Source organism: Cinclus cinclus, chromosome 6 (assembly GCF_963662255.1).
Source record: "Cinclus cinclus chromosome 6, bCinCin1.1, whole genome shotgun sequence".
Lineage (NCBI taxonomy): Eukaryota > Metazoa > Chordata > Aves > Passeriformes > Cinclidae > Cinclus > Cinclus cinclus.
In genome coordinates, this window is record NC_085051.1 from 40292732 (window position 1) to 40581089 (window position 288358).

The following is a 288358-nucleotide window of genomic DNA, read 5'->3' on the forward strand; positions in this document are numbered from 1 at the left end:
AAATGCATGTTCCCAATGTCAGAATAGGGTCTGTCCCACTTTGCCCTGCTCTGGGATTTCTTGGAATAGCAGAGATCATCCATCAGAGCATGGAGTTTCCTTATGAGCTTATTTCCAGTACTACCACCCTTATCTCCTTCTCTCCACGGGCTCACCTAACCATTACTGGGGCCTCTACATCACCCAGCAGTCCCCAAGCAGTGCAAGCACCAGGAAGGGGTTCAGAGGACGGGGTGGGGGGCGCTTTCTTCTTACTTGCTTGGATATATACAAGTGCTTTGGTGGCATTCAGTTCTGCTCTCTTCTTTAAAGCCGACTCTAGTCATCGAATTGACAGAGCACAGCCTTCAATTGGGATAGATTTAGCTTGAGGCTAATCATGCAATCTCTCCCCTTCTCTGTCTTCTGATGGGCTACAGAGGGAGAGATGAGAAGCAGCCATACAAGCTCTTCCTCAGACCTCATTGCTGAACCCTTGCAAAGCTGGTGACAGAATACTAAAGAAGAAAACAAATAGTAGCTCAATCACTTTTTATTTGAGAGGCAAGGCCTAGACTTACTCACTTGAAGAGAACCTGGGCAATATGAGTGCAGGATGATAGCTCAGACTGGGTATCCAAAGCTGGAGGCTACCAATTTATAGCATTCTCAGCTGTTTAAGATTTGGTGAGAGGGCATTTGGGTCCAACTGCCAAGACTGAGTGCTTAGCCCCTGGTTCAGATTGCCCATTGTGCTGTTGTAGTTTGTCTCCAGAATCCCTCTGGCCAGAGGTCAGATTATCTGAGGGGCTGGCATGAAGCCTAGGTTGGCCTTATTATCAATTTTATCAGTCCACTACCTCTCAATAAGGAGGAAGTTTCTGTATGAATTAGTTGACCGGTGATACTAGAAATTTGAGGCGAAGCCTAAAAAAACATTCTTCTCCATTTCCATTTTACTGGTGATTTGCACAAGAAAGCAGCAAGAAATATACACTTTGTTAAAAGAAGCTAAATGTACAGGCTTTCATAAATCATTCTGGCTTCAAAGATTTCTAACTCGGGTTCTGGACCTACTCTTAGATGGTCTGTTAATGATTTGCTCATTGCCAACAATTTTCTCATGGGGAATAAGTGCATGAGGACAACCTGCTAAGGATTGAATGGATCTTGGTGATTACCATGCCCTCCAGCTTGCTTTCTAAGAGACCATATATTCCTGGACATGTCCTCTATTTGTCAGCAATGAAACTTGATGCTAAATGGGAGGCCTTCTCTTATGTGGAGGGTCTGCTTCTCTCAGCTTCTGTCTGGATTGCCCTGAGGAGCTGGAGATTACTAGAACTCAGCACATGGTCACACATAGATGGGATTAAGCTAAGAAGGAGTAGGAGATCTGCCTGTTTTGGGAGTTGGGAGAGATTAATTGTGCCACTGTGTGCAGAACTTTATACATTGTGACAGTGAGCACTTCTGTCTGCCTTCATGGTTTCCTGTGTGATCTAGTGAGAGTATTTCTGGTTTTACATCAATTTATTGTGAGTCTTATGCTGGATTGATTTTCCGGAAGCCTATGGAGTAGGACAGTCTTCCCCTCATATTGAATCTAGAGGAATGGTTTTTGTCAAAGGAAGAGGAGAGTTCAGACCCCAGAGTTTTTTTTCAATCTGCAGCTGCTCAGTCAACACTCTGACTTCTCTGTTGCACCTTTCCTCTCCCATATGGACCTTGCCAAAGACTCTTTGTCATCTCAAAATTGATTTTTGACAGTCTCAAGTACATTATTGCCAATAGACTAAAAATCAAAAAAATCATAATAAGTAAAGCATTGATTAGAATTAACTGTGGGAGTAATGAGTTATATTACTCTAATTTAGCAGAAACATTATTACCTTCCTGTCCACTCAAAAGTTGTCTGGGATACCAAAGTTTTATATTGAAAAAGGAATGAAAATTAGAGTGATGGGGTTTTTTTCATAGAATCGTTTACATTCAAGGTGGGAGTTCAACTTTCTACCTAGTCTCATCCCTTAGTGTTTATGTGGGCTGGATGAATTTTCAAGGCTGCTTACCTTCACAAAGAGGGAGAAAGTTATTTCTAGCAATGTCAGGAATCAAGGGGATTCTGTAGCTATTTGTCAGGGGAGTGATTGTGAGCTGAAGGACAGGAAATTCATGAAGACATAAACATGGTACATGAGATGGCTTGGGGGCTGGTGGGCTGTGTTGCAGCAGCGATACCTCTAGAATAGAGGAAATATCTCAGGAGGCTCACACAGAAAGAGTGGTGTAAAAGCTGGATCACAGTACAGTATGGGGTGGTTTTCTTCCCCTTGTACATCATTTCTGTGAGTGATCCAGTCAGAGGTCCCACAGCCACCTGTTTAGGGATCAGCTAATGAGAGACACTCTGAATAGCTATGCAATACCTCCTCATGAAGCTGGGAGAGAGGCCAACACTTGTCGCATCTTCTTCCTTGGCCAAGGCATTTAACATGAGCTGTCAGATGGCCCTTTAGGAGCTGAACGGCTCCAGTGGGGTTTTGTTTAAAATGTGCAGGTTCTGCCATCACATAAAGCATCTCTTCAGCCACTAAAGCTGCTGATCTGTGGAACTTCTTCATTGCTTTTTCCTCAGATGTGAATACAGGGTCACTGGTGCTGACATGGAGAAGAGGGGTGGAGGAGATGGCAGTGAGGGTGAGAGGGGATGGTTGGTTGGTGCAGCTGCCCTTCTGCTGGGAGTCCCTCCCGAATTCCCTGCCACTTTCCTGCTTAGCCTGATAGCTCCTCCAAGTTCTCTAATCACCTTTTTACTATAATGAGCCTCTCATCTCACTGATGGAAATCAGGGTATTTGGTTATGAAAGGGACACTGTTAATAACACGATCTCTCTCTTCCCCACTCCATCCCCCACTCCCCCACCAACCCCCCCCCCCTTCCAGTTCTCCACACAATTCTCTCAATTAACGATAGGCAGAAATTAATTTTTCCCCTGGACTGAAACAATTGCTTGGCGAAGGATTGCCAGCTCGCTTCCAGATAGGGACCTTTCCCAGCAGAGCCCAGAGAAAGGAGGAGAGACCGAGGCGATAAGCAGGGCCCTATCAGCAGCCACAGGACGCAGTAATACAAATGTTATCCTTAGAAATGTATTTAAAGAGGATATGTTTATAATTCGAAGGGGATTGTCAGGACTGCTCCCCTCCCCCTCCCCACAGATCCATGCTGCTGCGTTCTTCCTTACCATGAAGTACTCTCAATCCTCTGAAAGGCTTGGCAATGTCAGCACCCTAGGCTCCCCCAGACACAGTATGAGGTAGGAGAAGGGGGTGCCTGGGTGCAGTGCTGGTAATGGCTGTGGAAGGCCAGAGCATTAAGCAGGCTAAAGCCAGGAAAGACGGCGAGCAGGATCTTCTCCAGAGACAGGGGCTTGCAGCAGTTCTGTTTGGGTTTTGAGCAGCAAGAGGCAAGGAGTTGACAAATAGGCTGTGCTGAAAGAAAGCAGTGGTAAAGGAATTAACAAGTACATGAATATAAGGGAGGAGAGCCCTAGTTGCAGGCTGGTCTGGAGGGCAGGGAGAGGTTAAGTACAGCCTGGGGCAAGGTTGTAGTTTCTGTTGCAGAGACTCAGAAAATGCTGTCCCATTGGTTGCTTTCTAAACCTACACATTGATGGGTCCCATTTGTAAAATAGCTCCATGTTTAAAAAAGAGCTATCTGGCTCAGCCCAGCCTACAGTTGCCAGCCAACAAGTGTGCTCCTGTCTGAAACACCCAGCCCAGTTCACACACCCATGGAACAGGGCACCTTCATCTTCCCTCAAATAAGGAATGACATTGCACTCAATAAGGCCTTCTGGCACCCCCTGCCTGCCCACTTCATGCAGACTTGTGACATGCCCCACAGCTCTATATAAGACCTGCTGTTCTTCTTTGTAGCAGTTGTTCTCACTGAAACAAACAGGCAGATAATCACAAGATGCAAGGACAACAGGAGAGGAACGAACAAGAGAGGCCATAGAGGACTTTCAGGAAGCAAAACCTGCAATCATTATAACTGCAAAAGACATAATTCCTGGCTCCTCGAGGCTTTCCCTGTCCTTGCAGGTGATCCCCACGCTTGGCTGTGCTGGGTTGCTTTGTGGCCTATAGATTTTGAAAAACCGCTTGTTCTTGCTGCGGGCAAGCTAACACTCAGTTCCTGCCCAACCACATTAACATCCACAATACTCCAGCCTTCACCAGCATCACTGGTACCACTGTCTGCTGTCTGCTGCCATGGCAAATGTACTTATTTTCTGAACATCCTCAGGGGACTTAGGCCCCTGCGGCTGGCTGGTAGACTGCTAAGTGTCCCTCTGGGTGTCTCTGAGGGCACTGCTTTTACATCAGCCTTGACAAGTAGACAGGCACTGCAGTAAGAACTCAGATCATTCCAGTCCCACAGAAGTCCTTGATCAACTGCCTAATAAAGCAAAATTATAAAATAAAACATGCTAGATAAGTGATGAGTAGCTTCATTACCAGACTTTCTGTTGTAAGATTAAGGGGAATCCTGCAATTTATTTACTAGTTCTTTAGTTACTGCCTTGCTTGCCCTCTGTTTCTCTTTTTATTTAGTTCCTGCTTTCAAATTACAGCATTAACATCCTTCTTGCTGTCCTTTCCATGGAAGAATCCAAGTAAAGCTGATTTCATTTTATTAATTTCTTTCTGGAGGAACTCTGCGTCTGTGACACCTTGTCTCTCACCTGTCATGGTAATAATCACGTTTGTTTTATGTTGCCTCACACCTATATTTAGTGTACTCTTCACAGCAATCAGGAGTTTGACTTGGACATATCAGCAGGAGTGGCACTTTGCCACAAGTCCCAGCACTGTATCCTGCACATGGTAATTGCTCAGCCAACTGCTAGCAGTGATGGAGTCCCCATGAATTCTCACTGAGGTAGGATCTGCATCGCTGTTCATGCTCAGCACACAATACTGGAAGGAGGGTTCATATACACCAGGTCCCACAAACCTTCTGGCTCCCCTCACTTCAGCTCACTCTGTCTCCACCATGCAGACTTTGTCCATCCCCTGCCACATATGTGAAGGTAGGCAGCAGTCCCAGAAGGTCCAGAGCATCTACTGGGGCAGAAAGGGTTGAGGAGGATTTGGTAGACCTTACTGGCCTTCCAGTGCAGGGGAGCAGTGTTAGACCAGAGATCTGGTTCAGTGAGTCTGAAGAAAAGATACATGTTTTAAAATACAAAATCAATTTGTTGCTCTACAGTGTGAAAACCTCTTTCTTTTGCTGGGCGCAAGTGAAGTCTTTTGGCCTCACATAGAGGCACTGTGGGAAAAAAAATAAAACCTAAAATCCAGATCACATTTAATGGGACTAGACTGACTCACTGCAAGACTAAAATACAACTTTTGCAGACAAGCCACCCCCACTCTGTATTACTTCACATTCATAGCTAGGAAGTTCTTCCAGATATCTCTGTGGAGTGTATTAGGGACACTGGAAATTAAGCACAGGCCTGTCAAAGGATGTTGAAATGATCATCCCTAATCATTGGGACTATCAGAAATCCTTAAAGTCCACATTAAATGGATACCAAAGATGCTGACAGCAGATCACATCAATGTAGGCTTGAGTTTCACTGCACCCTCAAAGACACTTGGGAACCAGAGCATATTAAGGAAACACCACCTGGTGCTTGTAGAACAGTAACCAGAAATAAACTGACCCTGTCTGTCCCACAACTTGTGGCAAGAGTCCTGATGTTGGGCCAAAAGCAAGAGCTTTGACTGTAGAGAAAAAAAAAAGTATATACTGCTGTGGTCTGTAAAAGAATGCAGTCTGGATATTTGCCCTGTAAATGACACCAAAGAAGAGAAAACACCAAATTTCTTTTTTTTTTTTCCCCTAGTGTCTCTCTCCACTCCTGCCCTGACTCCTTCAGCAGCTTGGTTTCTCCATCCATTCCCAGTGCTACCGAACAACTGCCTCAGAACAGCACACAGTGATATTGGTGGTGTTGGGATAACCTGTGTCACAGGAGCATGTGGTAACTCATTTTTCCAGGCCTATGGGAGTCAACAAATTTGAACTGTTACTGGGTTCTTTGCCGACACCCATGGAATGATATGGGAATGTGAAGCTAAGATATGACCCACTCTGTAAGGGAAGGACACAGAGTTGTCCTGCAATTGACCGATTTGCTTCAGCTTCTGCATTGTTGTTCAGGGTTCTCTGCATGTCATTAGTTCCCTTCCCTCAGCATTTTGCACTGTTGTCAAACTGATAATCCTTAGTGATGTTGTGAAGCCACCTATCCTGGTGACAATGAAATTCTTCCCCTTGTTCATCATATTTGGTAATACTAAAAGATTCTTAATTTATAGTGGCATGCACAGTTAATCAGAAAGGGTTACCCTGAGGTTCACCATTAAAGCTATCACTAGATGAGTTTGCGTGGCCTTTCCTCGCAGAGGTTTGCATGAACCCAGTGACACAAAACACAGGGAAAAGAAGCTGAGCTCTAGAAGTGTGTTTGGATCCTCCCTAGCTATGTTTTTGGGGCTGGTATTCATTGACTGTTGCCTTAGATACATAGCCAGAGCCTCCATGACAGCTTCTTCTCTCCTTGCCATTTTCACCCAGCTTTTGTCACTGGGCTGTCCATGCTGAGCCAGCCTGGCATTGGTCACCTCACGCAAATGTCCACATTGGTGGACTAGCACTTCCACATGGGAGCAATCCAAGGCAGATTGTACCAGCTCCCGGGGAGAAGTTCCTAGAAGGGTCTTGACACGTGCAGAGCCTCACAGATGCCTTTTCTATTACTTTCAGGTGCTGTTTCAACTTGGACTTGGGAAACTGGGCTTTGAATGCATCTGAGGGAGCGTTCTTCCAAGACAAGTAGACACAGCTGATTAGTCACACCAAGATGCTGGCCAGCATTTGGCAAAGATGCACAGAGAAGGTCTCTCCCCCTGGCCAATGTACATCTGTTTCTGGTAAGGACTGGATCTCTGAGAGAAGGTACATACCTCTACACCCACACAGCTAGACCAAACTGACAGCCCAAGATTTTCCAGTGGGCAACTTGCAACTTGACAAAGCCAAAGTCTTCAGAAACTCCTTCCGGGTGGTGGGGCAGGAAGGAAGCGTGGCAGTACAGCCTTGTCCACCGTGCATTTCTCCCTCCCTCCCTCCCTCCCTTTCAGCCCTGTCCTTTCTCAATACCCAGGAAAGATTAACTCCTCTTCGCACACCAGAGAAAGTTATTATCATTAATGAAGAATTAAAAGAGAGTGATTAATAAAGGGCCCTTATCTGGCCATGAGGAGGAGGCTGGACAATGGAAGGAAGATGGAGAGAAAATGAAAAACAATAAATATGAAGCGTAAAAGGAGGCGAGCACTGCTCCCACTTGTTAGATCGCAGCTGCATCTCCTGAGGGGGGAAGGCTCCAAATTGCTAATTACTGCCTCTGAAAAGACCTCGCTCTGATATGTTTTCTGCTGAAAGGTTCCCATTAATGAAGCAGCGATGATGCCGTTTCCCTTTGACTTGCCTTCAATTCCCTCCCTGAGCTTCCTCCCAAGCCGGGAACAATGAGGCCCTGGGAGCTGGCGGCTCCCACAGGCCTCTTGGAGACTAGGCCGGGGGCAGCCGAGTGAGGGGAGCCGAGCCGGCTGTGAAATATGGAGGGGGGAGATAAGGCAAAGACAGAGGAAAGAGGCTCACTCCCAGGAGCCCAGGGAAAATTTGCAGTTATTATGAAGGAGATGAGACAGATTAAAAGCCCTTGTGTTCTGCGCTGCCCTTTTATTTAGTGGCTTCATCTCTGAGATGAAAGAAGTTGGAAATGACTTTCTCCGCATTTTGCTGCAAGAAGCTTCACGGCACATTTTTTGACTTTATTCCTCCCTTTGTCTTTTGTCCCCTTTCTGTCTCTCTTTTTCCTTTTAACCCCTGGAAGGTTTTGCTGAGAAGTGCCATGGGACTAGGCAGAGCATTTGCTGGGGTAGAGCAATGACCCTGCTGCTCTCCCCATCCTACTGGGCTGTATGGCTGCTGCTGCCCACCGGGGAGGGAGCTGGACCAAAGCACTGCCACGACAAGTGGAGAGCATCCAGCCAAACTTCCTCTCCTGCTTGCCTCAGAAATGTCCCTTACCACTAACACATCCTCTCCTGCCTCCAGGCCAGCAGCAGTTCAGCACAGGTGACTGCAGCGCTGGGCAGGAAAAAAACCCATCCTTACAAAGCCCAGTGATGGATAACAGTCCATGTGGGATAAGAGCGATGAACATCTTGTATCCCCTGGAGAACTTAATGAGCAAAACTACTGCTGAAAAGTTGGGCCAGTTCCCATTCAGGCAACCTACAAAGTGCACAGAGAGTAAACAATTTGCCAGGGATGTGGGATGAAGTTGAATGTGGATTCAAAATTTACTTTTGCTGATCCATGTCAGGGTGAACCTCGTAAGACTGAACTTATAAATACCATAAAGTGCTCAAAACCAGATTATCCAAACTGCCTCATTATATTTCTTGAACTCCTATTCCAAATCTTCTGATTTTTCCCTGTACACATCAGTGCTCTGTTGTGGCACCCTTTTAGTTCTTGGGACTCTTGCAATTGCAAGAGCACTTGCATCCTGTCTCTTGCTTTTGCCCTGTCTCTCTCACAGAAAACAGAACCTGCGTGCCAAAATGTTGCATTTACTCAGGCCAAATGCTAAGTAAATGTAAAATGCACAACATCTGCAGAAATTTGGGTTTGAGTGTTGAATATGGAAAAAAATAATGGACAGGTGAAGTAAAATTTATAGCAGTTGCAAAACATTTTGTCGACCTACAGAAACAGCAGAGAACTAGTTGGGAAATGAAGGGAAAATAAGAGAAATTAGAGTGGGCATCTGCTTCCATCTCCCCAGGACATCTGAATACAGGATTTCTTGTACACAATTGTTTGTCTGGTTTGTTATCCTGCCTGGAATGGCAGCCAGTATTGAGTGCTTGAAATGAAGGAGTAAGAAGCTCTGAAGTGATGTTTACAGAATAACCTTCCCATCAGGGGAGTTTCTCTCTAACCCAGACATTTTGTAGCTGTTTTATATCCTGAAGCATGAAAAAGGATTGCAGCGGTGAAACAGGATTAGATTTTAGGAGGGATTTTCTCTCAGATCTGAGAGTAAAAAGAAAACCCCTGTACTGGAAATAGGAAGCTGGCAGGGAAAACAAAATGCTACTAGCAAGTAAGGTGAGTTATTGCCTCAGAAAGGGTTAAGAAACCAAAAGGACAGAATTTTACAGACAAGTTGGTGCACAAAAAGTAATTTTAATCAAGTCAGCTATTGGAAATTGGATAAAAAAATCTACCTAGTGACTGCTTTTTTTTTTCTTTTAATATTTATTTTCCAAGGAAATAATTGAGAACTACAAGGAAATGAAAATATTAACATGACAGCTCAGACTGGCATAAAGGACTGCTTAGATAAACAGCATGAAGAAAGTTCAGCAAAGCTAAATGAAGCTTGTCTTATTTGGGTGTAGGAATCAATGACAAGCTCAAGGATTCAGTTATTTTTGAAGTATTTTGACAAACTAGGGAGGGTGCCAGAGGACTGAGGAAGAGCAAACAGAGCTGGTCTTTTGTGGTGGGAGCAGGGAGGTGGCAGTGGTCTTGGCAAATATCACCCTTTCAGAGTAACTTCTCTTCCTGGGAACGTGAAAGAATAAAACAGAAATGGGGGGAAAAGTAAGAATACAAAAGACAAGAGATCTGTGAGCAATAGATAGCAGTATTTATTTATAGAAGATAAATCACATTGAAATAAATCTGATAATTTTGATTTTATTTGCAAAATTAGTGAAGAGAATACCTCAAACATAATATAGATATGGAGTCTGCACAAACCTTTGATATGCTGCACTGTAAAACATTAAATGAAAAACGAGCTAGTCTTGGCTTGAGTGTGAGTGCAGTTATGTCGGTTAAGAAAAGCCCAAACACCCTTCTGAAAAAAAAAAAAAAAACAAACAAGAAACGAAACCAAACCCAAATAAAAAAATCCACTCCCAACCCCCACCCAAAACCAAACAAAAACAAACTAAAACCCCCAATCAAACAACAAAAAGCCCAAAAAACACTCAAACAAAAAAAAAAAAAAACCCAGGAAAAAAACCCACTCAAAACCCCCAGAAGACGCATCATGAAAGCTGGGAAATAAAACGGAATGTTACGCAAAACTGGATGACGGCAGGTTCACACCTGTCTTTATTCTGATGACTGCTGGTGATGTGTAAATTGGCATGACTGGAAAAGAGATGCAAGCCTTAAGGAGGGGGGGAGTAGCACTGCGAAGTTGAATTTAGAATGCACACAGCTAGCGTGGCAGCAGCGAAATGGAGGAGTTTGGGCACCAAGTTTATTTGTTGTCTATTAAAAAAAAATACGATAACCAAGCAGCCAAAGGTTACGTATATGGCCAGGGCTACCCCGCTGGCAGGTGAGGGATCCCTAATGGCTCCACAGGCGGCACCAGGCACAGCGTAAACACACAGAGAGGGACGGAGCTCGGAGGCCTGCCAGGGCTCGGCGGCGGCGCGGCGGCCCCGCCCTGAGGCGGGGCGGGCGGAGGAAGTGGCCCGGGGAGGCCGGAAGCGGAGCTGAGGAGGGGCTGGCGGAGCGGGGCGCTGGCCGGTGAGCGGGGTCCTGGGGAGGCCCGGCAGGAGGCTGCGCGTCCAGGACGGTGAGGGCAGTTTTCCCGGTTTTTTCTGGTGGAGCTGAGGGGTGTCGGGAGGAAGCAGCGGCGTCTCCCCAGAAGAGGGAGTCAGTGCGGCCGGGTCGCTGAGGACTAAGGGAGGCGGCCTGCGGCAGCGAGTAGTTCACCGGGCTGGGGGGTGTGGGTGTTTCTGAGCCCGGTGGGGAGAGAAATCCCACGCCTGCAAGGTAGGGGTAGGGAGAGAGGTGTTGTGAGGTGAGGGATTTAGCCAGGACTTCGGGATTGGCACGCTGACAGCCGTGAGATGTAGGGGTAGTATTTTTCAGCAGTAGATGTTGGGGCTTGGTCTCCTACACCCTGTTCTAAGGAACCCAGGGTCCCGCGCGCCTGGCTTTGCTGCTGAAGTGATGCTGGCTTACAAACTACCTGCTTTACCATCTGTTTTACTCCAGATTTGCTGCTTGTCTACTTTTTGGAAGACTCAATCTGTTTGCCAAGCAGGCTGACCCTTCTCTGTGGCTTTACTGTCTGATGCCGGGTAGCAGAAACTAGTTGCAGCCTTCCATACCGTTTGGAATGTGTAGTTGAGCATGATGCTTCAAAAGATGAACCTTAAGGCCTTTTCAGACACAGCACGCTGAACCCAACTGCTGCAGGAGAGAGATATCTGTGCCACCATGTCTAGAAGAGGGATTTAACTCTTGCAAAAAGAAGGAGTGTTAGCTCAGGAAGTGTCTGTCATCCTGCATTGGGTCTTCCCAGGTAACTTCAGAGTAAGTGTCTGACTCCATTAATGTTACAAAGGCTGTAGCATACCAGGGATGTGTTGGTAGCAGTATTTATGTCTAGTACTAATTGTTTGTTGTCATTTTTTGTAGACACTGCCAATGGATGAACTGGTGCATGACTTGGCCTCAGCTTTAGAGCAGACTTCAGAGCAAAACAAACTGGATGGGCTATGGGAAGAGATGGCCCTGAGCCCACGGCAGCAGCGGCGTCAGCTTCGCAAGAGACGGGGTCGTAAAAGACGCTCAGACTTCACACATCAGGCAGAACATGCCTGCTGCTACAGTGAGGCCTCAGAGTCGAGCTTGGACGAAGCTGTCAAGGATTGCCGTGAGGTGCTGACAGCTAATTTCAGTGACTCTGATGACATGGCAGTGGTCAAACGACATCCAGCTCTTAGTGCCACCCTGAGGAGCAAGCAACACTTGTGGCATGAGTCAGACTCCTTTACAGAGAATGCGCCCTGTCGACCTCTCAGGCGCCGAAGGAAAGTCAAACGTGTAACATCAGAGGTGGCTGCCAGTCTCCAGCAAAAGCTCAGGGTGTCAGAGTGGAACTATGAGAGGGGCTGCAGGTTCAAGTCAGCCAAGAAACAGCGTCTTTCACGCTGGAAAGAGAATGCCCCTTGGACATCATCCAGTCATGGCCTTTGTGAATCAGGAGAGAACAGGCCCTTCCTCAGCAACGGGGGAAGGAAGGAGCGGATGGAGTGTGAAGCTGATGATCAGAAGCAGGGCTCAGATGAAAACATGTCGGAATGGTGAGATCTCAGTTTCTTCCCCGTGCTAGTCAGATGGCTGCCTTGCTTGCAGCTGCTTGTAAATGCTGTGCTTTGCTTTTTGAAGTTCTTAAAATTATTCAGTGCTGCTCTCTTTTTGAAGATGAGAAATATCTCAGCTGCTTCTAAACTGTAGATTTTTTTCCAAGTCTTTCCTGTCAGTACTGTATGATGACCCAGAATGCTCCCTTGAAAAGTTGGCAAGCTGGTAGGTTTCTGGCTCCTGTTACACAAGGAGTCCTCTGAAATGTCTGTGGCCTTGCAGCTACAACGTGGCATGCTTGTGGCCTATGGTTTGGGGAGTAAACCCACAGCTGGCACTTGTGTTGCCTGATTGATACAAACTGATCTCAGTTTCTTGTTTTCAGCATTTATTATAGGTAGTAGTAGATAACGGATCAGATCTCCCATCATTATTGCTAGCTCTCTGTGCTGATACTGTGTGAACCTCAGTCTAACCTTGCTTGCAGTTCTACATTTCTGTTCCTGATCTGATAATCAAAGCCTAGCTATGGGGAGAATATGGTGAGATGATAAAGTAGTTGAGGGGAGCTTATGTTACTTACAGGATAAACCTGTGCAAGCATTGGAATCTGATGTTTTGATGTCCAGTTTTGGGGAACTTCGATGAATTTGTGGCAGAATCACATACAAGGAATTAAAACAAGACATACAAATGTCATGGTCTAAATTTGTGTTGCCCTTGGGAATTTTTTTCCTCAAGTGTGACTTTTATTCTCTCTGTTGAGGGTTTGGGATCGTAAAACAGCTTCTATCTGAAGAGGTTTTTCAGGTTAGAAAAGAGGCAACTACTAAGAATCAAATGGAGGAAATTTCTTCATGAATGGCGTACAAAAAGCAAATGTGATTGCTCATTTTCTAATTGTCATTGTATAAGAACAGCAGACATCGAGGAGACATTTAAAACAAACAAAAAGTATTCTTTTTCATGAAACATGAGGTCTGGAACTCTACTTCAGGACATTTTAGTGGTCAGAATTGAAATATATTCAAAAGGGAGATGTGGAGAATAGATATATCAGGGGCTGTTAAACATTATAGCCCAGATGAAAGATCCCACTCAGAAAGTCCTTAAATTGTTGTCCTCTAAAAGCTAGAGGAACATACACAGAAGTCTGCATTTGTCATGTTCTCATTTTCTTTTCTTTAGCACCATAATAGTCACTATGAGAGGGGAGTGCATTTGGAAAGTCTTAGCTCTTTGATACAGTATGATTGTTCATTTGTTGAGGTTCAGTTAAGTGTTGTGACAGTCTAGCTCCTACGGTTAGTCAGAGTGGACTGGAGGCATTTCATTATTACTGCTGGAATTGCAAACTTCTCAGTGGCGTTTTCTGGGACCCTGTGCACAGCTTAGGTTATAGTAAGTCCTCCCTGTGGTCCAGGGAACCACCATTATATTTTTACTGGGTCAGTTTTTATTTGTAGCGTATAACTTTTACAGCGTGGTCCCTTTTTTCTTTTAAGAGTGGCTGTCCCTAAAAAGTGGGTGTGAAGCGGGGCTTTAAGAGAAACTTGTGGATGGAAACTTTGGTACTAGTTGATAAAGTAGTTTTATCTTTGCAGACCTGTTTGCTGGTTGTCCGGGAAAAGAAGTGTGCTAAGTAGGCCCTGAATAGTGGGTGACAGTGGTGATGGACTGAGAGATACCCTTACTAGATGTGGCAGTGATGGACAATGTTCCTTGAGTTGTTTTTTTTTAACACCAGAGTCTGCTTCCATCATGTTAAACTTGAACTTAAACCAGCAGGCTTTCATCCAGCCTTTATTTGTGCCAGCCTTGGAAAGAGTAAATAAAGAGCTATGTCCGGTCTGCTACTTGAGGACCATGCTGGGAGATGGCTTTGTTCTGTCTCAGTTGTCCCTTGCTCTCAGACTAATTATTGTGTAAGTGCATGCATCAAATGACACTTGCCATCTGCTGCCAGATCCTTGGGATTCTCTCTGGAAAGCTAGTGCTTGGAATATTTGACCTCTGCAACACCACATGTGTGATCTGTGCTGTGACTCACTAGGGAGGGCCACAGTTGAAGGAAGGAATACATACAGCCCTCTTCACTGCAGAGTATCCTTCCCAGCAGTGCAGGATCATGCTTTGGTCTCCACTGCTCTAAATATAGCACTTTGCTGCTAGCAGCACAGTGAAACTGGCTGTGATTGCCTCACTCCCACTGTGCTCTAGCTGTTTTTCCTAGTACAGTAAGAGAAGTACTTTTCACAGATGTATGACAAGGGCATATCCTGAGGAAGGGAGAAGAAAATTGGATGCCTGGGAGAGCAAATGGTGTGGTTGTCATCACAGGCTGATGGGACAAAAGGTGACTGATGCTGCTTGTGGGACTTGGAAGCAATCTGTAGTGATCTGGTGATTTACAAAACTTTCATACTGAATTGGTTCCACTACTTTTCACTCCTCTAACGGTAGGGAATGTGACAAAATGAAATGGGTTTTCAGGCAAACTAAGTTGTGTATTCAGAATGGATTCTTTTTTAACCTTAATTTTCCTCCCCTACACTGACAATTGGTTTGTTTTGTTATGCTGGAATGAATCTGTAAATGCAGAAAAATCCAGTATTTTCTCTGCTTTCTAGAAGGCTTCTTATCCTAAGTCAGGTCAAAGACCTGGTTATTCAGTTGATAAACTCCCATTAACTGAGAAAGTCTTGGATATGGGTTCTTAACAAGGAAATGTTTTTTTTTTTTTTTTTTTTTTTTTGCCTAGCTTGCTTGTGGGACTGTGTCCAGTCCTTTGCTAGAGGAAGATGAGTTGCAGTATTGTGATTCAAGTGTGCATGTAATGAAATCTTTGAGATTGTTTACCAAACATGGCAAAAAGTGAACATAAATTGTGTGAAGAATGGATGTGCAGGAACACAATAAGGAAACGATGATGTTTCTGAATTGGGTAATGATATGACCCAATGCTTGATCTGTAAATAACTGTGGAAACAACTAAGGAAACGAGTGGTTTTAGTTTAAGCAGTCATTTGTATGTTTGTACAAAGGTGACAATTAGCTGCTAAGACTGTTAGAAGTAATATGCCTTTCTGTTCCTAAATGTTTTGAGATTCCCTGCAGCCATAAATAAACAGAGGCAAATTATATATTGAGTGCTGAAGTTTTTTTTCTTGTTGGTCTAAGCTGAGTACTTCCAGAATGGTCTGAGTTTGGGCAGAACAAACTAGAGAACAAGAGCTGTCTAAAAATTCCTTTTAGTACTGTATTTACTTGTGAAAGATATGCAGTTGGTCTCATATGTTTTCAAGTAGCAAAACTCTTACTGTGACTATTTCAGACCTGGGATTCTACTGCCCCACCAATGCTGTGAGATTTCATTGCTTTAATGCTGATGTATTTGTTGTGCTTCAACTTGAATAGGCAGCTCAGCTCCATGAAGCTACCTGCTCATGCCCCTGCAGGGTTGAGGGAAGAAAATGGAAGAGTAAAAGTGAGAAAACTCTCTGCTTTAGGTAAAGTTGGTTTAATAGCTGAAGCAGAAGCTGTGTGTGCAAGCAAAACAAAACAAGGAATTCGCTACTTCCTATTGGCAGGCAGGTGTTCAGCCATCTCCAGGAATGCAGAAGTCCATAATTTGTAACATTGTTTGGGAACACAAGCACCACAACTCCAAATGTCTCTGGCTTCATTCTTTTTCCCAGCTTTTGTTGCTAAGCATAACATATGAAGTAGGATATCACTGTGGTCAGTCAGGATCAGTTGTCCAGCCAGTGTATGTATCCTCCCAGCTTTTTGTGCACCCCCAGCCTGTTCGCTGGCAGGGCAGTGTGAGACAGCCTTGGCACTGTAAGCTCTGCTCAGCAATAGCTAAAACATCCCTGTGTTATCAACACTGGTCACAAGTCCAAAAGATAGGACCAAAGTGCTACGATGAGAAAAATTTAACTCTATGCCAGCCAAAACCAGTACAATGTTCTGGCCTGAGAATGTAACCATTGCTCATCCTGAATATGCAGTCAAGTTCCTTCTTTGTAAGGGAGCTACTTCGATGACAGTCTGCAGTTGTATTCATGAGTCTGGCTAAGCTGATGAATTGGAGGCCAGTTTCTTCATAAAAGAAAAAAAATCCCTCTCTCTTGGAAGGCAAGTGACAAAGATAGAGTGTTCTACTTCCCCTCCTTCTCCAGCCCAGCCTGACCTTCTGCAGCCCCTCGGTGCCTCTTGTTTTCTTATTTTTATAGAAAATCAATATCCCTCCTGACACAAACAATAGCTCAGGCAAAAGAATAAATGGGGGAAACCTGAGATCTCTGTCCATCACCTCTCAGTTTAACTTCCCCAAACTATTTAATTATAAGCATGCTTTGCTCCAGGTGTTTGCGACAGTGAAATTGCTAAATGAGGACCATTTTAACCAAAGATTGGGTGATCAATAACACTCTATAGCAGTAGCTTGTCGGATCAATAGCATTCATTATTTCATGGTTAAGGTAAGTAGCCTCCTTTGCAAGTGGAGGTCATTAATCAGTGCTTACTGGACCTGCAGAAAGGTCTGTATAGGAGTCTAGTTTGTGTTCAGCCCTTCACTGTAGGAGGGGTAGTGAAGAGGGTGAAATCCCTGAAAGTTTTTCCTGTAAAGCACTGGCAGTGATGCTGATCTGTAAGGAACTAAATAGCTCTCAGTGCAACAGGATGCTTAAAGGACTTTTCATACGACCTGGATTCTTGTTGATACTTTTTCCTTTCTCAGGCACTTTTCCTCTGAGGACACTAAAACTCTTACGAACAATCACTTGGTCCGCACATCTGCAGCTTGTGAGGATTGTTTATCCAAGCTATCAAAAGGCAAAGCAGGCACACTAAGAGATTGGCCCGGGGTCATGCAGTGAGTTGGTAGGAGAGCTTGGGATGGAACAATTAATTCATGGTTCTCAGTCCTTGGCCTTAATTACTGTGGTGTATGTGCGGGAGGATGGATGCATGGCCAAGTTTTGTAATGGATCAATTTGGAATTTGATATTAACTTACATGCTGAAAGGTGAGAATGCTGTACAGATTGTTCATCCTTTAAGTATAAATTGTCTTTATACAGTGATGAAGATGCAGAGTTTTAGATATCCAGCATGATGAGTTAACTTGGCTGTACTTTAAGAGTGTATTTTTTAAGAACAAAAGTCCACTCACAAAATAGTTTTATTCTGTGCCTGGGGTTCCTTGGAGTGACACATTTTTGTGGTCCCTCATCATTCAGCCATGTAAATCAAGGGGTTTCCAGTTGATACTGGTCTCTAGTGTGATTCGATTTCCCTGGAAAAGAGGCATCCAGAGATACCTTCAAACAGCATTCCGTGACTGGAGACTGATTCTACTGCTGACTTGGACTTGCTGTTCACATCTAAGGTCTTAATGCTTAGGGAATAGGCAGTAAATAGTTTCTGCTTGTCCTAATATCTCTGAGCTAAATTGGAAAAAGTATTGCCTAAAGTGTCCAAGGAATGATTTCAAGTCACCATTAAAGCTTTCAGATGCTTGGGACTGACATGAACATACATTTCTGCTACAAATATTCATCTAGCTTTGCAGTCAATTAATGGCTTTCTACACATTCAGTTCTAGCTTTATCTTTTTGTTCAAGAATTTAATCTCTAACTGCTTCAGCAAATGCAAGGCATGCTGTGACAAGGTTGTGTTCAGCAGGAGCAAGTCATGTTGTGCTAAGGTATTTAGCTGGAGAGTTGTAGATGTGGCAACTGCTCTTTACTCCATAAAAAATAAAAGTTGTGGGCGGGGGGGGGGGGGGGGGGGGGAAGGCTGTTCGTGTGACAGTGTAACATTTTAGAGGAAAAGCCCTCTGAAGGAGAAAACTTGAGGGGGTTTTCAGTAGCTGTTAAGTGACCCAAGGATTTTAACTGCTCTTAATTTCTTGGTTGGGTGTTCCAGACGATGCCATCATTAGGTTATTAATTCTAGTACTCTAGGCAAATGCCATTTTATTAATTACTTCTTGATAACTTAGAACTAAACTATATACAGGATTCTTTTTCAAGTGATGCAGCATTGATAAGTTTGAACAGAAAGCAGTTATGTTCTGTTCTAGAGCCAGTCACGTGTCTGAAATTCAATTTTTGTGAGACATGGAAAGCATTTTGGTCTTGGAGAAGCTAGTAAAATGTAGCAGAGTTGTTTTTGTATTGTGCCTGCTGCAATTGTAACCGTGGTTTTTTTTTTCTCTGTTTTTGTTCCAGTGAAACCAGCAGTGTTTGCAGCAGCAGTGATACAGGCCTGTTCACCAATGATGAAGGCCGCCAAGGTAACAAGTGTCCTGTGATTTTCCTCATGTGCTGCTAGAGAGTTTCTTACTTTCTTTACAAATTCAAAGAAAGATCTGTGTTTGAAGGGGCAGAGAGGCAATTTTGTGAGGAAAAAACAGTGGCAGGGAGTGGGTAGAAGTTAAGAAATGAGGTGAGGGCTACAAATATACGATTTTCATAACTACACTTTTCCTGATGAAATACTTTGTATATCGGATCCATAATATTTGCTTTATAAGAAGCTATTTTTGTGGAAAGGCGCAGACATACAAGAGGAATTTGAGAGCTCTTCATAATGAAAAAGCACAGCTTATGATTGTTTCTGTAGGTGTTTTAAGTATTGTCTACATACCATTAGTGCCTGAGGATGTTAGATGTTTTTCTCTATGGGCAGGAAGAGAAGATGGGGAAAAAATGATTTAATACTGACAAGTCACCTAACAGATTGTGCTAAGAAGATGATGGTAACACGTGATAGGTTTTATTTCTTTAAATATGTGTTCCTCCCTTCCCCTTGTGTGCATTAACTGAATGTGGCATTTTCACTGTTGGTTGTAGAAATGGTATCTTAGGAGTTTTGAGTATGAGTGCAATCTGGTTTTATTTATCAACACAACACAGTGTTCAGTTGGTGGGGGATGCAGCAGAAGTAAGTGTGAAATGGGTTGTAGTAGGGACATAGGCATTGAGGACTATTATATTTGGAGCATATGGAATGTGACCCTAGAGACCTGCAATTCTGTGCACTCTGATCCTGTCACATTTCACAAGCTAAGAATTGGATGAGGTCTCTTCTGGGAATATATGAGTGCTAAAGGAAGTAGCACCAGTAGCTCAATAGGATGTGCTGCATCCACTAGCTTGTTAATGGCCCAGGTACCTGTGTGAAGCAGTGCAGTGATAGCAAACATGCTTATGTGTTTTTGATAGTGTTTTAGGCTATAGGACCAATCTGTGATCTTAGGGGAGTATAAAACTTCCCTTAAGAGTAGGGATTTCAAATACCAGCTTTGACCATTGCTGAAAAACAGCTGTTTCCAGACTTTGGTTCTTCAAAGGCAACAGAAAAGTAGAATCTCTTGCCCTCTCTTTTTATCGATGATTGTTCAGGGGGAGCTGAAATTAGTGAGCACTTTTATATCAGACGACAAAGCAGAGTGGTGACTGAAGTGTTTTACTTCATCACCTGAGACAAGATTGATGGAGACTAGTAGTGTATATAGGTAGTGTATATACATACTTTTCTATATGCTTGCCCTATATACTTGCCCTGATTTTTTACCCTGTTTTAGACATTAATTTTTGGCTGCTACTAGAAGTAGGATGCTTAATATACAGGAACATGTAGAAATATGACTTAGATAATAAAGTCCAGTTACAGCCTTCCCCATCTAGGTAAGAGAAGAGGTTTGACATCCTTGTCATCAGGTCTCTCTCTGTTCAAGCAGTTTATACTGCGTTAGCTTTCAGGCCAAGATGATTTAGCTTACAGTTACATTAAAATGGTTAAAAAATATTGTTGCACTTTCAGACTAAATAAAAAATATCTCCTTTTTTTTTTTTTCTGTTTGTTTTTTTTTTTTGTGTGACAATTCTTAGTCATTAAGTAAATAAAAATCAACAGCTTTCCCTGTCAGTGAGGTGGAGACAGCACAATTTTTTTTTTTGTCAGAGATCATCACATTATAAATAGCTTTCAAGCACAATTCCAGGCTGAATAATGGGAAATTTAAGATGGCAGCATTCTTAAATAAATGTAGTTTTATTTCCCTCCTCCTTTTGTGGTTGCATCATGTAATATTTTTGCTGCTGTTAATCAAATAAATTGTCTTTGCAGCTGCACATACCAGTACACTTCTATGAGTAGAGAATGATCCTAGTTTATAATTTGATTGTAAGATGGGATGGTTTTTTTTGGTTTTATATTTGTTAAATGCATTGGGATCTCTTACAGTGAAAATTACTGAATATCAGCATGTGATGCTGATCATTTAAGTTTGTCTTGTGAAAATAGTGATTTGAGGTATGACAGGGCACTATGCTTATAGACCAAAATTTATAGGAGTAGTTTTGCTCAAAGTATGATCTCTTAGAAGAACTATCCAATGTTACTTAGTTTTAATTTACTATGAAGTGGAGATTGGATTTTTATATTTTAAGATAACTGGTAGGTCAGCTTGATACATGACAGAAAAAAACAATGCCAGAGCTTTGGGATGGAGTGTTCTGGCTGTCCTACTTGTTGCTGATCAGAGTTGGTTTTGTGTGTTGCTTCTTCTGTTATGTGCAAGATTACAGCATACTCACTAGGATGAGGTTTTTTTACTTTCTTGTATTATTTTTTGTTTGTTTTTTCTTTTTTTCTTTTTTTCTTGTTATCCTTTTTCTTTTTTATCATCAAGATGTGTGAGTAGGCATAATGGACTTTGGTCAGGAATAACATAACTCAGTGAGAAAAGGAGAGTAATGGGGATGCTTCAGTTGAGAGTTAATGGTAGTCAAATGAGAATTTTCCCTAAGGTAAGCATGTTTGTTTTTTAAGGCAAGATGAACCACCTTGCGGTTCCACGGACTGTTTGTGAGTTGGGCTACTGAAATGCTATGTGTGTCAGGATCTTTTATATGCCTTTTTTTTTTTCATATGCTGCTAATGTGCTACTGCTCTCAGGAATTTCTGGCCAGACAGATTTACTATGAACAGTGTCTGATGCAGTTCAGTTTTAGACTGCAGCTATATTAACTACAGCGACCCTGCTCCATGGAGACTTTGGTCATGACTTCTATTGCTGCTGCTTTAGTTTTGCAGAGGGTTTGTAGTTCTGAGAGATTCTAAGAAATTTTGATTTGAGAGCAGCTCACAGCATGGTTAGTGTTTACACTCAGAGTGACCATTTCTGATAGTTATGTGTTTTCGTCTTAGCTGCTGTCTTAGGAGACTAGGGGTCTTTCTCATCAGTATGTTTCTTTTGCTTACTCTGTGAGCCTGGTCTTCCCTTCTTGTGGAGTTTCTCCTGTGACAGCCTATAACGTGCCAAATGATTGGCTTCTACCGGTGTCACAGTAATTACTTCAGAGAAGGAGTTCTGCATAAGACATCACACAACATTGAACTAAGGTTGATGAGATGCAGTAGCAACAGAGTGCTAAACCTGCCTTAGGCAGGTCTATAAAGAGGCTTTGTTCTGTAGGAAAATTCTGGAGACTGATGAGTTGGATAGTTTAAAGCATTTAGTGAGGCCTCATAGTTACTGAGGATCATTGAAACAGAATACAAATATAAAGCTCTTCAAGAACGAATTCTTAATGAGACTTCAGCTGTTTCACATTCAGGTATGCCTGCTTGTATTTTGAGGGACTGTCACAGGGTACATTGATGTTATTTGTGGCTAATTCCATCCTATTTCTTTAGGAGATGATGAGCAAAGTGATTGGTTTTATGAAGGAGAATGTGTTCCAGGATTCACTGTCCCCAACCTTCTTCCCAAGTGGGGAGCTGATCATCGATCTGAAGTGGAAAGGATTGACTCAGGCCTGGACAAACTCTCTGTTTCCACCTTCCTTTTGCCCTCACGGCCAGCTCAGAGAGGTGAGGTCCATAAGGAACAGTGTTTGAGAACTTTTGATATGATGGCAAGAGTAGATTCTGTTCATAGGTGTTGCATTTAAACTGGTTTTGGTGATCTGTTTTGGTTTTTTTTTTAATATCCAGTTAAGAAAAAGCTGCACTATTGGTGAGTTTACTGAAATAGTCATACCAGCTGCCCACTGACAGTCTTCTTTTCTTTAAAAGTAAGGATTTTATTTGATTTGTGAATAAATTGGCATATCTACATCTTTGAGACTGAAAAACAAGAGACAGAGGATGTGATTTGATTACTGAGCTAAGGAGTTTTCCTGGTGGCTTTGTCAGGAAGAATCTTCCATGTTCATTGCTTGGTTTTTCTGCATTTGTTTTTCAGGATTTCATGCTCGTCTGAATCGCCTTCCAGGAGCTGCTGCTCGCTGTCTCCGTAAAGGCCGGAGGAGGCTGGTTAGCAAGGTAAACCCGTTTGAAAGATGGTAATTTTGTATTTCAAATTCTTATCAGTTCTGATGTAATATTCTAAAATACCATGTAAATTGTTTTCTGCAGAAAATGGTCCTGTATATTTTTTTCATGTATTGTTTGATTTGTTTAACTGCTTTGACTGTCAGAAGATGATTGAGTGACTAAGTGGATTTTAAGGCACATTTGAAGTGGCCAAGACAGCTGATCAGCGCTGAAAGCAGTATGAAAGGAAGCCTGAAGAAGAATGACAGGGAGCATAAATATCAAGAAGATTTAGACAGCATGTAGGGGAAAATGATGATGGCATGAGACCTGTGCATGCTCATCTGAGACTACAAGGGCAGAGAGGTGCCTCAAAAGTGAAGGAAGGCCAAATTTTATATAGGGAAGAAGACTGATATGAGTGGCAGCCAAGGAAGGTGGTTTTTGCACTTGCATCTTTAGTGGGAAGATGGGAGAGTAAAAAGGTATATGCAGTGAATGCAGACAAAGCTACCCAAAGTTACTGACTAGTTTTATTGTACATGGGGCAAACACTGAACAAAATATCAGTCCTTTTTCTGATAGAACAAACAATACTTTGCAGATGTCTGTCTTAAAAGACAGGGGTACACCTGGTTGGGTCCGCATAATGGAGTATTGACACTGCTATTTGTTGTAAAATATGATTCTGAGAAGGGAAGTGTTTGCTGTGTTTGGCTTTTCTTTTGTTGTGATGTGCTCTGTGCTTTTGAAAACATTGGCATAAGTTCTCAGCTGGCTGGCCATAGTCTGTTAACAAGGTGTGTTAGGGGGGCCTTGTGTCTAGAGGAGTGTGACAGCTGCCTTCTGTTCAGTCATACTTGAAAGATCCTTGTCTGTCCCTTCTTTCTTCCACTCACCTTGCTTAATTGTAACCGGCATTCAAAATATGAATCCTCAGCTGGCAAGAAACTGTCTACTTAGGGTTCCTGAGGCCACCTGCAAGTGACTGGGCCTGGCGGCACACCTCTAATGATCCAAATGAGAAGGATAATATTTACTTGTTTAATTCATCTTCATCACCTTAAAGGGATCTTTGTCATTTCCAGTGGAGGTCACTGCTCCCCCTTCCCCATCTCTCTCGAAATTGTAATCATAAATAATGAGTTTCATTCAGAGCTCCCCGCCAGCGAGCTGCTAATTACCAAAAGTACGGCTTGTAATTTACACAGTAATAAACTGTAAATTTAAACATTATGGCACTTTACGTTATAATAATTTTCCTGCTGTAATAAATAGCCCATCTTTCACCCCTGCTGCTACAACTGCCCCCAGACTTTGAGTGTGTTTTGCCTATATACCTGGCACAAATGAACCTTACCTGTGAAAGACCTTTGCCCTCATCTTCAGCCCCTTGCTGAAAAGTATACTTCTTTCATGGACGCAGTTGCTGTGCAGATGTGAACAGCTGGTTCTTCAGGCTGTGTATGTACGTGTGTGCCAGCATCGAGCACATACACAGGGCAGCGTCTTGCAGGAAGCAACATGCTCCCAGAGCAAGTCCTTTCTCCTAGGACCTACCATTTCTTTAGTTGCTAGAGGTCCTGCTGCTGAAATGCTGCTTTCAGAAAGGGAAAAAGCATCATGCTTTCACTCCTTAATTTATTCACTGGTGGTTGGTGAATCCCTACTGTTAATGGAACACTGTAGTGTCCTATCTCAGCCTGTTTCTAGCACAACTGACCCCAGTAACATAGAAATAAACACTTCCCAGCCATCTCCCATACTCTCATGCATCCTTGTGCTGCATACTTTGTTCTAGTCCAGTTTATGGTATGCTCCTCTGCAAGCAAATATCATTTTTAAAAATAATATACAAGCCTTATAAATAAAATTGAACTATTCTGTGCCATTCTAAGTAGTTAAATCATCTCAGGTGAGGTTCTAAAAGAAGGAAGTGGACAAGTTTAGCTGAGAGTGGGCTGGTAAGGAAAAGATGTGACCCAGGGGAGTAAGATTTGTTCTTACTGGCAGCAGCAAGCTATTCTCTGCTCACTGTGTGAGAGTTTGCAACCATTTGCCTGTCTTTGTGTTTCAGGAGACCTCCATGAGCACTCTGGGAACCGAGAGGCTAGGTCATATTGTTAATGATCCGCGCCAGAAAGAGTAAGGCCCTTAAGATCTGTTGTACAGAACTTTGGGAGGGGAAGAAGAGCTGTAGGATCCTCTTCCCTTCTGGGGGTGAAGAGCTGGGTGGATACTTAAGCATAACCTGTGGAATGGGAGACTGTATTCTGCTGATGGCTTCTCTGTTTTCTTACTTGTAATTGCTGACTTCTCTGTTGTTATATATATATATATAGGTTTATACAAAACTGTCCTAGTGTGTAGGCACTACTCAAATGCCCTTTTTTTACAGTTAGCTTTTTTTTTTTTTCATCCCCGCTTATAATGTGCCATTGCAATAACTGCAGATCTTTTGGACATTAAGAGAAGACTGAGCCCCAGATGTTCATTTTTTAACATGCTTCTTTGTGGAGCTGTACTTTGGGCGCATACTCAGACTGCAGAAATGATGCTGACAAGGCAGCTGTGAAATTACTTTTTCTTTCTTTGGTGTTATGTCTCCTTCCCCAATTAGTGTATTTAAATTGTAGTCAGCACTGCAAATAGCCATGGTGCTTATCCTTTGGCATTTCCCTAATGCTGTTCTGGGAATGGATAGGTGAGGATGGCACATCCTGACTGTAATGCAGTGGGTCCAGCCTTCACCATCTGTTGATATCTAATTTTCTTCCTTGGATCTGAAACTTGTTTTTAATATGACTCCTGATGATGTTTTATCTTTTTCCTTCTCCCTTCATCTTTGTTCTTCCCTTCCCCTTCTCATCCCCAACCCTCCTTTTTTTTTCTCCCCATGTTTGTTCTTGGCATTGCTCCCACCTGTCCTTTCAACTCTGCCTCCTTCCAGTTTTTGGTTACCATCCATGGGGAAGAGAGATCGTAACCAGGTAAGGTCACTCTGCTTTTCCTTTTTTTATTTTCGTGGTTTCCTTCTCTCTAGAAAGAGTGCAGTGCTGGCTTCTGATTTCCCACACGCTGTTGCCTGTGCACTTCAGGTAAGGCAGTCCTGTCCCTTCTCATTTTGTTAACTGATGTCTTCTGGGCTTTGAACACAACCCATTTCTCAGGTGTTGTATTGTCTATTTAAACTGAATAGCTCAGGATCTCATTTTATTTATATCCTTGTTTCAGGCTGGTGTAGGCCATCCTTTCTGACAGGGAGTGGGAGGTAAAATGCCCCTTGACAGGAAGAGCTTTGGCCTCTCAAAATTCCTTAAGAATTGGAACATTTTTCTCTTTTTAAATGCTTTGTTTTGCCTTGTTTGGCTGAGGCTTCTACCTGACAGTCTCATTCACAGAGAAGCAAAAAAATGGTGAGCTTAAATTATGTAGTTAAATAGCAGCTGTAACAGGAAAATATAAGAGGTGATAAGCAAGAGAAACAGCCATTCTTGTAACTGAAACTCTTGTGTGCGCACTTTTATATTCTCCAGTAAGTCTTTCTTAGCTTCAGTGCTAGGAGTTTTTTTTTTTTACTTTAAGATATAAAAGCTCAGGTTCTTAATAGCAAAGATAAAAAAAACCCCAAAAACAAAACAAAAAAAAACAAAAAAAAAAAACCAAGCAAAAAAAAAAAAAAACAAACAAACAAAAAAACCCAAAAAAACCCAAAAAAACCATCCAAACAAAAAACACCAAAAAAACCCAAAAAAACCCAAACCTCTTCTGTTTGTGCAGTCATATTGTAACAGTGCTCCTGGCCATGCACAGTCCTTTCTGTTCCTATGTGAGTTGTTTTATGGTTGGCAAGCAGTAGGACCTAAATTTCTTTTACCTTTTAGGTGACTAAAAATGCATATATGGCAAGGAATAATTTTCAAGCCTTTGTGCAATTGTGTATTTTCCATTAGTGAGAACATTTTACAGATTGCTTTTATATTGCTAAAGATAAGAGTAACTACATAAGATTTAAAATGACCAAAAGTAAGTAACTTTTGTTTGTCTGAAATGAACTTGAATCAGCCATTACAGCAAGAGAGGGCTCCTGGTGATTCTCCTTACTGTGCAGTTAAGAGTGTTACTTCACTGACAGTAAATGAGCAGTCCCACTTGAGGAGGAGCTCCCTGATAGCAGCAGCTTTGTGGTGCATCTTCTTTCTCAGAAAGATGGAGGGTAAAGGCCTAGTACTGAGTTACAGATAGCTTGTATGATGAGTCCTGATGCAGGTGTGGATTGTTCCTTTGTCCTTTTTTAAAAATGCATCAGTGATCCTAGTAATACAAGAGAAGTGTTCTGGAGATTGGTGTAGCACTTTGCAAAGCAGATGGAAATTCATTTCCTGCTTGAAGTGTGAATTATAAATAAAGAGGAAATACCGAATGGAAGTATAAAGCAGGTACCTCAGAGAAAGTACCAGTCTAAAGCTTCTGTTTACATATTGAGCAAAGCTTGTTCCATGCATTGATTGACCAGATTATTTCATTTCTGTCCTGGCCATTAAAAATCCTGATCATTGCATCTTCTACAGCAAGCTGGCTTGTGCAGATTTGATGCCTTCAAGATTTGTCTGATGTGTGTCTAATGGAGTATTTTAGATTAGTCTGACCATGCATTGTTTCAAAAATTTGTTTTAAGCAGTTTGCAATAACAGCTTGTGAGGTTGGAGGAGTGTGGAAGGAGCAACTCACTTGGCAGGGAATGAACTGGGTGCCCATTGTGAACTTAACCTGATGGATCTGAATGTTGTAGAGATCTGTTTCAGTGATATAAAATCCTTGGGAATACAGGAACTGCTCCGTGGAAAGTTCTGTGCTTGCACAATTCATAACAGTGACTTTTTTTCTCTGCAGTGTGAAAGTAGACATGAGGCTTTCTGAAAGAGAAGCAGACTTTTTTTTTTCTGATGGCATGCAGCAATAGAGTGCTTATGCTCTTAATCAACTAGCATTTTTAATAATGCAAATTGGAAGAGGGGTGTGCTGAGGCTGTCTGTTGTCAGAAGATGGTTACAAGATTTGCTGTTTGTGCTAGGCTTTTGTCTGAAGTGAAAGTCTGTTCTCATCTAGTCTTACCCCTTGAGGTGCCAGGAAGATCTCCTTACACTGTGTGAACAGCTAAAGGTCTCCTTATACTGTGTGAACAGAACAGATCTGAGGAGCTTTATTGGGATGCTGTTTCTTTTAATGCTTTGCTTAAATAAAATCTCTTGACTTTCCAGTTCAATCCATTATCTCCTCTGTACTCTCTGGATGTGCTTGCTGATGCTTCCCACCGAAGATGCTCACCAGCACACTGCACTGCCAGGTAACTCCCTTGCTCTGCTCTCTTGGGGTTGTCTCACTACCCTCTCTTGGATGTCTTCAGTAGTATTGCGTGATCTGAACAGTACTCATGGACCTGTAACTTAATGCACTTTTCCCTGGGAAGTCCTTGTCCAAACTTAGCACAAAATGTAGAAATGCAGTTTAATTGAGAGTTTCAATGATGTAAGTGCTTACAGTATATGAAACAGTGTATGACAGACAGGCAGAACAAACTGTTCCTCTAGAAAGGACTGCAATGTATTCTGAAGTGTGCAATGAGTTGCTGCAAGTCTGTTTTGTGGGTACAAATGGACATAGTATCATTTCCCACTATTAAAATCGGAACAAGATGAGAGGAAAAATGCTGACAAACTGGTGGGGGTGACATACGGAAGTAGTTTGCTCTCCTGGGTGTCTAAAATAGACTCTCTGAGCAGATTAAGAACTCACCTGAGGTGACCTCTAATGGCTTGATATCTCTGTATAGCAGTATCTGAAATTTAGATCTGGTTTGGCCAGATGTTAGGTATATTTGAGTCTGCATAGTTCAGGTTAATATACTATTCAGTCACCTTTTGCTGACTAATCCCAAATGAAATTCAAGTGTTGGCCTTAGAGGTGACTCCTGTTTTTGTGCTGCAGGTGACTATCTAAAGGTAATGTGCCCTTGAGCGCTTTCTCTGTGCAAGTAGACAAAGCCTTGCTTTGGACGCAATTCTGCTTTTATGCTTGTACCAGGAACCCAATCTGAAGGAAATGTCTGGACTTTCAGCTTCATGGCTTTCTTTCCCTTGTTAATTAGCAAATAGAGCATGAAAAATGTACTAAGGTTGTATGTGTCTGAACAGAAGCTTGGCACCCACCCAGCAAAGCGTCTCTTCCCACTGGCTTCTGCAGGGAATTTTGCGATGTCGCACCATGACCTCATGCTGCTGTAGCCAGCATGTTAAAGCTGGAAAGGGGGAGGGACGAAAAAATCAGCTCTTAAATGTTCAACTGGATGAGAATAAAAAGAATTCAGAAGATTGTGCGTCAGCAAATTGATTCCTTTCTGTGCTTTTGCCCCACTCTGGGGATGTTCTCTGCCTGTGAAGCAAGAAGATTGAATGGTCCCTTCATTTTCAGTTAGGATATCCTTTCTTTTGCCTCCAGTGTTTTACTTGGTGCTTTATAGTAGTTTGTCTTCCGGAAAGATGAGCTGGACAAATCCTGCTTGCAAATTCAAACTGGACAAAATCTCTAGCTTTATGATGGTCAGTAAAGGCCCTTTCCAAAGCCAATCTCTTTGCAAGGGGTTTTTAAACCTGGAGAGATTGTGTTTGCTACGTTTTTCTGGATGTATAGTCTAGTTAACCAGTTAATATACATGTTTGTTTCCTTCCTCTAACGGACAGGTGGCTGGTGTCCTGACAAGCAGAATCACTGATGAATTGTTACTGAGTTGACAGAGAAACTGTACCATCCCAGATGCACTTGGGTTTTTAAATGCCTGGAATTTGAGAAAATAGTTCCTATTTTAGTGTGAAATGTGCTCAAGAACCTTTATAGGAGAAAGAAATATGAAAAGAATGAATGTGTTTTGTGGTGCCATGTATGTGGCAAGGGTTGAACTCCTTGGAACAAGGAGCATGCTTTATGTAAAGATGCTGCTAAAGGCACAGAAGGAGGTTGTTCCTTCAGAGAATCATTTTCTTGATAGTAGTTCTTCTTTAGCTTTACACGCCAAACATAGTTGTTAGTAGTCCATTTTCTTACAGGAGGTTCAGCTGGTCTCTGTAAGCTCAGAAAGCTGTTGCCCCAGTTAACATCTGCTTTTGCCATGTATGGAATTAATTTCAGTAGTTTGTGCTTTAGGAAGCTTCTAACAGCTTGCATCTCATCCTAGAGAAATTCTGCTGTGAAATTTGCTGAAATTATGGGATGAGGTGTGTGTGTGTGAAACAAATCCTCTGAAATATGAAACATTAGAAATGAAACTGTCTTGATGTGGCCCTCCAGTTTCTTCAACCTGATGCCTGCTGTGCCATGCGAAATCTCCTTTCTCTGCTTTGTTTCTGCTATCACAGAGTGTGTCCAGTGGAGTATATTTACCAAGTGGAATCTTTTCTCTGCTATGGAACTGTTTTCTTTGTCTCACTGGTGGATTTTGGTGCAGTTTATCTGGAAGTCTGGTAACCCAGTACTTTTGTTTAGGCAGGGCTGAAGGCCAGAATACTGAGTGCAGCTGAGGATTGGGAAAGAACCTCCTCCTTGACACTGACAAGCCTATGTGGAAGGTTCCTAGGGAAGTCTTATTTGAAAGGCAGTATAAATTGTACACTACCTTTCTTGATTTATGTCTGTGATGAGAAGAGCTTTCATTCAAAGTGTATGCACAGCACTGGGAATTTCACACCCATCATTAGAAGCGGTTTTGTGTGTGTGGTGACTGTTATCATTAGTGGTATAATTTTATTTTGTGAAGCAAGGAGAGTTTTCTGCTTTCTTGCAGTCCTCCCAAGGGATGGATGGTGTATTAATTTGCTGTATTGCCTCCTGGCTGTTCCCAGACTGTTTTTCCTCTTCATCATGGAATTTTTAATGGCCCTGCTGCCTCTTGGGAGGCATGCAAGGAAGAGTACCTCAGGGATCTCTTTTTTTTTTTTTCACATGCCTATAATTACTCTCCTTTAAGAACACAAAACATTTGCTAATCATGTCTTGTCTGTTAAGGTTTCGACTTCATGATGCAGACTGCTAAAAGCCAGCAAGTAGAGACTTACATGGGCAACTCAAGGGATCCTTCTCTCTTTCCCTCTGCCTGTTTGCTTCTCTGGGAGGGGTGATCTGAACAAAATTTTGTTGTTGAGCTCCTTCTACTTATGAGAATTTTGTATAGGCTGAAGTGGAATATCTTAGTAGAAGTTGGTTATTCAATATTCTGTAGCTGAGAAGATGTTGTAGGTTGTTGGTTGATGGAGTGCTATTCCCTTGAGGAAGGGTGAGAGTTTCAGAGGAGCCTAGAACCAATGTTCCCTTTAATTTGAATAGTACGCAGAATAAGAGAGGAAGGTAGAAGATAAATTGTCCCTAATGACATTTATTATTTGCCTAGCCTTGAAAGTAGGATTATGAGTGGAAAAAAATCAGTTAAATGTTCCCACTGGAGGTCATAGGAAAAGTGGACCTTGGATGGCAGGTCGATGTAGAAGGAGGAGACTTGAAGAATTGTATTGGGCTTTTGAACAACACAGATAAAGAAAATTGCTTTGCATATACTCTGTTATTAGGAACTGTAGATCTAGAGTTTAATCTGGTTTAGAAGCAAGTCTCTCATCTTGCCTGGAACATGGGATAAAGATGTAGAGGGATGAGTGATCTCCTTGTTTACTGTGAGTTGTCCCATACCCTGGGTCTGGGCTGTTAAACTGAACAGAGTTGAATGTCTCAAACTGTAGTTCCAGCTCTAGAAATACTCTTGTGAAAATAAATATTTTTCTGTCACTTCTGTATCTGTGCACAGAGATCTTGATATGTCTGCCTCTTACCCAAGCATGTGGAAATACAGGGATTGCCTGCAATGCTAGGCCTTTTCTGAGACAGCCAAAGGAGTGAACAGATGTCTGCAATTCATACTTTCCTGCTTGAGCAGGATAGTGTCCAGTTCATTCTAGGCAACCTTTCTCCCTATTTTTTTCCCTCTTTTTCTATTTAGCTGGAGGATTTTCATGTCTTCCTTTGCTAAAGCTTGGCTAATATTCCAGTTGGGAATATAACTGAATTCTTCTGAAAGGCATGCAATGAACAGCAGCTATCAACCTAGTGTCACATGCAGTTGACTGGGGCATAATATTCCCATTTTGATGAAACCTAATTCGCTGGAGTGAAAAACAAATTCCCCTTGGGTTCGGAATTTTTTTTTTTACTTGCTATTTCAAATCTGCGTGCTCAGCAGATCTGGCAAACAGGAGGAGTCTTTCTGGCATAGATACAGTGTGATTCAGTGTGAAAACAGGGACTATAATATATGGGATCACATCTTCTCTGCTTAGAGTGCTTACATGGAAAACAAGAAGAAAATGGAGTCACTTGCATTTGCCACATGCAGACTTTTAGGAATGGAATTGCCACATCATTATAATGCTTACTTGGGGAACAGACTGCTGCTGTTGTAGATCTATGAGTATTGGATGATTGAAGAAGTGAGATGACCTATTAGAGATTTTGGAATCTGAAAATGTGCTCTAGAAGCCTTCCCAAGAGGCTCTGCAGGACACAGGAGACTGCTGTGCATCGGGAATATCTACACTGGGATGTGATAGCAAGAGCCACTTGTACACGTGAGAGCTTTGCATGCAGATGGGATGAATAACTTGTATTGATTTAGACATTATGTGCAGATTAGACTGGTGCCCAGCTGGCTCTGTAGTCAAAGAGGAGGAAGAATTCTGCTTTTACTATTAATTTTGTGAAACCACCATCAACAGCCTCAGGTAACACCTCAGGGCTTAGAGAAAGAACCTTTCATTTGGTCTGTGTTTGCTCTGAATAGAGCATCACAACAGCAACAGCTGGGTTATGTGGAGTTTTAGTAGCAGTATCTTTGTTAAAAGGCTGTCTCTATTAACATTCACTTTAACATGAAGATAATAACATCTCTTGTTTTTATGGTAGGAGACTAATCACTTTCACTCTGCTTCTCACTTTCACTGTATAATCCACATGCTTTGCTTGTTCTGAGCATAGGGTTAGAATAAAGAGTGTAAACACACAAGCTGGATGATGTGAGATGGCAGTGAGAAGCATACATGCCACAAGTGTGCAATGTGCACCTCCAAGAAGGCCACAGGTTGTCACATATAGCTCTGTATGGACTTTTCAGTGACCTTTGTTGTGAGATTGAGCTTTTTTTTCCCCTGAATTTTGAAAGAGTCTAAAATTTTAAAAAGACTTCATGCTGCAATTTAGACTTCACAGATAATGAAGTTTTCAGGGTCTTGATGCTGTTCAGTAAGATTCTTTGTGGACTGTTGTCTGCTTGTGCTCTGTTTTGTCTCCCACAGATTATATTGCCCGTCCTAATTTTCTGTTTAAATACTGTGGTAGATGTAAAATAGTGGCAAGCTCCAGTGCATGGTCATCTCAAACTGTAGAAGTGCAATGGGAGTCCTGTATATGCAAGTACTGGTCATTAAAAAACATGTAAACAAAGTCATAGAATAAATATGTGGAAAAGAAATTGAAGGAAGCATTATTTCTGACACCTTAGAGACTACCATGAATTTCATCTTGCTGCATAACAAAGCCTTTTTTTTCCTCCAGCATGACCTGCATGCAGAACTGGGTACCATAAGTACTATGTTAAAAAGAAAAACAAAAGACAAAAAGTATTTCCTGAACAATTCCTTTAGTTTGTGATTACAAAAAAAATTATCACTGTCAAAAAGACACTATGGACTTTTCATATTGTTGAAAGCCATTTTTCCTATACATGTGTAATTTTTCATTCACTAACTCCTGGCAGTGACTGCTGTGTGAGTTGAATATATTGCAGCCAACAAAACAGCCGCATTTTTGATCCTGATATGTTTCTTTAAGCATGTTCTTCTTTTTCTCTTCCAGGGTTAGAATTTCAGTCATCTCTAGATTATAAACTACATTTTTGTGTTAGTCTCTGGTCACGTGGCTGATCCACCTGTGACTAAGCCCTGCGATTTTGTTTTTTTCCTATGATAAACTTGTCATAGCCCAAAAGAAACCAGGAAATTTTTTCTCATTACTGTTTAGGCAAAGTTGAAGAAAGCATGGAGGCCTAGCAGAAGAGATTGAAGACTAGTAAGGACAGTGTAAGTCCTACTCTAGTTTGTGAGTTTAGGCACAGGTCTTTCATCTCACAAAGTTCTGGTCTCAAACTTCTTCACAGAGAGGGCTGTGACAGTGCACAACAATGCATTTTCTGTCAACCATTCCTGTTCTAGTCTACTTCAGAGTAATTTTTAACTGTTCAGAAGTTGCTAAAATTCAGCTTTGGAAGGAGAAATAATTTGTCATTTCAACTTGTGATATTTTCATATTTTATAATTCAGCCTATCCACTGCTATGTTGGGTGCTGTGCATATCCATGACTTGATTTTCCTAATGGTGGTGATGTTTGTAGGAATCTATAGGACTCTGCTGTTAAACTGGGACTCACTAATTCTGTTATCTCACTGATACAGACCTTCACACAAGCTAGTGATTAGAAATATACATTGAAAAATGTGATATCTACCAAAAACCTGCATATTTCATAAGTTATACCTTAGACATCCTTTCTGTCCACGCCTTAATGAGGACTATCATCCCTGAAAGCAGTTGTTCTGCTCTTCTCTCTCCCAAGGTACTTACCACCTGGAGATTCCCTCCATGCAGATTTATGGTGCCTGTAAAGTGCACCAGCCACTTGAAATGACACTTTTACCACTGGGTCAGTCAGAACCAGTGAGTAATCAATAGGTTCCTGATTTACTAACTGAAGTGTGGGTGATCAGTAAGGGATAAACCTGAATGAAAAAGATGTAACAGGGGCAATTTATGACCTCTGAGCCTTTGTATCTTAAAGGTAGGGCTGCTAGATACAGCATTCTTGCTAGCAGTCTTCAACTGAAGTATGATTTGCCTTTACTTTCACTACAAGAAGGAATTTTGAAATTCTTTTGTTTTCATGTTTCTTTTTCTTTACCTCTTGTGTAATCATCAGGTAAGGGTATATGTTGGGGTATGTAGCTGAGAGCCAGGAGCTCTTACACAAAATCTAGCTGCAAGATTCGTGAGCTGAGAAAAATTGCATAGTCTCTTGGAAATGATAGTGCATGCTTCTTTCCTAGTCCATAGTGATTCTCCACCAAGGATCAGCTGGCTAGAGTTGGTGTAAGTTCACAAAATTAAAGGGGAAACATTTAAAAAATATTTCTGTTGTTATTATTATATTATTTAAAATCAGTTGGGTTATCATACACTATTATGCAGTCTTGCAGTTAGTAATCTATTACTGTGTCACTGATGCAAAATAAAAAACTGTTCCTTCAGGTTATGTGTGTTTAGATGTTTCAGAATACATGGTTGCACCTGTGTTAAAACACTGTATAGCCACTATTATAGTCATGTACAAAAGTAGTTTTTAGTACATGCAGAGTTAGTAGAGGTGAGTTGCTTCAGTGTACAAATATGGGATTTGAATGTGTATTCGTTAGTTGTGCCTTTCAGTCAGTTTAGAGGTGCAACAAGGTTGCCATAAGTCAGATTCAGCTGTTTGCACACCACTTAGATAAGGAAGTAACAATGGGAGCATAATTTATATTGACAAAGAATTTGAGCAAAACTTCCTGAGAAACTTTTGGGTTGTGCTACTTGCTAGTTAGGAAGCTGATGGGAAGGTAGCAGCTGGAGGTGTCTGGTCAGTCTTACAGAAATGGGACACTGGAAAGGAGTTTAATTTGTTTTATTTTCTCCATAGGCAAGCAAATGTTCATCTGGGACCGCCATGTTCAAGGGACATCAAGAGGAAACGAAAGCCAGCTGCAGCCTCCATGTCTAGCCCAACATCAGGTAACCTGCCAGCATTTTTATAGTCATGTCCCTTTTGAGCAAAGTACTGTAGGCAAAAATAGTGTTACTTGGGTTTGAAACTAATGAAACGTGTGAGAGAGCATATAAGGTGTTTTTGCATAACATCAAAAGCTGCCTACCAAAAAAAAATTGGCAATGTAGCAATGTTAAGTTAATATAATTTGCAGTGCTTCACCTTACTGTGAATAGTAATCAGCTTCTTCATAAGGTGTATTTCCACTGTCCTAAATGATGCAGTTCATGGTAATAGGCAGTTGATCAGTATGCACAGTGTATTCCTTCCGTACTGGGCTGGCATTGGCTGGTGGCTCTGATGCCCTTTATCGGGGTATTTGTAGACAGTTTTACAGGAGAAAAATCTGGCAAGTTTTGCATCATCTCTGAGTGAAACCACTTACTTCCTGGGAGCTGTCTTATTCTTCTGTATGAAAATAGTGTTCTCTTGTTATGGGCATGTAATATTTAAAATGCTGGTCAATTTTCATGTGGCTGTTTTCTGAAAAGTCACTGATTAGTCATCAGAATGTGAAAAAGCTTTAATCTGGTGAGCATGGTGGGTTTTCTGTCCTTTCATGTTATGCTATCTTGTGGCTATCCACTGACATATGTTCTCACAACTAGTTTATTAAATAGCTATTTTTGTAATGCAGTTACAAGGTAGCGGGTAAGATGATGGAAAAAATGGAGATGTGAAAACAATGGGGAAAACCAAATAAGCTGGTGATTAATAGGAGGAAGTTTGTGTTTCTTCCTTGGACTGGTGGCTAGACAGAATAATGAAGTAGAGAAGAAAGCTGAGCTTTCTCTCCGGACCACTGATCTGGATTGAAAACTGTCAGAAAGGTTCTGTATTAAAAAATTAAGAGAAAAGAACATTAATAATCTGTTGTTCAGCAGAAGTCTCTTCTATTATTGATTATTTATTTAGGTTATTCTTTCATGGCTTTTGAGTATTCTGTTTTGGGATATTTGAACTTCTGTAGTAAAAGGGATAGTGTCTGAAACCACAGAATCTTAGCACTGGAATACTAGATTTTCTTGGTATGAGCGCTAATGTCTCACTGTCTCTCCTGTTACCTGTCCATTTATTTATTATTCAGAATGTATTCTGTACTGCATTGCTGGGAACTTTCTATAAGGAGAGCTGCTGTTTCCATGTCTACATGTTTCAAAATACTATTTAAGTTGTACTTACCTGATTAGGCAAATTGTGTAGTGAACATTTTTTGAAGAGTTGAGAGTGCATCTGAAATGGAACTTAGCTCTGGAAAATAACACAGGGCTTTGGAAAGCTTTCTTATTTATGGATGTGGGAGAGAGGATTGTTATGTATTGTAAAATAAGGAAGAAGTGTAGTTAGTAGAGTATGGGCAGAATGCTTATGCTGGTCATCAAGAGACAAGATCTGCTAGGTCTTTAATGGTAAGAAATGGTAAAGATCTCTTCCTCAGACCCTGTTTAGAAATATCCTCAGCCAAGTCAACAGCCATGGGCAGGGTTTGCTGCACTTGTGGAAAGAAATTTTCCACTGACTTGTGGAAAGAAACTTTTATGTTTGGGTAACTGAAGTTGTGTCCTAAATAAAAGTTCTACTACAGAATCCCAATTACAGCTGAAGCTCAGCCTGGACATGTAACTTGGAAACTTCTGGAATCTGATGTTATTTTTGTCAAAGGAGATTTTTTCTATGGAATTACTAATGCCTAAAAAGATACATGGTATTATTCTGCAATAATTAATTGGACACTTACATTTGTTGGATATTGATGAGATATTTTTGTCCCTTGGCATGCATCTACTCACCCCCATATAAATGCCATATACTGGGGTTCCCATGTGCCTGAGGAGTCACGGCAGCCTCATTTTTTCATTTCTGGGGCTTTTAATGTTTCTGGTGTTTTACTTCTGCAAAAGGTGAAGCACGTGTAAATCAGAATACAGGCCTGTGCCTGTCATGCAGGCACAGAGTGCTGGATTTCTTCACCTTTAAATAGCTCCTTCTCTGCGTCCAACTGCTCTCGTCTCACTTGTTGACCAGGTCCTGCTTCAGTGATCTCCTTTTTTGCAACCTGAGTGCCCCATGGAGGTGAAGGACACAGCCTGAGCTGGCTTCATCAGTCAGCAGAACAAATGGGCTTGCTCTGCCGAACATCGGGCCATCTCGGATTCCACCTCTTTTATAGAGATGAGTGATGAAGAGGGGCTCGTTCCGCTTTGCCGCTGTATTAATACACATCAGGGGCCAGCTCCCGGCACTAAATCACGCTACTGCATACATCTGTTATCGGACTCCTCACCAGTGTGATGAACAAGACTGCAGATAGAGGCTTCCTCGTGTCATTCTTTATAGGATTTTCCTAAAAGAATAAATAGCTCAAATCTCTGCCAACACTATCCCCTGTCATGGTGATGAATTTAGCTTCTTTCTTAAACATGCAGCTACAAATCTTCCCCTGTCGCCTCACCCCCCCCACCATCCACAGAAAGTTTTGAGTTGAATTTGGCTGAAATCAGAAGATGCTAATAAAAGGCAGATGAGATGTGGGTGCTATTTCCCTCCTCAGTGCAGGAATGAGAAAAGGCAGCTAGAGATAATGTTTATTTGGGAACCAAGCAACTAAATTTATTCCATGTCTTCTCCCATACTTTCATGAATGTGAGTATTTATGAGTTCTGGCAAAGTATCTTTTCCCAGAGACCCTTGCATGAACATCAAAAAACTACATTACTCCAGAAGTGCCTTGAGTCTCTATTGTATTGCTATAGTATTAAAGTTCTGTTATTAATCCTGCTCTTTGAGGCTAACTGGCCTAAATACCATCACTGAGCTGTTGAGAACAATAAAAAGTGGATAGAAAATTCAGAATTGAGTTGCACTACAGGAAGTGACTTTTATCAAAATTAAGTTGGGCAAACTTAGGCAAATATTCAGAGAGACTGAAATTTAATGTTTTCCACACTACGCAATCGAACAGTGTGAGCCCTAAAGCATGAGGCCTTCACCAGACAAGAACAAAGTTCTGGCTGATGTAGTTTGAGAGCAGAGTAAGGAAATCTGGAGGAAGTTAAAGCTGACTGAACTGGCTCACACCAGACATTTGGTCTAACTCAGTGACCAACAGCCAGTGCCTGGGGAGGAAGAAGGACTGTGGTGGTAGAAGTCCTTTGACCTTTCAGTGGTCTGTCCTTGTGTTTAGTTACTTTTCATTGCAGTACAGTAGATTTGGAATAATATCCCCAGTGGCACAGTAGAGGTTGTCTGAGAAATACTGCGTAAAATGTTATTCTCATGGAAGTTTAGCTCTGGTTTGAAAGGAGTCTGATGAAGACTGTCATGTCTGTCTTCATTTTGTCAGAATGGGCCACAAGTACAGATGGTTGTGCAATAAATGGTGAACAGCTACTGATCTCTACACAGATGTTTTTAATGTTTGTGTGGTTCAAACCTCTATGTATGTAGCAGTGCACATGCTAACTGGCATCCTAATCAGCTATTACAGTGAGTCTGGGGTAAAAATCTCTGTGAATAGTTTTTTGTCTGCCTTGGTGTGTATTCACACTTAGCTTGTAAAAAACCCGACAGTTAGCAGCCTGTGAAACTGCTTATTGGTGAGCAATCTGATGAGTAGTAGCAATTTGGTGAATTTTCCCTCTCCTATTTCTTGCTAATTATTCACTGTTTGTCATACCCAGAAACAAGAAGCCAGTTTCAGTCCTTTTCTTTTTATGAGGAAAGATGGAGAGCCTGAGTGGGGAGGCTGCTATCAAGGAGTACATAGTTTAGTATTGGTGGTGATTGCGAGTTTAAAGACTGACTTAGCTGTTGGGGTTTTTTTCACGTTTCATATGACCTTCAGATGGAGGAAGATAATGGGCTGGATGTAAAATTGTAAGGTACTTTTATCAGCTGTGTTGTAGCTATATGGGAATGACTCACCATTTTGGATGTACAGAAGCAGCATTGTTGGGGTTCCAGATCTACTAAATGTGGAACCTCAAGCTTTGAACCAACTTTTTATTTAAACTTCAAAGCAATCTGTCCTCTAGTTGAGGCTTGCTGTGGCCTCTTTATCCTTTATCCACTACAGAACAGCAGTTGCAACTTGTAATTTAAACACACAAACAACTATTATCTGTTGTGAGACTACAATGGAGAATGTTTTCTGTTGAAGTAGTTACTTGTTAAAAAAATTCTGTTTGCCCCAAAGACTCCCCCAAAGGCAATTGCTCTTCTTTACCTGGCCCTGTTCTGCTTGTGAGGACTGAATCATTCAGTATACTGAGAATTGGAGCAAATGGTTTTTGAAAATCCATCTGGAAATTTGGGCAACTGTTGGGTTGAGCTGTGGATCTGCAAATCTCTCTGGCTATTATAGCCTGTCTCATTTTGAAGCAGTGGCTGTATTGAGAAAATGAGAATGGATTTCAACCTAGTTTGGCAAGTAGTTTCTTGTCATAATATGCTGATATACCATGTTGGATATATGTGGAGGTTCATGGTACTGCCCTTACTGGGTGAGGAGAGGTATGTTTTGCTCTTTAGGTGAGCTTAGCAACCTGAAATTTGCCATGCCTTCAGAGACCTTGAAAGTCTCAAGTAGAGAGTTAATTGAGTCTTTGCAAGGAGTCCAAGTTATTTTAAGATGAGTGATTGTGAATTGATTCACTTTAAATATGGGACAGCTAAAACTTTTGATTTTTGACAGGAACTCTGACTAAGAGAACTAGTTAGTGGACTGGAAATTTAGAGTTTTGAATGTGTGAATCATTAGAGCAAAATTGTTAATGTTATCAAAAAATTCTATTTCAAAGGAATTTGCATCGAGAACTTTTAGAAATTCCATAAATAATGTCTTCATAAATGAAATTATATATATGAGGAGTTTGCCATGAAGTCAGTTGTTCTAACATTTTTTATTGCCCTTTCTTACTGTCTTCCTGTGTTCCCCCTTTCCTGCAATTTTATATTCCAGCAACTTTGTCTGTCCACATGGATGCAGCAGAATCAGAGCTACCAGCAACACCATCCTTGAGATCCCAGAACTCTGAGGGGACTGGGAAAACACCAGCAGCTGAGCAATCTACTATTGCTGCCTCCAGTAACTTTTTTAAAATGCCACCAGAGAAGAGTCCTGGATACAGCTAAAAGGAAGCATTACAACTCTAAAAACTTGCTCGATTTTGGAAGTGTTTGATTCTGGTGTTTGTCTGCACCAAACACCTTGTTTGGCAATAGTGGTATCTTCAGTATTGGTGCGTGATGCATGCCATCATCCAGGCTGGTCTGTGTGCCTCACACACCTAAATTATGTTTGTGAATCTATGCTTAAGAAAAGGTAATCATTGTTGGGACTGCAGTGGCTTTTAGAAAGTTTCCTGTTATCACTGTATTTATTATTAATTCATCTCTTTCTGTGATTACAGCTCATATGTAATGGGTCATGTACAGGTTCTTTTGGGTTTTCAGATCTTTATTCACCCCTGGACATGTTGCTTGTTTGTGTATTTGGCATTTTCAGGGTGAAAGTCCTGCTGCCATTCAAGGAGGCAGGAGTCTCCCTCTACTTGCTGCCAGGCCACAGGGATTTATTGGGTGGGGAATGAGGAGGGAATGCCAACACATTGAAACAGAGAATCGGAATCCTGTATTAGCAGAATGTTTGCTGGCCACGTGGTAATGGACTCAAATCATGTTGCTTCTGGCAAAGCAAATATGGTGCTTGTCTATGTAGAAATTGCCATTAGCTCACTAGCAGCATTGTCCATTAGACCTTTTCCTTCTCCCTTGTTCTGAATGTCTTCAGTCTTTATTGTGTATTGCATGTTCATTCCTAAACCTCCTACTGGATAAGGATTTGGGAGAGCTACTTGGACGTAAATATGCAAGCTGGTGTCCTGGGTAGAAACCCGGACCCTTGAATGTTGTTGCAGTATGGTAGAAGAGTATACAAAACATCCATATCTCAGTGTATAAATTAAAAAAAATGTCTGTTAATGTTTTTAAAGGATGCTTGTTGACGTTAACATGCCATTGAACAAAAAAGCCGTTTAAAGTGTCACCTGAGTTCAGAGCATTATGGATATAGATCAGACTCCTTCGATATCATGCTTTCTTTCCCTTCAAAAGTATTGTCTCCTATACCTACTGGAGGTGTCTCCACGTGCTGATGATTGCACATTACACTGCAGTGTACACTAAAGAGATTCTCTTCATACAACTTCCAGTTGGTCTGCTGTTACCTTCTGTGTGTTGCAGAATATATGGACAGGGATTTCTTCCCTCTCTTTAATAATGGCGGAGCTCATCTTGGACTGTGTTTTCAGAATATGTACCTCACAGGGAACAGGTGGCCTCAGCTTCTTAAGTCCTTTACAAATAGGATCTATTTGTATGAATAGAACTTTTTGCTTTCCTTGCGTGGAGCTTTCAGACAGGAGTGTTTAAACTTGTAAAATCTATTTTGATTGTGGCAGTGCATCTAGCACTCTTAAACACATAGCAAAATTGGTGTGATTTTGGTGATTATGCAGTGTTCTACTCTCTTATGAATCATATGACTGAGGGACAGATTTGAGTGGGGGAATATGAATCAGTGATTTATATTAACTGTGTATTAAAATGGGAAATGGTCATAATATACACAAAACAGAAACTGAATGACTTGCTAAATCATGATTGACAAATATAGTTAGTTATACTACATGCACACTGTGTCTTATCCCCTAATACCTACTTATTCTTGGGGAGACATCCAAATTGGATTTATATTTCGCAGCATAAGCAAACTGTCGGATTGGTCTATAAATCCTTCTCAAAACTATTTCTTTTTATTTTTTTATTTGGGTGGCATATTTTAGAAGTAATAAGAACAGGAAATTCCTTTTTACCTTAATGAAGGAATATGGAAGTCCATTTGGAATACAGGACAAGATGTAACAGTTTGTGAAGGAAGAAGTACTCCTATTTTAAAGTTTTATTTGTCTTATTTGTAGCTATTTTTAGCAATGGTGCCTAAGGGGTAACACAGGAAGTTTCAGCACTGGAGGGCCTGTAATCTAAAACGTATGAAGAGAAGGTAAACCTGAAGAGTAGTAGCTTGACTACCCAGTACTCATTAATACAGTGAATGGGAAAGGTGGCCACGTTCTCCTGATAACTTGCAGATAAAATTTAGGATTTGAAGCCTTGTAATCTAAACTGCATGCTGCTCCAGTGATGGGGAGTGGTTCCCTAAAAGAGCATTTGTGAAACTGAGTGGTTTTGGTCTCATGGAGTGTCCTCCACAACCTCTCTTAGTTTGAGTCTATTCAACAGAGTTACTCAGATGACTGATAATTCAGCTAAAATTTTATATTTTAGCCATTGTATTCTCTTTTTAAAATCAATTGTGATGTATCTTGCTATACTCTGAGTATTGTCCACAGTAGTTTTTTCCTCTTCTGTGATGGCAGGGTGCATTAAAACCTTTCTCAAGAAGGGTGTTAGGGAATCAAGACCCATCTCATTGTAGTGGTGGAGGGGTTGCAGTGCTTCATGTGATTTTTCTCTGGGGGCAGGGAAAGAGAATTGATCAGATTATCCTATTGAGGTCAGTAGCAGTGTTACCTGGTTAAGCTCTTACTTAGGCTGTAAGCTCCTAGGAGGTATTTCTTGCTTTTAAAGGCTGATTGTACCTGTGGCAGTACTGAAGAGCAATTGTGGCAGCTCTTGTCTTGACAAGCCATGCTTCCTGCCAGGGCAGCTTTCTGGAAGTTCCAGGAGACTCCAATTATTGTAGCTGCCCTGTCTTTCCTATTTCTAGGTTAGAATTAATTTATAAGTCAGTCAGATTCTCAACCAAATTTGATTCTCCTGAGTGGTAGGCAGGTGGATCATGTGTCTTGTTACTCTGGGGTATTTATCAAAATATATCTTCAGACTTCAGTAACTTGATGCTTAATATCCACAGCATTCTTAGATTAATAAAATAAGTCCATTTTTTGCCTCTTTTTTCATCTATGGCAGATTTCTTAGAACTCACTCTGCTCACACTGTACTCAGTGTGAAGGATACAGCTTCCCTTATAAATTACTTGAGTAGAAAGGAGTAATAGCATAGCTTGATTTGGTAGCTGTGCTTCTGCAAAGGTGGTCCAGTATGTGGTTATTGCTTCAAAGATACACAATTCATTCATTTTTCACTTTTTGTCCAGCAGGACTCCCCAGTCTTTTTTCAGTTTTGTCTTCTCTCCATTTGTGTCCTTGTCTGTATGGGAGACTTCAGCTTTGCAGACGGGACCTGGGAATACCATACTGCTGTAACAAGCAAGTCTGGGAAATTCCTGAAGTATATTGAAGATAACTTGTAGTCACAAGTACAAGTGAGCCAACTGGGAAAGATTCCCTCCTAAACCTGTTATTTATTAATAAAGGAGGACTTTTGAGAGATATGATGGTAGGTGCCTGCCTTTGACACAGGATCATGAAATGGATAATATTAAAATTTTTGATGGTCAGCAAAGTTGCTACCCTGAATTTCAACAGAGCTAATTTTAGGTGACTCAGTGGGCTCGTTACTAGCATACTGTTCCTTGAGTGCTGGTCAGTTTTTAGGAATCAGCTTTTAAAAGCACATGAGCAGGTGATCTCTCTGCGTTGAAAGTCAAACAAGCCATGCAGAAGACTAGCTTAACTGAACAAGGAACTCCTCTTGAATCTCAGGAAGAGAAAGAGATTGTGTGATCTCTGGAGGCGAAGTCAAGCTTCACAGAAAAATTAGAGCTGTAGTTCACATATGCAGGGAGAAAATATGAAAGATCAAAACCTAATTAGAGTTGAAACTGGCCAGTGTTGTGTCAGACAAGCAAGGCTTTTTGACGTACGTAAATAGCAAGAGGAGGTCTAAGGAAAACATTGGACTGATATTTGTTGTAGATGATCACCTGACAAATTGGAGTGAAGAAAAAGTAGGGGCATTCAGTACTTTTTTTTGCCCTAGTCTCTTGTAATATAGACCTTGGGTTCCCTTGTCTTCTGATTTGGAGGACTGTTACTGTGGAAATAGTGGCTTTCTATTTGTGTCCATGGAGATTGTAAGGGACCAGTTGAATATTTCTAAGGCTGTGAGGCCAGGTGGGATTAATCCCAGAGTACTGAAGGAGCTAGTGGTTGTTGTAGCATGACTTCTCTCAACCTCTACCACAGGTTTTGGGAGTCTGGGAAAGGTCCATGCTTACTAGAAGCTATTCAACATTATACTAGTTTACAAGAAGCACATGTAGCAAGACCCAAGAAACACAGACCTGCTAGTCTAGCCCTAGCAACTGGAAAAATTATAGAGGAGATCATACTGGGTGTTACTGAAGGCATTTAAAGTCCTTTGAATCTTAGAATATCCTGAGTTAGAAGGGATCCACAGGAATCATAAAGTCCAACAAAAAAGGTCTAGTGGGTGATGTGGTGGTTGGCGGCTGCCTTAGGTATAGTGACCATGAAATGTTAGAGTTTTCAATACTGGCTGAAGTAAGGAAGGGCACCACCAGAACTTCTACCACGGGCTTCCAGTGGGCAGACTTTGACCTGTTCAGGAGATTGACAGAATCCCTTGGGAGTCAGTCCCAAAGGACAAAAGAATTTAGGAAGGCTGGATATACTTTAAAAAGGAATTCTTAAATATTTTCAACAGCAGCACCATCTTCTCAGTCTTCCTTTGGATGCTCTCTAATAGCTTTACATCCTTCCTATATTGTGACACCCCAAACCACACATGGGACTCGAGGTGAGATTGCACCAGTGCAGGGCAGAGCGGGACAATCCCCTCCCTAGAGGGGATCATGATGTAATTTTAAAACTGCAAATAATAAACAGCAAGTTGGTGAAAGCTGGAAGGCATCATGTGGGAATTGGTGAAGGAATTTGGTTTTGTCTGGTTTGGAGAAAAGAGGCTCCCTACAGTTTCCTGAGGTGGGGAAAATGGAGAGAGAGGCACTGGTCTCTTCTCCCTGGTATCTAGTCATGGGGCACATGGGAATGGTTAAGAACTGTGCCAAGGGAGATTCAGACTTGGCATTAGGAAACGCTTCTATACAGAGAGGGTGGACAAACACTGGGCCAGGCTTCCAAGAGAGATGGTTGATGCCATAAGCCTGTTGAGGTTTAAGAGATATTTGGACGATGCCCTTACTTTAATTTTTGTTCAGTCCTGAAATGATCAGTCAGTTGCTAGTTATTAAACTAGTTATTAATTTTAGGTCCCTTCCAATTGAACTATTCTATTTTAATCATAACTTAGTGATGTTTTTCTCTTTCCATTCCTACAGTCTATCCAAGTCCCTCTTTGTAGTATCCCCACCCTCCAGCATATCGGTGGCTCCCTTCCTCAACATGTCATTATTTCTGATCTTGTTTAGAGTATGTTCTGTCTTTTTCCCCCAGGTCACTAATGATGTCTGAACACTCAATCCTAGTATTGTCTTCTAAGGCATGCTTTTTGTAGATGGCCATCATACGGATTTCAAACCACTGATTGCTTAAGCTCTCCAGCTTCTCTGTGATCTTTCTTAACGGATGGTATCCAGTCCATTCCTTCCCCATCTGGCCAGAAGGGTGCTTATGAGAGACTGCATCAAGAGGCTTACTGAAGTCAAAGGAGACATCTTTCACTGTCCTCTATGCATCCTCAGAGCCTATCGTTCCATCATAGAAGACAGGTTCTAAAGCTTGATTTTCCATTATTTAATCTGTCTGTCCATTTCTAGTCACCTCTTTGTCCTTTGGGTGCCTGGAAATGGCTTCCAAAACTTCCTTCATAAAGCTACAGGGGACTGAGGTAGGGCTGACTAGCCTATCACTCCACCAATACTCCTTCCTGTCTTTTTAGAAAGGTGATGTATATATACACATACCTCTTCTTGTCTCTGGGGACCTCATGCAATTTCAGCAGTTTTTCATAGATGACAGTGACCAATCTCAAAATAATATATTTCTGTGTATAGGGAGAAGATGGACATTCTGTGAAAGAGAAATCAAGAGCTGAGAGAAGCACATTTTCTAGTTGTTCTTTGCACATTTACAGTAGTTCCAGTGAACTCTAGTCAGGCTTAATGCCCAGTTTGGTAGGTACTGGAGAAGTCTGAATTAAAAGAATGTAGTTCTGTCCTGATGGATTTATGATTTTAAGGTACAGTAGCAAGTGAAGAAAGCAGCAAAACAGGAGCTGGAGAGAAGCTTGTTAGAGGCTGGGACTCGTGCTACTGAATGATAGATTAGCTTTGTGATTGTGCTGTGCAGAGGTGTGTCTTGCCAGCGTCATTCTTGAATAATGACATTGAGTAGGTTAGTGCTGTCCTTCAAACTGTAGATGCTCTTGCTGTTATTTTGTGGATGTTGCAGAGACCTGCTTAGTGGGCAGAGGATGAGAAGGGAAATTGTAAGAAAGGCAGCAAGAAGCATGATGGAGTGCCTCTTTTATTGTAACTCCTTCTGTACTGAAGAAGGAATGTGCCACAAAAAACAGTATGTGTGCCTAGATATTGAAAAGAATTTATGTCATATGGATAAGAACTTTGCTTTGTTGTCTTGAGGAACAGTTTGTAACCAGAGAACTTTTCAGTAAAGCAAAAGTGAAGGATACTACATTTATTCAGAATATTATTTTAATAGTCTCTTAGGAGAGTATCAAAGGAAGATGAGCTTCTCATTGTGATACTTCATTTCTGTGCCTTTGTTTCCTGTATTCTTTTCCAGTTTGTGTTTTGTGACTGCAACATCCTTTTGTACCATCAAATGCAGGAAATATACTTTACAGGCATGCTTTTTGAGGTGTAAAGCATAAGCATGTGTGTCTGGGCCTCAGTCGCATGACACCTCATACAGATTTACATTGTAGAGACAGAAGGAACTTTGAACATCCTTCTCAACTTTCATGTGGCTAGAATGCCTTCCGAACTGCCAACATGGCTGTCTGTGAGTCTGACGAGTTGAAAAGATGTGGTCACTGGCATACTGTATAAAGAGAATTCTTGTACTGCCTTAAAAAATTGGTAAAACTGGAAAATAGACTGGTGCAGCCTGTTATATCAGAGAAAGATGCAAAATATATATACTTGCAGACAATTATCAGGAAAAGTATTGCTGAGACCTGTTTATTATGAGCTAGAGTATTCAGTGTGCTAAAGCAGAGATGCCAGTACTACAAGGTTGATCAGTGTTGTGCAAAACTGCCCTCTGGTCTTTGTAACCTCTGAAGGAAATGGGATGAACAGCATGAGAAAGGCTGTACTGTGCCAGACCAAAAGTCTGCTTGTCTTGCTAGTCTGTCTCTCACAGTGACCTGGTTTGGATACCTGGGGGGTACTATAAAGATGAAGCAGTAATATAGTGATACTTTTTTAAAGTGTTCTCTTAGCCCAGTGTCCTGCCTCAAAAAGATGTACAAACTTTCAAGGCTGGAGAAAACATTTTTGAATTTTTGGTTATAGTATTTATCTTACAGTTGGATTTAAATATATTTTTGCAAGGATACATCCTAATGATGAAAACATCAAGTAAGGATTAGCACATCTTTGTTTGTAATGAGTTTTGTTATGAATTACCCTCTTTATAAGTAAATAACCTCTTCTCCTGGAATTTTTTTTTCCTAATAGCATCATCCTGACATTGATTCTTACAATGCTTTTTTTTCCCAGCAAGGTTGAAAAGTCTTATTCTTTCTTTACAATGAGGCTTTTTTGACATGCATTTGTATGCCCAGTCAACAAGTCCTATGTAATCCACTAACCCATATAAATAATTTTTCATAAGCTTCATACTGTAAAACTTGTCATTTAACCTTTAATTGTGCTCCTGCATAAAAATCCCCTGTATTCCACATACATATGCGTTCAGTTCTAGTGTCTACACTTAAAGTATTCTTACTTTATATTAATATTCAGAGTTAGAGTAACTGTAAGAGTCACTTAAGGTACTCCTTATAGAGTGTTCTAATATTGCTATTCAGGCTTCATATACTCACATATCCTAATATGCTGCTAGTCTTTGCTGCCCAAATGCTGCTGTAACACTACCATAGGAGATGATATTCAGGCAGTTGAGTCTGAACCTAAAGTTCTTACCTCTGCTTTTCAGTGTACAAGGTCTTATAAAGTAATATATTTTTTTTAACTCAAAATTTTCTTGAGTTTCCTTTAGTAGTATTATAACACAATTTTGTATCAATTACATTTATAATTTGCAATGCTTAAGAGCTCAGTCTGTTTAGATTTATCAGAAGAGGATCAGATGTGTCATGCCTGTGTGGTAGAAAACCCTTTATGACATTGGAAATACTAAGTAATAAACCATCTTTTGTCTTGCAGATGAGCATAAAAATGAACTTGGAGCTAAAGCCTAGGTTGCCTAGATTGGTGCATGTGAGATTTCATTTCTGGAGGCATTTCTAAGAGGGCCATGATCTGAGACTGGTCTGGCCTGTCAACAGCCCTTGGGCAGTCCTGAAGTCCTTGAATTTTCCCTCAGGTTTTGACAACACCAGACAGTGAGCCAAAGGTACCATCAGTTGCATTTTAGCTTCCTCCTGCTGTCAAAGAGGGTTTTCCTAGAGATAGCTCACAAACAGGTCTACTCAAAGTCCGTGAATAGCTAAATTGTGCATGTCCCAAATGTTTTACGAAGTAATAAGACTTAGCTGTTTGATAAGGATTGGACTCTGGGTTCTTGGGACTCTATTTTAAGGATAACATGTAAATAAGAAAGATTCCTGCTTGTACCCCTCTGTTTTAAATAAGATGTGTGTTCTCTGAATGAGAATCTCCGTTCTGATTGTAGAATCTGGAAATAAATGAATATATGAAAGAAGTGTTTTATCTGATATAAAGCGAACTGAGTTGACAGTGGGGGAAGAGAGGTTTCACTGACATCTGACTAGATTTACAGTATTGGGCTCTCCATTAGTCTGCAAGCTTCCTTGACCATTGCCGTAAGTATAAAGCATAAACTGTAATCTGAAGGTCTGCAGGGTGTTACTGTGCTTTTCTTGCTTTGAATTGCAAACTTGAGTGAAGGATTTGAGGTAATTTATCATGTCTGTTCTTTGGAGTTTTTTTGTAATGATTTTGTTTCCCAGTTTGTCAGGACATTGTCTCTAGACAAGTGAGATGCTCCCTGTGTGGAATTTGAAACAATTCCAGAGTTTCTTAAATAGCCTTTCATTTCTAAGCCACTGTGTCAGATCTGCCCAGTCCCAAATGGGATGTCATTTAAATGAGCAGGTTCAGTTTCAATTGATAGTTTAATGGATATCAATTCATTTTGCCAACACTAACATCCGTTTAAGATAGATTGGCATCATTCTTTTTTACCATGATAATACTGACTTCAAAGATCAAATGAACAGAGGACTTAGAATTTTCTCTGTATATGCTTGTGTCCCAGTATTAATAGCTATGCATATTTGTGGTAGGAACCCAGGAATCCCTTTACCTTAACTGCTCCAATGAATAAAGTGTAAAAATTAGATCCCAAGTGGGCTGAATGCTTTTAAACAAAAAGATCAAGAGCCTTTGGAAATGGCTTCGAGATTTTAACACCATATTAGGAGAAGAGGGTTGTCCAATTTTTAAGAGTGATTATTTTCCTCTCTCTTCTACAGGCTGCACCTGTGAGAACTAGGAAGTGTTCCCAGTGAAATATGCTGATTTTTGTTAGGTATAAGGAGTTGGAACAAGGAGCAATAGATTTTCTTATGGGAAGGGCTCAGATTTGGCAAACTATTGGTAGTGTAAAAATTTCAGATGTCTAAAAATTAGCTGTTTAGGTGTTATGCTACTTGCAATTTTGTAATTTTAAAACTTTGCATAATGAAGCATTTAATCTGATAATTGGATTAATTTCTATTTAAAAAGGAAAAGCTGTGTTTTCTTACATGTTCTTAATTTTATGTCCCAGGGCTGAGAATTTCTCAATTCAGTTTGAATAACCGGTGGCAAGTTTGATAACAGTGCTGACTATGATGGCATTTTTCAATTTTGATATTTTTCAAACCTTGCTTCATGCTTTTCCAGCTCATAAAAATCAACTGAAACTACATATGAATGCAAGTAGACTTGTTATGTATTAATGGAGAACTTCTCACATACAAATAAAAGGCTGATTCAAATCTGGGGCACAGATTTTGTTCTCTACTGGCATAGAGCAATTTCCCAGTAAGAACAAATATTTAGTTTTTAAATGAAATATAGTATAGGGTTTCAGAGTGGTAAACTACATTAATTTAATTAATTTTTACTGGGGGAGTGATAGGGAGGTGCCTAGATATGAGAATGTGGGCAGATCTTAGGAGTTGCTGCAGTTGGGCAGATGTAACACACAGTTTTCAAAACACTTTAAAAATTGTACCTGGAGATTGGAGAATTGTGCCTAAAGATTGGAGAAGTTTTCCTCTGAGAAGTGTCATAGCTCACAGACTGCCTGCAGGTGCAGTGATGGCAGACCAGTGTTTTTGATAAACCAGTGCCAGCACTGACACTGATGTTTCCCTGGTAATTTTGACACCAGCTTCCTGAAACATTCACCATTGTTGCATTAGGGCTTTTCTTCATCCTGCTTCACAATGTAGCTCGCAAGTGCTTGGACTTACCTAGCCCTCCTCCATGGGGAAACACGTTCCCATTTTGAGTCAGACACTCCTACTGCTGAATGTTGTATGGTGAGTGAAAGAAGTCCTGTGGTTTTTTTCTTGGCTGTCCAGTGAACAGCAAGGGGAGCTTTTGCTAATATTTTATCCCTTGCTGATCCTTTCAGATACTGTGGAGACAGGAAGGAGGGCATTAGACATTCAGGGTTTGATTCCCGGGTGGAGAGATGGGGCCATGAGGTGTGGCTGTTATCCTGCACTCCAATAGTGCAGGGGCTACCTGGGGAAGGTGACATTTCACCGTCCTCCTTACACTGATAGGCTGCATGACTCTAAACCATAAGCTTCATCTGCTTACATATATATTTAGATATTTAAACAGGAATCTTCTTCAGCACTCCCACGCACCCCTCAAGTAACAAATAAAACAAACCAGAAAATTTGTGCTCTGATGACAAGGCTGCAATTTGAGTGGCCCATGTTGCTGTAATCGGTACCATTCTGCATGGACAGTGCAATGCAATAAGGCACTTGCATGATTTGTTGTTGAGTTTGAAGGTTGTGTGTCTCAGCCTGTCCATCTGCTCCCTTTCACACAAAGTTCCTGTCTTAGTGTACGACAGTTGAGACTCTGAATATACAGCTGTTGGCTTGGATTTTTTTTCTTCCCCTTACTTAAGCTGACTTCAAGCTTTATTTACTGCACAGCATCCAGACCCCACTCTGATGAGGAAAGAAGTAATTTCCTTGTTAGTATCATCAAGGTACCTACTGCTATGACAGCTTAGAATGTTAATGAATTTCTGTGCTGAGCATTTGGATGTTATCATCATCCTTGTTGCATAAGTGAGGAATTTGAGACTGAAGCAAAACCCGAGCGTTATCTCTGAATTAGAGGGGCCTAAGATGAGATACGCAGACACTGGCCATTTGCAGGGACTGACTTTGAACCCTTTTGTAGGTTCAGATCACATTTCCTACAAACTTCCTTGGCAGCTATAAGTGCTCAGAGCTTCTGCACATTCAGCTCCAATTACTGATGAGGTGAGGAGCGCTGTCCTTATTGCTGAAGTCTTTCTATGGCTTCTCAGCTGTGAGGGAGATGGCAGCAGGCAGGATCTCTCCAGGGCTGGTGGTCAGTCGCTTTCATCATGAGAACCTGGACAGCCTCCTGCTTTGTCCTTTCTGTCACTGGGTCTGACTCCTTTGTGCTAATCTCCTTCAGTTCTTGCTCTTCACCTCTCTGGAGGCATGCCTTCTATGCTCTGCATTAAGTTAGAGTCTCAAAAATAAACTGTGCAATAATTTGATTTAGCATTATTGTGAAGTGTATGGAGCAAGGGACATATTAGGATGGCAAGAAAGGGATTTTTTCCCTTTTGAGTATTTTTTATCTGTAACCAGATAGATGTATATCTGTGTGTGTATATATATATATTATTTATTTTTGAACTATGACTTCTTGATATGTATTCACTTTGTATTGGAGTTTCCTTATAAAGGTATTTTAATTTCCCCAAATGTGTTTTGTCTCTGGAAATACTATGATTCCTGGACTTAAAAGGAATTGAAAGAGCAGCTCCAAATGCATAGTATCGTAGAGAATCTGCTGTGGAATAACTTGTCTACTACATCTCAAGAAAGAGCAATAGGTAAGGGAAAACTTGCTATGGAATAATCACACTTTATATACTTTTACATGAACATCATAAGATGAATGTCTTGCAGTGATATTTCACGTATTGTCCTCTTGATTCTTTTCTCTGAACTACAAAGTAATGATTGTCTAGTGAAGTAAACCTGACTGTTGTTTAACAAATGATAGGCTGCCTTCTAATGCCTAATTCAGAAAAGTTTTAAAGTATCAGAAGTCTTAATGTTTATTTTGTGAAGAATGCCCTTGGAACCAGAATCAATCATCTGACTGAGCTGTATTGGAAAAAAGAGAGAAGGGCACAAAGAGAAAATGGTACTAACTATTGTCTTTATTATCCTAAGTCTTGTTCTGTTCTCTCCATGGACTCTTGGTTTACATCTTCTGCAGAAATTAGCACATCTTTAAAACAACCCAAAAAAGACAAACACAAACAACCTCCCTCTACAAGCTTTTTTGTGTTTGTTTGTTAGATGTGGGTTGGCAGGCTGTGTTTCAGGCAGCTGAATACCCATTTTCTCATGTAAACAGATTCCATTAAGAAGAAAGATGAAAACCAGAATGTTTGAATTTCCAGTAATACCATTTTGGGACTGGACAGATAGCTGCAATTGTGATTTTTCTTATCCTTGCAGTAAAGTGCTGCAGTCCACATCATTCCTTGCTCACACATTACACCTCACACCTGTGCTAAGTGGGCATTTTCTGAGCAAAGTGCACTGTTTGCTCAACAGAAGCATAAAAGGTGACACATGGTATGTTGCTGCATACCGTATCTTCTCTCTGCTAATCACTGTGGATAAAGTGATGATGGTGCTCTACCATATGACTCAGAAACAACTTTGCTGAAAACCACAAATTTATTTCAGATAAGTTACATCCCACCTGTATGTATACTTAAATGTAACTGTGTATTTGTTCCTGGGGAGAACCCAAATGCTTGTTATAAATAACTGGCAGCTGAAAGCCTCAGAACTGGTCCATTTAGAATATGTCTACTCTCTGTCATCCTGTAAGCACCTCAAGTGTTTAGGATATGGATGAGTACAACTTCTACTGCTTGTCACTGAACTACTGCTGGTAATTGAAAATTGGAATACAGTGTTCCCTGGAGAGTTCATCATGGAGCTCAAGAGGTTAATATGTAGTTATGTGATGATACTATAATTTTATATGCATCTGCAGATACTGCTAATAGACATTAAAGTGGGCATTTACATCCTTATTATGGGTCAGTACTTGATGTCATAATAAAAAAGTCACATCAGAAAAGTACAGGATAAAAATCTGATTATGCACATTTTGGAATGTAAATGGTTTTAAAATTCAAATTGTCACCTGGTGGGAGGATCAGGAAGGAGTCAGAACAAGGGCAAAGGGGCAAAGCTGTGAGACACCGGGGGCAAGATAAAGGAGGAAGAAGAGACAGTCAAGAGTAGGCTTTTGCTTGGGTAGTTTATATCCATATGAATACTATACCCCATTACTTAAGCCCTTCATGTCATCTCATTAAGCATAAGCTTGAGTGAAAGGTGGACTTTGTAATAGGGTGTGAAGGTCAGTAAACTCCAGATCTTCTGTCTCTCCACAGAGTTCAAATCTGCTCAGTTGTAAGGGCTGAAAAATCATGTGAGTTAGTGCAGGGTGTTCGTTTGGGAAGCAACATCAAAGCTAATAAAAGTTTTCAAAGCAAGACAACAGCTGAAACTCTTTCATAAGTCTGCCCTAAGTAAATATACGAGTAATGCTGCAACTACTGGCCCAAAAGCCTGAGGAGGGGAGGGTACTGAGGAGACAGACTTTGAATTCTGAAAGTCTGTGTAGCTCAAAATCACTGGAGAAGTACCATGAAAAACTAGAGTAGTGTGTATGATGCATGTGCAGCTGGATAAATCAGGATAAAGTGAGTTCAGGTGCAGATGCACTCAAAGGGTTTCCAGTGTCACCTTGAGTGTCTGTGGGAGCTGAAACCCTATAGCATGTAGAAATTTGGAAGGGTGTTGACTTTCTATTTCTGCACTAGTTTTTAATGCAAGAACATCCTAAAGCAATCTAAAAAGTCTGCAGTTGGTTGAACTTTTAGGGATTTTGTTTTTGTCAGAAATACAGGATTCAAGGCCATGAAGTGAGGTAAAGGGTTTGTGATGGATGGAAGGAAAAGCCTTATCCTTCCATCTCCACTGCATTGTTTCTTCAAGCTTGGCTGTAAGCTCCTGCTGCTTACCTTTCCCTCCTTTGACTGCTCTGAGTCACATCAACCACTTAAACTGCAAAAAATGACTTGATTTCTGCTGCTTTAGTCAGTTGGCTTGGCTTGATTGATGTGCACAGGAAGTGCTGGAGGCAGCCCAAGGCATGAGGGCAGGACTAGGACTAGGGATTTGGGTGGGCTGGGAGAAGGTCCTGGGAATTATGGTTTGAATGAGGGAGACTCAGAACTGGCAAGCACCAAGGTTTTACCTTTGGCTCCACTGTTTACAGGTCTATGCCCACCACCCCATGGTCTCCAGGGATCCAGCATCTCATAGGAAATCCACACAGTGCAAGGCTGCAAGAGGGGCTTTGAGGGGATGCTAAAGTCACATGGCCAAGAACTGCTTATGCCTCTTCTCCCAGGTGCTCCTTAAGGGTTTTGACACTCTCTTTAGCTGAGGAGAGAAGGGACATTTCCTGTGACATAACTGTGTATGCTTCCTAAATAGGGATTATGGCTGAAAGGGACTTGCCTTCTCTAGGAAGCCCAAAGTGTTATTTATGTGGATGTCTTCTCATTTGGGGTCTGATTTGTTTATGAAGTACAATGAATGATGGGGCAAAATTACTGAAAATACTTGGTCTCTCTACATTGCATGTGATGAGAACCAGCTTTTCTGGTATATGAGAATGTTATTTAAAACTCCATCTATCTTTTACAACAGCTTTCAGTAAAAGTATTGAAATGTTGAGGCCCACAAACAGCCTGCTCTGCAGGTTTTTGGGATTTGATATAAGGCAATTTTCTCTGGAAACTGGAGGCACAGAGAGAAATTAAAATTTTGCAAGGATTAAAGGGGAGATCTGTCACAGACTTGAAAGGCTTTTGAAATTGCATCCATAGAGGCCTTATATTTCTGTATCCCTACACTAATAAGGTGCAAAAAAAAAACTCTGAGACCCACTCCATTGAGTAGATCAGTGAGACACCAAGCAGGGTGGTGGGAATTGGTTGGCTACTGAGTCATTTAGTGATTAATGGATCCTTGTTTGTGAATGGGCATGTCCCTTGGCTCAGATCTCTTTAGGCTGCTGAGAGAACAGGAATGGAGAAGTCCATCCCCCTGTTTGCAATTAGTGTTTGTTATTAAATGCTGACAGTCTGTTCTCTCCTCTTATGTATCTCATCTTTGTTTATGCACTGGATGTTGGCACAGGCTTCTGTGCTGTAATGTCTTGAATTAGCTGCTGTTGAAAGGAGTCCAAGGAGCAGTGTGCTCTGAGGAGAACAGGAGGGTGGGAGAGTGGCTTGGCACCAAAAGAGCAGGAGCAATTCTGAGAGAAGGATGAAAAGGTTTAGTTAAGTGGGAGGCTGGCAAGGAGCAAGCAACAATGAGCCTGTGCACATCTCTGCTCTCGTATGTAATACCAAACACTTTGATGGGAATAAGTAGCTGGATAGGAAGTGTAATCGATGGCAGGAAGGGGAGATAGCCTTGGAAATGGTTTGGAAGAAGGTGATTTTGGAAGACGTGATATCTTCAGGTAGGTAGGTACATGGTGCTTGAGTCAGGAAGCATGAAACCTAAGAGAACGAGACTGGAATTAGTGGAGATCACCATAGGGATAGAAATATATAGAGAAATGGTAACAGAGCTCAAGCTGTCTGTGGGGGATGAGAGACTAAAAGCAGAGAGAAGAATGGAGAAAAAAAACACCCTGTAATTTCTGAACCCCCAGCTGATTTGAAGGGCATCAATAGGTGAGTAGGACAAGAGAGTGGCACCAGCCCTGTGATTGGGAGAGCAGACTTGTTCCAATATGTGGGTTTTATACAGCACCTAGGAGGTTTAAGATGCAACATCTGGGCTAAATACTAAGGCAAGTGCAATGGCTGCAGCTCTCTGCCCTTCTCTGTGATGCTGCAGGAGTGTATGGCAAAACAAGCAGTCTCAGTTGGTTGTTTTGTTGGCCATCTGTTTTTGTGATGAGAAAAAATGTCCCAGGATCTACAAGAAACAGGTGTAGTTTGGTTATAAGAGGCCAGGACTTTGAGCTCCATCTCCTGCAACCCATCTGCTCAGAATGGCTACAATAGGCTATTTTAAGATGAGAAATAAACCCAAAGTGAATTCATTTTTCTTTCTTTAGGAGCTAAGTACCGTCTCTGCCATTCCTCTCCTGCTTTCTTCAACAGGGGGATGAAATTTTAAATAGGAATAAACAATTCATCTTGTTGGAGTGCTACTTGATTATAACACTTACCATGTTTCTTCACACAGTGGGAATAGAGAGGGAAGGGTAGCATGAGGCCAGGTTTGCCTCCATTGGATGCATTCACTCACTGTGTCAACCTGTGACCTGACTGGTTACAGAATTTTTTGGTTCATCTGAGTCACATTCCTAAAATACAGATATCTTTGGCAATTGTCCCAATTAGAACCTTGATGTTCACTGGTCACCTGGAGTGAAGTGGGACAAGCAGCATTATCAGGCACTGTTTATTGATCACCAGATGACCGATCTGTAACTGCCCATCTGTGTTTTGAGGTTTTGCCTGCAAATATTTTGCTTTAGTCTCTTCAGAGTATCTTTGACAGCACAGCTGACTGCTTCTAGTTACTTCAGGTGTTTTGGATGCACAGCTCTGTTAATCCAGAGCTCATTTTTTGCAACAAATTGAGGTCCACATCACCAGAAGGATACGTTGCCCCCATCAGTACTCACCTAGCTCAGTTGGAGCAAACACCTTTATCTTTTCCCATCTCTTACTTAGTCTTTCCTGGTCTTCCCAGCCCTTTGATGCTGCTCTGCCACTGCTTCTCCCCCACAGCCCACATTCAGGTGTGGCTCTTTAAAAGCAATCTCTGTCAATATTTGTCATTAATCTGTTTCCATTTTTATTTATAAAAGAAAGAGGGAGAGTGAGAACAGAACAGCAGCAGGAGCAGGGCAATTGCAGATGAATAATGAAAGGATTCATCACAGCCATACCAGGATATATATATTTTTTGCAGCCAAGCGAGACGGATTCCCATCACAGCTCGGGGACTCGTTCCACACAACCACTCATCTTTCATGCAGGGGGGAAGGGAAAGGTGGAGACAGTATCATTATGGATGTAACGGGGCTCTGAAATGACTGGTCAAGGTTGCTGCTTCAGTCACAAGGAATCTGCTTACAGGAATTTTGTTTCCTGCAGGTGTTGTGTTACTGCCTGGTAAAGTGGCCTTCTACAGCAGTCTGCCACTTGTGAAAGGGAGGCTTAGGGTTTGCTAGCCGGGGTGCTTGCTAAGTGTTCAAGTTACCAAGGAAGGACAGAACATCCGAGTGAAGATTTCACAGGAATGACAAACATGTCTGAGATGGAATGGAAGCAATGCAGGTGTCACTCTTTCTTACATTTTTGAATGGAAGGAATGCAGGTGTCACTCTTTCTTACATTTTTGTCACTTGAGCCCACTCTCAAGTTCTCTGTCATATCAACAAACACTTCTCAGCTTGCCCTGCACCATCTAACTATACAAATCCATCTGTCCTGTTGAACACAAATGTTTTTTTCTTCTTGTTCCCTTTTAGTAGCTTAGGTAAATGGGAGTTTGTCAGATGGGAGTGTTGAAGCATTTTGGGGTCTGGAGCAGAAGCCAGAAGGAAAATAACTGCCATTTATAAAGGATGAAAAAACCCCAACAACAACCAACCGACAAAAACCAAAAAACTATCCCACAAACAAACACAAACAGCAAATGTCTGAAGTATGTCTGATTGGGGTATGCTCTCAAATCCAGAAAGGTCTTTGTTTTCTCCTGTCTTCCAGGTCCAGGGTAGCAGTGTCAGTGCTAGAGTGCTGTTTGACCTCTGTGTGCCTGGGTGTACCCAGATTTAGTGGTTACATTCCTCCACAGCTGAAGAGACAGTCTGATGTGAGGCAATCCAGGCAATACAATTGCCATTCTGAGGCAGAGGTGAGCTGTGTTGAGTAATTCTTGGATGCAGAAGTGCAGGTACTGTCTGCTCCTGGGGCTTGGAGGGTCTGAGTTTCAGGAAAGAGCATAACATGTGACTATATTTTTCCATCTAGGAAAGCAGAAAGCAGGTTGATTTAAAGGGCAGGATGGTCTTATTTTCAGGTGCTGTAATGACCTGTATTGCTGATTATCAGTTCCACTTCCACCTCTGGAGACTGCATCAGCCCATAAAGAGGAAAAAAGGCCTTGTCCCAAGGTATTGTATGTTTGTCAGGCCTCTTTGCATCCTGGAGTACTTCATGCATCTCTGGCAAGGCATAAACATCAGAGTATTCCTGCATTAAATGCTTTTTCCTCTCAATTAAAGCTGTTGAAGTCAGTCCCAGTTGAATGGGAGGGACCAATGCAATGCTACAGCTGAAGTGGTCCTTGAAAGAGTAAGAAAGCAAATATGTTGTTTTGGTGGACCCTTAGGACTGTCATCTTGGCAGGGAGAAAAAGAGTTGTGACCCGTTCTATTCCAGACCCTGCTAGTGCTCAATTTTTCCTGTATAAAATCACAGCTTTGCCAGCAGTAGGGGAATCAGAGAAGAGTGACCTGTTTCTCAAGCAGCCCCTCCATTTCCCTTTTGTACTCCAGGAACGCAATACAGTGCTTAGATGCTTAGACTCCATCGATATTTCCTACCATTCCAGCTCTAACATATGTCTCCCTTTGGGAAACCATTTGATCCATTTCCCTGTATTCTGGCCCAGGTTTATGACATGTCATTATGAACTGGATATCAGTTTGGCTACAGGATCTAGCTCCATTTACACATCCTACTAGGTCTCCATTTCCATCCCTAGATAAGGACTCTTGGTTGCTCAGCATTGAGAAGGATTTTCTATTGAATATGGAAGTTCTCAGGGTGTACAAAAGGAGGAAGCTTCTATATGATGTGTTTGCTTATTAAAAAAGAAAAGCAAAAAGGATGCTTCAGCCATGATAGGTCTCATTGTTGTAGAGCAGCAGAAGTTGATTCTTATATAGCCTGTGGTTAGTGGATTCTTACTTTTTTTCCTGAAGGAACTTTTTTTTTTTTCTTTTTTTTTTATTTTTAGTCCCCATAGGACCAGGTCCCTGAAAATGGTTAAGAAACTGTTATTGCTCATGGTCACCTCCTGGCCTTGGTTGGATATTGCCAAGTGTTTGGACATTAAGGGAAAACAAAAAAAAACCCCATCAGCTTACTTGTGTTTACAAAACTGGGTTTCATGGGCAGGTAAGAATCTTGAGTAGTTCTGAAAATGCTGTGCTCTTGTGCTCCTTCTGTTTTTCTTGGTGGCATTACAGAGTATTAATGGAAAGCTTGCTTTGTCACAGCCTGGGACCTGGGAGATTGCCTTGCTTCTAACTGGTGCTTTCCAGGCAGATATAAAATTGATGTGTAATAAATGTGTAGTAACGTGTTTGTGGAGGAGAAAGTTCTCTTCTGACTCCTGCCCGTGGATGGTTTAGGAGATCTCATCCCTCCACTCACCTTTGTCCTGCTGATACTCTGACTGAGTTATTTTGTTTCAAGATTTTAGTGGCTCCATGGAGTGACTAACTTAGGGCATTCATTATTTGGTCTCCCTGTCTATTCTGTCTAGAACCCTCCTCTTCCTCCAAACACTTCCAACCAAATCAGTAGCCAGTGACTGCATTCTGTAAATCCCAGTTTCTAGGCCTTCTTGCTGTGTACCCACTGACACAGGCAGTAGCACCATGGCACAAGGTGATGACCATTTCTCTCTTTCAGGGTATCACTGAGATATTTTTCATTTATGTAATGAAGATAGATATTCTTTAGTCTTGAACAGTCTGCAAAATATTGCATGTAAGAAAATTATTTGTTTTGCCAAAGGCTTGTGATGCAGCAGCATACAGTTTTTTACTGGAGATGCTCCTCCCAGACATGTAGGCTCTTCTCAGTGGGAAATATTTAACACCCTATTAGTTTCTGGTGTGTGCTTTAATATATTGGTGATCTCAATGTTCCCTGAGAAGTTTCGAATTATGAGGATATAGCAGGTGCAGGTTTGTATAACCTTTGAAATGCTTCATTCCATCTAATCCAAATTTAGGTTATTTTAGTGTGAGTGTGCTGAAACTCTGCACAGTATTAAGTGAGTGGTAGATGAAGAGCTCTAAACTCCTCCAACAAAGATTTTATGAAGAAAACTGACCAGGTGGCCTTCTGGAAAAGTAGTACTTCAAAGAATCTGAGGATCAAGGTGCCCTGAGCTATTGCTGTAGCTTGTAGGATCAGTGTAAACTCAGTCTTTCCTCTCTTTCTGTACTCATATACTCCCTAGGACGTTTTGGTCAATATCAATATGGTTTTGGTCCATCTGCCCCTAAGGCTTTACAGACTTGGAATTGGAGCATTTAATGTTCAGAGAACATACTGTCCAAGCAGAGAAGGATGTGGATAGAGGCCACAAGTAGTAAAGGTGAGGAAGGGCAGGATGATACATGATCTGTTATGACATCAATGTGAAATGAAATGGCAAAAAAAAAAAGTAGTGCTAAACTGTTGATTGCTGAATTAATTGTCCTTAACCTTCAGGACCTGAGCCAGAGCATCTCATGATGCTCTAAAGCACACTGGAAGTCATCAGGGAAGATACATATATGAAAGTATGAGCACACAGGAAGAAGAGCCAAGGTAAGAGGTAGATGTGTTTTGAATAGAGATCTAGCTGGAGAACAGAGCTCACATTTTGGAGATGTTAACAGGGAAATATGCTTTGAGTTGAAAGATGAGTAATTTTTTGTTCCTTATGTCTTAACCTATTGTCCTATTCTTTGAGTTTTTTAATTGTGATAGTCAGACTGCCCTGCTGACTGTGTGCATGCATTTTGTTCTGTGTTTGCCCTACTAAAGCAGAGGGAGCCAGCTAGGGAATGGTGTTTGCCTATCCCCAGGCTTTCTCCTTTTTGTTCTTTCTGTCTGGTGAAGGAGGTACAAGAAGAGACCCAGGCTCAGTATAGATCCACCTCAGATATGAGGTATGAGTTGAGGAGGTGCTTTGCTGGTGACAGTAGCATGGTGATGAGTGTTGTTCTGTTTTCTGTGGTCTCCATTATTTGCATTTCAAAACTGCTTTTAATGAAAAAGTTCCTCTTTCTAAGAACCGTGTAAGAGGCCAAACTATTACCTGTGGAAATAGTATTTTCTGGGCCCATGCTATCGAGTGGCAGCAGTTCAACAGTGTCATTCCTGATGTCAGTCACCCCAGTTGTTGCTTTGCCTGGGCTGCACTCAGGTGATTCCTTCCTGTGTCTGGTGGCATGAAGGCAAAGTGAATCTTCCCTTGCTGATTCCTGCAGCTGTGAGAAGAATTGAGGAGCTGTAATGATTCCTGACAGTTTCTGCTGTACATTTCTGGTGAGGGACCTAAGGGCAGTGCTGGCATCAGGGGCATGGAGCTCTTGAATCCTACTCTGCCTGGGTCTGAAAAGTTGTAAAACAATGAAAAGGGCTGTTTCAGCTGTTCATGTCTGCCACAGCTATGGTGGCTGATGGGTTCAGCTTAGCTAGGGCAGAGACTTTAGGCTCTTTCTGAAGAAGCATTTGAACTCAAGAAGCTTTATATAGACTGAAAGTCTGGCAAAGGGGTCAGGCCCTCCACTCTTTTATGTCTTGTTCAAGAGCACATATCCCAGGTGTAGAGATAGTTTTTTCAAACAAGTTACCAAGAAAACACACAACTTTTCTAATACTTATAAAGTTAATACACAACATCAAAGAAATATTAGCACCTCAATGTAGAGAGTGAAGGAGAGATCAAAAGCTATTTTCCCCCAGTTGCTATTAATAGAAGTTACCCTCCTTCATTACCCCTTTCCTCTTGCAAATTACTGGAGTAAAGAAGATGATTTAGTGGCGGAGTTCTTGATGTCTTATCAAAAGCCAAGTCATAACTGAGAAGTGAGATTGGATCATCCTAGCACAAAAGGAAGATCTACTTAAAGGTGTCTGATCTGTGTCTCTTTAGAGGATAAGTAGAGTTTCAACCTCTGTATCTGGAATTTTTCAGAGGTGATGAATTTCCACTAAAATTGCAGGGAACATAGGTGTCTTCTGTAGGCTCAACTGAGTCTTACCAAATACTCCAACTCTCCTATATAAGGCTGCTGTCCTGCTGAGCTGTACACAGAACCAGAGGCTGCAAAGAGTATGTGTAAAGAATACAGGTCCCAATGTATTATCAGTCAGTCCCTGAATTTCTGATTGCCTCAGGAGAGTGGGAGAAGATGGACTGCTCAGTTTGTCCTTGCCTTTTAGTTTTTACCCTGTTTTTTTGGTTTGTGTGTGTGTGCGCGGTTGTGTTTTCTGTTTTTCTCTTTGCACGTGCCTCTAATTGATCTTGAAAAGAAGGGACAGTTAAAGAAGATGTTAAGGTGAAATGAAGTCATAACTGTGACTGGAGACTTTTATTAAGTGTGGCAAAATTCCCTGGGCTGCGTATAAATTGTTTATTGATTTTGGTATGGCTGGATGCTCTGGAGTAATCGTCTGCAGAACCACTAGAGAGCGAGCAGCGAGGCGAGGGCTTTGCCAGGTCTCTGCTGCTTCCTGCCCCTGTCTGCTCTACCTCCTGCCTGTGCTGGTGGTCTCCTCTTTACCTGTAAATGAGCAGCCCCAGCTGGATGAGTCCTGCAGCCAGCTCCTGAAGCCCAGAGCGGGGCTCTGCCCTGCTGTTCCAGAAATTGCTGGTGAAACAATATAGTAAGGGAAGAGATGGCTTTGGAGCATGTATCATACAAATAATGATATTGCTGAGACTTAAACTGCCCTTTGGCTCTTCCACGTGTTGGTTGTTCCAGAGAGAAACCTGTCTGTGACAGTCAGCAAGGTTAGTCATCTCTGAGCCTGCCTTACCATGGGGCAGGTCAGTTTTGTGACAGGGCAGAGATGAACATGTTCATATTTCTCAGTGGTGTCTGTGCTGCAAGGTTTTGCCTCAGTATCCCCTGCTTGCTTTCATATGCCCTTCTCCTCTGCCAAAACTTAAGGATGCTGTGTGCAGTGAGCCAGCCTGCCTCCCCTGTGCCATTCTGTAATCCCAGGAAAACTTTAGCCCCTCCTGATTTTTCCTTTGCCTTTTGTTACAACATTAGGGTGGATTTATGGCTCTATTTCAGTCAACTACTTTATACAGAGATTTTTCTCATCCCATCTGGGGAGTTGTCCTGGCAGAACTGGAGTCTCTGTTTTGTTCACTTCCCATGGAGGTACTGCGCTCTTTCCATGTTACTTTTGTGCAAGGGCAATTAAAACCTTAATTTTTTCTTATCCAGAGTGCTATGACTAATGTGTACTCCTAAAATATACTGTCTCTTCAGGTCCAAGGACAATATGGAAAGAGAAGCAATATTTTTTGACATTTTATTAGGAAAGTGAGTGAATTTTCTGACACCTGTTGCACAGCTGAGACCCCCCCTCTTCTTCTACAGGCAAGTTGCTGGTAGTTGGTGGGAGGTTTTATTCTCTGTCATTCAAAGTCCAGATTTTTATCACCTGGTAGCATACGTAGATTGGTTTAATTTCCTTTCTTCTACAGAGGACTTCTGAGGCCTGTAGTAGTATGGCCATTAAGTGGATGATACTCAGATGTAGATCTCTCTATGGGGAGAATAAAAGGGCTTGTCCACCTATTAGGCCCCTTAAAGTCTGCTGAGCTTTAGTACAAGTGCCAGAAATTCTGTTTTTAGAAGATGCAGTAACAAACTCTGTTCCTTTTTTAATCATCTAATCTATATATGAGAGGGAATATGAAGCCAGAGTAAAGGTAAGATCCTCTTTTGCATCACTTGGCAAAATTTTCAGGAGATTGTGTAGATTCAATAAAGAAATGTTTTTTGCTTTGCATGTACATAAAATTTCTTTAATGAAAAAGAAGAGTAAATGTGTATTAGTTTAAATTTTCATTTTCTGGAGGGCACAATGTTAATGGAAGGGAAAATATCTCTAAAGTATTGGCAATTTTACTCCAAGGTTTGAAAATGGGATAAAATAATCTAAATAAAAATTTGCATCTACCTAGAGAGTTCTCTGACAAAAAATGGCACATGAACATTAGTCTCAGGAACAGCAGTAGCTGCTTCAACTCTGATATTTGATTTTTTTTACCCCATAATAAAGGTCAAAATTTTAACTTACTGTCAAATAAGGACAGTGAATTATGCTGATGTTGGTCAGTGTAGTTTGGCTAGGAGATGTGAATGCTGTAACAGCATCTGCATTAATCTACACTGGTATTTCAAAGCATTTACTGTGTATGTACATCACGTAAACTTTTGTAATGCTTAGTTGCTTGAATGAACTACGATGACTGATTTATTCCCCTTCACAGCAAAACCAAACAAAAAAAAATCTCATAGTTAAAGCTACAAAATTTTTTGCCATGGCTTGAGTTTCCTGACTACAAGGTCTTGCTCACAAATGCTGTAGATTTCTGATTCTGTTGCTTGTCTTAGAGATTTTTGAACCCCCACCTTGGGAAGAACAGCCTGGCTTTAAATTCCTCAGTCCTGCACTTCAGACTGAAGGAGTTATTTTTAACCTGTCTTGACCTCTGCCTGAGGAAGAATAAAATAGGGATTGGGCAGAATATGACACAAATCAATAGGTTATCCCAACAGATATGATCTTTGGCACCATTTTGCCTTGGATACTTGCTGCAGTAACAAAGATAAATGGTGATTTGTTAACATTGTGATCTAGGGACTGGGTGGCTCAGTGGATCGTGTGGTGGCCTCTGACCTCTAGGTCTCCAAGCTCTGAACATCAAGATGAAATCTCATTCTGATAGTAGGAAGGAAAAAATGGTCCACAAGGGTTGGATGATTTTGGTTCAGTGCTGATCGGTGCTCCAAAAAACATCCCAACAAGGATTGAATAGACAATACCTCCTGACAAAAGGGAATATGGGCAAATAGGATGGGAACTGTTGCAATAGAGAGCTAGTGATCAGTTACTGCAGGCTAAGGCTTTCAGTGCTTTTATGGAGCGAAACTAGGGCACTCAGAGCTACTTTGTCTCTTTGCCTACCTATCAAAGAGGACTTGCATCACAGACAATTTGTGGTGGCTTCAAGTAAAAATGAAATTTGTTTTATGAAACAGCTTTTACTTAATTTTCTGGGACAGTATCTGCATGTCCTTTGATTACTGAAAGCTAGTGATGAGGGGTCTTTTGGGGAGCTGAAGTATCAGGAGCCTCAGATACGGTTGTGATCCAGCCATCTCTCTACTAACCTTGTGTGATCTGTTCCATATCTCTAGAGTCCTCTCGAATTGCAGGTCCTCTGTAGGTAGCTAACTTTTACTATGTACTCAGATGCATACAGTTTGTCTTTCAGCTGTCCAAGATGGTGTATTCTCACCAGGTGAAAATAGAGTCCTGCAATAGAATTTATTCCAGGACATCTGCCAGGACTGGTAAACAGTGTTTGAAGACAATTCTGTGTTCTAACTTACCTCATGTAAAAAGGCGTAAATCACAGAAAAGTGAGTTCTCTTCTCCCTTGGCTGGTGTATAATTCCCCATGCCATTAGGAGGCATTATGGCAGTATTTAACTCTGAACTGAATCCATCCACTTCAGCTTTTTTGCTCTGTATCTCTTTTCAGTTCTTTCTACAAGACTGGGACTGTGCTCTCAGGTGCTTTACCATGGTAAGCACATTCTCTCAGTCTTGACTAGTCAAGGGGATAAAAAGCTTGCACCTATGGGGGACAAGGGCTCTAGCAACTGCCTCATTGATGTAAGCAAGATGTTTATATAGTGCTTTTAATCTTTCCCATGTTGTAGATCCTAGGGTTACATGAGAGCTTGTGCTTGGGAGCCCCAGATTTATCTCTGTGATAGTCCCCTGCAGCATCTGTCCCTCCAACTTTGTATTTTGCACTGGGCTGTGCATTGCTGGGTTATAGAGAATGATGAGAGTCTTGTCATTGAGAGCAGCCTCTTTGCCATACTTTAACTCATCCTATCCATCTGTAGGTTGTACCTATACTAAATACCAAATGAGCTGGAATTGCAGTGGGTCAGTGCGGATTTCTGCCTGTGTCTGTGTATAATGTCATCTTACTGTTGACAATTGCTCTTGAGTTGGGGAGCCTGTTTTTAATCCATGGATTACATGCCAGATTGGTTGCTCACAGCACGCATATACTACTTGAGATGTCACAGAAGGAAGTTTGAGCCAAAGAATCTTGTCCTACATGTTCCTGTCCTCTTGAGATTTCTGAAAAGTCAGCACAGTGTCTGCCTTGTCCCAGACCAAGGCCCATTTTTGTATCCTGCCCAGGTGCCTGTTCTGTGTCACATTGCTCCAAGTCTGTCATGACACTTGTTTTTCCAGAGACAGGGGCTGCAGCCTGCCCATAACCAGAAACATCCAGCTCTATCCCTTTCCTTCCATGGGGACATAGATTGCCCTGCCATTCTTGCGTGTCAGTCCTTTGACAGAGGGCTGTGTTCCTGTCTCCTGAAACCCAGCCCAGAGCTTTTCATGGCTCCAGGATGTGCAGAGTGAAGTGCACTGGGCAGACTGAGTGAGAGCAACACATTCAGTGCTTTCTCTCTGCAGCCAACATGCCATTGTCATCAGACTGCCATTACTGCCTTCCTATGTACGGAGGACAGCTGGAGTTGAGCTAGGTGCATGCACAGAACAGGGTGGTTTCTGGGCCAGGAATATGTTAGGACCTGCACAATGCATGTAAAATGGCACCTAAAGAGGCCATGGTTGTAGCCTTGCTGTAGATGTCCAGGTGTGCTGCATTAGCACAGCTGTCATTGCCTACCAGACCTGCATTCTTGTTTAAAAAAGAAAAAAGTGGGAAAAAAACCCAACCAACAAAAAAAGAAAGAATTGGAGAGAGAGGCTAGCAGCTAGCAAGACCTACTTTTCACTATATTTTTAGCCTCTGATTTTATTTTTCCCTGTATAAATCTGTGTTAACTGTTTCATTGTTTCTTCAGGCTGAGATCAAGTTTAGCTGATCTAGAATTCTCTGCCAACATCCTCTTTATCCTTTTCAAACTACAGGATTTTTCCTATCATTACTTCAGTCATGTTTCATGTTGGGTGGGTTTTTTGTTTTTAAAAAGGTGTTAAGTGACATCACTGGTGAGTTCTTTGGAGTTCTTTGAGTTGTTCCAATTAAAAGCTTTTACTTTTGAAAGATACTTCCTCCTGCCTTGAATATAAAAAACGAAGGATTTCCTTCACCATAAGGTATATGGTATGAGCCATCTTGTATTCTTTGGATTTTAGAGAGAATTAGTAACTACAGATTTCTGCCAACTCTCCAGCTATCTAGGCCTAGACAAGGATATTCTTTCTACCACAGTATCTAGTTTCATAAGAAGACAGGTCTATGTGTGCGATGCTGGGAAGTACATTTTTTAAAAGATGTGAAGATAAGAAATAAACTGCTCAAACTTTTTTGTGATGCAGCTCTGCCCAAGGCCTAGTTTACTTTGCTCTCATGGAAATAGCTTAGCATATTTCTTGGTACAAATAGCCTTTTAGGGTTTTTTGTCTGAAGGATTTGTATTCTTATGGAGAGACATACTGAAGAAGCTGATACTTCTACAACATGCTGCATTCAGAGCACTGCTGTTGCTGGCAGGGTGGTCCATGGTAACTCTGATAAGGCATGAGCCATTCACTCATTGGTACTAGAAAAAAATTACTGTAGTTTGATGGGTTTGGGGATGGCCAGGATCAGGCTGTCATCTTAGAGCAGCTGTTTTTCTCTCTGGTCCTGGATCATCTATTCATGGATGCCATGAGAAGAGCTGTTCCAGAGGCAGTAATTTCAGAGCTGGTGGGAAGTAGCAAGCAGGTCATGTCGCTTTCTCACCTGGTCCTACTCCAGAAACACCTCTGCAACAAATTAATGTCTTCTGCAATCTATTTGTAGAATCATTGAATTACAAAATAATTCTGATTAGAAGGGATTGCAGGAGGTTTCTGATACAGTCCCTTGCTTAAGGCAGGATCAACACTGAATTCAGACTTGGTTGCTCAGGTCTTTGAGTTAGATCATGGAAGCCTACAAAAATTAAGGTTGTACAACCTGTCTGTGCAGCTTATTTCAATGCTTGGTTGACCTCATGCTGGAAATGTTTCTCCTCTGTCCATTTTGAACCTCTCTTGTTTCTATTTGTATCTTTTGTGTACTGCCAGTGCATGACCCACTGTAAAGAGCCTGTCTCCGTGTTCTTGATAACGTGCTTATTGAAAGCCTGTTGTTAGGTCCCTCTAAAGCCTTCTCCAGGCTCAATAAACCTGGGTCCCTCAGTCTCTCATCACAGGGCAAATGCTTTCAACTGCTGATCCCCTCCCTCACCCTCCATTTACTTGGACCAGTTTATCAATCTTTCTCTTGTAGTGGGGCATCAAATTCAGACAACATATTCTAGATGGAGTTTGGCAAGTGCCAGGTGAAGGGGAACAACTACGTCCCTTGAACCTGTGTGGTTATGGTCCCCTGAGCACCATGCAGGGCACTGTTGGCTGTTTTTTTGGCCAGGGTGCACTGATGGCTCATATTCAGCTTAAGACCCATAAGGCCCCCAGGTCCTCTTCAGCAGAGCTGCTACCCAGGCAGGCAGACCCTAGTATGTACTGTCACAGTGGATTATTTCGTCCAAGGTACAGGGCTTTGCATTTGTCCTTGCTGAATTTCATAAGGTTCATGTTAGCCCTGCAGCCTCTCTAGGGCATTTTAGATGGCAACCCCTGCCTTAAGCATATCAACTGGTCTTCCCAATTTGGTGTCAAGTGCAAGCTTGATAAGAGTGTGCTTTGTTGCATCCTCTAGGTCATGGATATAGATGTTAAACAGGACAGGTCCCCTGCATCTATCTTGTTACTGGCCTACAGGTAGGGTATAAACATGGCCCTCTGAGCTTCATCATCCAACCTGTTTTTAACTCATCTGATAGTCTACTCATAATGGTTTACTATCAGTCTGGAGGCATTCTGGGAAACAGTGCTGAATGTTTTGTGAAGTCAATGTAAATGCCTTCCATGCCTCTCCCCTTGTCCACAAGTGCTATCATTTTATCACAGAAGAGAATCAGGTTGATCAGGCATTATTTATTCTTGGAATATCCGCACTGACTGTTCCTAATCACCTTCTTCACCTTCTTTGTGTAACCAAAATACATTCTAAGGAGACTAACTACATGATTTTCCCAAGGACACAGATGAAGGTGATCAACCCTAATTTACTGGATTTTGGACCTCTTTAAAATCTCCGTAATTTTCCAGGTCTCTTTGCAGAGCCTCTCTGCCTTCAAGAGAGTCAACAGCTCCTCCCAGTCCTGAAGATGTCAAAGAACTGGACCAAGGATGGAGCCCTCTGAAACTCCACTAGTGACCAGTCACCAGTCTGATGTCATCCCATTTGCTATAACCCTTTATGGTTCACCCATGAACCAGTTGTTTACCCATCTCATCACTTATTTATCCAGCTGTGTGCTGGACATTTTTTCCAGAACGATACTGTGACAGACAGTATCTAAAACCTAACTGAAATCCAAAAAGATTACATGGAGTGGCTTCCCTTGACCAACTAGGTAGGTTGCCTCTTCATAAAAGGAAATCAGATTTGACAAACAGGACTTTCCTCTTGTGAAGCCATACTGTCTGTGACCAATGACTGCATGATATTTCAGGTGTTTTTCTGCACCTTCCAGAATAATCTTCTCCATAATTTTACCAGTCACAGCAGAGAGACTGATAGACCTGTAGTTTCCAGCATCATCCTCTTTGCCCTATTTAAAAACTGCTATAGTGTTAGCCAGATTCCAGTCGACTGGAAGATTCCCAGGACCATTCAGAAATCAGTGAGAGAGGCTTTGCGATGACGTCAAGCTGCTGTTTGAGTATTCTCAATTAATCTTGTCAGGCCCTATAGACTTATAGGGATACAGCTGGGACAGCAGATCACACATGAGTTCAAGGTCAGCTGTAAGTCGATTGTTCTCACAGTCATGATTCTCCAGCTCAGGGCACTGTGTCTCCCGTAGCCCATCATCAGTGCTAAAGACAGAAGCAATAAAAGCCTTGAACACCTCTGTCTTGTCTCTGTCCCTGTATGTGAGGTGACTGTCCTCATCCTATAGTCGTCCAGTGTTATTTCTGCTCTACCTTCTGTAATTAGCATATTTTGAAAACCTTTTTATTTTCACCAACAGTAAGGGAGCATCCACAAGAGAAATGTGCTCAAGGGAGCATAGATAGGGGATAGGGATCACTGATAAGAGTGGTGGAAGGATTTGGCTTCCTGCAGTGGAAGTATCTCCTTGTTCTTCAGATAGGAGGAGGAATGGGGACTTAAAACTCATCAAAGTATGATGATGGTTGTAAAAGAATTATATAAGCTTGAGCTAGAAAGATCTGGTCTTGGCCATTGCAAAGCTGGTTGTTTAATGGCCTGAATGGCCAGTGAGGTGGGATAGGAATCACCGTTCAAGCTGGTATGATTCATCCTTTTGATTATGAAGAGGTGGTAAAGCAACCATTAATTAAATGTGTGAAGGATACTAAATTTGGAGCACTGTAACCAATGCCTGAGTGTGGAGATGCTAAGGGATTTGAAATTAGAAGCAACAGTAAGAAAGAAAAAAAGGTCCCTACTGCAAGGACATGTGGAAGTAAAAGAAAACCACATTAAACACAGTGTATGGAGATGAGAAACCTAAAAAATCATGGTGCCAGAAGATGCAGCTATGTATTTATTTGGTGTCTGGAAGTTGGTAAGTTGCTGTCCATTGGAGGAAATCTGAGCCTGTGCTCCCTGGAGAGAGAAAAGAGAATGCCTCATTATTTGAAGAAGACAATGGAAAACCTGCTAGAGGCTTCACAGAGGTTTGGTTAGGCCTGTGGACTGTGTCTGAGTGCTGATGAATGAGCCAGTGGGAGAGTGGTCAGAAGCACCTTGTGCACCCAACTGAGTCAGTGCTCGTGCTTTGCATCAGATGACCCATGTCCTTTGTAAAGAACTCCACCTTTAGGGTGTCCACAGGGTGAAGTACCTAATCACAGAGTTGGAAGGGATCTGAACAGGGAGGGCTAGGAGCAGAATCATTTTGCTACAAAGTAGGAGCTGAATGACAAGGAAGGAGATGAGTGAGATCAATGGTCAAATGCACTTTAACCAACTTGCTCTGGCCTTTCCAGTGCTCCCCTCCCAGCATCTCCAGGGAGCTCTGCAAGCATGGTCTCCTAGTCAACACTGTACCCAGGGTAACCTTTGGTGGAGAAACAGAGGAGCAGGGAAGGAATGATATAAATACCAGGGAGCTATTAATGTGGGTGAGCCAGAATCAGGCCTGGGATCCCCAGGCTTTTGTTGTGGCATTAGAGTATCATTTTCTGTGTTTTGTCCATTTATCATTTGAGAGAGAAAAGAGAAAGTTTAGATCCTGGAGGTTAATTTTCACCCTTTCTGTTGCTGGGGAATCTGCCTCATTGTCAGCCTAGACTGCTTTGAGCCATTGCTGCAGGATGTTTTCCCTTATGCCCCTGACTTTCCTATTCAGCTGGGACATGTGGTAAACATGCTCCTTCATCTCCCACCAGCTGTAGGTGGCAGTTCTCATCAGTGAGGTAGGTGATGTGAGAGAACTCTGAAAATCCATCCCTTTGAAGAACAATTCTGCATGTCTCTCTTTCGTGGCTGGGTGCCTTGAGTGCTCTGCATCACTGTGTGGGCTTTCCTGTGAGCAGGGTCATGGATGCTCCCTGAGGCGCTCACAGCAGCAATAAAGTCTCTGTAGCCTTTGTAGTGCTCAGGAGAGGATGACGGAGGCTGAGTAGAAGCAAATGAGCTCTCCTTAGGGTTAGTTCTACCATGCACCTTACCAGTCTTGAGAGGTTCTCTTATGAAGCAGGAAGAAGAGAGATTAAATGAAATAATATTAAAACTGTTTTGTAGAGTAGCATTGATCCTGACAGACTCAAGAATCACTTTGACAAAAACGAAGTATTGCTACTCTGTTTAGATGCTGGAAGTGGCTGATCCTGGGCTCTTACAGCAAGAGGAGGATTTCAGCAGTGGTGGGTTGCCAGTATGTAAAGGATAGAGAAGGGTGAGGCAGAGACGGGAAGTGTAACAAGGGAAGCTTATCAATTTTCCTTTGATGGCTCTTTCTACCCTGCAGTGCTTTCCAGCCTGACCTCTGCAACTGGTTCCAGTGGCCAGTACAGTTGTTCTACCTCTGTGTGACACACCAGACTTACCTTACCACACCTTTCTCCTCATCTAGAGAGACAGAGGAGGGCAGTCTAGGTATAAGAAGATACAGGGGAGTTCCACAGAAAGGAGCCATCCAGGACATGACGTAAAGCTAGGGGGGTGACATGTACAAGTATAGAAGTTATCATGCCAATTTGCACCAATTATCTCCCAGCTCACGAGTCCTGTTTCTCAGCCTTGCTGATGCTTCAGAAGAGTCCAGCTGGGGAAAAGGTATTTTTCTCTGACTGCTGGTCTGAGGTTGACTTCAGCCTCCAATTTTGGATATTCTTTGGCTTTTCTCCAAGAAGGTGGGTCCAGCTGGGTGCCGCATTGGCAGGCTCAGGGGACAGCTTTGTAAGTCCTCATCTCTTTTTGTAAGAACTTAGTTATAGAAACAGCTATTGTCAGTACATAAGCCTAAAGACAAATCACCACTTAAGCCAAAGAGCTGCCACCCAATTTACCTATAATGGTTGTGGAATATTCCATCAGGTGGCATCTAGTCACTGATGTGGGCTTGGGTGCACTGTTATTCACTGATGTTCAGAGTTTTACCAGCTTATGAGTTTTAACTGAATCTCTGACTGTCCTGATGATAATTTTATGTGAGGAAGCAGATTGTTCTAAACTACTATGATATTCTTGCAGCAAGTTTTGTCTGCTGTCAGTGAGGAGAACTGAAGAACCTGTATAGATCATACTATAATTCAAATATCTGATACAATTTTTAATCCTGCTTAAGGTGTGCTACTGAACTCACTGCTACTTGGTGGAGTAAGTCCCATGAGTTAATGTGGTTTTATATGTTCTATATTCTCTGGAAACTTTTCTCTCTCAGCTTTGCATTCCTGTTTCTGCTCTCTTCCAGAAGATACTCAGTGCTAACCAGCTATTATGAGTCTCTCTGAGATCATGGTTTCCTTTTGCTCTTTATGGTGGTGTGTAAGGAAGAAAAAAGATGGAGAACAGCAGCATTTCTCCTGAGAGATTCCCCTGGCATACTACTGGAGACAGTGCTACTGTGGTTCACAGAACACAGGGACAAAAATTCCTGTCTGTTAACACTTAGTATTTCCTTTCTGGTGTATCTGAATAAATGGTGAGTTTTTTTCCCTGCTCTTTTTCCTCCCCCCTTGCCACCATTGTGGAGTGAAAGGTCATTTCCATTTTACTGTCTATGTTTCCTGTATTCATTTTGAACTTCCAGGCATATTGAAGTGTTCTCTGAGGGCTGTCAGCATTGCCTGGCTTTGGCTGATGCTGAGTTTCACCAATAGTTTTCTGCTTTTCTATCCAACTTTGTCACTCTGAGGTTCTTCTGAGATTCTTCACTTTTATCTTGATTAATTTAAATGAAGCTGTCATCTGCATTTTTCTAACTCCCATTTTTCTCAGTTTCTAGGTCACTCACAATATTCCTCAGTAGCCCTAGCACAGACCTTGGTGTGACTAAGTTTTTGAGCTGTACACATTCTGAAGAGTAGCTGTTCATTCTATACTAACACTTTCAGTTTAATCCTGTGGAGTTCAGATGAGAAGGACGATCACCGCCTCAGCCCCATGTCCGCCATCCCAGCATCGGGAGCCATCCTCACTGCTGTTGGATCCTGCCCTGCTGCCTTCTCGCTGTGAACTACCACCATCCAGCACTCTGCTGATCACCGGGACCCACACCGTGAGCGGAGAGCTCTCTCTCCATCTCTCTCTCCCCCTGGGACAGCGCTGCCATCACCCCCAGCCCTCCTGCAGCTCTGCGGGACCCGCCCGCCCCCAGCACCGGGAACTGCAGCTCAGGGAAAAGGTGCCTGCAGCCAAAAAACACTGGGACTGAGTTACTGTTCTGTTTGGTGCTAATTTCATAACTGTTATTATTTTTGTCTTGTTAAATATATTAATAAAAAACTGTTATTCCTATCCCCACATCTTTGCGTAAAAACTCCCTTAATTCCAAAATTATATTAATTTGTAGAAAGGAAAGATCACACTTTTCATTTTCAAAAAAACCCCTTCTGCCTTTCTTAACAAATACCTGTCTTTCAAGCTAAAACATCCACTTTCTCATTTGACACACAACTTTTGCTCCACAGATGCTGGTTTTCCAAGAATGTCTCTGAAAAAGTGTTACCTGAAGGTCTTGATTGTCAGCTGGTTACCTCTCAAAGCTGTTGCAGAGGTACTTTTAAAGAAGTCCACTAAACAAAAGACCAACTCTTGTTCAGGAGTGAGAGCACTGACTAAATTAGTACTGTAAGTTAGTTATTTGTATATTGTTGTGTATAGTCTAGACAGTTCTAATTCTTTAAGCTCATAATTCTAATTCCAATTTCCATGGACATAGGGATCAGACCATTGAGTCAGGGAATTGAGGAGCTTCTCTGTAGTGTGGATTGGCTCTTTTCTCACATCCTTCATGGGTGAGCTCAGCCATCTGTTGTAGAGAGCCATTCAGGGACTCACTGGGAACTGTGACCTACAGAGAAATGGCAAATTCTTCTTGAGCATTAAGTCATATTTAGATGCTCTGACACCAGTCATAGAGAAGTCAGAGGCTGATATAGTCCTCACTCATGGGTTGTGAAAAATAACACTGGGCGGTTATTGCAGAGGCCTTTTGCAGTTTTTCCCCTTGAGGAGTCTCCTTTAGACTAATTTCTGAGGGAAATGAGCACTGAGGAGTTAGTAGGAGGGTGGTCTTGTGGGACGCTTCACCTCTGAGAAGTCATTTTGGGACTGAGTTTTTTTCAGGACTTATGGATGGATGCCCTAGGTCTATTTCATGATCCAATGCTTGACTTTCCCTTCATTCTGGTGCTCCTGGTTCTTTGCAGTACTGAGTCTTACAATACTGCTGCTATTCTCTGCTCACTGGCATGTGCTTCCCAGGTGCTCATACCCTCCTGCTTCTGAGGCTGACCCTGTGATGACAGCTGCCTGGCTGCCTATCAAAGGTTCCATTTAGAGCTAGCCCAAGAGCAGACAGAAGGCTGCAGTGTTACACCCCGAAATCTGACACAGTGTGGCTTGCCTGCTTTTCAGTGGGTCCTTGACAGCCTTTCAGCTCATGTCTGTCAGACCCTTGCCAGGCACACAAGTTCACTTCCATCTTGGAAGAAGGGGAGAGAGAAGTGACATTTCACCAAGCAGTGGGCATGCTGGGGGATGTAGGGAGATAAGGCAGGATCACAGAAGCAACTGAAATCCCCAGCGGATATTGCGTTGCTGGCTGGATTGACAGGTTAAATGTGTTGCTGGGACAAGTATTTCTGCTCCCTGTGTCCCAGAGGACTGTGCAGTGAGAACAGCACTCAATCCTAATGAATCTTGTCCTGTGTTGTGACCAGTTCTGTTGTAGCCTGGCAGGAGGATGTTCATGGAGATTTTATTTCCAAATTTCAACAGGAACTACCAATAGAGTGGCTTTTTAAATAAATAAGTTCACTTAGCAAACAGCAGCAGTAAATGAACAGAAACACTGATGTGGCCAAGGATGAAATATTAGCATTTTTCAAATCCGTTTAGTGAAGACAGCCCCCGGGCACTGGTTCAGGTCCTTGTGTTAGGGGGCTGTTTGCAAAGCACTAAGCTAACTTACAGCCAAAATCTGTCAGCTTCTTCCTGGAGCTCAGGAGGACAAAACTTGTCTGACTTGTTGACAAACTAAGTCTGATCTAAAAACTTTATAGCTTTGCATTTCTTTCATCTCAAGGTACTTAGGATGCACCAGTCAAGAGCACAAGCTTCAGGTAGTGTTTTGGCTGCTCCAGACTACAGGCAAGGAAAAAGAAGCAGTTTTGTTCAAGAGCAAAGTGAGGTGACTTATTTAAAGAGCACCAGTTCAGTGACTACAGATGACTGTGATGTACTGAAAGGCCTCCCTGTTGCCTCACAGCAGTGTGCAGCAGGTTCAAAAGTCCTGGCTCAGAGAACCTTCCTGCACAGTTATGAATTGCTCCTGCCCATGGCTGAATTTTCTGGGGAAGATATTTGTTCAAATGCTAATCTAGGCTTGACTAATTCACCAGCTCTGGTGGATGGCAGCAGAGTATGGCATGGCTGGAGGCTACTGTCAAGCAGAAGTTTTCCATTCTTGGAAAGATATGACTATATCCTTAGGTAAGGTGAAAGTTGTATGGGGAGTCTGTTCTTTGAAGTTATTTGTTCCTACTTGTTCTCTACTAGTAAATCTATGCCCGCTGTGTCATATGAGTGCTAGTTTCAGCCTGGCATCCACTACAGAAAATCCCTTGTAAAGAAGCTAGGTCTAGGGCTCCTGACCTGGAAAAAGTGGTGTCAACCCTCGTTCCTCAGAATGGAATGAGGGTCTTCCCAAATAATTTTCTGTGTAGTCAGTGGGGAAACACTGGTGACTGACCAGTGTGTGACCCAAACTCTTACCTGTAGGTCCCAGACCAGGGCACTGTCTCAGGGGACAGTGCTGGGGGTACAGGGAGGAGTCAGTCCTGCTGGGTCAGCAGTAATGAACTAAGCCATTACAGTAGTCAGGGGACCAAAGGGCTATGAGAAAGACATCTAAGGCCAGGTGGTTTGCAAGGGCAGGGAGAGGAGATGCACAGTGCAAGGGGATGAAATATTAGGGAGACAGGTTGATACAGCAGTGGGGCAGTGACTTGCTGCTAGTGTGGCAAAATTGCACTAAGGCACTGTGTGCCATGCTAGCTGACCTCTCCACATCACTCTCCATTCCCTGCCCACTCCTATACTTGGCAATGGAGGCACTGCCTTTGTACTGTGCTGTGATCTGTGTCTTTTCTTCCAGGTACCATGATTCTGCAGTACCTCTGCCTGTTGTAAATGCCCAGACTATTCAGCCCCATATCTAAGGTGTATTGTCCACAGTCCCATTTTGCAGCCCTATTGCTCAGTTTTGTGTGCAGCAGTGCCCTTTGCAGGGCCTACCAAGAGTTTAATAAAGATCTACTGCCTGAGTTACCTTTAGCTTTTATAAACCAAAAAATGCAAACAGCTTGTAAGCAGCATTCATTACCTCGCATGCCTTCAGCTGCTTATTGGATACACATCCCCCTCCCTCCAGCATCTTTCTCTTTTTTTAATATTTTTTTAATTTGTTTTGATGAATGAGTGACAACCCTGACACCCGATTCGCTGAGATTAATAGAAACGACACAATATTTACGTCGCGCCGACGAGCAATTATCCTGCCATCTATCTTTGAGATTATCTTTCTGATTGAAAACTACTCATCCGTGTAATCGGAATTATTTGGAATTAGAAGGGAATTTATGGCCCCTCTCACTCTCCCTCCTATTTGCCTCTGTCTCCATCCTTCTTCCCCCTTCTTTAAGAGGGATCCTTTCTTCCTTCATTCCTTCCATCCTTCCTTCTTTCAGCCTTGTGGGTGGACACATGTGCTTTGCTGTACAAGGATGGTTGTTTCTGGAGATGGGGGAGACTGTGGCCAAGCAGGCACTGTGGCCAAAGGGACAGTGAGAATGCACTGAGGCTTGGACAGCAGCTGAGGGATGAAAGGCTCTTCAGAAGAAGGTTGGCATGGGAAGTGGATATGTGGAGGATGTATTGCTGTAGAGGCTGAGCAGGCAGCACTGCTGTGACAGAATAACTGGGGGCACCTCGCTTATCTTCATTTTCTCTTTTACTCTTCCTTCCTTATTACTCTGTTTTGAAGATGTCTTCCATTGGCCCACTGCTTTGTAAATGTGCTCCTTGTACATTTCTTTTATCTAAGTATTTTTCTGGACGTATTTTTCCAGGTTACACTATACAGGAGAAGGACCTGTTCTTGTGGGCATCTTCCTGCATACTGTGAACCTTTCTGTAGCTGCTGCTGGTATTTCTGCTTCTTCAGCAGTCCCTAGAGACAGCCTGTTGTCCTCCAGTGTATGTGATGAGGAATGGCATTCTTGCTTCAATACCGTGTCCCCTAACACAAAACTATCTGTACAGGGCTTCTTGGAAATATATTTATCATAGCTTTAAGGAGCTGATAGATGGTAAAGGACCTGTATTGTTTTATTTTGCATGGAAGAGTTATGTCTTTTCATTTTTTTTTCAGAAGTATTAGTGTTTCTCACATTTTATTTGATTTTCTTTTTGTTTTTTTCTGGCCTGTGATGCAGAAGAAGCAAGTAGTCATGTTGTGTCAGGTCACCTCTAGAGGCAGAAGATACAACTCCCCTTTGTTGGTGATTCCAAGACATGACAGCAAAATTCTCATATGCTTCTTCTCTTCTTTGGAAGCCCATATCTGAGCGCAGTCCTTAATGAAGCATTTATAGCTTTCCTCTCTCCTGGGTGAAGACAGAAGTGGGACTATCCTACTATATCTGGAGAAAAAAATTCGTGCTGTAGCTAAGTCAGCACAGAGAACTACTCCTTCTCTGTAGAATACTTCAAAAACAGTGCTTGGTTTATTTAATTTTATTTTATTTTGCAAGTGGTTGTGGCAGAAACAGAGACAGGGAAGTGGATGTCAGGTGAAGTCAAGCAGCAAAGACATTTTAAATGGATACAGTGTCCTTTGAGAACCATAGCATGAAAGGTCCCTGGCTCGTGTGAATCCTGATGGAGAATAGAGAAGGGAAGCACTGTAGGTTTCTGAACAGTACCATGTGCTAAATGAGAGACACAGTCTGAGTGCTGAGGGAATTCAGCCTGAATGTGGTTGCAGGGATACCACCTAACATAGAAGCCAGGCTGCAAAGGTGTTCGATACTGAGAACAGTGTAAACAGTTAATAACACAAGGATTTGGAAAAGGAAATGCTCTGAGGTACAGTTGCTCCATCAGCTCGAGAGATCTAGGCCCAGATGGGAATCCCAGATCCTTCCGCCCAGAAATACCCGATGTTGTTATTAATTAGTATGGAAATATTTTCCTTTCTTCAGAGAGGGCTGTTGAATTGCCAGCGGGATACTGGGGGGATGGGGGTGTGCATGTGTGGGGTAGCCTATCAAGAAACTATTAATTAGGTTACTTCCCACTGCTGTTGACATGCAGGGGAAGGGGGTTGTTTGTGGGCCAAAATAGAAAGGAAAGAGAAACTGAAAGACTGGGATTGAGAATGGAAAGCATGAGATAAAAGAAAAAATGAGATGGGTAGGACAAAGCACACAGGCTGAAAGAGGTATGTGTAAAAAGACATTCCTAAGATTCCCAAAGCAGAAGATGAGAAAAATGAAAAAACAGGATATGGTTAGAATCAAAGGGGGAACTCCTTTGAGACAGCAGCATAGGTTGGACACAGCCACAAAAGGACAGACTGATCCTCTCCTGCCTTGTTACACATTTTGTTGTTCATACTTCCAGAAACGTGGCACCAAGGCTTCCTCATGTCAGAGCAGTGATATTTTATGCCAAATATCACTATGAAACAAGAGAGAATTTAGATGAGAAACTTCTTTTTTTTTGTAGATTACTTTGCTGGCTGGGTCTTTTGCCCTCCTTCCTTTGGAATGGGATCTTTATCACCTTTGATCAATAATTATAATATTCATTGGAATTTTTGCTTGGCTTTCTATGTAATATTCACTTAATAATATATAATATATATTTCTATATAATATTTCTATATAATATTAACTTACTACTTTTATCAAGGTCTTTTTGCAGTCTCTAGCTCTGTAATTCTGATCATGTACTTCTGGTTCAGCCCAGGGAGAGGGCTGAATGCAAGAAAACCCTAGCAGAAAGCAACAGCGTAGCCCTGTATGTGAGCAGTAGGTGCTGCATTTGCAGTTCTGAGAGAGTGCCAGAACAAGAAACAGACGAGAAATGTATGTGAGATTAAGGGTTAGAATAAGTGAAGGATCTATTCACAGAGGGGAAAGAATATGGAGCAAATGGGTTACCTAAAAATATCAGTGCAGGCTCCTGGCTCCTATGCAGAGGGAAGAGATCAGTGCAGTTGTGATTATTCAGAGAAAGTGTTTTGGGTTTGCAAAGCAGGAGGAATGGAGTGATAAGACAAAGACATGGAATTGATACCTCATATGGGACCAACACAATCCAGATCTATTTATCCTGTGATCTTCCTCTAGAGAATGTAGCTGTCTGCTGCATTTTTTTCCAAGAAACTTGTCTACTATTGGAACACACAGCGGATCTACCCACCTTCCTTGGAGTAATGGAGCACAGAAGGAAAACAGCTCTCCAGATTGCAGCCTACCATCACCACTTCAAATCCTCAAGTTCCCTAAGAGATCTAGAGTGAACAAGGGTGGTTTGAAACAGAGAAACTGGTAAAAAGAAGCACAAAATCTGAAAGAATAATTTCAGAGGTTTGTGCACAATAGTGACTATTTATCAGCACTTGAAAGATTGTTGTTAGTCCATGTACATCTCAGGGGTCAAGGATCTGTTAGCCCTAAACCTGCCACCAATTACAGAATGCAGGCGTGCTCGTGAAGCCCTTGCCTACTCTCTTCCTGTGCTTTATGTAAGACTGATTAGGGTTGAGGTGGTTTGATGGTCATCAGCAAGGAGGGATATGGCAGCACAAGAAGAGTGAAGCAGGAAGAAGCTGAGCACTGCACAGTTGAGGGCCCCTGATTCCACATCCAGCTCTTTTTTGCCTTAGTTCCTTGTGAGTGTCACTTGTCTGTCTGGTTTTGCTTTGTTTTGTTTTCAAAAGAAATTAAATACAGATAATTGTGTTCCTTACAAAAATGCCCCGTAAGTTTAATTTGAATTTATTGTTTGGCCTGCTTTTCTAAGGGAATAAAGTATGTGATTGCACTGGTTAAGTCTGTGTAGTTTTTAAATCTGTTATCTAATTTCACATGGATTTTTCACCTAGTCAGAGTCTGAAAGGTATTAAGTTCAGACAAGTTTCATGAAACAGGTGACAGGTAGAGACCTTATTATTATACCTTAGGGAAAGACTGCAGGATGAGCTCATGCTTATTAGAGTTCAGGAAATCCACATGGGACAGGAGCTGTCCAAATGCCCCAATTACAGAAGAGTTCAGTTGAGGCTCACATCTTACTGTGAGTGCATCAGAGGATCCATTGTTTGGTCAGTGTCTTGCAGATTCTCAAATGAATAGTAAGGTATGAGCTTCCTTCTTTTTGGACATTCATAATCCTGCTAATTCATGTGGATTCCCTGCAATTTAGTAGAGGTGAGTAACAGTGCAGCCTCAGTATAATAGAGTTAAAAAGCCAGTCAAACACAACAAGGAAAACTATTGCAAACAAGGCATCCTTGTTTCAGATAGAAGATTCTTAAAGAAGTTAAGTTGAAGTGCAGATATAAAATTGCTGATGTCTGTACTGACTGTATCTTCTACCCTCAACTTATGTGTGCCCCAGTTTTCATCAGACTCTTTGAGTACTGGTTTCACTGTGATTTAGGATCCCAGTATAGTCAACCTGGTCCAGTTTCTGGCATGAATATTACTTTGGTACAACATACTTAGTTCAGCATAGGTTCTTTGGAGATGTAAGCTAGACTAACATAAATGTGGTTATAGTTACATAACTTTTTTCAGTGAAATATTATTGTAAAATCATTCCTGTGAAGTGGGATAGTTACACTTGCACAAAAATGATGCAGACGAGGCCTCAAATTACAAAGTATTTGCAATAAAGACCATATTTGCATACTTACATATGCGTGGTGGTAAGTGTCAAAGGACCACAGGCTCTGAATGCTGCTTGTAATAATAATAATAAGACAAATAACCTAAAAGTCTGTCTGGGGAGTCACCACAGCATGTCTGTAATTAGTTGAAGTAAAAATTACCATTTATGAGACATCTGGAAACATTGTCTCAGAGATGAACAGTACCTATGTAGTCATCTCTGTCCTGGCACAACCTTAATGACATTTTTGTCCGTGAACTTCCTTACTTTTGCCTCCTCTGAAGACTAAATAAAGGTAATGGCTGAAGAGCTTTTGCTTGCAATCTTGCCATTACGTAGACCACTGAGGCTGCCCATGACTCACTTAACAATGTTTGCAAGGGTAGCAGGTAAACATTTTGCAAACATAAATTAGCAATGTAGAAGCAGTTTCTCTGCACAGTCTCATACATCCTGAAGAAGGGACTGAGTAGGAGTTTGCATTTATGGAGAACCTGGCTGAAGAAATCACCTTTGAAGGAGGGAATCAGTGAGCAGTTCAGGGCAAGGAGCTGCTACCTTGTGGCTTTGGGCATCAAGACTTGTTGGCTTGTTTGCTCTTTGATTAGGATTTTCTAGACTGAGTAACAATTTCTCAAAGTTACTGCCACCACTCAGAACAATAGTAGTTAATACAGAAGACTTGAAAACAATTCTTTAAAAATTGACTGTTTTGTTAAATTTTGTGAGAGAAGCACAGAGATTTAGGAAAATATTTTCTTCAGGAATTTGCTAATACTATCAAGACATATGAAGTGCCCCATGATTACAGAGAGCAGTCCACATGCCTCTAAATTAAAGTCTCATTTTCTGCCTAATGACCAGTGAGAAAAGTGAAAAATAAATTAACTTTTTTTCTTTCCCAAACCTGAACTGTTTTCTTTGAAAACTTAGGAAGGAGACATGAAAATATTTCAACAGGCTATATGTTTTCTAACATCCCATTTTTACAAATTTAAAAATGTAAATTGTGTCATCTGATAAAGTGGCAAAAAGAAATTTCTTTGGGAGAATGACACATATGTAGATCAAGAGCTTTGGAGAACAGGCTTCCAAAGAAAAGAAGTAGTCTGTCTTTCAAGTTTCCATGAGGTTTCACCAGGCAAATGAATCCCAGGATCTCATGGCAAGGCACATAATACTTTCAAGAAAGAGAGAGATTCTGTTCTTGTCTATATTACTTAAGGTGTATTAACTCAGTGATAACTCATCCTAGATAAAATCTCATGGTGCTTTGCATTTGAACGAATATAGCCTGGATCTCTTCTGGATATAAAGTCCAAATGAATGACGCTGTCTTTCTGCTGAAATCCAAACCAGCTTGTTAGGAGGATGCTCAAATAGGCCTCTATATAGCTTTGTTTTGCTAATGTCCTTTTATTTGCTGTGTGGCATAAAAACAGGACTTCTGGAGTTCCTGTAACCGAGCTGTAAAGTGATTTTGCTGTCCAGCTTTGAAAGAATGCACGGGGCAGAATCCAACACTTCTGGCACAGAGCTTATTGTTGCACAGAGGTGATAAAGGAAGGTTGTGATTTCATAGAGGGTTTTTTTCCCCAGGCACAGGACAGTTGTGTGGTACATGATGTGTCAGGAAAGAAGCTACTATGAGTGCTTTAGATCTTCCTCCCTGTGCTCAGTGGGCAGTCACAGCAAAGCAGTGTATGAGTGTGTGAGGCCATCCCCATGACACATTCCTTAAGGGAGGAAACAGGAGAGCAGCTGGGCCTCACCTCCCAGCAGCAGCAGGGCCCTAGGCAGAAGCGATGGAAGGGACTGGTTATTCCAGGTGAGGACATGTCCAGGTGTGGCAAGAACACAGACTAAAGCAACAGCAAGGGACTGAGCAACCAAATGTCTGCATCTGGAACACAGGCTCGACAGAAACCTTCCTCAAGCAGCTGTTTCCAAGGGGCTTTGGGTAAATCCACTTGCAGTTAAGAATTTGACAGATGTTTTTCCCCCCTTCTCACTGTTAAGCTTTGGTGAATGTAACATCTTTTTAGAGGGGGTAGGTGGGGGTGGGGAGGAGGAGGGGAGTATGGAGAGCAATATAGCTTGCTATGGACTGTGCTATACCTGATCTCCAGCTCAGGTTCCAGCAGCTTTGAATAGTTAGTGATGAACTAACTGCAGACAGCTTTGTGCCCAGAAGTGGCCCAGAGCACTTCCAGGAGCACAGAAGGGGAGGAGGAGGGGGAATAAGGCCACAGAGGCATTACAAGGGGGATGCTCTCTGTGGCACATGCTGAGACTATCTGCAGAGAAAGTATTGGTGTTTTGGCTCTTTCTCAGCCTTTCATTATGTTGGCTGGCAGCATGTGGCTCTTTTGGGCTGTGGGGACAGCTGTGGTGCACTTGTCTGAGCACCTGGTACCTTATCCCGGTACCCTCTGGCACTGCCACCTCTCTGCTGGGCCCACGTGTGTGTCCCTTCCTTCGCATTCTCTCAGCACAAAGCATCTTCAGACCGAATTCTGAGTGACTGAAACAAGCAGCAAAGCTCTGTAGCTGCACAGGCTTCCCCTGCAGCTTGTCCCCTCTGTGTGCTGTAGCCTTGCTCCTTCATGTGGCATGAGCTCCATGCTAAGTAGCTGAGTTTCTGGCTGCCTGGAGAGTAGAGGAAAGGAACGCTAAATCCTTCTGTGAAGCTCTTCTTTCTTGCACATATGGGTACCTAACTTGAAGAAAAGGCTCTTGCCATTTTCCCGTTCCCTCTCTCCACTCTCTTAAAGAGGAAATGCTTTGAGTTTTGAGGTGTTCCAGGCTGCAGAGCAGGAAGGGTCCAGGCTGGGAGAGCTTTCAGGGGTGACTGGCAACACTGAGATGAAAAATGACTTGAGGTGATGGAATGAGGGGGCAAAGGAAACTGCAACAGAATTGCAGTGAAGAGGAAGAAACCACTTTACTTACTGCTAAGAGGAAGCTGAGCCAAAGTTCAGCAGAACTTGCTATGGTTAACCTAAAGAAAGAAAGAGAGAGAAAGGGAGAGAAGGATACTACCTGGAACTGTACCTATTCAACATTTTAAAAGGGCTTAGAGCTCTCTGCCAAAGGCCTGGCAACCATAAGTGGGCTCAGAAGTGGTTTTAGATGGCACAGCTGAGAAGCTTTAGCTGGAAATGCAGATTCCTGTACCCCTAGAGGTGCAAGGGAACCTTGTAGTTGCTTTATGTGCTAGGGAGATTTCTGTGGGGGTAATGCTTAGCCAGCCATTTTGTGTTTGATTTACCCATAGTGAGGGAGTGTATTATGGTGGCAGAATTTCACTGCCAGCAAGGGAATTGAGGCAGGCATCTGCATACACTTTGCTGTGTCTGTGGAAATCATGTGTGCCCTCAAGTGCCTCCCAAACACAGTTGTTTAATTTCCTCATCAGTCAGGAGTTGTAGTTAGGGGTTTTGTGTGGGAGAATAGTCTCTCCCATAATATCAAGACAGTCTCTAGTACTGTTCAGGGTTATTTTTGGTTGCCTATTTTCTTCTACCTCTCCCTGTAGCATATCCAGCCTGGCACAAAAGCCCTAGCAACATCACCCAGAGGTCACCTGGCCAGGAGCACTTGCATGACCAGGTCTTGGGTACAGAGGGAGAGCTACTGAAGGAAGCAGATTTTTTTCTATCTATTGTGACACACTGTGGTGGGCTGACCTTGGCCAGCTGTGAGCTGCAGTTCCCTCAGGATATATCCACCTGCTGCACCATGCCCTCACCAGGGCCAGGGGGGACTGTCTGCTTCAGCACCTTGAGTCCCTCCTCCCCTCCTGCTCTGACTGAGTGCCTGTGAGGTTGTGTCTCACTCCACTGCCTGGGCAGTTTTTTCTGCCCTTTCTTAAACACGATTTCCCCTGGGCAGCACCACCTTGTCCAAGGGCTCAGTTGTGCCCCGTGGTGGGTGGTTTGGAGCCATTTAGAACAGGCTGTATCAGGCATGGGATAGCCCTGGGCTCTCCTTACTAAGGCTGCCCTGCAGCCACCCCACAGCCGACAGCTGGCCACAGACACCTGGTGTGGAGATGCTGAATGACTCTTGGCTGATAGTATTTTGACAGGGGTAAGAGCTGAACTTTCTCAGACTGGTGAGAGTCCCACTCTTGGAGCAGAGATAATGGCTCTTTCTGACACAATTAAGGTGGCTGGGAGGTCAGGCAGGACTGACACCAGTGGTGTTGCTTTGGAATGAACTCATGTAGAACCCACTGCAGAATTAGTCTTTCCTCACTTTAGAAGCTGCAGAATTTACATGGCACCTTGCTTGCTTTTGAGAGCTCTGCTGAGCTGTGCCAGCCTGCCGGCATGTCCTCAGTGGGAATGGGGGCAGGTGAAACCCCTTCTTCTAGGCTTCTCCTGGAAAAGCTTATTCCTCCTCTGGGTGTCTGCAGGCAGAGTATCCTCTTCCTCTGAGGAACTTCTTCAGTTATTTCCCAAAATTTTTATTTTTAAAAATTTACCTTTTAATCAAGCAAGACACACAAAGAGTGTAGAGCCTTTCGCTGGAGAGGTGAGGAGAGAGCACTAACAGCTTCCCTGACACACAAATTTGGAAAATGGTGATGCTTTTTCAAGGAAGCTGAGCTAACAGTCTGGCTGTAAGGAGTTTAGATCTGGAGCCAGACATCATGGTTAGGCTGTCTGTGGTTATAATGTAGTTGTTTGGGTTTTGTAGAAGTTGTCTGATGGAATCTGAACTAAGAACAAAACAAAAGCCCAAGGGGAAGCTGTTTCTGCCAGTCCTGGTCTCTATTTGATCTGGCACCAGAGCTGGTTTAAATCTTGCTTTGTCCTCCTTTTCCTGGTATCAGAATTGTGACCAGCTCAGTTATGACACTTACCATGCTTTCTCTCCCTCCCCACCATGCCAAGGTCACTGAGAACATGAAACTGTATCTCTTCTCTGAAGCTGACCCTGGGCTGTCGGGCTGCTTTGAGATTTGTCTGAGTGCACAGCTAATGCTCTGCCAGCACAGGTGTGGACTTGCTGGTGCTAAACAAGGTCCTGAGCAAGTGGTACAACAACCATGATGAGTTTCTGCAAAGCATCTGCAGCAAATGGGAAGTGCAGAAGGAGCTTGCCCTAAATGATGCAATTGCCAGCCCAGTGCTGCAGGAGTGCATTGTGGCATGCTGCTGGAAGAGGATGGTGGTGGTTTCCAGTGAGTGAATATCGTGGTTGCATAATTTAGGCAGGAGTACATCCAAGAATTCTTATTCTGTTTTTTTGGGTTTTCTAAATTTTTTTTTCATGGGTGTAAACACAGACGCCCTTTTAGGGATAGGCTGTGTAGTAGAAGTGGAAGTTTAGAAAGGATCTAAGCGAGGTAAGGGTAGAAGAGACTGTATTACCATACTGTGTGTGATAGACTGACAAAGGCTGTGTATTTAAATGTAATGCAGCATACGATTGTCCTAGTGCTTGCAGGCTTTAGTTAAATCCTTACAGATTTTTTTCTGTGTGTACATGTAGAACAGAATGCTTGCTCTGGATAGTTTCTGAACACACTCTGGTATGTGTTTTGTTGGCTCAGGCCAAGCTATTTTTCATGAGTGCATTGTTATTACTGGTGGTCCCAGAAAAACAAGGGAGAGGAGCATTCTTCTGTGCTTGTTCTTGTTCTTCTTCAAGCCAATGGCATAATCTCTGCTTGAGCAGCCACAGATGGTGCCTCTCCACAATCGAAGTCTACAAATAGCTGTGCCACGTGAAGACTTTTCTCTGCCCACAGGTCTGAAAATGAAAGAATGGATTTGGGTGCTGCCTAATCCAGGAAAGTTTCTTAGTCCTAGCCTGATGTGCTTTACTTGTATCTATTCAGAAAGTTTTCATACTCCCTCCTGCCAAAGAACTGTTAAGAGTCGTAATCTCCAGCTGGCCAGCAGCTGGATGGTTGCTAGCATCTTTAGGTGGAATGGGGAAATCTGGTAGAGGGCTTGTGTTAAAAATCTTAGTCATTTTTACATTCCTGAAAAATAGCAAAATACATAGGAACAAAAGAAGGAGCAAAGTTTACAAGACTATTAACAGAACAGTGTGACTTACCCTGCTGATGACAGAGACTTGACATGGCAACATGGCATGAACCACTCTGGAGGGTACATGAAAACACTGGATACAAACATATGAATTTTGTGTTCAATGTGTGCATGAAAAATGACCTGCTATGGCTATTGGTTGCACAGAAAAAGAATATTGAAGCAATATGAAGTTTATGGCATTAAAATCAAGTAAGGAATTAAAAAACACTAATCTTGCAATTATATCAGCATTTCCCTCTTGAGCAATTGCTGTTTTTCAGACTACTTTGTATCAAAGCGCATATTATATTTAACATCCTACTGGATCTAAGAATCATACTATGTGTGCCAAGCATCTAGAAGAGAGTTGCTACTCAAACTTTTTCATTCTTTTATCTTTTACTTCTTATCTTGTAATTTTCAGTCTTGGAACAGGTTTGTTGGTTTGGGGTTTTTTAACATTAATTTCCATTATGTAAAAAAAAAAAAATATATCATTTTTAGAACATATTTTTTGGTATGTAAGTAGTCCCTGTTTGAAATCTGTGCAGTTCACACCTCACTAAATCCAGCAGGGCACTAAAGCAGCGGTTTAGAAGTGTTGGGTTCAGAAACGTGAGGCTTTTTCAAAGTAGCATGACTGTGATGAAGAAATTTTCATTGTGTATTATAGTTATTCTTCATAGTTTGTGGCTAGCCTTGGTTACTGCAAAACTGACTTTCAGTTTGTCTTTTAATACTTGTATTCATACCTGCATTTCCTGCTATAAAAACAGCAGTGACTCTGAGCTCTAAACTTACAACATGTAAATCAGATTTGCACCAAGGCATCTTGAGGCACACAGGAGAAGGGACAAAGTTTATCTGTATGGTTTAATGTATGGGTGGAGGCAATTGGAAGATTACATTGATTGGACTAGTATTTTCAAGCTTCAACTGTTTTTGCTTTGGCCATATATAAAAAATGGTGTCTCTGAATTTTTTTTTGTTGTTTTTGTCTTTAAAAGGAAAGTATATTTTGCATCCCTCTGTAATAGCTTGCAAGCAGCTGAGCAAATTCTGCCCAGATTTATACATGCAAGACTCAAACTCTGTGTCTGAAGGAAATTAAGCACTGAAATTTTACCTCCACTGTAGAATTGAGGACTGAAATACAGGTGATCAAAGTGGCCCAAGCAAGTAACATTTTAAACAATACCTTTCCTAGCAACAAGTAGAAAATACTGCAAAACTGCACTTGCACATTTCAGTGGGTAAAGGGTACCTCAAGGAAAGGGGTGAGCCTTTCTGGGGTCTACAATTCACTAATGTTTATCTTTGTAAATTTTTTTTATATCTGAAGGTGCTTTTGAAATCTTCTGGATTTCTTTTTGCAATGTTTTGAGTCTCAACTCTCTGTCTCAAGGCCTCCACTCTTGGATTCTTTCCCTGCCTCACCCTGAGTGTGGAGTCTGGAATTAAGTGGTGTTTGTGCACAATGGTGCTGGCAGTGGGGGTGGGGAATTTGTGTTTGAAGTTTTATCTAAAGCACATCTTCTCTGGATTGCTGGGTACCCCACTGGGGTGCAATTAAAGTCATACATCCTGCTGTCTAAAGGCAGAGAGGAAGGATGGAGGAATGCTGAGTCCATTCAAAGTTCATTCACAGTAGTTGACTGTGGCATGCTGTCAAGACCTCCTCCCTTCACCCTTCAAGCGGAAAGTGGAAGAATGGGTTGCTAGTGTATGCCCAGGACTTCTTCTGCTGTGTAGGTACAAGATGCTAGTGATAAGACTGGACATGGACCTGAGAACTGAACAGAACTTCCTAGCTACCTGCTTGAGATGTGCCCAAAAAGTTCTTGTGATTTAAACTACATCATGGGTTTTCCCATGAGACCATCAGTTTACCCCATGATGATGTAAGGGGGCAGGGAATGCTTTTCCACTCAACATGAAACTTGACAGAGTAGTATTTGAAGAACTTTAGATGTCAGCAATATATAACAGCAAAGAACAGTCTGACAGTTGAAGCTGAGTTTTTTAAAAGTGACTTTTGGATTTAGGTTTTGGGACCTTGATCTGCCTTCATCTGCCATGCTTCAGTCTGATTATTCTGTGTCCTGAGTGTCTAAAATTCCTTCTGATGGCAATGGGTAGTGTAAAAGGTTTTATAACCCCCAGTATTAAAGCCCAAAATATCTTGTACTAGCCAGCCCAAATGAGAGGGCAAAAATAAAATTTTTCTTTGTTTATGAGGTAATTTTTGATCTGAGATCTCATTCAACTAGGTGAAGGACTAGAATGCAGCAGGCAATTGAGGGTGTGTTTCCATGCTGGAGCTCAGCCTGTCACATACTTCTTTCCCCCTCTTCATTTGTAGGTCTTCATCTGTAGATATCAAAGTGCTTTAAAGAACAGTGTTAAGCATTGTTATCTCTGTTTTTTTTAAAGCTGAGGGATATGCAGCTGTGGTAAAATGACAAGCCAGATTTCACACAGGACAGTAGCTCAGCTGAGGAAAATGACTAATCATGAGTCTTTGCCCAGTGCTTTCCATTCCAATGAAAACAGCATTTTTTTTTTTTTAACTCCTTGACTAAATCCTACCAGCTTAGACACAAAGGATACTGACATGAGGTGAATTAAGCATGCAGTAGGATTTGGCCAAAAAAGAGGAAATTATCTTCCTATCTAATCAGGATCTGAAATTGAAAGAGACCATGGTTCTGATGTGGTGGGTTCTTGCCTTGATTTGGAATGGCTGCTCTTGTTGAACTAACTTTCTTTACTCCAGTAACAGCAGCAGCTGCAGTGTGGTGTAGGCATGCCTAAACTAGCTTAAATAGTTCAGGTACTGCTAGCCACTGAGCCAAAGAACCATGGAGTTCAGCATGGGCTTGGTGCCTGAGGATTTCATCCTGCTCCTTATGCGTTTAGCATTTCTTTACCATCTCGGCTCAAGCAAGCCTAACAGTATTTGAAAAGAAGCCTGGTGGGTCTGGTACCCTGTCTGCATTAGAACTTCTTCCAGCAGAAGTGAGCGTGGTGCTTAGGTTGATTGTAGGAGATGTTGCCAAAGACAGCAGTGTCATGAAAGCTGTTTTGCCTCTCCCTGCCTACTATTGTCCCTTTTCTTCCTCACTCTTCCACTAGTCTTCATCATTAGCTACCTTGCCTTTGATTCCATTTGCTATGAAACTCCCTAGTCACTAAGGTTCTACTGGAGATCATTAATTCTAGGAGCTGGAGAAGGCTTGGAGAAGCAGCTGCCTGCTGGAAAGGTTACTGGCCTTGCCTGACTGTGGCTCTACCAGGAGAATCTGTAGGGACTAAATACAGCAAAATCCAGAACCATTGCTCCTGTGTCAGGTAATGAGGTCTAGACCAGAAGCACTTGTGATGTGTTCTCCCAGGTCACTGTCCAGAGGGTGGGCTCCCAGCTCAGACTCTGTAAGAGCTTTGGTGATATCTGTAACTCATCACTTTCTCCTGGCAGCCAAGGACTTAAGCAGAAATGAAGGTTCAGGTGCTTGAGAGCTAAGTAACTTCTGCTGAGTCAATAGGGAGGTACCATCACTGCCCTCAGTTTTGTTTGCTGGAACAGCCTCATCAAATAATGTTTGTGGGCAGAGACCCTAAGTAGACTGCCGAGCTGTTAAATTGCCAACCTACCCACTAGTTTATTCTGTAGCAGAAATACAAGCATGCCTGGACCAACCCCCAGAACTCAGCTCTGAACTCCTCTCTCGTTCTGACAGAATTCCCAGCTTGTTTTGAAAATGGCATTTATTTTTGTTAAATTGTAAAAAAGAGTTGGATGCAGTCTGCTAGTTGTGTTTTGCCTCTCCTTCTTTTCCTTCTTTGTGCAGTGAATTTTGTTCATTCACTTTACATGCCTCAAGTTGCTGTAATGCTGCTGGGAAAGTAATTGCCTTGCACTTTCTCTTTCTGATGCCCACGGGTGACTGTGGGGGACTCCTCCCTGGGCACAGTGCAGAGTTAAAAGCCCAGCTTTTGCTGCCTTGCTTAAGACCTGGTTATTTCTTTCCTTTTTTTTTTTTTTTTTTTTTTTTTTTTGTCAGCTGCCTGTTATATCAATCACAGAGCTGGGATCTATTTATAGGTTGGGACTCGGAGTACTGTGTCCTAGTCACAAAGAGAGGCAGAGACGCAGAGGGGACTGTCGGCTGGTGCAGGCAGAACCAAAAGATATTTAATCAGCAATTAGAAACACCTGAGGGCAAGGGAAATTCTACTCCAGCCTCGAGCCTCATCTCTCAGCCTGCAGCATGTAAGTAGCAAACTTCTATCTTTTATTGTGGTTATGGGCTTGTGTTTCGTTTTTTTTGTTGGTTTTTTTTTTGTTTGTTTTTCTTAAATCAGAGTGTTTCTCTGCACAAATCCCTTTATCTGGTCTAAAAATTATGGCAGCTTCTTGATATAGTTAAAGGTAATAATTTTTCTGGTTTTCACTCTGTTGAAGGAAGGTCAGTGCGACCCACAAGGAGAGGAGTTGGTTCAGAACTTTGTAGAAATCAGGCAGTTTCTCTATTTGAGTGTGGCTTTTTCCGCTGGAAATAAGTAAATGAAAGTTTGAGTGGAACAGTTTTGTTTTGGGAATAGAAACAGTCAGGTTTGCTGGCATTCCAAAAAGGTCAATGTATAACGTAACTCTGCTTAAGGGCTTACCAAGGACAGGTGCTATTTATCCCATGCTGGTAAAGGCAAACCTGGAAACTTTAGCAGTCCTGTCTTAAAAGAACCAAGTGACAACCTTCCCTCTATTAAAAAACCCAAAACCCAATACCCCCCCCCCCCCAGCTACATATAAAATCTTTTCTTATCAGACACATGCAATGAAATTTTGCTTTTACTGAAGACATTTATCGTGAGCAGATGATGTTTCTTTAATTTTAGAAGTCCCAAAGCAACTGAAGTATCTTCAATGACAAAAGAGGGGTGCAAGTCTTTGCAAAGTTGGCACAGTGATAATCAAAGAGGGAAGTTACTCTCTCATCACCAAGAGATGTTTGCTTTAAAGCAGCCAAGATGTAAAATGTTTCAACAATGATATATTTTTGGAGTATTTTTATTAACAGAAATATGAAGAGAGGGAGAACAACAATTAGTCAGAAATTGTTTTTTATTAATAGCTTTTAGTAGAAATATGGAGAGAATGAAGAAATAATGACTCTGATTTTTTTGTTAATAGGTTTTAGGACAATAGTTTTTGTCAAAATATAAGAGGTTTTTCTTGTTTCATATTTTTGCTTCAGAGGTTTGTGTTATATCTTTTTACAAAATTTAGGGTTACTATTTATTTCTAAGTATAGGAAAATAATCTTGCTATGACTCACCCCAACACCTTAATATTATAATATTAATTTTTTAGCATATATTTCTCATTAAATATGTTCTAGAAAACTCCCCCCCACAATATACCATTTTTGAAGGTAACAATAAATAAAATTAAGCTAAAGTTAAAATAATTTGGAGAAAAAAGTGTAGAATAAAAACAAAATAATAAAATCAGAGCTGACTCACAGTTAAAACATCAGGTTCTGAGAAATACTTGATGGATTAATTTCTTGGATTGACTGTAGAAGGGTGACAAATAGGCTTCTTCTTTAGTTCCTTATTTTGCATTTCTTCAATGTATGTTTTTTCATACTTAGAGCATTTAACTCAAGTACTAGGAATACAAAATATTGACTACATATTACAATTTTCTAAGTTTTTAACTATCTATATGAATATTCTATCATTCTGATATAAGGAAGGCTTTTAGGAGAATATGGTTAAACTGGGTGAATTGATAAGCCCAAATAATGCCCCAAAAGATCATTGCAACACATTGCCTGCTACAAACCTTTTTTCTCACAAATAAAATAAAACTGTGATTGTTGTCATCATACAAAGCTTCATTTTGATTATTAAATCTTTTTGCTTTACTTAAAAATGAGCATATTTAAATTATTTAAATTCTTTTCTGTTAGTTTTGCCATGATATTACATTTATTGCTTCTCTGTAATAATGCAATGTTATTTTGTAATAAAGGGAGAGCAGATTTTTCTGAAAAGCATTATAGGACTAAATTGCTGACTTTGTAACTAATGAAGAATCTATCATATAGCTGGCCTGAAGTCCCACTAAGAATTAAAAACCGAGAGACATCACTGAAAAAAAAAATTATTTTCTTCCCTACACAAAACCAATATTAGCATGACTATGCTTGGAAATTACTGCAATCCCCCAGCTCCCCCCCCCCATTTAGCATACATTTTCACAAAAATCTGAGCATTCCCAAAGAAATTTTCCAAATATGAAGCTATAAAAGATTAAGCAGCCTTAAAAATTTGTTTGGACTGTTCTATAGTTGTGTCCACAGAATTGCTGGACTTTATCCTTCTCTTTCAACCACATGTAAATATTTTGCCCTGTTACCTGCCATATCTTTTTATTACTGTTTTTGAAAATAATAACCAAGCACCTACTGTCCTGTAGCATATCGTACTTTATACAGCATATAGCTTCACAAGACCACTTTTATTTGGAGGGAAGGAGTTACCTGTGTTTAAAGGCAAGACCAATGCATTATGTAGTAGAAAGCGTTTGTTATTTAGTTTCTGCTTCACTGATGATTCACATTTTGTGGACTAAGCACCTATCAACCTCCAAACTGTCTTATGCTTGTACATATGATGTTGCATGATTTTTTTTTTTCATTCCTTAAAAAACCCAACAAACATCCTTTGTTTCATCCCAGTTTACTTGTTTCTTTGACTGCAAAGTAATGATTGACATGCAGATTCTCTTTTCCACGCCTCTCCTTTCATTGCTGAGTATGACATCTCTTGGGAATTATAAATAAAACCTGTGCCAAATCTGCTGCACAGGTGTCTGGAGTACAGCATGCTCAGGTGTCTCACTGTGAATCCCTGAGAATATAAAGTAAACACAAGCAGGATAAAAATACTCTTCCTGAAACAATTCTGTGTTTTGAGGGGCCTTCTGCATAAACCCCCCAAAGCCAGCAGACAGTTATTAAAGGCTGTGTAGCTATCTCTCTCTTACCTTTTTCATCACTTTACCTGTACATCTGTCCATCTATTTCTCATCTATTTTTACATTTCATTATGCTGTGCTTGCTCTTCAGCTCTCTTCTTTTCCTTTCCTGAAGACACATTTCTATCTGGCACAGAAAATAAACTCAGATTGCGGGTAGTTATGTTAATCTAATTCAATCCTCTGTGGGCTAGGAGTGAAATTCTAATAGTAGAGCTGTTGAGGGCTTTTTTGTTAATGGCTTGGGGATTACATTGAGTTAAAGGCTCATTTCCTAATCAAACAGAGAGGGAGAGAGTGACTCCGAATATTTATGAGTCTCCCAGCGCGAGTTAAACATTGAACTCTAAAAGCAGGATTTCAGTGCTGCAAGAAAGAGTTAAAACCCCTCAGGGCTGCTGTGGAGGGGGGGGGGGGAAGGAAACCAGTTAAGCCATCAGCATTTTCAACTGCTGTATAACTTCAGTTTGAGAGAAAATAATCATCTCACGAGCTAAAATGGAAACTGTAGCAAGATATTTAAAACAAAGTCAAGTGATGCTTCAAAAAGGCTCTACTTCAGTGAAGCAGGATGCACGCAGTGCAGGCAGCCGCCTAACAGAATCTCCAAATAAATACTCTTCTAAATGAGAAGGATTGGGGGGTGGGTTGCCTTTTTATTATTAATGCCTGGAAGACACCATTTAATTTTTAATGCTTTTTATTTTTTGTTTCTACTTCACTCTTGGATCACCTTTTCTTTTTTTTTAAAAAAAGGGAGTATGGGTGGGTCAATATCTAAATTGTCCTACTTCTGTTCTGTAGACTGGTACCTTTTGAGGCATTTTTTTCTGTCCTTCAGTTTAGCTGGAGTCTAGCATCAAATAGTCTAGTTGAAGAACTGTATTTGCTGTGACAGGAATGATTGACCAAATTAATGCCTGATTGCTTTTGTGATGAGTTCATCATACATGCGTGGGCAGCTTGAGCAGACCTTTCTGTTGCTAAAAAAGAGCAGGTCTGCCTGCCTGCAGCAAGCCCAGGATCTCTGTGTTGCTAAGGCCTGGTGTGCTGGGAACTACCCAGCAGTAAGATTTTTTGTTCTGAGCTGGGACTCAGAAAATTTGTCTGCAGCAAATGAATTGCACAAAATCAAGACTGTGCCGTGGTCTTGCTCTCTTCTGAAAAGAGGTCCTGGAAAGGAAAGGGGATAGAGACCTGTTGTTTTCTGACCCACGGCCAAGTCATACCTCTGTGTTCCTCAGTTTCCCTGTTTGTAAAATGATATGTGACTGCCATCAAAATAACTCCAAGATCTACAAATAACAATCTTCTATCAATCCCAAGTGGCTGATTTGCCCATGGGAAAAACCACGAATCTTTGACATAGGTGCTTAGTTGAAAGCAAGAGGATTTGTGCTGGGAACAAGAGTTGTTCCCCTTCACTTTATTTGTTGTTGTTATTTGGTAGGGGTTTTTGTTTGGTTGGTTGCAGTATTTAAAATTCATTTTGTACTAGCCACCAATAAGGTTTTCTGATTTTGGTATAACAAGCAAATAGAAGACTAATTTCTCGTGTAACGTTCAGTGGTGTTGCCCTATACGCTAGGTCTGAGTTCAGTCTTAGTGACCCTTGCTGAGATGAAGCTCCAGGTTTAATACTCGAAGTTGTAAACTCTGGCTAAAAAAGAAAGTCGTTCTTTCATTTGGAGCCATGTGTATCCATGGTCATCCTGTATGCACCAAACTTGGCATTTTTGCTGACATGTCTATCTGGATGTAGCACCTTGAGGTAAGATTTGGCATCTTGCCCTAGTTTTAAAATTATTTAAAACTGCGACCTGATGTGAATGCCTGAGGCCCCTTTCTCTTTGTGCTCTGTGCCTGGATTTGCTGAGGAGAGCACCATCAGCTAGAGTGTACTTTATTAAATGCATTTCAAATACATATTAATTGTGTTCTTTCCTTCTAATCACTGGAATCTACTGCAGATCACTTTGAAACAGAAGCTTTCTGTGGCTGAGCTGAATACTGTGCAGCATTTTTTTTCCTGCCTTCTCTTTCCCATTGCAGTTTCCTTTCTTTTTGCCTCAACCTTTTCCTCTCCTGTACTATTCTGCTGTGGCCAATTTATACTTAGATTAGCAGTTTATACCTAAATTTCCCCTGCTGACCTTTCAGGCAAAATATACTTCCTTCTCCTCTTTTTGTCCTTTCCAGTGCTATGCTGAATCTTATGAATGACTTGCTTCTGTTTACCCTGAAGGTGGCTGCATTTCAGTGAAGGTTTGCCTGGCATATATACAATTTATGAAGAACTGGGAAACTGAAAAGTGTTCTTCAACTTTCCCAAGAAAGCTACTATGTTCTTGCATGCTACTAGTACTTTAAAAAATACAGTAGCACAGGAATTTCAAGGAAGGAAATATTGCAACTCTAAAATTTTAAAGCACATAATTTAGTTGACATGATGTCTTCAAAGTAGTGACAGTTTTAAAGTCTCAGCACTCCTGAAAATCTCTAGAAAAAGTGCTGCACTTTTAGGGGAAATTACTTTTTTTTTTTAAGGGATAAATCTTGCGACTAAGTCTTGCTGTTTGGATACTGGAGAGCATATGCCCAGCATATACGAGAAGGAAGCATAAGTGGCTATTTTTATTCATTAAGGAGTTGCTGCCCTTTCCTTTCCCTCAACCATGTGAGATGCGAATGATCCTGCTCACAAGAGTTTCACGCTGCTCTCAGAATGGATTCTCTTTTTCTTCATAATTGTGTTTGCTGGATCAGCAGGAAATATAATCCACAAGTTCTTCCCCCAGTCTTCTGTGATCACCTCTTTGTAGTAGGCCTGAACAAATGACTGGTAGCTGTGTACTAAAACAGGCATTTAATTGACATCCCCCTAAAGCTCACAGGGCTTAGAGGGAAACTTTCTAGGTGAGAAGAGAGAATATCTGCCTTTTTTTTGTTTGCTTTTTTATTCATCCTTAGACTTTTCTTTTTCCCCCCACAAGCTTTCTGGTAAATTTTTAAAATAGCAGTTATTGTCACTGGCAGATTTTTCTACTCATTCCCTTTAAACAAGAAATTCTTTCCTGTTGCATCATATTCCCACGGCCTGGTACAGGGGGTGTCAAACTTTCCCTGTTGGTGCTGTGAACCCAAGTAGATTGGTGAAGAGCTCATGTGAATAGGATTTTCTCAGTCATACATTTTTTGATCTACAGTGTGTAGCACTGAGAGTGTGGCAACACTCAAGTTATAAATACTGGTGAATGCTATCTTTGCATGGGAGAGGGAGACAAGGATTTTTTTGAGTACAACATTGGCTAGGAAGAGATTACTTGCATCAGCATCCTCTCGAATGCTCAGAAAGACATTCGAGGAGCCTATCTCTAGTCCCACTGCTTTTTAGGTGAAAACTGCTGTGTGCAGCTTTAAGCATGTCCATGCCGATCTTTAGACTGTTTATATCACTGCTGTTGTTCAATTCTAGTTCTAACAGGCCCCCTGTTTAGTTCAAGGTGAGCCTCTTCACTGACAAGATGTGCTTTTCCCATCTCTGACTGGGTTCCTGCCTCCCCATTCTCAATTTTCTATGGAGAATTGCATGATCCCAGCAAAAGGCTTTGTGTTACTGCGGGCTTTGGGTATGATCCTGTTTCCCCCCCCCTCAATCCCTCTTGTTTTTTTCACATTGTGGATAATCACATGATTCTTGCTTTCTTCTCATCTTTCTTTTGCTACATTGGATTGAACCTCACTTCTGTGTGTCTCTAAATAGGCTCTTCTCTTGTGACTCTCTGTAATGACTGTTCATGCTGTCTACTGCCTGTGCATCACTTTCTGTGAGTGTCATCTGGTGCTCTAGGACTGCCTTGTACTCCTTTCCCAGAGTAGTAGTTTGGGATAGAGAGCTACAGTTTCTTTGGGCCCTCTGTCCTGTACAAAGTAATCAGATGTGAGGATGCCTCCATGTACTCCAAGTATATATAGACATGTTACTACTGTGCTGAGGTGATGGGCCATACCTCTTGGTAGTACCATGCTGACCTGGATACAGCAGTTCTAGCTCTGCAATCTCTCCTGGAATATAGGTTTGGGAAATGTGTGTTTAAGGAGGACAGAATTAATGGGGCTGCTGCTATGTTTGTGAAGAGTTAAATAATGGGGGATGAGAGTCACACCTTCTCCTGGGGAATAAGAACTAGCCAGAAGAATTGATTGTCTTGGCTTATTGATCCTTCAGGAAGCAGCACTGAAGTGATAATGCTGTTCCTGCCACTTTGAGGCACTTTGTACCAGCAACAACCTCTGTTTACCTAGGATAGTGCGAAGGAAGAGCTGCACTGTTGCTAACTCATTCCAGAAAAAAAACCCATGCCAGACATGTTGAGTTTGCCGCATGTCTATCTGCTCCCAGGGAGAGGTGACTGAGCAGAGGAGCTCAGAACATGTTTGTATTTTGGAGTGCTTAATGGAGATTGGCTGCAGATGGTACCTTGTGAATTGCCATACGGAGACTTTCCTGGCAGTGTCTTGGTCTGAAGCATTGGTTGGACCAGATGGTCTTTAAGGTCCCTTCCAACCCAGACTGTTCTGTGATTCTACAAAGTCTCAGGCTGTCATGTCACAGGATATCCATCTCTCCCATCCCTTTCCTTCCCTTCACTTTTCTGATCAATTGGCAGTCACCACTCTGTTGGTCTTGCTTGTAAGTTGAACCAGGGTGGTCCAAGTGCTTTTTATCCTGTGATCCCAATGCCAGCTCCCAGCCAGGAGCCAGCCCACTTGTGTGGGCTGATGGGAAGTGGATGATGAAACATCCCACCTCCTTTGTACTGAAGCACCAAACCTACCCTGAGAAGTCAGCTATTTCTTTCTGGCCTCAGGATGGCAGAAGGTGGAACACCCACCTGCTGCAGGGGTAGCTGAAGGAACTGTGCTTTCAGTCACTCAGCTACACCACCCCTGTGGGTGCACGAAACTTGTTCAAGGAGCACAGCACTGCAGAATGTCAGCTCTGAGCATCGGTTGGGTGCTTCTACAACCACATGGGCCTGTGAGAAGTGGAGGTTCTGACTGTTTCTGGGTTCTCAGTTGTCCTTGTAGCAGAGTGGGCTGGGGAAGCCCTTGCACTGTTGCCCCGGAGGCATCAGTTGCAAGTAGCTGACGAACGGAGCTTGGCTCAGACCATCAGCTGGACCACTGCTGATAACTACAAGTTTTGGACTTTTAACTGTAGAAATATATGAGCAGATTGTTCATGATCCTCCCTATCTCCTTTTGTCTCTGTTTTGTACTCCAATATGCTTTGCACCGTTTCTCTTTTTGGATGTGTTGTTGTGTTTTGAGGAATCTCAGGCAGGTCTTTGCAGCTTCCGATAGCAAGGTCAGAAGATCAAGAAATCTTGGGACCGCTTGGAGCAGGTTGCAAAATCTTGTATAGAGCTAGGAGGGCCAACATTGTGAAATGCTTCTTTGTTGAGTCAGGCCAGCTTATATATAGAGATATGCAAATAAAATACAGAGCCATTTAATTACCCTACATATCATTTCTATACTTCATCTTCTTTGATGTTGCCAACAACTTTATTGCAGCACTTGATGTTTGACTTTACATCTTGACCATGTGAAACAAGATGATGAGAAAAATTGCAGGGTTTTTTTAAAGAAAAGTGTCTATACCACAAGGTTTCAGGGAACAATTAAAAAGCAATGCCAGCTATATTCATAAAAAAAAGAAAAAGAATAAAAGAGAGATGATATTAATAACCACCAATACATAATAGAATATATAATTATGTTTCTTTTGGGACTTGATCAGTAGCTGAATATTTGAGTCTCACAATAATGAATTTAATACAGTATGCAACATCATATGTTATGTAATGTAAAATTATTATCTACTACTTAATAAATCCCATGCTGTGACTGTTCTACTTCTTTTTAACTAGCTCTCAGACTACAATGATGAGTTCTACTGGCAGCTTTGGAAGTTGCTTCTGCTTTGCTCTTGTTGTTTGTATCATGACACATTCCCTATGGCTGGGACTGCTGCATTTAGCTATGAGACAGCTTCTATCTGAAAGAGCTTCCAATTTGATTCAAGACAAGAGACTACTAGGGGTAGGGTCAGCCATGAAGTCTGTGGCTAGAGGAAAGATGAGGGCAACTGAGATAAGAATTTGTGGTAATGCATTGCTGAAAATGTGGCTTCTTGGGAGTGCAGGTGGCTTTGCTTGATATGAACTTAACAAAAAGATACCAAAAAGAGCATAGGCCTATATTTTCCTGTGTAACACTTGTCTAATTCTTTGCTTTGCAAAATTAGCACCTCCGCTTTCTCAGCTAAGAAGAGAGGTCTGCTACATGTTCTCAGTATCTTTACATACATGCATCTTTTCCTTACTTTTTTCAAAGAGGTAGTCATCTTTCTCTTTAAAAATAAGCACTTTATATAAAACAAATGAAACACCGTATCACACAAAATTAATCTTGGGGTTTTCTTCTGTGTCATTCAGTTACAAATTATGGATGGATTCAAAAAGGTATCCCCATAGAGGCATTTATTGGACATGTAGACTCATTAGTGGCAAGTAAATGTTATGGTCTAGAGGGAACCTTCTAACAGGCTGCCGACTGATTATGAGGTCTGCAGAGGTCCGACAAGGTTAAGAACAAGGGAAAAACTCTCCTTTCTTATAATCTTTACCTCAGCACATGTTAGTGTTTGTTATCAGAGGTAGAATATGGGACTAAGTGATTCCTTGACCTGGTGTAGCTCTGCTAATAACTTTTCTTTCAACTGCTTTCAGTGTTGTGACTTTTTGCAGTTAGTTGTTTACATGATCCTCTGTTACAGACATGTAGAATCTATATTTTGGGATACCCCATCTTGCTTACCCTGAGTGTTTTTCTCCTCCTATACCTAGCATTTATAAAGCTGCTAAAGTCCCTGGGATAGAAAAGCTGTGCTGTTTTGAAAGTAGCAGTGAGGAGAAGATTGCAGCCATGGAGCAAGACTGAACTAAGCAGAAACAATTCTTCCTGAATTTATCCTTTCTGTATGGTCCTTTCAGTAAGTCCTTCCCACTGGCTGCATGGTTCTTAAGGTAACATTTTCAGGACAGAAATTAGGCCCAAAGGGAAAGAAGAAGTGGGTTAGAGGACCCTTTCAGCTATTTATGTTTAAGACCACATTATGCAGCAGCTGGGAGTTTGTTTCAATGTGTCAGATCCTTTGCTCTGTAAGGCTGAGCTCTACAGAAGGTTTAATCGCCTGATGGGTTTTGGTTTGGTGGTGTGTTGAGGCAGAGGAGGTTTCCATTGCTGCATCATCAGCTGGCCAAGGTTTCTTGAAGCAAATGGTCACTGCATTAGAACAGCCAGCAGGGCCTTTGTCTTGCTGGTACTTGTTCCTTGTAACTTTGTCCATGGCTTCTGGCTTTGACTTTCCCATCTGTGAGTGAGAGGGGGTGATATTCCCTCTATACCTTCCTTCTGCAGCATAGCACATGGGAGCAGGTTTTACCTGACAGAGGAGGAAATTGGACAAGAAGATATTTTGCTTTTAAGATGAGAGAAGCGTGTGAAGTGAGAAAGAGGAAGGACCACAAACATCTTGCACACAGTGGTTATGTGGTGGAGCATGCTTCTTGTACAACATCTAACCTGTGAGCCCAGAGTACTAATTATGTGCCCTCTTCCCTGCTGAAAACTGTGACTTGGTGTTTTGGCTTTTTTTTTCCTCCCACAGGATGTCTTGGGCCTTCACCAATGCTACCATCTGTAAATTTGTAATTGTAAACCTGTGTAAACTTGGAAGATCATGTAGCCTCATGTAGTTTTGCTGCTTTATGTCTTCAGTAAAACATGAAGTGCCTTGGGGCTTCTGAGCACATTTACTTTCATGGGCCAGAATTTACCTCCGTGGTGAGAGGACAGCTGTGCACTACTTTTTGAGAGCTAGAAGAGGCCAGGGAAGGGGCAGCAGTGCTTCCTATCCTGCTTCACATGCAGATTGTAATCTTTTGCATATTTCAGTACTTTGCACTGGTAGGTACTGACGTGCATGCAACCCAAAATCTTTTACACTGAAGTCTTGATAAGCCCTCAGACCTGAAAAACTTGTGACAGGCCTGAAGCATTGGGGAACCATGCTACGTTTAGCTCTCCAACTCAGCCAGAAATATTCTAAACTTCCTTTTATTTTTTTTTTTTTTTTTAGCCCATCAATAGTGTGGGGCAATTATATGACTATGATGAATGATTTGATATTGTACAAACATCTTTTTGTATCATTTTCTATTTAAAAGCGGAGCTAAGCAGGATTTTATGCTGCTGGTTTCCCATTCATCTGGGAAATGCTGCAACTTTACTAAAGGCACATTTCTGTGGAGAGGACTAGAGCTGCTAATTTGACTGTAGGAGTTTATTTCTGGAATGCAGCAGTGTTTCACTAACGGAGCAGCTGTCCTGGAAACACTTACCACATGGGGTCATTTTCCTCTCTGTGTGTAATCAACAAAGCCACCCCAGTTAATCTGAATCCTTTTAAATCTCCTAAACTAGACCAGAGGGAGTGCACAGAGATCTACAGGACTCTGACCTCCTTCACTTCCTTCTCCTATCATTAGGGAAGGAAAAATAGTCCCATACTTAAATGTCTCTTAAAGGAGAAGCCTATAACCTCTTCTGAGCATGGAAAACTGCTTCTTAACAGTAACGTACCACTGATTTGGTGGAGAGGTGTTGGTCCTCTGTTTTCTATGTGTGTTTTGTGACAGTAGCTACAAATCTCCTAAGTTTACCAACTATTCCAGGTTGTGAGATCATAATACTCAGAGGGGGAAGAGCTTTTTAGGCTATTCCATTCCTTTTGTTCTCTTCAATTTGCTTTTCTTGCATATCTTTCTTTCACTCCTTTTCACTTCTGGGATGACAGTTGTGCAGGTAAATTCATTCTACTACAAGAGCAGTTTTCATACTTCTACAGTTAAAATTATTTCCTAGTTTTTTTCTTCTCCCTAATTCTCTCTCATGTTGCCTAGTTCCTTCCTCACTGTTTACACTCTTTGATACTTTTTTATTTAAGTCCTGTCTCTAAATCCTCTTTGCCTCCAGTAGACTCTATGGGGTTGTTTTTTGCCCCCTGCTACAACCTTGTATCTGTCTCTTGAATTGCAGTATAATTTTTTTTGTGGTTCTATTAAGAATGATTTTCTCTTTGAGTTCAGTGACTCCTTTCTCTGTTTTAAACCTGTCTTCAAGGCCAGTCAAAGGTAGCAGTTCTTCATGTGTAGAGGACATTCTCTCTCAAGCCTGGACAAGGACCTTTTCAAAAGGCTACCACCTGGCAAGTCCTGCACCTATGGTCTAGGCCAGCCTTGCTGCAGCCTTCATGGGTGCATCACTGGAGCTCTGTAAGGGAAGTCTGCATCTGCCAGGATTCAGGGATTACTTCAGTCAGGTACTTGAAACTGAGACCACAAATTACTTTGAGGGTTGCTGTCTTCTCTTTCCCCAAGCAGTGCTAGTATAGCTTTTCAGATGATTAAGTATGACTTGGGCTTCCTAAAGATTAAAAGTATCATCAAGGACCTTTGTTCCTACAATGAGTTGTTTCAGAAGGTGATTTCAAAAGACATCTCACTGAATTCAGCCAGAGTACTTAATAGTTTCATTTCAGAGTAAAGAAAACTCTAAAAAATATTCAGTAAATGTAAAATATCTTTTCCTAAGTTCTTTTCCTTTCCTGATGAGGTGTACATAATTTGTCCTGGATCATCCTTATGGAAGATAGAATCCAGAGGGATAAAAAGCTAGTGTGACCCTTTTAGAGGAAAGGCAATATTGCTTTTCCTTGCTGAGAGCCAAGGGGCAGTAAGTTGTAGTAGGAAAGCAAGGTTGATGTTTGAGAGATGTTGCAGAGGGGACAGGTGATCAGTTTTTGAACACAGCCTGCAATGACACAAATCAGAAGGGGTTGGAGAACAGTAGTGTGTGCCTTTGAGAAGCCTTCAGTAGCCAATAAAGCATTAAATGAACATGTAATGGAGAAGAATAGAACGGTGTTTCCCTCAGTACTACGAAAGAATCTGAATGAAATTATGAATTTGTTTTATCTGTTAAAACTAGAGCCATGTTAATTAGCCAGAATATGTGAGAAACTGGAAGAACAGTTTTTACTCTGTTGTTTATGAGCATGTGTTACAGCAGAGTTCTCAGCTTGACTTCAGTGCACCCACACTGCAAATGAGTTCTGTAGTAGTGTAGGCAAACCTTGATGGCAAGGCAAACTTATTGGCTTGACTGATTGACAAGCAGCTCCCTTCACCCTTTTGTAACCACGATGTGATAAATTTATGGTGTTTGTTCTCACTAGCAACTTGCTCTATGAAGCTTGAACTAAATTTCAAAACAGCTTTTAAAAAACTTAAATCTCATTTTCCTCACCTCTAACCAACCCAAAGATTATCAAGACATGGATGACTTTAACTGACCACTTTCCCTGTTTAAGATTTGTGCATTGCACAGCATTTGCCATTAGCCTTTCCGCATTCTTTGTATATACTTTATACTTTCTGGTAGACAAAACATATGTCCTCTGGCAAAAATGTGTAATTTTTCATAGCAGGAATACTATAATGTCTAAGAAATTGCCTTATGAAAGCCTTGTGGGACTTGTCTCAGTTGAAGCTTATTGGGAACAAACAAGTACTGGACAAACAGCTCAAACACTTAGTGAACAGCTTCAGCAAAGCAGATGCTGTCTTTGAGCACTTGTCTTGTTTTCTACAACTCCTAAAGAACCACAAGGAGTCTCAACAGATTTTAAGACAGACCCATACTACTCATGTTTTAGACCTAACTGCATTGAAATTTAAAATCCACCTAGTAACTCCTGCATTTGTCTGGGCAGTTTCTCAACATCAACATCTTCTAGGGAGACATAAAACCTTGATTTAGAGACATTGTGATAGAATAACCAGCATGTCCTATGACAAGTGATCCCACTGGCTGGTTCTGGCTGTTTAAAAATGTCTTTACAGCTAAGTGAAATTTGTCTAGTTTCAGATACCAAGAATAATCTTGTTTTATATTCTTTTAAAGCTAGATTAAAGAACTTTCCATTATTAAATTTTCCCCCATTTACAATTAGATCAGGTCAACCCTTAGCCTATTCTTGGAATTAAATTTATTATGCTTCTCATATCTGTCATTGGATAGGTTTTGTTTCAAGCAGGTATTAGTTTGACAGCACCATGCTTTTCAGTTCAGTAACTTATGTCTTTCAATCTCATTCTGTCTCAACCATGTCATCATTTATCTACACAAATGGGGACATTTTCAAAGAAAAATACCCCATATATGAATGCTTTTAAGAAACCCTTTGACACTGCTAATGGTTTCACAACTTTCACAACTGCTGCATGTCATATGCCATGTACAGGTATTTGTGTTCAGCTTGACTTGCAGTAATCCTGCATGTGGTTGGTTTGAATTAAGCTAACCTTTTGGAAATTTTAACCCAGACCAGCTCCTCAGTCTGAGCTGTACAAACACATGTTAACATAAGGGAGGAGTCAGGACAAATGTGGCGCAGTTGAGAAGGATGGTAGGATCTCTGCTTTCTGCAACACAGCTGCATTAAAGAGTTTATGTAGAGGGACTTCATTTTTCTACAATTGAATCTGTAAAAGTTAAACTCCCAAAGGAAAAAAATAGGTGGGAACAATGTAGTTTTATGCTCTGTGAATGTAACGCATATTTGTGTCAAATTAAAGGAAAATCTACACTTCTGCAGAGGGCAGGGACATGTTGGAAGAAATAATAAAATGTTCTAAAATCCTGAAAGACAGAAGAAAGCCCATCCTCTCTTAGACTGATTCTACTGTGTCCTTAATAGTATGCTACTGATTCTGTCCTCATGTAAAACTTGCTTTCTTTCAGAGTCCAACTTCCTTGAAGTAACTGTGTTCTTAATATTTATTCCTGTGTAAAGCTGGGAAAGTATGAACATAAAAGCACCCAAAGCAGGATTTCTTCCCCAAATCCTTCCTGAAGAAACACAACCACATTCTGCCACATAGAGTATGAGCAAACCCCAAAGGCTTTTGAGTGCATTGAATTTCTTTCTCTAGTGGATTTAAGTATTAGATTTTGTATTTTAAATTACCAATGAATCACATCTCTTCCTGCCTGCTCTAATGCCATGAGAAGGCCACTTTCTTTCATCCCTCTTGCTTAGGCTAGTCAAAATCAGACCCTGTGAATGGATGTTGTAATGAGGCCCATTCATCAGTCTCAAATACAGGTGGCCTGTCCATCCATAATTTTACCATGAGTTTTATTCATTTTCTGTTAAATAAGAATTTGATTATCAAGAATGTGATGGTAAGTGCTTTACCAAAGAATTCCTGAACCACTTGGTAGGTATATTGAATTGCTTGTACATTCAGTATAGCTGTATCTCTACAATGTCAATGCTTGGATTGTGAAATCAAGGTAAAGAGGCTTCATACATCAGAGCAACAGCTGCTGCAGTGAAATATACCCTTCTTTCTACTTTCTCTGGCAGTGATTGTGATATGGACAATCCAAAAGTTATGGAAATAGTTTCTTATCTGGTGTGAAATGGTACAGCTGCAATGAAAGTAAAATAGCTATGCCACTGTACACCACATTACAGTTTGGCTTCTGGTGTCACTAGGTAGATATTTCCTTGCTTTTAAATGGTCAGGTTTTATGCATGTGCTAGGTAACTACAGGGTTGTCAGCAACCTAAAACAACCTTAAGCTTGGTTCCAGCACGGGGTTTTACTTTCTGACTGTATACTTACACGAGGGAAAATACTCCCATCGGCTAAGTGGAACACAGGTGAAAATTGCCATGAGAGAGTCTGGGGGAATGGTAGTGACAGACAAGTCTCGTCTGTGTTGGCCATGTAGCAGGACAGGCCAAGGGAGCAGCATGGGCAGGCTGCAAACACTGGCCTTTGTATAAGACTGCATTGTGCTGTGTGCAGGCAGGACACCAAGAAGCAGTGAGGGCGTGTTCTGCTGAGATGTTCAGCTCTGGGCACTAGCAGCAAAAAATGCAGAGGAAACTTGGAAGGTAGTAAGAGAAGAACAACAAAAATGATAACAGAGCTGGAGGGATTGTTTTTATGAGGGAAGATCAAAAGAACTAAATATGTGAAGCTTGGCTAAGTGATGACTAAGAAGGGAATGTGAAAACTACCTACAACTGTTTGAAGGATATAAACACTAGAGGTGAGCAAACAGCAGGGACAAATAGTCTGTGAATTTGAAAGTCATTTTCAGTTCAGCTGTGTTCCTGCCTTTAGTGATCACTTTCTGTTAAGACTTCTGCTTTGCTGAAAATGTTTTCAGGGAGTATTATGCTTGTAGATTCAAATGCTGCAGTATCTGCAAGGGAATTCTGAAATGTAAATTCAGTCTTAAAATTTGAAATTTGCTTTAGCTTACATAAGTCAGTGTCTAGTGTATACATTGCACTAATCAACAGTAGGCAATTTTTTGCATGGTGAGTCAAATACTTGGCCAAAAACTGTATTTTCAGTTTTAACAGGGTATTTGTATGCTCCCCTGGTGCAATTACTTAGTAATTGCAGGATAGGTTCCAACTGCTTTCTATCAGTTTTGTACAAAAAGGTGAGACATTTGCTTTTGTTGTCAGACTGTATTTTATAAATGGTGATATTTTCATGCTGACATGTTGGGGGAGGTATTTTTTTCTTTGACAAGAGTTAAAAGTCAGTAGAACCCAGCACCACACCATGCTATGTGTATAAGGGCTGTTGGTGCAGTTTTGTGAAGTCATCGAGGTGTGCTTGTGCACTGTGAGGGAGGTATTTTCTAATTTTTTAGTGCACAGTTTGTCAGATGAGAAAGGTGAATTTAGTTCCTGTGACCCTCCATGGACATTTAGAGCAATCAAATTAAGAAGAAATTTCAGGATGAGTATAAAAAACCATCATGTTAAAGGTGAAATTTTCTCCTCCTGGAGGTCCACTTGTCATTTAAAGCTCTTGGGCAAAGCAGTGGAAGTGGTTTCTGGGCAAGCCCCAGGTGAACTGACTAATTTGGTAGGTTATTTTCAACTTTGGTGATTTGTGGATTCAGACATTAAAATTCTATGTTAATACTCATCAACAGGCTTTTCCAAGCATCTTTCCCTGTTAATGCAGGATTGATGCCTACTTCCCAGTGAATAGCAAGAAAGATATGGTCAGCTGTGAAGATACCCACAGTGGTTTCCAGAGGCGTTTTCTTCAAGAGTGAATGTATGCACGCATGCGTCAATACATACCGTACACAAAAACTATCGGCTTTGACCTATGCAAACACTCAGCAAATTATTGCTTTTCTATAAACAAATTAGCATACTTTAAAAGGTGAAAATCTCTATAAAATTGTCTGCCCTGTTGTTTATGGTGTGAGTAGAGGATGCACTACATTACGGAGGGACTCACATTTCTCTCTTCTCCCCCCTGTCTCTAAATGGACGTGTGCTCTGTCCGTTTCACCATTGTTCCTGCCAGCCCGATCCCAGCAGGGGTTCCCTAATTAGCAATCTCTTCATTTCCAATCAAAGCACAAAGCGGCCCCAAAAGCCTCTCTTTATGAGGGAGCTGAGCGGTGGCTGGGGACATGGAGTGGGATAATTGCCTTCGCCACTGGCAGCAGTAAGCAGCCTGGCTAATTCATTATTGTAATAACTTTGCTTGTCCTTGGGGAGGGGGGGCTAGGGTGAGGAGGACTGAGCCTGGCAGTGCTAGCTGAGGACAGGGGGAAGGGGGAATCCAGCCAGAGCTGAGGTAGAAGATGGGAAAAATTGGCAGGAAAGAAGAAACCTTTCAAGATTTTTCTGCCTGTCCCCCCCCCCCCCCTTAAATAAATTGGGGGTTAAGTTAATTTGTGGCATGGTATCCAGTGCTCCCTGAACAAGACTGCCACGAGCACCCTCTGCTCTGTCCTTGCCATGCTCACAGAGAGGGATGTCTAGAAAGGCGTGTAAGTTGGCCCCAGGAATGCTGGGGAGGCTGAGGCTTGGGGGATTTGGAAAATTCAGGGGTTGCCCTTCAGTTAAGGTAGGAAAAGCTGACACTCAAGTGTTGATAGAAACCTGGATAACTGAGGTACCCACAGTTTGTGGCTTTTAGTGATACACAAGAAGTCACTGGTCCTTGTGTGGAGATTGCACGTTGTATAGCTTCAAAAGAGTTCAGAGGTGACAAATCCTATAGCAGAGCTTTGTTCTTATCTATTGTCTCTTTAAAACGTATGAAATGCGTGTCTTTCTGTGGGCTGCACATTTGTGTTCGCTGGAGCTCTGTTGGCTTTCAGGAGCTGTCAAGGCTCTTCCCTTGTGAGCAGAGCACTAAGCTGAGGTGCCAGTGACTGAATGAGCTGCCAAAGGGAACAGGCAGTGGAGGTGGCTACTTCCTCTTCCTTGAAAGGAAATGTCTGTGATGTGGCACAGTAAGTTTATTAAGTTTTTGGCTTTCAGAAGTATACATATTTTAAGTAGGTAAGACCAGTCATACAATTTCAGACCCTCTGGTTCTTCTTGTATTTCTTTGTGCTTATCTCAGATTGGTGTGGCAGGGTTTTGTTTATTCCATCTGACTGATGGGAAAGTTCCTTTTCTGAATTCCTTTGAGATGGTCACCATTCATGTTTCTGCACTGAAGTGGCTGGTAATGAAGCTATGTATTTTACTGTCAGAGGTTTTTCATTGAAATTTATTACTTCTGACATAAAATAAAGCTAAAGAAATAGTGACATCCAAATGCAAGTACCAAACATGCAAATTTGTGTGTGGCAGGAGCAGTTTAAAATTAAATCATGCCTTTGTGATATTTAGCGAACACTTTATTCTGGACATATTTGTATTGTATTTGTGTTATGGAGAGGGACATGAAGCAAGTCCTCAGCCTGAGGGGCATTTCAGTGATATGTAACAAATTCTTTAAGTCCCAAACAGTTTATCCACCCAAGACACAAAATGTTTGCTGGGAGATGTTTTGAAGGTAATTGAGTAAGATGGTGGACAATTAATAGATATTTGGAGCAGAATTTATAGTTGTCATCCAGATTCTTGTGAGCAGTGATGTTTTCCCAGCTGCCTTATGCTAGTTGCTGGCTAGCAGGTTTCTCCATTTCTCAAGTAGATATTCAACCTCTTGGACACTGTGCTGCACACAGACAAAGGAATTTCAGCTCAGTAAATTGACAAGCAAGAACAAACTTCCTCCGCCTGGTACCAATGTCCACAGAGATGATGATAAAGTCTCGAGAGAAAATATGCCTATTCATTTTTATTTTTCCATTATCAGTGCTGTAGTCCTGCTTGCGTTCTGCTTTTTGCTGTCTGATGTAAAGACCATACAGGAAGATACATTCAAATAGGCCAACATGTGCATACAGCGAGAGTTATGGAGAATTTCAATCACTTGCTCTGTGTCCTGTGCCATTTCTATGTTCCTGGATCGTTTTTGTCAAAGGATCATTTTAGCAGTGGTGGGGGATTTGCATGTCTCCTAGTTTGCCCAGTTAGTAAGTTGCAGCAGTAACAGCGTGTAGGATTGATGTGAGCTCATGTAGATGAATCTGCTAGATAAGAAAGTATTCCCCTTTGTACGTTTGTGGGATTCTCCATCACGTGGTATGTCCTACCCTTGCTTTGCATTTATCTCTCCAACCTATTTAGAGTACTTGAACTGTGTGGAAAATGTGGTGACCAAGAGTTAAAACCATGAGTGTATAGATTCTTTGAATTAATTGTTTCCTTTCCTCGTGTTTCCATCTGCTTGGGAATGAGGATAATCTTGAATCCTGTTTCTGATGGTTCAAGATGATATGGATCTTAAAAACTTTTGGTAGATAAACTGGGGAAAGCCAGTTCAAAGGGTTGAAAGACTGCTGACATGCAGCCCACTGGCCTAAGTTTGATGGGATGACAGGGTATGGACAAAGGTTGATGAATTGAAGTATCAATGGGCATTTTAGCCTTGACTTCACTTTTAGTCTGAGGTCCTCAATTGTTACATTGTTAGCAATTGCTTGTGGAGAGGTAAGAAATTGTGGCAATGGGCATGAGAAGGAATATTAATGATCCAATTTCCAGCTGAGTTCCACTCCAAGGCCTCGCTGGGTGTTGTGCATTTTTAATCATAACCAACCAGAATGAGAAGGAGCTGCTTGCAGCAAGGCAGGCCTGTGTGTGGAGCCACAGTGTGTGACACCATCTCAGACCTCTGCCTGTTGCTCAGGAGAGACACAAGGCTGCTCTGCTGAGCTCTGCAGAGCTTCTGCTGTGCCTGAGGGCCACCACAAACTAGGTCGGACTGTGAAGGTAAAACCTAGATCACCATTGGAAGTGGAACCAGGGAAGAGGTATAGTAACTGTCTTGAACAGCCTAAAGCTCCTGAATGGAAGCAATTACTGAATTCAACTGAAATTTTGGGCCAAAATTGGCCATGACTCAAAAGGGGCAGAAATATAATTTCTAGATGCTAGACAGCATTGTGCTATAGCCATGCTGAATTTCCTGCTAGCTATTTTTTTGCAATCTTGATGATTTCTCTGATAGGGTCTTCTCACTTGTTTGTGTTTCTAGAAAGTGATTTCTCTGACTTTTGAGGTCATGCAGTCTGGCTGAGTGATACACCCACCAGTTGCTTTGCTCTCTCTGTCTTAGATACACAGAATTTGGGAGAACCCTGGAGGTTTTCTTTTCTTCTGAGGTGCTTTTCATTCTGAACTTTCAGCTACAGAGAGCTTTGCAATACTACTTTGGGAGCCCGTCATCGCAGGGTTCAAGTAGCCAGGAGGAGTTGCTTCTGGGGGGTATGCAGGTCTCCTTACCTGGGGATAAGTATTCTATGATCATTTAACAGTGGGACATGCAGCTCTGTGCTTGACACATGTATGGGAATGAGCCAGCTGTGTACCTTAACTTACCTGCTAAGCTTCAAGCTCTATGTCTCAGGACAGCTCCCTCCTTACTTGTTCTTAGTATTTTACTCTGCCTTGGTGACTTTGTAACTGCTTTGTTTTTAGGGGCTGGTAGTTACTTGCCCTGGTGTTTTAGTTTCACACTTGTCTACTGTATGTGAGAATATGTGCAGAAGCACAGCCTTTTTGTGGCAGAGCTGTCTGATACATCTCAGTGGCAGAAGAGGCAGCAGCCTAGCTTGCTTAATACAGGAGTGCATTGTTTCAATGCACGCTAAGCAGGACAATCATTCCACCTAGCAGAAGGCAGGGGTGCCACACTCTCGCTACAGTGAAGGAGTTATGGGAGGAAGAAACAGTTGTCTCACATCCCCTCAAGTGTATATTAAAGCCAGAAATTAGAACTGATTTTCCTTTTAGAGTTTTCAGCAACTGTTCAGTTGCTTCTCTGTATGTTAGTGCTAATCTGAACTAGGGAAAAGGGCTGAAGTACTGCATGCCCAGCCTTTGTAGCATCATGTTTTGTGTATCTGGCAGAGAAGAGGTGTCTGGTGTTTGATATCCTAGTACTCTTGCTCATTATTTTCAAGTAAACAAGATGAATCTGAAAGATATGGGAAAACTCCTCTCCTGCATTTTATACCATTAAACTGGGAGCTAGCATTCTCTGGGATGGTCTGTGCTGATGCAGCCATCTCCATTATGCAAGCAAGGGTTAGAGAATTGCTGCAGAAAGATGGAATACTTCCTTTCATAGGAGGAGTTTCTGAAAGAACACGCACACCCCTGAAAAACACAAAGCAGCCAGGCCACTAGGGCATGCCACATGCCACAGAGAAAATGCCAGAAGCTTTAAGACTTCTGTTTTGTTAAGGAATAAATGTTAGATGATTTGTGCGTGAGGGAGAGAATTCACTGAAGTGGTTGAGGAGGGAGTGGAGAGGGGATGGGAGGAGGTGCTTTTCTCCATATAGTAGATGTTGCCTCTGGCATGAGTGCAGGACAGTGAGCAGTTTATACATGTTGTGTTCATGCAGCAAGTCTGGCCCTGAGGCAGGCACCTTTCCACCTGGCAAAGATGCTTCACTGCTGCTGCTTGACACCCAAGCAGCCAACATGTCTCCTTCACAAAAGGCTCTGGCTTTATAAACATTTGATACTGCAATTCTGTTGGGCACTGGTTCCCTCTTGGCAGAGGGAGGCGGCTACCAAATAGATGTAGTTTACTGAGATTTTTAAAATCTTTTGGAGGGAAGATGGATACCATTTGCTGAGATAGGTATTTGTTGCCCAGGCAAAACTCCCAGTGTATTTACAGAAGCTCTGCAAGGTCTGTGTGTGTGGTAGGTGTGTGTGCATGTACATGCTTGTGTATGCCTTTATTTCCATGCTCCGGCTGCCTGCCTCTGATTTAAGGGCAGGTTTTATTCCCCAGCTGCCTCAGGGCTCCTCTTTTCTGATTGCATTAAAGTCTCCGTAATTCTCCCCTCATTAATGATTGGCATATTTTTACCTCTCACTAAAGGAGCTTGGAGGCAACTCCCGCGGGGCCCTGCTCGCCAAATGAAACAATTTCATCCTGCTCCAGAAACGCATTAAAAAGGGTTTGTCAGGATCTTATCGCTAGTTAGGGAAAGCTAATCAAATTACTTCTATTTATTAGCTGCTGCAGCAATGTGTCATTCCATCAAGTACAGGTAGTGGGACAGGCAGGGATTGCGTGGCGAGCTCTGTGCATCCAGTGCTGCTGCCTTGATCTGCACAACAGCATCTCTTGCCAAGGGAGGCTGAGGGCCAAGAGAAGCTGTGAACTTCCCAGTGACAGTGCTTCTGTCCCCATTGCCATGGGACCTCTCCTCCACTGCCCCTCTTCGTTTATCTTTTCCAGTAGACTCCCCAAAACCCCTTTGTAGTAGCATTCCTGAGCTTTTAACATCGAGTCCACAGCTTCTGTATTTTCCTGATCACTTCTTGTAATTGCTGATTGTATTTTGCCACTGACTATTTGTTTTGTAATGGTTTGGGGTTTTTGGCAAGTTTAACTCAGTGTTAAACCAGTCCAGGAATGATTTGTTCCTTTTCCTTGAACCTGGCATGACAAGGAACAAAGTGGGGAGAGATTATGGCAATTGTAACAGAAACAAATGTTTTTACCTCATGAGACTTCTAAGAAATATAATTTTCTCAAGCTTTTTTTTTTTTTCTCCAGTACATGTGATCTGTAAAAGTAATTGCAATTGAGGGAGAGGGAAAGAAAGCAACAGAATCTGTTGAATAAACAGCATAAAAGGATTTAGATAGGACTCTGAAAAGAATCAACTGTTGCTGGACTTGATTGCATGAACAGTAGTGGTTTGTGAAGCAAGAGGTGTGAACAGAATAAAGCTCATTTTTTTATCTATTTCACATGTAGAATGTGCATGTCCCTCATGCACATACACTGCACTTGTATTTGCAACCATGTACGCACTCCCATGCTTGCACATGATCTTAATTCCCATGGTGCCCACCTCCTGTGGGCTTGCTGCTGTCTCAGAAGGGACATGGAGGCAGGTGCCTGACATGTGCTTTCAAACTTCAGAAAGTATGGATCTGCTTCCATTTTTTACTATTCCTTTCATCTTGAAACTAAGAGCAAGGAAATCTCTGCTGTTTGAGATAAACATGAATAAAAGTGAAAATGAGCTTGTTTCCCAGTAAAGTTCATGTCACATTAAAAAACTCCCACAGCAATAAAACCATGCAGTGGATATATTTGCATGAAGTGAAGTGTGTCTAAATATAGCTATAGTGATTCACAATGACGATATTGCTGTGCACATCGTGTAAACCTTTGCTGTTTCATTTTGTGCATACCAACATTTCCACTCTAGCACAAAACCCTGGGACAGCAGTGATAACACAGCATTCTCATGTATAAGCACACATTTAAACACATTGTGTGGTGCTGGTTTTGCTTAGGGAAGGTTTGTGCTGGCCCTCAGGATTTTGCAGTTGTGTGTACGCAGATGCGCACTCTGTGTTCGCACTGAACTGACGGGACGCTTAAAGGTTTGACAGGGTTCTGGCACTACAAGCAATGATTCCTGGATTGGTGGGGGACAGGCAAGTGCCCAGCTATAGCGGCTGTGTGAATTCACTGTAGGGTGGGAGTGGCTGCCAAGCTGTGGGAGCCCAGAGCGTGTTCCTGGGAGCGGCAGTGTAGCAGGATAGCACGGCAGTCCAGCCCCATCAGCTCCATGCAGAGAGCCACGCTCCAGCATCCTCATTATCCACACAGTTCAAAAAGCAGTCCTGAGCGGAGCATCACGAACCACCAAAGGCTCTATCGATTGGCCTGTCGGAGCATTTCCTGGGGTCCTTTATATCTCTCTGCCTCCTCGTCAGTAATGAAGAGGCTGAGTGCAGAGAGTCGGCAGACTCCCAGCTGCTGGGATTTCTTCATCTTCTCATCAGGATTTTAATTAGACACGTCCGAGAGGGCAGCACCGTGTGAGGGCAGGCGGGAGCTTTATCAAGCAGGCCACTTCTTTAATTACTGTTTACTGACAGATAACAAGGGAGGGGAGGTGGCAGCAGAGATTGTTATAGGGGGAAGCGGGGAAAGGATGGCACCCCCAGAGTGTGTACTCAGCAAAGAAGGCCTTTGCTAGGGATCGAGTGGAAATTGTTCTGCTCTCCCCACCCTGACATGTTGTTTACCTGTTGCCGGAGTGGGAAAGTGTCCCCTTGCCCCTTTCCTAGAGGGCAGAAGATAGATCTGAAAGGTGTTAAGGGCCAGAGACCCAGGGAATGAAACATACATTTGGTTAGAGAAAAATGAGAGAACTGGCTCTTCTAAGCTACCAGGGTCCTCACCTGAGTGGTCCTATGCCTTCCCAGCCCTAGGTTTCCCTGTGGATTTTTCTGACACTGCACAATAGGAAACAAAATTATTTTCTTCCCCTTCTGTCAGTCCTCCTCCCTCCCACTGCCACCGTTGCTGTTTTGTCCAAAAGAAACCTTCTTCTATATTTCCACATGTCCTCAGCACTGGTGATATGAGGGCAGTCTGCTCTGTGGCTGCTTCTGTCATGGACTTCATCCCTGCTGCCTTTTGGGCCAATTCTCCACCTGGTATGAATGCTATCTTCAGTCGATCCTCTTCTGTTTGGCCTCAGAATACACATACCTCTCCCATCTTCTGTCTCCTTTGCTTAAGGTGATTTTTGGTCACCATTTCTATCCTGGCTGCTGTGTCCTGCTGAATCATAGCCCTGTTTAGTTTTGTGGAGCTACATTTTGATTGTTTTGTGTTATGATAGGGGAATGGTGTTCACAGTCCCCCACAGAGCAAGAGGCTGGGCAGATCACTGCTCCCTGGCTCAACCAGCCCCTCAGGACAGACAGTGCCTGTAGTGGAGTGCAGCAATCAGTGTCCACAGGAACAGTCCTTTGGTGGACTAAACTCTGCAGCCTGTCACTCTCCAGAAATTTTCTCTGAAGATCATGTCACAATTTTGGCTGCATTTTTATCCGCTGTAAGGCAGTCTGATGCTTCTAAAATATTGTTGCCATCCCAAAATGGAAGATGGTATGTGACTGAGCTTGGCTTCCATTGCTGCCAATAAACTCCTACCGCTCTGAGCAGAACAAGATCTGGAGGATGTGCTTGGGATCAGCAAGGACTTGGTAATTGGACTGTTGTTCTTTCATTTTGCTACGCAGTAGCGAGCAGATTATAGAGCCCACACATTATAGATTTCCTGTCATCCCTCATGAATCAAGCTCCACCGTCTTATTTACTGTCGGCCAAGGCCTGTGAATAACATCACCGAGGGATATGCTCCCGAGCAGTTGTGCAAACACAAAGTACAGAGCCTTTGCTCGCACCTTTGAGCTGTCAGCTCACCTTCCCCCATAACAACACCTATGGCAGAGAAGGGTCCTCTGTTTCCTATCTTCATGGAATGGCTCCTGGCTTCCCTGGGAGCTCACAGTTTATAACATTGGAGGTAAATCTGTGTTATCTAATTTATGTTAAATCCCACATTTTTAAGTTTATGACATTTCTGGTCACAGTTCTGGCCATTGTGTATACTCATACCTGCATACACCAAGGATGTGAACTTCCAGTTGGCAGGGAACCATTTTATATTAAATCTGTCTGGTCTGTAGTCAAGGCATAGCACTGGACATAAGGACCACAGGAACAGCTCTCAGCCTCATCAAAGACTGCTAAGAAATTCCGCTGTTCTGCATAGAGAATGTAACACACTATAGATTTGATTTATCAGAATGTATCTTCTCAAGTTTCCCAAAATTCCAGATCGATTTTGAAAGTGTGTGAGAAATTGAATCCAGGTGTGAGATTTACCTCACTCCCCCTTTCCCCTCCCCATCCCCCCTCCTTTTTTTTTTTTTTTTTAACTACAGTGAGTTTCCCTGGAAGTGAGGGGAAATTTGGTTTGTCTACTGCAAGCCAGAAGGCTATTTGCAACCTTGTGCCTTGTTCTGGAAGTTTGTATAAACTTTCTGGTTTTCCAGGTGATCAGCTTGGATGCACAGGAATTAAGTTAAAGGGACTGAAGTGCTAATTTGTTTCTTTTAGACAGGTTAATATTTCTGTCTTGGAAATCTAGGTATTAGGCAAGATCTGGGGAAATGCATTTTTAAAAAGTAAGAGGCTTTGTCCAAGAGGAAGTGATTAAAGCCATTTGCTTTGTCTGATGTTGACAGAGCTGGAAGTAAATGGGCTTTGATTGCAATGTGGGAGATTTCAGTTTGATGTTACAGACTGGTACTGATACAGAAGCATTAGAACAGACTGTCTCAGAGGGGCTAAAATTTTTGACAGATATTTTTCCAGCCTGTTTTGAAAAAAACTAATGCTGCTACAGCATTATCCATTGGGATGGAAGGATGCACCTCACACCTGACTTGGTCCTAGCCCTCTCTTTGTGGCTGTGAGATGTTAAGACATGTATGTCCAGCTGATGCAAGCTTGACATGTGTGCAGGTGTCTATATCAAATGAGCACTAGCATCTACAAGGTACCAGGATAGTTGACAAAGGAGTACAAGTGCTCCACGTTCCTTTGAAGGTCTGCCTTCCAAATGCTAATATACCCAACCACTGTAAGTCTTCAAAAGAGATGGCAGCAGCACGTTTTCTTGCTTAACCATCTTCCTTAATTTTTATCTTTGTTTCCACTGTCACATGCAATAGACAGACTAGTAGCACCATCTTTTTTTTTTTTTTTTTTTTTTAACTGGTGCATCCAGTGGGGTTTCAATTCAGTTGTCCAAACCACTGCCACTTTCTACTGTTTGTGGAAAATTTTATCCAAACCAGCAATTTTTATATTTTAAACAAAGAGTCCTGAATTATGCCTTGAATTCCTTTTCAAAACAAATCAAGAAGCTTCCTCTTTGCTAAGCTTTAAATCAGCTAGTGTCAGCAAGTGGGGCCACCAAACAGCAATGGAAAGACAGGGCAAGGGGGGCTGGGCAAAAAAGGAGAAGAGGGGAAACAAATAGTCATAAGCAGTTGATGAACAACTGAGAGGCTAAGGCTGTGGAGAGTGGAGGAAAAGTGTTTGGGGGGTGAGATGAGGGCAAAGGAAAGGGTTAGTGTGGGAAGGCAGAGACAGTGAAGAGAAGAAAGTGGGCTGAGGTGGGCTAGAGAGGAGAGAGGCATGACTTGGATTGAATGGCTGGAAGAGCCTCTGCATCATTATTTCTCAGCTGTCACTAGGGGCTGAATTTCACCCAGTGTTTCATGCTCCTCATGACAGTTTTCACTAAGGAGGATGAGCTACCTTTGCAGCCCATTTACTCTCTTACCTTGGTTGTAGTGGCCCACGTGATGGATTAATCCCTTCTGATAATCCACAAAAGTGTCATTGTGATGCTTCCTGACAGAATTTCTTTGCTGTGAAAATAACAACCAACTCTAAAAATGGCATTTCAAATGGTACTAATGCAAAATCTGAATGATGGAGAAAGACCAGTTATCCTCTTCAAGCACTTGTCCGCCTGTGTGCCTTATACATCTTGTGTTTTAGCTACATCACTGTGTGCTGTTTCCTTCGCAGGACCCCTGCCTCATTCACTGCATGTGATGGACCTGCTCTGAGGTAAATCAGAGTTGCACAGTGAAAGAGACCATCTGTAGGACCCCTGCCTCATTTGTCAGGTGTGTACTGCGTGAGACAAGGGGCTGCAGGAGAGAAAGGGAAGCTTTTACAGCTGAGGCAGTGAAATTGTGACCTGACAGTTGACTTCTTTTATGTACATGACCATTTCTATGTGATAGTTTTCAGGGTTTTTTTGAAGCAGCTGCTATGCCAGTGGTTGTTTAATTGTGTGTTCTTTATTTTATAGGGGACCTTTTGGTCCCAAAGGGCCTACTTTACAGAAATGCTGAGTGCTTAAAGCTGCAAATTAAATGAATGGGAGTCCACAAAACCTTAGGTGCTGCACAAGCTCAGATCAGTCAAGGCTGTTGCTGTCTTGGAGTAGGCACCCAAAATTAGCAAATATGTTTTAACACTATCTTTGGTCATTCATCCATACAATGGGAATAAAAATACCCTCTCCTCTCACAGAAATATGTGGAAACAAATGATCTTGGGGTAGTGAAGCTGTTGGACAGTGTAATGACAAGTCTATAGAAAAACACATAAGGAAATTAATAAATCTCTAGAGCCAGGTTTGAATAATGTGCAATAAATAAGGCCTGGGGCCACACCCTGAACAATGAGCAAAAACCAGCATCTAAAGCAGCTGCTCCTTACATAGGAAAAATCCCTTCCCAGTGCAGTCTGAGATGGGGTACTGTGAAAAAATATTCTGTAATTATGGACTCTAAAATAATACATGTGTACATGAGGGTTAAGAGTATTTTTCACAAGTAAACAAAATTGTGATTTTTTTCTAACTCTTTACTTCACTTGCAGTCTGCTCTATTTAACAGTTTTTCTTTGTTTAATGAGTCCTGTCAAGTTTAGCAGATCTATGAGCTTAAGATCATTTTGTCCCAGCCTCTCAATTTGGATTAAGTGCTACCATTTCATGCAGTTGCAGATCAACTAAATGCAAGCAGTCAAAACCTGCTCATTTCTATGTTATGTATTCCACATATTTTAATCTCCACTGAGGTGCTGATTTGTGTGAGTGAGAAAGGAAGATCTGGCCCTGTAATTTGCCATAATAAGCAGAACTCACAACCAGATGCTCTTGTTCTTAACAGTGAAGGAATTTGGGATATTTGAGAACTTACAGGCTACTAACAGTAATTAAAACAATAAACCCCCTCAGCAGCAATATGCAAGAGGACAATGTCACTAGGGCTGGGAAATTTCCTTAGAAGTCTTTGTTGTAATGTGTGCAGGAAGAATGGCAAAGTTTAAGGTCTTACTGAAAATATGGAGAAATATAACATTCAAAGTACATAATTTCAAATAACCACACTTTTCAGGACCAGTTATGTGCTTGTTTAAGAACAAATCTAAAAGGGACATTTTACAAAGGCATGTAGCAATAGGACAAGGGGGAGTGGCTTCAAACTGAAAGAGGGTAGATTTACATTCGATTTTACAAGGAAATTCTTTACTGTGAGGGTGGTGAGGCATTGGAGCAGGTTGCCCAGAGAAGTTGTGGCTGCGTCATCTTTGGAAGTGTTTGTGGCCAGATTGGATGGGGCTTGAAGCAACCTGATCTAATGGAAAGTGTCCCTGCCCATGGCAGGGGGTTGGAATTAGGTGATTTTTAGGTGATCCTCAAGGTCCTTTCCAACTCAAACCATTCTTTGATTCTATGAAGTATGTAATGACTGTAATAGGAATGCAGAAGTGTTAAATTCTATCAAGTTGAAAAGTAAAAGGTTAATGGTGTTGGGATGATCAGTGTACAAACCTAATTCTGGTTAACCTTTCCATGCCATGTCTGATATTTGCTATAATTTGAAGAGAGAATGTTATGAATAGTAGAGGAAGTAGACCTTTGTCATGTATCCCATTACTTTTTTTTTAAGAATTAGAGTTGTCTATTGCAGATGTCTAAGAAATGTACCATAAAATCTTTTATATTTTCCCCTTCTCCTCTCTTATTAACTATCTCAAATACTCAAAGAAGAATTTGTTGGCCTATTTAGGCTGTAGAATGTGATGCTTCTCTCAAGGATGGCTAGTATTAGTGTTGGTTGGTTGATGACTTGGAAAGCACTGGTTCCCACATGTGCTGCAGGTAATGGTTCATTCAGGAAATAAAGTAAGCCAAACCTATCAAACATATTTTAAGCTGTGTAAGAGATGGAATGAGTGTTGTTTGCAGTGGTTTAACTGCTGAGTTTTAACAGTTTCATCAGATGAATGTACTGTGTGGTTTAAAGACAACACAGAAAAAAGTGATGCCAGGATATCCAAGAGCAGGAACTCTCACAAAAATCCCCTTAGGCAGGGCCTGGCATTAGTGGCAAAAGGAGAGGAAAGAACAATTTGAAAATTATAACAATCTGTTCTTCTAGGGGTCAGACAGCAAGAGGCAGCACATGTGCTGGGTGGGAGCCATCAATGAGAGCTGATTTCCCCATGGGATATACAGACCTGGACAATCAAAGTAAGCTGGGGCTAGGACAAACAGATGTTATGCCAGACACGTCAGCAGAGTTAGTCTGTTTTGCATAGGTGTCTGATCTTACTTGGCATGCTTTAAGCTCTCTTCTGAATCTCAGGGTGGAATATAACCTTTATGATTTCATCCTAACTGCTCTGTTCTCCATATATGATGCAACTCTTGGGTATTACTTCTAACCTATGCAAGCAGGAAGCTGAGGCACAGGGTGGTGGGTTGCCAGGTGCACAGCTCATGAGTGTACAACCCCAGTCTTACACCTCTGCTTCCCTTCAGTGAGAGCAGGAAGGGAGCCTGTGGGTCACTGCATTACCAAAGTAAACAGTCTTTGCCTACAGGTGTCTTGTTGATAGAGTTAGGCAGTGTTAGTACCCCCAAAAGGATGTTTTAAAACACCATCCTGAAGCACCCCTGCACAACAGGCACCCTGCTCTCTGGAAAACTGGCTTAGGACATAGTGAGGTAAATGAACTTGAACATAAGGGCTAGAGACCCTCACACCATCATGTCAGAGCAGGGGTAAGGTCAGGCCTTCATTTGCAAAAGCTGCATCTGACCAGAGGGTATGATCCTCACCTTGCTCAGTGCCAGGCAAGTTGGAGTCTTGCTCTTACAGACCTGCCAAGCAGAAAGTGTTTATTTCCTGCTCTGAATCCATGATCCAGGAGGAATGAATAAAAGTGATTTAATCTTCAGTGTGAGGAAAATCACCTGACTGAGCAGGATGCAGAGGACAAATGGGACAGGAGGCCTTAGCTTGCCTGACTAGGAGGGATGGGAAAACAGAAGTGAGGCACAGCATCAGAATCGCTAATTGCTATTTATGATCAATTTTCTAATTTTTCCCTTGCTTGGATTCCACGACTGCTGGAAATCAGGGTTCCTCTGGATGGCTGGGTGCATCTGTGACATTGACTCTGTCTTTGAGATGGGGAGCACCCTCTGGTGGTTAAGGATAATCTGACATTTCCTGGGATAGACGCCCATCATCCCTACAAGCTGCCGGTTAAGGTGGACAGGAAGCAATGCTGGCATACTGTCACTGTTGGGAAAGGTATTTGGGGCGAAAATATTCACTCTGACTTGCTAACCCAGGAATCTGATTCTTAGGAACCATTTTTTAGCACAGTGAAAAGCTTGTGAGGTGTGTTTGTTCTCTCTGCCCTACTGTTGTGTAAAAGCCCACTTACATGCCCTTCTTGCTTTCTCCCAATGAGAGGACAAGTAAAGCTCAATTTACTTCATTAATTCCCAGTGGACACAAAATCGTGCCCTGGGTCTCTCCCTAGGGACTGTGCTTCCCTGCCTCAGCTCTTGCTCCTGTCTCCCAAAAGCTCTAGTCTTGCACTCGGAGCTTTCCCTGGCCCGTCTCTGGCTGGATTTGCTCTGCCTAGAGTGCTCAAGCCAGGACAGTACAGTCCCTTGCAGGGAACAGAGGAATTCAGCTCAGGTTTCCCTTCTCCTTCCCTAAGTGGATTAACAGGCTGAAGGGATCGTCTCTGCCTGCCTGCTTCAATCTTCATTAGTGAACATGTTTCGCCAGCCGCAGTCACATCCTGGTCCGGAGAGCTGCTTGACAGGATTCTGGCCCCAGCCTCTCACAAAGGCCGTTGCATCTTCCGAGAGGTTTTTCTTCATAACAGGGCTCTGTGGGCTGCCCTGGATGGCAGGGACATAGGGCAGGATGGCAGGGATGTAGGGCAGGAGTGCTGCAAAATGTACGCTATTGCTCTGTCCACTGCTCACTTCACAAGAACTAGCCTGCATCCTCTGCTGACTGCAACCCTGCACCTCTGTGTAGTGCATGTGCTGCATGAGTGGCAGAAAACATTCCGAAGGAGCACCCACACCTGTTTATTTTTTTATTTTCCTCTTCTGTTCCCCAGGAAAGGGAGGATTCTGAATATACTGGAATGTCTCTGAAACTTTTGTAACCTGACTGTCACTTCTGGATGCACTTCCTTGGATGCTTGTAGGCAGTCAGTTTGAATGCAGTATTTCCTAACAGGAGGTAGTGACCCTACCTCCTCCTCCTCAGCTGCTTCTTCCTGTTGCTTTGTAGTAGTCATTAATGGGTGTTGCACCCTTGCACAGGCAGTCATTTATTCCACCAGTGCTATTGTTCCCTTGGTTCAGAGATCTTTTCTACACAAGTTAGATGTACACTTCAAATTGCATTGATTTTGGAGCAATCCATTTAAACTACTGAAAATCCAAATTGTGTATGCTCTTCTGCCAGTTTGAGAATGCTTTATTTTTGCTCATTGGTTGTCTAAACAGATTAAGTTTCAATAGTAATGAGTGCCCCTTGCAGCAGCTTAAGTTAATCTATTTCAAATTGTACCTTGAATTATACTGTGGTAACATTCTTATGCAAAGAAAGCCTGCAAGGAGAGGTGGTGAACACTGGGCATCACTAATACTATCAGGGGCTGCCCAGGCAGTAGGGAGGCAAATGCTCTTCTTGTGGTTTTGTAATCTGACCATTGCAACAGGGGAAGTTGGTGTGCCATGCTCTGAAAGCAAGATTGAGTGGCCAGGAACAGAATCAAAATGGATTTTTTTTTTTTATTTTAGCAAGTTGGAAGGAAAATAAAAAAGGCATATGAGTATGAAGGGGCAAAGGACACTACAGACTCTGAAGGATTTTGGAACATAAAGCTGTATTTAGGAAACCACGGAATTAATTGAATTTCCCAAACAACGTATGTTAAAGCACACAAATGAATAACCTCAGCACTTTTGAACTAGCAACGTATTTGGTTTGGCCCTGTAAAGCCACAGGTCAATGGTCAAAGCAGAACAGCTCCCCAGAGAGCCCTGGCTTGCTGGTTCTAGCTCCCTGAGGGATGCAACCACCTCTGGAGCACTCCCCTGTCAGGGCTATGTAGCTGTCAGTGCTTAATGATGTGCTTCCCAGAGCAGGAAACAAAGGTTACACAACTCTAAAAACATAACCTGTCTCTGTATGAGCAGCAGAAGAATTTTCCTTTGAGAGGCCAAGACCTGTTTTATTGAAAGGAAAATGGATCCCCTTTTTACTGCCCTTTGGAGGAATATAAGCTGTAAGAATAAAACTGGTTTTATATATTTACAAGTAGCAGAAATCCCTTTATGTGTGGGGAGGAGCAGACTGGGGAGGAGGAAGTTAGGACTTGCTGAAACACCCTTATGGTTAGATGTTGTGCGTTTTGATCTTGAGGTTGCCTTGGATCACTGATCTTGATGAAAATGATACTCTCTTTTTCTTCAGTCCTTTCTTTTTCAAAGGTTTCCCAAAGCACTTTATGCATAATGAGTTATTTTGCTACCAGAACTGCCTTTGCAGTAGATTTGATGGCAAAGTAGATTTGATGGTACTGATTTGAGACCAGAGTTGAAGAAGAACATTACTGATAGGGAGTAATGCAAGATATACTAGCAGAGACTGAGCAGAAATAAACTGGTATAGTTGAATGAGATGTGTCTAAAGCAGTAGTTTGCCACCTGCTCCTGCCCTTTTCATCTCAATCTCTGGCATTTCATCAGTAATGAATTGCAGGCAGGCATGAATTGACACAGCATAGGCTGTACCTCTCTCATAATCTGTTCAGTCCCCATTAGTGACCTCTTGTAACACTAGTTCTGCAATATCTTCTGCTGAAAGATTGTGATAGTGGTTGGTAGTTTCCACACCCTTCTACCCCTCTCTGGCTCTCTGACCAAAGCCAGAACAAGAAGATAATTACCAGATCTGGCTGACTGGGCAGATCTGTCTGTCTCTACAGCTTTTATTTTAGTTCATTTAGGAAGGGTCATCTCTGAATACTCAAGGGTGTTCTTTTACAAACAGCTGATAGAAGAGTGTCAACTGTGATTTTAGGGAATAACTCCTCCTCATCCTCCAGTTTTGGGAAACAGTAAGAAATTGCATTGAGAAAGACAGTATTGTATCTTGAAAAGGCATTATTGATACTATATCAATAATTCTGTATTTCTATGCTGACCTTTTTCAATTCACATATTTTTTCATGCTTACTCTGCTAGTAATTCCCTCCCCTTCAGTTTAAAATGTTTAGGTGCTTTGGATACAGACTAGACTGATGTGCCTTCTGTGCAGTTAGAATCTGGTTGCATGTAACTTCAGGGTTGCTTTCTGAGACATGGATTGAATTGAGGAGGTCTACTGGGAGTTTCAGGTCTTGGTTTTCTCACTGGAGGTCCTTCCATCAGGCAGGTCTGTTAAATGCTTGCTGGGTCCCTAGAGACACTTTATCTGTGTTTAAAGGGAAGAAGCTGAACCACAAGAAGAGAGAAATGGCTGTGTACTCAAGCACTATTGGTCTAAAGGGATCTTGCTGAAAGCTGTGCAAAGCTTGCATAGCAGTCTGGGTGCCCTGGGCTCTCCATGTGCTTCATCCCAGCAGAGATCTGTGTGATGCTCTTGCTTACCTTTCCTGCACTGAGAAAGATAAGTTGATGGCTCCAGGATGCTTTGAGCGTGAACTGTGTTTAACTCTCCTGAGGCCCAGACCAGGAAATCTCTGGAGGATTCCAAGCAGCACCTGCCTTTTGCTCCCCACTCCTCTTAAAGCTTCCCCAGTGGAGAGATCCACACAGGGAGAGCAGGAAGTCCATAAATAAGTAATTCCCTCTGTCTCTCCTGATCAGTCCAAGTAGTTGTGATTGCTCTTGAATGCCTAGGTTGCTTTCCTCTTAATGGCTTTTAAACCAATTTTTCCCTCATCTGATGACCCAGCTTCCCATCCTAGTTTTAGAGGAACAATTTATTCTTTTAGAGAGAGGGGTTTGGGAGATATTTATGTTGTGTCAAGAGTTTTGACTGGGTGAAATAGTATAGCAGTGCCAGCAAAGCCACAGTTCTCTGGTTCTCTCAGGCTGCCCCATACCTTATTTTGACAAATCTCTACAGGACACCTCCCAGGGTATTGCAGATAGCACTAACCCTTGTTTAAGAGCACTGGACACATGATTCTCATGGACATCCCACAGAAATTTAATAACTCTTACATCACTCTTAAGACACTTTATTTTTGGGATATATTTTACTGTTGGGAGAGCTAATCACTGAGACATCTGAGTGCTTATCCTTTGCTCCACAACGTGTAGGTAAAAGTCTGGGAACATAAGTTAGAAGTGTAGGCTCTCACTTTTCAGTTCAGCTGACTTACAGCATCTCATTAATGGGCATTGGACAGCATGACAAATATTTAGACCTTATATTGTTGTTTTTGTACCTTGTGTGTACAAACTGTAATAGATCTTTTAAAGAGTGCTCCTTAAATAGCAAGTGGATAGTCAAATCTAAATGTTCTTGGTTTGTATCCTAGTGGACCCCTTGGAGGTATTTATTGGTCCTCTGATGGGTGTCATCTAAGTTTGTCTATAGAGAAGTATTAGTACTACCTCCAGCAGCAGAACCTATCTGCCTGGCAGTAGGACAGGCAAGGCATGTTCTGAATATCCTTACAGTGCTGGCCAGATATCCTGTGAATTGTGTACTAGCACAGCCTTATGTCCTGCTGCAGGCTGACAACTGTCATCCTCACAGTGCCTTTGGAAGAGGCACTAGTCTGTCTGGCTGGAATGCAGCTGCCAAATGGGCTGATTGAGCCCAAATGGTTGATAGCTAATGACTTATGAAATTAGCTTCTAGTAACAAAGTAACTTCTCAAGGTGGTATTGTTGCCTGGAACCTTGTATCTCATTAGCAAGGCAGGGCCCACTGGGTGCTACATCACTGGTGGTTAATACCTATGAAGCAGTGACAGTCTTTCCCACTGTCTTCCTTCTGTTCTGTTTCTGTCTAACTTCTTGGTACTCTGGAAGAGAAGTGGGTCTAACAAGAAGAGTTGTCCCCAGACTGTATGGTTCCAAGGACAAACCTGGTAGCACCAACTTTTGGAAGTTATGTCACAAAAGCCTACCCTTTTACCATGTTGCTGACTGCAGTAGTTATGAAATACTGCCAAATGTTGAGGGGAAAAGTCTAAAAGATGAGTTGAGTACTACTGAGTTCAGCTGACTGGAAATATTTAATGGAAGATTGCTATGTTCAACAGAGGAACAGAGAGGGGAGGCATTTGTAGTCATTGATCAGCACTAAATTAAAGGTGTTTGAGAGATTAGCAAAAGACCAATACTGGATTTTCTTTTGTAAGTGATGTGGAGACCAAGGGGACCTGTTGCTAGGAGGCTGCAGCACCAAAGTCACCCTCCAACCACACGGGACTGGATTTGAGTTTGCCTTAACAATGATACTGAAAAGTAATCCTTTCTACTGCTGCCATAGGAACAGTGAAGCTGTGTGACTATGAAGGATGAAGGTATTTTTGCTGAAACCCAGTGACATATGTTCTGGTCTGTCAGGAGAAGACTTTACTGCTGACCACAACTGCCTCTGTGCTGAGATCTCTGAGAAATTTTAAGACTTGTAACTCATTCAACAAGAACTTTTCAAAGACATCCAGGGGCTTGTACTTCCACACATGAGAGAGATCGCTGTCTTTGGGAACACATAGAGCAGCACAACAGAATTAGAACTGAGCTGGTGAAACTTCTCCTTTCCTTTGCTTGGAAGAGCTTATTTTTCTGGTAACCAGCATCTGTCTCTCCATGACTGGCTTCTCTCTTGACACTGTATGTTCATATATTGTGTAGCTAAAGCTGGCATGTTAATATGGCCCTGAATTGCCTGCCTCTTCTAAGTGATGCTTTGTGGTATAAGCAAGGATTGTTTTTCTCATTATTTTTTTCTCTTTATTTTTTGAAAATGTACTGTAAAAACTCAATCGTTCATGGTGTGTAGGCATAGTGTTTGAATATTAATGACTTGTAGACAGAACAGTGGCTTCCTAATGCATTTTACTTGAAGGTGTCTGAATGTGGTGTAGACATGTATCTCATGATGGTACTTAAAAGTATGTTAAGAAGCTTGGGATGGGGTTTGTGGGCAAAGCTGTCTAATCAAGTAATCTGCCACAGCAACTTGGTCCTGTCCAACAAGTAAAATAAATGTTATTCAAGTAATAAATAAACTCAAGAGGGAGCTGTGTAAAAAATCTTCATTGGTCTTCAAACACTCAAGCTAGTACAGAACAAATCTTAAAAAAGGTCATGTACTTACTGGTCATGGAGATTCAGAGCAGAGGAGAGGTGGTTGTGCTGCAGATACAGTGTATCAGAATGAAGCTGGCCTGTCATGTGTGGTTCTAGCCAAAACCTGTAGTCCCTTACTATTAGAAACTAGAGTATTCTGAGGCTGGGGATGGTGACCAGAAGAGTAGTCCTGATCATCTGATATCTCTGCTTTTCCAGACAGAAACTATATCAAGTTTGCTAATGTCACTCGGGACCTGCAAGTTCATCTCACTGTTAAATACTTTTGTATAGATCCACCATTGGTGAGCTCCTGTGCATTTGGCCTGACTGACCTGGTGAAGTCAATTGTCTTCTATCAACTGTGCCCAGATGAGGCCAGATGGAGGTTCCTGTAGGGAAAGGAAGGTCTTTAATCCTTGCTTTCTTCATCCCTTACACCCTGGGAAGAAAATTCTTTTCACTGCTTTTCTTCTTTGTAACGGCCTACCTCATACTCTAAAGGAACTCTGTTACCTACTCAGAGAACTCAGCTATGGGGAACCTGCACACTTACCCACTGTTTTTTGTCATATAATTGTATTTAAACTGCAGCCATCTCATTGCTGTTGCTGGGAAATAAGTTATCTTGCATATGTTTCCATCACAGAGCTGGAAAAATTACCTTTCACCCTCACTGCCTGACCTTCAGCAGCCATACTTTCTTAACAAGAGTAACTCTGAAGCATTTTGGTTGTTTAAGCCCCACTCCTTTTCTGGGTTGAGACACTTGACATTATATATGCACATGCCAAAAGGGGTTTCATTTTTGGCATGCAGCATAAGAATAAGTAACCATTGTTTCTCCTGATAAGACAGCTATTTCTTTTGATCAGTTCAGTGAGTAAGCTGATACTGTGAATATTAGGGTCCTAGGGTGATTAGAATGGATGGGCTTAGAGTACATGGGCTTGGAGAGGAAACCAGCTAATCATCTCCCCAAGTCAGAGCAATGAACAGGCACCCTCTGTTCTAATGAGTATACTCCTTGGACTTTTGCAATACCAGACTTGAAGCTAGTGTACTTGAAGCTAGTGTAATTTTGGGAAAGCTTGAGTTGAGAAGGTGCTCTTTGACTTTATATCCCATCTGGCAGGATGAACCACCATACTAGGAGGGCCGCGCTTGTGATAGAGCAACAGCTAAGCAGAGGTAAAGATTCCTTAATGCTTTATGTTCTCTCCTTCCTCCTGATAGCTGAGCAAATAGCCCAGCTACTGCCCAGTGGACACCTAGGATCATGGAGGGGAAAGGATTAATATCTGCTTTACTGGAATTGAAAGAGTATAGGAAATACCAGTTACTGTGGTAGTAAATTATGTGTAGCTGTGAGTGTGAATAAAATTCACTTTCCAGTCAAGGTCCTGGCCATGTTCTGCCTGACCACAGTAACCCAGGATTAGTGAAATGTATAATGAGGAAAAGTGAATGTATAATGAGGATTAGTGAAATGTATAATGGGGAAAAGATCAGCAACTGGTCCAAATTTGGATCTGGATCACAGCTGTCCATTGAAGTCTACTAAGCTTACAAGATCAACCTACCTGTCTGTTCTGAGGAAGGTTTCTGTCCACTTAACAACAGTTAGGCAGAGACTGATTAAGGAGTAGATTGACAAAACATGAAAAAAGTTAAACTGCTGTATTTTTGGGCAAGTAGGATAGAAGTTCTTATAAAGTATCCCAGCTAACTGATGATGCAAGAAAGAGCAGAAGGCGTAATCCCACCCATATAATTTCATCTCCTGCCTCTCTTTATGCTTATTACAAATTCTTCCATAACCTGGAAAGAAATGTCTCTCCTGATTGTTTTTATTCTTTCCCCTTTGTTAAAATACTCTCTACCTTCCTCTTACCCCGATGTTCTGTTTTAATTTTTCAGAAGTTAGATTTCCTTTGCCTGGTTTGTCTTTGTGCACGTGTATCTCTGCAGTGAACTTTCATTTAAGATGTCAGCAGGAACATGTTCTGCTGTAGAACTGAGTCCAGATGTTAACAGTGCTATTAACATTAACAAAGACAAAAAATGGGTATACAACCACACAAAACAGCACTGGCGATAAATTAATAAAAAACCCAAAAAAAGCTATAAATGGTTATTAAAAGACAGCCTTGACTTTTCATTGGCAATGTAGAGACTGTGTTTGTCTTAACTCAGGGCTCCAAACACTGTTGTATCCAAGCATAGTATTTAAGGTCACAGTTTTGGGACAGAGAATTCTCATTTAAAGCAGGACAGTAAGGGTTAAGACCCTTGTACTCAGACTCTTGTGCTACAGATGTGCTCAGACTGATCTGGGGCAAGCCACACAACCTCTTTATGGTAGGATTTGGCAGGCTATAAGCTGTGAATTATAACATGTTCCAAAGACTAGGTAATGTTTGAAGAACATCTAAGGATGTTCAAATGGGTGTTCATTGTTTAAAAATCACAACACGAAAACTATTTTCTGTTTAAGTAGATGTTGAGCTTCATCATGATATCTTTAGATGGAAACACATTGTTTGCAAGGCAAATTTGATTTTTATGGAAAACAAAATATATTGGAGTTTGGTAGAAAAGAAGACATTGTTTTTGGTGGGGAAAACAAACTGTTTTGTTTGGGTGAGTAAGAGAAAATAGAATAGAGCCCTAAATAAAGAAGGCTGGTCTGTAAGAGCCTACCAGGCATCAGGGATCTATGTTCCGAGTACCTATGTTTCTCTTTAAGGCTACTACCTCTACAAACCAAAGGGATCAGGGCATGTAACAGTGATTTGTGTGAAGTCAGGCAGTTCTATTGGCCTCAAAGGTGCTAAAGGCTTGTCTTCTGAATTCAACCCAATTACCACTCCGTAACTTAAATGAGATAGAGGCTGGGAAAGATTTCTTGTCATCAATCTCCTCTTCCCCCAGCAGACAAGATTCAAAAGTGTATACGCAAAACTGCTCAGCCCAGATTAGGTCTCCTAATTATTATCTTTTTTTTTTGCCCTGTACAGACAGCATTTCATTCACTTCCTTGTGAAAACACAATAATAGAGCCCTCATAAAAGGGAAAAAAACCTGTCCCACACCCTAAAAGTGACTAGATCTCTTCCTCTTTTGCATTTTCCTTAGTTAAAAAAAAAAAGCGCACCTTATCAACAACTGAAATCAAGTTTTTTTGGCGCGATTTCCAGGTTACTTCTATATTAGACCAAATGAAATTTCTGTCAATCAATCCATCAACTTCCTAGAAGTTGATCATTATTTGATGATAAAAGTTTTTTAAAAAACTAAAACATTAATTTATCAAAGCCAGATTGGTCATTAAAGGCTGGAGAAATGTCTTCAAAGAAAGTCTCTATCAATTATATTTTGGAAAAGCCAGGAAAACGTATCACAATCTTTTTTCTTTTTTCTTTTTTCTTTTTTCTTTTTTCTTTTTTCTTTTTTCTTTTTTCTTTTTTCTTTTTTCTTTTTTCTTTTTTCTTTTTTCTTTTTTCTTTTTTCTTTTTTCTTTTTTCTTTTTTCTTTTTTCTTTTTTCTTTTTTCTTTTTTCTTTTTTCTTTTTCCTTCCATATTGCATGTCTCAAAGAATTGATACTGCCTATCACTCCATCAGCCTGTAATGCTCTGATTGTGATCTGTGCAAGGCTACTATTGATGGAATATTGTTGCTCTGCATTGGGACAATGCATGAGGAGAACAAGTGACCTCAAAAGCCAGAGGCTGCCTTATGAAAGTCATCCCAAAGGGTGGCACTTACCAGAGCACCTCTGGGTAGGCTCTGTTCAGAGGCCATGGACTGAGTTGGCTGGGATGGCTCCCTGCCCCTCCTGCAGTGAGAGAGCAGCAATTCCTGAGGAAGATTTGGTCAGGGCAGCAAACAAAGGCTATGCTCACAAACCAAGCCTGGTGCTTCTGTTCCATGTGGAGTTCTGCCTTGGGTTTACCCTAACAGAGCTCTTTTGCTTCCCAATCTACCAGCTTAATCTTACAGTCCTTTCTAACTTTGTCCTGGAACTGTTTTAAAAACCACACATATCTGAAGTTTAGCCATGTTGAGATCAGTGTTTCCTTCTTTATTCTCTGGGGGAAGAGAAATTGGCTAAAGCTGTGAGAAGAGCTCAGCTGTGTGTGGAGGTTTGCAAAGAATAAAACCTTCTGAATTTCCAAAATCAGCTTGCAGGACCCTTGTTCTCTTTCTTAGGGAATTCAGATTGGCAGATAAAGCCCAGCCAGCAGAGACTTATTCCTTTCCATCCTTCTCAGAAAGGAAGGGTCATACTTCTGCACAGGTTACTCTCAAGGCAGGGGAAGCTCAATTTGTCCATTTGCACTGGATCAGAAGAGGTTATTATGAGGTTTCTGCACCACTCTGCAAATGCCCACCTCACCCAGGTAGTCCTCTGTCAGCAACAGCCTATTTCCAGAGTACAAACCCACTATTGTACTGTTTATATCAGTTAATTCAGCCCTGTAGACCTTGTGACAGGCAATCTCATGGCTCCCTGCTTGCATCACCTCAGCCTGGATACAAGTTAAAGTGCAAAATTAAAACATCAGCTATTGGGAGAGCAGGGCCTGCCTGCCAAGCCATTCCCACTCTGGTCTCCCATTCACTGAGAGCCTCCACCAGTGTTAATCTCTGCACAGTCAGGATCCAGCCAGGGTGCACCTTTCTGAATAAAATTGTTTTCTGTCAAAATCAGCTCACTGCAAACATCCTGACTGCTCTTGAACCTGTCTGCCTAGGCCCTGACCCTGTGTGCCTCCTCCTGCCTCTCTTGCTACTGTGCAACTGGAATCAGCTTTATGGGGCAACTAAGTCACCAGTCAGTCCCTCTCTGGCCTCAGCTTTCTGTTGGAAACACAAAGGTGCTGGTTTTGTCCTTGCCTCTACTTGGTCAGGTGTTCTTAAAGATGGTTAGTGAGATTCCTTACAACCTTGGGCCCTACTAACGCTAATGCCTTGTTAAATCTTGTCTCTTCAACATTTCAAGTGTCTGCGAGTTTCTGCTGTAATATCACTTAAGTGTACAAAGGTGCGTGTTTATATCTATATAGATATAGATATTTCATTTGTATTAACTCTGGTCGAGGAAAAATGTATCATCTGAATTGTGCCACCTACAACATTCAGGTAATTTGATTCTGCTGTGCTCTTAAAACTGGATACGTCTTCTCTCTGTCTCCATTTTTTTAAACTAACCTGTTTTCTGTGCTGCCTTCGTGTGTACCTTTTACTGTAAAAGACCTCTGTCTTGACATCCTTTAAAGATAGGTGATCAGAATCACATAACTTGTCCTCACATGGCCTGGGGACATGTTTATATGCATTTGTTAAGATCTCTGGTAGAGGAGGTAGTTGCACTGGTTTTGAATTTGGACGTTCCTCTTCTCCAAATATTTTCAGGTTTCTACAAATACTGATTGTATGAAAAGTTGTAGTCTAATTTATCCTGTGTTTATTGCTTATAGCTGAGCCACATAGCATTTTCTTTCATTCTATGTTACTCCCATCATCCAAAAACCTGTAATCTTCCCTTTGCCTCTCCTGGTGTTGTACATCTTTCCATCAAATAAGATTCTGGATTTTATATTTAGAAGTACCCTCTTAATTCCTACTTTTTTAAGAGAAAGAATTTGTTTGCCTGGCAAAAGAGCATGAAGCTTTTATCCAGGTATAGTTGTATGTATTTTTATTTTAGAAAGGCCTCTGATTTTTGTCTGCCTCCTAAGGATATTTTTATATATTTGACCAGCAAACATCTAAACATGAACTAGAAGCATAGGAGAGATACAAGAGAGGTTTGTGAGTGCAGATTGAAAGGTAGAGAGTAGGTAACAAGTGGCAAACAGAACCTTTAGTGCAGCTCTCTGTGAGTCAGGTGTTCAGTCCACGACTGTGTGTGGCATGTGGAGGGACCTTCAGATAGGTGTCGGTGTGTTACTGTAGACGTGCAGTGCAGTTGTGTGAGTGTGAAAACGTGTGCGGGAACTGTGAAAGGACACAGACTCTACCAGCAGTCGGTACATATGGAGAGTTTTCAAAATGTGTCCTTCGTGAAATTAGTTGTATGTGCCAGTTTTGATGTTTGTGAAGACTTCTGAGGGTTTGTAGCTATTATTTTTGTGCCTGGGAATGTGTTCTGTTATCCTGAATGCCTGATTCTGATCTCACGTGTCACGACTTATTCCAGTGTAGTTTCATAAACTGCACTGAAGTGACATCTGAATTACACCACTTTAAAACGGGACTCGGGTGCTTCTTTGCATACGTTTGTGGCAATGGCTATAGGTATGGGAAAATAGATTTCCGAGCACTGCGGTTAGACTGTGCCACGCTGAGACGTGGGACTGCATGTGCACGAAGTGTGTGTTTGTGGAGTCGTGTGTTTGCATGTAACAGCGCCTTGGACACGCATGTTCCAGGGACACGCTGGTGCCTTGTGCTGAGCATGTGGGGCGCTGCGTGGGGGCACAGCCGTAAATAGCCACGGGGCACCCTTTACCTCAAGTTTTGCATAAGCCTAAACTCTACAGCCGCTGTCCACGAGAGACAGACCGGTGGGTAAGAGGGAAGGGGCGCTGCCGCTGCCACTGTTCCCGCGGCGGGACCGAGCCGGAGCTGCTATCCCGTGTCACCCGTTCCGCCCCCGCCGCCGCGCCAGGGTCTGCCCGGCTGCCGGCCCGCACTGCGCCCCGCGGCGCCGCGACTCCCCCGGCCCCGGACCGGGACTCCCTTCCCCGTCCCGGCGGAGCGCCGCCGGCGCTGCTCGGTGCCGCCGGCCGCGCTGCGGGGCCGGGTCCGGCGGCCCCCCCGGCCGTGCCTCCCCCAGCCGCCGTCCAAGCCCAGCCCCTGCGCGGGAGCCAATAGCCGCCCTGCCGTCTCCATCCGTCTCCCGGCGTTAAAGCTACAGCGGGGCTCGGGGCGGCGAAATCCCCCGTGGCCGTGTCCTGCGCGCCGCCCGCCTCCTGCCGCCGTCAGTGTGTCCGCACGCGGGTGCGGGAGCGGAGCGGAGCCGCGCTGCCTCCCGCCGCTCCTGCCCCGCTGCCGGGCTCGGGCCGGCTCCTCTTCCCGGCGCTCCCCACCCTCCCAGCCCGCCGCAGTTTAGTTATCTTGTGTTTTTTCTTTCTTTCTTCTTCTTTTTTTTCTCTTTTTTTCTTTTTTCTTTTTTTTTTTTTTTTCTCCTCCAACCGGGAATGCTCAAACTGGACTGATGGACATTTCTGAGCTGTGCATCTCCGACCCGCTCGGCTACCACAACCAGTGAGTGTGCCGTGCCGGGACCGGGCGGGCTGGGACCGGCGTTGTGTCCCGCTGCGGGTGGGATGGGGCAGCGACCCCGCAGTCCCGCTGTCCCCGTGCCGCAGAGCCGCCGCCGCCCAGCCCCGCGGGGCACGGCGTGTGCCCGGTGTCTCGGAGCGGCCGGCCGCGGGCAGGGCTGGGCAGGGCAGAGCAGGGCGCACCTCCGCGCCGGCAGGTGCGGCGGAGTCCGCGGAACAGCTCTTGGGGGGCCAGGCGCGCTGGTGTGTTTCTTTCGTGCCGTGTAACTTCTTCTAATGCTTCATCTCCTAGGAACAGGCAGCTAACAGTGAGCTCTGACAGTCCTTTCTGCGCAGTTTTGCTTTCCGTCTGTGCTAGGATTTATATTACATGAATTACTAGGTGCCTATAAAGAGATGTGCGTATAAAATTATACGAAGCAGATCCATGAAAGCACCGTCTTTTTTTTTTAAAGTCTGTTTTTCATCTGAAATGCACTATGGAAATTCAGTTTCCCACAGACTACTGTTTTGGATAGCCTGCCCGGGGAAAGAGTGGAGTGAGTCGGAGGGCTGCCAAACAGACATCCCGGGCTGGGACTGGTGGCTGCTACCTTAGCACCTGCTACTGCTCTTTGTACTCCGAAGTGGGCTGTGCCTGGTAATGCTGTGTTTAAAATCACTTTAGCGTGTTAAGTTTGGTTTGATCCTGTTGGGGAAGTTAGGAAACAAGGCAAAACCTTTTCAGCGTTTACATCCAGCTGACTGGAACAATTAATTTTAAATGCATTTCTCCGATAAATCTCAGCCTGAGCAGAGTCCTCCTCAGAGTGTTTGCATGTTAATCCGTGTGTCACCTATGCAGGTTTTATGTCATCAGAGGTGGGAATTAAGTAATTTTTCCTATTTCATCGCTTTTGTCTTAAGAATGCAATGCATTTAGTAAAATTAAAATAATTAAAATCAAACAATCCATAAATACCCCTCTTTCCTCATTTCAGCTTTTATTTGTCTTTCTGTACTTTGTTTTCTAATATTCTGTCTGTCTTTACACTCATTTCTCTTTCCTTTAATCCCCAGCTTCCAGCAGTTTCATTAAAATGAGACTTTGAATTGTTAATAGAAATTAATAATCTAACCCATGTGATTTTCTTTTCCCCACTGGTGCTACACTTGTGGCTGCTCCACTTTGAATTAAAAATAAACAAACAGTTTCTTAAGGGAAATGTATTCTGTATGGTGCTGGGAGTCTTAAGGCAAAAATAAAAGGTGCATTTACCTTCATAAAAAAAAAAGAAAATAATAAAATGCCACAATGAAAACCTAGGTCTTCATCACTTACTATATTGTCTCTTAACTTTTTCCTTTTATTTTTTGTACTTTTGGAATTGAGAAAAAGGAAGTCAATATGAAAATAGTAAGAAGTAATCTGCATGTTGTATTGCCATTCACCTTTTTTACTTTTTCATAGGCTTTCAGTTAGCTCTCAAAAATGTCAAGTGCACCTTACCCATATGCCCAACTCCTTGGCTGCTGAGTAGGCAGATGAAGGTGGCCCTGGGGGAAGTGCCACTGAGCCCCTCTGGCTTTACAGCAGACAGAGAGTGCTGCTTTTTGAGATGAGAAACTGTTGGAGAGCTCTTTGTTTAAAGAGGTGCTTCATTCTGTGTGCCAACTGACCTCCTCTTTAACATTGTTGAAGTAAAATAGAGAAATATAATTTAAAATATTTCAACCTAATTTTTTTCTTTTTTTTAATTTAAAGGAGTATGACAATGACTGAAAAAAAGTTACTGAGAGAAGTAAGATATGAGCAGCTTTAAAAATAAAATGTATATAAAAGTATATGTGCTGTGTGTCAGATACTGATTTGATTTACGTTCTGGTTTTATTAAGGCTAGATTTCACATTATATTCCTGTAGCTGAGGATGAGTTGGCCCAGTCTATATCTGTTTAACCATCTTTTTCTCCCACTGTAGCACAATTACCCTGTGAACATACAGAGTAAATACAGGTGTTGTATTTGTGCCTGTATCCCTAGCTATCTGTGTGAGCATATTCTTACTGTACTGATTTATTCTTTTGACTGCTATTGAAATGATTTTAAGCTATTTTCTTCCTTTTTTAATTTTTAGATTCCACTTTTAATTCTGTGGATGGTAATTTTTGTCACGTTAAACCTTAAATTAGGATCAAATTTAAAAATATTGCAGACTGCTTCTTCTTGTTTAGTCGCTTGTTAAGCTGTAGGAAAAAATGAGGAAGATGCTGGAAGAGAAGTGGATGTAGTCACTCAATATATGATCCATATAGTTCCCTGGAAACTGTATTTCACCTCACAATTACTGAAACACAGAGCAGATGAACAAGGCAAAGGAGAGGAGAGGTGACTCCTTTCACCTTGGAGTTTGATGAGATCTTAATTTTTGCAAGAGTCAGACCCAAAAGGAGTCTGAACAAAACCTAAGCAAAGGAATTCCTTGCCTCTAATTCATTCTTCACATTTTGTATTTATCTTCCTCAAGCAGTGCAAATTCCCTTTCCATTGCCTGTATGTGCTGATCTAAGTGATTGCACCAGGAACCTGTGGAAGGTCTGGTTAGCAGGTGTGTGGTTTCTCTCGGTGCAGAATCTTTCAGGGCGAGTAAGAAAATGCTTCTTCCTTATTTTGACTTTCTGTGCATGTATTCTAAGGCCATGTATGTTTTCTTACACAGACATCCACTCTTTAGCAACCGCTTACTACATTTTGGTATTGACCTCTGGGAGAATTGTTCCTGGGGTAGATGATGCAGCTCCAAGAAGGAAGCTTTTGTATGAATTGAAATTTGTTTAAAGAATTTTTGAATTGGGACATTAACAAAGGCAGTGATTTGTACCTGCAGTTTGTCTCTCAGGTGAGGGCATATGGTGAGAATACATTAGTTAAACTGTACTGACAGCGCCCGTCTGCGGTACGGCAGGAAGGGAATGCGTGTGCAGACACCACAAATGTACACTCTGCCATGAAAAATATGTCATTATAGCCACACACAAACACATGTGCATCTGTAAATATTTGTGTGTAGGTACACACACAGGTATGCACACATGCATATGCATGCTCATGTGGAGTGCTAGTGTTGTATCTCCCTCATGTGCAAACCTAAGCCTGTTTCAGAAGAGAGCACGGCATTTTTACTTTCCCGTATTAGCTTCTAAATCTCAGAGAATTTTGTTTTCTGCCTCATTATAGTTGCCACTAGAAATGTTGATAGGACTAAGAAATTGCCATCTCTGTTTCGTATTAATATTCTACATAACAAATAGAAAGTGACCAAGGTGCCATTATGAAGGTAAAATAAAAATCACTGGCAAATGAGAGCATCCTGCCAGATGCTGTCTGTTACACTGTTTCCTCTAAGGTACAAGAAAGACACATGAGTCACTGCTGTAATAAAAACTAAAATTATTTTATGAGGAGGAGGAAAAAGTTGAAAGGAATAAATTCCGTGTTTGATAGAGAGATGGAATGGTATAATGTTGGAATTTTAAGGCAATGAAGGAGCAAATTCCAGACCCTGCAGCAGAGAATTAACAAAGTTGCTGTCACTGACCCTAATGCGTAGATTGAAGTAATGTGACTTGATTTCAGAGGTTACTGGAAATCTCCATATTCTTTCAATGGGAGGAAATCTGAGTCAGAGAATCTGAAGCAAACTGTCTACTCTGGATATATCTGAGAGGCTGGGATTGGGAGGAGTTGTTAATTGGAGAGAATAGGATGGAGTTGTTTGTTTCGTTGACAGAATAAATTGAAAAACCTCTATAAGGAATTGGTGTAATTACTGGGTTTCTGACAAGGTTCCCATTATAAAATGGGGTTTCAATATACTAAGCTTAGTGAGCGCAGGGCTGATGAGGAAATCAGCACCTTTAGAGTATTTGTATTAACTTTTCTCTCCTCTTTTAATTCCACTTGTAGAAGTAAACATGATCTAATCATTATCAATTATTGAGAAATATGGAAAGATCAATATATTTTAAAAAATAGGATTTTTTCATTGTATCGATTTGAAGTAATCAATAAATATTGCATTTAGCCTGAGAGGGGAAAGACTTTGGAGAGATTGCATCAGAGAAAGTTGCTGTGACAGAGATTTCATATCCCGTTTTCTTCCTCTCCAAGAGAATGTTGCTCTACTCTCTGTGCCCTTTCCACTGTAATTTCCCAGCCCTGTTTCCGAAATGTTACTAGTGCTCTGAATTTCGTGTTGTTTGAAAATACCTGTATTCTTCAAATAGTTTCAGTTCAATAAGAAGTTTTGTGCATTGTGTCAGTGGGTGTCTTTACAAAATTTTCCACGGCTTGAAGGATACAAATCCTCTCTCTTAGGGAACAGAAATGGGGAGAAGGTAAAAGGTTTAAACCTGAGTGTAGATTAAATTTGTGGGTTCTGTCACAAGCAAGGTAGAATTTCTCCAAAGAGTGTAAAATGTCTAAGAGAGATTTAATTAAGGAAATAAATAGTAAAAGTAGAAAAAAAAAAGTGGTGACAAAGCTTGTATAAAAAAGCCAAAATCCTTTCCCCGTCTTCTTATTCTAACTTGTGCTCCTTGGTTTAAGAGTTGGGGGGCACAGAGCTGCACATCAGCAATTCCAGTGTAGACTGCAGAGACTAGGAAATTGTTCCCAGTCAGACCTGTTCTTTATTCTGTGGAGCTACTGGCAGTAACATTACAGCCAGGGAGCACAACAGAAATTTTAGTCTGCACAGTGTGAGCAAATAAATACAGCATCTGCCCAGAACCCAGCAGTGAGCTTCTTAGGTAATGCCACTATAGAAACTGGGGGGGGGGGGGGGGGGGGGGGAAGGGGAAAGATGAGAGTTTCTGTGACAAACTATGAATCAGAATGGTTGGTTGTTTAGTGAAGGATTTTAATAAAGACAATATTAACAGTACATAGTTATGGTGACCTTGCCAAAAAACAAAGGAAACACTTGGTTTCTTTCTGTCTTTGCGGTATTAGCTGCATTTGACTTTTGCATGTAGTCATTTCTATGTAGCTTGCATGTGTAAAGTGCTTTGTGCCTGTCACTGAGAACAGAACACAATTTAGTATTGCTTGTTAGTAATAGCTATTGACTTGGCAAGTTTTACTTCTTAGGAATTAAATTGTAATAACTTACTCCTTGCATTTGTTTCCATCCTTGTTAGGCCTCTATCTAAAGCTTTGCCCTGTCTCTTCAGAGCAATAGAGATGCCCACAAAAAAGATGCTTGCAGCTGGAGCACAGTGCACTTTGATTCTTCCAGTGCTTGAGAGTCTGGCTGCTGGCAATGACTGTCCGTGAGGAGAAACATGTCTGCTCAAGGTGGAATGCACTGTATAATAATATATTTGTCATGTTTGTAATTGCAAATGTAATTAGCAAACAAGCTCTGGGGGATTGAGGACTTGAAACTTTCACGGCACATCATTTGACCCTATCTTGACTGGACCGGAGCTTATATGTCACTGTTAACCCTTGCTGTTCTTGCAGAGCAATGCTCCTTCTAATGTAACTGCTGATAAGTTTCCTGTCTTCTCCCTTCCCTTGGCCTCCCCTCGCCCTCTCCCCCATACCTCCTTTTTTTTTTTTTGTCTATGAGCAGCATTGTACCTGTATTTGCTTACACCTTCTTTTATTGTGACAGCAAGTGCTTATGTTCCTCCTGTGACACATGCACTAATATTTCCTTTCCTAGCACTTCTGACACAGCCTGGAAAGCATTCTGCAATGCCCTTTGTGAAGAGCACTGTGTACCAGTAAGTGCTTTTGCATACTGAGCTGTTCAGTGCATTCCTATCACCACAGGCAACGTTACTACTCAGTGCCCCTTGCACTTCACAGAGACAACTTGTGAAAAGCAGGTGGCAAGCTGTTATCACACAACCTGCAATGGCTCTCTGTCCCTGCTGAGCTGGAATTTTCTTGCACTCCCTTTCTAAATGGGAGAGGAATAAATATCTAGTAAATCCTATTCGTTTTATGGAATCCTGGCAAGTCTCAGTCTAGTCACCTTTAGGATGACTTTTTTGTCCTATTCCTGATCCATATGGATATAGTGAACAACACAGAATCAGTTCATAAAGTCACAAACTTATGTGTGCATAGGAAGCAAAAAGGGGCTACTTCACTTTTTCATATTAGTAGTTTCTTTTTTTATTATTTATTTTCAAGATAAGACTTAAATTGCAATAAAATTTCTGATAAGATTGTTCTTGTTTTGGACAGAGTTCTATTTATTCTTGCATTTTTGTTTACTTGAAAGGAAATCAATTAAATATAGAGAGGGGTGGCTGTTTTTATATAATTTTTGTCATGACAGTAAGGACGTGCTGCAAATCTTGCATGCCGTTGAAGACTTGAAAAGAAAAGGAAACCTATTCTAGTTTCTTGGTAGGATAAAAGTGTTTGATGAAGACCCCTTCTTTCTGTCCAAAATTTCCTTTTCCATTCCTGGAAATTGCGTATGATTAACCTTTTATTGTAAGAGTCATATATTTTTCTTAAATTAGCATAGCCCAAAATATGGGTGATGGAAGTAGGACTTCCAGCTTAGAGTATCCTGCATAACAGGAGAAAATTTCTTACAGCACCTTTTGTTTTGAATTGATTGTCTGCGTTTTGCTGCAGATCTTTTTACAAGTAGATTTTTTTTCTTGCTGTATGTCTGGTGGTCTGAAAGGCTGTTTGTGCGTACAGCATATTAAGAAGTGTTATTTTCTAGGTTCCCCCCCTTTCTCTCATGTCACTTTAAAGTTCCCTTTTGTAATAATGGCCCTCAATCTCCGGTGATGGAGCCGTCACTGTGAACAATGCTGGTGAGTGTATTGTCTCGCTGTCCTTTCACTCAAGACAAAGGTCAAAAGAACAGCTTTAAAAAATGTTCAATTCTCCAATTATGACTTTGCATATGAAGATAATTTTAAGAATGTATAAGCACTTGAGTGAAAATAAAACAGAAATACGATTTTTCCGTCAGTTTCCGCAAGTACTTTTTGTAAATGTACTGACATAAATAATTACAAACCAAATTTCTCAGTGAGATTTACATCATTTTATGTATTAAAAAATTAAAGAGCTGAAGGACACTAAAGAATTATTCTTCAACAGATTTTATTTTTTCCAAAGTCTTCTGTGTTGTTTTTGTTCAGTCAAACTGACAAGTTTCTCTTTCTCAAACATATTTCTTTCGTGATTTAAGAAATTAAGCTTATCTAGATGAGTTTTTCACAGAGATGGCAATATAGCAGTGAAGGACATAGGATGTTACTGATTTCAGGGATTTGGTGTAAAATTTCTTTTTACTGCACATAATGAGAATTAACAGAAACACGTTTTCAATGTGTATATTTTCTACATGCTTCACTTATAACTTTTAAAACTATTTATAATTTACACATTAATTTTAAGGACTTGCTGTTGTTTATTTTTTCTTTTCTCAGGACCATGCATGGCATGTGATTGCCATCTAATTTTAACTGTTCAGAAAGTGCTGTAAAGGGAGAGCAATTTAAATCTTTAGAACATATAAATTCAATCCTGCTTCAGTTCCTTTTCAGACATCTATGATGTTGCTTCTACTTTTATCCTTAAGAGTTTAATTCAGTTTCTTCATAGTTTTTGTATTTCTGTTGATGAGGTTGGGTATTTTTTGGTTTTTTTTTTTGGTAGGCTAAGGGGGTAACGGTACGGGGAGACACTGAAAAAATTCTAAAAGCATCAGTTCCTATTGCTCGACGCTTTGTAGTAGGCAATTTTTGTTATCAGATTCATCAGTAGTGCAAAGGTATCTGGCTGGATGAAGGCTCTCCACACACCTGTGTTAAACAGTGACTTTGAGCCGTGATGTGCAGTAACCAGGGAGCTTAATGCCAGCGACAGGGAGGAGGCCACAGCTGTCTTGTACAATCGAAACTCACCTTTAAAGCCAAGGAAATCCCGACACAGGAACTAGCATTTTTGTGCTTGGGCATCGTGAAGGATGATGACTTTACCTTCTGTGGGTTCTCTTTGCTTTAATATATTGTAGCAAATATGACCTTATGAAATGATGTTTAGGTGTATAATGCATTCAAAGGTATTATTTTACATCGATGATACCAGATGCATCTCCTCTGAAATAATTGATACAAGTTTTGTAAAGGCACCAAGCACACTGTGGAGGATTAGGATGTGCCAGGGTAGGACAGAAAAGAGTTTTCTTGCGTAGAAAGATCTGTGAGTGCGTGGATGGATGTCCATCAGGGGTGTGTGTACACACTTAATTTTATGTAATTGTGCACATGCACTAATTTAACAGAATTTAACACATGTATATAAACTATGTAATTTTATATATAATCAAGTGTTCATTTGAAGTTGCATAGTGAACTCTTTCACTTATCCATCCAGTGTCTTTTTGGATGCATATGCAAGACTTTCTGTGTGTGGTTACGTATTTCTGCGCATATTAGTGTATAAATGTATAGAAAGAAATAAGGATAGGTCTGTCTGTCTTCATCACAAGATTGTTCCCAGTCTTTATTAATTCAAACTTGTAAATCTCTTCATGGCTTTATACATAAAATGCTGTACAAATATAGCATACTGAACATTTGCACTGACAAAATGGGTTGTTTCTATGGGAAAATGCATTATTATAGATAATATAGAATTAGGCGCTACTAAATAACTGCAGTTAGATCTTCTGTTTATAAATCAATGAACTGATGTTTTTTGAAGAGGAATAGAGATTTTCTTTAAATAGAATATCACAGAAAAATTTGAAAAACAGTATGAAGAACATAGATCCAGCTATAGCATTGTCAAGATAAAGACGGGCTTTAGTGCCATAGTCATAAAGTCAGTGATTTGGAATTTCTTTTACTTATTTATTTAATTTTTGGTGGTTTTGGAAATTTTCTCTGTCTTTCAGGTTTTGGTTTGTTTTTTTTTTTTTTCTTTTTGTGATCTTGGTCTAGTAAGCCACAAACTAGTGTTCTTCCCCTTGTGGAACAACTGAAAAGATTACTTGATTATTAAATATTTTGGGGTTTTGTTTTAATTTCATCATCTACAGTGTATCTGAAAATTGTCTTTTTCTTATTTTTGAAAGTGTTTTTTATTTTCCTACAGAGCAGTTTCTTTTTTCCTAGAAATTACAGTTAGGATACTGTCATCACAGAGCAACTGCAAGCCCTAATCACTGCCCATGATCATTACATCTGTAATAATATGGACTGTCTCTGTTGAAATTTTCCTTCTTGATTTCCTAGTCTAACATGAACTTGTTTCTTAGAATACTAACAAATTTAATTCCATGGCCTTTTTAAAATAACATAATTATGAAACAAAAACAACAGCTCTCACAGTATAGTGATATGCTATCTATAAATGTTTTAATGTGCTAATTTTCCTTAGAATTTTCCCCTGGGTGTTTAGGGAAAAACAGATTCAACCCTCTTAATTGTTCATTGAAAGAAGAAAAAATACCTGCTTTTGATTCATTTACTCTGTCAACATGCTCTTACTTTGCTTAGGTCTCTGCAAAATGTTATAGATTCAATTCCCCTGCTGGACCAAGAGTTAAAAATTAATTCACAAATAATAAAAGCCAATCAGTCCTGTTGAGTTTAAGAAGGATTAGAAGAAAGGTTTTTGTACAGAAGCAGTTGTATATCTTGGTTGTGATATTGTTGGACTAATAGATATTGTACTAGGTCCCACTGGTTATCTGATAAAGGTAGCTGATTTGCAAATAGGATTGTTATCCTGCTGACTAGTGAGTCTAATATTGGATGGGTTAAAAGAGAATGTGCAGCCTGGTGTCTGTTATAAGTTCTTGACTACCTCTTAGAAGACAATTGCTTGATTCAGATAGATAGGTTGGAAAGGGACCAGGTAAAAATAAACTATGAAGAAATGGTTCCCTCTGTGATACTGCAGCTGGAATTTTGAAGCAGGGTGATCTGACTTGGGCACAGAACTCCGCTGAGTGTCAGTGTGCCTGTGGTAGGGAGCTATCCATAATTGTTGAGAGATCTGCACAGACATCAGGCTACCCTGTGCTCAAAGCATGTAACTGATACAAGGTTGACACAGAAAAGCTCATTAATTCCTTGAGGTAGAGGAAGGATTTGCACACAAAATTTTGTGATGCAAAACCCCCTGTCCCTACACAGATCAGCTGTGTAACACTGGAGAGGGAAGAAGGAAGTGGGAGATGTGGCTTCAGAGGAAGGAGGCCATCCAAAGTGATGGAGATCTCAATTTTATTACTTTGTGAAGGATTCACTGCTGAAGGTAGAGTTTAGGGAAAAGACGGTGGACAAAGGTGGATTTAGGAACAGTGCTTGAGCCTGGCATGAGGTGTAAGAAGAAGGCTGTGAGCCCTTCAGCTCAGCTGGGTGGAAGTCTGGGGAAGGGAAAAAGAGGATATGGCTGCCCTGGGCAAGACAGGAATGGACACATCTTTCCAAATATCTGCTCCATAAGAGCTTCTTAGGATTACAGACCCTTGTTAAGAAAAGCATCATGAGCGACAAATTGTTCTTGTGTATGGGGAGTTCACTGTCACATTCAAGAGCCACAGCATCTCTGTCTTTCAGCTGTCGTTGTGGGAAAACTTGTAAACAGAGGATCTTTGTGAGGTTAAAGACAGTGATATTCAGCCTGCAGGCGACTGGCTGTTACATTTGGGTAGAAATAAAGGCAGCATAGAGAGGTGTCCATCTTTTGAGAGGAGAACAATTTTGCTTCCTTCAGTGCAGGACTGGCCAGTGTCCTTGCCTCCAAGTGGCCATTTCTGCAGCGCAGGTGGAGCTGGAAGAGCTCTGCAGCCATCTGCAGGGCTCCTCTGACACTGCGCAGGCTGCGGGCCGCCCTGCTGAGCGCCCGGCACACCTTGGTTTTCACACGCCAGCCCTTTGAAAGTGTTCACATTGCTTTGTCCTTCTCTAAAAGTACACGCGGGTTTCTCCTGGGCATCTTGGCGGTGCTCTCATTACTGCATTAAGAGAGCATTTCCATGTTCATGGACCTGATGGAGTCTCCAGGGAGACTCTGTCATCCTTGCTGTGCACTCCCTTCAGCAGCTTACCTGTATAAGTTTGGATGCCTGAAGGGAGATTCCACAGTCTATGAAGATCTCATGGTAAGGAAGCTTGATGGGGAAAGAGAAACCTTAGTGTTTTGCATATGAGTTTCATGAAATCTTTAAGAAATACATTAATCTTCATTACTGCATCATTTGTGTTTGTGTACACTGTTTCCAAAGTGGAGCTTTTTCTTTCTCACAGAATCACAGAACTTCTGAGATTGGAAGGGACCTTTGGAGGTCATCTGGTCCAACCCCTTGCTCAAGCAGGACCATCTAGGGCTGGTTGCTCAGGAGCAGGTCCAGACTGCTCTTTGGTATCTTCAAGAGGACACCACAACCTCTCTGAGCAACCTGTGCAAGTGCTTGGTCACCCACAGCAGTGAAAAAGTGTTGGCTTGTGTTCAGAAAGACCCTACTGTATTTCAGTTCATGGCCTCAGGTGTCCTTTGAGGGTTTTTATTCCCCAGTCATTTTATGGTGTCTCAAAACTCTTTCTAGTTTGTCAGTCACTTCCTAATAAAGTGATACACAGAAATTGTAGATCCATTTAGGCTAAATGGATGTGGAAGATCCCCTACCTGGTTCCTTGGGAGTATAACTGTCATTGAGATCATTGAGACCTGAATTGTTGGGCTCTGGCAACTTGAGCTAAGAATGGCAGGCATGTTGTCTTAAAATTGCAATCAGTTCACCAAAAGCATCTATTATGTCTCATGAGGATATAAAGAAATTTCTCATCTAGTTTAGAGTACAGCTTATCCACATCACAATATGATGAATATGTAGAGGTATTTGTTTCAAATATCCTCTGTCTTCTTTTTTTTTTTTTTTACTAGGTAGCTGGTTTATCACCTTGTTTATCAGCTACTGGGTCTTGTTGTAACAGTGTAAATGAATAGCAATGAGGAACAATTAAATGCAGATTTAACCAGGAACAGTTCATTCATTTGGTGGTTGCCCATTACTTTGATTGCTGTTCTCAATCCTCATTGTCTCTGGTTTCTTCTGGAAGAATGCCATGCGAGTGTTCTCATTGTAGCTTTGGTACATCACAGATGTGAGAGTTAGGACATGAATGTAGTGCACTGTTCATGATGTGGACTACTGAACCAGGGAAAAAACCTTGAATAGCTATAGAGAAAAATCTTAGAGGAGAATGCCATATTAAAATGACTTCTACCATGACAGAAAACCTTCTGCCTGTAATAATGTAGTCAGTACTTGGCAGCCTTCTAGAAGTGACTACTGTGCTAACAGGTTCTGTTGCACTCACAGCAATAGGTAATTTATATCAGGTTACTTCATCTTCTGAGAGCAGCTAACAACCATGAAATGCTGTCACTGCTGTTGAAGAAAGACGCTGGTGTTGAGAATTTATATGGGAAGCTAGATAAGCAGAAACCACAAGATGAAGAAGCCATCTACAGCCTTTGAGCATACTTGGGGACTTTGTTTTTAACTGTCTTCCAAGGTACTTTGAATATGAATCTGTTGTCATTTTTGCTATTGTAAATGACAAGGAACTCTGAAAATCAGATTGGTTACACCAATGTAAAATTGGTATAAGATTAATATTAGGCCATTAAGTTCAACATCACAATAGAAGTATGCAGAGGCCATATGAAAAACCACATTGAAGTGAGGGGGCAAGAATCAAATAAAGTTTTGTATGGGAGTGGTAAAAACAAGCAATTTCCTTTCCATAAAACTCTGCCAGGTTCTGTTAGTGCCTCAGATCACTGGATGATTCTTTCAGAGTTAGGTTTCATGCTTCTAATGCATGAAATGGTTCTTTCACCCCTCTGAGAATAATTTAGAGTATGTTGGAGAAGGTTGCATAGTGGTAATTGGGGAGCAGTTTGATGCATTGATAAAATACACAGAGGACAAAATGCCAAATGAGGTGTGAGAGCAGGTGAAGTGTAAACTCGCTGAAGTTGCAAAGAATATTATCTGGATAAAAACACACCAGAGGTGAGTAAAGCAGGACTCCAAAGAAGCATTCCAGCATGTGGAGAATTCCAGAGATCTCCAGAGGAGAATGCCTTTTGCCAAATTTATGAGGATGAAACCCGTCTCCTGTGCAAAGGAGAAGGAAGACTGCAACAGGATAGCTGGGAAGAAGAGACCCAGCTCTGGATTAAAGCTTCTTTTAAGGTATCTATATATATAATGCCATCAAGCTGAGTAGCAATTGCATCTTCATAGTAATAGATAAAATCAAGATAAAGAAGGCAAATATAACAAATTAAGTGCCTTAAGCAAAATCTCCTTGTGAGTAGGAAGTCTTAGTACCATCTGATTCTATAGTATCCTGAGAACTCTGATGCTGCAAGAAAATGCAATGTCAGACAATGTTCTACTGCTTTACACAAGATCTGAAGGAGAGATGGTGATTCAGAATGATCTTGAACATTTTGGACTGTAAACAGTTTTGTTCCACTGAACTCTGTTGGAGCTGTGTTTGATTGGAGATGGTGTGCTGGGGGAAGGACAAGCAAGGGTAGTACCTGTGTCACGGAGCTTGAGGTCAGACTGGGACAGAGGAATGGTGGCTGAAAAGCCATCGGCAAGGTCAAGTCGCTGTGGCTGCATTTTGACTCATGACTAATGTTTTTGTCTGAGGTGCAGTAGAAAACATCTGCTTCTCACAACTTTTCTCATTTAACTTCACTGAAGATCCTCTGAAAACACACAGTCATGCCTTCCTGCAAAAAAGATGGAATTTGGATAGAACAGCTTTAGGAGCAGGAGAGATCACAGAGGAGGAAGAATGATTCTGCTAGCATATGTACCAGTTTTCTTTGCTAAAACTGAATGAGAATTGACTTAAAAATTGGGGTCAAACCTTGCAAAACTTCTGCTTTGTTTCTCTCGCAGCTTTTTAATTCAGTATGCACTGTGTGGCTGTTGCTCTGGAAATGGACTTTCCTTCACATTTGCAGGCTGTCTTGTTTTGTCTTTCTGCTGCAAGGTGAAAGTAGTGATCACCATCTGAGTGAGGTGAGGAAGAGGTGCACATGAAAATCTTGCCCACACAAGCACACAGGTCCCTTCTGCCTGTTAGCCCTGTCATGACCCTGTCACTGGCTGAAAGCACAGTCTACCCCCATCGTGGGGAATCTGAAAGCTGGGAGCAAATCGTCCTGTGGTAGGACACTTAAACAGCAGGATCTTCCAGGGGGAAGAGAAGCATTGAAATGGAGCTTCTGACATTGGGAAGAGCTGCTGTGTATAGCGTCTTGGGGCGTGAAGAAAGAGAACTGTTCCCTTGGGATGAGGAGATTTATTGCAGTGTGTTTAGCACCCCTGCAACTAGAGAAGAAAGATACACGTTAGCAGCTGGTAGGAAGCCTGTGCTGCATTTCTGCTCCAGTGGAGAAGGCAGAAATGACACATTGCTGTGAGGTGGGATGGGAGTGAAGCTCTGCACATCAGCTGGGGCAAATTAGAGGAGCACTGACTTGGCATGAAAGAAGGAAAATCTTAACTGATGTTTTTCATGGGGATAGAGGTACTACACGATATCCCCCAGAGAAAAAACTCAGTCAGTAAGCTGGAAAATGAGAGAACTGGACACCACAAATTCTAAAATTCTAATTCTAAAAGATTTTCTGGCATGTTCTACTGGGCACTGCTGGGTATTAATATGGTTTCAAGTATTCATGCTATGTTGCAGGATTGCAGATTGCTTACCTTTTGGCTCTTGCAGTGTGGTACAAAAGATGGTTTTCACTTTTCCCCAACTTTTATCTTAAGTCCTTCCTGTTGAGTAGGATGGAGGGAAGAGAGAACAGCACATAGCAAACCTGTTCTGCTTGAGAAATTAATGAACTGATGGAATTGCTTTGTAGTTCCTGTTCTGGCAGCTGTTTACAGTTGTGCGGTGCTTGCTCTAGAAACTGTACACAGAGATGGGGAAGGAAAGAAAGGTTCCTTCCTGTGTTTTTACCTGGTTTTGAGGAATACTTTGCATCATTATTAATATAAATACTTCATATGCCAATGAACATAAGGAGAGAAACATGGTGCCTGTCTTCTACTTCTTGAAGTAAATTAATTTGCTACCTCACCTGTGTGCCTCATGCGTACACCTCTTGTGTGTCTGCAGCTATGCTAAAGCAAGCAAGGATATCTTCCATGAAGCTCCATCTCTGTTGCAATAAATGCTTCTTGCTGAACTCTGACGAGTCTCAGAGCATCTTCTTGTAGTAAGGAAGGTGCTGTAAAGGTAGTACATAAAACAACATAACAGGAGTGTGAACATATTAAATCCATGAGAGAATTCCAGTAAGAGTTAGAGATTTGGGACTGGGATTTTTGAGCCAATACTTATTTAAAGTGTCGTCAGGACTAAAAGGTACTTTGTGGAGGTCAGTTGGACAGCATTTGTTCTGAGAAGCTACAGTTTTAATGGACAGGGAGCAATATAGTGCTGGACAAGAGAGACTACCACCTGAAAAAGTAGTTTTGAAAAAGTCAGTTGTAAGATCTTGCTTAAACAGTACCGTTGCCTACCTCCAACTTTCTGGATTTAAAGGAGCAAAGTGGAAGAACGTCACAGGAGTAGGAGGTAGGGCTGAGCCATGCTTGCCCTCTGTCAGATATGTCCTTTTCATGGTGGGCATTCTGACATTTCCTTCTCACTTGGGGTGCAAGGATGCATCCTTTGCCTCCAGCAGCCCACTGCCAGAATAGAGTAAATATTGCCTTGTGGCCAAAGGGTCCTGTTAGCCTCCAGGAGACACAAAACAGCAGCACTCAGAAAAATTAACAGCAGTAGAAGTACATTATACAATTCATTGATCTTTTGTTTTCAACACTGAAGCAATGCTACTTGGGGCACACAGGTTACACCAGGGTCAGCACTTTCATTAGGAGAGTCTTGGTCCTCCACCCTCACCCCAGCACCCTGGATGGGTGCCTACAGTAGGTGCAGCACTTGCCTGGCATGGATGGGTGAGGCTGGAAGCAGCCACTCAGTTCTAGGCAGCGTGAAAAATCAGAGGCAGTTAGGTACGAGTGAAAATATTATAAGTTTCCCTGGTGTCAGCACAGGCCAGTTCTGATTTTTAAAATGAAATATGGCAGCTAATTAATCTAGATCACAGCTTAATCGCCTGTGGTGGGTTTAAAAAAAAAACCATTTTTGTGTGAATTTAGCACTTGTGAAAGTGAGAGGCTGGGATTTCTGCATAGACCAAAGCACAGCATGGATAAGCTGTCTCCTGCTGGCTCTGTTCATGCTCCCCTGTGGTGGCCTGCAGTAGTCACTGCTATTTCCTACAGTTTGCCTTTCATAGCCTCCTTTGCAGCGGCATCCATGCCCCCAGTGTGACACACACCTCCCCTGTGCCTCTGCAGGTCCCTGTAGGAGCAGTCACAGAGGTTCAGAGGCACAGAGCAGCAGATCTGCAGGGTCACTCCAGGATGATACAGGGAACGCCTCTTCCCAAGGTCCAGACTGCTGTGCACTCCCACTATTAGGGACGTGGTGGAACACGGTACTGCCCTGGAAATTGTGGTGTGCATCGGGAATGGAGAGGGTTCGGCAGAGAGGTCAGAAAGCTCAACAGGTGAAGGATTTGACAGCTCTGTTCTTTCCCTCAGACCAGCAGTAGGCCTGCGCTGGGGAAAAGAAAAACAATCTGTCCAGTTTTATAGACTGAGTGCATTTATGTTTAGTACAGATTTCAGAAAGACAAACCATGAATACTTCATTGCGCATTCAGCCATCATTAGTGAGTTGCTTTCTGCCAGTGTTTTCAGTAGATGTGGGTCTTGTAGGGAGAAGCATCGCAGGCACTGTCTGCAAGACAGCACCAGCCAGTGGCTTGGGTGAAGTGGGGGACAGCGTGGGGGAAGGCAGGTGTGTGTTTGAGAGACGAGCAAAACAGATGGAACAAGCTGAGTGCATGTGACGGATCACAGAAAGGACCAGGACAACGCTGAGACACGACTGTCTATTAAATGTTGTGGAATGACTAAATAATCTACCAGCAAAAGGACAATTTTCTGCTCTGTTCAGTCAACTTTTTTAGTAAGAGTCTCTATAGCTAGGAGGAAACCATTTCCTTCTCCCTTCCTATTTCATTCACACTTATGCTGAATTGTGATCCTGAGTGTTCTTGTAGGTTAGCAAAGCTCAGCAGGAGCCAAGCAAGCAAATGTGGAAGGTGAGGCAACAGTTGGTGTTGCTGGCCAAAAATTCTTTGCTCTGAGATCTGGCACCTCAACCTGTGATCAGGGCTGTCCTATGTCCCTGGCATCCATCTTGGCATTGAAGTATTGATTACTTGGTGGGTTCCAATGTTCTGATTAAATTTCAGCTCAGTTATTTACATTCTCCATATTTTCTATTATAGTTTTAATGGGACAAACAATTTTCTTTTTCTTCAGAAGCTCTGGCTGTACACAGCAGAAGAGCTGCTGTGTTGGGCTTCAGAGATGGGATGAGTGAAATGGTCTCCTACTGTGCATACAATTTTGAGTAGCCTTGTGGGTGTAATGTACGGCATGTTGCTTCTTATTCACTGTAAATTATAATTTCTAATGTATTTTTTACAGTGACCTGAGCAGATAGAAAAGGAACTCTTCTATTTTGTGAAGTCGTAACTGTAACCTAGTGAAATAAAGTACAAAGCCAAAAGCTTTATACAAAAATGGATTGTTAATATTAATAAAATACAATGGTACTATTTTATACTGTAACCTTCAGCAGTTATCCTGACCTAAGTAGGAGCAAATACTTGGTGATTTATTTGTATAAAAATGTTATTTCTTATTTTGTCATTTAGATGAATTAAGAAGATGAAGCAGTCATATTTGCTGAGGGTGTGGGGAGATCTGAAGAATGCAGTACCCATTCAGTTAGTATTTTGACCAGCAAAGAAAGTCCTGTCCTAGCATAGTAAGTAGGGAACAATGCGATCTTCAGCTTCAAAATGCAATATTAGTGGATTGGTATTTGTCGTGTAATATTTGATCCATGAGGGCCCTGTGGCTGGAAGTCTGTAAAGCAATTTGAAAAATGGAAGGAATGTGTAACAAGGTAAGAAGTAAGAGAAGAAGCAAAGAATTTACAACAATGTGGAATGGGTTGTAGCAGGAAAAAGAAGGGAGAATTGCACATATCAGAAAGCACTTTAAAAAGATTCAAGATACTCACATGTTCACTAGGTCAGAAACAATGAGAATAGGGTTTGTCCTCTTCAATGTGACATTGCTGTTACACAGTACATATGCCCATAACATCTCAAATCTCATGGTTTTGTCTGAGGAAGAATAACAGATACTTGTGTTTTTGGAATACCTGTGATTTGTTCTTGCAAAACAGGACTTTTAGAAGCCTGTGGGCACACAATTAACTCATTTTAATTCAGCCCTTGTGGGAAAGGGTCGGGGTCTTTCACTCTGTCTCTTTGCAATTGCTTTGTAGAAGATATGGTTAGTTAGCATCGACTGAGCATCTGCCATTGAGGCTCAGTGAATAATTCCACTCTGAATTAGGAGAGGAGAGAAATCAAACAGGGCAAAACAGCAATGATCAGTTAGCTTTAGTGAAGCCTGGGGATGCATGTGGTCTAGGCAGGATTTATTTGGATTTCCCAGTTTTGATTTCTGTGTTTGTCTGTGAGCTAGTCGAGACCAGGCAACTAGCAATCCCAGAGGTAAAAGAGCAGAGCTGATATCTCATTTTTCTTTTCCTTTTTTTTTTTCTTTTTTTTTGTGTGGAAATTTCCCCCTTTTTGTTTTCTTTAATTTGTGATTTTGGGTCACAGAAAGGTGAGAGCATCCCTGAAGATGGCAGCACAGGCTCCCCAATTCCTGCAGTGCTCACAGAGTGTGGAGTTAATGCTTTCTGACCTGGCAGAGGGAACCTTTCCCTGTTTCCTTCCTTCCTTCTCCTGCAGACAGTCAAGTGGATGTTTCTCCTGCCCAGGACTTCCTTTTACTGTCTGGTTCATGTTCCCAGTAAGTGGAGATTATCTCTACAGTGTTTTTTGGTGTTTTTTTTGTTTAGTTTAGTTTTGTTTTGTTTTTTTTATAACTTACTAGGGCAGTGCTAAAATTTTAGCCTGAGAAAATTGATCTATTTTTTCCTAGTTGTGCTGAAGTGAAACTGTGTCTTTGTGTTGTCATTTCTGAGTGAAACTGATCTTTCTCTTAAAATAATTGAAGCAAAATCAAACATACATCATAAAAGAAAATAAATCCTGAAAACTGTATGAATGTATTTATAATGGGTTTTGGAGCAAATAAAAAAAAATGCAGGGTTTTTTTGTTGTTGTTTTTGTTTTGTTTTGTTGTGGTTGGTAAAAAGAGATTTTTTTTTTCCCTGAGGTATTATGTCCCTACAAATAAATGAAGTACATCCATTGCTCTTGGTAGCCCACAAACCAACTCCAGTCATTAAGCATCTTTCCCACTTTCTGTTTCTTAAGGAGGCTGGATGCTCTAAAGCTGGAGTAAGGATTGAAGCCCAGTCCCAGCTGTTCTATAACTTCCCTAGGTGAAGTGACCAAACACTTCAAGTCTCTGCTTCTCTCCCCATCTGTAAATTTTGAATCAAAACATTCTCTATATTTTTTTTTTCCTCTGGAATGCAAGTTCTTATGGACCAAGACTGATCTTTAATACACAGTACACTGCCTAACACTTTGGTTCAGTGAAGTGCTTTAATAATGAGAATAATGCCTTTAATAATGCAACCTATCCTGTCCCAATCATCATACCATAAATTAGTTTGTTTTCCAGTTTTACTTTGGTGGGAAAGAAGTTCCTGGAAGTAGGTGCCTTGTGCTGGGCTGCTTAGCTTGAATTTCTGTAGTAAGGATGTAAACTTATGAACTGTGCAAATGCCTCAGTGCTGCCTTGACAGATTTTTCAGTAAACAATACTCTGCCAAGCATATTCCTATATGTGTATATATAAAGTTATATTGCACATGCCAGTCCTAATTTGCACACACAAATACTGGCGATAAGCACATTTTGTATTTCTGCAAAAATCCTCCTTGGTGAGGAGATCTCTCTGTGTTGCAGTGTGTGCATAAGCACTAATTTCAGAAACTTTTAAATCTTGTCAGCATCCGTATCACACTGTCTGTGTCCTGTATCTATTCATACTCTTTGCCAAAGTCATAAATGACAAAATGTTTTACTTCTCCTGCTTACCTGTTGGCTTTCTCCTTTTGAGGTGTATCTGCTTCAGTCTGATCCAGATTGCCTATGACTTAAAGTTATTGGAATTTATTTTTCTGTTTCTGACAAATTTTAGAGTTTTCAGAGTTAATTTCTCTTCTACATCCCCTTTGCCCCCCATGGTTTCTATCTTCTCATTTTCTCACTAGTAAAATTGGTTTCCTAAGAATGCATCACATGCCTGTTAAAGCCACTGAAGGTTCTCCTCTCCTCTCCTCTCACCTCAGCCAGGCCTCCCCCTATTCTGCAGTGTTGCTTTGCCCCAGACTGGATGAGTTAAAGTGTTTTAATTCTACCAGTGTGGATGATATATGGCTCTGCTATTCTGGGAAGCTTTGTAACACGAAGAAGTCAACATTGATGGTTTAATTACTTCCCAGGTCAGTAAGGAGGGCAAAGCTGCTACTTAGGTTTATCTCCTGGGCAGTTCTGCAATATCATTCTTTACTTGTCAAATTTAGGATCCCCGTGGCCAAAGGTTCTTTTAAAAGGAAGTTCTAATAAGGAAACTTTCCTTGCTACCAGCACCAGAGGAGGTGGCCTGTGGATGACTGACACTGGAAGTCTCTTTACTGTGAGGCTTCAACAAATTTCTGTTCACCACCTATTTGCATGACATGCCCTGCAACTACATGGCTCTGTTCAGACCCAAGCAACATGTAATGCTCTCCAAATCAGAAATGTTACTTCCCAGTTCCTTCCTTCCACACCTAGTGGATGTGATTTAAACACTAACATTGCATCTTCGCCTGTCTGGAGACTGCTGCCTTGGCAGCACTTACCTTTTTGTGACATGGTGCTATTCAGCAGCCTACCCTCAATTTCCCAGGAAAATGGGACCACACATCACTGACCCTGAAGTGAAGCAATGAGGGTATGATTCTTATTTGGGACTGTAAAAGATCCTTTCCCCCAGGTTTTCATTTCTAGCTGTCCTGAAATATTCACTGGAGCTAAAATGTAACAAACTGTTTCTGTAATGACAGGGGAGGAAATTGCTCTTTAAGAACTGAGACATCACTGAACATGTCAGATATGAAATTCTTGTTGTCCCTTCTTGTGCAAAAGTCTAGGTTTCCTCAATTTGTCTTTCCTGCAGCTGAAAGTTAAAAAAAAAAAACCCAGCAGATTTCTATCCAAAGATTGTCATCTTGTGTAATATTAGGCTCCAGACTGACCTCCAGGTGAAGTAGATATTACTGGATGTCACATAGAATGTGTTATAGCCCTACATAATTAATTCTTTTCAAAATATATTTGCATATGCATGTTCTGTCTCCTGCACTGTTTCTTCTGCCTTTGAGTATTGAGGCACTGTGGGAGGGTTACGCTGTTCCATGAGGTCTACACACAAAGCAAGAAAGCCTCCCATGTAAGGTGCACATGGACAAGGCATCTCAAAGCTCCCAAGGCCAGCTGGTTGGCAGCTCTTCTTTCCTTTCTTTATTTTACAATGAGTGTGTGTACAAAATGGAACTAGAGCTTCATGTAAGACATGAAGCCAAGTCCTGAATATATCCTTGCTATGTATTTGTCACACTAGAACACTGTAAAATACACTGGGTGTTTGGAAAAAAATACAGCAACTATTTGTAAAAGACAGTGAGGAAGGTGTGTGAAAATAATTATTATTTTGTTTCTTAATGCAAATTTTTTTTCACTCAGGATAAGAGGAAGTTTGGTATCACCACTTGAGATCATGAAACAGACACAGAAGACAAATTTTTAAAATTTGCATTATTTTCTAGGTTTAATGCCATTTTAATATTTTAAGGGTATAATTTAGATTTTAATATTTTGGGTGCTTAAGTTTGGTGACACCCCTGTGGCAGGTTTGAAATTAATGAGGTATGGTGGAACTGAGCACTGCAGAGTAAATCTCAGTAGACCCTCTTAAAGTTATGTATATGTGGGTCTGATCTGTAGTTCTCTGGAACTCCAAGACTGAAATGTCCAGGGGCTGTGTTGGCAGGATGGCTTGATGTGGGACTCAGAGGTACCCAACCCTCCCTCCACATCTACTGTTTGTGTCTGTATCCCATAATACCTGGATTTTCATCCCATGCCTTTTTTCCCCTCATCACCTGTCAAAATTCAATAGCTGGAAAAGAAGGAAGGGACTCCTAAGTGTCAGCCCTTAGGGTATAGCAGTTGTCACCCATCCTTTGGAGGCCTGTTATGCCCAGCTGGAGATAAAAAACAGCAAAAAAGCTTGGCGCTCCATCCAAGATCTGGTTCTTTCTAAGTCACAAGGTAGTATCAGCCCTAGAGTGGTCCATGTGCTTTCCCTAGAGTGGTCCATGTGCTTTCCCTACTGAGGAACTTTGCTCTTTTTCCCACTTGTGTGCTTCTGCTGCCCAGGGTACATTCCTGGAAGAACGCTGCCTGTGACACAGCAGATCAATGGGCACAGACCCAAGTCCCTGCTCCCAAGGATCAATATTATGTTGGAGTACAGCACTGGGGCTGGCATTGCCTACTCCTTTCAGGTCTGGCATCAATTAGCTGCAGTCTGCAAATAGAAGTGGAGCAGTAACACTCTGCAACCTCGATAACCTGTCCTGAGGAGCCTGCCAGAGTCAAGGGGCTCCTTCCTGCCACTGCAGCCAATAGACCCATTTCATTAGGCTGGAAAGGTTAATTGCATTGAAAACTGGCGTCATCCTCAGCACATGATCATTGTAGAACTCCACAGTGGTGTGAGTCCTGAAGCTGTCTCAGGGAAGCCACTCAGCTCTGAGAAAATGTTCTCAGCAAGGCTTCTGTGCAGAGCAGTCGGACCCCATCTGTCACAGTTCTCTTGCTGAGGTCCCTTTACTTTACTTGGAGAAAGCTGGTGATTTTCAATTTTTGCAGTGATTTTTTTTGAAATACAGACTTTCTGTTACCTTAGCAAGCATCCTCTTGTCCTTTTGTTAGAAATGACATCCTAGAAAGCAAGTAAAGACTAATGTTGGAGTCTGAGATTTGGCTTTCTAATTTGTTTGAAATGTTTTGAGGTATTTTTACCAAAAATATTAAAACAAAGCAGAATGTTATTCCATGATCTGACACAGAAAACCTGGCATAACCAGAGTACTCAGAGATAGCCTTATTCTCTGGTTAGTGGTGACTGAGCAAGAGGTGGTCTATTAAATATTTAATTGCAGTTTCTTTTATAAACCCTTCTGTCTCCCTTTCACTGTCACCTTCTGTGGGCCATCTTACGGAACATTATTTTTCATGTCAGAATATTGGTTTTAGAGAAGGATACCTGCTGCCATAGATGAGAACTTCAACTGCTAAACAGAGAGATGAGGACAGGAGGATGTGAAGATGCTGGGCATATAGAGCAACTGCTCTCTAAAAGGAGTCCTTTAGCATACACTTAATCACATCTTTCTTAGGATGTGGCTGCTGTGGCATCTCAGTTGTATGTGCCCAGCACCAGGTCAGTGCCCAGCATCTTGTGTGTAACTGCTGGGCACCTGTGTTGAAGTAGGAACTCTCCTTGAAGCTGGTCAGCTGATTTTTCACCTTGCCCACTTCTTACAGATTCTTATGACAGGCCTGAAAGGGTTCATGTATTCTCATTATGTCTAATTCTTAACAAGTATCATGGCTCTGTAGCTCCCCCTTCTCCTCTGCCCTCTGCACAGGGACTTTCTGCAGCTGTTTGAGAGGAAGTGGATGAAAGAAGGGATTTAAAGGTGTGAAGTAGGGAGAGGAGAGGAGAATGTGAGGTAACATCTCAGGTTTGGGAGAGCTGCTTTGTATTTTGAGGTGCTCCACCAATGTGCACAGGGTTCTTGGTGGGAAGGGCACAGTGGAGAGCTTTCTCTTTAATACAGTGTGTGTTTTATCTCCGCAGACTTCTTGCAGACTTAGTTTAAAGATCTTAGCTCAATACCATTAGTGTATCTCTGCTGAAGGCCCTTTATAAAATTGATTAGAAAGTGGGCTTTTGCATGTGTGTGTGTGGGCTCTAATCTGATTTGAGTCCGAGATGGTATCTTTAATTCAGTGCATCGCGGCAACTAACTCACGAACTTCACCGAGAGTCAGAGCCCCTAATTTGGTTTGAGAATACATTAGCAAAACGAGCTCAGAAGGCCCCTTTTCGGGGAGAGGAGGAGGGGGTGACTTGAGGGGGGCTTTGGGAGAGGATTGGAGGAATTGGCTTGACAGAGAGGAGTCGTGGATTTAAACAAGATCCTGGGCATGATATTCCTGCAGTGGGTCCCAGGGAAAAAAAAAGGAGGAAAGAGAGAAGATTGATTGATTGATGGCCTTGCACAAACCATGGAGAACAAAGTGAACCTCAAAGCAGGCTTAACCCCTTCTTCCCATGCAAACAGATAGAACTTGACATGCTCTTTATCCAAAACTATCTTTTCCTCTTCTCATTCCTTCATCCTGCTCTTTGGGCTGCTGCTTAAAGCAGACACTAACATTGCAGAAGTAATAGTATGCTTTTCTCTGGCAGATGATCCACACTATCAAAACTTTTCAGGACTGATCCAACTTGAAGTGAAATATTAAACCATGTGTATCTCCTTCCTTCTTCCTTCCTTCCTGAAATAGAGAAAAGAAAAGATAAAAAAAAAAAGGTTAGAAGGAAATAGACCAGCACAGCTGGTCTTTGCAGTGGGACAGGGAAAGTGGTGCTTTGCTCCAGGTGATGTAAAAGCCAGCCCTGGGAATTGTTAGGCTAAGTGGAGTAGATATGTACATTCACTTACCATTTTATATCTAACCTTCATTCTTCAGATCCCATATTCCTGTATGTTATGTAGTGGGTGTTGTGGAGCAGCCAGTTGGAGGGTGGACAGGGAGGGGAAGAAACTCTCCAGATTCTCCATGACCCTTTTAAAATAAATAATTATTTTAATTAGGAAATTGTTAAAATAAATGGAGGAGTAACTCATCCTAGATTCTGTTGGGTGCTATAGAAATACTCAAGATAGGAGTAAATGTTTAATTTGAAAATGTAATTAGTAAGCTGTTAAACACAAAATGTTTGCTGTGTTAATTTGGTTTTATAGCTGAAATCTTGCACACACAGATGTCAGAAAACTCCAAGTTCTGCCTCCTTAGGTAGCAGTATTGTATCCCCCTTGCAGCTGGGTCCTATTTCTTCTTGCCAGGAATACACCGTTCTAGGAGTTGCTGCCTTAAATTTTTTAACTGGTACAATTCCATTTATTGCAAGGCAGCTTTACTGGGTTATACCCAGTCTGGCCATTGATATCATGTCTGCCTTATATTTTGAGTGGAGGTTCTTAAATTGTGTTTGCAAAGTATTTATAAGATGTCCATTTGACTGCATAGGCAAAGCACTCCTGGACATAAATGACTAATATAATTGCACCTATTTGTTTGTAAGTGAAGTTGACTGAGCCATTGGTTTTGCAGTAAAAGTGCATGTTTTGTAGTTACAATTCAGTATTTGTGTTTGTGACCCTCTCTGTGCAATGGCATGTAAAGATTGGTTTAGGCAGAGTAACACCAGATCTCCTGACTTCAGTATATTGCAAAATGTTCAGTAGAGAGGTCTTTTATGATTTGTGTTTAAATTGCATTCCTTGAGTACAAAATCAGCCTCAACCACAGCTACACAGAGGACACAATGTACTCAGAGAGGATTTGAGACCCTCCCTCTCGAGAAGTGCATTTTTGGAGAGGGAGCTGACTGTGCTTTCAGGAATGAGGAATCACAAAACCAGGTACCTCAGAAATGGAAGGCTTTGGCGTATGTCTTGCTGCTCTTATTTGGATATACAACTGGATTGATTCAATGCCCAAGCCCAGCTGTTGAGCCACCTTCAAGTAATTATTTTAGCTAGTCTTGATGCTCTGTAGATATTTTACCATATGCATATTTGAGATTCCTTTTTCCACCTTCTTTGATGAACTGCTGAGGTCAGCAATTTTATTTCAGTAGCATGCTCTGATGAACTTTATTTCTCTAGCAGCCTTCCCATCCAGACGACACTGCAGTGCAGAGAAATAATCCAATTTTACTTGATTATTAATAATTACTCTCAGCTACTGTTTTTTCAGTTGATTGATTAGAATAAACACTGCTCTGGTGAGATACACCAGAATCCATAACTCCCTTTTTTACTGCTAGTTTAGCTCAGGCTTCTTCAGGCACAATGTGAAGCAGGGGACTGTAATGCAAAGTGGCATTTTAAAATGTGCCTTCTTGGTTTTTTTTAACAAGGTGTGACCAAAATTCATTTATCTGGATTGGTGGAAGACTACAGGCCCTTAATAATGGCTCTGGTTTGCAGGCCAGTGCTTTTGCTAAACATGTATTTTCTCCTGTTCAATGTTGAAGTTGGACAAAACAACTCCTACTTTTGTTTTAGTCTTGTACTCTGATCAAAGACTATAGGTTTGCAGGAAATGTGCTTCCTACATATGATGTAGTCCATTATCTGACTGGTTGTGTATCCCTCCAGGAAGGTTTCAGGCCGCAAGTCTCTTTGCAGGGATCGCACCTTGTAGTTGAATGAGGTTTTTGCTGTACCAAATTTGACAGTTTATTTTTTATTTATTTGGAAGGAGCATATTGCAAGGCACTCGCTCAACAACTCGTGGCCTGAAACCCTATCCGGCAGTTCTGCAGGGACAGAGGAACTTTAAAGTATTTGCAAATTTGTCAAGAACTTAAACACATCAGCTAAATTATGCACACAAAAATAGGAAGGCTAACATTGAGGTTCACGTTTTCACCAGCTTAGTGCATAGTCAGGAACAGCCTCTCCTAGCACTGCAATCCAGTCGCTGTAGCTCCCTTGCTGATTCATCCTGTTTCGTACCCTATTCACTGAATGCCAAGGGGTGAACAGCACAGCAGTCAGTACCTCAGAAAGTCAGAACAGGCAGCTCAGGTGTAGCTAGGAAGAACAGTGATTTTCCTACAGAGTAACTGCTATTAACCCTGTGAACTGGCATTCTCTCTGTGAAGGTGGTTGGTACAGCAAGGGAGACAGTTTAGCTACTTGTAGCTGTTTTGGTTTGCATCTTGGGTTCCTTAAATTCATTCTGGTTTGAGAATAATGCTATTTCCAGGTTGGGAAAGTGGGAAGTGAGAAGATTGCTTTAACATGTACAGAATTTTCCTCCTCTTTGCAAGCACGAAAGTTTTCAGAGGCATTTAGAGTTTTGATTTATCTGCTTAGGATGAATCCAAGGAAACAAACTCATCCATATTAGATGTTTTTAAGAAGCATGTTGTTGTTGAATTTCCTCTCTGGAGTGAACGGAACAGAGTGGAGAAGCCTATTAGAGCTGGCAGCACATGACTTCCAAGAGATGCTCAGGCTAATGGATATCACCTGGAGATGGAGATGTATGAATGGATGCACTGTACCCTGTGACTTGCAATGTGTGGGTAGGGCCATCAATCTGTTCAGTGTGACTGGCAGGAGAAGAGTGTTTGTTAGCGTAAATGGGAATTTCTGAGAAAGTCCTCTATTGGGAAAAGTTTGCCTTCCTTTCCTTCCTAGGAACATTTGAAATAAAAGTGTGTTTGGAGAAGGAGTAGTTAAACACTAGAAGACAAGTCTCCAGAAATCCAGTAGAGGTCATGGGATAGCTGCAGTGTTTGACAATCAGAAGACCTTTCAGATCCTGAGGTCCAGTCTGTGTTCAGATCAATAGGAATCACAATTTGTTTTCAATAGGAGTTGGAGTAGGGCTTAAATGAAGAGCCAGGATACTGTAACAACTACTTCTGATTTATTTCCCCTGTAGCAAGGAAATTCTGGGTAACATTTAGGTGTCAGGTAAAATGCTTCTACTCAATTCCAGCATCTTTTCCTCAGTGAGCTGTAAAATAAAGCATTTTTTTGTGGGTCACAGAGATGCTAAAAAGTAGCACTCCTTACCATGAGTGAATGAGAAAGAAATTTCATTCAGGCTCTCATGAAAGTGGATAGAATGTCCAGGTCAGTTTTTGTAAACTGATAGGCAGACAGGGTTTCAGAGCTTCTGGTCACATGCCAGCAGTGATTTCATTGTGATGCAGAAGGAATGGGGTAAACCTTAAATGGCACCAGATGGAAAAGTGGAGCTATGTTTCTCCAACAGCACTCAGCTTTCAAATCAAGGGGACTGATTTTTGGCTGCAGGATGCTCCTTGAAACATGGTTAATCTCTGAGTAATACAGGATAACCATTTTGTATGAGTTGAATGGCACAGATTCTGTGGTACTCCTGAATTTCCAGAACTTTCTTGTAGAATTCCACCTTTTCAGATTATTTAGATGCAGTTTATTTCCCAGTCCCAATCTCTCTATATTGCCTGGCTAAAGAATATAGCATGAAATGTCAAAACATTTATGTGTACATTAGAACACAGATATGTCTGAATGCATATAAGTAGAAAGAGGAGAGAAAAGAGACCTTCTGGGTAAAGCATAAGCAGGGCTGTGTGGAAAACAGGGAGGGGAGCTGCATGGAAATGAAAATCTTGGTTCACAGAATATTTGTTCTTTGACAGTGTTATTTCATCACAAATCTGACTGCAACCTGAAATTTTAGGCAAAGTAGAAATTAACAAAAAAATTATTTTGAAGAAAGTTCCAATATTTTGTTTCATTTTGTTCTTGAAGCAGTATGTGATTAGTTCACCAAAGAACATGAAGCATCACATGACAGGCTAAACAAAGTGCTAGGAGCAAAGCAAAGTTAAACATTTAATTTTTTAGAGCTGTTTTTGAAATTCTACAGTAAAAAAATTGCCAAAATTGACTTAGTTCTGTAATGAAACGGAACAGCATTTTTAAACAAAAATGGATTTTTAATGAAAAACTTACAGTGAAGCATAATTGCAAAGGAGAATAGAAAAATGGGTTGTATAGAGGTGTGATCAGGAGGCAGCTGGTGTGTGAAATAGAATGTGGGGAGATGGAGATAGGATTAGGCAGTATTAGAGATTAGGTTATTGTGTAGACTGGGTCACAGGGGACTGGGCTCGAAGTACAGTGAGGTGTAGGAGGAGGTCAGAATTGGTGTGTATTGTAGAAACAGATTTGTGAAACCAGTGTTTTCCTCCTCTGGCTAGCTATCAGGAAAACACTAGCTACTCAATGAGTTACACAGGCAAACTGGAGAGCTGTGGTGCTGCAGAAAGAGGTTCAAATTCTGCTGATAATCTGGAGCAGAGGACATCATGTGAGCATAGAATTTGCCGTTCCATTTGTGAGTGGTTACCGCACTCATCTGCACACTCCATTCTTTCAGTCATAGTTGCTGTTTGACTCTCAAGGTGCTCCTCAGAGGCAGATCCTTGAGGACCATGTCAGTGGGGAAGCAGTGTCCTGGAGAGCTGCAGTGACTTGCTGAAATCTATATGAGAAGATCAGCACTGAGGTTGGAATTGGACTTTGAGACATTTTGGCTGGATTTTAAGAGCTGAGTACAGTGTACTTGAGTGCCCCACGTGGTAAGCACAGAGCCAGTGACTGGGAGTCACAACATCTTTATGGGTCCTTGGGCTGTGTTTGGGCCATGGTTACCTAGTGGTGATTGACATGTAGAATGATTCCCAAAACTCTGCTCCTTAGAGTGGGTACAGAGAAAGGTTGGGCACAGAGGCAGATCTAGGGAGGGTAAAGTCTACAGTATAGACTGGTTAGAGAGAGCTGGGTGTGGGATGCTGACTTAGTTTGCCAAGGGCAGAGGGAACTGGAAGGCTGGGCACACAGATCAGATGAAGTGTGAGTGTGTGGAGTTATAGATCCTGTCTTTATGCATCACATTGATCTCATTCAGTGTGTTATACTTAGCATTTTGTTTATATAATCTCAGGGTGTTACAGGGGTTTGATTATTTTTAACTCCTGGATGACTGGCAGTTTCAGTCTGAATGCTGTCTGATTATAAGTGGGAGAAATTTGTCCAGGCTTGGCAAAAGATCTTTGACAAAGGCTATCTGGAAATTGAGAGAAATGCATTTACTTGACTTATATTATCTTGTCAACTGTAGCAAAATCTAGACAGTCAATCTGTGCATGGCATGGTGAAAGCACTGATCACTATTTGTATGCAATGGTAAATGATTGTGTCACTTTATTACATTTCTTTTAGGAGTTTAGGTAGGAAAAAGAAAGAGGGGTAAGGTACATTCTGCATCATCCAGGAGTCTGGTGCAAAACCTGCCACTTGGTGAAGTATGCCTTGTGACTACAAAAGTTTGGGACTAGAAGCTGTCTCATAACCACATGGTCATGCCTGGCCTCACTGCTGGTGGCTGCTCACTGACTTAGTATTTGTGCTGTTTCTTATTGTAGACAGGGGTTGAGTGAAACCAGTCTGTGGATTTGGCACAGGATTCCCTGATGTAAACAGAGTGCTGAATTAATAAAGATCAACACCTACCAGAGATTTTAGCAACACCTCTGGATGCCCCTTTCTTCCTGTATCACCACCATATTCTCCAGAGGCAGTCATATTTCCTAGAAGAATCCAGCAAGGATTAACAGGGTTTCCTCCTTGCAAGTTTAGATACAGAATGCTGCGTGTATCTCTAGGGCCTACTGAACCCTGGTGGAGCTAGGCTTCAGAACTTGCTTTAGAATTGACCCTGTTTGCCCTGATGGGTTGCAGTGCTCACTGCTGGCTTGTCACCAGACATTGATTTCTATTTCCCATTGCTCTGAACTCTTGCATGGCTCACACACAGAGAGCTCAATCTGTCTGCTATGAGCTGTTGGGGTTGTTCACTGGAGGGAAAGTCTTTGGCTTTCAAGATCTCTCACCATCAAAATATCTGGTAAATCTGCCTTGTTGCCTCTCCCTACCCCTTGTCCAGGTTGCTCACACCTTCTGTTCTGTGTGTCTGTTCCCCTTGAGCCCACTGCTGTCTGCCCGTAGTCTTCTCTCTCTGTGCATCTAATGGAGGTTGGTAATCCCGTTAGGTGCTTGCAGTGGGCGCTGCCGAATTTGCTTGCGAACGCCTGTGCCAGGTCGAGTGTCATTGCCAGCAGCACTCTTGGCGGGATGAAGGTTGCATTAGCGAACAGTAATTGAAATGCAAAATAACATTTTGATCGAGCGAGCAGGCTGTTTATTTATCAGATCAATAGCCAAAATGCCCCATCTGGAGAAGTCAGCGTGATAACAAGTGATAGCATTCCAAGGGCAAAGGGAACAAGCACAGTGGGGAGGACATGCCGTCAGGGTGGGCTGGTTTCAGTTGGGTCATACCAGGCTGTCAGTTGCTGAAATTTGCTTCTTTTTTGGGTCCTTACTTTGAAGAGGGTGGGCCTCCTCCTAGTTGCATCAGCAAAGGTTTCCAGACCTCTGGAGAGAGAACAAGCTTAAATATGGGATAGGACAGATTGCAGACATATGTAAAACCATGTGTGGTCTTCTTCCTCCCATGCTCTGATAGAAACAGGAGTGTGCCTCAAGGTGCAGATTGCAGATGATATGGCTCAGGCAGAGGTTTTTGATTGTTTCTGCTTTACTGCATTATATTTGCTATAAAGGTCTGACCACTCACGGTGATGATCAGGAAGTATGAAGTCATAGTTTGGCTCCTATAGCAAAGCTACTGGAATGGCATCTAGGTGCATACACATGATGAAGAAAGAAGTGAGAGAAGGGGGTTGTGTGCATTTGCACAATAAATTTATGCATACACAGTTACCTTACAGAATGAAAATATAACATTTAGGGATATCTCAGAAAGGCACTATATGGAACTGTAGAAGCAGGTGTATAGCTACTTTGCTGGTGTCTGACTGCCTGTCTGCTTTGCTAAGTCTGCATGTTCGCTTCTGCTTAGCCATCAGCAGGGATGCTAAAGAATGGAAGAGGAAGAGAAACTGAGGTTAAAGAGCTTGCAAGCTTGTGTTCCTTTCTTGCATATCCAGAAACAGTAACAGAGGAAAGTGAAAACTTAATTGGATAAGAAAATAATCTATTCAAGATGACAAAAGGATTATTTTTGTGGGGTTTTTGCAATCACATTTAAATTTTCCTACAGTGATGCCAATTTGTGAAGAAAATTGAAGTAATTAAAAAGTATTTTGCTTCAGAATTTGCTTTGGCTGAACTGGGATTTTTAGGGGGGTTTTGTTTGGTTGGGGTGCTTGTTTTGTTTTTTTTTAATCTAGAGAAAGGAACATGCAAGTTTTGGAGAGTATTGGGGAAAATGATGTATTCTGCTATGCAGTTTCTCTCTAATGAGCAGTTTGTTGATCTCATCTCTTGGTTCAGGCAGGTAAGAATGCAGGACACTGTGGGGCCTCAGGTAGGATCGTACTTGAGTGGACAGGAAGCTGCTTTGTCAGTCAAAGGAAACAGGGACAGTCAGAAAGATGGATGAATTAAATAGATTTACAATAAGTTATGCGAGTTAGAAGCTGAAATTTGGGTCAGATACAGCTGCATATTTAATATATGCAGTGTATGCTAAGAGATCTGCTAAATACTTACCAAAGGTGGGAGTTTGGAGATTCCACAAGGTTAGTCTAAATAGGTAGCTAAAGATAATCCTGTATGTTTCAGCAGTGTAAGGTGTGCAGAAGAAAACAACTGTTTCCATATGTGACCTATTCTCCTTTACACCTGTGGTATTCATTATCAGAAAAGGAGCCTGGTCTACATTTATTCACAGTCAACTTGCTTTGCCACTGTATCATCTTAGAAATCTTTTCTGGAGAGTCAGGGTTAAAAGAAAAAAATCAAATTAAAAAGCACTAATTGTCCTTTATTATTTCCCCTACTGTAATTTATGTGGAACTAATTTGAGTTAGTTTTTCAAGATCTGTCAGGTTTTGAGCAATGTTCTAATGATGAGGCACTTAGTTATAGATTTCTCTAAGAGCTACAGGTAGAATCTGGGCAAAGCCCATCTAATCTGCCTGGATTATCTTGGCCAGCGTGGGAGAAGGAGGCAGAATCCCACTACAACTGTGCTGTTGAAGCGTAAGAAACAGAAACCTTCCCAAGGAGTATTACCAGCTCAAACCCAGAGAATTTCTAAATGCATCCTGGTTGAATAACATTCAAATTCATATTTTGTCTCAATAAGCCCAAAGTTCTCCTTTACAGTAAGATAACATTCCTAAAGAAATGTCAATTACTAAGTTTCTTTGCACATTTGTTTGTAGGATGATGTCTTTGATATGTATCTCCCATCCTAACTCCTACCTCAAAAACTTAGAAAAATTAAGCAATACCTCTGGGTCTCTCTTTTTTTCATGCCACTGCGCACTATGAATTGTAGGCAAGGTTGAAGGGGGATGTCTTCAATGAATATCTTGAAATGCAAGGAAGTGTGGGCTGATGAATTTGTACTGGTGGCAGTTTTCTCTCAGAAATGCTGAGAGGATACTGAGCCAAAGGTGTCTGAGAGATGAGATGTTTAATCAGGCTGCAATGCAAAAGTAAGTGTGATATGAATGGCAGTGCTAGAAGTTCTCCTTTCCTTGCTCATCTGAGAAGGTGGAAACAAAATTCTGATGTGTAAGTGTTCGAAATGTGCTCTACTGAGCCTCCTGTGCATGGGTCTCATTCACAAGTGTCCGAAGGACACTGAAGGTGATTAGAGAGATATAGATTATAAGTGCTCTAGATAGGCAGAGTATAAAGAAAGACACTCAAGAAGAAATGAAGGTCTGAGCATTTCAACAGGGATTGAGTTGCAGCTTTGCTGTGTGCAGGCAAAATTGTTGAACTGCTGTGAATGTAGAAGTAGTGGGGTAAGTGGAAATGTGAAACACAGAATGGTAACACTGCGGGGGAAGGATGGTGGTGGAACTTGGATAAATAGTGAACAGCAAGTCAGCCCTGTCCTTGTTTTGCTGTAGTATCAACAGTAAGTATAAGCAAGAGGCATTAGCTCAAGTGTTAAAGCAATTCACTCTGGAGGAAGTGTCATTTAGTACACCAGAGGGCAAGGTACCTTCAAAAGGCAGTGTGTTAATAAGAGAGTGAACTGCTAATATGTGTCACACCTGCAGATTATTTGTCACTTCATCTGTGTAATACTTTTTACCATTTACTAACAAGACTGTTGTTGTAAGGATGAAGAGAAATTACAGTAATGAGGAGAGGGATGAAGGCTAGTAGGAAATCCATAATGCCTTCTGCCCATGAGAGCCTTTTTTATTTATTAAGCAACCTCCAGACAGTTTGCTGTGGCAGCTTTTTTCAGCATGAGCTAACTTGGGCTAGAGAAGATCTACTGGTATGCAGCTGGGCTCTAGTTATGCAATGGGTCAAAGGGATAAATATCTACTGGGCAAGTACTATTTGTGTAAGAGACAGAATGTGAGCCCTAGCTTGTCCAAAGACAAGTATGTAGTATTGGGGGGGGGGGGAGGGGGGGGGGTGTATTATACACAAATGCCTTGAAAACTGGCTGTCTGGGGTTTGCCACACTCTACAGAATAGGAGCACAACCCATGCAAGCCAAAGGGAGCCATCACTGGGAAACATGACAAAACTCTTAGAAATCAGATCTGTACTCCAAAGAAAAATAGTTAAATCGAGCTGAGTTCTGACTCTTGTCTTTTATAGCAATGCAAAATACTGTGATTGAAACAAAAACTCTCTAAAGCCCATGCACTGCTGTGTTTATGATCATGCCCATCATGCTGGTACTACCCAAGCTCTTGACTATTCTCAGAAAGAAATTAACTTTGTCCTGGGAACAGAATATGTTCCTGTATGATAGAATAAACCCAGAAAAGATTCCTGTTATGACTGAGTCACCCACAGTTATCCACTGTACAAGAGTAAAGTGGCACGTTGGCCATTATTCTTGGACTGTTGAATGGAGAAAAGCTGTCAGTACAGATAAAATCTCTAAATTATGGCTATCTCATCTGAAGTTTATATAGGGTAGAGGAGCGTGAGAAACCAGTGTGGGTGCTGATCCCTTTCCTCCCTACTAGCACTGCAGTGGATGTTCTTGGTGAGGCAAGGGTGGGAGTGTGTTTGTGAGCTGTCCATGGTAAAAGCTGGTCGACCAACAGGTGTGGCTCAGCTCTATGACATTAACTCTTTGCATAAGTGACCTAAAATTACACTGGCTTTTACTGCAGCTATCTCATCTAGCCTGACACTTGGAAAACATTCTTTTCTGTCTTCTGTATCTAAAAAAAAAACTGTCAAAATTTGGCATGTTGGAGTTGCAGCCAGTGTTTGAGAAGCTGACCTACATTGTTTGTCACTCCACTGTGGATTGCAGAGCTCTCTCCTGTGGCCTACAAAAGACACAGAATCTGTGTTGCCCATAATATGCACATCCCATTTCCACATGCAGTGCAAATTTGTGCCATCTGAACTGACAAATACCAATAGCAGAAATAGGTCTGTACCACAGAAGAGAATGGATGTTTTATCTCTCTTACCATTGGTGTTTCTGCAGATTAAAACTACTTTTGTTGTCCATGGCTGGTTTAAAAATTTCTGTGCAATCAAAAGTGTGCTTTTGTCACTGGCTGTTGCCTGAAGTGAGCAGCTTCATACTGGCAGACTTCTCAGGTTTTGTCAGTATAACTTAATTCTACTTTGAGGACTTCAGGACTGAAGTACAGTTCCACAAGTACAGCCATATGGCTCCTGGAAGTTACAAGCTGTACAGGCATCTTACCTGCAGGATTTTCTGGTTTATGGAACTTTAGAAAGTCAAGATTTTGTTTTGTCTGGAATCCATATCCATTGTGAGAGTCACTCAAAAAAAAAAAAAAAAAGGCCAATTTCTGACCTTTTACATTTCTCCTTGTATCCAGAATTACGAAGGTTTTTCCTGAGGAGGACCTGAGTGTTTTCCCTTTCTCCCCCTCCATCAGCTGATACTAGTTCTACAGCTGTATTTCAGTACCCATTTTAATGATAACTTCAGTCTTGCTGTGGGACATCTCCAACGCACTGAGTTGGTGGTTTTATGACTAAACCATAAAATACTGGTGAAGGGACCAAACTACATGGCAGAGGGTATGCCTGTTGTTTAGCTTTCTTCAGGAAATGGGAGTTTAGAACGCATCTATCCTTGCATTTCCTATTGACAATGAGGTTTCAGCCACTAAGGAAGGTCAGCAGTGTTGTCACTAAACCTTTTTGATCCAGTTTTGGAATAGCGAGTGCTGCTTGGAGAATGCAGAAGGTCAAATACTTAGGTTTGCATGAGCACTTCAGTGCTCAGATGGTATTAAGTTACTGAATTGCTCATACCTTTAGCTGATAAAAAGTTCCTCTGGGGGGAGAAATTAACTTCTGTTACAAAGCTGGGTGTTCTGGCTGTCCTGCTAAGCAGGTGTGAGTGGTGGACATTCTTTTTCTCACTTACAATAATTCAGTTGTCTTTATGTGTAATTTCCAAATCCAGAAGTGGGGTGAAGAGGTGCATGTAGCTACAAATTACTGTTTCAGGCAAAAATAATCCTGAAGGATGTGCAATAAAATACCTTTACCTGTGTCAATCCCAAATTTATAATCCTTGATATTTAAATGAATGGAAACTGGGGGCACTACTGCCTTAATTTTATAACTCTTGTCTTCTGTCTCTTTCTGTTCCTCCCCATCTAGCAATCTTTCCCTCTCTTATTATTGCTGTTGTTCTCAAAAGATCATTAAACACATAAGCCTTTAATGGCTAAATACCAGCCATTGCAGAGAAATAGCAAAAGAGGAAAGAAAAGCTGGAGAAGAATTGAGGAAACTTGGAACTTTAACCAATATTGCTGCCCAAAGGAGAGAACACTAATGGATAAAAAGCTAAAGCACAGTCTTGACTTTGCCTAAACCTGTGTATTTACATCCAGAGTCACTGAGGTCAGAGCACGCTTGTCTGAGGGCAGTTACAAGCACATAAAGGCTAACAACACTGTTAGTGATAAACAGCAGTGGGTTTATGAACTAGGAGTACAGCAGACAATAACCTCTCTTGATGCAATTAGATAATTAGTGGGCAAAAGGAATCCAGTGAATAGACTGACTCTGGACCACACATGGGCTTTTGACTCAAAGCTGTGCAAAATCTTATTAGGGAAATTAGATCAAATTGGTTTTGATACAAATCCTGTGAAATGAATCATGGATTAAATGACAGAGTGGAAACAGAAGGACTGGAGATATTCTTTATCCTTCTGCAAAGATGGTGTCCTAAAGGACAGTTCTTTGGCTGTACTCATTAGTGACCTGGAAGAAACGTAAAAGTGATCACTCAGATTTACAGTTGACAGAACCAAAAGATACTAAAAAAAATCAGCGTTGAAAAAAGAAGAGCTAGGCTGAAAAACTGAGCATTGTGAACCGATAAAACAATTGATAATGAACACTGTGTGGTTCAAAGATGATACTGGATCTACTTTGGAACAAGAAGAATCTCCAAATTTCATGTTGCTCAGAGCACTGTGGCAAAAGCAGCTTATGTTCAGAAAGGTCCCAAAGAGACAGGCTATCAAATTGTGTGAGCTGATGTGCAGTCTGATGTCTGGCAAAGCTACTGCTCAGTTGGTCCATATGTCCTCCTGGCTGTGTGCTTTCCAGAGTGACTCTCACCTGTAATGCTGCAGCATTGCACTGTGTAGTTCAGGGCACCTTGCTGCAACAGAGACCCAGAGAAGTTGGAACAAATCCAAAGAAGGACCACAGAGATGTTAAAGGGATTAGAAGGAATGACCTATGATGAGGAAAGGTGAAAAGAACGAAATGTTTAGAACCTCTAAGCCTGTTACATGGGCACAGAAATAGTAACGGAGTTTCCTGTGCCAGCACGGAGGAGAGTTGGATCGAGTCTCTCTCCTTTTACATTCCTATTAAGGTAACTGGAGCCAAGCAAAATGGCTGTTCATCACTTTGAACTCTTTGCAAAAAACATTTAGCTGCTCTTCTTGAAGTTCAAGATGTTGTGTCTCATTGCCAGGGGACACACTGACTGTTTAAAAATCAGCACGGGATCTCCATGAGACTTGCAGAAAGTCAGAGGCCAGGAAAAAAAGCACATGATCTGGAATGGCTGGAGTCACCTTAGCTGCAATCTTTGATCTGTCTTGGTGGTCAGGGCTTTTGCTCTCAAGCACGCATTCACATCCAACCAGAACTCATTATGTACTGCTGTCTGCTGGAAGGGAAAAGGAGGGTCCTCAGCTATAAGGATGCAGGGGGCTTGTTTCTTGATTCATCAAACACTGCCTGTTTGCATGCCTTGGGGAAGGAAGGCTTCTTATTTCCCCAGGCTCTTTTATTTTCCTTTTTTAAAAAATTTATTTTAATTTCTATTTTTATTTTTTGCTTTTGCTCCACTGAAGGAAAATACCTCGGTAAGCCCTCTGGAGGTAATTTATGAATGTTGAGTTACTTGAGAAACGGAAGTTGTTTCTTGGAGATTTGGGCTCCACTGACGGAATCTGCCAGTACAGCTCATTTCCCTGTCATTCCTGTTTCATAGTGTTTTCCTCTGTCTGCCTTGAAAATTACAACTCCAGCTGCTCTTACCATGGGGTTCCACAGTGCAGAACAGTGTTTTATGTTTGTTTTGCCTTCCATTTTAACCTTAATCTCATGTTGCTGTGTCCAGTGATCTTAATTTCTTTACCACAGATGCACTTCTCAGGTAGGGAAAGGTTCCAGAACTCACACAGCAGGTTTCAGCTTTGCTGTGAGATGCTAAGTTCTAGTCAGCTAGCAGAGTTTTATCTTTCTTCACACAGTCAGCTGTCGTTAGACCAGAAGATCTGCAATATGTCTAAGTGCCCTGTAGGAATAGAGATGAATGCACCTGCAGCAATTTCTGTAACTGCTCCATGACCTCTAGTTCATTGTGGCCCTCCGAGCAAAGCATGGGCATTTATCAACTCATCACACTGTCTCTGAGAGGGCCCAAATCCTGGATTCCTCTCAAGTAACACCAGGCAAAGCAGCTGAGGAACGTGAGATGCCTGCCCATATTCTCAAGGTCAACAGTCTTGCCAAAAAACAAACTTGGCTGATCGATCCCAGAGATAGGAGATGAGGTCAAACTTTGAGGAGGAAACAGAGAAGGGAAAATTAGGAGATACGTAGGTCAAATGAGATCATACGAATGCAGGACTGTGAATTTGCTGCATATCAAACATCTATATTCCTATCAACAGACACACAGATGTGATATATAAAAGTGTGCACTCCAGCCTTGCTGATTCTCACAGAAAGTTTTGTCCTGTCCCCTGGTAGATTTGACCTCTTGGCAGAAGGGGTTGCCACAAATACCAGGTAAATAGGCTGAAACTGAAATAGAAACAGAAATTGCCCACATGACCATGGTGTTGTAACTTTAAACAAGCAGAGCTTCCAAGAAGAAAAGTCAGGCATCTCCAGTCAGTCAGAATTCTTTGGCCATGTCATCAGGAAAATGCATGTTTACTTTTTCTTAAAACCTTTGACAAATTGTCTTGCTGAAGGGAAAATTTAACCTCTCAGGTTAATACTATTATCAATTAAAAGGTGTCAGAGACCCTACTCAGAAAAGAAAGAGAAGTCAATTTTCAGTATAATAAAGGTTAACATGCATCACCCACAAAGATCAGTATTGTGGTGTTTGATCCATGTGTTAATGATCTAGGAAGTGGGTGAACAATGAGACTGCAGGTGAAATCAAATTACCAAGGAAGACTGAAGTGCTCCAGAGGATCCTAATAAAACTGGGTGTGTGGACTGCACAGCATAGTGGCAGATGAAATACACTGTTGACTATTGCAAAACATTGCACACCAGAAGGATTAATTTGATTTTTCATACATCTTAATGGATTCTAAATTAACTGTAGGAACACAGAAATAAGATCGAGTGTTGCACTAAGTAACATCTGATAGTATTTGTTGAAGAAATGGTAACAATTTAGATTCATTTAAAGAGGGGAAAAAAAGCAAACAGTGCAAAGAGTTACATAATATGCAGACTGAAAATAATATTGAAAATATTGTAATGTCAATAGGTAATTGATGGTGTGCCTTTGTCTTGACTACTGTCCAGACCTTCAGCTGGAGAAGTGATGGAGCAGTGCCAATCTCATGCTGCTGAGGAGCTGGCTCATTGAACTCTGTTCTTGACTGAACAGAAATAGCCAGACTAGAGGAAGTTCAGAGATGGATGATGAAGCAGATAGGAGATCTGCAAAAACTTCTGCGTGAAGAGCAATCATATTGATAATAAAGAGCTGAATGAGGAGAACATGGCAAAACTACATTTCCTGAGAAGGAGAGTGAGATGTTGAGGGAGCCTGACAGGATGCAAATATATTATAGGCAAATAAAAGTGGGATTTGTTTGTTCATACACTGCACAAGTAATCCCATTGTTCTAAATATCATAAAATAAACACAAATGAGTAAACTCATTGCTGTAGCTATTATAAAGTTTAGCAGTATTCCAAAAAAAGACTGAACACTTTTATAAGGAATAAGACTATCTGTGACTAAAATAAATACGAAGAGCTTGAAAAGCTGGTAAAGTTCTTTTCATAAATTTAAGAGTGTAACCTTTCTTTAAGAAGTGGGAATCTGTATCCATGCAAAAGCTCAATACTAGTAAATAGAAGAAAGATTAAGATTTAAGATTGAGACAAAAGAAAATTTTGATCAGATCATTTTCCTTCTATTTCTGAGCTCGTCTTTCAGTGATGAAAGTGCAGCAGGGTGGAGTAAAGGATGAGGTGGGGTGAGAGAAGGAGTCAAACTTGAAAATTAATCAAAAACTTATGTATTACAAATGAAAAAATGAAAATCCAATCTGAGCAGGTCCTTTCTGTAGAATCTGCTACCGAACCTTTTGCATAAAGCCAGGACAGCCCATTCTCTATTAACCAAACATCTTTTTCACCTGGTCTGCCATAAGCAAGCTTGTTTCTTTCTACTGTCTTGGGGTAGATGGTGCTCTGGGTAGATTGTGCTTCACCAGCATTCATGCCCCTTCCTAGCACTGCAGCCTGTGAACAGCCTGAAATTTTGATGTACACAAAGAGTTTTTTCTTTAGTGTGAGTCTGTGGGGAGAAGGTGGGCTGGTCTTAGTCAAGATATTCCTGAAGCAGAAACTGCACGTGGTTGAACTCCCTGATCCAACTGGAGTTGGACTGAGGTGGCAAAAGGAGGGCTGTCTTTTGACTAAACCTGGAACTGAGTTTGGCCAGGTGGTTGCTTAGTGCCTTTGCTCTCTCCCTGCAGGCTGCTCGGCAGAATGGCCACGGAGGAGCGGCACCTCTCCTCCAGCTGCGGGTCCTTCATCAAGACCGAGCCCTCCAGCCCTTCTTCTGGCATCGACGCCATCAGCCACCACAGCCCAAGCGGCTCCTCCGACACTAGCGGTGGCTACGGCATCGCCATGGGCGGCCACCCCAATGGCCTGGACTCGCCACCCATGTTCAATGGCACGGGGATTGGCGGCGGGTCCTGCCGCAAGCGTTACGATGACTGCGCCAGTGCCATCATGGAGGACTCACCCACCAAGTGCGAGTACATGCTCAATGCAATCCCCAAGCGTCTGTGCCTGGTGTGTGGGGACATTGCTTCTGGGTACCACTACGGCGTGGCTTCCTGTGAGGCATGTAAGGCCTTCTTCAAGAGGACTATTCAAGGTATGGTGGGAAGGATGGAAACTGAGGCATTCACTCCATAGAAATAAAGGGACGTTGACATTGCTGACACTCTGGTGTCATATAAAAGGGGGAAAGGGAGAATGAATAATGCACCTAACTCTCCATCCTTTCATATGCTTCCTCTCTCCTCCTGCTCAGTTCTTGTCCTTCCAAATCAATCATGGAGTTAGGCTATGTGATGGTAGGAACCTTTGCCAAGTTCCTTGCCTGACTGGCTACCAGATCTGGGTATCTGGACTAGTGTGTCTTCCTGCCTCTGCTAGTGGCACTGATACTATGAGAACGTGTCAGCTAGTGGTGTAAGGCCTGGAAAGGAAATGCATTGCCTTCTAATGGTGTTTTAAGGCCCATTTGAAGAGTAGATGCCTCTGCCAAGAGATGGAATTTATGTAAACATACCTGCACCTTGCGGTGAAAGCTCCAGCATTACAGAAGTAGAGAAGTTCTTTGTCCTACCAGTCCTTATACGTAGCCATGAACTCCAAAACTCAGCACAAATCTGTACAGAGAACTTTTATGAGTCAGTCTTTTTCTCCTTTTCCAGTTTCACTGACTTTTTTCATTAAGATAAAGATTCTTTGAAGATAAAAAAAACTAGGCATTGAAGAAGATGAAGTTTTTGTCAGCCTCACTAAGGATGAACAATTCCTCAGGCGATTTTGGAATCCTCAATCCATGCATGTATAGGTGAATTGCAGTGCATTGCTCCTTCATGTACAATTCATGTGTGAGTAGTATGGCTGTGTCCTAGCTGCCAAGTCTGCTTGCAGATGTGCACATGTGCATGTACAATGTAATCAAAAGCAGGAGGGCATCCAAAAAGCCTCCAATATCCACAGATGCTTGGGTATACTTATATACACATGCCCTATGTGAGCAAACATGCTTGGACGTACAGTTACTCCCTTTATTTCACCCACTAACTGGAAAAAGGACAGGATCTTTCATCTTCTAGTGGGAAGTGTAGTGGGTTTGCCCAAGTATGGTGTGAAGCCTGAAGGTGGCCTACAGTGAGCAGGCAGCTGTACTTGGCTGCTGGCTGGAGGTAGTCCACATCAATACTTCCTTGCCTCCTGTGAAATGAAGGAAATGCACATGTGGAGAGACCATTCACTTTGTTAATTGAATGGATCTGATTACACTCTGTTGCTGCGGATGTTCAACTCTTGAACAGTACAGGGTGCAGTTTATCCCAGGTCTCTGCAGAAGTCACTATATCTGTCTTGTTTTCATAGATTTTAGATATCTTTTCTTAATGTGGAAATACAGCTGAGGAAATAATTGTTCTGCCCCACTGATACTTCCTTCTTTATTATGCCATGGCCATCTCTAGGGCATTGGCCTGATCCCTGGAACGGTTTCTGTGAGTTGTTGCTGAATCTCTGTGATTGAATGTATTTTTACTTGTATTTCTGTCAGCACTGACTACATCCCTTCTCCAGCCCTTGGACCCTTCCTGGTGTTGTATTTTAGGCACATTCAGGTGCTAAAACAGGGACAGGGTAGCACTCTGAAGCAAAGTCCTGGCATCTCCTAATACAGGAAGAGACCAGATAATTAACTCTTCATGGGAATGATACTGTAGAACCTCTGTGACAGGACAGGAGAGACCTTGAGAAGGAGAAAAAGACAGGAACGTTTGAAAAGTTTTCAGAGAGAATCAGAAGAAAATTATGCACATGTAGCAGTACATGGTGCCTGTATCAGCCAGGTGATATGCCAGCTGACTGAATCCCAAGAGGGGAGAGTGCTTCCTTCCATCTTCCTTTCCCTAGCCATATTCTTTCTCCCTGTGGTCCCCTAATTGATTGCCTGTTAACGTGTAGCAGATGGGGTGAAAGGAGTAAGTGGAAATTTCTCTCACCCTGTCATCAGCTTGGGCTGGCAAGTGAGGTACCAAAATGCTTTTATTCCTAAGAGTGTGAGAGTCAAGCGTGCTGTGCCTGAGGGTGAGCAATTTTAGCTATGCAGCTGAAGGCTGAGCCCAGGGAAGTGGGCAGCAAATAGGTCTGCAGAGTTTGGTTGAGTCAAGAAAATGCATTGTTCCCAGGACTCTGCTGCTGTGGGTGTGATATCCTAGTATAGCCCTGGTTATGCAGGGGAAAAGAATTTAAGGATCTCATAAAACAGAAGATGAGTGGCACGAGCATTTCCAAAAGGTGTTTATCCTGCAAGACAAAGTGAAAACATCTGTATCCAGCCTGTCTACCAATGCAGACTTTGCAGGAAGCATGTAGACATGTTATGTAACTACTTTCCCAGTATCCTAGTACCAAAATCTTGTCCTGATTCAGTATGAGGGAGCAGCATTGACTCAATGGTTTGAGCACCAAGATGGAGCAATAACCCCAGGATTTCCCAGATGCTCAAGAGATTAAATAGGTAAATTCATCATCAAGCTTTTGTGGTCTTGCACAAGCCACTTCACTTCTCTGTGCTTTAGTATTGACAGGTGAAAAAATAATGAATACTATAACAGTACTTACTCTGCTGGCCTATTTTATGTGCATGCTGCCATAAAATAGGTCTAAATCTGTGCTGAGTTACTAAACTACTGCAGCCATATCTAGATACCCCTGATCATGAAGCAGAACTTCACATGAAGTCCCCCTTCCATCTAGTCCCACCCCCTACCCTGGTACAAATTACCCAGTGCCTATTAGGGTTTTTTAGCTGCATTAACTCACATAAAACCTGCAAATCTTGACGTAAGAGTATCTTGCAATAGCCTTTTGACTCCCTCTGCTGCTGTAGCAGCAGCAGGAAGAATGGACATCCAAGCTGCAGACCTTCTTTAAGCATGCCAACTTTTTGCAGCTCACTTTCTCACATGGCCAGGTGAGGCCAGGCTGTCATGGACAACATAAGGGGCTACTGCTTTTCAAGTGATGGGGAGAAGATAGACTGAGAGCCAGCATGGACATGGATGATTATGTGTGAGGTCACTAATACTGCTGTGTGGGAGTTTTATGTCAGTAGGATTTTTCCAAAGAAAAGTGGAATTTTTACCAAGTCAGATTTCCCCAAGAAAAGTTTTGATTGTAGGAGAAAAGAAAAAAAAGAAGGCAGAAAAATGCAAGCCGTTGATTTCCCTTCTAGCTGAAATGGAGTGTTTGGTTTTCCTGAACTAGGACAGGAAGACAGAATCACCTGACAAACCTTAGCCTGTCCCACATCTTATGGGGGAGTGTCAGACCTCTGTCCTTTCTGATGTTGTGTTACATAGCCCAAGGATCAAGGCCTGGAAACCTGTGTATCATTTCCACTTTGCAATGTTGGCAATGCTTGAGACAGAAAAGTGAAAACCTTAGGTGAGATGAGAGAACACACCCCTGGGCTGCAGATCTTTCTCTCTAAACATGATATTTTGAACCCCACGATTGGTTTTCCCATGCTTTGAGGCAGTCAGAAATCCTAAACTGACCTGAAGCATTTTCAGTCAGCTAGGCTGTCTGACAAAATTTTAATGCTGTTTCTCCATCATTGTACTGTTTCTTGGGATTATATTATATATATTATATTCATGGGATTATATGGCAGTTTGCATTTACCTCACCTGACTGTGAATACTGTGGAATGTCTTGTCTAGTCCACTAGGAGAGAATCTGAATTTCAGACATGTTTAAGTGTGCTTCTATTGGTGCTCAGGAGAGATCTGATTTGAAACAAAAGATTTCATATTAGCTGAATGTAAAGAAATGGGTCTGCTACATATAAGATAGTTTGGGATGTTTATAAATAAAAGCTCTTTTAATTTCTCTTCCATGGAAAACCTAACTAATCCTTTCATCCAAATTTAGACAAAGGCAAATACTGTATTTTTTATGGGATAGAAATTCTCAATCGAAGTCTATTCCTTCTCTTAATAGTTTGCTCAGTAGGTAGAGCATTATGTATCAGTCAAATATATTTTCTGTTATTTTCATTAATTGTTGCAACTAGTAGGTAGTTTTGCCTACTTTAAAAATTAGCTAATAACAGTGCTGTGTAACAATGAGTCCTTTGTTATTCAATATACTCATGACTATGACTACCTTGCAACTATTTTTCATCTTCAAATGGTGAAAATAAAGGCTATTTCTAAAATGACCCATTATTGTAAAATAAAAGCTAAAAGCTCAGCAAAACATTGGAGATTCAGAGAAAAGAGACACATTTACCATCATCTTCTAGATGTTGAAAACTGGGAAGTTGTGTGTTAGGCTAAGTGCCTGTGTCTGTGGATTTCCAGCTTGAATCTTGCAAGCTTCAAACACGGTGAGCGTAGCACAAGAACTGCTGTGTTGGGATGCCTTTACACCAATAAGGGGCTTTAAAAGTGGATAATGCAGCTCAGAAGACTTGTAGGGATTTATAACAGTCTTGTAATAAAGTCTTCTAGGGCTTTCTGGTTGTTGTGGTGCTTAGAGAGGCTCCCAGGAAGAGGAGCAGTTGGCAGAGGTTTTCCTGAGCAGAACAGTGTTACAATCCACATGCACAAAGGAGGTTTTCTGTCCCTACAGTAGCAGCCACATCAGCTGGGCACTGTCCTATCCTTCTGTCCTTCTCAGAAACATGCCTGCTACTTTTCAGGTGGGAGTTCACAGCTTTCCAAAAACTTCTAAAGCTTACCCAGGGAAAGTGAAGTATTTAATGATCTAGTGCTTGACTGCTGCTTACTATTCACAGATTTATCACTTGAATTTAAAAACCTATCTTCAGTGCAACTTCAGCTCTATTAGTCTGGTGTTTTCTGTTTTCCTCAGTATATCTGTACAGCAAGCTCTGTGGAGAAGTATCTTTTCCATGGAAGTTCTGTAAAATATTTCTGGGTCTGAAACCCTATGGACAAACTTGCTGCCATTATGGAGCCCCAGAACCCCTACTCTGCATGCTTGTGCAAACAGGAGCTGATCTGAGTGAGGTTTTGTGGAATGTCCAAGCTCTCTTTTGTGAACAGGAGCCAGGTGAGCCACCCTGATGAGGCAAACAGTGCTGTTATATGTATACCATATGTATCCCATTTTCCTTGTAGCATCATTTGAATCTTTTTCTTTGAAAGATGAGGCTTAAAAAATAACCCTTCTTACCTCATGCAGATCACTGAGAGATTTTCCTCTGATTTTCACCTCTCCTCACACCAGGACTTGAGCTATGATGCCTTGGTTAGAAGGACTAACTGAAGTGAATAGCAATGAAGAAGAAACAAGAAAAAGCAAGATGGGGTTTTTTAGCAATCAGAAGCTGAAAATTATTTGAGGACTTTCTTGGCTATTTTTTATATAGTCTTTCCGGAGTTTCCTTTCAGAAAGGCTTTCTAGAAAGGTAGAAACTGTAAGCAGGGAGTAGCTTGTGTCTCAGTGCTATACTGATTTCAAGCTCAGTTCCTCTGAGGACCCTATCCCTAATTTAAGCAGGAGATGGGTGGGACTTTACTGTGCTCCCCAAGCTCAGGGAGGCATTCTTCTCTTCCCAGTCCATCCTGTTCCAGAGAGGTAGGGTCTCTTGAATGACCAAGTTGTGGTGTACAATTTTTAGGTGCTGCTATTATATGTGCACTAGAAATTATGTTCCAAATTGTTTAACAGTCAGAGGCCTAATTTTGCAGAAAACAGGGTAGTTTTGCAGTTCTCCAGCATAAAAAAGCATGTCACTTTAATAGCTCTTTGCTATTTTGTAGCATCTTGCAGCTAAAGGCTTTATAGTACAGTTACATCTTAATGAATAAAGACACTCCAGAAGGCAGGTTTGGTGTTAATTTCATTTTGCAAATGAGCTAACTAGGACATGGAGAGGAAGTGATTTGTTCTCCAAGGTGATACATGAAGGCCTAGAAGAAATTCAAACTCTGATCTGTTCACCTACCGCTTGATTTTTGAAGCAATTTTTTTAGGTAAATCTTGTGCCATGGCATCAGTGAGCTTCAACCATTTTTTTCAGATCAAATGTAAATATTTTCTAAGTAAAGGAAATCTCTCTAATAAGCAGCAGCTCAAAGCAAGGCTTTGCCTATTGAACTATTCCTTTCTTTGCCCCTTCTGTCTGGGGCACATAATCTACAGTTCGTGACATGCAGAGACTTGACTCACATTATGTTGTTGCATACCGAGGTGTGTGCACCTTTGTGTGCTTACACTCTTCTGCAGGACTTTGCAGCATCCCCATCTGCTGCAGTGAAGGGAAGCTCTCTCCTAGCCCGCTGTGTTGGCAGCTGGGCTGGTGGTGTGACTGCCAGCCACTGGGAGGCTGTTGGAATTTCGATGAGTTAATCTCATCACTTTATCACAGGGCACTTACAGAAATTACAGGGAGCTGTGAGCAGCTCACTGTGCTGGCAGGCAGCCCCAGGACCCATAAAAGAAATTGAGACACACACACACACACAAAAAAAAATAATCTGAGAACTCTGGTAAACTTTTGGAAATGACAGGTTTTTTTCTGGTCAAGTTCTGCTTGGGTAATGCTGACTGTGCCTTCCCTGGTGATGCCCCTGCTTTCTGCAGTAATGGCAGGCATTGTCTTCAGCTGTGGCTCTCAATCTCTGCAGTGCACAGCATGATTTTGGGCCTGATATAGAGAACTGCTTATTCGAGCTGCACATAGAGTGTGTATGCAGTAATTAGTACCTTCACATACTCTGACACTCTCCCATTTAGTTGTGATGTAGTTTTGTAGACACTTTCCAGTACTACACTTGTCAAAGGATCCAGGGAGTAGAGGCATGGGGAAGCCTGGGGATCTGCTTGACACTGTGGAGGACCTTGAGCTTCCAGATCAGAGCTGTCACTTTCTCCCACAGCTATAAAGGCTCAGGGCCCTTACTGTAGTGTCTCTGTGTTAGGGGACAAATTTTTGGGTTTTGGACCATAAAACATGAAATCTTGCATTTGTCCAGAGCTCTGATCCTGGCTTTGGAGAGAAAGGTTGGCATTCAAACAAAGGCAAAACCTCCCAAAGTGAGACTGTGTCTGAGTTTTTTTCCCATGTTTGCTCCTGCTCTGTTCCTTCCTGTGTGGGGCATAGCAAGTATCTGATGGTGAGATCAGGGCCACCATACTCACAGGTCTGTAATGTGCTGGAGCTGTGCATCTAGAACAGGAATTGGTTTATTACCTTGAGATCTAACTTGAATCTCAATTTCCAGCTCTCTGAGAATGTTGATACATGGCTGGCTATTGAAATTCAGATGTTGCACAATGACGAAATACATCCTGAATGGAAGCAACTTGTGCAGCACAGTCTGCTCTTGCTGACAAACTGCATTTGGGGGCAGATGAGCAGTGGGGAGAGGAATGAGGTGGCTGATCTGAAGCTTAGGGGGGAGTTGCAAGTTCTGTGACAAAACAAGAAGCAAGAGTCAGAATGTTTATAGGTAGTGGGCTGACCACCTTTAGGCTTTGAGGATTGTGTGCTCCTGGGGTTTCACTCAGCATGGGCCAAGAATAATGAGATAAATCAAGTGGTGATCTCTTTCTTTTGATTCTGTGCTCTTTTTTTCCATTCAGAGATCCAGGGAGCTTTCCAATATCTTAGTCAACCCCAAGGTCTAGTTACCACCCCCAGAGACTGATACGTATCAGACTGTTGATCTTTATTTAGAGTAGCTTGCAAAAAAACACAAAAATCCATTACAAAAGAAGGAATAAAAATCAATTCCGGTCCCAGTATTACTAAACTGTAAACTCTACTTCTAATCTAATGCTATGCAAGGTCCATACTGTGTGTTCTCTCAGCTCTTACCTATGCTTCTCCCTACAGCTCTCATTGAACTCTAAAGCATCAGTTTCCTACTCTAAACTATTAAACCAGCTTTTCCATTGTTCCACTGACTGTAGAGCTTAAGTACCTTTTTCTAGTTTACCAGTAACTAGACTGCCTTAAATGTATTGTCATTGTCAATGCATCGGTGCAAATTTTTGATTTCCAGTCCAGCTCCACAGCAAACATTGAATAGCCCTCTTCAGAAACATCAGCTCAAAGTGAATGGCAGGATGGAGACAGCTACTTCTATTTGTTGTCTTCTAGTACCACCTAACACTGTGATCCAGCATAATTCCCCTTACATCCTCATGCATCCATGCTTTGGTTATATTATTGGCTTATAATAGAATGTAATATGATTAGAAATAAATTTGGGATGCTTCTTTCTGTTTTTGTCTTATAGGCAGTGTTGAGGGATGATCACAAACAAAAGGGAACGAGGAAAGAAAAGATAATGCAGAGGATGAGAGCAGGTGCACATGGACTAATAAAGTAAAAATGTAAAGATTTGCACAGAGAACCTGTGTTCATTTTACAGGACGTCTTACCCACCTTTCTCAATGTAGACCTATTGCTTCCCTGCTGCCTGTAGCATGCCAGCTGGCAGGAGGAAGCAAAGGAGGAAATGCTGTCTCTGAGCTCCCCAGTTCCCCAAGCAGGACAAGAAAGGGCAGATGATATCCATCCCACAGACATGGAGCAAGACTGGAAGCAAAGGAAATTCTAGTAATGTCTGAACTGCTCCCACTCTCATCCCTGGACTTCAGGGAACAGGACAAGTTACAAGGGGTGCAGCACAAGGGATGATGACATGCCTGGAAGCCCAGCACTGCAGTCATCCCCTTGGCTAGGTCAGCAGGATAAAGTCTCAGAGAATGTATGTGTAAGTGAATGAGCAAACATGCAACATTTACAGACTGATGGTGGTGGGAATATCTGGGCACTGCAGCCTGTCCCTGGATCCATGGGGAGAACATGATTCCTGGGTGACCATCTCTTGTTTGATTACAGGGAACATTGAATACAGCTGCCCGGCCACCAATGAGTGTGAGATCACAAAACGGAGGCGCAAGTCCTGTCAGGCCTGTCGCTTCATGAAATGCCTCAAAGTGGGGATGCTAAAAGAAGGTAAGACAGAGTCAGAATGAGCATTTTTCTCTGTCCTGACAATGCCTGGGATTCCAGACCTTGCAGAATCTCCCAGGCTAATGACATGCTTGCCCTCTTTGTGTTTCTGAATGTATCTTTCTACAGGCTTTGTAAGAGAGCCAGGATGGGCAGTAACCAAGAGGGCAGTCCCGATAAGAGAGTGGTTCTAGTCAGTGCTCTCACACTCGGATATTATTTCTAGTATTTGAAAATTTGACAAATAACTGGAAACATGGTGCCAGACTCTTTCCTTTCCCAAAGGAGCTCTGGGCTGGAGAGTGTTTCTCTTCTTGCCCCCTAGTAATTTTTCAGTGTTGAGGAGGAGAGGCTCTTTCATGATCATGACTGGGTTGGTGTCTCTTCATAAGGGAAGGATGGAGTTAATGCAGAGCTGTGGCACAGTGTGCAATGAAGGTCTGCCTGTATTAACACTCAAGAGACTTTCTGAAGATGGTTGGTAGCAGAGTTTTGTCTGGGAGCTCTGGGTCCCCTGCCCTGCATACTCAGCCTGTGTTTTGCTCAGCCTATTGATCTGTTCAGCCCTCTTTGAGCAGTGTTCAGCTTCTTTCCTGTGCTGTTTTTCCTCCCACACCCCCCTTTTCAATCCTTGTCCATTCAAGAGGAACCACAGGGAATTCAGTGGCAATTAAACACATTCTTATGGATTGACTTTAAAGGTTTGTTTCCCTTGGGTTCCTCTGGGAAAGGCAGTGAGGGGAGGAGGGGAAGAAAGGAGAGGCACTGCACATAACTCTCTACATTGCTATACCAGCAGAGAGAGGTCTTCTCAGCTTAACCACAAGAAACAGCTGCTGGCTGTGGTTATGCACGAGTCCTATATGGTGGAGCCAAGATGCCATCATACAACTTTCTTCCAGGTCATAACATCACAGCAGCTGGTAATAAATTGTACAGTGTCAGTTGAGTGTGTATTGCTTCTCACTAGAGCTCTCTCATTTCTTGAGAGGCAGGTTGATGGCAGCCAGTAAGAATGTAGGTTAGGCATTGAACCCATTTTGTTCTTTAATGGATGTTTAGTTTCTGTGGTTAAATGTCTTCCTTCTAGAGCATACCAGTTACCAAGGGAAGGAGATACAAGCTTCTGTAATTTGGCCTTCCTGACCTAGGTGTAGAGGTGGTAGACTCAGAGGATCTTGATCTCCTGCTGGGAGGGAGGCACCTACTTTGTAGTTAGAGACCACTGGAAACTTCCTTCTCTTCATGTGGTAGTTCAGGGAGGGGATGTATCCCCTTATCCACTAAAGCAAATATACACTCATGACACTGGCTTCAGTGGGAGTGCAGGTTGTTAATGCACTGTAGCCTATTCATATGAATCCCATCAAACAACCTTAAATGCCTTTAGTGGCTCCAGTCATTCTGCAGAGCAGCAGCAGCACAGGTTCAGGCTTGCTGGCTGCCAGTGTCTGTGCTGTCCTGCTTCTGAGCAGTTGAGCCTCTTGAAGCTGGCAGCTGGGGGGAACACTCACAGGAGCTGGTGCTGGTGTGCTGACTGTGCCAGGGCATCTCTGCTTCCAGTTCTGGGAGTTCAGCGCTGTTCAGAGCAGGGTCCTGTGAAGGGTTTTATGTCTTAGCCTCCAAGTTCTGTGAAAACAGTTAACTCCTTCCAGACCAGAGTTGGTCTGGAAACCAATGTAAATTTACTCACACCATGCAGTGACTGAACTCCCAAACCCTGTGAGATACTACTCATGGCAAACTGAAATTTGTCTCTATGGCTGCTTTTGTGCTGAAGTGTATTTATTTATTCTTATAGGGATTGATCAAGCATCATTAAAGTCACTAGGGAAGGGTGGTTTGCTATTGATGTTAGTGTATCTGTGATCCTGCCCATAATATTTAGAGCTGTGGAAAATACACCATAAAGATTTATTGATAGCAACCGGATACAAGAGCACATGATAATATCAAGAAGAGCAGAGGAGACTACCCTAGCAATCTGCAAATAGGGGTCCTGTGTCCTAACAGAGAGTGGCCAAGTGATGCTGGGAAGACTTTTTTTTCTTTCTTTTGCTCAGTATCCCAAGCTGAGAAGTAAGGATCATACTGCTTTGCTTTGCAAAAGAATTGTGAGGACCAATTAGTTAACTTTATGTGAAGCTTGGTGGAAACACAAAGTATTAGTACACAGAATTCAATCAATACACCTTTAAAAGCCAAATCCAAGATGGGAGAAAAGTGGTGTCACACTATTTGGTCTCCACAGAGCCAAGAGTTTCTAAAACGAAGAAATCCATAATTGTTTGAATTGCTCAAAATGCAGAATTGACAAGGGATTTCAGATTAGAAAAGGTTCATTGGTCTTTTCCATGTCTAATCTGTCATCCTATTAGCTCATCCATCCCTTTTCTCTGCCAAGGCATGAGAGTTCCCAACTATACCATTCTAGTAGTTTCACTGTTTTTAAAAATCCCTCATGACAGGGTTTCCCCAGAGAGCCTATTCTACAGTCTTCAAACTCTCATTAGGACAAGATATCTCTCGATATTTGGGCTATGATTATTTTCCCTTTTAATAGATCCCCTTTCTACCTTGCTTTGGTGTACCTCTCATCATCCCTGGGCTCATGCATGGCAGAAAGTTGCTAAGACATGTTCTTTGTCCTGCTTGATTATCAAAAGTTTGGAGGAAAGCAGTTTTTTGGTTAAAGGCAAGATCTAGAAATCAGTTCTCCTCACAGTTTTCTGCTTGATGTCCTTGGGCAAGCCACTGGGCTTGTAACTTAGTGGGGATGTTTCTGGGTAAAGAAATTATCCTTTTGCTCAAATAGAATATGATATTTCATTATTTCTTCTCATTTTCCATTATTGTTGCCATACATGATGTACATGCTACCTCCTGCCTGCTGGGCACATGGCATTACCTTGTTCTTCGAGCAGAAGGCGTCAGTACTCAAAGATGGCAAAAACAAAGAACCATGACTTCAAGGTCTGCTTTACACTTGTTCAAATGTTCAGCTTGGTGCTGCAGGAGAGACTTGGATCCTCCCCTTGGGGACTGCATGTAAGGGTCACCAGACATCTCTTCTGCCCACATAGGCTGCAGCTAGGCAAAAAGCTGTGAATGTAGCCCTTTAAGATCTGGGGAGACTGGCCCTAACACAGATGTGCAGGTTATCCAGGCAGTGCTGAGTGAATGAGGATCAGGGCAGGAAGAGAGCCAATGGAGCAATCAATAGGTGTCTCAGATATCCAGGCCACTTTCTTTAAGAGAGCTCTGATCAATGTACTGCAACAAGGGAACTGCATGAACACCAGAGCTTTGCTGTCTCAGGTTCTCCTGGCGTGATGCTGCAGAGCAGGCAAGACTCACTGAGGAAAGTGGCAAGCAGAAAACTGCCCACAAAGCCCAACTGGCTCAGATGTCTGAAGTCTTGGCTTGTCTGGCTGTCTGTCCCTCACTCTCCCCTTCCATCTTTAGTGTGCCCCCAGGGAGGGGGCTATTAATTTAGCCCTAGCAGGCTTGTGTAGGAACCTTCTGAATCTGAAGTCCAGCATTCCAGCAGACTCCAGTCCTAGTGTTCATGTAGGGACATACTGTCCCCAGAAAACCTGTGCTCTGCTGCTCTTCGCCTTGCTGAACCACCAGCCTGCAAGCCTTGGAGTTGGGCATCTTCATAGGTTTGTCCAGCAGAATTGCATGACCCTCTGCTCTGCAAAAATCAGGGAAACCTGAGCAACCAGTGATACTGCTCATCCCAAATGGAGAAAATGGTATGTCTGGTGTGGGGGGGTGGCCAGTGCAGGGAAAGTGTGCCCTGCAACTTACAGTGGAGACGCATTGTTCAGAGCTGGGAATCACAGGGTTTGTCCACCCCATTGCCTCTCTTTGCTCCCATCACTGTCTGTCTTGTGCCTACAATGACTAAGTGTAGTTCTTTAACTCTGGGCTCTACAGAGTAGATCTAGATCTTCCTGGATTTCTGGAATGATAGTCAGAGAAATTTCAGCAGTTTGGCTGCTCAAAACTCTTTTAAAAACTCAGTATACCTTGTCACTTTTAGGAAGAATATACCCTTGCCATTCACGTTCTAACCACCCATAACCTTTCTGTTCTACAGCAATTTGTTTGTCTTCAAGAGGCAGATGTAATTTCAGATGACACAAGGCTTGTGTTTGTGGGCTCTGAGGTTTCATTTTGGACATTGGTTGGCTGATGAAACATGACCTCACAATTTTGCCCTCCACACCTTTGCTGCATCTCTGAACCTGGGGCACCCCAGGTCTCCCAGAACTTGGGGCACCTCCTCTCCTCTGACCTTGGTATCCATAGGGCTGTTTCTTCTGTATTTTCTCATGTCTCTCTCTCAGCTGCTTTTACCCTTTCTTGAAAGTGTTATCACAGAAGCACCACCAGCACTGCTGAGCTTTGGGCAGTGGTGGGTCCATTTTGAAGATGTCTGGAGTGGACACAGGGGCAGGTTCTGGTGTCTTCTCACAGGAACCACCCCTGCAGTCTCCTGCTACCAAAACCTTGTGACATAAATGCAGCAGTACCATGAAAGGGAAATATTCTAAAATCATCAGAAGAGGGATGGGGATAACAGGTAAATTGCAATGAAATATCAAGACCTCTCATTTCAGAACTCATCTTTGGCTGGAAATGACAGACAAGCAAGTGGAGGAGAGGCAGTATCAGACATTTCAAACCATACCACACCAAAGAGAACAGACTGGCTGTTGTCTGGGTATTTAGTCCTTTCTCTTGTGGAAGCCCTGCAGAATTTTTTCTTCAAAGGATTGTATTATTTCTAAAGCTGTGCTGTTCCCTGTTCTGTGCTGGCACATCTGCAGAGACCCAAATGGAGCATAAACAGTTCTGAAAAGGAAGCAAAGCTGGGTCGCAGAATGCTTTTCATGAAGTGCATGCACATGCAATTGTGTCACATCACAGCAGAAAACCATGCAGCAAAGAAAATGTCTGTAAAAAAAAATCTCATCCAGGCATTGAAATGCCATTGATTATTCCCACAGCCTTTGAGTCTTGTTTTCCTTCTTAATAGCAGTAATGTGTATTATGTTGCTGAAGTTGTCCTCTGCTTCCTGCCAGTGCTGAGACTTGTCTCCTCAGAGTCCTGCTCATGACTGAGTCCTAAGCACAGCTTTCTGGGATGTCTGAGTGGCTTCTGCCCAGTTTCTTGCAAACATCACTGGTTGGCTTCCACAAAAGAGGGCAATGACTGAAAAGAGCCTTGGGATGTGTCCTGTGATAGACCAGATATACCTTATTTCAGAAAGCAGAAGATAGGAGTTTGCAGGACTACATGCACTGCCCTGTATAAGGTGTTTTACCCCACTCTGAACATCTTTGAAAGTAAGTTGTCCTCAGGCCTAGCCTTCTGGCTCTCAAGAATCACCCTTGTGTAGTGAGGGTGAAGTCTACAAATAAAAGGATGGAAGGTAGAAGAATACATAGTCTTGATCTGGATGCAGAAAAGGGAGGCTTTTTAACAGCAAGAGAGAAGTTAGGCAATTATCCATGAAAGACATGTGATTTCTCTTACCTGCATGACTCTCTTTCTTCCCAAAACTTTTATGCTGTAGTAAGCCCAGGTACAACCATTCCTTTCCCAGGCTTTGTTACTTTGGTCCTAATGCATGTTGATAAGAAATGCTAGAGAACATATTAAAATTCAACAGGGAACCCAAATTCTTTGCTACAAAGCAAGAAGATTTGTCCAAGCTCCCAAGCTCTTGGATTCCTATCTGTCTAATATTATTTCTGATGTAAAGTTTGCTGGAATGTGTGGATACTGACACTGCAGCACCAGGCAGTGAACAGGCAAGAGAAGTCTACAGAAGAGAGCCACAAGGTTCATTCAGCTCATCTTCCTGTGAACCTTCCTTGTTCCCCTTTCCTTCCTCTCCCTGGTGTCTTTGGGAATACCCTGCCTCCCAGAAACTTGCAATAACCTGGTAACCCTTGTGTTACCTGAGTGCCTGCATCTCTGTGAATGCTGGAGGTGATCCCCACTTCTGAGATGGTGAGACTGTAATCTTCAAACTTCAGAAACAGCTATCTCTGAAATCCATCTCGTCTTCAAGACCCAGGCTGATTAGGAGACCCTGTACTCAGTGGAATTGCCCTGGCGTTTATTCCTAACTCTTCAGTTTCCCTTACCAGCTGCTGATATCATAAATTTTTCACAAGGAATCAAATCTGTCATCCTGGACAGACTTGGCTGTGTGATGTTCTAAATTTGATGCCAACACCCAGTATCTGAGCAAGGGATTCCAAGCATTGGTGATTTCAAACCACTTCCACTTACAACTTTGCCTTCATCTTCTACTAAAATCCGGATAACTGAATGAACAGCAGAGCTCCTCTTTTCAGCTAGGTAACCAAAGGGAGGGTGTTTAATTTCTGTCTTCAAGTGAAAGAATCTCTCAATGGAGCAAAGTGCTTCCAGCAGCCTCTCCCTCCTGCCCCCATCCCTGCTTCCAGACCCTGTGTTCTCAAAAAGATATTTGATTTCAGTGAAAGCTCAGCTGACATCCCTGCAATATGCTTGGGTTCTTGCTCTGTGCTTCCTGGGAAGGATGAGGGCTCCTCCGGGGACCCTGGGTAATTGGGTTAGTGGCCAGCTCATGTCAGGAAATTAAAAGGTAGCCCCGATCAGGTTGCTGCTATGTGCAATTTAATGGCTTTGTATTTATAGAGTATTCTGCCTCCAGCCGCTGCCAGAAATATCACTATTGAAGGTATCCAAATGAAAAAAGAGAATGAAAAATTATTTTTCTTTCTCTAAAATATACTTGTGTTTAAAGACAGCCAGGCAGCCCTCTGTCCTTTGAAATGGGATCTCTAGGAGCAGTGAATGGCATCTTGATGACTCTATCTTCCACACCCAACTATTTTCCAAGGCAAAAATTGAGCATTTTCAGTGTGGCTGGAGCTGAGTTGTGACAGAGGGCATGGGCTGCCTTTGGCAGGTTCATGGTAATTCTCCAAAGAGGAGGCTTCCAGCAGATGGACTGTTCACAAATTACACATTGGGCTGAGTGCACTTTGTATCTGTTTTCTGGACACAAGAATGGCATATCCAGGACCATTCCTACACCTTCTCCCTTATCTAATGGACTATGAATCTTTTTAATTTGGTTCCTCTCATTCATTTTGAATTTTGTGGTTCTTACCACACCTAACTAGATCTCCGTTCTTTAAAACATTGAGGTCCAGGTTCTATCAGTATACATCTAGGTGGATTCTGAAAGGCATTTATTATAATAAATACTTTGTGTATTTTGTCACCAAAACTGTGCTTAGTGCTCTTATAACACATACAGAAAAGAGGAAGCAGATAAAAAATGCAACAACCATCCTGGGATTTTTAGAACCCAACCATTGTCCTAGAAGCTTTTAGGCAGTTTTGACAACACAGCCCGTAAGATCTTCAAGGTAAGCAAGAATGGGATGGAACTGAATGTGTGCTCCCACTGCTATACGGTAACTTTAGGCATGTGCACCAGTGGGCACATGTGTGCACAGTCAGCTGTGTGCACCAGTGACTCAGCTCTGCTGAGATTCTCAATCCCTTTCCCTGACTCACCTTTGAAGACTGTGCCAGCCCTTGACCTGCAGGGTATCCTGAGAGGGTCTTTATTCAGAACTTCCTGGCACAGCTGTTCCAATTTAAGAATTCAGTAAGATGTGGACAGTAGTTCTTAGCATTAGAAAAGCCACTGCTGAGGTGAGGACTTGAGGAGATGCTTCAAGGCTCAAGCAGGGTTGCTGTCAGAGGCTGGACAAAGCAGAGCATGGTGGGTCTAACTCCCTTGCCTCTGTGGATATCCATCACAACTAGACCTCTTTCCATGTAGTGGTGGGGGCCTCTCCATTGTGTCACATATCAAAAAGTGTTGTTCTTGATCCATGTGTATGCTCCTCTACCTGTTCCAAAATCTGCTCCATTGAAATACACTGAGACAGAGAACTGGACTAGAGATAGCATTGGTTTCATCCCACAGGATTTCTCTTGATAGTCAGTGAAAAGAAGTATCTGTCATGATGCCTCCTCAGGTAAGTGTCTGGCCAGTGAACTGAATGTGGAGGTGCCTTTTTCTCTGTTGCTTGTCAAGGGAGCCCAGATGCACAGAAGGGAGCTATCAAAGTCTAAAGTGAGTTAAATCACACCGGGGCCTGCAGGTTCCTCTAGGGAGCAAATACTGTTTTGAGGCTTTATTTCTGAATTCTATCTCTCGGAAAGTCAGTGGAGCTGAGGCTTTGTCATCTTTTAGGTCCTGTTGTGAAAGGCAGCCTTGGTCTTTTCCTAGCTGGCATGTGTCTGCATCTGTTCCTTTTGCACAGTGCCCCTCAGCCCGCTGCTGTGCAGGCATTATAGCCATGGGTGACATAACCAATAGAGCTGCTGACCTGCTTCAGATTGTTTGGAGGGCTGGGAGGAGAAGCAGTCAAAGGAGAACGTTTGCATGGACCATGGACAGAGGGTGAATATGTGGATGGGGGGCTTATTGCAGAGATTTGTTGCACAGAACAAGTTACTGAGGTATTATTTATTCCCATTTGTCCTTGAAGCCCTTGTTAGTTCCTGAGTTTCCAAAGGGAGCAAAGTGAGAGGGGCTCAGCTTGGGAAGAAAGATGTACATTTGAGAGACAGCTGTGGCTAGCACTGCAGACAGCCCTGCAGAGCTGGCAGCCATGCAGCTGACATTGGCAGAGGAGAAGGACTGGTCTGCAAGCTGTGTGTGTTTCACCTGGCTCTATGCTTTGGACCAACCATTTGGGACATGCTGCTTGTGTTTCTGTGTGTGAGGAACTGACACCTTGTGTCACTGCTCCATGGCATCTGAGAGCCTCTGGAACGAGGTATCATCAGGTATCACAAGGCTAACTGTCTCTCTGAGTCCAGGGACTCTTCAGTCAGCCCAACAGCGAAGAAGCTTTCCTACCTGACTAACATAACCCTGAAACCATCAAAGGTGGAAGAGGTAGCAGCATCCTACTTGAACTGATCTAATTTCTCTGTAGGCTCTTGTAACACAGCAGATGGATTTCCATCCCCACTTCCACTCATCCCCAGGATAGTTCTCCACCCTCTCTTTCCAAGTGTAATTTCCAGGCTTATTCACCTGCACCAGCCAAGTCACTGGGTTCTTCTGGCGGTGCTGATCTGTGACCCTCAAGTTGCCTTCCTGTATTTCAGATGAGTTGGATAATCGCATCAGTCACCTACCAGAAGACTCTCTAGGGGCTGGCCTCTTTTGGCCACAGTGCTAGAGCCTAATAGTATAAAGGCATCTTTTCTCACTCCCAAGCTGGAATCTGAGTAACAAAAGAGAGCCAGTCAGTTTGCAGCCTCTTCATTCCTATTAGGCATAGATGCTTTTTCCTATAGTCTATTTCTTTCTCCATCTTGGCAGGCCTGACTTTTAATGGTCATCTCTGCTTTCTGTTTCCTTGATAGGCTTTCTCCTGGCTCACTCATCCCATTACCACATGCTGTTGTCTCTCCTGAAGTTGAGAGCAGAAAGAGGGAAATTTTGTAGGAGACACTTTGGATACAACTCTTCTCCTTTCCTTTCTCCTTTGCTCTTAGCCTATGCATTCCAGCTTCCTTAGTCAGTACCCATCCATGTACTTTAGACTGCAGCTCCCAAAGACAGGTGCTCTGCCTGCTACAGAGCACCACCCCAGCTCAGACCCTGGGAGAGCAAGCAGTGTGGGAACTGGATCTCAAGGATTAGGTGGGCAGTGGACACAGGACCTGGCTAGTGTATCAGGTAAGCTCAGCAAAAGCAGCCCTTTTGCTTCCTGTCCAGCACTTGCCCTGTGTTCCCTTTGGTTGTGTCCTTCTTGGTCTGGACATATATTATACCATGCAAACCCTGTAGCTTGGTTCCTCTGTTAGCTCTTTTGGCAAGATAGATCTTTCTGTTCCTATCAATCTGTGGGCATGTGATAGGACTCGATGGAAAGTGAGGTGAGGCTGGTAATTTGACACGACAGCTGATATTGGGCCTTGACTACATTTTGCACTGGCCAGGGTTTAGCTTCACGGAGCTTTTAAAAGTATTTTTAGTCCCCAGAAAATAAAAGAGAAACTAAACCTGACTCTGTGCGCTGTCGCCTCTGCATACTCGGCTATTTTTACTTCCGACAGTCTCGGCCTGGGTCCAGCTTTTAAAAAAAGATGGAATTATTTTACTTCCATTAAGAAAAAAACCCCAAGGCCTGATGTTATCAAGTCGGCAAGGGGACATCTGATCCCAAAGTTGTCGGGCAGACGTCTCTCCAAGGGGCATGTCAGAGAAATGCAGGGAGCTTGAACGATCATCAGATCAGCTCTCCCACTGCAGAGGCTTGGTGCTGGCACAGACCTCTCTGCAAGAGTGCTTGGAACACGAGTGGCACCCACAGGACACTTAGAAAACTGACATCCCTGCCCCAGGCAGGATGCTGAGCTGGGAAGTCCTGTGCAAGTCCTGGCCCTGCCCTCCTCCCTGCAGGGCCAGAGGGTCTTGGACAGGCAGGGGAGCTGAGAACAACCTGCTGGGGAGCTGGAACTCAGTCCCTGTGGTGTACAACAAGGTCAGCTCCATAGGTAGGTCAGATGAGGAGGACTTTTATGCAGGGTCTCTCAAAAGGTAACAAAATTGAATGAGCAGCAGCACTTTGTTGCTATACAGGGGAATGGGAGGAGAGGGCATGTTTCCAGAATAGATAACCTTAATTTGAAGGAACTGCCAGCAAGATAAGTTATCAAGGGGTGGTGCTTTCCAAACTTTGTCCTATACTGTTGATCTCAACTCCTTGCTGATACAAAGGGGGGTCCAGGAGTGCCTGTGGTGGTGACAATTTTGTAGGATGAGTGTTTTCTCTCCTTTGAACTGGCCAGTTGTGATTCATGTCAGCATAGGGTTTGTGCAGGAGCTTTATTTTGCTGCTGTCTTGTTGTGAGGCTGCAGTGCCAAATCCTATGAAAGTCTTCAGTATGGACAGCTGCACTTCATATGTGGCTGCTGCACCTTGCAGTTAATGCTCAGGTGGCTGCACAAGTAGTATGAAACCTGCCCTTGTGATTACAGTGTGTGTGCCCCCTCAGTTTTGCTCCAGCCCTCTCTCTTTTGTCTCCCTTCTTACACTCTCTCACTTCCATTCATATCCCAATTTCCCCTCCGTTTCTTCTCTGCTCAGTGTTTCCCTTCATGCTGCTTCTCTGAACTCACCCACCACACCTCCCCACTCCATTTTATTATCTGTCCTTTAGCGTCCCTCTCAGAGCTGCACTGTAACCAGCCTGCCTGTCTTAAAATCAACCTCCAAGGAAATCAAGCAGAGCAGCAGGCATTAACCCAAGTACCTGGATACCACAGGTCCTGTACTGATTTTTGTCCATGCCCTTCCCTTCCATCTAGATATGACCCATTAGGCTGTCAGATTTTTAGAAAAAGGATTTTACCATGATGCTTATGTCTGGAATGTCACAGTCAGGGACTAGGATGGTTAAAATGCTTTTGTTTACTCTAGTACCTGTGGGTCACTGCACTCAGCAGCTGGAGCTGGGATGTGCTGTATGGGGCTCAGCCTGTTCACCAGCTCTGCAGCTGAAGCGATGATGACAGGGAGGAATTGTGGCTCTGCAAGTGCTGATTGAAAACATTTGCCTCAAGGAGTGTCGCACAGGAAGGGGAACAAGAGGAGGACAAACAGTTGTTCAGAATTAACAAGCTGAAGTCCTTGGGCAAACAGACCTCTATCTGCTCAGTGGGGGATGGAGGGATGGAGGGTAAATCTCTCTGCGTCTTTCTTATCTTTTTTTAATGCACTTAAGTCCCTTGTGTCCTTATAATCTGATTGAGGGTCCCTAATACTGCTGCAACCTGTGCAGCCATCCCTCTGCCAAGCACTGGAGGATGGCATTCTCCTTGGGAGGAGGAAACAGGCTCCTTCCCCCACTCCCTCCCTATTCCTCCTAGTTCCCCCTCCCCACTGCTTAGCAAACTGCACAGCAAAAGCATCCTGGAGGGCTGTGTGTTGGTTTCTGCCAGCTGAGAATGGCATCTCCCTCTTTCCCTCCCCCTGACCACTGGTGTGAGGGAATGCACCCACCTATGATCCTTGTCTGGGATGGTCCTGGGAAGATGTGATTCAGACCCGAAGTCTTGGCAGCCTGTTCTGGATTCCTCTACAATCTTCCAACAGTGTAGTCCTGACCCTTTTGATTTTCATACCTGGTTGTTTGGTTTATTGTCAGTTCCAGAAACTTGTGTCACTCCCTCCTCTCCTGGCTTATAGGTAGGTGTCATTTATTCAGCAAAGCATGGAATGGAGTATTATTTCTTAAGAAACCAAGACATAGGGGGAAAGAAATGATGGATGGAAATGAAAATTTCCTGCTTCATCCAGGATTTTATTACTGCTGTTCCTCAGGGAACTCCCTCGATAACCACAGATTTGGGATTCCCTGGCTGTCCTTTTTGAAACTACTCTCTGAAGCATGTTTGGGCTCCCAGGAAGGAGTCTTGCCCACAGGCTACCTGCCACTGGAAATGGAAGTAAATGCAGCAATGGGCATAATTTCAGAAACAATACCATGTAATGGAAGAGAAAGCTGGGACTTAAGGATGTCAGTAAATTCTCCACACAGAGTAAGAAATAGAAGATGGGGCAGAAAAGAAATTACTCAGTGTGACCTGAGTTCACCTTTATCAGCTTCATACCTTTCTCTCCATCTTCATCATCTGCTGTCCTCCCACAGCAGCCACCCACAGCAGCGGTTCCCTTGCTCTGCTCATTCCTGCTTCTCCTGCTCAGTGGGAGATAGTGCTGCCAGACTGAGTGTTGTTGGCCTGCTATTCTTGTTGCTTAGGGTGCAATTGGTAATCAAATTGTTTTGATGCTCTAGCCCTGAAGAGTATCAGGACCTAGATGTTGTTGCAAGTAGTGGTTTCAGGTGATGCAGGTGTGGCTGGTGTGAGCATTACAGTAAAAGCTTTCTCTTTTCCCTGACAGAATAAGCAAACATAGCCTTGAAATGCAGTGTGATAGACATGCCCCCTTCCAGGGTAGAATATTTGCCAGCTGACTGCAGAATTTTTCAGGTGTACAGGTTGTTCAAAAAGTGTCACTTCAAAAGTGATGAGTGTTTGCTTTTAGTTGTTTGTGTTTATGTAGCAGTATGATTGCAAAATATTAATGACTTAATGTGATTAGTAAGTATATCACATAATTGGTTCCCATGATCAGACTAGATAAACTCCTGTGTGTTTCTAAGGAAGTATTTGTATAGTGTAAATTCAAAATTTTATTCTAATCAAATGCTCCTACATTTACCTTGAAAGGTTTTTTTTCCAAAGCTGTTTCTCCTAGCAAGATTAAGTAACCAAATTTCACAGACTGATTATCAGAGTCCATATGGCTGCTCAGAAATAACAGACAACTGCACAAATACCAGTAAGGTTTTTTTTCACAGTTTCTCTTTAACATCATATTTTATATTAATAAGACAACTTAGTTGCTGTTCCTGGTCCACTGATGATGCTGTGGTTTTTTTCATGGTGAGACTCACTGGTACATCCCAGTCACTGATAATTTTTTTCAGAGTGCAGTTTCCAATTTGGTTCACTGTACTTTGAAAGAGCTGCAACAGATTCTTCAGTGTCTCCCTACTTCATCTTTATCATTGTTGCATTGTAGTCAAGGTTGTTTCTATTTATTTGGATTCTACTTTATTACAGTTGCCTTACTTGATCAAGGCTGAAACATCTTAATTGAATTCAAAATTATCTGTTTGCTATAGGTCACCTTTTTTCAAATATAAACAGTGAGAGCTCTCAGAATATTTAACTTGTCATTTTTAAGAACAATCTAGAAGCTTATTTTTATAACTGCAAGTTTGATTGACATTTAAAGTCTTTCTTTTTAAAAGCAGGATCATGTAGAGGGCATTGAGGTCTGAAAATTTTCATATGCCCATCAGATTTACAGTGATTCAAGAGTTTGAATGGGATAATTTCTGTCTTCATTAATGTTTTGAATAAAAGTAAAGCTCAGAGCAGCATGCTTAGAGCTGGAGGCAGTCTAGCTGGTATTGAGATTTATGTGTTCAGCTGAGATCTTTAGTGTTTGGGAGAGGGAAGCTCCCTGGAGTGTGGGGAATATCTTACTTAGCAAATTTTAGTATTTGCATGTCAAGGTTCTGTAAGGCACTAAGGAATCATGAGGACTTTTTTGGTTGTACCTGCAGGTGTTCGTCTGGATCGAGTCCGTGGAGGCCGTCAGAAATACAAAAGGAGACTGGATTCCGAGAGCAGCACTTACCTGAGCTTACAGATCCCTCCCCCAGCTAAAAAGCCATGTATGTATTTGTCTTGAATTGTGGTCCTCTGAGCTGCCACTGTATTTCTCTTCACTGGTCTCCTAAAAGTACAGTATAGCAATTGTCACCTTCTATTCCTGTATCAAACAACAGCACTTGAATTTTGATCATAGTGTAGAGGTAATTAGACAGGCCTAGGTACAGCTCAGGTATTGTATTCACTGTCCCTAGGTTAAATACCAGACCTTTCCTAGGAGATTATGAAAATCCTTTTAGTGATATTCTGATCTTTTCCTTTACCCAAGCCATGTTAATAAAATCTGTCCCATGCTGATTTCTCTCTTCAATACTACCCATAACTCTAAACTTTTCCATATCCCATCAACTTCTTGCTTATACCTCCTAATCCCCTCATTGGACCTACCTGAGACAATGACTGACAACATTACAGCAGCTTCCTGCTTTTGTCATCCCTGTGCGGAGCTGGTTTAGCATAGGCAGACCACTACAGCTTGTGTAGCTGCAGGGTGGTTTTCTGTTGTGACCTAAACCATTACTGAGGTCCTAGGGGCTCCATAGGCATGTCTTATCCCAGGAGGGTTCACCTTATGTCACAAGAGATACAACAGCTTCTCCTTTGAAATGTGCAGTGACTAAGATCGTCTCCCACTTGCTGGTGGCTGAGCCAGAGAAGATTTATGCCATGCCTGATCCAACCATGCCGGAGAGTGACATCAAAGCCCTGACAACCCTCTGTGACCTGGCAGACAGGGAACTGGTGGTGATCATTGGCTGGGCAAAGCACATCCCAGGTAAATGGGGAATTACAAGGGTGTAAACATGAACAGAGAAGGGAGCTATTATTTATCTCTGTGCTTATCAGTTTTGGCCTCAACCAGGACTTTTGCCTATAGTGATGGGTGAAAGGTACTGTTACAAAAAATTGCTAGTGAAGGGCTCTCATTGGTAACAAGCTCCAATGCAGCCTATGATGGAGGTGCATAAATGGATCACTGTACATGTGTGTGCCCTGGGATTACACAGAAGGCTTTGATATGATACAGTGAAGTTCTCTGTCATATCTAGCATTGAGTGGCCAGTGAAAGCATTTGGGAAACAGCCTTAGGGGTGGGATGGTGGACTTTCATGGTTTTGCACTGCATCAACGTGACCTAGGTCTGCTGTGTTTATAGATGAATAAATATCATGGCAGTGACTGGACTTTATTGCTCATAACAAGGCAGATACACACCCTCTCAGCAGTGGGCATTGTTGTCCAGACTCAAGAAAGCTTGTCATAATGAGTTTGTCACAGAACAAATCCCATTGCCATAGATAACATGCTATTGCCAGTGAATCTCAAGGCTTCTTTGTAAACAAATAATGAGGACAACTTATTGGCAGTGTGACTGGCCTTGGAAGGCTCACTGACTATAGGCAGTGTGTCTGTGTGATTGGGTGACATAACAAGTGTCCTACACCTGCAGGTAGGGTGGACCAAGGCTGAAGCAGCAAATATGACCCTCAGTGTTGAGTTCTGGGTTCTTCCAGGATTTGGGTTGGGAAGGGAAAATGTTCCCCTCTCTCTAGTCTCTCTCCAACCCCACCAGAAACATTATAGGTTGGAAGTGGGTGTGGAGAAGGCTGGCTAGGGAACTTAGAGGATATCCTTGGGATTTACAAGGCTGCTTTCCAAAGATTGCTTCAGACATTCACTATGAAGAACTCACTAAAGCTATAAACAGCTCACTTCAGCTATCTCCTGCCTTCTGTCCCCCTTTGTCAGGAGAATAAATGAGGGTCTGGTACAGGATCACAGGATTTACTGCATGCTGTCTATGTCTTCCACTGCATGGGTCTGTGCTTGTTTTGCTTTGCTTCTTGGCTTTAAGTTCTTCATTTTTTTGATGAAGCATTTTAATATGAGTGATCAGACAGTTCAGTTTTCCCATGTATTTTGTTTCTTTCTGTTGCTCCTCTTTTGGCTTTTTGGTAGCTGCTTCTCTTTTACTGTAGAGTGTTTCTCCTGGGAGTCAAGAATTAATGATTTTCTGGGCTATATGGAATATGCATTGTTATGATGGGACTATGAAGTCTGGAGAAACTTTTTCAGGACAGTATTTCTGAGAAGAGGTTAATCTTGGTGGTGCCCTTCTTACATGAGATATGCCACATCTGCAGGGATTATACCCATCACTAGTGCTGGAATCCATCTGGGGCTGATTCATCACAAGCGGGGTTACAGTGATGATTAGAGAACTCAGCCTGGATTGCTCTACTAACCCAATACTTGGCGTGTTAACAGGAGTGGTTTTAATGCAATGCAATTAGCTGCTATGGCTGTCCAGTGAGGTGCTGTTGTACATCCCTCTAACCTTGGCTATTTTTGTTCACACAGAGCACCCTGCTGTAGTTTCCTACGTTGTAGCTGTGGGATGAGCCAAGTTCCTACAGTTTTCCATCCTGGCAGTACTATTCCAGGACAGAAGTATAGTAGAGATTGCTCCTGCACTGTGAAAGGGATTCTTCCTCTTCTTTCTGAAATCAGGACATACCAGCCATCATCTCAAATTTCTCTGTGTATTTTCCTCTCCTATCAAAGGCCCTACAACACAGCAACAGCCACAGTAATCAGCCTGGCACAGTTCAGACCAGCAGCAGTATTTTATAAGGGGACTGTGCACAGGCAACAGCTCAAAAATTGTTACATAAGAGAGCAGTACTGAGGAAAATAAAAGATAATAAAAGATAGTTCATAATAATGGAACAAAATCTCTGTAGTTCCGCAACAAGTATGAAACATACTGAATTATGCAGCAAGGGGGCAGAGCAGGGCAGGGCCAGGAGTCTGCCTGGTGCCTAAATTATCTCTGCCCTGTATGTCTGCCTTCCAAGAATTTTGAGCAAAACATTATATTGCTTCCTGTATTGCATAAACTCTTGGTCAGAGAAGGATGGAGAAAGGAGAAAAAGTCAAATATTCCTGCCTTGTAGTTACACTGCAATTAGTAAAGAAAGATGTGGCATTAAAGCCATAGCAACCCTGATGGATCCCAGGTGTCAACACAAACTTCTACCCCACAGTATTAGCAAATAAAATCCGTAAAACTTAAACACACTTTCCTGTGGTAACAATAAAACATGATTTGATCGTGTGTAGCAAGTTATTAGCTCAACAGCCTTATTAGCCATGAACTCAAAAGCCACACTTAGCCAATGTGGGGTTGTTCCCTTCTGTATGAGGCTCCCCTCCCTACACTACTCCCCTACTCACTCTCCCCGCCATGGAGATTTGTCTTGGAACAACATCCACCTTTTCTTCTTGCTTTGATGCAGGGTGACAAGACTTCTCTTGAGGGGTGACAATGAAGGCTCTCCCAGGGTAGCTGTTGTGCTGTTCTCACCAGGAAGACATTAGTACTAGCACAGAATGAAATATAGCAAGTGGAGTGACAGCAGCTGTGTCTGGAGTGGCCTCAGATCCTATAATTACATCTCCTTTTATTACCTCTGCTAATGGCCCTCCAGGATGACAGAAATGATAATAAATTAACAGATTATGAACTCCACTTGCCACAAATTATGTGATTTTTTTTTTTTTTTAATTCTGGGAGCTCCCACTGCCAAACCACTGAAATAATAATTAAAAAATAAAATTAAAAATACACCAACCTGGATGTCACATCAGCTATTGCAAATAAAGCAGGTTTTCTGAAGGTGTACCTGGGGAGGAGGGAAATATATATGCAGCTCTGAGCTAGAGCCAGGGGCTTGTCTTTTGGGGCAGTGGTAGATTAAGCACCATTCAGGGTCAGTCTTGAGAAAAACAGCAAGAAACGGATCACTAAGGGCATTTTCTGGATGCTGGGCCATCAACAGCTCAAGAATACAAAACAGTTGAGTTCCAGCAATTCCTGGGAGCTGTTAGATGACAGAAAACTTCACAGCTAGAGGTTCCCCAGTGTTACAATCCTTTAATAATTAGCAAACCTGTGATTTTGGCCAGGTGAAATTAACATTTACTTTCCCTGATCTCAACTCTTAGAGCATGAGAGAGTTATATGATTTCCCCTTTGCTGCCGTGATTCAGGGACAGTCCATTAGCCCTCGCACACCACATGTGTGAACGCTGGAGGAAAGGCTCCCAGTTCTGTCAGACATTTCAAGTCCAAGCTTGACACCATAGTGCTCTCTCTTCCCACTCGCCTGCTGGAGCTGGAGTTGTTGGCTGCCTGGGAATGCTTCTGGCCAGGGACTTACCCATGTGGGTGGGGCAATTACAGTTGGTTCTTCTGTTCTTCTTGGCAAAGGGTAAAATATGGTATCCCCTGTTCTCACCTGCCACAACAGCCTCTGGGAATTTCTGTGTGTACAGGCTAGTACTGCTACAGGGTAATGTGTACTGCTAGTGTTAAATCAATTTTTCTTCTTAATTCTGTAGCAGAAAAGCACAAGCCATGCCTGTCCTGGATCCCATCACTCTACTTCATGACTTAATCTTTAAGAAATGTTATTCCCAGACTGCAGTGAGGCAATGGCCTAACACCTTTTGTAATCCACATGAGGAATGAAGATGCAGAAAAGCCACATGACTGATCCAGAAAATGGACTTAAGGCAGCAGCCTAAATACTGGACTTATCTCCATGGTCAGAGCTAGGAGAGGGATGACCAGAGGAGAGATCTCAGGGGCTAAAGAGTGGAACAGTGGCTGTGCACCTTTACTCTGATTTCAGGGCTAATCTCATCAGTTCCCTGTACAGCAGGCAGAGCTGTGGAAACAGGATCCCAAGCACTGGAGCTGCAGCAGCCTGCACTTGGACTGAATCAGGAGAGCTGCATTCCAGAGCAGCACAGTTCTGAGTACAGGGCACAAGGGGCACAAGGGGCACAAGGGTGACATAAAGGACGAGGCACCCACCGCCCAGCCCAAGCAAGAGGTGGGATTCTTCAGTGTCATGTGGAGCACAGGCTGTGCTGTACAGGAATCAGTCTCACAGTCATGGAGTTGGATTTGCAGCTCTTCTCCTCAGTAGCCTGGACTCCTCTTTAGCTGTTCCCTCTGGCACTCCTCCCCAATGGTTTATTGATTCTTCCCTCCCACCCAGTGCTCCCCTCAGACCTTGCACACACAGCACGTGACAGCTGATTGGTATCTGTTAATTAATGTGGCCTGGGGCCTCTTTTCTATTCAGTGGCCTGATAAGGGAAATTGGATGTCCAAGGGCTGCCAGGCCATTATCACCCTTTGCTTCCCCTGGCAACACAAACACAAAACATGGCGTAGAGATAAATAAATACCACTAACCCACCCTTCTGCCTTCCCTTCCCCAGCTGAGATAGTGCAGATAGAAAAGGAGATCCCACAGTCAGTCAATATAGCAATCATCAGCTCTTTTGTTAATTGCCAACTTGATAACAAGAGAAATCAAATGATCATCATGGTGGCTGTCTACATAAGCCCCAATGTGGGGCCAAGAGCTATGAGCAGGGTGGGGTGTGGGATAAAGAAGTCCAGCTGAGCCCTGTATGCAGCCAGCAGAGCTGGGAGGCTTCTGCATAGAGGCTCATGAGTTCACACATCTCTTGGTGATCACCAAGGCTTCATATCCATTTGCCTGGGGAAGCTGGTGGAGTATCACCCTCCCAACTGAGGCATGCCTCGGTGTTCCATTCTTTCACAGCCCTAGGAGCCTTTAGAAGCAAGGGGTTGCCAAAAAAGCACAATTTCTTCCTGTCCATGCTGGGCAAAAGCTGCCTAGAGGGGACCAACACACTGTGCTCAACATTCCTGTTTGTAATGACTGTTAACATCTCCCAGAATCTTTCATGGTCTGGCCTTCAAGGGTACCAGGTATGGAAGGCATAACAGTTTTCCTTCCCATGCACTTTTTTCCTTACCTTGAGGTGGTCATTGCCTCTGTTTTTTTCCTCTTCACTTTCTCAAGTGGACTCTGAAGCTGTCATGATCTGTTTTTGCTCCTTCTGTATTTTGTGAAAATATTTGGTTCTCTGTGGGGGCTGGTTCCATTACTACCAGGTTTGGCTATGATTTAGGTACATGTATGGCACCACAAAGATATTCTGTCTCTGGGTAGGGTTGTAGGCAGAGCTGCTGGTATGTGGATTAAAGTGTGATGAGGAATAGAAGAGAATTCTGTTCACTAATGTATTAATTTTTGAACACATTTTGGTATTTTGTTGTGGCAGGACTTTTTCTTATCTTTGCCAAAATGTGAGATTGTAGTATACTTGTAATTCAGTCCTGTGTCATTCCCTCCTATCCCATCAGAAGCCCTCTTTTCTGCCATCTGGAGCTCTTCTCTGCTCATTTTTCAGCTGGGACAGACTAAATGGGCTGCAATACAGACCTGCAGAAGAAGAGAGGAAAGGCAGTGTGCAAAAGGCAACAGAAGAGTTGCTGCTATGAAACAAGCAGTGGTCATTGCAAAGTGGTTGTCGCCAACCTTGGGCTCCCACAAATGCAATCAGAGCATCAGAACTCCTGTTTGAGGCTGTGGGTGGGCATAGGAGCAAAGAGAAGGGTAAGGTCCATGTGTGCTGATTGCTACAGAGACAGTGTCACTTTAGTGAGTTGTGTGGGCTTTTTTTAAAGCATCAGGTCAGTAGGGAAGAGTGCATGGCTGGAATCTCAGGGAAACTAAGATCCCTAGTCTCCTAGAGGCTTTGCTGTGCCCCCATTTGACCCTGCTTGTCTTTTGCCCTGTTAGGGTTCTCCAACCTCTCCCTTGGAGACCAGATGAGCCTTCTGCAGAGTGCCTGGATGGAAATTCTCATCCTGGGCATTGTGTACCGCTCCCTGCCATATGAGGACAAACTGGTCTATGCTGAGGACTACATAATGGATGAAGAGCACTCTCGTCTGACGGGGCTGCTGGAGCTCTACCTGGCCATCCTACAACTGGTGCGCCGCTATAAGAAGCTCAAGGTGGAAAAGGAGGAGTTTGTCACGCTCAAAGCTCTGGCCCTCGCCAATTCAGGTACAGCCCTGGCCCAGCCAGTCTTGCCATCAGGCAGTCAAGTTCATGCTGTTATTTGACCTGGGAGGAGAATAGAGCCTGCTGCCTAAGAATCAATTCCTGTGTTATGCAACACTCTAAAAGCTCCACTCTAAGCTGGAAAGCAGGGAGAAATGAGGCTTACTGCTGCTAGATCCCTAGCTGTGCTCTGACCCTGTAGTAGGGAGTGGAACAGACAGGGATGGACTGGTTGCTGGTTTCAGGCAGTAAAAGGGTCTCTGGAGGCCTTTTCCACTAGCATGCTAACTCCAGTGCCATGAGCTCAGAAAAGGGATGTGAGCCACACTTGCATCCACCTCAGCAGTGTTAGTAAGATACAGCAAACAGGAAAACTCATCCCAAATTCAAAACGCTGTAGAGTTGGGGCTGCCTGGCCCTGTCCTGGAGATGCTGAGGTACCAGAGACACTGAATCCCCCTTTAGCTGGGAGACAGTGTGGATGTAGATTGCAGCCCTCAATCCAGCAGGCTGCACTGTATCAAAGCCAGTCAGACACAGATTTGCTCAGGAGTCCCATCTGAAAGGGAAACTGCTAAAGCTACTGTGTGACAAGGGCTCCCTCTACATCCCCTGAGTCTCATTGTCTCACATCAGACGTCTTTGCGAAATTTCCATCATGCAGGTCACAGAATTCACCTTTGCAGCCCAGCCCTGAAACCAGTATCTGTTTGGCTAAAGCCACTTTACAGAAAAACTGGAAGAAGCTGGAAGATTAAAAGAGGGGAAGTCTTCATCTTGCTTGGCAGCTGACTCTAATAAGTAATAATTCTCTCAGTTAAAAAAAAAAAAAAAAAAGGGGCACCATACCTTAATGTCTGCTTGCCTGAGTTCGGCCTCGAAAGAATGATCTTTGTTGAGCCGGGTCCTATGACTCTGGGTCTTTTTATACCTGACAGCTTGACATGATAAACTTCCTGTTTCATAGTTGTGTTCCTTGGCTATGGATATATTACTTCAAGTGTAACAACATGGTCCAGGATTCTGTGAGGCTGCCTCACCATTTTACACCATTCTGTCCCTGTTTGCCATCCAGTCACTCCTTAGCAGTAGCAATTTAAAATAAAAAAAAAAATCCTTACATCTCATTGATACAAAAGTTGAGCAGCTTGTCTTTTTATTCATCCCTGTGGACTTCCATAAGAAAATTCCTTCTTCAGGGATGATTCACCACTGATAGTGACTGTGAGATCTGTCATCTAGCCAGTTACTAATCAATTGAAAGTGTTCTTTATTGATATTGCATAGTGCTAATTTTTTAATGAGAATGTCCTGTGGTCCTAAGCCAAGTGCCTTATAAAAACCGAAGTCTATTATATCTGTGCAGTTAACTTTATCAACCAAACTTGTAATCTCATCAGACAGTGAAATCAAGTTTGTTTGACAAGACCTCTCTTCCCAAGTATCATGTTGACTGGCAGTAAAACCACAGAATCATTTATGATGAAAAAAACTTTAAGATCACTACTTCCAACTGTTAACCCAGCACTGCCAAGTCCAACACAAAACCATTTCCCTAAGTGCCATATTTACATGTCTTATAAATGCCATCTTCTTAGTCTTAATTGAATGTCACCTTTATTTTTTACCATTTTTTTTTTGCCCTGGTTCACATCAGGCTAGCATAGAAATTATCAGATAAGACCTAGGAAAATATGTGCATCATTAGAATATTTCCAGTCAACTTGAATTTCTTAAAAATACCGAGACTTACTAATCTGCCCTGGATGACCCTCAGCCAGCAATTTTTGAACTCTTAAAGCTGAGTTATTCAGCTCTGCTGATTTCTGTGAAGTTTATCCTAATAGTTCTAATATCTTCTTGTATAAACAACAGAGTACGAAGTCTTCATCATCTTCATATAACACAAGTATATAAAGCTTCTCTTTTCCAAATAAGATAGAAATAGAGAGGTTTTCTGTCTACTCTGCACTCCTATTAAAAGGTTAATCATCTCCAGTTGAAGAGAGTCCCCCTATAAATGATCACTTTTCTTCTATTCCTTAAATATTTATAGAACTTCTTTACTGTCCTTAGCCCTTCTAGCCATGGCTTTTCCTCCTATGTCTTTCATTTCCCCTACTGTTTTTCTGCACTTCATAACTTTGTTCTCTTTTTCAGTTTCTCATATATTGTTTTTTTAAATTTTAATTGCTGCCTTCACTTTGCCAGTGAACCAGCATGGGCAGATGGCCAAGGCTAGCCTCTCTTATCTGTGCAATGGTGGCTGTGGGTGATGTACTCACTGTTAAGACCCTGTCTACCAGGAAGGTCACAGGATTAAACAGGGAGAAGGGCTTCTCAGAGAGGCTGAAGTGCTAAGGTACAGTTGTGACAGGAGAAGTGCCACACCAGGACATTTAGCTGGCCCCTGCTGTGGATGCTGCTGTCAAGTTCTTCACAGTGCAGCAGAAGCACTCTCTGCTGTTGTTGCTCACTGTGCTTTCAGGACTAAGCCCAGAGTAAATCTTATGAGACAGTCTCCACAGGAGAGGAGTAACACTGAACAATGACAAGGCAGAACAACCAACACTCATCAGATGCTTTGGGGTTCCATTACCAGTGCTGTGGAGTAAAGAAAGGTAAGGTCAGGAGGCACAGGCCAAAGCATGTTCTCAGCTGGATGGAAAGTCATTCTGACTTCACTAATTTCTCCTAGTACAGCTGGAAGTGTAGCTATGTAGAAGCATAATCCACAAAAGTCCTGCTTTGTTATTTGTACTGAAACATACGAAAGCAAAGCATAGGATTTTGTTTTTCATGTAATTAAAACTTCTTGCAACACACAGATAAGGAAGCTGGAATATGGCAAGTGTATTTTTCTGTTGTAACTTAACATTGAACCTTCACATTCTTTTAATGCCAGTTATTTTTCTTAGTGTATTTTTGACAGGGTTAAACTTACAGAGCCTGCATGTCTGTGCTTGCCATGCAAACAGTCGATTCCTAAAATGGGAGGAAACCAGTTTGGGCCAGGCTTCAGCTCCCTTGGATCAGAGATAGGGCTCAAAGGTGGACACCTAGATTAGCACCTGTGCTGCCTAAAACTGTTTTCTGCCTTCCCTCCCATGTAGATAAATTCTGAGTGTCATTGTTCATGCAACCCAAGTTCTAGGGACTTACGTCTGTGTATACTGACTCTTTGGTTCTAGGAATTGAAACAAATGAAGTAGAAGTGGGAGCTCACTCACTCTTTACTAGAGAAGAAGCTGACAGCAGTCTGATCTCTGAGTTCTTGGTGTGATGCACCAACACACCTGCTGGGATTGGCAAAGATAATTGAAGGGATCTCTGTCCAGTAAGTGCATTTTAGAGAGCTCAGGGATGAATTCTTAATTCCCAGAGCAGCAGGCAAGTCCCAGGCAATATGATCACCCTTTTTTTGACAGAGTAGTGGTGATGTAGACCTAATTTTTTACCCTTCAGAGTCAGCAGTCCATTTTTAAGCATTCCTAGGTCCTCTTTCCTTAGGAATAAAAATTGTCCAGCCTATGTATTGAGGAGCCCTCTATGTTAGCATACAGCACACATTCATTTTAGGACATCCCAGAGTGGCCAAAATTTATTTCCTTTTTTTGTTTGTTTGGTTGTTTTTGTTTTTCTGCAATGCATTTAATGCTAAGATGGAGTGAGCAATGTCTGGGTCTGGCAAAGGGATGCATAGCATATTCTGATGGGTACTAATGGGTCCTGTGAGGTTCCCATTCCTGTCAGAAGCTGCAAGAACAGAGTTAGATGAGGAAGCAGTGGGCCTTGTCCATTCTCACACCTGCCCTGTATGCCATGCCAGCAGTGCTGGAGAAGGGCTCCTGGTATGAAGCCCAGCTTCTAGGCCAGCTGACCCTCAGGGACATGGTCAGGCAGCCTGCCCCCAACCTCAGTGTTCTGATAGTTGTAAAAATTCATAGCTATTGATTTCGTAATTAACAGTTTATCAATGCCATCGACACCAGTTCACTGATGGATTGCAAGGAAATTAATCCTGCAATGTTCTTTTACTTTTTGCGGTCAGATGCCAAATTTGAGCTTCTTTCAGCAGTGTGGTGGGGGTGGAGCAGGCTTTGATCTTTATTTCCCCCGTTTCTCTCATTGTATACACTTAGTTATTTAGTGCTGTTAAGTCTTGTCACCTTTACAGAAGCCAGGTGGCAGAAGGGAAGTTTTAGGATTCTGTCTAGTGTACTGCAGCATCAGTACCCAAAAGCAGAGCACCCACTTTACCCTGAAGCATGGGTGATTGCACAGTAATTCTACCACCCACTGGGATCTGCCAACTCTGACAGGCTGTGATTACTTCTCCCCCTTGTGCCCCTAGCCAGAAGGACATTCAACAGAAAGGGTGGAGGACATTCCAGCTTTTGATACTTCCAGTCTTCAAAATGACCTCTGTGACTTGGCAGGAAACAGATCCCACTTACTTCTCTTGGATTGTGTATGGCAATTTTTCAGAGGTGCTGCCTGGCTGGGAGAAGTTGCTCAACTGACTTGGCAATATGCTTTTTTCTCGCTACTTCTCTGAATCAACCTCTGTGTCTAGCTCAGGTCCCTGTGATGACCTAGCAGCCCTCTTCTGAGCTTCTTTGCCTAGTCTCTTGAATAAAAAGTATAAATGTATCAAGAATCATTCTTCAGTAGGCTTCTTGGGGATACTTCCCTTTAATACCTTCTTAATTAGCACATTCCTTCTAAACAGCTTCTTAAGCAGCCTTCTTGAACAGCTTTCTTGCTAGGCATAATATTTTCCCAACTGTTGTAATACTTTATAAATCATGCATCATAAATAGCATTTTTACCATAAATGTATCTTACAAAATTCACAGTCTCTAATTTTTGTTGTGCTCTCCATAAAGATGACACGTGTTTCTAGAAAGATTTTGGCACTTCAGTCAGCTTTCCTCTCCTTCGCTCCTGTCACTCTGGGGAGCCCATGTCCTCACATTTGTGTTTGTGTGTAGGCTGAGCCAGAGCACTGCCACACTGCAAAGCTCAGGCTGTGATGGCAGGTGCTGCAACTACATGTTTGCATATGTGCTTGCCATCGCTTCTGCATTTGTTTCCTTGTGGCAGGAATCTTTATTGATAGGTTCAGTATTGATTAAAAGTCTCTGAACAATGAAGGCAAGGCATCAGTGTCTCCAGCTCTGTCATGGCTGTAAGAAAGAAGCACGTATCAGCAAGATGAAAAGGGAGAAAACCTCTGGTGATGCTATGCCTCTCTACTCTTCAGTGCTTCCCTCTGACACCATGACTTACCCACAAGTTCAGCAGTCTGTGTTCAACACGGTTCCCTGTCTCAACCCTTACCAGATAGCTACCTCCGCTTCACAAACACACCAAGCAGCCTTGCAAACCCTGCTAGCCCCTCCAACAGCTCATAGAAATCCAATTGGCAGCCTAAGGGAAGAGGCCTTGCAGGAGGCGTGGGTTTCCTTTATTTCAGTAGGAAGCTCCTTGAGCAGCTGCTGGCAGTCTCTGAAAACAGGGGCATATGCACAAAGGTGGGTCTGGCAACACCCCTGGGCACACTGGTTGTGACCTACTGGGGCTTTTCTGTCTTGCTGATACCCTTAGCAGCTGCACAGCAATTAGGCAGTTTAGACAGATGAACCGCTATAGCAGTGTTAATTATTCTTAATGAGATTGCTCCCAAGCGGCAGCACAGCAGCTGCCGCCCCTTGCAGGGTGACTCTCCCCATAAGGAGCATGGAGGGCAAGTGAAAGTGTAAATCACAAAGGCCCCTGCCTGACCCCTGCATTGCATTGGGGTGGCTGGCGAAATGAGCAGCACACAGGGCATGTGTGTCACCCACCTACCCCGGCAGCCTTACTGTCCCTGCACTGCTAGGGCCAACACACTGCGCTGCTGCCAAACTTCCTGCAGCAGCACCACCCCTGCCAGCAAGCTGTTTTTGTTTTTTTTTTTCCCAGTTAAGAAACAAATCAAACAACACCCCTCACCCTCTGCCCTGGGGAGTAGGGGAGGGGGTGGGCGGGCGGGAAACAAAAACAACCCAAACCCCTCCACAGAACAGATAAGAAGGAAAGAAAACATCATTAGCTTCAGAACCATAAAGGATTTCTTTTCTCATGTCTGACTTGTCTATTTGCTGTCTTTACTCCCTCACCCCAGACTCCATGCACATAGAGGACATGGATGCAGTGCAGAAACTCCAGGACCTTCTCCACGAAGCCCTGCAGGACTACGAGCTGAGTCAGCGCAATGAGGAGCCCCGGCGAGCAGGCAAGCTGCTCCTGACCTTGCCCCTCCTGCGGCAGACAGCTGCTAAGGCTGTGCAGCACTTCTACAGCATCAAACTGCAGGGCAAGGTTCCCATGCATAAACTCTTCCTAGAAATGCTAGAGGCAAAGGTCTGACAGCCCCAGCACCAGCCGACAGTGGCCGGGGAACAAACTGGAAACAAAGATGCAGACAACGGAGCAATCCAAACAGCAGCAGCAGGCACCGCCGGCTTTTATCTCAAATCATTTATTATGGAAGAATTATTTAATGTCTATCTGTCGGCGTGACTGCAGAATCTTGTGTACAGGAGGGGGAAAACTTTTAATCAGTCACCTGTTTCTCTTTTTTTCGTTGTTTTCTCTGTGGGAAATACCAGATTATGCTCTTGCACTTGCTGAGGCATCATAGGGGCTCAGCCCCTCTGATAAGTGATGCTCTCAGCGCTGTCCAGGCTGCCTGCTTCCCAGCTCCCTCTGTAACTTCTGGAGGGGGAGTGGAGACAGAAGCAGGAAGAGAGGAAGAATAGAGACAATATAAACTTTTATCTGCTGGTGGTACAAGGGGTCAGTTAGAAAGGGAAGCAGCCATGGTCCTTCTTTTTGTCACCTTTCTGCCTCTTACCATAGAGTAGATGCTCCTTTGGAGAGCAATGCTGCTGGACCTCTCCTGAACAAAAGGCTGCATCCCAGACTCCTCAAACACTTGTACATACAGGCCCCACTTCTTACTGGGAAAGATGCTCCTAACTGTGTAAGATATTCTGCCACCTTGTACAGTGTGTCATTACGCCTGGCTAGTCCCTCCCATGTACAACCCCCGCAGGCCCCTGAAGAGGTAGGAGGTATGTCCCTGAGAAAATGCAAGTCTTTCCCAAACAGCAAGAGAAAAGAGGCTGATGTTATGCTTCAGTGATGGGTTGACTTGATAATCTCTGCATCCTCTCCTATGTGGTGCTAACTACAATTCTTCCACACTTTCCACCCCATAGTGTATCACACCTGCCTCTTCAGCTCAGCCGAGTGCCATTCCCTACCTGTTCCTTGTGGCAGAGAACACAAGGCTTTGTCTGCATGGTTACTGCCCAAGTATAAATACACCCCAAACGAGATCTTTCCTAGACTTCATTACAGCTCTTTGGCTCCACAGAGACTTTAGGCTTATTGCCAAATTCTAGTTAGGAATCAAGGGCACTGCTTTTCAGAGGAGGCAGCTCTAGAGCCTGAGAGATTGCTTTCTTGTGGCAGCCTAGGGAAATAAATTAGAGGATGGCATGAAACCCCTGATAGTCCAACTGCTGTTTTCCCCTGCCTCATCCCATTATCCTCAATAGCAGGAAAAGAGCTTGCATAGGTTAAACCTGGGGCTGGTAAGAGGTTCTCTTGCTGATCAGAAAGCAAATTCCTGACCTTGAGGTGGTGAGAGAAGAACAGGGGGAATATTTATTTACTTCTCTTACGTAACCAGGTTCCTGCTGTCTCCAAGACCTGGTTTAGATCTGCTGCCTAAGCCATAACTTCTGCATTCCCAGTAGCCAGAGGGGAATGTAGGTGACTGACAAAACTGGCTGTTGGTGTTCTCTGAAACTTTATTTTCTAGGTCACTTAGTTTTAAGCCATCCTGAGCTGATGAAACCTGAGCATACTGTCTTTTTTTGTTGTTAGCAGCATGACACTAGAGGTGAGAAAAAACCTCTGATCTACATTTGAGACACCACTAACTCTATTGCCTCTGTTCTCCTCAAGCTTCCACCCCTTCCTGGCTTCCCCAGGAGAAAGGTGGTGTGTCAGAGGAGCAACTTGCCCTCAGGAGGCAGTCTTCCAAACCAGGGTTGAGGTGCATGATCAGAGACACTGGGTGCTTATTTTCTGCCAGAGCAGAATGTGTCCCAGCAGGGCTGTTAGTACTGCAGAACACTGCCCTGGCAGGCTCAGACAGAGGGGTGCACATGGTGACCTCTCAGCTCTCATAGCCAGTCCACACCTTGTACTTAAGTTAGTTCCATTCCATCTCCTTTGAGTTCTTCCTATGCTACAGATCACTCATTTTGTACTCACTTCGTGAAGGAATTGTCTTGCCTCAGGCATATTAGTAAACCACCAGAGACCCAAGGGGCAGAAGGCACATGGGAACTGGGACTCCTCCTGTGCTCACAGCAGCAGCAATTACACAGTGGCCTTGTGCTTCGAGCAAATACTTATGCTTCTCTCCCCCATTCCCTCCCAGAGGCATCTCGGGAGAAAATGAGAGGCTTTTGGTTGCACTCATGATCCCTGTACCCATCTGTGACTGAGGGACCAAAGTGAAATGCGTGCCACCATTACAGAGCCAGCTTGCCATGTGCTGCACTCTGGCAGCTCTTTCTGGCTGTGGTATAATTGCTTTCACAGATGTGCTGGGTTGCATTATCACCTGTAAGTTTGACTCACTTGACCACTGCTGCAATGCTGCCAAGTCCCACCCAGCTGAGCTGCAGCACATTGTATCCGAGCCTGCTGTGCAAAGGTAGCTGTCCCAAAATGGTGTTGAAAAGATTCTAAGAAGCAATTCTTATGGCTGTTGGGCCCTGCCAGAAAGGTCACTTACACACCAACATACCCACCCAATCCCCCCTCACCAAAAAAACCCCCAAAACTACCCAAAAACAACCCCAAAAGGCTCTTCTAGCTTTGTTGTATTTTTTGAACTCAGGCCTGCTCTCTATAACAGGAAGCTATCTACAAAACATGATTATGGAGAGCTGCCGAGTTAGCTTCTAGCTCACAGAGACTGCTGGCTTTTTAGATTAGGGTGATGGGATGGAGGCAACTCCTGCCTTGGTGCAGCAATATGAAGATACCAAATACATTTTTTTTCCAGGAACTTCTTTCTCGTTAAAGCTGAATAGCATTGGAGCCCATCTGAATATTCTCCATTGCTTGAAGATAATATGCAGGGAAATGTTTGCATTTCTTCTGAAACAGGATGAGAAGTCAACCAGACAGGATATATTAAACTCTCTAACAAAGGAATGCAAACTCTTCCCCAGGAACTGGGACACAAACACCTGCCTAGATTTAACCCTTAAAAGGCTTGTACCATCCTAAATTGGGAAGCAGGTCAGGTCTCTTAAGCCCTGCAAACAAGTGCAGGAATCACAGTCATCTCTTCCCAGTTACTCTGACCTGCTGTGCATTGTTAGTACTATCACACTGACACAGCTGAGGAGCGTTTCCAGCTACACAATGAGCTGGGATTGCAGAGGAGTGTAACATAGTGTAGTCCCCCCAATGCACTTTGAAGTAGGAAATGAAGCTTCAGCAACTACATAGGTCTTTGAATGCTCACAGTCTCTTACAAAAAGGTCTGGGGATGTGGAAGGTGAGGCATGAACTAGGAAATGGGTTCGGGTCAGTGCCCTTTATGCTGCTCATTTGTAATATAGGATTCCCAGAGTCAGCATCATACAGCTGTCCTTCTCCATGGGGTAAAAGATGATGGAGCTTAAGCCTTGGGACACAGATAGGCTCTATGACTTAAAGAAAAGAGAAGCAGTAGAGGTAAGTGTATCAGTGACAGTGAATAAACTCACACCAGCAAGTATGGTAAAAGCCCCTGATTTGCATGTGTGGATAACAGGAACCACGTACCTGTCAGCTACTACAAAAGGCAGTTCTTCCCAAGTGACCAGCGCTTCTGTTTCGGGCACATTCTTCTCTGGGAACAGCAGTGTCTGACCTGTAACGCAAAACAAATTTCATGGGGATCAATTAAAAGGTAAATTACTACTCTGGATTTAGGTTTCTGGGGAAACTTGGGCATTACACCTCGCAGCAAAACTGTGAAGCTACAAGAAAAGTCCCCACAACAATCAGAACCTTGAAGTATTGCTCATGCTAAGGGGGCATTATTTTTCTCTTTGTAAGCTATGCCATCTTTTTTTTTAACGATTATAAATATATAAAATAAAACATGCTTCACCAGAAAGATGTAAACAGCTATTAGAGGGGCAAGTAATTGAGAAAGACCCTAGAATGTAACATGTTGAACTTTTATTACCGATTGGAGCTAAGAAAACAGAGCTTCCACTTTGTATCCACAAGCTATAATCAATCGTATGGCCAAAGGCTGCTCTGTTGTTCTTGTGGCTAGGTTACGTGGAGAAGCCAGAGACAGAGGCTGTGAGAATGATGCAAGGAGTCATAGACAGTCAGTGAAATAAACAGTATCTACTTAACTATTATCTGCTCCTAAAAAAAATAACAACCTGTTAAATAAATTGTATTCCTGTGGTACAGGTCATTTCAAACAAAACAAGAAATAAAACAAAGAAATGTAAAAACTAATGCAGACAGAGTAATGTTTATTGTGTTTAGGAACTGCTCTGTTCTGTCCCTCGGGATGCATATGGCTTTACAGAAAAGGCCAGTGGGGGGAAGGCATGATCTGTCTGTGTTTGCTGCAAAAGAGCAGGAAACCCTCAGTCCTCTCACTTAGAAATGCTCATTTCATGTTTTCACAAATCAAAAAAAAATTCTCAGCAAGCTTCTAAGGTTTTGTGAGATGAGTTTTGCTGAAGGCTTTTAAGACGGGTACTGTTGCCAGTCTTTGCCACAGACCAGTCTATTTCTCCCCCTCACTCCTTTTCTTTCCATGTTCTACACTTCACTGGTGCAAGGAATAAACAGGAGCTAGTAATGAAAAAATCTTGAAGTTGTTCCAGTGGAAAAAAAAACCTCTAATCATAAAATAGACCACTGGCTTAAACCCAGCAGTGACATCATGAGTGTTGCAATCGTTACAGCAGCTGCCCAGTGCTTATGAAGTGGATGCAAGTGCTAAAGTTGTGGCATTCCCATTGATCTGGTGGTCAGGCAATGCAAGAGGGAAAGCTCACAGCTGCTTAAGAAAGCAGAAGGAAATGCACTGTGCTAACTGGGGCACAGATGCGAGAAAGAAGGACCTCAAGTTTTTGTTCTACCTCTGGTTCTGTCAGAGGTACCAGACTCCATCCTGCCCTGTTTAAGCACCTGCATCTCCAACACACCTCAGCCAACACTGCTAATGTCCTTCTTTCAGGCAGTGACACTGGGATGATGCATCAAACCAGGCAGTCAAGAGGTTGCTCAGCCTGCCCTCTGAAAAGGAGGTGGTGGCTGAATTAGTGGTTTAGTGGTGGCCAGTGGGAAAGGCCTTGTGCTAAAAATGAGCATGAATGAAAAAACAAAATGGGCACAGAGCTGTAGTGGGACATGAAGTGTGACAAGGTTTTTCTGGGAACAGCAGTAGCATGACTGTGATGGACATGGAATCAACACAGTCCCCTTCCGAGTTCTCATACACAGCTCACAGTCACACACAGCTCACCTACACTGCGTGCACAGGTCCTCTGAATGTTGTATCCATTCACAGAAGGTTTTGATTTGGCTACCTCAGTAGGACATCTAAATGGACCCTACTTTAGATTAAATATAGCAAAGGGATGTCAGTTTGTGGCTTTTGGGGTTCTGAAAAGTTCATGGGGTACTTCAGCTGATGTCAAGAGATTGGTAAGGATAGCTGGTGGACTACAGAGAGCTTGAGCCCCAGTCTTCAAACCTTTTAAGGGCTGTTAGCATTCCTTGGTCCCTTACTTTAAAGTTGTGGCTGCCTTACTGGCATTTCCTGGGCATCCTTCTTTGTCTAGGCTTGTCTTAGAGTTTCCTTACTTTGCTTACTAGTGTTCACTCACACTGAAATTAAAGAAAAAAAGAGAATTGTCTTCACTGTAAGCCTATGTGGCACTGAGCGAAACGGAGGCCAACTCTGATATTTCCTCTTACAGATGAGCTTCACAGGAAATACTAGGAAAATACTCCAATTTCTCTGATTAGCTGGAGAAGGAAACAGGTTTCTTTACTAATCAATGTTGAGTTCTCTAAACACATTTCTCTCACCAAAGTTAAAGGTGTGCTTAACTGCTGGGGTATGTTCTTAAACTTAAAATGTTAAAACACGAGTGCAGTAGTGTTTTGTGGCTACCTACACACAAAACAAAAGGAAAACCAGCAAGAGAACTGTCTCTTCCAACTCAGGCCATTCTATGATGGTTTTTCTCTTTCAGACCAAGGTATGACACAGGAAATCAAAGCAAACATTGGTTAAGGCACAGAAAACTTTACTATTCAACTTCCAGTAATGGAAAGCTGGAGAGTTTGCACTGTGTACCTGGTTTTCTTTAGAAACACATTTTCTGCCATTGCAGTATTTTTGAAATGACACCACGGGAAAAGCGGAACACCTGTACCTGGGGAGCAGGACGACTAACCTAGCAGTGTGCTGAGAGTAGCAGCATCCAGATAATTATAAGTAGAAGTGAAGTTACAGGAAAGATCAGAACTGGCTAGAGGCTCAAGGCATCTTTTGCAAAAAAAACCAGAAGAAAACAGCTACCAATGACATATCACAGATTTGCTGAGGCTTCAGTGCTTCACAGAGTCCTTCATAAATATGAGTCACATGCCTACTGCAACCATCTCCTGGCAGCACACACAGCTCATGCAGGAAATATTTATGTTGGTTCAGACCACAGACCCATTTAGCCCACCACCCCCTCTGATAACATGGCCAGCAGCAGATGACCAGAGAAGAGCATAAAACCACGGCAAGGAGGTATAATTAAGTCTCCCTTAAATTTAAGGATCAAAGTTCCTGTTCAATTTTCCTTACCATTCACAATCTTCTAGGTCTCTTGATTCACCTACAGTCATTTCTTTTCAGGGAGGAAGCATGGCTGCCAGCCTTACCCCTTCCCTAGGTACACTCGGCACCAATTAAGTTAGGAAAATGTGACAATGAGAAAGGCAAATAGCTGCCTTCCACCACTTGATCTTGATGATTTAAAGACAAGTACAAAAATCTAATCCCTATCTGGGATATACAGACACATAGAGACCCCTCTTTCTGTAGCTAGCTACACACAAATGTACACACCCATTGCGTTATTTAGTTATGTTTTCATTCACAGCACTATTAGAGCTCACAATTGCCTTCAAAGTAACTTAGAAACAAGATTAGCCTATTTAAATCATGTTTTCCTAATAATAATAATAATAACAATAACAGGTTGGAATCCTTCCTCCTTTATATGGATGCAGTCTTTTCCTTAATCTTTTTCTCTTTTTCACCCACCTGAAAAACAGAGGAAACCAATAAGGCACCTTTTCTGATGTAATCCTTTCATTATAATACAAAGGAATGTTTTAAACCTGGGATCTTTTAATGCATTCCTTGACATATTGAACAAAAGAATCTTTCAATGTGTTTCTTGAAAAACAAGTTGCACAGTGTTGTGCAACAGTACTGCACAATAAGAAGTTGATTTCTGTTTAGAAGTCCCATTAGCAAGAATTGATATCCCATTAAGCAAGAAAGAAGCTTGCTTAATTCAGAAATACCAACCTCTTAATTTTAAGTGCTTAAAATCAGCACCTTGACCATTCTATAAAAATGTTCAGAAATAAGTTCATTATTTTGATGAATGAAATTCTTTTATCTTTTTTTCTCTGATTTTAAGAAATTGGTATTATATTTCCTGTAAGTTTTTCATACCTCCCTGATGTAACTGTAATTTTTAAATTTTAAAAAGCAGGGCAGTAATCAGATAAGGAGAAGCCAGGACAGTGTAAACTCAAGTCACTAACTAAATTGGCAAGAATCAACATAAAACAAAGCTGCATTTAATAGACCAGTTAGAACAAAGCCCACAAATCATGTTTTTGAGAGGGGTTAATTTATACCATACGCCAATTAATTCAAATGCAATACATAAGTTATAAATAATCTCATTGGAGTGAAGAGTGTTATACTTTGAATGAAAATTATTTAACTGAAGCAAAAATTATAATCACCTTCAATAATTGCATTTCCAGCATTGCAAATTCCTTTCCATCAAAACACTGGAAGCAGTTACTGCTGCAAATAAATTTCTATTACTATTTGCATTATTAAACTCAAGAACATCAACCAAACTCTTGTTTATATTTTTGCCAGTAGTTAATGCTAGTACAAATCAATGATCCTCTGAGTCAGTCTCAGGCAGTATGGTTTCATCAGATATTTTTCAATCTAATGAACCCTTGTAACCAAGACTCGGGTAATCACTTATGTTCCCCATTGGTTTTGTCATTACACCACAAAAATCCAGCAATGTCCTAAGGGAGTGGTGTTTCCAGCATTGGCACAGACACCAGCTTTTAGGGGTGCCATCCCCAGCTCTTCTGCTGTCTTGAGCTCTTCTCACTCAGACTCATTTTTTTTTCTAGCTTCAGAAAACCCAGAATCACTCCTTTTGCACATTTCTTCTTTTCATCACAGCTCTATGATTTCTCATCACAAGGTTCCTGCTCTGATCCAGCCTGTTTCCTTGTCTAGCTTGGATATTTTTTTATTTTTTACCCTACTAGACAGTCTCTTTTTCTCCTGGGTCCCTCCTCCAGTCCTGTTTCTGGCACACTGCCACAAACATGTGGGTGAGGAGGCCATAGGTGAATAACCCATCCCCTGTGGCAGCCATTCACACTGAACTTCTCCAGACCTCTGCTGGGACAGACCGTTCCAGCTTCCTTAAAAACAAGGCCCCTGTGGCTGGCAGCCAGCTCACTGTTCTGGACACCCTCCACTTGGAAGGAGAGTCACCCCAGCTAACAATGTTTATTGTTCCCCATTGCTGAAGCTTTGCTCAGATCTCTTGGCTTTCCAGTGCTGCAAGAAATGCAATGTCACCCAAATTACATTCTCCAATCCAAATGAAGGGCTACAGAAGGATATTTGTAAAATTACACCATTGATGCCCTATAGGTCAGGTTATCCTTTCCTATCATTCTCAAACTTATGTCCACAGCCAGATTAGATCACAACAGCTGCTGCAGCAGCACTAGTTAACTGGACAAACTATGCCAAACCAGAGAAATACCACATTCACCTCAGGTTCCACTGCACAACTCCAGAGAACCTCAAAATCTTGCCAGCATAAGCCAGTGAGGCCATGCAGCAGGACAGCACACAGCCACATGTGGTGTTGCCAATGTTTTAACTAGAAAAGTTGCATTCCCATGATGCTGTGTTTGCTTTGCAAATAGTTATTAATCCAAACTGAGTTATAGCTATTATAGAAACACTATGAAATTCAGAATAAATTAGCACTGAAAATAAAAATTATCTATAAATAAATCACAGACACTTTCTAAATGTGCCCACAAATGTAAACATGAGAGAAATAACCAGTAAAAAACAAAGCCTGCCTGGACATATGTTAGGCTCCGTTTCTCTATTTCCCTGGATCAGGAGACCACCCCACCTTTTTAACAGAATAAGAAAATGCCTGAACTACCTTAGGACTGGGTACCAGCATCTGCAAATGAGCAAGGGAAAACCAAAACCTCAGTGGACAGGCAATAAAATAAAATAAGAAAATATTTCGAATTTAACAAAATGATAATGTTATTATCATAACTATAAAAATACTATGTAAAATTTTAATTGATATATAAGCAAATGGGACATCATTTTGCAGATCTTCTCTGAGCCCACCAGCCTGTGCTGCAAGCAGGATAAAACTATGTGAGAGGAATGCACCCTGAGTGTATTCTGAATTTTGTAAGAAAGATTGCAGCTGGATAACACATCTGCCCAGCACACTGAGCCATTATAGCTCAGCACTTCCTTCTGCTATCCATTGCCTATTGAAAGCATTTTGGGCAGGGTCCGCCTTTTCATTCCATGGCTGCTCACTGCACACTCAGCAGGCCCCCTGGTTCACCTCTTCTTCCCCAGGGAATGGGGCTTGCAAATAAGTAAAAAGTGACTGAAAACCTAATATAAAATATGCCTGGGACCTCTCAAATTCTGGGAGGCCTGATCACTGTGTTGGCTGAAATAGCTTGGACTGGGCCTTGACAACTGTCTTTGGGGATTGCTTTTCATGTGGAGCACATTCACAAAAGGGTGCATCAATGACTCATTCTGGAGCTTGTTATTGTTGTGTGTCCTAGAGCGTTTTGCTGAACTGCTCCTGTCAGTCCTCTGGACATTTTCACAAGCAAAGGTATCGCCACAAGCAGGCTACCTACAGCTGCCACTGTGTGTATTTGCTCCAAAACAAGGAATAAATAACTTACTGCCAAGTTGTCACTGACATCATGCTAGGCACTGATGCTGTCACCTCCTAAGTAGCAGGTCCCATACTCTCCTGGTTACATTAATTCTCACACAGGTCATCACAACAAATGCCCTTTTCAGTGAATCTGGCTTTGCACCCTCCACAGCACAAATTGTTCATCTGGCAGACTCAAAAGAGTCAAAGAACAGAAACTGCAACAGAAACTGTCGGGGCTGTCTATGAATAGTTGCAATTCACCTGTTAGACGCCAAAGGATAACAACTAATCTGCACTGGGACAATGTTTCACAAGGTGAGCAGAGCTGGCTAGATGTCCTTCACAAAAGTATCTGCGTGACCTCCCAGCCATGGTGGAGAAATGAAATAATCATGTCTTCCATGAACACTCATCAGGTAACTCGCTACACACAAGTCAGGAACACATAGTACCTCTGAAACAAACAGGAAGGAAAAAATATAACAATAACACAAAGGGAACATTAAGCAGTACCACTGCATCTCTGTGCTTCAGACTTTGCTGAGGAATCAATCACCCTTTGCAGATAGCTTTATGCTTCACAGCTACTGCTGCTAAGCAGGTTAAATAAATAAATACTCTCTCTTCTGTTACATCTCTCCTTCACAGTCCCCAGCCTCCACTTCTTAATGGGAGTAGGGAGACATGGGCACAATATTATTTTCTGTTAGATCATAGTATCATAGAATGGCTTGAGCTGGAAAGGGATTGTGAAGATCATCTAGTTCAAACCCCTCTGCTATGTGCAGGAACACCTTTTACCAGACCGGGTTGCTTAATGCTCCATCTAGCCTGGTCATGAACACTTCCAGGGATGTGGCAGCCACAGCTTCTCTGGGCAACCTGGTCCAGTGCTTCATCACCCTCACAGTAAAGAATTTCTTCTTGATGTCTAATCTTCCAAATATTTAATCATCTCTCTGTCTAAAAAGCAGAATATAACCTATTACCCCAAATCTGTGTTTTGATAGCCAGGAGCAAAGAATCCAAAACAGAGGAATTGAGGAGTCTTAGCAGTTCTGGGACTGCTTCCCAGCAGCAAAAATTGCAGCTGCTGAAATACAGCTCAAGCCATATACATTTGTGTGAGATGCAGGGTGTCTCCTGCTCCCAATTCATGTGGCTCCTAGTGCTCTTCTTTGTGGAGAAGACATTGCTGTGTCTCTGCAGCACACAAGAAAGAGAAGCAGGTCTTAAAGACAAGTACTTGCCCAGACATCAAAAGATGGTGCTTCTCTGTGCCAGACTGCACCAGAGAGAGACCCACTGGAGAGACATCTCTCCTAGAACTACCCTTTCCAAGTAATGAAGATGAGACACCTTCTGAGTCCAAAGTGTCAGGAGAGAAGATGTTGGAACAATCTGCTAAATAACAGATAAATCACCAGCACAGTGTATCATGTACATCCAAGAGATCTGTAGGGCTTTTGAATGGAAGTGGCTGAGCTGCTAAAGACATGAATTCTCTCATTAAAGTCAGCTGTTATACTGGAGTAATGAAGGGTAGCAAATGCTGTAAGTTGTTCTAAAAAAGGCATTTGGGATGATCTGGAAAGTCACAGACCACTGAACTTTACTCTGAATCAGTTAAATTGGTTGAATTATCAAGTAAAATTAGAATCACAGGGAAGGACTATCACAAAGAATTTATTTAGTTTTGCTCCAGTGTCCTTGCCCTCTTTCCACTGCTTCTCACTACTTTAAAAGTCCTGTTGATTCTTCTGAAGTCTGCTTAGGTTATTCCTCTTTACTTTTTGTGCATTTGGCTATGTCCTAAAAAAAAAAAAAAAAGGGGGCTTTTCATCTTCGTTTTTTCCACCTAATTCTGTCATGAGGAAAACTGCATAAGGAAATATTTGTATTTATTAATGTCATAACTCTATTTCCATTGTGGGTACTACAGAAAAAAGGTGGAAATAGCAGAAATCCTACCCCATGTCCCAGTGATCCGCCATCAGTCTCTCACTTGTCTCAGACTTAACTGACAAGAACCATATATTCTAGGAGGAAAATCACTTGAACCACTGCAAACTGTGCTTTACTATGTTATGACCACACAACCACCTGTAAGAACAGTTTTCTACATGAACCCTTATATGATTCCTGACCCAAATAAAGTCTTAGGATGAAACAAAAGCCCAGATTACCTCTTCAGTTTCCTTGGTAAGATACACTGAAGAGAATGATCCAGCAAGTGTCTCAGTTCTGTCAGCATATGCTTTTATATTGCAGCACAACATCTTTTCCTGAACAAGTCATGGGAGGTAGCAGCAACCTATGAAAAATGATGGCCGGGCTATTGTGGGTAGAGCCAGGAGGTGAGAGTCAGGAGCAGAGCATGTGATAGATACAGAATATGTTCCATTCCAGGAACTAGGAGCAGGGTAGCTTGAAGCACGACAGAAACCAGTATGGGTTTCTTCTGGAACAGCCAGGCAATATGCTTGGTTCTTACCCATGGGGAAACATCAGAGGCTAGAGGAAGAGTAGTAGAAGACCCCAATCAGAAAACTCAGGAGCTCAGGTGCATGTCCTACAAAAACCTAGCTTGGAGGCACACAGGCACCCAGCCTCCAGCTGACATGCCCTAAAAGAGTACAGACAGACACTACTACAGTTTCACATCTTCTGTCTAGATCTTTGCACCATGAGTATTTGCAAACCTACCCTATCTTGAGTAGTCATTGCTGACTTAGATTAATATAAGATTACACAGAGCCCTAATAAACACTCATTAATTTGGCAGGTTTGCTTCTGGTACTGCAATTGCTACATAAAATCACATTTACTTAATTAGAAATGAAACAAGTTACCAGTTTTAACAGCTTTTATTGTTCAAGCAGAGCAGATAGGTTTTTCCCTAACACCTCTTCATGCAGTTATGTGTCTGGAAATACCACCCTAAATAAGACATGAAAGAATCATGTTGATTCCGTACCACTTTAGTTACTTTGCACATTCATTTTCTAATTACTAAATGTTTCTAACACCTAATTCTGTAAGCCTCAAACATCACAGCATTAATGAACAAGTTAGACTATAATTCATACTAATGACCCATATTACTTAGGTCAAACTTACCTCAGTGTTTACTCGGACAGTACTGTAGTTAAATTGTTATTATAATTTCACCCCACATTTTGGTAAGCATTCTGACTTAACAACTTTCATAACTCTCATGACTTTGTTTTTTTTCTAACTAATAAACAAGGGTTTCAGAATTTTTCTGACTTGACATTAGCTTCCATGCACCCACATGATGGTAATGCGATTCACTTTCAAACTCCTAAGGTCTACATTTCTCTGTCTGGATTTCTGGAAAATTAGAATGCTCTCTGTAAGGTCACTGAAATGTTTCCTTTTCACTGAAGTCCAAATTTTAAGTGGTTATTAGGATTTTTAAAGATTATGACCTTTATGGCTTGGGAATTAGAGCATTTCTGTTCTTGCCTCTCAGTCACCATGCACCTGATGCCTCACTAATTCCCAAGAGGTTTGATGTACCGTGGCTCTGAACAGCTGTAATTAGTCCTGGAAGCCAGCTGCCACTCAAGTGACAAAGAAATCTGCAGAGCCATTCCCCTAGCCCACGTTGCTGAGCACTTGGACCATTTGAATACAATATTAAATAGAACAAGACATGGGCAATATGTTACTTTTGCAAAGCTGAACTTGTCACATTTGCAAAATTAATATGGTGTGGCAGGAGACAAAAGGGCCACCTCCAGTGTGAAGCTCCCACGTCTACAGAGCCAGACAGTGTGAGCCCAATAGCAAAGCGCCTGGTTTTGCACAACCATGAAGTTTTAAATGGGCAACCAGCAGTACATGGCAAGTCCTTTAAGATAAGCACAAAGATGAGAAAGTAATGACAAGAATGCATGAAAACAGGTATTTCCTACTAAACCCCCTCAAAACTCTTCTGGGCCTCACTGGAACACTGTGCCAGCAGGTCTCTGGATTTTGTTGAAGGCATTAAACCCTCAGTGCAGCAGGCAATCTGCAAGGCAAAGAGCACTGGCAGCCTCTAGAGCCGTCCTTTCTGGAACCACTAGACAGTGGATGTAAGTGATATTTATTTATTTGGCCTCCATAGTGATCCCTGCACCCCAAGGACAAAGGGGAGGACCGAGTCCCTGCTCCAAGGGCAGCCTCAACTACAGGTAAGTCCCCACTGCTGTTCAAAGGGGGTTACTTTCTGGGAAAATTTCCTTTTGTTTTGAAAGAAAGAAAACACTTAGAATATAATAAAGAAGATAAAACAACTGCAACTTTGCAAAGCAATCTGTGATACCAGCAGTATCACCACATATTTATTTTTGTTCCTTTTGTCCTTCCTTGAAACAGAAGTTAAACACACCCATTTCCTCCCTTGTACACTTTCCTCTTCAGAGACATGGCTTAAGACACCCCCCTCCAAATCAGAATTTCACTTGGACACATCCTGCTAAAAATCCACAGTAGAAGCTGTAATAAAGTATGGCACCTTTTACCTCCTTGGACAATTTTCAAAATGGATTTTTTAATATACATGTATATGGGGAGGAGGGGTGTACATGTATAATACACATATATATATATACATATAAAATGTATACATATAATATGAAAAATGCTTGTGGATAATATACACATATAGTCATTGCTCCATGGTGCAGTCAGTTCATGTATTCCCAAGACAGAGACAGTGGTGAATGTGGTGGGAGCCTACTTTGGGCCTGAAATCTGTCAAGGAAAGGCTGAAGGAAACTCAGGAGGCTTCAGGCTATGTACCCCACATGAGTTTCACCTCCTTGATGAAAGCCTACCAACTGTGTGACACTGACCACACAGCTCAGAGCTCTCCACAAGCCACTTCACGAGACAGGACACACAGTAAGTTTTAGTGTCATGCTTTCAAACAGAAGATGGGGTCAGTGACCTTCTCCTCATCCCACTGCAGTGTCCTCTGAGAAGGAGAGGCCATTTCAAGAAAGGGTAGGTAGTTCCTATGCTGGTACTGGGAATCCCACAGAGTGGCAGAGAGCAGCTCTACAGCAATTGCTTTGTTTAAAATGCAAAATGTGGATGTGTTTAGAGGAGGTACCAGCATCAATCACTGTATGCAAATACCGCCTGTGGAGAAGAGCTTCCCCTGTAAGTCACTCCTCAGTGCCCTAATCGAGTTAGTGCTAGTGACTGAGGGCATGTTGAACGCTGATGGGCCACTGATAGTGCTGTCCCAGGAGAAGATTAATAAAAGGCAGGAGTACTTAGCCCCAGTTGGGCACAAAGTCAGGGAGTGAGGTGAGGGGGGAGGACAAGGGTGTCTTTCAGTCTAGCAGCTGTTGCCCATTACCACATACACACAAAAAAGCAAAATTTGCAGCCTTGTCCCACAATCATTATCATAATTGTGGAGGAAGGTCAGCGCAGACCACATGCACTGACTTGAACAGATGACACTGCTGACTTGTGGTTTGTAGTCACAGGGGAACATGAATCCATAAAGGAGAGCTGAAAAAATGTGCAACTACACTGTTGTTAAGCTTATATGGACCTAAACCAGGGCTCGGCATCCAGCCTAGGGACCCACACGATGACACGAGAAACTAGAGTAGCATAGAAACAATGAAGGATTTGTCAAGCATGTCAAGCATGAAGGAAGAGAGAAACACATTGTATGCAGACCCCAACAGTCACTAGGGAAAATATACCACAGCTCTCATTGTACCAACTACAAGTGAACTTCAACCCTTGTCCCATTCTGGCAGACAAACTGCAAGTACTGCTAATGATAATCATTAACACTATTACCCCCTTTCTCAGAAATCAGAGCAGTAGAAGGAATGGGGATGGTGCAAAGTTCTCAATCTTCTCAGTACTGAGAGCAGAAGAGGAATGGAGCTCTGCTTGCTAGGCTGGTTTTAGTCCATTCATCAATAGCAGTTTTACTGCCTCTTAGTTCCCCTTCTCTTACTAGTCAAGTCCTAAGACTTCTACCTTGCCACCTTCTCTCATCATCACCCTGGCCACATCACCCACACCTTCTTCTGCACCAAATATCTTCCCTCTTCCCAGTCTCCTGTTGCAGACTTCTGCTCTGAGCTCCTCTTGCCCCATGTTGGCCCTCCTCAGAACATGAATTATTGTCCCATCTCTCCAATATACATGAGGTGCTGTCAGCATTTTGGAGAGAAGATCTTCTCTTTTATGTATCTGTAAAATGCTCAGAACCTTTATATTGCTCTATAAATAAGGATAGTAAGAGTCTAATGCTGGCAACTCTGGCAGATGTATAGAAAAAGGATGATGGCCTGCCCATGGAATGAAATCATTCTGCTTACGGGAAGATTTTATATCAAAATGGGCTTCTGCATGAGGCCCAATACCTATCAAAATCCTTCCCTGTCTAGCAAGAGCAAAGCTAGTGCTGTGTTAGGAAGCCAATTTGATGCAACAATTCCCACAAGTGCACATCTGGCTGCCAAGCAATACAGAATTACAAAGAGTTCACATAAGAAGTAATGTCCAGGGATACCAGACAGTGAAAAGTAACTTCTGTTTTCCTAGAAAACATAGAAAGCATAGGGCCACCCTGGTCCATGAAGAGCTTGATATCAGAGAAGGTGCCACAATCCCAGCTGCAGATTTGCAATGTATGCCCCTGTAAATCACTGGGAGGACACCAGACCCCGTCCTCCCACAAAAGGAGCTCCCATCACTAAAAACCTCACAGAGCTGGTCCTTCTGCAAGCAGTCTTACCATCACAGCCTGGCTCTCCAAGGTGAGTGAGGAATCCCATATAGGGTCTACACAGCATTTCTAGAAACACAATACAAAGTTTGTAGGCTTCTAGAGAAGAGCCTTGTCATTACTGCTGAACCAGGAGTGAGACAAGGAAGGGAGGAGAAACAAATCCTTCAGCAAAGTCCATATTCACACCACAAACAGTAGCAGTGTACTGCATACCTCTAGCACCAAACTGCATTTTTGTAGGTTTCAAGGTGTTGCTATCTGAAAACATTGCCAGAGGGAAGGAAGGGATGAATGGTAATTCTTCTTCCTTCACAATGTCATCTCCAAGTCCTATCAGATATTTCTGCTTCCCTCTGGATTATTTCAGCTTGTCCACAGAAACTGATGTACCACTGAACAGCAGTTAGAGGGCTGGCTATGGATTATTTGAGGACATGCATACAAGTCAGAAGATGGCAGGACGCTCTTTCAGTTATGTGCTAGCCCTACATATTCCACAGCAGCTCTGACACATGCATGCTATAGCCCAAGCAGCCTTGAGATACTTATTCAGCTGAAGAATAGATATTTTACACCCTGCATCCCCTTCACCATCTCTAGCATTTGAATTACTATGTCCTTCCACAGGCATCAGCTATATAAGAGTGCCCTGGATTCAGGACCAACTACCATCTTTATGGCATAAAATAAGGTTACTATCAGCTCTCCTCTTCATGACTGGAGCTGCTCCTCCAAAACCCAAAAGCTGAAACCCAGTCAAACCATCACCATTAATCACAACAGTGATTTCAGGGAGCAAAAGGGATCCTGTGTCTTTTCTAGAACCCAGTGGACAGATAGTTTGTTTCTGTCATACGAGCAGTTTCACTACCAGGGCAGGAGTGGAGGGAGAGCAGAAAACCTAACACAGAGGGAGGACGGGTGAGCAGCAGGTTCTGGCTTTACAAGAGGATGATAAATGATAACAGCATTAGGAACAAAACCAAACATCTTTCATGCTGTCAGAGCAGTGAAACCAGCAAACACCAAGACGTGGGCACAGGGCAGTGTGGTCATTTTCCAGAGAAGCACATATCAAGTTACTTCTGCTCTGAATCAACAGACCAATTCATCTTCCCCAGGTTCCTGCAAAAAAGGGCAGGGGAGAAAGAGGCAATCATTTCACTTCAGTTAGCTAAGAACTTCAGCTGTTCCATAGAGCATTGAATTCAATAGACAGGGCCAGGACAGCACTGATGCCAGTGCAGAAGACCTGTAAGAGGATGCGGATCACAGAGCTCTAGATGGTCATGAACTTTTCTCACACTGCCCTAGTAATCATCAAAGGGTATTATGGGAGACTGCTGTAAGACAGATTGGAAAAAGTACTACAGAAAATGAGTATCAAAGTGTCCAATACTATTCAGTGCTCCCCCAGATTCAGACTCCACACAAAGCTTTGCCTTCCTGCAGAGCATAAAAATCCCTTCCTGGGGCTTACCTCATCTTCACAAGAGGAGGTCACCAGGGCAATGGCAGTAACTAGTGAAGGCAAGGCTGACAAAGCAATCACCTCTGTCAGCCTTCCTGAGGACCAGATTTGATGAATCAGTGTTCCTCTCAGTGCAGCTGCCCTTGTAGTCTAAGGCTTGGTAGTGAGGAAAAGGTTACTGATCAGCACAGAATTAAGAATGGGATGGGGTATCATGGCCAGCTCTGCCTTTACCAGCCCCCAGTTGTCTCCTTCTATGACCCAAGTTGGCCCTGTTCCCTCACTGAATCAAAAAGAAAACATGACACCCACTGAACCTGTGTGACTAAGCCAGGAAGGACTTTCAAGCACTACTGTTCTGACAGATCACTCTTCTCAATATTAGGTGGCACTGGAAAGTAATTCCTGCTAAGCTCCAGAGAAAGTATATCCTGCTAAAGTCCCAATTCTCTTTAACAGAACACGAACAACACTTGGTGATTCTTCCTCTGGCAAGTGCATCTCATTTTACTCCACTAAGGGCAAGAGACACAGATAGCTGTTACTGTTCTTAGCCTGCATCTGGGGAAACAGAGACTCTGCAAGGAAAGGGAGCTTCCAAGGCCAAACACAGCAAGGATTCATATACAGGCTTTCCCAGCTCCCTGCTCTTCATACTGCTTGTAATCCCCTTCTTTAGCAAATGCTCTCTCTCAAGGTGATCTAAAACTTTTAGCAACTGTCATGATTTAACCCCAGCCAGCAACCAAGCCCCAGGCAGCCACTCACTCACTCCCCCAAGTGTGTCAGGGAGGTCACCAGTGTGATCAGGGAGAAAATTAGAAGAGTAAAAGTGAGATAACTCAGGGGTTGAGATAAAAACAGTTCAATAGTAAAAGAATAAGTCACATATGTAAGCAAAGCAAAACAAGGAACGAATTCACTGCTTCCCATGACAGGCAGGTGTTCAGCCATCTCCAGGAGACCAGGGCCCCATCACACATAATGGTGACTTGGGAATAAAAATGCCATCACTCTGAATATTCCCCTTTCCTCTTTCTTCCCTCCATTTCAAATACTGGGCATGATGTCACATGCTCTGGAATATCCCTTTGGTCAGCTGGGGTTGGCTGTCCTGGCTGAGTCTCCTCCCAACTTCCTTACCAGCGTGGCAGTACACAAAGCAGAAAGGCATTGGCTCTGTGTAAGCCCTGCTCAGCAACAACAAAAACATTTCTCTATTACCATCACTGTGTTCAGCACAAATCCAAAATACAGCTCCACACTAGTCACTACAAAGAAAATTAGTTCTACTCCAGCCCAAACCATCAGAGCCAACAACATATTTAACTGTCCAGGAACTAGGTAGACACCCTTATCTCACTGCAGACAACAACTCTGTATGGCCCCATCAAGCAAGAAGGATCTGTCACACCAGCTTGGACTTGTTTTCTTTAGGATCTGAGAACTGCTGGCTACTTTCCCTCCTGCTGTGAAGGGTGACCATGGACATAGACACTCTAAACAGAATGCACTGCTAAAGACACCCTATGATTAAGAGCACAAGCAAAATGGGAAAAGTGTGAGAATTCAGTGGAAAAGGCAAGTTCAGTCTAGAAGAAAGCAATAGAAAGAAAAATACAAATTCACATAGCAGGTAGAACTCAACTGAGGATGTCTGGGGAATCCTGAAAGCACCTACTGAACCCCTTACAAGTAGCTTTGTGAGCAGGGGGATGAATGAATCCCAGCTTCCTACAGATTTGTGTCTTGTGCTGAATTTATTATGCTGCATATCAAAACAGGTAAACTCCAGTCAGAGTTTCCCCCACAGCTAAGACATTCATGCATCCCCTTTTCAGGACTTTTTGTCTCTCTAGCAAATGGTGAGATTAGGAATCTTTCACCCAGAGCTGATACTGAAAAACTGTCATTTCTGTCCAGGGAAATTGATAGGACCTAGCACACTGAAGATCCCTGCATGTCTTTCAGGTATATTTATTTGTGGGTGAGAGGTTCAATTCAAAACTTATTGTGAGGAATGAGTGAAATAGACAGATAAAGACTGTCATGGACAGACAGTGTGTTCTCTTAAGTGTTGTTTCCTTTGGAAATTGGGCTTCAGAGGAATTTAAATCTCCTCTGTATCCACTGGAGATAGAAAGTTTACCAAAAAATTGGTGTTTCTTTAAATTATGAAATTTGCATTATAAGAGCGACCTTAAGGAAGACAATCACACTATAAGAAAACATCACTATTTCACAACAAAAATTTTGAGAAGAGATTGAACTTGGAATTATTATTTTGCAGTTATAATGATGAAGCTTGGAAACAGCAAGACTTGCAGTAGGAAGAACTGGGGGAAAAATAAATTCAAAAGCAACAATCCCCTAGGATTTTATGTCATTTATTTGGGACCCCTAAAAAATTAAAGACAGAACAGCCTTTCTACTGAGACAACACACAATATAGAAATAGAATTTGCTACTATACAGAGTGAATTCCAGCCACCTACCCAGCCTCTACAAAACAGCAAAAAACCCCCAAAACTCAAATTATTGAGGCCAAAATCAGGCCAACCCAAAGACAGAAGAACTTCCTCTGGAAGCCTAGCTAGTGATGTTCAGTATGCTTCTGCATTTTGAACTGTTGAATACATGCCCATTTGTCGAACCACTACTGGTCTTGTTATCCCAAGTAAGGATGATCTTCTATCAAAGCACCAGTGCTTCTCCACAGGGAATGTAGTTCATCTTGGTCTACTGTCCACACTGTCATTGCAGCCTAGATGGCTGTGCCACTCCACACCACCTCTATGGCCAAGCACTCAAATCATCTAGTGCCTGCCTACTTCTAAATCCAGCTCTGGACCCTTCTTACTACATAAAATGGATTTTTAAAATGCATCTTTAACTTAATGGAATTTATATGCCACTGAGGAGAAATTCACACCCTACCCCAAAATAAAGAAGGAAGAAATGTAAAATCCTATCCTTGACGTAACCTTTTACATGCAGCATCTCATCAAGGATGGAATTCATTCAGCAACGGTTCATCGTAAGCTTATTTCTGTATCACGAGTAACCAGTGCCTGATCCACGAGCCACTTATAGTCTCCAAAACTGTACATCAGTATGGGATAGCCTGGTGACTCTTTTGTCACTCAAACAGTTTCCAGTGGTTCCTTCTAAAGGTCCCAATGTCCAATTTGATTTCTATGGAGCACCACAAGGTTTGTTATGTAGTTTTTTTGGATTGGATCTCTTTGTCCTGACATGGGGTATCTTTAATTTGTTACACTGGACTCTATTAGCAATGTTTTCACCAGAAAAATTGTGGGTTACAGTTCCAGCTATCTGCAAGGTGCACAACTGCAAGGTCCCCTTTAAGTGTTGTTCTCACAGGAGGTGGTGTGTACCCCATAGAAGCATACACAGGGTTAACATTCTTGAATTTCTTTTCAGAGACAAATGGTTTGTGTTGAGGAACTGCTGCTGGGAAGGAAGAAAAAAAAAACACACCCTTTTTTATTATTCCAAGGTGCATTTTAATTTGCACAAGCGACATTGTGTCTGTGATGGATTACACGAAGGGAAACATTACAGCCTAGCAAGCTTGGCAAGGAAAAAAATAGGGAGATACGGGGAGGATTAAAAACAACCCATTGCAGTGCAGAATTCTGATAAGGGATCCATGGTGCCTTCAGAGCAGGAGCAGGTGGAGCTCAGGGTGCCAAGAGAAGTGGCACAGTATAGGGTGAGGAAAGGAGATGGAGTGGAAGTACAGATTGGAAGAGACTCCTTGGTCATGTAGTCTACTCTCTTCCATTACAGAAGACCTTTCATAAAAGACCAAGTTCCATCTTAAAATTTATACTGTTTCTTTTCCCTTGGAAGTCTATTACAGAATCTCACTTCTCTTTCTGATGGCTAGAAACCTTTGTTTAATTTCCAGGCTAATTTATTCTCAGCCATTTTTTTCTTGTGCCAACATTTCTTTAAGCTTAAATAGCTGTTCTCTCTCTTGAGGGTTTTGCAGTTTGATGTATTTATAGAAATCATATCCCCTCTTTCCTAATTTTGCCTGGCTAAACTAGCAAATTTCTTATTATACTGCAAAACACATTCCCCATATCACTGGTCATCCTAGTACCTTTCTGTGCTCAGTTTCCTTTGTACCCATCCCTCTGGGATGGTGGCGACTGGAATTGTGTGTGCTGCTTCAGGATTGGTCATACAGGCTTTTGGACTATTGCACAATAATTTCTCTTCTTTCTGGAAGCATCAGTATGCTGAAAATGCCTCTTGGCCACTTGGCATTGGATCTTTCATCAGGACCATGTTGATAATTTTTCCAAGGCCAATGGTGAAGAGAAGATGAGTTCTGAGAAAAGCTCCTTTCAGCATATTTCAACTTTCAGCAGCACCTGTTGCTGTCCCACCCATTCAGTCACCCCTATGATTCCTCCTCTAATCACCTCGTGCCACCTTATCTAAAGATCTTGTGAACTTATGATAGACAAGCTCAAGCCAGTTATCTTATCAGAGCCAGCAATCTCTTTGGTTTTTATCCCATCTTCTGTTTTGCTCTTGTGCAGGCCCTTTCCCTTTAAGAGTACAAAACTACTGTATAAGCTAAAGAAACATTCCTATTGCCAGTTAATGGCATGTGGTTTACAGCACAATATTAGGTAATTCCGTCCTCTTTTTGGGGTGAGCAATGGTGATGTGCAAAGATTATCTTTACCATAATATTATATTTTCTTACACACTCTTGAGGGCTCAGCTACATAACCAGACTCTTTGTACTTCTATTTTTTTTTTAATCTAGCTTCTTCTTGTTTTGACTTAATATAAAAAAGAATTTCTCCAGAGATATTAGTGTCTGAAATTAAAGGAGATAGATTTCTAGCACTTAGGGATGAAGGCATTTAACAACAATAAAAATGCAGCTTGGTAGGTGGCCTGAGAAATGCCCTCCCACAGCAGGAGAGACTTGAGAAAGCAAGCTGAATTAGGCTACATGTAGATTGATTTACAAAGCATCACATTTCTGTACTGTGAACCATGGGAAATATTTGAAGTGTCCACAAGAAAGAAACTGTTTTAAACTGAAAGAAACTAATTTATCTGTTAATTTATGGACATGTCTTACTATAAAAATTCAGGCATGTTCATAGAAAGGAATAAAATTCTCTACCCAGAATACTGTCATTAATAAGCACATAAATGAAAAGAGCCAGGCTACCCCAAAATCTAGCTAAATCAGAATAGCACTGAGCACCTGGAATCACCAGCCAAAAACCCTGGAGTAATTTTCTCCAGAAAAAATAGATGAGGCCTGTAGAATCTCTAAGGTCATATAGCCATAGCTGGGCTCTGGTGCACCATATGACTGGTTTCTGTTGAAAACTTCTGGCCATCAGAGCATGCTGCAATGCATACATGTAGCTATTTATCTCTCCTGTACTTCTATAAATGTAATGGTGGTTAGACCCATATGGGAAGGTGTGAGTACTTGAAGCCTCATGACTTCAAAAACTATGTGGTTGTTTTCATAAAGCTATCATTACTTGTCATGAGTAAACTCAATCTAGTCTCACAAAATCATGTTGTATTCTGATTCCTTGTGCCTTGTCAGTAAAAAATGCTCTACTGCATAAATGTGTCTGGCCCTGACTAAAGCTTCAGGCACAATCCAACTGTTCCCCTGTCTCCCTCCACGTCTGTTCTGGGAAGTCACAGATTCAGTTGGTGAGGGAGGATCAGAAACCTGCATCCTTTCCTCCTGGCTTGATCAAACTGCAATGTAAAACATCACAAATGCTTCTTTTTGATTCCAAAGTCAGTAAGGTTAACTCTACATAACTGCTAACAAGAAGGTAACACATTCAAAGACAGATTCCAGAAATGTGTTTTCCATTTCCCCTATTATCTGTAGCATCCCAGTACTCTTTGTTAATGAAGACTTGAGTGTTAACACTGTTCATAACAGAGCTAAACTCTGCTGCTCCAAGGCTATAGACAGGTCAGTGTTACACTTGCAGTTGACATAAGAAATACCAGAGTCAATTTCCAGAAAATGCTAAGTAAAAAATTGTCATGGAAATTTTCAGAAATCCACTTGTCTCTCTGTACCTTGTCATCCTTCTGGCTAAAGTTTTTATGAGCAGGAATCTTGTTTTATTCTTGAAGAAACTGTTTCTCTCCTCATAGAATGCATAAACTCCACTTCTTCCTCTGGGGGAGTAAAATGGGCTTAATTAACTAAATTAATTGCAGAAAAATAAGAATTATACAGTATTAATTGGAAAATACAATGTTAGGTAATCAGAAAATGGCAGATAAGTGTTGGTGTAGGAAGAGACTGAATGCATTAGATGAGTCATTCAAACTATGCTTAGGCAGATCAAGTGCTGAGTCCTGTCCCTTTACAGTTATACTGACACTGAAAACCAAAAGAACTGAAAGGGGTATTTTTCTAGGTAAGGATTCTGAAACAGCCATTTTCCTCTATCCCAGTGTATCCTTAATCCTGTCAGCTCCTTTCTTTCCTTGGTTAGGCAAGCAGGCAGTAAAGCCTAATTGGTTTTTCTTTGTTGTGATGGACATTTGAGGGGATCAGTTAAGGAGCTCCATGATAACCTTCCTCAGTGAGATTTGTTTTCAAGACAAAATGGATGTGGCAGGTAGTATTAGCCTGAAGATCTTTTGATATGGGAAGGGCCCATTCTCACAAGTGATGGTATCATAAAGATTCAGTCACCTATGGAACAAATAGAAAGTTCTCAGCCCCCTTCTTGATGCATAAACAGTCACCTAGCTGAGGTGGGAGGGACAAATCTTCTGTCTAGGACTTTGAGCAAAGTATTCTCCCTGGGAGGTGACAATAGTGAGAACAAGAAGCCAGAAGAAGCGTAATGGCCATTGCTTCTGCCACAGTTGCCCTGCAGAGGAAGCCTCAGGCACATCTATGACCCCACATCAAAATCTAGGTTTCAAAAAAGTTATTCCACTTCAAATTCAATGGTATTCTACCAGTGAAACTCTCAGATTTGCTCTTGCTCCCAACCAGCTGAGTCAGTACATTTTGCAGTGGAGAGTGGACAGCTGGTGTCACACAAAAGGAGGGTTGAGAGCTGATAAAGAGAATGCAGTGCCCTTGCTTCCTGTATGTGGGGACCCTGGGAAAGCTCCCTCTCAGATCCAAAGGAAGGTGAGATGAGGTGGGAGAGAGTCCAAACAAGCCCAGCTGTCTCTTACTGCAGTCTTAGGTAGCTCTACCAGGTTTCAGATTGTGCAACACAACTGTCTGTCTCTGCCTGGACACAAAGCCTTAATGCTTACTGCCTTGATGCTTTGTCAGTGTTGTCCTACAAAAATACAAGCTGCAGGAAGGAAACAGAGATTTCTAGCAGCCAAATATTCATAACAACAAAAAAAGAACTCTTTTAAAAGTTCTTTCCATGGCAGATTTCATAAGGTCATAAAATAGTGTACCTGTCAGAGCATCTAATAAACATAATTTTAAGAATGCTTGATTCAAGGCAAACTAAAGTCAGTCTCTCTCTAGGATGAGACTGCTGTGAAATAGTAAGGATTTCTGGGGAAAAATCTGAACATTAAATCACATACAGTTTTCAACAATGAGCAGAGCAAGGTAGTGGATCTGTCATGTCAGTGTTCAGTACATGCCAGGTCCTTGGGAGGAACCAGCTGGAAAATTACTCTACTATCAAACTAACTTTTAAAATTATGTTTAAAATGTACAGGTAAAGCTTCAAGGATCTTTGTCTAAAAGAGACGGTCAGTGGCACGTGCTGGTGAGGGCCTGCTGGTGTGTCAGATGTTAACCCAGTGCCCATATGTCTCAGTAGAGTGAATCTCACTTGCTCTACAAGTCATGAAACAACTTACGGGCTAATTCCATATGTAATGGATGACTTTGTCAAGATTCGGTCAAATGTTTTACATTATTAAAAACAACAGTGTCAGGCTACAATTACTAAAAAAGTATCAAGTCACCAAGGCTTCAGACATTATATCCAAAACTCTTAAGTTTTCATGTCTGTGGACTACTGTCCTGAAAAGACTAGTTTGAAGGACTATTATCCTGAAGAGAGGAGTTCAAATACCTGCTGTCATTAACTCTTTGCTGACTTCTAGCATCTCCTAGAGAGCTGCATAAGCTCTACTTTTGCCGCACATTTCAAGAAATTTGACATGTTGGAAACACCTTACACAAGTGTCATTTGTGTATCTTCCCCTTCTGATTCTTTGCTGACAAATTTCTGCCACAGTTCTATCAAAAGAGGATCACCATTGTCATCTTCATGCTTACACAGGCCATGAGCACTAGGATACTCCCAAGGCAGGAAGAATTCAATTTACTTTAGTACAGTTTCCACTGTGATGCCAGCCCAGCACTGGACACCTGAAAATATCCTGGGGTGCATTAGGAAGAGCATTGCCAGCAGGTTGAGGGAGGTGATCCTATCCCTCTGCTCAGCCCTGGTGAGGCCACAACTGTGTCCAGTTCTGGGCTCCTCAGTACACAAGAGACTAGGAGCAGATCCAGGGGAGGGAAACAAAGATGCTTAAGACAGAGAAGTATCTCTCTTACAAGGAAAGGCTGAAGTACCTGGACCTGTTAAGGCTTCAAGAAAAAACAACTGAAAGGGGGTGTCATCAATGTCTCTAAGTATCTGAAGGAAGGGTGCCAAGAGGATGGAGCCAGGCTCTTCTTGGTGGCACCAAGGAACAGGACAAGAAGAAACAGGAAGAAACTGATGCACAGAAAATTCCACCTGAAAACATGAAGAAGAATTTCTTTACTATGGGTGACTATGCACTGAAACAGGTTGTCCAGAGAGATTGTGGAGTCTCCCTCACCAGAGATATTAGAGAAATGTCTGGATACAGTCCTGTGCCATGTGCTCTAGGATGACCCTGATTGAACAGGGAGGTTGGACCAGATGACCCACTGTGATCCCTTCCAACCTTACCCAGTCTGTGATTCTGTGATTCTTCTCTCTTCAGCTTTTTAGATAATGATATCAACAACCTCTTTCTCCATTAATCTATTAATGATAATAAAGTATTGCTATTAAAGACAAGTAAATGGAACGCTTCATCCTGACAAGTCTTGACCTTGAGCCAGCAACTTTCCCTGTACATTAGAAGCATGGTGCTTTTTTTGACTCTGTTTTCATGTGCATAGTCAATAGAAGAATTAAGAATTACCTTGTATTGCTCTTAAAGGAAAAAGATTTCACATGGAAAGTGCACCTCTGCACATTTTTTGGGTCCACTGAAAGTACAGAACAAAATATTGTCTTTTGGATCACAGGAAGATGCTGTAAATTGAAGTCAAATTTCCACCATCTCCAAGTAACTCTTTAGGCATGGATTTCCTAGTCTGGAGTATACTGAGCTCAGAGTACCACTGGTCTTTAGAGTGATGTGGAGCAGTACTATTATTTATTACTGAGTTATATAGTGAATGCCAGCAACCATTCTTTTCCTGACAGGACAGAGGGACTACTTATGTATCATGTGGCATAGGAATGACTTGAGTCATGCTCAGTTAGCTCCTCTATTTCTTTATTGAAAGATTTCTGCAATACTCCTTGGTCAGAAAATAACACTTACAGCTTTAAAGAATGTGAATAAAGACAAAATGAGAATAAAAGGGGGAAATGAGAACTGAGAGGATTTCCTCAACTCTTTCCCTGAAGAGAAAAAGATAAACTGTCCAATAAACATGAACTGATGTATTTCCTTTCCCATTCTTGTTTTGCTGTACAAGCCTGATGTCAAGAAGCTGCACTATAACTCCTGTTTTGTCTTACTGTTTAGGCATAAAGGCTGTAGCTCCTTACATGGAGATGGTAATACCCACTGCAGAGCATGCCAGCTATTTTCTTGCCCATGGGTTCTGGGACCAGCCAGTTCCTCTGTGTGATTTATCACTTGGTAATCCATCTCCTCCATCCATTATCCCACACAAAATATCAGCTTCAGACAGCCACTTTCTCTGCAGCAGAGCAGGCAGAGCTGTCACTTTGCCTACCTTGTTCTCAGCAGGGCAAGGGAATTTTCTCTTTTTGGATTCAGTAAATTTCATGGCAATTCAGTGAATGTCTCACAGGTGGAAATAACAGTGCTGTGTACATTAGGCCAGACTGATGACCTGTATAAACATTTCCCTTCAGCTGGGATGGCTTTTCCAACTTAGCAGCTGCCAGAATCTACTAGATTCATACAAATTGGCCCTCCTGAATACAGGCTATTTAAGTCTCAATTAATGAAGCATCCAGAAACTATTTTGATACAATCAAACAGAACTGTTGAGTCTGCGCTGAATGCATAAACGTGATGTACAGTGTTTTCAAACACTCTAACTGTAGCCTGTGCAAACATTCAGAAATAATTCATGTTGTGAAAAGAAAATGTACAGAAGCAAAACTATACATTATTGTATGCCAGTTCTTTGATGTTTGAAATCTGTTTCTAGGATTTTTATATATGCAACCCAAGTGCACATATATGCAGCATCTAAATACACCAGACTTATGATACACTAGATTACCATTCATTAGCAGCATCAAAGGGTACATATTTGCTATTAGAACAACCTTGGTTTAAGTTGATTTCATGTATGGAGTCACTTCAGCCAACATAAGTTTCTTGTGTGAGCCTTTTCTAAATTATCAGGGCTTTGGTACAGGTCAGTCCTTCTGCATTTGTATGACATCTTGCTAGAAGTACTCCAGTGTAAACACTAGCAGTGGTGAAGGATATGCAGAAAAATTGCACAGTACAATATAAATTAAAATTCTTCTGCCTGCAGCTGTGCAGCTCACAAAATATCTCTGTTCTGCAAAACAGTAAAGAAAAGAGAAAGAAGAAAAAAACCCTATATTTTTCTTCAAAGACTCAACAAAAAGCAACATATCCTCTCAAGAACAAGACTTTCACCTTTGATACAGCTGTACTGGGTCTAGAATTCATCATGTGCTTAGGGAGAAGACTCACAAACCCAAAGAGGGTTCAGGTTTGGGAAAATAATTAATTTCTATTCCTCTCCTTCAGCTCAGTCAACCTCATGGGGGGAGGTGCCAGAAAACATTACTGCCCTCCCTTTCTTCAAATTAAAAAAAAAAAAAAAGAAAAGAAAGGAAGATGAGAAGGGAAAGGGGAAACAAAGATACAGAGAGAAACTAGGGAGGGGAGGAGTAGGGACAGAGAGCTGAGAAACAAGAAGGAAAAAGCATTTGTAAAATTAAAAGGCAGAGGCCCATCAGATTGTGTCGGGCAGGGGAAAGCGTGTCGTAGGCAGGAGTAATTGGTAATCGGAGCAGAAGTGAAGAAGGGGATGATTTATGGGAGCATGGAGACAGGGGTGGAATAATTTTTGGAGCAGAACGGGGAACTTACTGAACGCCTGAAACTCAGCTACTTATCCACTCGTTCCCGTGATAAATTAGCTCTTGTTTAAAGTAACTGGAGCTCCATTTTTCATTCTGATTACTACACTTGATATCTCTCTCTCTCCTTCTGTTTCTCTCTGACCACTGCCCCTTAGCAGGTTCTCTGAGCTGAGGCAATGGGTTTATGGAAACTCTTCACCCCACCATTACACTGTTTCCCCCCTCTCCCTCCCAGTTACTGTAGGGTTAACTCTTTAAGTTGTTGTGCGTTTCTCCAAGCTGCTTAAACCACTTCTGAGGGTTGACCTGGGAGCATATGGAACATGATCTTCCATTTATGCTATGGAGGGGAGAAGGGGGGGTGGGGCATGGGGGGCCCTAACGCTTGCAGGTGTACAGAATGAGCACGGTGGTACACCGTGTTTCACTGTGTGCTTGCCATGTTTGGAAGGCAGCACCAGGTCTGGCCTAGAGCACGTCATGAGTAGGAATGATTTATTTTATGGTACCACTCAAAGCCACCACACCTCCCTCAAGCAGTGTTCAGTTTACCACTTAAATCCACGTGAAGTCTCAGTTGAGGCACAACATGCCAGACTGAAACAAGTGGCAGAAAGAAGGTGGCACACAGTGACACACTCGCCAGAAGCAAGAGTAGATGACTTTAGGAAAAAATAATTTTAAAATATGCTAACAATATAAAATTGTAAGACAAATAAATTGTAATAAATATCAAGTTTCTTACTGACATCAGAACCAGTTATTTTTGTAAAAGCATCAAAATACTGAAGTGGATCACAAGAAAAGATTAGAAGGATGAAGTGGTTTTGCCAGTCATTTCAGGGAATACAAAAGAAAAAGTATAAAGAACAGATCAGCTAGGTTTCTTCTATCTTCCCTTATGAGAAAGAAACAGGAAGTGCAAATTGCTGAGGATACTGAGGAATAAAGAACAGGAAAAGAAAACCTAAGAGTTGGGGTGCTATTTCCATTAGTCTAAACTAGAGTATAAAGGGAAGAAGGGGATATTCACTGCTATGAAAAGATGACAAAGTAATATTTCCAAACACCGATAATTTGTGCAATCTTCACTTCAGTTGCTATTAATGCCAGGAGCTTGGCACAATTGAAAAATTGTAAGGCAGGTCCAAGGATAGATCTAGACCTATGTAGCCAAGTCCCTACACAATAGGGACTGTATATACAGTCTCAGTAGATGTGACCTTACAGTCCAGCTGTTCCTTAACTTTCCACCTGCCTGAGTCCTTGCACCTTCTCAACTGATTTTGCATCAATCACAACAAAAGACAAGGAACCAGGTTAACAAAGGATACCAGATCTGGCACACCACAGCAGCACATGAGCTCCCATCTAGGGCAGCACAGCTATAAAGCCTTGTGGAACAAGTAGGCTGCCTGCCTGACAGCTCACACTCAGGGAAAACTACCACATACAACAGGACACAACACTGATTAAACTGCACATGCAGCTCTAGCTCTTGTGAAGGAACCTTGTTCTGATGTGTCTTGGTCTGTCTGATTTGCTGCTACTCTCTGCCCTGTGACATTTCTCATACTGCCAGACCAAATACACTCTCCTAGCTACAGATCAGCTAAATCACATCAAGTTACATTCAAAAATGAGTTAAGTCCAGCAAAGCTTGTATAAACTTAACTCAGATTTCTCTTATATTTTGAGAGTCAGCAGGTAATATAATTATGCATCACCATCTTTTTGACAGAAAATACTAATATTATGGATAGGTACTTTTGTACCTCAACAAAAATGTATTCATACTATTGTCTCTCCATACAAGGCTTCTTCGTGTGGGCTTTCAATGCATTGATTTCCAAGTTCAAGCAGAGCCCCTTCTCCATTGCCTCCTTATTCAAACAAATACAGAACTGTGTGTTAATGAACAATATGGGAGCTCTGAACACCTGCTATTACCTATGTTAGTGTGAGAGGCATTCTTTGAATAAGAAATTGCAGCTTGAGTTATGAGATGTCTAGGAGGAAAACCTAGGTAAAGTAAAAAAATTAGGAAAAAACCTATAAGCCTTGCCATTACCAAAACCAGCAGGTGGGCACGTTGCTTGGAAACAGTGATGGAGCCTCTGCCTTGGAGGAGTTACAGAGAGCATATGAGACCAGACTGCCTGAAAACACATTTACAAGTTCACAGCCTGATGTGGTTCTCACAAAGCTCACCAGAAAGGTATAATTGGAAGATAAAGGCAACCACCAGGTATTACACCATTAGTATTTTGCCAGTGATGCCAACACAGCTACATTACACAGGCAGGGACTACAGACCAAGGCCCAGAATAAAGAGCAGCTGCAAGAGAGGCAACAGACAAGGACAAGGTATGCAATAAAAGGTGAAGATAATGACCGTGAATTTACTTTGAGGTCAGTATACTGCACATCCTCTAACCTTGGAGGATCCCAGGGGGTTTTGAAAGGGGGATGAGGGTGGTTCACAGTTGTTAATACATTTTTATTATATATCTTATTATATTAAGTAGAGGGCAAACTGATCACTATGACCAGACAAGGACAGGGAGATTAGCCTTACTGCAGTGATCTTACAGTTTCTTACTCAGAAACCAGACAGCTAATCTACCCACCATGTTTCAGACAGTACTCACTTTATCTGTACATGGGAGCCCAGTTCCATCTCTCTTTCTCATACCTTTGATAGCAAGCAGCTAGATTTTCAGTGATTTCAAAAAGCCAAAGCATATGAAGCAAATGAAGGCTCTGAAAGTTTTGCTTTTTTAAAAGCAATTTCAATGCATGTGTATCCAGCATAGTCTCATGAGAAAGAATTACATCTGAGAATCCAAATCAATCTGCTTAAATGTACTTAAAATTTCCCATTTGAGGCAACTAATTATAAATATGTATTTTCAAAGAGAGAGTCCTCACAGCTGTAGAATAGGAAACGACACATATTTAAATAATTTAATTTTTTCAAAGGAACTTTCCAAAGTTCCAAAATAAAAAAATAAAAAAGCCAAAAATCAGTAAAACAAAATATCTTCTCCTGAAATTTCTGTATAAGGCACTAATCCAAGTGAACAGAACTGGTGGATTTCAAAGAATGGTACTGGCTTTCCCTTACCCTGATCAGTGCTACTTAACAGGCATATATGTTTTACACCAAAAGAATAAAGACCACAGCAGCTTTCACAAGTTTTGGAATACTTCAAGTAGAGCAGGATGAAGAAAGTATGTAAATTTTACTCTGGAGAGACCAGTTTGCTGCAGACACAAAGGTAGTGATCTTGCATCCGCTATCACAGCTCATAGGAAGACAATTAGAAAAATAACCTTTTTATTTTTTCCAATGCAGAAGTAATTATTTTATGCTTTCTTTAAGGAAGGGAGTTAGATGGGTCCTAAATGAGCTGTATGGTTCAAATCCAATCTGCATGAAATTTGGTGTTCCTGTGGTTTAGCCTGACATCTAGAGCAGCTTGGGATTTGAAAAACAAACAGATATTCATTTTCTCCTGAAAGACTCTTTAAGTGGTGAAAACTCACTTGGCAGATCTTGCTAAGTGACCATATGGAGGGAATGATTTCTTTGATAGACTATTTTATTTTGCCTTGTGGTTATTTTCTAAATGACCACTGTCGTGGTGGTTTACAGTCATGGCTCCTTTCTTCTAGAACTACCTGAACAACATATTATTAAGATACTTTATGGACAAACCAGAAGCAGCTGAGTGTAAAATGGTTGTACTAGTTACCTCTGGCACCTGACTGCCTTTTACTGCCTTGGCTCCAACCTAGTCAACAAACTACAGGATCCAAACCAACCAACTGAACAACTCTGCTTCATGTGCTGGCAAACTCATCCTGTTTAGCCTGGGAGCTCAGATGAGCATGCAAGCAGACATTATCTTTGCAGCCACTGCCTTCCTGCACAACCAGCCAGCCTTCAGGGGAACACCCAGCACTCAGTGGAAGAGAGTAGCTGATAAATTCAGAGTAGATGATATATTCAGATGGTGTCAAGACATCTCTTCCTTGTTAAGAAAGAATGTATTCATTTATTGGCCAGAATCAAAATTCCATGCCTCTGCTTTCTGGCCCTCTTAAGAGTGAGAGAAATCACCATTACTCAGTGGACAACAAAAATGGATAAAAAGTTTTTTGTAAACTTTTTTTGAAGAAAACTAAAGGTTCTTAGAGCTTCTTCCATTTCTGTTGGCCTTCTAGACAATACTGGCATTCATATAATGTAGCTGATTAATTTGGGGGGCTGTAAAATACCACAAGTAGAAGGGAGAGGAAGGTGGAGAAAGGAATCCTAAGATACAATGGATATATTTATTTTTTTAAGAACTATCGTTGCTCTCTTCTATGCCCCCTCCCCTGGCAAAGGTGAACTGCATATCTTTAGTTAATAATTAACTTGTCATGAGCTCCATCAATATCCCATCATCTAAGTGACAGAGGGAAGGGAGGCGATGGGGGAGGTGATCAGCACGACGTGCCAGCTCTGCCCGCAGCCTGCGATCTCGTCTCGGCCATAATAAATAGGATGAAATGCACTCCTGATAAATGCCCATGTCATGGAGAGATTTTACCTTCACTCAGAAACAATGTAATATCTCAGCTATTACCCAAAATAATTTATCAATGTGTAATAGCTTTGTGCAGAGCTCAGATAGGAGGGGAGCAGCGCTGCCCGAGATGGATGGATCCTACCTTCTGCTTTTAATTTTTAATGCTCGTCGGCAGCTTCACATTAAAGGCCAGGTGTCATATATAGACTTAATGTAAGAATGGAGTTCATGAATTCTAATCAGGAGAGAATCTCCCTCTCTCTTCTCTTGCTTTAGTCACTTCTCTTTTTTTTTATTATTTATCAATTTTCCTCTCTTTCTGTACTCCCATCTTCTTTGCTTCTCTCTTTTAGTCCATTTCTTCCTCCTGGTCTTCAGATATGTCTTACTCTCTGCACCATAACTATTTGGGTAGCTATTTGCTACTTCCAAAAACTGTACCACCACTTAAAGATAAACTACTTCTGCCTTGGTCCTGGTGTCATGTTTTTTACCTAGAATAACAAACTCCACACAGGTACCAGGTCAGCATGTTAGAATTCTATATCCAGGCAAAAAAACCCCAGGACAATAGTAATCAAGCGTGGAAAACTCAAACTGAGTTCATCCAAGTTCATTGTGGAATAATGTTACTGAAAAGATTCTGTCTTTAAAGGGACAGTGGAGAAGGCACATCCCATATACCAGCTGAATCACATAGCCTTACAAAGAAACAGGTTTCTTCAGCTGGCAAGAATACAGTACTCAGATGTGTGGATCCAAAAACTACCAAATCACAAGGTCTCCTTTTCCCAGTATTTTTAGTCTCTTCACAGCCATGCCAGCCACATAAATGTTCTCTCTGCATTCAACATTACACACATAAAAGCAGTTGAGATGCATCTCATCTGGTGGTCTGCATCAGAGGAACCTTTTCAAGGACCTCTGTAGCAGTATACAGACAACAGGATAATGCCAAGAAGTGTCATTAAAAACACACCATTAGGACTCCCATTAAGAAATACCATTACTGTATCAATACACTACATCAAAGCATGACGTACCGTCTGGGTGAGACACACCTGAAAGCACCAGCAAATGCATGACAGCACTCTCAGCTCTGCACAAAGAAGGGAGCCGCAGGAAGGAAGGGGGGAGCACCACTTACTGGCCAGAATGTGCAGCAAGGGACATGCTTCATACAAACAGCAAACACAAAGATCAAAGAAGTGCCACAGGCTGCAAAGAGGGAAAGATCGACTGTTTGGACTTTTGTTTGCACTCAAAATGAAGGAAAATAAAAGCACACCAATGCAATACTGTCCACGGGAGGAGCACTGTCAGAGCTGCAAACCTGTTTACAACCACTTTGCTGACTTGCAAGTTACAAGGACACCAGTGCTGAGAGGAGCTTGGTCTCGATTTCCTGCCTTCTATTAACAAAGGTAATGTTAACTGCTCCATTTGTTGGTTGACAGTGCAGGGACCACAGACTGAATTATTCTTGGGATTTCGATCAAAACAAAAGATTCCCCTTGTGCCGAAAAACCAGGATGGCAGAAAAAGACTTGGCTGGTTCTGCTTCCATGCCCTTTTACAGATAAAGAGAGGACAACCACCTTCAGGGGTTGCATTGTCAGTTAATTACTTCTTTTTCCCTCCCCATGCAGAAATCTTTCTTTCCAGAACAAGAAGAACTTAGCCTACCACAGCAACACAATTCCATAAGAAATTTTCTTTTAATGTTTCTTACCTTCCACAAGGACTACTCTGTGAACATTCCTTTATTTTCACCTTACTCCTTCCCAGCACTGCATGTCACACAGTTCAGAGAGTCAGATCTGACCCAGCTAAAACAAGTACCATGTGCAAAACTACATTGGCTTCACATGGCTTATCAATGGGTGGTTGATCAAGGGTAAAGAAAGGATGGTGTCCCACTGTGACAAATCCCTTCTGCACAGAAATAAGCCATCTCTATATAATATGTTTAAATTTTTTTCTCTAAAAGTTTTTCTCTAAAAAACAAGTTTTAAGAAAAAGTGATTGCATAATTGATAAAAACCAATACTTATCTTTGTGAGTGACAGAATAAGAGACTGCAAATCTTTGAACAGTGTAGTACCAGAGTACAGGAAGCATGTGCCTGATTGTGGGCAGAAACCCTGGAAACCTCACACTGTCTATAAAGATCCCCAAGACTGCCTTATCAAGCACATTTTGCTCCTCCATGTCTGTGTATAAATGTATCATTGCAAAGGCAAGACACCAGCATCCCCTTGTACAGCAGCCTTAGGACACCCTCTGTGATACAGGATTATCTGAACTAATAAGGAAGAGAGCTGTTGTCTGAAGAGGACAGAAAGATTGGGTTACTTCCCCTGAACACCGTTCACTTAGTGGCTGTGGCCTGGCTCCAGGCCAGGAGGAGAGCAGCATGCCCTTGTCTGTGTTGAATGAAAGCCCATTGCCTGCTGCCAAACAGCCTCAGGCAGATAGACAGTGATTCCAAGAACTGAACTAAGAGCTCTAAATTCATTCATTCATGGTCCAAGATCTTTTCTAACCCCAGGAGGAGTGGTAGACAAAAAAAGAAAGGTAACAGGTAACAGTCCCCCAGGTAACTGTCTCTTGCACCATGCAGCTGGAGTTTAATCAGGGTCTATTGCTGTCTTATTCCATTGCTAACACTGTGACTCTAACTGCCGTGTACTACAAATTAATTCATTCCTTCAGGCCTTGCTGTTCAGTAACTGGCTGTCACAGCAATCTCCTGAGGAGCTAATTGAGAGTTGTGATCCGTGCAGTATTTCCATTAGTGCTGTAATGACAGGCAGCCAGACACACACATGCATGCTCACACACAGAGCACAGGTTCCTCTGTACCCACAACGAGGAGCAGATAACAGGCCAGTGCCATCTCAAGTGTTCAGCAGCAGCTGGGAAGAAAGGAAAACAGGAGGAACAATATCCATGATTCAGACTGAGGTCACCTAAACTTGGCCTGAATGAGAGTAACTTCGTCTTAAGACAAGCTCCTAATTTACTACAGGAGAATAAAATCCTTCACACAGTCCTCTTCTGTCCAATGGCACTGTTCCCGGAGACTACAGATCCCACCAACAAGTCACCCCTATTTGAATGTCCCTCTCCATTGCACAGTGGGACCATGCAATGTAATCTCCTTAGAGATGCTTTTTGAGTAAGGGTGACTGCAGATGTAGCTGTGTACTGTAGAAGACACTAATATGAGTCTTACAGGTTCTGCTTAACAAACTAGAAGAGATGCTGATTTGGGAATGATTTATTTGATCAGTTATGATGTGATTCATTCAGGAACCTGGTTGGCTCAAGGGTAAAGTCTGTTTGTGAACTTAGTCTCTTTTTTATTTGTTTTTCCTTTCATTTGTAGTTTCAAGCAGATCAACAGGAAAACACTACATGCAGCACCTCCTATAGTTGTGCCATCTGCTAGTAAAGACTTAGCCGTCATAAAGGACACATTTTTAGGTCCCTTCTGGACTACAGCCTCATGGTTCTCACCTAGAAAGCAGAGGACATGCAATTCTGTGCTGTCACTCATGATTATTTAACAGAGTCAGAAGCTGAAAAGCTTTTTCTTAGAGGGTTGTGCACTTTTTTGAACTAACTCTAGAATTAACCCCAACATGTCTGAAGATTTGTCTCTGTACAGGCAAATATGTAGCCATTTAACTTGTCTTAGACATTGGCCAGATAGCTACAGACTAGTTCAGTAGGCACTTCTCACTGAATGCTTTATTAACTCCCAAGTTGTGAGTATTTTCTTTATAAATGAAAACTGGTTTCAAAGTCCATTAGCAATGGGAAGGAAAATCACAGCAATTATTTTTAATTACATATTTACCAATTAATTAATTAATTCAAAGTGGTCTGTGTGGTTATTGTAGTTGCCAAGCAGATTGAAGACAACAACTTTAGTCACCCTTAAATTGAGATTGTTGCAACAGTAGAAATAACTCATGGGTATGGATGTAGTTCATGCTGGGAAACTATGAGTAGGTGAAGGTAACCTTGCTTGGGACAGGGTTGCTCACACAGCCCCAGATTTCCAAAACCAGCTTTTTGTGACGAAATGAGCTGCAGATTCTTCAGAGCATTCCAAAGAACAGATTATGCTACTCTGACTGCCAGTGCAGTCTAGCTTTATAAAAATAGGGAAGATACCCATTCAAGGCACACAAACAGCCTTTAGGGCTCAAATAGAGGATTAAGTTAGTGAGCCTTAAGAAGTTGTGGCATATAATCTTAGCTTCATAATTGAGCATGTGCATGCTTCTGGCATGTGATAAACGCTAGGTCATTTGACTTAACCTAGGAGAAGACAGCGTTAAGTGGAATTACCCATGTCTGCTGCAGGCTAGTTGTGCACACAGCTGTTACCACAGCTCAGCTGATACATAGCAATTTGTTCAGTTGTGCTAGATGTTACTGCATGTACAAACCCCGATTCTGCCCTCTTGTGACAACATTACAGGAAAATTCAGTTATTTTAAAAGTCAGGTGAATGTGATAATGGAAACACAAATTTTAGAAAACCTCCACAACTGCAAAGAGCCCCTGGAAATAGGGTTAACAGGGTGTTCTGAGATATCCATGTAGACCCATACTGCAATATGTTTGGCTCTCCTATGTATAACCATAATTACAATTTTCATTTGGACAAACCTGAAATAGATATGATCTCACAGGGACAGAGCAGAAATTAACAAATCAGGTATATCTACCTCTTCTACAGGTAATGAGGCTGAAAGCTCACACCATACCAAGAACAGACCTTACCATCGCTCATGGCGAGCTTCTGAAAAAAAGGCAAGAAGATATCAGTGAAGAAAGTTCCAAAAACTCAGGGTCAGAGGAAGTCCTGGAACAGACCACACAGTACTTTAGGGTGTGGTGAGTCCTGTAACTCCATTTTAAAGATCAATCAGGGTATGCCCAAGGGATAAAAAGTGAGTATAAAACTTACCTCTGTTTTCAATGTTGAGAAAGCTGTGGTATAAATGGAAAAGGTCCTGAGTTCTGATCAATAACTTCTTAACAACAGAAAACAACTTTACGATGTGCCACAGAATAGCTTTTGGATTCTGTGCAAAGTGCTAAGTCATGCTTTTTCCCTTCAAATATGATACAAGATGGTGTCCAGCTGTGGGGTGAGGGTGAAATGTGTACATACGAGTGATTTATTCCAGACTATATTGAACTGATTACTTGAAGTCACAGTTTCTGATTTAGTGAGCATGTCACGTATTTCAATACAAACTGATCTCTTCATCAGTCTGACATGCCAGCACACATATAGTTACATAACACAACAAGATCACCCCAAATAACCTGAACCAAATCCTGTAGCCATAATATGTTAAAGAAGCCCTGTTCGTGTCAGCATTTGACATCCCCATAGTCTCCTTGTACAGAATAATTTCAAGGGCTGTTTTGCTGCCTATCAGTCTCAATGTCTGTGTTTCCTAAAACATAATCCTGTCAATATTTGGACAAGTTTGGGTTTGGGTTTTTTTTTTTTTTGCTGTGCCTCACCAGTGCTTGAATTTATTCATCTTTTACGAAGAAGAAGACCTCAAGCCTGACAAACTTGCTGTGCTCACTGCACAGTTCAGTTAAATCACTCAATCACATTTCCATTGCCTTCCTTTGAATGTTCTTGCAATAAGCAATGCAGTCACAAGTAGAAGAGCACTTGCACATGTGCTGGCCCACAGCTCAGTCATTGGCAGGGATGGGCTGAAGGGGAAGCACACTTGGACTCACTTGGTACACAGGCACACAGAGAGCACTTGTGCACACAGCCTCAGGAGAGTCTGGGAATTTCTTGCATGGTGCAGTGGAAACCAATTTCTAAAAGGATATTTTCAAGTTAGTGCAACAAGGAGAACTCTGGGCTGTTCCTCCAGAGATCATAGTGTGAAACCTGGGTAAGCACTCAGCCAGCAAGTGCACAGCTACTGCACGTGAGTGTGTGGCCCTGCAGAGCCATCATGCTTCCTCCTGGAAAGGGTTGGCATATCCTACCTGAGGGGCAGCTGTGTACTGGAACAACGTGGAAATGTACAAAAGCAAAACAATGGAACAGGTCTGTGATGCAGTAACGGGTCTGATATTGTCTGTTGGATCCAGACATATGAGGTCAGCCAGTCTCTATGTTTTTTTGTCTATCAAACCCAAGAAGAGCAGGAGAACATGTCTATTTGCAGCCTTGGTAATACACCACTGCAGTAAAGCTCATCCTAACAATTAATTTTTGATAATCCAGACAATGACTTGTGAAACTTTTTAATCCATATAAACCTAGCAGTGAAGTCTTGAAAATAATACATGAGCACTTGTATACATGAAAAAGGTTTACCAGTTCTACCAAAATCTCATTTTAAACCCATCTTCTACCTTCACTAGCCAAAATGTAAGGAGCTGCTCTCACACTCAGATGAGGATGTTGTAGTGGAGCCAACACTGATTTCACTAAGCAGATGTAGAGGTCATATATCAGCTTAATTAGTTGTATCCAACAGGCCTTAGTCTTCCCATTAAATATTGTATCTTCAGTGCAGCAGGGCTTGACAGTGCTGCAAGGGTCATCAACTGTCTGTTAGGCTGGATGAACCATGGGTCCTTCATATTCTTCCTGATCTCCAGGAGAGGATGGGTTATTGCTCCCCACTACAGTTTGATCTTTGCAGGGTGGTTCTAAGCTTGAGGCCAAAAGCTCAGAGGGAAGCAGAAGAAAGGGCTAAGCTGTGCAAGGTTATGGGAGACACACACTGACTTCTCTAGCAATTCCCAAGGCTTCTGCTGACTCCATGCCTCTGACACACAGAGCAAGAACATGGAGGAAAACTGATGTGGAGATGCAGCAAGCCGGAATTTTCCCAGAAGAAAACAGATACAGCACCTAAAGCACCTTCACATCACACCTTCTCCAGCAAACACAGGCCAATCCCAAGGTGCAGCACAGCCCACCTGTCTCAGCTCAAGTCATCCTTGCAGCATTGTTTGTTGTAAGACACCTAGCTACCCTATGAACATATCTGCCCTTCCTGTGAGAACAGGGGTCTTGAGAGAGAAGAAATAATCACGATACAATGATCTCATCGAATCATTTGGAGGGAAGCTTTTGGGGTCATCTAGTCCAGTCATGAAGTGGGACATCTACCATCACTAGAACTTGTCAGCTGTGCCTTGTCTAGGTGAGTCTTGGAAACTTCAAAGGACTGAACTTCCATCATATCCATGGGCAAAGTTTTTCACTGCAGCACAGACTCCGCAGGGAAGTTTTACCTATGTCTGCTTCAAATATCCTAAAACACAGGATGTGCTGCTGGCCACAGCTTGCAGAAGACCAAGTCCTACTCAGACTATTAAAAAAATGGTAATCAAAAAATTAGTAAAATTAAGCAAACATTTGGAAACAGACTCACAAAGAGAGAGTACAAATGTATTTCTCATACTATCTGAAACTTAGCACTAACTGTAGGAACTCCTTCAGGATTTCTGTTTTCAAAAGTTCTCTCAGTCAGCAGAACTGAAAAAAGATTGTGGTAATCTGATACTCCCTCTGACAGAATAAAGCAGCACAAAAACAATCAAGAAGACATTAAACAATGTCTGACTGCAAGCCTAACTTCCATGACATTCTTTGTTCAGTAGGGCATTTTACAGAGCAGGGATTTCATTCTCTGATTATGACCCCTCATTTATGCTACTTAGTTCTCTAAGGTAGTTATCAAGCACAAATAAAGTCACAGGGGCACACTTGTCCCCTCTAGTTCTAATTAATGCCACTGAAACTCATCATTAGCTAGGTGTATGAGGGCAACTCATACACATGCAACCATCCATCAAGGAAAACCCATTGTATAATACCAAATAAAGCATGTGTTGACTTCAGGGAGTCTTTTCTTCAGGATATTCTCCTGATTCAGTTCAGGAGAAAGCTAAAGAACCAAAACTCATATACCTCATTCAGCTCCTTGTCCACTTCTCTGGCTAAAGCAAAGTACTAGTTTTAGATTGCTCTGCCATGTTCCAATTAGCTCACTGCATAATTTAGTGTAGTTGTCTTATAAATCACACTTAGAATCACAGAATTAGGATTGGAAAGGAACCCTAGAGGTCTTCTGATCCAAACCCTTGTTCAAGGTAGGCTCAGCTTCAGACTTAGATCAGACTGCTCAGGGTGAATTGTGAGTCTCTTCTGAAGAAGACAGCCCCTCTATAACCACTCCCATTATGAAGAACTTTTTCCTTAGAGCTATCATAACTCCCCTGTTGCAGGTTGTATTCACTGCCTCTCATTCTTTCTCTGGGACTTTCTCTAAAGACTACAATTAGACCTCTTTTAGTTTTTTCTTCATTGCTGAATAAACTCAGGTCTTCCGGTCTCTTGTTTTATCTCTTGTATTTCAGTCCTCTAACCACCTTTGTCATTGCTAGCTGGACTTGCTCTGCTTTGTCAACATCTCACCTATACTAAGAAGCTAAAAAATTAAGACAGAACTACAGGTACAATCCTGTGATTGCTGAATATAGGGGGATAATCATTCCTTGAGTTGCTGGATAAAAATCCCATTAATGCAAGCTAGTACGTGCTCAGTTTTCACTACCTCAAAGTCACACTACTGACTGATCTTCCGCTTGTGTACCTGAACCCCGAGGTCCTTTACTGCAGAGTTGCTCTCTAACCATATGGATTCTAATCCACACTTCTTGAAAAAGTTACATGTACTTTTTGATATGCCTTAGCAGCACCACAAAATCAACACATGATTCAAGGGCAGTAAATACACTTCATGTGCAGAACAGAAAACAGATGGGAGGGCAGCTGAATTTGTTTGCAATTGAAATTTTTTGGGGGGGGGCATGCTTAGGAATAATTTACAAATTGTATTCCCCCACCTCCTATTTTTCTTTTTTCTTAATGCAGTATCTGACTCTTAAATAGTTGTGTCAGATGCTACAACTTTTGCCTTCTCTGAGGCCTGATAGACTAGATGTAGCAGGACAGCCTGATCATCTGTGCTCCACTGGGGAGAGGGAACAAGGTCCAAATATTTGTTACCAGAGTCAAAGGAAGCAAAAGTGACACATTCTTGCACCACAATCTCTAGCCTGTGGACAAAAGAAAGGTCTCTTGCACACAGTATCTAGTTCAAAACCAAAGCTGGGGAGTGAGGGGTGGAGAAAAGGTCAGTTCAGTATTCCCCTCATCTTCTCATTCTGAGTTTAAATGAACAGAGAGAGAAGGGGAAGAAAGACGGCCTATCTTGCCAAGAAAGCAATAGAAAACAGACTAGCTCTCCAGAGAGGACACCACAATATGGAGCAGTGAGGACAAGCAGGCCTTTTCCACCTGTCTTCCCTACAGTCATATTTCTGATGGGATATTGAATTGTGTTGGCAGCACCTCTGGCACAGAAGGATAGTCTAAGACACTGTTTCTGCTCCATCTTGTGATTTCAGAACATGTCAGGCTGCAAGCCTCTACTGGAGATGAAGATAGCTGCAGATGACAGTATAGGGCACTATAGACTACATACAATCTGAGGCTGCAGCTTGGTGGTCATGGCAGTAGAAGAGCTGATGGGAATTTCCCATTCTTCATAAGATGATCTGTGGTAAGACAGATTTTATGAAATGGGATCCTTCATATTTCTTATTTCATGTTCGTATTTCAGTTTTCACCTCCTTCCCTCATATTTTATAAAAGCTCAATCTCTCTTATGTAACAAACAAACAGCAAATAGTGTATAATATTATATCTGTGGCATCACAGAACTCTGAGACAGACACATCACTACAACAGAAAGGAGGAGGAGGGGAAGTTCATACAAAGTACTGCCTTACCTCAGAAGGCAAATATACAGACAGAAAGAACTCCAGGACAAGTGAAGAAAGCCCTCAGTTTGCTTGGCTCTTGAAGTAGAGGATTGGAGCAGCCTATGTTTTGACTTGATTGTCATAAAACAGAGCACATGATAGCAGTTGGTATCTTCAAGGATAAGCAGCAGAAACAGATTATATACCCTGCCATGCATGTGCATGTTGCATTGCAAGAGCCACAGATGCTACATCTGACAATCAAGTTTAGGTGACAACACTAGGTGCCTGGACTACAACTTGATGCAAAAAATTAACACCTCTGTGGCTCACTGTAGAACAAAAGCTAACACTTTCTTTACAAAACCTTTGTTTAATTTCCCAAATGGAAAGCCAGCTCTGAAAAGCACAGATACAATGTTTTCTTATCTAGATGTAGGTTTATCTGGTGTACTGCTGGCGCAGAATTTTTCCTTCCCCTGCTAACACTCTGGCATCAACTCTGCTCAGGAAAAGCCCAGTGTTGCTGACTGAGATCACTATTTATACTGGATGACCATTAATTGCATTGCTTGAAATGATATGCTGTGGGTTTGTTTTTTTTATTCTAGCTGCATTATGTCGTGATCTGATGACTGATTGGGTCCTGTGAGCAATCATGAGCCCAAGCCTATTGCTTCTAGCTTGATAGAGTGTATATCTCTATTTCATATTCAATAATGATGAATGGTCATGCCTTACATTTATATAGGGCCTTTCATCCAGAAAGATCCCAAAGCACTTTACAAATTGATTTACTGTGCAAACTATGGGGTTTATTCTCCGCTTCATGAGCTCATATAAATCCCATTGAGTTACTTGCACTTCATCACAGCACTTGGTGTTGCCCAAACAAAGCACAAGCAATACAACCAGCAGAGAGTCAGGGAACACTTATAAAAATATGAAAGAGTTCAGAACTTCAGTTCTATGACTTATTCAAAAGGCAGAATCTGTAGCAAGAGAGCATCCACCTAACCCTAGAAAAGTACTATTTTCTGCACTGCTTCTAATAAGGCTTCTTGCAGTAAAGCATTCTTTAGAAAGGACACAACCCAGAGCTGAGTATGCCTGCTCACATGACTGCACCTTCAGGCAGTAGCTGCTAAAACTTATCAGTTCCTTCTGTTTTAAAAATATTCTCTTAAACAGAAAACCACTGGCAATAAAGCATCACTAGCCATCAATATAGGTTGCTTGTACTTCTTAAGAGTTAAACAGGAGTTAAAGCAAAAAGATTCAACAGGAAGAATGCTCAGGCAAACTTTGTGGCAAGAATTTTGAGCAAGTATTTAGCCGCAATATGATGCTCTGCACTAATGTTTTGAAGCAAATAACTCAGTTCCCTTCTCCTCTGTTTAACGTGGAGTGGGAAAGGAAATGCAGTGAGTATGTGCTTGGGTTGATCAGCTGCTCTTGTTCCCTATCAAAAGGGAATCCCAGATCTGGGATCTAGCCTTTACATTTCCTAACCTAAGGGATACAGAGTGAAGCAGGAAAGTCATGACTGAGATGATAGGTAATCAACTTAAATATTTTCTCCACCTAATCTAAAAGCTTTAAAGGAGCAACACCATCTCTACCTCCATGATTTTGTCAGAGAATTAAGTGACGTGCATTAAAAAAAACTACGCAGAGATTCCCTAATAAATATGGTGTGTGTGAAGATTAGATGCTGACAGTGGCTCTTGCCATAGTGTAAGCTGAATACATACCTCTCCTCCACCACATCACTTCTGAAATGGCTGCAGTACAAATGCTGGTTCTAATCTGACCAAAGACTAAGTCATGCCAAATTATCCAATGTGGGTGAAAGACCCACCTCCTCAGGGATTTTAACCAAAATTTGTTCTCTTGGAACCCAAAAAGATATAGCTTATAGATATTTGAGTGTAAAAGGTAATATTCTAATGCTAGAATTACACAAAACTTCCAGGTATTGACCACTGTCTTTTCTTTTTGGCCTATCAGAATTAGCATGCTGACATATTGCAGCAATAAGCACAGTCAAAAACAAAAAGAGAAAAAAAATCTTTCCCTCCTTTATTACATTATGGACTGTTTGCCATATTCTTTATTAACACCAGAGCTAAAAAGAAATACGGCACAGGTTAAGACAGGGAAAAAAGTCCTAGAAAATTGACAGCATCAGCCTGAAAGGTCCCATGTAACATGTATTCCTGGAGCAGGCGGAAAACATAGAAGGATTTATCCAGCAGCTTCTTGTTAAGTTAAGGCCAATGCAGCTGCTGCCAGTCCCCACACTATGTGTGTCCCACCTCTATTTTGGTCAGCTCTAGAAGCTTGCTCAATACCTTACACAATACGAAAATATGTAAAATCTTCTGGACATCAAATGAGGTTTTAAGGAGGCTGTAGATACAGAAGCCTTCCATCCTTAGAGGGTTTGATGGTCCTGTCTGATATTTCGTATACACATTCCTCTGCCCATCCAGAACTTTTCCCAAGCTCCTCCCTCCTTATTCTACTTTCTCTATATCTTACGTTCTGCATGACTGTGGCTCCTTTTTCTCCTTCTGGCTTTGATGCCAGTATGAGAGCAAAGACTGTAAGAGCAAGGTTTCCAATTCTGGTCTGTAAGATGACAGTGCCCTTCAGATGTTTGGAGAAACAATGGCATAGAAGGCCAGATCAAGGCCCACTGACCTGGGATAAAGCATATAATTGCATCAATTGATGCATAACATAATGAGGGCTGGTACTTGCTTGTTACAGACAGCCCTATGAGAATTTAGCTGCCAAACACTAGCAAGCAGTTATATGAGCTACAGAAAAAAAAAACTCAGTTACCTATTTTTTATAATGCAAGGATACTGAAGAAAGTATAATAATGACACTTTGTCTTACTGTAAATCATAGAATCATGGAATGGTTTGGATTGGAAGGGTATTAAAGATCATCTAGTTTCAACTCCCTGCCTTGGGCAGAGACACCTTCCATTAGATAGACCAGCTTGCTCAGAGCCCCATCCAACCTGACTATGAACACTTCCAGGCATGAGGTATCCACGATTTCTCTGGACAACCTGTTTCAGTGCCTCACCACCCTCACAGTAGAGATTTTCTTTCTAATATCAATCTAAACCTACCCCCTTTCACTTTAAAGCCCTTCTCCCTTGTTCTATCAGTACCTCTTGTAAAAGTCTGTCTTGAGCTTTCTTGTAGCTCCTGGGCTGCTCTAAGGTCTCCCCAAAGCTTTCTCTTCTCCTGACTGAAGAACCCCAACTCTCTCAAGCCCATCTTCATAGGAGAGGTGCTCCTCTGGCCCTCTCTAACTGGTCAGCACCTTTCTTGTGCTGAGGACCCCAGATCTGGATGCAGTACTCCTGGTGGGGTCCCAGGAGAGCAGAGTAGAAGAGTACTGGGCACACTGCCTTTGATGCAGCCCAGGATACATTTGGCTTTCTGGAATGCAAGTGCATGTTGTTAGAGCACATCAAGCTTCTCAGCTTGACATCCTTACCCCATTACCTTCACACTACGGAGATAAAAGGGTTCCTTAGCCAATAACGAAAATGTTATTTCATTACACTGTACATAATGCTAGCATATGTTCTACAACATAGTCAAGTTTTTCTAGCTGGATGGCCCCAGAGTGACATCACCAGAGCAGGGCACCAAAAGGCAACATAAGGCCAAACCAGGTGGCTCCCCATTACAGCTGCACCAGGAGTGTTTGGAAACTCAAGACCAGCACTAAAAACCCCACAAATAAACAAACTACAATAACATACCTCAGAGCCAAGGCTGTCTATAGTTTTAGCAATCCTGAAAGATTGCCAAGCACAGCAAAAGGACCTCCATGTTAGGAGGCACTGTTCAATCTAACTGTTCAGCAAGTAGCTGTAAAGATTTTAGGATTTTTTTTTATCCTTATAAAACTTGCTAACAATGACAGGACACCTCATCAACATTGAAGAGCAAGTGACATAAAAATGACAAAGTAATTGTAAATTAAGGAAATCACATAAAAATAATTAAACAGGGATTTCCCAGCAAAATTGCAGAAAAAATGCCTTACAAGAAATGACAACCAAAATGACAGAGATTAGGTTTTACTGGCACTCAGCCATAAAGCCAAGGACCAAAAAAAAAATGTTGGAGACTGAGCTTCTCCTGAAGTAGAAGGATCCTGACCTTCCACAGCAGGTGACACACTCACAGGGGCAGGGATACTAGGGAAGCCTACACCACTTTCCAAAGCTTTGTTTATCCTAGGGATAAGGAGAAGATTCTCACAGTCCTTGACGTGCACCAGTCTATTCATGTTCAACAGCACTGATCTCAAGTGATATCACAGCAAAAAATTAAGCAGGCAACATTTTTGGGAATAAAAACAAATACTTAAAAGCTTCATAGGAAGAAAATATGACCAGTAGTGCTCAACAACCTTAAGTTTTATATTCACAAATAAGAACAGCGCAATACAATGCAGTTTTCAGTTTCTTGGCCTTTGCAAGCAGATCTGTTTGGACAGAATGTAACAGGGCCCAGCACAGTGCATCCTAAATATCCCGGTGTCCAGTTTCATGAGCTTGAAACATTACTGTATCTGCCTTTAGTGTCTCCCATTTAGTCAAACTTTTCATCCTGCAGCTTCCCAGAGATGGCGTGGCATCTGGATGCACACAGCAGCCAGAGATAGATGTCTGGTAAAGTCCTCCTAGCTGAACAGGACATGGTAGCACCCAGATCATGACTACAGCAGGAAGGGAGTCAAAAAAACCATGAACTGAGGACTGAGAAAACAGTGTTTTACAGGAGCTTGTTGCAAAAGAAAATGGAGAACTACAGGCCTCCTGAGGTTTTTTCCTTCCCAAAGCAAGCAAGTGCCAGAAAGCACAAGTCCTGTTTGTACAGGATCCTCTTCAGACTCCCAGCATGGAGAAGCATGTTGAACCACACCATCCCCCTGCAGCCCTCCCTCCCTCTCATCCACCATAGATATACAAGGCTAAGTTGATGAGCTGTTCAGCTTAGTGTGAAATGTGTTACATTTTCCCCCCAGCTGCTTCCTGATTGCAGTATTTACTTTTAATCTCCTCTGCCTCAATGCCCGATAAAAACTTTGTCACATTAGATGGTGACAGATGGGAAAGAGAAGGGGGGGATCACTGCAAGGGAACGTCCTGGCTTCCCAATAATTTTTCACAACACCAATTATGTCCTTCAGTGCTTCCCGGCATGTGCACCCATGTCAGCAGAGAAGGAAATAGAAAGGCATAAATAAAGACAAAACCAGGCACTGCATAGCTTTAATCTGCAGAATAACATTTCTCATTTGGGTGAAATATTGTTGGATTCTCTCCTGTGCTGGAAATGGAGACGCACACACAAGATATACAAAGAGACACAGATGTGCAGAGTGCACAACTGCTTTCCTCATGCCTGGGTACTGCCATCCTCACAAGCAGCTCTCAGCACTGTGATCAGGAAAGTGCAGATGTCTCCTGCTTTCTGAAAGGTACCCATGTCCAGAAAGCCAAATCTTATGCCCGCTAACCCAGCTACCATTGAGCACGTAGGAGTAATGTGAAGATTCTCATCTCTAAGGTTTCAGAATGGTTCTTAGAAAGTTTCAGATCATTTTATGTTGTACTTGAGGCTTCTTGCAAACTCCAAGCCTAATCCTGCATGCCACATTTGCCTCACTTAGATGTTCCATCCAAGATGAGGGGCTACAAAGGATAATATTTTTGAATCTGAGTTACTTCTTGCTTAGATCGGAAAAATGAAGAATGTAGCAGCAACCACCTATATTGGTAGACATGTTTAGAGTAGTAGATGAAGGTAGTCACAGAAGCAAAGAGAGAGAGCTTCAGGAGGAAGGTGACAGACAACTTTGACCCAGGCTGGGATTTATCTAGTCATACCAGTACTAAAAAAACCAACAACAACAAAAACCACAAAAACCCCAAACCAACCTTTTTCTTTGCACTTTATGTACCTTCTTCATAAACAGGAAAAAGAAAATCAAAATACAGCATTTTCCCAGACATCTTTTGATTTGAACTAAGGAAATCATGTGCTTTGGACCACAGCTACTACTGTCTTGATAATTTAGGTGTGGATCCATACAGGGACAAGAGCTTGGTGACTTCCATTCCAAGCAGAATGGACACGCAATGTCAGAGAGAAGTGCATAATGAAAGAAGCACAGTAATAGAGATGATGAAGGGAGAGGAGCTCAGCTGGAACAGAAAGAAAGGGTGACTGTCCTAACAAGTGAAACCTGTCATGATGGTGTGTGTAAATGTTCACAGGTAGGGCACATTCATGCATCTTCCATTAGGCTAGAACCTGGCCTGCAGGACTCTTAGTAAAAGCCAAGACAGTGACCTTGTCTACATTACATACGAAATAAGATATGTAAATATGTAAAAAAGCAAGTACTCCCAAAACAGGAGATTTCCAGGTAGCTACAAACTGGGTATCAGCCAAGGAGTTACTCATTCAGTCTCTAGGGAAAAAAAAAATGAATGAGAAGTCTTTGGGCTCAGGGTTAGAGGATTTAGTAGATATCAGAAAAAGGACTGTGAGTCACAGAAATTATGAAGAAGCCACTGATAAAATGGACTATGCTGTATTAGCATCCAGGGAACAAACAGCTGGAGCTGGAACAGAAAAAATAAAGTAAAGGACTGCCAGTAAGTTCTTCAACTGTGTTCTTCAAACTCAGATTTGCTCCACAGAAAGTAGCTAACTAGTAACAGAAACATTATGCTCTTAGAGTATCCTTATGGTTGTTGTCTATCATTACCCAATTTTGGCAGTCATATCTGCATTTACATACCTGTCACTTTGGATGCATTATAGGCAGGTTTACAGAACTGATTATGCCAATGAAACTCCTGCAGAAGCTCAATTACAGAAGGTTCAGCATATTATAGTGGCAGTGAAAAATGCTCTTTCCCCTACAGAGAGAACCAGTGAGGTCCCTGAAGAACTTGTTGAATGAGAAAGGCACAAATTAGCAGCCCCAGGCCAGCTACACCTCAATGGATGTAAGAGCAAGAACCGCCATTTACAAGAGAAAATTAGTATGAAGCAAAAAGAAATGTCAAGGCAAAGAGATTTAAGAAGGGTAAAACTCAGATATGAGTAATTTTTAAAGCCCTGTTGCCTTCCAAATTATGACAGCTGAAGGCTGAGAACTGTGCATGGGCACTACAAAGATCCTATGCAAGGTATCTGTGATAGAGCTGCTAAAAACACAGCATCATGTTTGCAAGCAGATAAAGCAGACAACTGCTTTGGTGTGGAAACATGTTCTAGGATGACATTCTGCTTCTATAAATACATTGAGTCCAATCACTTGTGGTTCACTAACTGATGAAAAATCTAAAAAATAAAATGTAGGTACATCCAAGTTATTTGTTTTCATCTATCCTCCAAATTAGTTACTTAGCAAGTAATAAGCTTATGGCAAGGTATTTCTACAAAGAAAGAGAGGAAAAAAAGCAGATATCTACTGTTCTAATATAATTTCATCTAGAAATGTCTTTTTCTCAAGCAGAAGACCTGAATCACATTTTCTTTCTCTGATTCTTTTTAGAGATTGTCAATTAGTTTTACTTGAATTTGTTCTCATTTGCAAATTACATTAAAGGAGTGGGTAGGAACCGAAGGCAGAAAAAATATGTTCCTGCTCACATTTTGAATTCCTCTCAAGTGAGAAGGATAAGAAACCCAAATGCAAAAGGCTCTTTCATCCCATTTGTCGAACAATACCCATCCCACAGTTTCTCCTCAGCTGAGCTGTGTTACCTTCCACACTTTAATATATGATCAAAGAATTTTTTGCCCACCTATCTTAGAGCTTAACTTTAGACTGAGACTAAAGCACTGTCAGCAAGACTTAGAGAATTCCTATGTTTTTCCTGTTATGAGGTATGCACATTTATATGTCACTCCCCTGCAAAAAAAAAAATATAAAGAAAAAAAATTAGACTTTCCTTCATTTAGGCATAATAAAATTCCTAATGATGGGAGGAAAACAACTGGCAGACATTCAGTGACTGTCGTTGTGCACCAAGGGGATTTCACATGCTACCCCATTAACTTCAGTCACTAGAGGAAAGACAGGAATTCAGTTTCAGTATGTGCTCAACTTTGCCCTGCCCCCACTTTTCTTAGTCAATATCATCAGTTGCTCAGTGAAAAACTTCAGCCCTTGAAAATAACAGAAAATTCACTTGTTTTCCTCTAACCATAAGTTAGAGCACAGTAAAGTAAGGAAGAAAGGTAAGCTAAACTTCCAAGTCAAAGATCTGTCTCTCTGTTCAACACAAAGCATTGAAGACTATATGGACAAAATGGTCACTATATAACCTGCCTTTCCAAAGGAAGCATATACAGGTTAAAAGAATTTGTGATACTTCAGTCAGCTGGTGTTTTTGAGGTATTTAATAAAGTAAATAATAATTCCTGACAAGGAACAGAAGGCAACATTCTCCCTGCCCTATAAGGCATTGAAATCAAATATTGGAATGCCTGCATCATCCACAATAAGTTCTCAGGCTACACTGAAGAGCACCTGGATTCCTAAAAATATTCACAAAATAATCACAAAAGACTTCCACAGGAAGCAAACCCATTGTCAGGAGGCTCAGTGTCAGTATGGATTGTGGGTCCTCCTCTCAAAGGACCCCACATATTCATGGAACATTGCTTCGTAAGTCCAAAAACTTGTAAATTCTTTTGATTTAAGGGATAATAATAGATGTTTAAAAAGTATCTGTATTATTTTGTTTCAAGGTGGGGTTTTTTAAATTTTCTTAAAGGATAACTAAACTTATTTAGAAAGAAATCACAGTGATAGTTCATGTGTTACTCATTCAAAGTGTTTCTAACAATAGCATATTTTCAAGATGAGCATATTTTTCCCTTCTCTTCTGCAGAAACTTAGTACAAATAGCAAGGTATTTTTCTTTAGGGAATAAAAATGCAACAGAAGCAAAGATATTTGTTTAGAGAGCAGTAATTCATGGGAAAAGTCTTTGGTCAAAGCAGATACCAAATTGTTAAGCAGCAAGCAGGGTGATTTTATTACAAATTAGGTTTTAATATTTATCTACAGTCAACTTTTGTGAGACTCATGGGTGAAAATGGCTCCTCATTATTCAACTTCAGTGAGGAGGTTTAGAGGTTTAGAGCAGTATTCAGTATTGCCCCCTTGCATGTCACAAAATCACAGAATGTTAAGTGTTTTGAATGGACCCTAAGGATCATCTAGTCCCAACCAGTCCCTGCCATGGACAGGGACATTACTGGACCAGGTTGCTCAAGGCTTTATCCAACATGGCCTTGAACACTGCTGTGACTGGGGCATCTACAACCTCCCAGTGCAACCTATTCCAGTGTCTCACTACCCTTACAGCAAAGAATTTCTTCCTAATATCTAACCTTCCCTCTTTTAATCTGTACCCATGCAGTTCCTGACAAAGAGTCCCTCTCTGGCTTCCCTGTAGGCCACCTTCAGATACTGGAAGGCTGATGTGAGGTCTTCACATAACCTGCTCTTCTCCAGGCTGAACAGCCCCACATTTCTCAGCCTGTCTTCATAGGCACCAGTCCACTTAACAACTTCATGGCCCTCCTCTGGACTTGCTCCAACAAGTCCACATCCTTCTTATATCAGAACCCAGGAAAATCAGAGTTCAAGCAAAATCTCTGAATATGCTGAAGGGATTAGCTAGCACACTCCAAGCCATTCAGCATGGAGTAGAAGTATTATGGAAACATACCATAACTATGACCAGGACAACAGAGGAAAAATGAAAAAGAAAAAAAACCAAACAAAATGTATACATTACAAAAATAAATACATAAATTTATTATTATTATTATTATTATTATTATTATTATTATTATTATTATTATTATTAGTGTAGTAATAGTATACCACAAACAATCAATGCTGTTGTTAATGATTCTCATGGAATGGCCCAAACTGACAGAATCATCAGGACTGGACCTATGCACAACTCTTCACCTCATACTGAACAGGAGGAAACAGCACAGGAAACTGCTGGATATACTCTGTGGATTTTAGGCAACCAGTGAACCACAGGTGAACAGGAGGGGGCTTATCTTAAAGCCTGCACCCCCCTCCCACAGAACCAATGAGCAGCAACTCCACAGGCTTCATCATGATATAACAGTGAGCTAACTCTGATGAGCAAAACTGCAGCATCAACTTTAGGACTTAGGACATCCACCCCTTTCCTACAGGTGAGAAGAAAAACCTCTCCTCTTTACATAAGTTTCAAAAATAAGTTTTGACCATACATTTTTGTCCACAGCTAGCTAAGGTGTGATTTTGAGCCCTGTGGAAGCAGAGCAGGGACCCTATTCGTTTCTCAGAATTTGTGAAGGCAAGGATAGCAGGTTTCAGAAAGATTATCTCACAGTTCAAACTCGTTAATGAAAGAAATAAATTAACCAAGCTCATTTTTCAGGGAATTCTTGTGTAAACTGGAAATTTTCCAGTCTGTGAGCCCCGCACTGTGCTAACCCATAAATCACAGCAAGCAGGTTGTCTGTATAGTGAGAGCAGCACGTTTGGAGATGGAGGGGCGGGGGGCTGGGGGGAGAAATCAGCATATGTTCATGGAGAAAAAAACCCATAAAATCTAAACAGGAGAGAAAATACCTCCCTTGCCCACCACTGGAACAAAATAAAAGGCTTGGCCTCAGGCACTGGAACATACGCTGTCTGCAAAGAGCCCCCCAAACCAGGGGAAGGCACCTGAAACAGGTCAGCTTTTAATTGAATACAATATTAATTACCGCGTGCACCATTAACGGTTTGTGGGATTTGACTAATTAATGTAATAGTTTCTGAGTCACGCTCATTAAATATGAAAATTACGCTGGTGAAAGGTATCGGTTTCATTATCAATCTTGTATGGACAGGAGGGGGGGTGGGGAGAGCGTGCAGTGGAAAGATTTCCACCCTGTGTTATTTGCTGTTAGCTCTCTTCTCCTGGATTTTGTTCAGGTGAGCAGATGGAAGACCCAAAGTGAAAAAGAAAGAGACAAGGAGAAGAGGAAGCATTGCCTAGTGTCATGAGCTAAGGACCCAAAAGCTATTCAGCTCAGAGTGAATGTGCCTTTTCATTTAATGAAAAGAGCTGGGTTGTCTGCATGAGGCTACAAGTTGTTGTCAATTCCCATCATAATACTTAGTTTCCTTCATTCCCCTGGAACAAACATAATGAGAGATACTGATGTCACATGGGGTACTTAATTCATTAACCCGTCTAAAGTATGTGGTGGTTCCTTATTGGAAAACTACAGGAAAGGTAATTATCACTGTTAAAACTCAGCTCCAGAGCAAATTATGCACTAAGGATATGCTGAGATATACTGACATGGGACACACCCCTCACACAGGGCAAAACTGTTACAGAAGTAGGACCAGAGATGTTATACCTGCTGTAACCATCCAGCAGCCCAGGTAGGGGCAGCACTACTCGAGAGGGAAGTGCCATCACTTCTGTATGGGAAGAATACTCTCCTACATGCAGGATGTCTGGGAAAAAGAAAGAAGAGAGAACAGGGTCCCCTTGTTCCCCACCCACTGCAATAGAACAAAATGCAGCAATCACTGTCTAGATTGAAATTTGGGAATAAATATACAGCTGAGGATGTATGTGTATGTGCATGTGTATGTGTATATGTGTATATGTATGTGTATGTGTGTATGTGTATGTGTGTGCATGTGTGTGTGTATGTGTGTGTATGTGTGTGTATGTGTGTGTGTATGTGTGTGTATGTGTATATGTATATGTATGTGTATGTGTGTGTGTATGTGTATATGTATGTGTATGTGTATGTGTATATGTATGTGTGTGTGCATGTGTATGTGTATGTATGTGTGTATGTGTATGTGTGTGTATGTGTATGTGTGTGTGTATGTGCATGTGTATGTGTATGTGTGTGTGTATGTGTATATGTATGTGTATGTGTGTGTGTATGTGTGTATGTGTGTATGTATGTGTGTATGTGTATGTGTATGTGCATGTGTGTATGTGTATGTGTGTGTATGTGTGTGTGTGTGTGGAGGAAACCCTCAAGAGTGAGATAAAAGCCTAATCCACTTACAGTTTCCAAGCACCCCAAAGGGAGGTTGGATCACCATCCTGCTAACAATAATGCTTAAATACTGCACAAGGAGCCCTAGGGTAGTAGGAGGAGATAAGTCAGTGTTGGGGTATTTTGTTTGTTTGTTTTTGTTTGTTTTTGGGTTTTTTTTTACCAGAACTGCACGACTTCACCTTCATGCTACAGATATATGCCAGCCTGGAAAGCCCAGATACAGAGAAAAGAGAAACCAGCAAGTCGGGGAAGAAGGAAGAAGAAGAAAATAACACACATGCAAAACCCAGACAATAATTCAAATCCCTGATTCTCCTTAACAGGTAGGGAGAAAGAACAAGCAGTAAACCTGTAAGAAAGAGGAAATCCCACACACTGTTTTCATCACTTTGTCTCACAAGTAATAGCTTTCTGATTTATGTTTCTTCAAAAGAGATGCCAGTAGCTTTCTGATTTATGTTTCTTCAAAAGAGATGCCAGTCCTAAATAGCATCTATTTGCCAGGAATCTGTGGCTGAGACTGGGTTGGTTGGATTGTTTATAGCCTGTTGCTTTTGGGACTAATAACATGCAGAACCAAGAACAGTGCAGGCTTCTGTTCTGCATCATTGTCCCTTCTCCAGTGTACAGCTTCATCCCAGCCATTCACACATAAATGTTCTTCATACTCCAAGCCTCATGGCCCAGTTCCCAGCAAGAAAGTGTTAGGCTCTGGACTGCTTGGCTGGTTTAGGGGAAGGTTGTTTGATTTACTCAGCACAGTATACCAAGAAACAGCAACATTCTCAGGAGGTTCAATGACAAACTTTTAGTTGCAAACTTTGGAACACTAAGGTAGAACAAGATACATGTAGCCATTTTGGTTAGAAAAGCAACAATCTAAAAGCATAAAAATGACGCCTAAGAAAATGTATAATGCAAAGGAAAGAAAGAAAAAGAAAGGATGAGTAGAAAGGTACATAGTCACCACCCTGGGATTCATTGATGAGACTTGATTGTTGCAATTTCAAGGTCCCTTGGTCAAAGAGATGGTCACAGTCTTAATCCAGGGGTGGGGAAGCCCACAAAACACAAAATTCAGTGGATTAATATACACTCAGGTTCCAAGTGGGAATGTCCAGGTACCTCCCCTGGGGTGGGGAGTTTTACGCTGTCTCATGTAACACACAGGGGATCACAGAGTACTTTGATAGTCTTTGATGATTTATGACAACTTTTAAGCTGTTACAGATGCTTCTCACATCACAATAGTTGAGTCAACTATAGCTCATCAGAAGGAACAAATACTTTCAGGTCTAAACATGAATGTTGATACTTCTCAGGGAGTTTTCTCACCTTAACCATTTGTATAAGGATATTGCCATGACAAAAAGCACACATGCTAAAATCCTATTTCACAGGATCTGCTTCTCACTGGCCTCTTTCCTTATCTGGCTCAAACCCCGCATCCTGCGGTGGGTGTTCAGCCACTCTGCACCTGGGCTCTGAGCTTGCACATCATCAGCAAATCACCAGCGCTCTTGCAAATGGTTGATTGTTTGAGCCATTAACCATTAATTTTCTAGTCCCACATGAAAGCAGATAGCTCTAATCAGTTCTATTTTATATATAAACTATGAGTGGTCTGAGAAAGCTGTAAGTGTTGAACAGACCCTGTTATAATTAAACTTCTATTTTACACAATGGTAGGCCTCTTTGCAACCATGTTAACAAGGATACATTTTCTCTCCATAACAAGGTAAATTAGTCACAAAGAGAACTAGTTCCTCTTGTGATTCATACCCTACACCAAACAAATAAGACCTCTTCTGGACTGAAACAATGCTCCATACAGATTGTATTTTCCAGTCCTACCTTCTTCCAGGTCACAGGGTTTCATTTAACTCGTTCCCACCTCTTTTAAAGACTAACTTTGCTCTTTTGAGTACATTAAAACAGCCAGGGCACTGCTGCCCTTCAACCACCTCCATAGTTGATTAAAGTTATTTTGGTTTCACTTCTGAGCATATTTCAGTTATCAAAAAGACTTAAGTTACTCAGTTCCTGTTCTTGCTTTGCTAAATGTAGTTCATCACAGCAGTTAATAGGGAACTTCTGGCTAAGGAAGCCCCTAAACTGCTGGATTACCAAACACTACTGTTTTTCTCAAAGTGTGCAATAGTGCCATCATCAAACAGGATACCAAGACACATGAATTCTTATTGAAAAATTTACAGCTGCTTCATACTGTCAAAGTTCCCATGGATTTTGTCAATGTGAATAGAGAGAACAAAGATGAAAGTTTCCCCACCAAAACCAGAGTTAAGATGCTGTTCTCTAGTAAGCACACTGAGCAGCCATGTTCAGCCCGTTGCTCCTCATTAGCACTACAACAGCTTTTATCAGTTCACACTCACTTTTACCTCCACTGACAGTATCCTCTACAGACTAATTTGATCATTTTCAGTTCCTCTCATTCTCCATTGGGTTAGTTTGGGTTTTTTTCATACATCTGTGCTGATGAAACAGAGACGACTTTCCAGAACTGGAGCAAAGGCCATTATTCTATGTACAAAAGTCCTGGTTGGAAGAAGAAAACCCAACCCAGAGTAGTTTGTGTTAGGGGAAAAGCCTTTGCAGCTATGAAAATATCCAGGTGGCAGCTATATAACCAATATATATTATGGCCTCCTGTATCTTCCATAACTTTACTAATGAGTTCACAGTGTTTAATTAATTTAACACTATACTGGTGAGATATGCTGTCACTGCCTGCCTGTTATCTCTTTCTATTTCATTTTAAATGTTTCCATAGCTCAAATGTATCTCTGAATGAAAGTCAGTGTTCCCAAAAGAATATGGCAGTAGACACTTTCAGCTTCAGCTACAAGAAGACAGCAGAGTAAGAACATGAAAGATAATATTCAGTTAAACTCTAAAGTGGGTAAGCACAGCTATGCTGAAGCTACAGCAAATTAAGTTATTACTAAAGTCCAGTCTAATGAATGCAACAGCACTGCCCTTCAGATCTATAATGTTCCGTCAGATATCAGAAAGTGAACCTCCAAAGGTGTGGAAGAGTTGATTGTTTTGTTATGTGATTTTGGTTTTCAATGTTTTGGGCTTTTTAAAGACATATCTTTCACCCAATCACACAGCACAAGTCTAGGTAAGTGTCTGCACCTGACAACAAATATATTTAGGAGACAACACCTAATTGCTGCCAGTAGCTAAAAATATGTTAAAACTGCACAGGCCTTATTTCTGATACCACAACCAAGTGGCACCTAAGCAAAGTTATAAGTACTTTATCACAACCTCTTCTCAGTACAAGGGCTGAATGGATAAATTCAGACTGCCTTAGATTGACCTTAAAACACTATTTTGTGCTTCTCTGTATTAAACGACAACAAGAATTTGTCAATGTAACACAAAGAAAAGTATACTAAAGCTCAGGCAATTTTTTCCCCATTGTAAGGATTTCCAGGTTTAAAACAAGTGTCAAAATTATTCTGTTGAAAGCTTTATAAGAAGGATAGTTGAATTTGGGGTTTTTTTTCCAAATAAGATATTAAGAAATCACCAAAAGAATTTTGAGTTTCTGCTTTACCTTTCAGCCATGCAGTTTATTCACAGAGCATTCCTTGGGTGGTTCATCTTGCCTAAAACCTTTGAAGTGGTTTCAGAAGTATTGCTGTCCCATCAAAAGTACAGGACAGAGACCAACAGTGAATTCTCCAGGGCACAGAAGTCAGTGGCAGAACTAAGAACACAAGCCCACAGCTGTGACATTAAACTTAAAATAAACACATAATTCTAAATACGGGGATAAAAATAATGCCCTACTGTTGAACAATGGTTCCTAAGAAGAAACACATCATAATTACCACTTTAGAGACTTTACAGTGCCAACATCTGTGAGAAAATCCCCCAAAACAGCATGTTGATCGACGTAACAGAATTTTAAGTGTATATGTACCAAGTTTGGCCTCCTACTTTCTTGGAGAAGCTGATGAGCAAAATTTCAATATGGAAGGGATGTATTGATCACATCATGCATTCTGTGATTTATGAATTGATGCAAGGAACATTCTGTCCTAACAAAACCAGACAGCAGTGTGTAGAACAATGAACTCTATCTAAGCCAGGTCCCTGAAGAGGAACCTTCTCACTGCACAAACATGAAGTATGAAAAGAAATTTAAGACAGGGAAGCAAGCCAAAGCCAATGGCTCTGCAGTCAGAACAGTTTGCTGCTCCATTTGAAGCCAGACAAATAACCATTCATATTCTAACAGTAAGCAGCACTAAAAAAAAAAAAAAAAAGAAAAAAAAAGAAAAAAAAAAACAGAAAAAAAGGTTATTTGTATCTAATAGCTTCCTGTGTTATTGGGGAAACCCAAAGTAGCAGCCCTCAGCAGAGCTAATGCATGAGGAAAAACTGGAGTTCTTTCAAATGTTTCACTTTTTTGTAATGTTGTTTTCAATCACCCAAATCATGTATAACCTTTTCCCTAGTAGTATTCAGTATCTGGACAGAAAATTAAGAAAGAGAACATTCCTTTCAAAGTTGAAAGTCCTTGCACAGGGTTGACTGGCCACACTCCATGAATTTATTATCCAGCAAGAGTAATGAGTTCTCAGAGATTTGGGACATATGTTTTCTACCAAACTGAAAAGACAGCTTTAGGGCAAGACTCCAAGAATTAGAGGGTAGCCTCCCTTACAGCCACAAGGCAGTACTTTAGTAAACAGAAAGAGCACAAGGCACCTTATAACCCAGTCTATTCCTACTCCTGACAGTAGCTGTGTGATGAGCTCTTAAGGAGCTTTCAGTCAAGTCAGGTCTGCATCCCACAGACTCACAAATAGGCTGGGCCCATATGGAACATTTTCAGGGACCAACAGAAGGGTAAGAAGACATTAAGTTATTCAAGCTTTTGTTCTGTATTCCATAGGATTTCATAGAATAGAATAGAATAGAATAGAATAGAATAGAATAGAATAGAATAGAATAGAATAGAATAGAATAGAATAGAATAGAATAGAATATAGATGGTGATGCTATCTTTATTCCTTCTTACAAAAATGGGAGAAAAGCACAAAGAATGAAACTGACCTGTACTGCAGTACTCTCACCTACACTTTGCTTCTGCAGCCACTCTTACTTCATCTCTTTCAACAACCCCACTTCCAAATAGCTTCATACAGGAAATAAGAAAATGGCACATCACTACAGGTATCTGCAGGAATATATCTTCACATGTAGAATCCAAAAAACTCTCCTGCAAATCACAGAGGGCATACAGTTCACTGCTTCTGCCAGCTGCGTATTTTCTAGACATCACCATGGATGGTGTAACTTGTCTTGAGACATTGTTTGTTATGCTGGTTTTGGTTCAGATATTTATTCCTCACACCATCCCACCAGTGAGAAATTTGGAAGTGCAGAAGGAGTTTGGAGTAGGCACAGATAAGACAGCTGACCTCAGCTGATCAAAGGGATGTCACATATCATATGCCATCATGCTCAGCATACAAGGGGGGGAACAAGAAGAAACAAGGGGGATGTTCAGAGTTGTGGTATATGTCTTTCAAAGTAATCATCACACATGGTGGAGCTTTGCTTTCCTGGAGATGGCTGAAGACCTGTCTGACCATGGGAAGTGCTGAATGAATTCTTTATTTTGCTTTCCTTGTGTGCATGGCTTCTTCTTTACCTATTAAACTGTCTTTATAAAAACCCATGACTCTTCTGATTCTCATCCTTTCTGTCCTCATCCTGTTATAGGAAACAAGGGAGCAGATGGGTGTTAAGACATGCCATTTTCCCACCTCTGGTACAAGAGTTTTCTTTAGTTCCAGTATCCCTCTCAAGACTTGACAAAAAAGATCAGATGCTAGTGGAAGCTTAAAACATTCAGCCTGTTTTCAGACTGAATGTACTTTCTCTCTCCAGCCCACTAATCAATTAGTAGACTTCTCGCTTGGACATATTGAGTTTCTTGATCTGGACAAGGAAGTGTTATATCTACACAGAGACAAGAGGGAGAAATAGTAACAGCCATTCAGGAAAGCAGTCATGTAAGGCAAATTATTGATACGAAAATGTTCTGAAGAATATCCCTTTCATCTATTCACACAACAGTATTATCATTATAGTAACATATAGTAGCATTTCTGCATCCAGCCAGGTGTGCTCTGCTTGGGTTCAGCCATCTGGTCTTGCCAATGCTTAAACTATGAGGGGAAACACTGCATGTCAGTACTACTCTTCTGGAGAAATGCTCAAGAATACTCCTCTGCTTTGCCCCCCATTTACTGAATCACAGACGCCATGCCCAAAATGACAGCCTTTACCCATCAGGAGCTTTTCTGAGTAGCAACAAAAGGCTTTACTGACTGTGAGCTGCTATACAGAGATATGTGGCTCATTAACACAAGCAAGCCTCCAGCTTCACCATTCATCACTAGCTGGTTTGACACCTGCTTTCTGGTGACAGCCTTCGCTGGAGAAAGTTTGCAGCTGGCCCAGCTCTTACTGAGCTTCCTCATACCCACCAACTATCTCCATTCCCCATTTGTCAATTGTAAGTGATAATTTCTATTCAATCTGATATATATTATAAGAATATAAACAAATGCCTCTGGCTATATCATAGCTGCAATCACTTCCCTTTATAGCCATCATTTATTACAGGTGGACAGGTGGCTGTCCGGTGGAATGCCAAAGAGACTATCTTCTGGACAATCACGAGGAAACACAGCCACATTTACATTCTTCCCAAGCAGACACAGAGATGTGTGATTTCTGAAAAAAACTTCACTATGTTCCAAAATTTCTTCCTTTCCCAGCCATGTAAGTCACAGAAACAAATCTGAATGTTACAAGCCTAGCCCATGAATGAACAACAGATTTCAAACTCAAACTCATTTAAGATTTTTGAAAATAAAGAAGGGGTCTGGGGAAGCTTTTATCCCCAGTTGCTTCATTTATGTCTTACAGTTTTGATACAAGATACATGGTTTTCTTGATACTGGCCATTTGATTTCTCAAAGGTATATAAAACACTGAGACAGCAGCAGCTTTGTTGCTCAACTGGCACTTGAAAGAAGGCTTATTATGTACTACTCCTAGGCACATGTAGTGGTTCATTTCAAAAAGACCTTGGAATTCATATATTGGAATTATTTCACCTTGCTTGGAAACACTGGCACCTGTAAACCAGATATATGTCATGCTACTTCACAATACAGGCAAAAGTCAGGACAGAAAGTGAACAGCATTGCAGTAGCAGCACTTAGAGAACACAGCATATAATTAACATATTTGTCAAAGTCTAGAACAACGACATTTAATATCAGCTTGTGTATCAACACAAAAGGACCTCAGACTTAAACTGCTTCTGAAACACTGCAATTTCACAAGCACAGCATAGTAGGAGATCAGTATGACTTAGGTAATCACAGGTTGAGCAAGTCCCTACCACCAGTTCTGATAGCAGGACCTGTGCTACCAGATACTTGTCAACTTCTTAGAGTGTAGAGAACTGCGCTTTTGCACAGGGTGCTGCAAGGGCAGAGAAAGGAATATTGAAGTGAAAGAGTTGCTGTAGGACCTTAACATAGCTTTTAATATTACTAACTATCCATCATTCTCAAGACTACAACTTACATTGATTGTCATAGCAAAATGTGCATTGTGAAGTTCATAAGAGCAACAGACTGAAGGTCCATCACACCAAGTATCCTGTCTCACCAAAAGCTGGTGCCAGGAGCTTGGGAAAGTGTCCACCTACTCCTCTAGTACCCAGTCCTTTAGGCAGTTAATGAAGCCAAGGGCTTTATTAAAACCTTTCCATTTATTACCCAATAATGGACTTGAATACCTAATATAATTTATATTCTTGGTCACCTACAGCTCACTGGACAATATCCAGTGAGAATAAATTCTACTGCTAAATTCAACTTGATACTTCTGAATGCTTCCTTCTTCTCATCTTCACATATGCAGTACACTGTGAAACCTAGAGACTTATTCTCTAGTTTGTACAACCTTCCCATCATGCACACTCCAGTACCATCCTCCCAATAAGTACAGATGAAAGTATCTTTATTACCACCAAGCATAGTGAAGGTACTATTCAGTGATTCCCCAGATCATCAGCAGTGTAGCCAAATTTTCAGGCACAAAGAAAAGCATCAGACTTCACATGACAATGCCTAGTGACTCTATCTGCAGACCTGAGCAAAAGCCTTTGCCTTCTTTTACCTTTAGTCTCCTTCCTTCAAGTTAGACATAGAACTCCTTTATTTAAGGAGCAAGATCTGAAAATGCACTATAAATGCCTGCAAAGCATTTTATGAATATGAGTAAAGGTAACCAAATATATATTAAACATAACTCCAAATTTCCCCATTGTGTCCTATAAGAGTTTATTCTGAGAAGAGCTGTGTACAGCTGCAAGACATTCCCTTAGAAAGAGAGCATAAATGCAGCAAACACCTTTACTACTTCAGGATATGACCTGGAAATGGAATCAAGTTGTCTTAGAGCAGAGCTTCACACAAGCAGCTGGTACATCAGCATCACAGACAGCTTTGAAGGCACTGTAATCATATTTCTGCATTAACAGTGTAGTCATTCTCAACATTTTGGGATGATCCTGTGAAACAAGCTTCTAGGATGAGCATGAAGCATGAACAGGTACCATCTGTGATCATGTCACTCAGCTGAGAATCACTGCTGCCAGCATGCTCAGCAGAGCCTACTGCACATCAATGCTCATCACTGAAGTGACTTCTGAAGAATAAGGAGAGGCAGAAAGAACAGAGTCTGTCCCCAACATCCCAAGCCACAGAGCAGGATCCAGCCTTGGTGCACACACAGCACTGCTAAAGATAGTTTTTTATGGGCTTATGCTATTGGTGTCCATCCAGTTTCATCCACCAGTCAACCTGGGATATGTTAAGAAAAATATATACTAACGTCAGTCAATATCACCTTGAGGAAACAACTCACTGAGTGCTACACCCACCTCAGAGCCAGTAGAGGTATTTGCTTTCACATAAAACCCATGTAGGCCAGTGGGATCACAAGCTCTTCCAGTAATTCTGTCCACTTCACATTTAGTCCTGCCACACCAGTTTTGTCATACACAACACTCCAAAACAAAGCAAGCTAAGCAGAGCCTTGTACCATCTCTTGTAAATCCACCTTTGCCAGCTCCTTTCTTCCTTCAGAGCTGTAACATTCAGCAGTACCTCCCCAAGTTCTCTTTGGCACCCATTTATTGAGTCTGTCATCCACCAATTTGCTTAGTCCATCTTTGAACATCCAATTCTTTCAGGTGCTAACTACAGATGTTTATTTGCTTTAAACCAACCTTCTGTCAGCATTGTGGAGCTCTGTCTTGTTCTAGTACAGTAGAATTCAGCATGTTCTCCACTTTACCTATGCAACCTTTTTCCAGAGGCTACCAAATATTTGCCACCTTTGCTGTGAGAGGTGTCTGCCACCAGATTGTACCTTTTACCATAGGGGCCCCAAAAATAGAATCAGGTACAGCCAAGAGGAAGAAACAAGCCTACTCCATTCCAATAGGCTCATTTGCCAGTCTGTCAGCTGCACTCCTCAGCCCCTGCCCTGCAAGAAGGACCTAAATTTCTTTCCTCAAAGGAAAAAGCTGGGACAGTGAAGTGACTTGACTGCACTGAAGAGGGACTTGTGTCTTTAGACAGGGGCTTTCAGTGTAATGGTTAGACCAATAGACAAGATTGTCCCCTGTGCAGAGGTCTGTGACTATGACCAAAAAAAACACTCTAGTTTCTTACCAGAAGAATCTGGTTGGAAAGATTCAGTGATTGGGACTGAAGATCTAGACATTTGCATACCAGAAATAAAGGCACTGCTGATGCCACCTTTATGGTGGTAGATTGCTGTGGCCATCTCGCTACAAAGAACTGGAATCCAAAGGCCAGTTTGCAGCAAACTGGGGAGAAATTACAGTGGGTTTGGCCTTGGCAGCCTGTTAATATATATTTGGATACTATACCAACAACTTCACTATTTAACTAAAGTGTAGGACTCTTCTTTTCTTGCAGATCTTCCAAATAAGGAGACTTTGGCTCTCAAGGTAGGCAGGGACCAGTGATACCTTAAAGAGAGTTGCACATGGATCCCAGGAATAAGTGAATAGTTAAGCCTGTACTGCCTGTTGTGTACAGTGCATGGAAGGATCTTTAAACAGGAACACACTAAATCTAGATTGATTTAAAAGTGCTGGGGAAGCCTTTGGTAAAGACACCTGCAACATGGCTGATGCTTCACTGGCTTTTTAACAAAGCACTGCCCCAGACCAACTTAGTCCCAGTCTGAATTTGGACCTTGCAGGAAGGAAACCAAGCCAGGATCAGACCCTCTTTTGGGGGCAGTGACAATAGGGAATACACAACTTTAATTAACCTAACTACTGAAAGGAACCTAACTGTAATTAACCCAAACATAACACTGAACAGAAATTAGTGCTGGTAGTTGATAAGCAGTGAGTGGAGTTAACGGGCAGTGATGTGTAGACTCCACCAACGTCTCTGTGTCTCTCTGGGATCGCTGTCACAAGCAGCACTGAAGCATTTTCTCACCCTCCCCCTTTTTCCCTCAAGACAGTGTTTGAAGCAGCTGAGCTGTGTGCATGACTACACACTGTCTGCCTCCATGGCTCTCCCCAGCTCCAGGAAAGGCAGGACCGCAGGCCAGAAAAGGAAGTCCCTCCCAAAACAATCCAGCCCAAATGCTCACAGATCAGGCAGGCTCACAACAGGATCTTGGAGAGGTCATTGTTTTGGTTGACTGGTTCATTGTCAAAATTCCCTTATTACCCATCCAAGTTGTCTTTCCCATGTACTACCTGTGATACATCTATTTCTACCCCAGTACTTTCAGTGCAGGACAAAGCAGTCTAACTCTGTCTGAGAACTGTTTTGCCAAAAAGACAGCAAATGGTAGAAGCCATCCATTACCCTATTTTGTACAGCTGTTTGATTTCCCCCCAAGGGTTTTTTATCTGTCCCTTCCCAAATTTATTTCTTCCCCACTCATAGAACACTGTAAGAATTGATGTACTATGTACTATAACAATTATTTTATCCACTGACAAATGAAAATTCTTGCAAGCTTTCCTCCAAATTAATTACCTTTGACGTAATTACAATTTGAGGGAAAGATTCTGCTTCCTGTAGAAACTTCTTATATTTTATTTGAAAAAAAGATCTGCCACAGTGCTCTGTTATGGTGGCATAAGTCCTCACAAAAGCTACTTAGTGGAGCAGTCAAGGTGCATCAAAGGAGACAAAGTCGAGCAAAAAAGCCTGGCCTAATGAGAAGAACAGCAAGAGAAGCACATGAGCTGTAATTTCCAGGAAGGAGAATTTAGCAGTTTAAATCCACGTAATTAGTTAAAATTGATTTCATTTTGTGTGAAAAATTAAACTCTTCCCTCAAGCTACCACTACAGATAAACAGTCTGTTTTTCCAAAAACCTCAGCCTGGAACCTACCTCTGAAATTCTTCTATTTCTGCAGAACTTTGTGACAGAGGTGACCAGAGTGGAACACAATACTCTTAGGCTACTACATGACCATTTTTGTGCTACCTATAGTCTATAAAATTTTGATGCTATTCTTAAATATTGGTTCATGGAAAGTTAGGTGCTCTGAATTTCTAGTTGAAAAACCCAAACACTTTAAAATATAAACTAACATGCAAACAGAATTCCAAGATTGTTTGTTGGTTTCGTTGTTTTGGGGATGCTTTTTTTTTCTTTTTGTCTGAGGTAATGTTTTTTGCAGAGTAGGAAATTTGGATCTGCAATGCCCACGTTCGCAAAACTGCAGAACAAAACTGGGAAAATGTTTAGCTCTCCCCATTAAAAAAAGCCTCACTTAGGATAGTCCGAGAACTGAAGGTCAAAAAAGACAAGCTCTGACAGTAATTCGGTACACACAGTTTGACATCACGTTGCAGATTCATCCACAAGTCCACAAACTCTCTCTTATTTGCAGGCATTTTTCCCACTAGGGAAAAGATACTGGATGAGAATATACTTGTACACCTATTTTTCACATATTTAAATGCAATGTGTTTCACTTTGAACAGGCCACCTGGATTAAATAGAAGTTAATTAAAACAATCCCTCATTTTTTGGTGTTTTAAACTGAAGACTGGGTAAAGGAGGGGTAAAACAAGACTTTTTATTACTCTTAGATGGTGCTAAGAGGACCCATAAATACATCTCTTCTTCCTGTGATCCCATTCATCTTGCTGCCTTTCCTACTCCTCTTTGCCAACAATCAGATCCCAGTAAACAACCTCAAGTGAAATTTGCAACTGTCAGATAAACATTAAAAATGCTTCTCTTGTCCTTTCCCATTGATAGTCCCATTAATATTGTAATAGAACAAAAAGTTATGAAAATGAACGCATGCTGGGTTTGGAAGTGAATTATGCAGACAGCAGCTGTGAAATATATACACTTGAATATGCATAGACAAAGAGATACAGTGCACCCACAAAGAAGCATGTATACACTTACATGTAATATTTTATGATACAGCACTTGGTTGCTGGTCTAACCTTGTGCTACTGTACACCGTGCAGCAACTCCACTGACTTTCATCTGGTGGAAATTCAACACAAGAAAAATCAGGATCAAACTACCACAGGGTTTTATTTCTGTGAAAAATATTTACACCATTTTCTGTGCTCTTATTTGTTCAATCTTTATTTGTAGTCAAGAGTCCAGTAGTACAACCTGTTTTTGCCTATTTGGTACTTTTTCTCAGTATGCAAATCTCTGGTTGTATGTCTACTGTAATTAAAAGAAAAAACAAAACTCTACCTCAAACTGTAATAATGGAGTGTGAAAAAAAAAATCTTAACCTTTAAAGTCAAGCTTTTGTTTTAAACTTGCCTTTTAGATACTTATTAATTCAAATAGTTTCCATTAGGAATCTCAAAAAGGAAGTATTTCAGTCCTCCCAATACCACAATGAAAACATTGTACCTGATGTACTGTCCATCTGAACCTTCACTGAGATCACTGACTGTTTTGCAAAATGGAAGCCTTCAAGTGTGAGTTGGTTTCCAAAATAATCTTCTAAATGTCTTAAAACATTACGAGGTACTGTTGAATGTTACATATAGATATATAATATATATACACACACATCCATATAGATGTATTGTATTTTACTGTCAGGTTTTACATTTTCTGAGCCATTAATATTCTACTGTTTCAAGCTTTTCTGAAGAGATAAAAGCTTTGCAAGCTTTAATAAAATAAGAACTCTTCAAGGGAAAGCAGAATTTCAGAGAGTAGAGTTTTAGAAATACTCCCAGGTAGAGAGGAAGCTGTGATGGGTCAGCAACCACGAAGTAAGATTCCACAGAGAAAAAGTCTGCCTGAGAGGCTTTCCCTGATTGAACAAGACCTTAGTTCTCTGAACAAAAACATGCTGCCAGTTATACTGTTCTAATTCCCAATTTAGTGAAATTTTGCAGGGTCATTTCATAATGTCAGGCTGCATTCAGATGCTTCCAGTCATCTATTTCTGAAGTCCCTTAATGTTACATACCCTGCATTCTCTCTCTTCTGAACCTCAGGCTTTTTAAATACAAGTCCTACAGGCTTATATTTCTATATGCAATCCAAAAGATACTTAACTGGGAATACCAACTGGATTTTTCAAACTCACGGTTCTCCACTCTTCAGTACACCTGCCAATTTGCATAGAAATCATTCCTTAGTTGAATGATGCTTATATTAAGCAAAGATTTTTTAAAATAACAACAAATAGAATGTTAATTTTATAATGTTTCTTACTTTCATAGAAACAGACTGTCAACATTTCCAAGTTACCAACAATCTTGAAAGGCAGTGCATTTTTTACATTTTGGAACATCATACATAAAGCAAAATCGATTTTTGATGCTTTCATCAAAGTCACAAAAAAGGTCAGCCAGTCTTTAGTCTATCAGATTTCAACTTCTCTAGTGCCTTTTGAATAAAAATGTGTCTCATTCATCCACTCTGAAATACGGATTATGGAAAAATTCCACTTTAGATTTCTGCAATTTTACTGAGAGATCACCAGAAAATAATCAACTTCTGGAATAATTTTTTTTTTTTCTAAGTGGTGGTCAGGTTAGGCATTAGCACTTCAGCTGGATGAAATTAGAAACTCACATGAGATTGTCTATGTTGCAAACTTTAAAGTAGCTGAGAGCAAGGGATTGTCCCACACATGCACAATCTGGATACTCAAGAGGTACTACTATGTGTCCTTCCACAGACAGTATATTCTAGCAACTTAACATAAATACAATGACTACAGCTGGTTGCAGTGAAAGGGTATCTCCCCAAACATTTTACAGAAAATGGTCACCATGTTCCTGGTGTTTTGCTTTGTAATTTATTGCCATATAATCTTTGGGCTGATAGTGCACTACACTTCAAACTACAACCTGGTCTTACAAACTTTACTGGCTGTTTTTCACAAGTCACCTGTGGGTACCTCATTTCAACAACATTTGCTGGAAGAGTGTATACAAAGATGTCAACTTTGTTAAAATATTTTTGGTAACAGCTGGTTCACAAAACAACCTCTTTCTTCTAGTTGTTTTTGACTTGGATTTGTGACAAATTGTACAAAGTGTTGTGTTTATTAATTTAGGGTTTGTATAACAGATTTTCTTCCTATATGGTTACTGCTCTAAATTTTGTATAATCTGTTACCATTCTCATAGAAATATTATTATTGGAATGTTACTATTGTCATGGAAATATGTTTCCTGGTAAAGAAACAGGCTAACTGCTTGCTCTGGTGTCTTGCACAGCTACCCCACACTTCACTGCTAACTGACTTCAGCTCCAAGATTGCTTTCTGTTCAAAAGTTGACTGAAGCAGGTCAGTTGAAGTGTCATGGAGCACAGGATGAAAGACCTTTCCACTGACTTGCCCTCATGCTGTCATTTGCAGTAGGGCTTTAAGGAGTTCTGCTCTCCAAATGGGATACTGTGCCTATATAGCATTGCTGCAGATAGGGAAGTGATGAATTACGAGCAGTCTGGGCATGCCCAGGAATAATAACCATGAGACCCTGTGATGGAGGTCTTGGATAAGCAAAGGATTCCCCATACCTTTGTGAAGATGGAAATGTAGCCCACAGCACCAATACAAAGTTCAGTCTGGATCTGACACTCTGCTTGTGGTTTGTGTTTTCCCAAGCCTCAGGGAAACGAGCATGACAGAGCAGAGACAGAGTGTAGGGCAGAGCTGGAAACCTTCTTCCACTTACCAAAGCCTCATCAGAGAGCAAGCATCAAGGAAAATAAGCACTAAGGTGATCCATGTATTAACTTCCTGCCCTCCAGGGTCAGCATTTCTTAAATCATACAGGACATTACATTCTCTGCATAGTCTCTCTTCAGCAATGGATGGCAAAGGAAGCTAAAGCTCTAATGGGATGAAGTGTCAAAGAGAGCTTTTTATTTAAAGAACTAGAGAAAAGAAAAGAAAATGGATATTTTAACTTTTATCTTGGAGTTAGTTAATATTCACACTTAACTGCTGAACTGGCTAAATTCTTTTCTTTTCTTAAGGACCTTTATAAATTTCATCATTAATAAAATCAGACATTCAATTAGCAGGGAATTTCTGATTGCTAACTGCGATTTCCCCCCCAACAGCTTCTCTTTTTCACTCTTTCCAGTCTCTCTTTC

General features: G+C 41.9%; 2 protein-coding genes across 12 annotated transcripts; both read left to right on the forward strand.

The window, feature by feature from the left end:
• The first annotated feature begins 9692 nt into the window (after positions 1-9692).
• Positions 9693-48315, forward strand: GPATCH2L (G-patch domain containing 2 like). Of its 8 annotated transcripts, none has more exons than XM_062495179.1 (11): positions 9693-10739; positions 11165-11485; positions 11591-12258; positions 18502-18566; positions 21977-22153; positions 22527-22606; positions 24675-24742; positions 25548-25695; positions 27859-27944; positions 35418-35509; positions 40504-48315. In XM_062495179.1, exons 3-11 carry the CDS (start codon positions 11600-11602, stop codon positions 40674-40676), a joined length of 1548 nt encoding a protein of 515 aa, XP_062351163.1. In that variant the 5' UTR covers positions 9693-10739; positions 11165-11485; positions 11591-11599; the 3' UTR covers positions 40677-48315. The 8 variants fall into 8 exon arrangements, with proteins under 8 accessions (XP_062351163.1, XP_062351166.1, XP_062351167.1 ...); XM_062495182.1 differs by having other exon boundaries at positions 25548-25587; XM_062495183.1 differs by having other exon boundaries at positions 25641-25695.
• Positions 48316-109954: 61639 nt separating this feature from the next.
• On the forward strand, positions 109955-216374 carry ESRRB (estrogen related receptor beta). 4 transcript variants are annotated; one of them, XM_062495201.1, is made up of 8 exons: positions 109955-110026; positions 120977-121077; positions 179346-179755; positions 188528-188644; positions 202893-203003; positions 203615-203776; positions 209694-209963; positions 216130-216374. In XM_062495201.1, the coding sequence occupies exons 3-8, from the start codon at positions 179359-179361 to the stop codon at positions 216372-216374; spliced, it is 1302 nt and encodes a 433-aa protein (XP_062351185.1). In that variant the 5' UTR covers positions 109955-110026; positions 120977-121077; positions 179346-179358. The 4 variants fall into 4 exon arrangements, with proteins under 4 accessions (XP_062351185.1, XP_062351186.1, XP_062351183.1 ...); XM_062495202.1 differs by lacking the exons at positions 109955-110026; positions 120977-121077 and having other exon boundaries at positions 179350-179755; positions 203585-203776; XM_062495200.1 differs by lacking the exons at positions 109955-110026; positions 120977-121077 and having other exon boundaries at positions 179638-179755; positions 202893-203013; positions 203583-203776.
• Positions 216375-288358: the final 71984 nt, after the last annotated feature.

Coding starts and splice junctions, on each gene's coding strand:
- GPATCH2L (XM_062495179.1), top strand. CDS start 11,600: ATGGATGAACTGGTGCATGACTTGGCCTCAGCTTTAGAGCAGACTTCA. Junction 24,743..25,547: donor AATGATCCGCGCCAGAAAGA/GTAAGGCCCTTA, acceptor GCCTCCTTCCAG/TTTTTGGTTACCATCCATGG. Junction 25,696..27,858: donor CTGTTGCCTGTGCACTTCAG/GTAAGGCAGTCC, acceptor TTGACTTTCCAG/TTCAATCCATTATCTCCTCT.
- ESRRB (XM_062495202.1), top strand. CDS start 179,359: ATGGCCACGGAGGAGCGGCACCTCTCCTCCAGCTGCGGGTCCTTCATC. Junction 203,004..203,584: donor TCCCCCAGCTAAAAAGCCAT/GTATGTATTTGT, acceptor ATGTCACAAGAG/ATACAACAGCTTCTCCTTTG. Junction 209,964..216,129: donor TCTGGCCCTCGCCAATTCAG/GTACAGCCCTGG, acceptor CCCTCACCCCAG/ACTCCATGCACATAGAGGAC.